Source organism: Argiope bruennichi, chromosome X1 (genome assembly GCF_947563725.1).
Source record: "Argiope bruennichi chromosome X1, qqArgBrue1.1, whole genome shotgun sequence".
NCBI lineage: Eukaryota > Metazoa > Arthropoda > Arachnida > Araneae > Araneidae > Argiope > Argiope bruennichi.
In genome coordinates, this window is record NC_079162.1 from 28301125 (window position 1) to 28544638 (window position 243514).

Below are 243514 nucleotides of genomic sequence, written 5' to 3' on the forward strand. Positions count from 1 at the left end.
ATACAAAAAGGAATAACGTAGGGAGATAAGAAATACTTATATTGTTTAGAAAATATATTGAAAAATAAATTTTGGATAAAGAATCCGTGCTTCTCAATATAACAGCAAAGTTGAATCGTAGAATGGCAATGTTCAATCTAGTTTATTTTTCTATTTTTAACGTATCGAACTAAATACTGTAATATATTGTTAGAGAAAACAAAAGATATTATATATGTTGTTAGATAAAACAGATAGATATTAAGACTGTTTTATTGGAGTTGGATCGATGAGAATGAAATTATAAAACGCTGAAGTTCCTCTTTTTCAAAATCAATTCGATCTCAGTTCATCTTGAAAGTAAAATAGTTATATATTAAGCCCTGAACTGTTTAATTTTTTTGTTACAGTCTAATTAAATGACACTTTCTATTTTGGGAGTTATAATTATTTTGTTCCCACTAAGAAATCATAAATCCTCTTTCGAGCGTCATTTATAAGTACAACTATCATTTAATTTTAGTAATACGACGTAATTTTAATAAATTTAACAATTTAATTTTTATGTAATGTATTATAACTGAATTATAATACGATGCACTTAAGCATGCGAGCAAATTAGTGAAATGGTTAACGCTACAAATCGTTGAAAAGTTTTAACGTTGAAAACATTATATCATAATTATCATATCTGTCGGTTAGACCAATCGTAAGACATTAAATTGAGATTTTGATAGAAATTTATATGTTAGCTTATTATTTCAAATGTTATTACACATTATAATTTTAAGAATTCAGCACTCATTTTTCAAAGAACATGAGGATTTTTTCTCTTGAACCTTTGACGTTATGATGTAAGCACAAGATTTCAAAAAGTTAACAGACTGTTATGAATTAGTATCGAAGACTTTGGCTTCGTGCTCAAAGTCTTGTCGGTCGATATCAGATTCATCGAATCTGTGAGTTGAGAGTGCGTTGTCTTTAAAAAGCTTAACATAATCAGAAAAAAGTCTGGAGATTTAAGTGTTGACTCTCGTGTATTAACATCGTATTTGACTTAGGTATAAAATAACAATTCCAAAATGTTCCACGTACAGCTTTAAGAAGGTACGTTAATCCATCTAAAATTAACTAACAACGAAGGCTGTGAAAATGTTTTTAAAATTCTAATCGATTTTTGTGATTAGTAATTTTTTAAAAAATTACACTACCGTGTTTTTTTTATTTTCATGTTTATTTAAATCTTTTGAGACATTGCTACATCAATCAAATGATTTGTCCGATATATTTTATCAATCAGACGTTTAATCTACAACCTAAAGATTATTTTAGGCTCTTCGAGAATTTTTTTAAAATTTTTTATTTATTTATTTACTTTTATTTTGAATTTTACATTTTATAGTTAAGATAGTACTCAAAAACAATTGTGCACAAAAGCACGAATATGCTTTTTAAAATCGTTAATATTTCCTTGTTTTCGAGTTGTTTATTTTTGAATCCTTTTTCATACATTGCTTTATTGACCTGGTGATTGTACGTTATCTTATCTGATACTTATCTGTGGACCTGATGTTGTTTTGATTTTTCAAAAGAAATACGTTTTGAGTTTAAAAAGAGATTTTTTTTAACAAAAATGAATTAAAATATAAAAAGAAGAATCAATAAATGTAATCTATAAAAATGTACACAGCAAATATTGATTGCGTTAGATGCCTCCACTGGCGCAGCACATGGAGAAGAATGCCTGTAGAATGTCTGAATAAACAAATGGTGTTTGCGTAGTAGAGACATACATTAAACAATCGGATTTAAAAACTATAAATCCGATTTAACTAGTAAATGGCATTGAAATATTTCATGAATAGGCTTTCAAAATGACTGATATTTCAAAATTTCTCATTTTATTTCAGTGAGCTTAGACTTGAAACGAAATATTTGACTACGAAGTTAATGCATTCACCTTTATAGAATTTCTAAATTTGTTATGAAACATATATTTGGAATGTTAAAATGTCTTTAATTATCAGTGATAATGCTGAAATGAATTCAGATTTCATTAGCTTGTCAGGAATTTTCAATCCTACTTAAAACCAGCTCGAGTATTCTCCCCGAAACTTTCTCGCATGCTTTCCAATAGTCTAATCCTCCTTCCTATACATAAATTATGGACCTTGGGTAAGATCGCGAATAACTTGCATGGCATTGGTGAACGATTGTTACGAAATATAAATCTTTCACGTAAATCTAGTATCTTTACTGTATCTATTACGAGAAAATGTATTTTGGAGACGTCTTTTGATCTGCCGATTGATACCAAAATTTGATAAAAAATTTCAATAGTAGTTACAAAATAACATATTGAATATCCTCGATTTAAGTCATTACGATTATGAGTTTCTGCATTTACAAGTATGCGAAAGTACAGACTAACAAAAACTCAACCCCCGGATGGATTTAGTTCGAAATTTGATTGTATCTACATTTCAGGTGAGAAATCTGAGTATCAAATTTTATCCATCTATATCTCTTCATTTGTAGTTATCGTGTTTACTTATATTCGGGCAGCTAGACGGATAGACTTCCTCAAAATGGATTTCACTTAAAATTTGTTAGAAGTCTATACATTTAGTGTTAAGTTCATATACAAAATTTCATCAATATAGTTCAAAGAGTTTTTTTAGTTATTATGTTCACAGACAAACAGACATACCGAGAAAAATGCGACTCAGCGAAGTCTGAAACGTGGAGATTCTTTCAAAATCTCGAATTCGAATTTTTCTCTCAATTATAGTAATTCCTCTATGCTTCGTATACGAGAAAGTAAAAAAAGAAACAAGTGTATACTTCGTAGAATAGTAAATTCTCAGTACATCCTCTTTTTGGTCAATTAAGTCCAAAATTTGAAACAATTTTAATATCAAGATCACATGCTAAATTTCACCTATCTACTAAAATACGCTTTAAATATAAGAACAGTCTCACACATAAAATAGATAGAGATGAGTGAGTTATTGGGCAGATATGGGTTTCTTTTAAAATCAGTTAATAGCAAATGATAGAATGAAAGATTTACTAATAGTGTTTCGTATCTTGTATTTGTAGTGAATTAAGCTTTTTTTATATTTTCCCCTAGTTTTATAATGATTCAAATACAGGAGGGGTTTCCCTCAATTTCCTCGTACACAATATGGCAGGTTTGGGAAAAACTTCGTAGAACAGTAAATTCTCTGTACATCCTCTTTTTGGTCAATTAAGTCCAAAATTTGAAACAATTTGATCAAGATCACATGCTAAATTTCACCTATCTAGTTTGTTGCGTGTTCAACTACTGCGTTCGCATATTCTCAAACATATTAATCGAGAGACAGTTAGGAAGTTGGACTTAACCCAAAATAAAACAAACTTTATGATTCTGACCACAAAATTAAATTTATGCCAAATTGCAGCCATCCTGCTCATTGAGTTTTTGAATTATCGTGTTGACATGCACGCGGAATGTCTGATCGTTGTTTCTTTTGAGGAATTTCTTCAAAAATTTGACAAATATCTGCAAGTTTGATGTAAAATCGAGAAATAAATGTCATTCTTCTAGCTTTTTGCGTTTTTGTTTCTTGAGTTCTCACGTTAACAAAACAAATATATTTACAAAAATAATTTTTTTGAAATGGGGATAATCGAATTTCGTCAATTGCAGTATTTGCCTTTTTCATATTTCATCTACGAGATATTAAGAAGTATAGCATTTTTCTATTGATTTATTTTAATATTTTGGACGCTGACTGCTGACTGCGGTGGCCTGGTGGTACGGTCTCGTTTTAGGGACTTGAGGGTTCCAGGTTCGAGATCCGATTCCACTAAAGAACTGGCATGAAAGCTGGTCTGGTGCACGCTAAATCCATAGACACCAAAGGCCCACTATAGAGAGTAGGGGCTTGAACTTTGGGGAGGAGGGTGCCATCTTAAATGCTGACTTCATTATCTGAGCGAGGTTCATAATTACGAGGTTCTTCTCAAATTAGCCTTTGTGTTGCTTTAAAATAGGATGTTAATATAACTAAACTAAGTTTAGACTCAGATCGTAAACAAAATGCTTATTTACCCATCTTGTTTTAATTACATCCGCCGATATATAACAATTTTAATATCTAAAGACCATTTTCGTATCTATCCTCAGTGTAATTTTGCTTTCTTTTTCTATTTCAAAAGTCTTTTCATCATGGTGAAAGCGAATTTTCTCGTAAAAACAAAACTGTCTTCATAAATTTTGCCCTTGAAATCTTGTGGATCAAAGAGACATATATCTCGCGATAATGGAGGGGAAATACCTTTACCGAGCGCTTTGAGCTACAAAATAAAATGAAGAATAAAACGAAGCAGAAAAAGTCTTCATCACGAATGTTACTCACATCCTTCCGCTCTTAAGGGCTTTCTTCAAATATTAATCAATCATTGTGCTGGATTGCTCTCTTAATTGATCCCAGCCGTCTTAAAAGTGCAATTAGTTAAAGATTCAGGTTAGGTCATTAGAGGTTATGGTTGCTTTCCAAAAAATGCAACTTTACCACTTTTCCACTCTATAAATAACGAAAGAAAAAACTTCAATTGGGAAATTCCATTTCCTTCATGCACTTTTTCCTTTTTCTCGTCACTAAAATGTTCATGCAGTAGGAAAACGATCACGTTGCTTCAGACTTTCGATTATCTCTTCGGTACTGAACGATAGCAATTCATGTTTCTAAGGCAATCAATCGCAACTCTTGTCTAGGTCTAATTAAAAAAAAAATGAAGTCTCTGAATTTTTTAAGTGACTCTCTCTTTATATTTTGCTAAAACTGGTAGCAGGAAAATTAAGGGAATAATTTTGAATCGAAATATTTCCTTAAATTTTGTAAAGTAATAACTGTAAATTTTCTTTTACTTGTTTTCCAATATCTTTTAATAATAATTTATAAAATATCCTTTTATTTGTTATCAATATATTCTTTGTACGTGCATTTGTTTTCCAATTTTGATATAACAGCAAAAAATCTCAAATCTTTCCATCATTTTGAGTGAATAAGTTTAATAATCCTTGGAGTGCGATACTTTTGTTCATTTCAAAAATTATCGCTTTCCAGCTTATCATTCCCTAGTTTATAATGAATTGTAAATAGTTTAAGTATAATTTCCATAAATCATTACACAAACTTCAATCCTTTCATAAAAACAAAAAAGAACTATTGCTATATAAAGCATTTCTCGGGGGGGAGGGAGTAACATATTTTCTTCCAGATTGGCTTTCTTGACCTATGAATTGACTTAAATTCCTAATTAGATGAAGCATAACCTATTTGCGATATTTATTATTATTTCAACTCCTATAATAATATAAGGAGCATTTGAGATATTGAACAGTTTTTAAATGATTTTTGCATTTTAAATTTCATAATACTTTCGCATAATTATAGATTTAAAGCTAAAAAATCAGTAATTCGATTCACGTTTCAAGCACGTCATTGTATGCGGAGGGATTAAGAGGCATGCTTAGTCGAAAAAAAAAAGCATCTGGCGAAATTCTGGTTCTAAATAAGAACGTGGGATTTATTTACAACTTTGTATTTATGATTAGTGATTAATGATTATAACAAGTAAATTTTATTTATGAAGATTTTGATAATATTTCAAACATCATTCAAAAATAGCAAATAAAATTTATGAAACAATACTTTTTAATAAATACTTCACGATTATATGCATTCAAAGGTAAAGATATCCAAATACATCTTAGGTAGAATCAGTGTAGAAATGATGTTAAAGCTTGCTTAAATAAATGGTCGTTCAGCAGTACAACTATCCCTTCAATTTAACTTTTATATATTTATGCTTTCCAACAACGAATCTCAACGAAAAAGAAGTTTCGAAACACCCAGAATAACATTATTTCTTCAGGAAAAAAATTTATGTCTGAACGTCATTGAAAGGGTGTTTATATATAAAATCAGATAGTTTATAAAATCTGATCTAATAAACAGTATATAAAATCTGATGATTTTATACAGGATTTCAATATTTTCTGTAAATAAATTTTATTTGGTATATTTGCTTTGTAGACATTAGGTCTGAATGTGTTATTGAATAAGGCATGTCAAATATGAAACGATAAAAGTTTTAAAGTTTCTTTAAAATTCTATATTTTGTTTTAAAAATCCAACATATTTAAGAAATTTAAAAATCTGTAAATGAAAATCTGTCTTCTTGCAGATACTTAAGCTGATTTGAAATGTTTCAGGCGTCATTGTGTAAAGTCTATAGACATTCAACCACGATGTGTTTGATATATACAGAATATTTTCATGTCCAGCAACACATGCAATCCTCACGTACAATTTATAATTTATTTGAAAGTCCTAATGATTTTTACAGAGGTGATATCGGGTGGATTTAATGAATGTTACTTTATATTCGTATTTATTGAAATGGCATGCAGATAGGGAAGTGACAATAAAAATTTGAGCCGTTTCAGTGGCACCATCCACAAATGCATTTCCTTACATACTCACATGAGATTAAAAAAAAATCTTTTATAAGTCAATTCATATTATAAATTTTAAATAATTCAATTAAACGATGGGTTTGGAGAAGAGATGTTAAAGAATGCTATATGAGTGTATAATACGTTGAGGTGACAAAGTTCAAGGGATAGAAATATGTAAATATACAGATTTCAGTAGTATTGGGTACAAAATATATAAATGGGCAGTGCATTTGCAGGGCTTTCCTTTGTATTCATGTGTAAAGGTTTCTGACATAATTATGGCCGCATGACGGAAATTAACAGAATTTGAGCGTGAAATGTTTGTTACAGCTAGATGCATGAGATATTCCATTTCGGAAATTGTTAGAGAATTCAACACTCCTAAATTCACAGTATCAAGAATGTAGGGGCATAGAATTGTCACTGTTAAAAGCGAAGCAATACTGCTTGAAATAATCGTAGGAATCAATGTGAGATGTGCAATGAGAGTGTCCGTTAGGACATTGCGGCTAAATTTGGCTTTAATGAGCAATGGCAGAAGAAAGCCGATTCGAGTGCCTTTACTAACAATACGACATCGCATGCAGCGCTCTTGAAAATATTGATTGGACTCTAGATGACAGGACAACCATGGCCGGCCAGATGAGTCACGATTTCAATTGGTAAGAGCTGATGGTAGGGTTTGAGTGTGGTCCAGACCCCACGAAGCCATGGACCTAAGTTATCAGAAAGACACTGTGCAACCTGGTGGGGTCTTCATAATGGTGTGGGTGGTTTTTATACGGAATAGACTAGATCCTCTAGTCCAATTGGACCGATCATTGATTGGAAATGATTATGTTCAGCTACTTAGAGACCACTTGTAGCCATTCATGGACTTCATGTACCCAAACAAAGATAGAATTTTTGTGGATAACTATGTTTCATTTTAGTGGGCCACGACTGTTCGCGATTGGTTTGAAGAACATTCTGGATAATTCCACCGAAGGGCCACCTAGATTGTCCATAACATGAATTTCATCGAACATTTATGGGACATAATTTAGAGATCATTTCTTGCACAACATCCTGCACTTTCATCATTTTCATAATTATTGATTCTATAGGGGCAGCATGGCTCAATATTTCTGCAGGGAACCTCCAGCAACTTTTTGAATCCATGCAACGTCAAGTTGCTGCACGTCACCGAGTAAAAGGAAGTCCGACACAATATTAGGAGGTATTCATGACTTTTGTCACCTCAGTGTATAACACGTAGCTGTAGAATGAGAGATGTTAAGATTTGTTGTTATCTGGACTGTTAAAAAAAGTGAATAACTTTTTATCTAAAGTAATATGACGACGGCAAACTCAAAATTATTTTTATATAATTTTAAAGAAGTGGAAAATTCCATTCATTATGCATCGAACCACATAGTCTTAAGTCATGGGCCGGCAAATCAAGACTCACGTGTAACACATTGATAATCGGATGCATACATATGGTTAATGCAGGTTAATTAATTAAATACCTTTAAATATGAACTTGGAAGCCAAATGACTAAAACCTTTCAGGAATCTAGCCTTAAATTGAAAATTATTAGGTACGAATTAGTCATACACTCATATAAACTTTCACGGGAAACGCAAATTCTTTATTCGGTTTGCTTAAAATCAATTACAGCCATTTTTACTTGTTCATCTACGAAGTATACAAAAAGATTGTAATAAAAAAAATATATATTCTCGAGTTCGAAGTATAAATTTCTACTATATTGAATGCGAAAAGCATTTTTCTGGGAATATGTCTGACTATGAACGTGATAAAACGCTTTAAGCTAAATGAATGAAATTTGTTGCATAATCTTTATATTAAATTTATAGATTTCAATTAAATTTTGAGTGGAATCCATTCACCGGAAATTTGTTTATTTCACTGTCTTAGAGTAAGTGAAGACGATAACTACAGAATGTAAAGAGCTGGATAGATAAAATTTGGTACGCATTTTTAGTATCTAAAGTATAGATTGAATCTAATCCGTCTAAGTGTTGACCGTCTGTCGGTCTGTGCATCCGTATATAAGGAAACACGAAAACTCGAAAACATAACAATTTAGATAAATAAAATTTGGTATATGATCCTGTAACACATTACAAATTTCATTTATCTAAATTATTTCGTTGTAGTTCTATGCTAAATTTCGATTTCAATAAATTGATAAAAGAGCATACAAATGCATATTGGTTTCCCGCCCCCCTTTATACTATGAAGCACGAAATGATCATGCTTGGGACTCCGAAAATAAAAATCTGAGCAATCGTAGCGGTCGCAGTTATGCCCAAGGCCACAGTTTTTATGCAAGAGTGTAGAGAAATAAAACTTTTATTAGAAAGAGTGTGAAAAAGTTTCGGGCAGGCAAACCCTGCTGGTTTTAGTTATTTTTTTAAATTCTTATTTGAATGAGGATGCAATTATTATTTTTATTTGCTTGAATATTATTTCCAGTTTCCTTTATTTATAAATACACTGGTAATTTTTGAATTGTTATGAGATGAATTTGGCTCATTTTCTCAAAAACTTGTCTTAGTTATTTTATTTTAACATCCCGTAATTGTAACCCCATAATCAACACGTAATCCCGCAAATTTAACATCCAGTAATCAACACGAGAACTATTTTGCGGTTTTGAACTGCGATCAAAAGACAACTCTTCGAATTTTCGTGCTACATCTGACCTGAGTTCTTTGGTGAAATATAGTTCCTCCGGTTTCATAGCCTGTCATAAATGATATGAGTACAAAACGTATGGAGTATTTGACCCCTCAAGAAATGGGTAAATGTAATAAAGATTTGCTCTTTTTTATTTTTGTGAAAAATGAAACAATAACTAGATTTATTAAAGCCAGGTCAACACATCTAACAAACCAGAATTTCATTTTATTTCGAGTTGGAAGATTCGTATTTGAAATGTGTCAGACCTTTTTGAAATACAAAAGTAAATCTGGGCTTTTTAAAATAAAAATTAAGAGAACTATAATAAAATGCACCTTTTTTTGTGCTGTTGGATCTTTTCTTTAATGATGGAATTGTTCATTAAAGAGAAGATCCAAAAAATTAAATGACTAACTGTAGTTGACACTTCAGAAAATGAAAAAGAAGCATAACGCACTCTTAAAAAAATGTGTTACTTGTCATTTTTGGTTGAATCATTAGGTTACTCATTAGGAAGTGGAAGGAAATGTTGAATGATATTTAATATATTGAATTACCTAATTTTACAAGTGGAATATTAAGACATTTTAAACATTTTTTGTATTTTTTATTCACGATGGAATGTGACAAAAAGTCATTTTAATTTAACGTTGTTTATCTTTTAATAGTTTTGTTATTTTCTTTTATTTTAACAATTCATCATTTAGTGGAGTCCATTCATGCTCCTCTTATGTTCATCAACAGCTGTTTAATGCTGGAATTTGCTACCCACTTTGCAGGAAGTAAACAGATTTAACATCACAGCATAACTAAGACAACGTGAAAGTAGATGCCTGATGATTTGCCATGAGATTATAATAAGATTTCATTACTGGAAAGACTTAGTTTATGTTAATAGTTAAAAAGATATATAACGATTGAATAGGAATTTTGCTTTCAAGATTGTAATTCTTTATATATATATATATATATATATATATATATATATATATATATATATTGTAGGATGGCTTTTTTTTTATTTGTGAAAGTCGTTTTTCAACAATGCTACGCATAACAAAGACACTATCTTATATTATGATAGTTGGAAATGCTACAAGTCATATTGTAAGGAAATCAAAAAACCGTTTTGTATTATTTATAAAAGATAAGTTAAATCACGAAAATTCAGCATTTGCTTCAGTTTATGTCTAATCTTTATGTTTCAGAATTTGTATCTTATCTGTTTTAGATTGTTTTTATCTTAATTAAATCAAATCAATCTATTTCTGCTGTACGCCGCAAATTACGTCTTCTCATTTTGATTTTAAATTCATGGTTTTTTATGCAGAGGCCATATATCAAGATGTGTTAATGTTTAGAACTGAAGATTTAGTGATCAGTATGGAGACATTTGTCGATTTTTTCAGTTTAGTGAAAAAACGAGAACTAAAAAAAAAAAAAAAAAAAAAAAAACGAATGGCATCACTTGTCATTTATTGTACCCCTAATAATCTACAGTTTCTTTCTTTTAATATAAACTGAAAATATATATATTCTAAAGTTTTAGATTAGAAGACAGTGATAAGAACTTTGACAGCATATCGAATAGAGTTCTGCAAACATCAAATGCCTGTAATTTATTACAAAAATGTCAGTATTTTTCTGCCTTGTTTCAGCATAGTGTAATGAATTATATTCATTATACCTCTATGATGCTTCAGAAAAAGTATTAACTTTATGGGTTGCAGCTAAAACGCTATTACGCAAACAGGGTTGAATTTACAAATAGATAAAACAAGTAATTGCCTGAGATCCCCGGAAAACTGGAGTTAATCGAAGTTGCCAATTTTTTTTCATAGGATGTTCATGTTAATCTAATTTTCTGTTTTCGGTCGATTTACAAAAGTCGTGCGTTGTACGCAGAGTCGTGCACTCGAGCTTAACTCGAATGATAACAAAGCGTCGTTAACATTTCAGAACATAATTTTTTCATGATTCAAAATTCGTTTGGTGATATTTTTTTAATCGGATTATTGACTTAAAAGTCAATATCCTTGGTACTTCAACAATAGTAAGTATAAGAAGGGTTGAATTACTGAGGTTTGCCACTTTTACATAATCAGAAAAAGGGATGACTTGGTTCCTTCCCAATCTTACACCAAGTTGATGTAGTAGTAGTGTCTAGTGTTTTAGTAGTAATGCCTAGTATTTTAGCTTTTTAGTAGTAGTGTCTACTAGCTAGACCACGTAATGTCTAGAAGTTTGTAGCTAGATCTGCATTCATTCGTTTCCTGTATGAATATAAGAATGCGATGATATACAGCAAGTTTACAAAACAACGACAGCTTTTGTCTCTAGTATTATATTGCCTGTTTTTGATTGAAATTTTAAGACAAAAAGCTTCTCTAAGTATAGAAGCCTTGCTTAGCCTAGCCTTAAAAGTAAAATTTTTTTATTTTAGTTTGTCATGACATTTGCTTCTTAAGAAGAAAAAGAGTATTGAATTAAAATAATGAAAAAGAAAATAAATTGAGACCAATAAAAATATATTTGGTTTTGGAAATTAGGGAATTGAAATAGAGATGATAGATAGTTGCATTGCCTAAAGACCTATAGGGTTTAATCCAAACTTATGTAACCATAATCGTATCTATTATATATTCAGCTCTTTTGAAGATGTCTTCTGTCCATTGTTTTTCCAAGAGTGTTGCCCTTGTAGTTTAGAAAAGGTCGAAGAGTACAAGAGCCAATGGATACAGATTTTTTTAGAAAAAGAAGATTATGTGTCAATATGAGAGAGATAACGATATTTCTTTGTAATTCTAAGCTAAGAAGACATGAAACAGATTTCTGGAAATTTAAAAGTTGATTTTGCTTGTACAGAAGCTATTTTGCTTTGAAATTGCAAATGGCATAATCTTCCTTGTAATGTGTTGCTTCAATTTTTGATACCACGCAATGAAAAATACATGAATATTTGCGCAAATGAATTGAAACATCCTATTACACGGTTTATCGTTCCGTATTATCTGAAAGCCCTGCCTTCGGAGGGAAGATACATTTCAGAAAGGAGAGATGTTATTATTTTTGCAATTTTTGCATCTTGCTATATGGAAACCATGTGGTTAGAATGTTGTGCTGTAGAAAATCTATTACCACTCTTTGCATTGTGTTGTGTTGCAAGAGGATAGAACGTAGCTTATAAACGAATATTTTTTTTAATTATTATATTGCCTAAATATCATTTTTTCTCACTTTCAATTCGTTTCTTACATTGACTGAATGCGATGCAAGAATTTTGTCAAGAATGAAATTGGAAAAAAGTGTTACAAATATTATTTTATAATAATAATATATTCATATCTTTATGTAAAAGATTTGTTTATAGGAGATTCTTATATTCCGAAATTTATTGAGACAATTGAAACATAATTTGGAACATTTTAAAACTTTTGTATGTCGAAAATTTTACATTCTGTTTCTGAGAATACAATGAATTTTGAAAAATTTACGACTTTCAGCTAACAACTATTTCAAGATATTGAGTAAATGAGAGTACGGTAAGTAATGGCCATTTGAACAAAACCAGTTTTTGAAGTTTCTTATCAGATGATTTTATATTTGATATATATGTATGTTCTTAAAGATTGCAAAATTATTTATAGTTTGACATGTCATAAATATTTTTCCTTCACTAAAAGAATATTTATAATAAATCAAAATTTTCTTTTTATTAATATAATACAAAGCAAGGATCTCCAATTATATGCTTGTGATCTGAAAAATTTCTCCTTGAAAATAAAAACATTTTTCAAGCTTCATGCACCATTTAAATATATAAATTATATGTTTAAAAAAATTGCGTGTTTCAAATTTTTTTTTTTACGTATTAATTTTTTTTTAGCTGAAAGGATCGAAAGAAAACAAAAGAACTCCCTTACTTTTTAAATATATTAAAATAAAATTTTTGATGTAGTTTGTTGTTTGTAGAAAATTATCTGATTGTCGAAATTTGAATTCGAAGTAGTATAAAATTGCTTTGGATTGTACCTAAGAGCGAGACATCTGTCTTATTTATTTCATGGTAATGCGAAATGGAGAAAATTCATGCTCACCACTATGTGTCTTGATATGTTCACCCTGATTTATTCCATTGAGCATTTTGACATAAGAAAAAACATGCGAAGTCATAACGCATTGTATGACAGCATGTAAATAAATCGATTACTTGATATATTGAAGACATTTGCCATGCTGTTTTTAAGTCATTTTCTTTGATACCATTCCAATGGATTATTTTTTCCTAGTTTTCATCAAAAATTTATCAAGAAAATAGTACATAAAATCATATTAGCATCATGATATTCAATTGATAAAGCACCGACCTGGTAATTTATTTGTCTGTAATTCGAGTCCTACCTCTAGCTTAAATATTTTTTTTTTCTAATTTTTAAAATGGGGATTTTTGTTGTTGTTGTTTTCTTGATACTTTGATACTTGAGTCTTTATTACGATCTTCCGTTTAGTAGACATCCACAGATTTGAACGCTTCTACAGACAATCTTGGATATGCATCTTAATTGACATGAAGATGTTTTTTAGCTTTTGATATTTGTCATAAGTAGCACTTGTATGTTTTTTTATGTATTCATCATCAAGAACTACAGCTTCAATGGAAAAATCAAGAACTGCAATTATATAAAATTAATCAAACTAATCACAATACCATGAGAAACAACGAAACACACTGAAATTATTCCAGAATAATATCCAGTATATAGCAAATGAAATGAAGTACAATTAAATATTAAATATTTAATAACTTTTATAAACATATTTAAATTCTTCCCTTATCATTTTATTTACTCTTCCATTTTTAGCTGTTAAGTTCTACCAAAACATCTAGAATTACTCTCCTGATTATCATAGAAGTAAATAAATTAAAATTATTTTATTTTGAGAACTTAAATAATAGTTTTTCAGATAAGATATTTAAAAAATGTATGATATGCGGTCAAAAATCATTTCTCAACGCAAGTACATGCAGAAACCAGACTAAAAAAGTCAAAATTTTTCTTTTAGAAATTATTTATGCAGTTTCCAAGAGTTTCAGAAATTAATATTCAGACTTTACTCACGGAATTTTAATGTACAAAATAATATTTTCTATTAAAAATAAAAAATAAAAAAATCTGCATATATGTTTACAATCTTCTTTCAAATCTACTACAAAATTTAACATAAATATATTTATAAAAAGAAATGTGCAACTCGGAGCGATTTTTGCAAAATTTTAATTAGAATCATAAATTAATAAAAAAAAATTACACAGAATTTGGGGTATTAGAGCATGCTCCAAAAATTTTCACAGACATAAATGATTTTTACGCCATCTTAAGATTTTTAAAAAATTATCATTTTTATGGTAAAAATTTAGTTGTTATGTAACTTTTTCTTGAAATTAAAAAAATTAATATTTAATACTGAATATATATAAAAAAATAACATAATAGTTTTTTATTTGTACTGAAATTAGACCTATTTCATTACTTCATCAAATTACATGTCTCTTTCCTGTTAAAAAAATCATTAGATTTCATATGCGGTTTTCAACCAGAAATATCCGTTTACATTTCATTTATGAAAAGATAATATTTTTAAAGATTTCAGTGTTACCTTTATATATTTGTGATTTGGCGTATTTTTAATTTTATACAAGGTTTTTAAAGTGATTTATTTAATTTTACATGAATCGTTTAAAATCATTGCCCCGGATCCTTAAGCTATAGATGTAATCTTTTAAGATGTAATATCGATTATTTTTTAATATAGAAAATGGCAATTTTCCTTATTTCAAAAGTTATATATTATTATTATTATTAAATTCATTTATGTGTTATTAATTAGACAAAATAGGCACTTTCTAATCAGTAATAACTACTAGAATTTTGACTGTAATAACAATTAGAATAGTCTGTAGTTTGAACAGTAAAGTCCAGATGTATTTTTTAGCCAAGAAATTCTGCATTTTAGATTTATTTTTACATTTTATTGATGTTAAAATTTTTACTTCGTACATTTTACAATGAACATAAGATACTTCATATTTTAGAATTATATTTGACTTTCGATACATTTTGAATATAAATGAATAATTTAGATGACTGCTATGACTAGCATATTTTCTACATTTAGCCTTGTATTTTATAATAAAATGGAAATTGTGCTGATTTTACGTTTAAAACACTTACGGTAATTAATTTTTTATTAATATGTAATAATTATCGAAATTTCGATTTATTAACTTTATTTTTGATTTTAGCTTTGTTTTATTCAAAACCTTCAACACTTTTTCATTACATTTAAGCATCAAAATTTAATTCAAATACTAATGGATTTTCTGTTCACTGAATAGCTAACATTCATACTGAACAAAATGAAAGAAAATATGCGACTTTAAAATTCTAACAACTTTCATGCCCAAAGAAATAAATTTCCTACTTTTTTTCTCTTCTAGTCAGATATTTTGGCCTATAGACATAACGTTTCGCAAATCTCCATAATCACTACCTAAGCTCTCTTGTCGATGAACTACAGATGATTGATTGCGCGTTAATGATCAGTAAGCAAGAGTCACGGCACCTCCAGTCTAAAGACATTGCAAGGTATTTTTATGATGCTGTTTATTGCTCAAAATGCTGTGCAATATCAGTGGAATATGCTGGAGCATTTTGTGCTGTTTGGGATATATCTCATAGGATGTACTTTATTTAAATAAAAAGAAAAGTGATTGCCTTTTGTACAAAATTTTGAAAAGCCTTCTCATTCTCTTATAAAAATATTAAATTGTGGATATAGTGCTGTACAATATCGTGAGGATATCGTAACAATATTTTGGTTGTTTTGTGACAATAGAGTCTATTTTTCCTTTCAGTGCGATCAACAGTGATCATGAAAATAAGTAATATTTTTAGAAAATTTCTAACAAAAAAATTTTTTTTGACCAATAAAAATGCTAGATGAATCAAATTTCTTTATTCTTTATATAAATTCTTCTTGTTATAAAATATTATACTTGATTTAAAAATTCGATTACATTAAAATGCACACAAATTTTATGAATATCCTGATATAGTATCCATTGAGGTGAATATTAATCTTGAGGTTTAAGTTATAAAATAGAAATAATAAATCCATTCATCAAATTGAAGTTGTTGTTTTTTATTTCAAGAGTAAATATGACATATATCAATACGAAGTTAATAGCTATTGTAAATACAGAACTCAAAATACAAGATACAAAACACGACTGAAAAAAAAAAAAGAAAAGAAAGAAAAGAAAAAAGAAAAGACATGAAAGAAAAATTTCTCATTTAGAATATACATGTACGTGCATTTAAGGTTTTGGATTCTAAGCACTATATAATGAATTAGAATTTAACTGAACTCAGAAAAAAAAAAAAAAGAAAAGGAAAGAAATAACGAAAATATTGTAAATTTGCTCCTTTGTTTGGTGGAAGGCATAATTTTTGTCTCTTTCATTCACTGTCTAAATATTAAAACTTATTTTTTTACCTTAAGCGTCAGTGAAATTTTTATTATCAGAAATGCCGTTAATTTGACAAAGAATTTTACTTTTTTGACAAAAAATTTTTGCTTCTTTCAATTCAGAAAAAAGAAAAAGTAAAATTACTTAAATTAACTCTTAACTTGAAAAATTATCCTCATTTCCACTCATCTATACTTGTGGCGCCATCTATAGGCATGAAAAAGTATCATTAGCAATGCGAGATTATATGTTGAAATGGTTTAATCATTTTATTATTAATAATATCATTTAGAAGATGGATTTAAAATATAAAGCTTTTTAAAGTATGAAGAAATCCGATAAATTAAAAAAAAGTGTCATGTTCCTTTGCAATGTCATACGGCTTTATAATATAGCTTAGCGAAATGGTGGGGGGTAGAGGAATAAGTTGCCTTTTTGAGCACAGATGGTGAAAATGGAATATTTTCAATTCAATGGAATGGTTTCAATTTTTGAAGTAAAAAATGATGGAAGGAGGAAAAATATAACATTCACTAATTCAATGGTCATTAAAGACATAGCATAGGTAAATGGCCGCTGAACATGGCATTATTTATTTTTGACTTTCAGTTTCCATAGCTATTGATATGTCACTAAGGTATGAGGAGCACTTGCACTAAGGACATTTCTAATGGGTCATTTGTTCGGAGTTTCTAATGAGAAATAAAATTCTCCTTTTTCATCCAGAAATTTGATGATCTCATTTCGGTCATTTGATGATATTGGTTGTATACGAATATGAGTCTCCTTCCGAGAAATTTGTGTCTTCGGAAATCTAGTCGCGATAGCAACGATGGTACGATAATAATCCTCACTAAGAGTGAGGTATATAATTGGGACCTTGCTCTGCAGATCTGATTCTGGATTTTCATATTGCGTTGTTTTGGCTACTGCTGTGTCACTCACTTCAGCAAAAGGATGAGGGTCATTTCCCTTAATGTCAGGTCTGATGGGTTTTTTGTTCGGAGGTTCTGTTGTAAAATAATCTTCTTCTCTTTCATCCAGGAATTTGATTATCTTGTTTCGCTCATGTAAGGATATTGGCTGTATAGCAATATGAGTTTTATTCAGAAAACTTCGTGTGTCCGGGAATCTAGTCGCTATAGCTACGATGGTACGCCAATAATCTTCATTTAGAGCGAGGTATATTTTGGGGATCCTGTTCTGTAGAACTTCTTCTGGATTTTCATACTGCCTTTTCTTGGCTGCTGATGCATCAGTCACTTCGGCAGAAGTATGAGGTGCAATTCCACTAACGACATTTCTAACGGGTCTCATGCTGCGAGTCTCAGTTGCGAGATAAATTTCTTTTTTATCATCCAAAAATTTGAAAATTTCATTTAGCTCATTTGAAGATGCAGGTTGTATAGTTATATAATTATTAATCAGTAAACTTCGTGTGGCCGGGAATCTACTCTTTATTTCTTCGATGGTGAGAAATATATCTCTACTAACACGGAGGTATATATTTGCGACCTCGTTTTGTATAATCGTGTGTTTTGTATAATTTTGTATCTCCGTGTCTCCCGTTCTGTCACCAACATCATCAGAAGTACGAGAGGCAATTCCCTTATTTACATAAGTCGCGGCTCTTTTGTTCGGATTTTCTGATGAGGGATTAACTTTTTCATATGGAGATAAATTTCCGGAATCTAAGGAACCTATCCTATCGCAGGGAAAAGAATTGTATTTATTCTGCGTAGAGGAGCTTCCGTCATCATACGAGTTTCTGTTATGTGATTTACTATTATGGTTAATAGGAGCGGTCGAGTATGTAATGCTTTTGGGGGCGTACTTCCACCTTGCTCCGGTACTGGCGTCTGCAAAAATAACAGGAGAAAATTTACTTTCCTCTTGTATGCAAAGATTAGTATCATCATAGCCTTTCCTGTCATAAAATTTCTGCGTAATATTAGTTGCAGAGATTGACGAAGTATTGACTTCATATTTACATTGACTTTCTTCATTAAAATCCATGTGGTCTACGGGTTTTTTGTCTTGGCAGAGATTCGTGTCACGAAGTGCATCATTGTTTTTCAAGTTTCGATAATGGCTCACTGCAGCCATCCCGGCCTTAAGTACATGGGGTTCTTCCTCAGATGCATCATCCCACTTGCAATGAAATTCAGAAGCATAAGGTGTTAAATTACTGTCATTTTCAATACTGGAATCATCGCTGTCACAAGCATATTCATCGTAAGAGCTTTCCCAATTTTTTCTTTCATGTGTTTTAATTCCAGCGACTGAGGAGGCAAAGGCATTGAAGTCTTTCCTAATTGTTTCATTACAAAGCTTACTAGATGCGGAATTACCAGATGGTGAAGAATAACTTTCATAGTTCATCCTTGGACTAACATTGCCCTGTATATATCTGTCGTGCGAATTTCCGCTGTAATTAATTCCAGTACTGCAGGAGGTAAGGGCATCTGATTCGTACCATACTTTATCTTCAGAATCATTATTATCTGACCAAATGCAGGTTGAAGAAGCCAAAGAATATGAAGAAGAATGACAGTTATGCTTCAAGGGGATAGTATTTATCCTGTAGATAGATGTGTTAAATGATTTTTTTCTAAGATAAGTTATATCTTTAGACGAAATTAGATTAAAATCATCCTGGAATAGATGTACAAAGTAATCGCAGCTTTCCAAAACAGAGGGTGCTGAATAACATTTCTTGTTCAAGCGGGAGCATCCATTGGCATATATATCTGCATAATAAAATTCGGAACTGCGATTAGTTGCAACAACTGAAGAAAGATTGGCATCAAAGCCGCGATGCAAATCACCTAGTTTTTTCCAAGAGATGAGTGGAGGGCATCGATGTCCAAAGTAATTGCAGCTTTCCAAAACAGAGGGTTCAGAATAACATTTCTTGTTCAAGGAGGAGCATCCATCGTCATATACATCTGTAGAACAACATTCTGAACTGCGATGAGCTTCTCGAGAGAAGGGTGGAGGTCCATTTCCCTCGTCCATATAGAACATCTGTAACATGTGCAAAAAATATTTACTGTGTAAACATCATGTACAGCATTAAAAATTATTAAATATTTATAAGTATGAAATAAATGACTGAAGACAAGATGCATACATACTCTGCTTAACTCTGCGGGTCTCTTCTCTGGATTTTCTGGTGAGATATAAACTACTTCTTTTTCATCCAGAAATTTAATAATTTCATTTCGCTCATATGAGGAAATGGGCTGCACTGTAATACGAGTTTTATTCAGAAAACTACGCGTTTCCGGGAATCTAGTCATAATAGCTTCGATAGTGCTAAAATAGTCGCTGCTGAGAGTGAGGTATATATTTGGAACCTTGTTCTGTAGATCTGCTTCTGTATTTTTAGTTCTGGTGTTAATGGCTGCTGCTGTGGCCTTTCCATCGGCAGAAGGATGAGGGGCGATTGCTTTAATGTCAGGTCTGACGGGTTGTTTCTTCGGAGGTTCTGTTGTAAAATAAACTTCTTTTTCATTCAGGAATTTAATAATCTTATTTCGCTCATTTGAGGATATTGGTTGTATAGTAATATGGGTTTCATTCAGAAAACTCCGTGTTTCCGGGAATCTAGTCATAATAGCTTCGATGGTACAAAAATAGTCGTTGCTAAGGCTGAGGTATATATTTGAAATCTTATTCTGTGGACCTGCTTCGGGATTTTCGTTTTGCGTTTTCTGGCTTGCTGCTGAGTCACTAACTTCCGCAGAAGTATGAGATGCAATTTCACTAACGACACCACTAACGGCTCTTATGTTCGTAGTTTCTGTTTTAAGATACACTTCTTCTTTTTCATCCAGAAATTTTATTATCTCGTTCCTCTCATTTGAGGATACTGGCTGTATAGTAATATGAGTTTTATTCAAAAAACTCCGTGTGTCCGGGTATCTAGTCAAAATAGTTTCGATGGTGCTACAATAATCTTTACTAAGACTGAGGTATATATTTAGGTCCTCGTTCTGTAGATCTGCGTTTGGGTTTTCAGTTCTGGTGTTAATGGCTGCTGCTTTGATATTTACATCGGCAGAAGGATGAGTGGCAATTCCTTTAATGTCTTGTCTAATAGGCCTTTCGTTCGGAGGTTCTGTTAAGAAATAAGCTTCTTTTTCCTCATCTAGAAATTTTATAATTTCTTTTCGCTCATTTGAGGATATTGGTTGTATAGTTACATAACGTTTATTCATTAAACTTCGTGTGGCCGGGAATCTACTTTGAATTATTTCGATTGTGAGAAATATATCTTTACTAACGCTGAGGTATATATTTGCGACTTTGTTCTGTACAGGTGTTTCGATTTTCGTGGATTCTTCTGTGTCACTAACATCTTCAGAAGTATCAAGAGCAATTGCCTTATTAGTACATATCGCTGGTCTCTTGTTCGGATTTTCTGGTGAGAGATAAACTACTTTTTTTTCATCTAGAAATTTCATAATTTCTTTTCGATCGTATGAGGAGATTGGATGTACTGTAATATGAGTTTTTTTCAGAAAACTTTGTGTATCCGGGAATCTAGTCATAAGAGCTTCTATGGTGCTAAAATAGTCTAGATTATAGCTAAGACTGAGGTATATAATTGGGACCTTGTTTTGGAGATTTGCTTTTGTATTTTCGGTTCTGGGTTTCATGGCTGTTGCTGTGGCCTTTCCATCGGCAGAAGGATGAGGGGCGATTGCTTTAATGTCAGGTCTGATGGGTTGTTTCTTCGGAGGTTCTGTTGTAAAATAATCTTCTTCTCTTTCATCCAGGAATTGGATAATCTTGTTTCGCTCATTTGAGGATACTGGCTGTAGAGTAATATGAGTTTTATTCAAAAAACTCCGTGTGTCAGGATATCTAGTCAAAATAGTTTCGATGGTGCTACAATAATCTTTACTAAGACTGAGGTATATATTTAGGTCCTCGTTCTGCAGATCTGCGTTTGGATTTTCAGTTCTGGTGTTAATGGCTGCTGCTTTGATATTTACATCGGCAGAAGGATGAGTGGCAATTCCTTTAATGTCTTGTCTAATAGGCCTTTCGTTCGGAGGTTCTGTTAAGAAATAAGCTTCTTTTTCCTCATCTAGAAATTTTATAATTTCTTTTCGCTCATTTGAGGATATTGGTTGTATAGTTACATAACGTTTATTCATTAAACTTCGTGTGGCCGGGAATCTACTTTGAATTATTTCGATGGTGAGAAATATATCTTTACTAACACTGAGGTATATATTTGCGACTTTGTTCTGTACAGGTGTTTCGATTTTCGTGGATTCTTCTGTATCACTAACATCTTCAGAAGTATCAAGAGCAATTGCCTTATTAGTACATATCGCTGGTCTCTTGTTCGGATTTTCTGGTGAGAGATAAACTACTTTTTTTTCATCTAGAAACTTCATAATTTCTTTTCGCTCGTATGAGGAGATTGGATGTACTGTAATGTGAGTTTTTTTCAGAAAACTTCGTGTATCTGGGAATCTAGTCATAATAGCTTCTATGGTGCTAAAATAGTCTAGATTATAGCTAAGACTGAGGTATATAATTGGGACCTTGTTTTGAAGATCTGCTTTTGTATTTTTAGTTCTCGGTTTCATGGCTGTTGCTGTGGCCTTTCCATCAGCAGAAGGATGAGGGTCGATTGCTTTAATCTCAGGTCTGATGGGTTGTTTTTTCGGAGGTTCTGTTGTAAAATAATCTTCTTCTCTTTCATCCAGGAATTGGATAATCTTGTTTCGTTCATTTGAGGATATTGGCTGTATAGTAATATGAGTTTCATTCAGAAAACTCCGTGTGTCTGGGTATCTAGTCATAATAGCTTCGATGATACTAAAATAGTCGTTGCTAAGACTGAGGTATATATTTGAGACCTTGTTCTGTGGACCTGCTTTGGGATTTTCGTTTTGCATTTTTTGGGCTGCTGCTGAATCATTAACTTCCGCTGAAGTATGAGATGCAATTTCACTAACGACACCTCTAACGGGTCTTATGTTCGGAATATTTACATATGTCGCAGCTCTTTTATTCGGATTTTCTGATGAGGGATTAACTTTTTCATATGGAGATAAATTTCCAGGTGCTGAATAACATTTCTTGTTCAATCGGGAACATCCATCGGCATATATATCTGCAGAATAAATTTCGGAGCTGCGATTAGTTGCAACAACTGAAGATAGACTGGCGTCAAAGCCCCGATGCAAATCACCTAGTTTTATCGAAGAGATGAGTGGCGGGCATTGATTTCCAAAGTAATTGCAGCTTTCCAAAACAGAGGGTGCAGAATAACATTTCTTGTTCAAGCAGGAACATCCATCGGCATATACATCTGCAGAGCAACCTTCTGAACTGCGATTAGCTGCTCGAGAGTAGGGTGGAGGTCCATTTCCCTCATCCTTATGAAACATCTGTAACATGTGCAAAAAACATTTACTGAAAAAACATCAAGTACAGCATTACAAATCATTATTAAATATTTATAAGTTTGAAATAAATGACTGAAGACAAGATGCTTTCATACTATGCTTAAAACAATTAAAGGACGTTTATTAACCAGTGATAAAATTTCGGACTTGAAAAAATATGAATGAAACATTTGGTTATAGAGTGTCTTATTTTAGTTTTAAGTACATTTTACGTAAGTTAGTCTAAGCAAGTCGAAGTGATGTTAAGATATTTGATTTATATAACTTAAGAATTAGAGATGCAGGATCGTTTCGCATCCATGAAGTCATATATCTCTGATCTGTAACTTTTTAAACTGAAATTTTAAGCAAGCAATTCATCTCAACACTTACAACATGCTCACAGGTAAAAGAATCCTATTTTCTGATACCTTACTGATTGCTGAAGGCTTTGCTTTAGATGAAAAAAAGAGTTATTGACAAAGAAAATATTACATAAGATTTATATGGAATAACATTATAATCAAATTTATGTTTTGAAAATAAAAATCGAGAGATAAGAATATAAAGTTTTCGCTTCTTCAAGCATTTAAGTTTGTAAACTTTGTCTCTGTTAGAGGAAATAATCGTAGTAAATGACTCTTGCATTTTTGTTTATTTAATGAAAAAGACGAGAAAAATGGTCAACATAGACCAGTGAGTGCAACTTCTGAATGAAGACATTTAACCAAATCAGAGATCTGGACAGTTAAAAAGGAACAAACGCTATCCGTAGTAGCAGAATTAACAGGAGTGAGACAAAGCGGATTTTCTAAGAATGGAATCGTTTTAAGAACATTATGGAATTTCTTTCTATGTTATACATCTTAAGACCATGGCAATATTTTAAACGAACAACAGACGAAAATAAGAATCATCACCTCAGACAGGCCGCCAGGAAACACAGAAATACGAAAGTCACCACTTCCCAACATCATATTCATTCGGCTATATGCACCAGAGTTTCACCTCAAAATATTCGAAATCGACTTTACGCTAGAAATCAGTAATCTTGCAAATCTATAATATGCATTTTGTTAATAGCAAGTTGCCATACTTCCTACAAATAGTGGACAGAAGAAAATACCATTGAAGGATAAATGCCTGGGGCAGGAATCTTGTCTCCGATGTTACCATACTGCCTACAAATAGTGGGCAGAAGAAAATACCACTGAAGGATAAATGCCAGGAGCAGGATTCCTGTCTCCGATGAGATGCAATGCATGCTGAAAGATGATTCTCTGGATGGAATGTGAAATCGAAACAATCTTGCATTCATAATTGAAATTCTAAGTTTATAGTAAGTACAGCGATGCTCATGTTCAAAGTTTAGGGACACGGTCATCACCGTATATTTAGTAATGGGTCTATAGCAGCTTATCGATATAGGAATGAAATTCTTCTTGATTCGTTACACAGCAGGAGAAGGAGATTAACCCATTTTAAAGGACGTAAAATGCAGACTACACATAACTTGCTTTGAGTACGACTACCTTATTGACAAAGGAATCATTCGAATGGTCTGGACAGCTTACTCTCCTGAGCATGCTGGGACGTTCTATACAGACGAGTTGATGGTCGCCTGCCATTACCCTTAAACGATTCAAGAGCGAAAAAAAATCATTCTGAATAATCGTACAGGGCAACTCTGCATTCTGCAAAACAATTCACAATCATTCGAATAATCTCTATATCTCACAAGCGCCCAGTATTTCTATCCATAAGGAGAAACCATACCCAGAAGCGGATTAAACGATAGGCGTACTAGGCGTACCTTGAAAGGGGGCCCCCAAAATGAAGCCTTTTTTTTAAATATCACGATTTTTTTAAATTATTATTTTATTTTTTTTTTTTTTGGTTAAGGCCCTGTTCATACATCCAAATTTAACCGGCTAGCCAATCCCTCAGAAACAGATAAACTGATTATAGAGGAAAAGAAAACTCCTGCTACAATCGATGATTGATGCAAATGATTTTACTCAAAATTTTTTCCATTCGACGGCTTTGAATTTTTCTGCTTTCGAAGTTATTTATTGGTTTGATTTTTTTCCCTCCGTGCTTTCGTTAGTGCTCCTACGTTTCATTTGGATCTTTTCATTCTTTATTTTAATTTTTTAAAGAAAAATTGAAGATAGATTTTTTTTTCACTGAATAAGTCTGCAATGCAGAAAATTTGTCTTGGTATCGAACTGTGATATACGTTGAATAGAGTTTGAGGTTTCCTAAGTCTCGTGCATTCTAGTTCTAAATTCATAAGCGTGGTGTATTTTACATAATCGTTTAAAAATAAAATTTTCCATTGTGGAATGGAAAAAATAAGGCAAGTTTTATTTAAAATATCTTTGTAAATTGAAATAATATTTGAACGAAAATACTTTATGTAATTAATTTTCTATATTTGCACAATGTTCACTGATTTTCTAGAAAAGAAACAAAATCGAATAAATTTCCTAAAAAGTTCAAATGTATTTATACATAAAAATTTAGCATTATATTCATAATTTAATTAAATTTATTGTAGCATAATAATGCCGCTGCTTTTATTTAAATTCAAAATAAAAATGTCAGCTTTTTTAAAAAAATAGCTTTTATTATTTAGAATAAAGAGAAAATCCTTTGATTTTGATAATTTTTTCTTGGTAATGATTGTGAGATCAGATTATTGAATGATTTCCAAATTTATAATGGAAATTATTTAATAATTCCAACGAAAATAAAGCACTATATCCATGAACTATATTTATTTGATTTCTATTCAAGAGAATAAGATAAACTATTGGATAAATTTGGAAGAAAAAAATTTCATTTTTTTAAAGAATTAGGCCTATGAATTAAATGTTGTAGATGACAAAGTTTTGACCATGTTTGACAAAGTTTTGCATCTAATACATAGTAGGGCAATATTTGGGATTTCAAGCAAGAATTAGAAAACACAGACTAAGTGGGATTTTTATTCCTTGCTCTGCTCTTTCTTTAAATTTGTCCATGATTTTCTACAGAGAGCTATAATATAACAGTTTAATATTTTATGTTTCCACAAAAATGACTTATCTTTTTTTTTTTTTTTTTTTTTTTTTGCAACCACTTATTGCTACCTAATATTAAATGAAAATTTAAAGAATTGCGAAAATACCCTTACTATTAGGAAACCATCTGACACAAGATGATCGGCAAGGGCTGATACAGTGCTTGCTTTAAAAGTTGATTTTAAAAAATAAAAGAAGCTTTATCAGAAAAAAAAATAATCAGAACCAGAAAAAAACACTATTTCAGCTGAAGCTATGGGTTTATTTCAGAAAATGTTTAAATTTGAAACGGTGTTCTTCAGAATAAATTGGAATATCATTATGTAGAGAATAAATCATTATTAAAATCATAAGAAAATTGTATTAGGCAATTTCGAGATGAATTTTCAAATGTAGAAAAACAAGCCAATTGCATAGCAATGTTAATTTTAAGAGCTAATTAAAGGATCATATTCATCAAAGACGTGCACAAAAGAGATTTGCTTATGTAAATTTGCTTCCTCTCATGAAAAATTTATTTAAAGTACTTCAAATGTTACTTGTGACAATTTAATTGTGGAATTTTCCTAAAGAAACTAAAAGAAATAAAAGAAAAGAAATATTCATACTTCTTTTATATTAGTACATCTGGAGAAGAAAATAACACTTTTTTTGATAAACTAAAATCTATTTATTAAACTGATGTAAATACTACACTATTTGATAACGAATTGAGATTATTATTATAAAAAGGCGACAAAAAAAAATTTAGTAGTCTAGTTGAAATGTTTAAGGCCTCAAAAGTTCTACCATCTACATTTTCTTGTGCTGAAATAATTTTGGAAATTGATTCACCCTATAATGAATTCATCAACAGATTTCCTGTCTTGAGAAGGCTAAAATATTTATTGCAGAAGCTCGACAGTAGAAGACAGATTAAATAGCATGACTCTATTGTATGTGGAACCAGAACAATGAAATATCATTGACATATTTTAAATAACAAAAGTAATTTCTAGAAAAAAATCGAGGGAAAAGGATTTTGATATCTTATTTTATTTATAATTATTTTATAAATACTTGTAATAGATTTTTTCGAAGCATTGTGCATTAATTTTGAATACATTCAAGTATTATTATTTAACATCATTTTTAAAAGAGTTCTTAAAATCCGAAAATAAATTTTTGTATTGATTATAACTAATAAATTATTCTAATTTTTGTAAATGTATTAGAGTATCGTGTTATTTATCAATTAAAATGATCAAAGGTTTGAAATTTATATCTTTACATAACAGAATTCAATCTCATTTATCATGTTCTATTCAAAAGATTCTCTGAGACACTTTTTAAGGCATTATTTTAGGTGTCTGAAAATGTAATAATTTATCATACTTAGTTGGACAAAGTAATCTAGTTTCACTTTTTTGGTAATAATTTTAACAAATTTCAGAATAATCCGAATTTACTTTGAATTTTCCGTTGACTTTTTATAGATTATTTTTTCTAAACACTCTAATTTTATGCATAATTTCGTGCCTCTAAAACTTCTAAATGATTAAAGAAGGAAGCAATAAAAGGATTTATAAAAGAATTTGGCCCTTTAGAAAGAATAACGTAAAATAGGAAAAGATACATGAATTATAGAGGAAAGAAGAATTAAATCATGAAATTCTTGTTTTATCATTCTTACATTATCATATTTCAGTATTTAGAATCAAATCAATTATCATTCTTATTTTAATAACTCGCTGAATATAATATTTATTTATTTTTCAATTATAATCAAATTAATGTTTCTACCGAAAAAAACCTATCTTTTATACAATAAATAACAAGTTATTTCGATGATAATAAAAATATTTACATGTGCGAATTCCAGATATAAATTTTATAAATTTATCTAATGTTTACAAACTATATTAATTATCAACAAAATTTAAATAAATTAATAATTAAAACAAAGCGATAGAGAAATTATAAAACAAAATTATTGTTAATAAAAATCGTTAATGTGAATCAAAATATATGAAATTAATTTAAAACATTATATTTGAAAAGTCGAAATTCAATTGTGGGATTCTTACAGAAGGGTTAAAAATTGTGGCGCCAGGACCCCCGTCCCATATTCTTGATTTGCCCTTGACCCCCCCCCCCCCTTATTATAAGGAATCCTCTTTCAAAAATTCATTCTTTTTTATTCGTTTTTCTTCTTGTTGTTGTTTCTAAAGGCTCTTGTTTAGACAAGCCCACTGACTGTAAGAATGGTTTTAAACCAAGGGTATGTTTCTTGTTTTTTACAGTGGCTCCATCTAGGGCCAAGAGAATGACTTAGCTACACTCACGTCACAACCCTTTTTACGGGGTGGACTTTATTCATGCATATCATTCATCGTAATTTAGACCTGAATCAGAGAACGATCACCCCCGATCCAGTACCCCCAGTATTCGTTTTTCTTAAATATGTTCAAAATATATTTTTTCGTTTCATTTTTAAAAAATGTAATAAAATACATTTCTCCTTTCTACCAAGTACAACTTTTTTTTTGTTTGTTTAACGTGCTTGCGTATAATATATCAACCATCAAAATTTTTCCTGGTCTTTGATAGCAGTCCTAAACTTCAGCACTCTTTAATGATTTTGAGTAGTGTATATATTGCATATAAAGAGTTACCTTCATCGAGGAGAGATATTTACGGTTAGATAGGCAATAAAAAAGATATGTTTATTTATTATTTATTTGCCGGCGCTGACTCAAGGGAAATAATTCTGTTAACGTTTTTATTCTGGCTCAGTTATAATCAAGATTCAATATTCTTCTCGCGCATTGCTTTCAAAGATTGTATTTTATACCACATTTTCAGTCCCAGAATGCCACAAAGCTCTACCAAGTGTAGCAACACTCGATCTTCAGTTTATTTTAGCCGTTTGAATAAACTGCAGATAATGGGATAGAAAGAATCTCAGACATCTTCTTGCATGGGAAAAAGAAGAATTAAGAAGGTGCTATTCAGTAGTAGCTCTGCAATACCCCTCAAATCGTTTTTTTTTAAATTTACATTTTCCGTCTTTATTGAGTTTTTTTACTTTCTTACTCTGAGATTTCGTTACTCAAAGAAAATGGCAAAAAAAAAAAAAAAAAAAAAAAAATGTGAAAGTAAGACAGAAAATGAATCAACAGGCAAGGGAAATTCAAATCGGAGCTCATGAAAGCTTGCTGCGCTCAGAGTTGACTGTTTGATTTGAAGATCAACGCAAACCTCTCTTCCATTGAATTGAGAAGAGCGAGAACTGAAGAAACGATCAAACCCGGCTTGGAGAGTATCCTACTGATCTCTTTTCTTTTTCTTCGACTTTTTGCCTTCAATTTTTTTTTTATATTGTTGTTTATGAGTTTTGGTTTCAATTGTTGCCTCGGCATAAACACACTGGCTTCATTGAATATTCATTTCTTTTCTCTTAGTAGAATTTATTCTTCTAGAATGTTATTCGTGGGTTTAAAATGTTAAAAAGATGAAAATTTTTATGAGGTACAATTTATTATTAATTATTACATATAAAAACAGAAAACATTGCAGATCAACTATTGCATCTTATTTGATATTCATTTTTAGACGAGCATTAGCTGACTGGGTTAAGATGAATGCGAGAGGAGGAGACTCTGATCATTTTATCTGCTGAATTAAAACTTCAACATTAATATAATTTTCTTGCGATGAAACTGCAAGAAATTTATATCATCATGGTTAAAATGTAGCAAATTTCATATGTGACTTTAAAATTAAAAAACTATGTTATTTAGGGTTAAGTAGCATTTAAAATATTGCAGCATCTTGATTTTTTTTTAAAGTTTGGTCTGGTGTATTCTAAGTAAATAATACATAATAATAATAATATAAAAAATAAATTTCTGTAAATGTCCTATTTATTAATTGACTAATTACAAGTAGATTTCAACAAAATTCAACCAAAATAGTTAACATTCTACACAAAATTCTAATGTTATATTCAAAATTTCCTTCACACACAAGACACATAGCATAGTTGTCTTCAAAATGAATTAAAGTCCAAGAGAATAATTAAAATGCTAAAATATCATGAAGGTTTATATATAACAATATTGTTGTTCTAAATTTTCAAATTATTTTTTAATCCAAAAGCTATAGTAAAAAAGTATTTAATGTATTTCAAAACTTTTAGTTCAATTTATTAAAAACAGTATATAAAGTATTCCCTGAAAGTTACCTTAAAAAATTTTATTAGAATGGAGATACTATGTTAATAGTTGATAATTTATTTCGAAAGAATAATTTTCAGAAAATTGCATTTAAAGTTGTAATATAATGTAAAAAAACATTTGCTTCTTAGAAAATAGTCTAAAATTCTCCCCACTTAAATCTTCTTTTTCTTCACATATTAAAACTTTTTTTTAAGATGAAATCACTTTTTTTGTGAGATTTTGTAGCTTGTAATGAGTGTCATTTTTTAATACAAATACGCTCAAATCAAAAAAGCGTTAGACCTTCATGCGTTATTGCCAATATTTATTATACAGTAATTTATTTAGTACGGTCGTCAAACAAAAATAATGGGACACCTTTGTAATTTGCTATTTATCATTGCATCTTCATAAAATGGTGTCAATGGAAATGGCCAAAAGAATATGGCTTTATTAGATATATATATCTTGATTAACTGGACTAATTAAGATAGTTAATTAATTCGTATCTCGAAATTTCCTTATTACGCCTACCAAATTTTTTTCGCTTAATCAATTGCTCTTCATAAAAATAGTTCCACTTTTTTTTTTTTTTTTTTGTAAATTTTTGATGAAAATTCCAAGAGTTATAAAGTTTAAAAAAATGGCGCGTCCAGAGTTAAATGAATCATGAAATCTTTTGGCGATATCTCAGAACAATAATATATTTCTCAAATATTTTTGGACTCATTTAAAGGATGTAATTTTACTACGCAAATGCTTGAAATAAATTAAATTTTTAAATTAAAAAAAATAATATTTATTACAAATTATTAAACACGGCTGTGTCAAAATGCGAATTGTAGCATAGTAAAATTTTTACATAGCAGCAAAGCCGGGTTAAGTTTAGTTTAGTTATATTAACGTCCCGTTTTAAAGCAACACTTAGATTATAGCAGCAAAGCCGAGATAATAAAATATCGGAATGCTAAAAATTACTTGCATATCTGTAAAAGATTTTGAAACATTGCGAAAAACTGCAGAATTCCCATTGTCGATTGGAAACGCTATGACACACTTGTTGAAGGGCTGTATATTATTTCTAATTGTTTCTATCAATCGTTTTAACTACTGTTTTAAATCAAATTATTTTTATATGAAGGTTATATAAAAGAGAATTTCCTTTCTTATCAAAAATAAATATATTTATTCGATACAAAGAATGTAGAATATTAAGAAGAATTTCTTATTAGAAGAAATTGCTAAATGATGATTTTTAATGAATCATTTATATCTTATTGTCTTTTTTTCCCCTAAGATTTCTAAGATCAATGACTAGATTTGCAAGCAATGTATATTTATGAATTTTTAAGCAAAGTTTGGGCATCAGTCCTATAGCTTAAACAATTTAGATTTCGTCAAACATAAAATTTCAAATAAGGGCGATAAAAAAAATGCCCTGTTTATAAATAGCAATCAAACATAGTTACAAATTTCTATTTTTCATATTGAAAAGCATTTTTAATCGATGAATTAATACGAACGCTATCTTATATTTGTTTAAAATATTCTATTGGTAGGAATTACTTCGGTGTTTTAATTGCACTTACGTGCTTTAAGCATAGTTTTATATTTTTCCTGATATATGCAAATTAAGATGGTGATATTAAATCTTTGATTTAGACAAACGTGATACAGTGCAACATTTTTGATGAAAAGGCCAGTAAATTTCATTGCTCTAATTTACTCAATTTTTGAGTTTCCATTTTCATAGAGAGGTCGATAAAATTTCAAATATGTTTTTTTTTTTTTTTTTTTTTTTTTTCCACTTTTTAGGTCTAAAACATGAAGCTCCAGTAAATTCATGGGGTTGAATTATCAGACGATTATAGTGATTTCTTTTATATATTTCGTATAAGAAAAAATAAAAAATAAAAATGTAATTCTATTAAAATGAAGGGGGGGATGAATTGTTTCATGATCATAAATATTACCTGTATGTAATTATTTTAACCAGATGATCTCAATTAAATTTTCTTTTGGGAATCAATCTTTATTTCTGTAATTTGAAATTTTAAAGTCGCTTACTATATTGAAACTTGAATCTCTTATCTAATTAACAATCGCTTCGACATGAAAATAAAATTTCAGTCTTTATATAAAGGTAGAAAAACTCAAATTTTTTGAAATCTCAGAGAAATAAAATGAAAGAAATATAGTTTTTGTTTTCAATAATCTGAGATTTCCTTAATATATGGTCTTTAGTGGGTTGGTTCTTCTCATATGAAATTTTAAATAAACAAAATTAATTATAACTCAAGAATTACTGCAAAACTTGGAAGGAAATTTCATACACATATATAAGAAGGAATGCCTGATCAAATCATTGAAAAACCTCGATTTCCGTAATGGAAAAATTTGGAAATGCTAATTAAGTACATATGTTAATTAACTAGATTGATCAGTTCTTCGATCTATATAAACCTGTCTTGAGTAATTCTATCGAAACCAGTTTTATGAAGATGCGGTAATCAATAACAAAGTTACGGAGCTGTCCTATTAATTTTGTTGACGATTGTATACTCAATATTCTAGCCACTTTCATTTAACTGAAAAATAGCTGAACTAAATGTTATTTTGGAACCATATTTCAGAACAAAAATCATTCAAGTTTCATTAACATTTTACGCATTGCAGTGGCTCGGTGGCTTAGTCTCGGCTTAGGATCGACCCAAATCCACCTAAAAATTGACATGTAAGCTGGTCTGGTGCACGTCAAATCTTCTCCCGCTGGTGTGGTATGGCAGTTTGGAAAATGGAACGACAATTAAAGTGTCATCCTTGTCGTTTGGCCGCAGTTCAAAATTATGATATCCATCCCATAATAGCCGAATGTTGCTTTGAAACGGGATGCTAATATTACTAAACACTTGGCATCTTGCATCATTCCATGAAGGAGATTCTTTAACTTTTGATCACTAAGTTTCACGTAAATTGGTTTTATGATATTTTGAGGAAGTCCAACAACTTTTTCAAGAAAGATTTATCCTGTGCCTTTGTCTATTGATACTTGAATTAGTTATTGGCTGCTGTTAGATATTGCCTGTGCATAAAATGTTTAGTGCTTGAATAGCAGTTATAAAAAGCTGCAATGATTTCAGATTTCATATCTTTAAGGTTATCCGAAATGCTATTATTTTAAATCCCATAATAGTTTTGTAGTTTGTCATTGAAGCTATCTATTAACTTGCCTTTTCTTTCCAATCTCTTAGTTGAGTTTTTTTTTTTTTTTTCAATTTTCGAAAGGACATCAATATTAATTTGAAACGTTAACTAATATGTGAATAAATGTTCAAAAAAGTGAAGATGGTGCCAATTAATAACCAGAAATAAAGAAAATAAGTTCATAAAGTTGTGAGTGTGCATTAGTAACGTCACAAAATTAATATTTGTAAGTTAAAATCAAGAAAAAATGTAAAAAAAATGTATTTAAAAGGCGATTTCCGGTTGTTGATTCAGACATCCGGTTAATTTAGCAGCAGACAGCAATTTTTTTATTAGCTATTTTTGAGTTTCTAGACGAAATAAAATTTTAAAAAAGTGGTTTTGGTTAGAAAAATGCTTGCTTTAAAAGATTTTTGAAAGAAAAAAAAAAGACCTTCATAATTGAAAAATGCCATTTTCAACGTAAGCAGTCATTTAAATGGAGCAATTCTTTTACGAACCCGTACGTAGAAGAAAAGTATCTGTTGGTACAGCATTTATACCTCTAGCATAAAAAATGTTTTAACTCTATTATTTAAAATTACTCCACAACTGAAAGACATGTAGAAAGCAGTGGGAAGAGAAAAGGGATGTAAATTTCAACTATTTTTTGTGGTATATAGCAGGGGAATTTATTGTACTGCTGATTAGGAATCTATTGTATTAACGATATTATAGCTAGAAACAATGAATTTTATAATGCAGGTTCCGTAAATAAAGAAACAGAGTAGCACTGCAATGCTGGTTGGTTTGTTCGGTATTTTTGGCGCAAAAGTCATGTTTGGCTATGCTGCGCCAGAGTAGCAATGCTAGATATATTGTTGGAGAGAAAGAATTACTCATTAATCCTATTCATTTGCATTCTCTGATAATATATGATCTAATTATGAATGAGGTATTAAATCCTTTCCTGCTACTTTAAATTGTTAACTTAAACTAGCCTAGTGTTAAGGTCTCGGCTTTGGGAGGGAGGATACCAGGCTTGAAACAAGATTGTGCAAAAAAATCTGCTCCGTATAAGGGGTGATGCAAGTTAAATCTTATGTTTTGTGTCACATAAGGTCCCGAGTGTTGTGTAGGTATTGTCCTCGTCATCTGACTGTGGCTCAAAATTACGTTGTCTTTCCCCAAAATAGCTCTAATGTTTCTTTCAAAAGGGACGTTAATATAACTAAACTAAACAAAACCATTCCATTTCTATTCGTGAAATAATCTTAATGTCAATAGATTTAACGCAAGTCAGAGTCTCATACATGATAAATATTTAGTGGAAATGGTCAAGGCACTTGGCCCCTCGATTCCGAAGCCGGGTTTCGGCCGTGCGCAGAACAGCATCACGGTAATCCATGAAAAGAAGCCACCTTATAAATAAACGTATATCAGTGAATGTATTGAAGTTCGCTGATAAATTTTATAAAACTTGGTATTTTCGACTATGATTGAAAATTTACTATGTGTTCAGCAAAAGTACCCCTTATTGATAAGATTAGCATCTCAAAATCAAATGTCCAGTCTATGAAAAGTAAGTATAACAAATTTTCCCTAATAGAGTTTTACATGTCTGACTACCAAGACATAATGATAATGTTTTTGACTGAATACATTGCACAGTATAAAGTGTTATGAATACAATGGACATAATGTATAGACTTTTTAATTAACAAATAATTAAATTTGAATTATGAGAGATATTTTAGCATCACGTTAATAGAAAATTCCCAGAACCTGAGAAGAAAACTGGGATTATCAAAGAATTCAAATCAATATCTTTGAATTTATCAAGTCAAGTGTATATAATATAATAATAATCGAGCATGTAATATCACTTACTAAAATAGATTTTCTAATGCAATTCAAAATTCAAATTAATGAAATGAAAAATAAATGAGTACTTAAATAAATGAATAATTTATATACATATTAATAAACATAATTGTGACTTGTGGTTTTATATTTAAAGAAAATTTAGGCGCCTTCGAGAAAATCACTTGAGAATAAAATTATCAGATTCTTCAATAAATTAACACAAATTTAGAATCTTTTATTTAAAAATGATATAAAGAATATATCTTATTTAAGAATGATATAAATGAAATATATTTTTTTAGAGAATCCAGACAATTTGAATTCAAGTTATAATTTTTGTAAGCAGAAGTAAAGTAGAGTGGAAGAATTACCTCTCTATGGATGTTTCTTCTGATTTCGCACAGATGGCGCCACCTTCAAGGCACTCCTTTTTAATAGCTGATCTTTTTAGATCAATAAACTAAAAAAGAAAGTAAATTTAATAAAAAAAATAGTTTTCAAAAATGCACTTTTATTAGTATATTATACAATAGAAATCATTCTTAAAGATTTTCAATTTTTTATTTTATACTTTTTAATTCATTATTATAAGTATGAAATCAGTTTTTACTTGAAATGAATTTTTCGCAAATGTATTACTAGATGGCGCCCTTTCATATGAAATTGAAATTAAGTTGAATTAATTGATTAACTAATAATTAAGTTCTGAAATTATTTTTTAAGTATATTGTTATCGATAACAAACAAGTGTACCAACTTTTAAAAATCAGAGAGTGAATGAAAGCTACTTTCTGACACATTTTACAGCATTTTTTTTTTTTCCTTGATGAGCCATTACTGCTCAAAAACATTTATATGAAGTAAATAATTTTTGAAATATATAAAAAAATATTACATTCTTTAAAATTCTAAAAGAATAACGACATCTCAATTGCTGGATGCCAGTATTGGAGAACGATAGCAGCTTATGCAAATTCATCATTGGTGATTGAGGCTATCATTTCCCTTACTTGTATTGAACTCTGTTCCTCGGCGGAACAATTTCTCAGTTATTATTCAGCATAAGTTGAATTTAGAACTTACTGTAAATCAACTGGAACTATGTCTGTGTATATGCCTAAGTATCGCATCATTATTTATTATTATTGTCCTACAGGATGTTAAATATTTTTAAACATTAAACAACATTTTCTATTCCTTAAAAGGTATCAAGATTCTTAAAATTTAAATTTTTCGTTTTATTAATTTTTTTTAAATATATGTTAAAGTCCCATTCTTTATGAACATTTTGGTGCCAAAATTTTAATGATACTATCAAAACTTCCAGAGTTATCAAGAAAAAACTAAAACTACACCGATTAAATGTAAACAAACTTCCTCTGCCAGAATGTCAAAAGACATAAAATTGCAGCCTTCTTTGATGCACATAAGGACAAAAAAACTTAAAATTTCAAAAGAAATGGAACAATTTAAGCTAACTAAGGGCAGTGTCTTAGTTTTTTAAAAAATTTGTATAACTTTGTTCAAATTCTTTTTTCACTTTTTTTTTTTATTTTAACAATATTTTTCACAAAAATAAATAAATAAATAAAGCTTGCAAGAAGGATATCTCAAAAAACTACTTATCCTATTAATCTGTAATTGCATTCATATGCTCAATATAAATTCTTCTATGTCTTATACATCAATTTTTAGACAAATTATTCATAGAAAATTTCATTAGAATTTTAATTAGATTTTTCTTAAATTTTTTTAAAATTATATATTAAAAATTATTTATATTAAAAGTTTTTTTTAATTAAAACTAATAATTTAAGGTAACTAAAGACAGTTCTTATGCTTCTGGGAGTTTTTAACTTGCATTTTTTTAAAACTATTTTTCATCTTTAATGTCATTTTTCTCAAAAAAAAAAAAAAAAATGAACTTTCTTACAGGATATCTCAAAAACCATTTATCCTGTTAATCTGAAATTTCATGCATATGCTCAAAATAAGTTCTTCTATAACTCATACATCGATTTTTAGATAAATTATTCATAAAAATTTTTTATTAGAATTTAAATTAGATTTTTCTTAAAATTTTAATTTTTTTTTTTTTGAAAATTATATATTAAAAATTATTTTTTACAATAAATTTTTAAAAATAAAAACTGACAATTTAAGATAACTAAAGACAGTTCTTACACTTCTGAGAGTTTTTAATTTGCATTACTTTGTTCACATTTTTTTGTACTCTTTATCAACTTTAATGCCATTTTTCTCCAAACAAAAAAAATGAAGCTTGCTCACAGGGTATTAATCTGAAATTAAATCCTCTCCTCTCCTCTCCTATCCTATTAATCTGAAAGTTCATGCATATGCTCTAAATAAGTCTTCTATGACTTAAACATCAATTTTTAGACAAATTATTCATAGAAAAATTTATTAAAATTATTAATTAGAATTTCCTTAAAATTTCAAATTTTTTTAAATAATTGTATAAAAAATGTTTTCAAAAGTTTTATATAAAGCATGTGTAAATTCAAAACTAAACCTTTTTCTGAAAGTTAATATTAATTTTGTAAATTTTGATCAATTTTTCAATTTAGAATTAGCAGGAGTATAACACTGACTTTTAAAACTTTAAAAAAGTATACAATTTATATTGCTTTATAATTTTTAAATTTTTTTTCTTGAAATTATATGAGAAATAATGTAATTGTATATGAATATTGTATGGTTAAATTTTCAAATTTCAGTATTTTTTCATTTGTAAATAAGATGGGGTGGAAAAATGATGGTCTTTTACTTCCATATTTAATTATTAAAAGTCCTGAATCTTCTTAAAGTTAAAATAACTTCCAGCTTAAAAAAGACATTTAGGGGAATCAACATGTAGGGAATGAAAGAATGTTTAGGAGAATTTAAGAAACCTGGGCCTTAAGATTAATATGTACAATGAATAGCTAGCTACAAGAGTAAATTATGTTTTTTTTTTTTTTTTTTTTTTTTTCTGGAAGTAAGATTTTAAAAAGGAAAATTTGATAAATACTTAACAAATATCATTTTGCATTCTAATTAAAAGGCACATAGCTTGTACTGATCCGTGACACATATTTGTGTCACTTAGATATTTGATTTAAAAAATTAATTTTGAATAATTTTATTCATTTATTAATCAAATAATTTACTTATTATATTTTTTTATTTGAAATAGGCAAATAATTTACAGTTTTTTTTTAAAAAAAAATTTAGCCAAAATGTTAAATAAAAAATTTCTAAAAACTATTTACCTTTTATTTCGTATCCTTATTTATATCAATTTACTTGAGCATAAATAAGTAAAAAATTGCTATTTTAATCTAATAAATCATGAAAAGCATGTTTTTATTTAATAATAGATATTTAAATAAGATTTCATTAATAGACTAATGATACAAAAAAAAAATCAGCTCATGTGGGCAAAGAAATCAAGGGAAATTATTACTTTGAACTGTTATTTTTACATATATTATAAATGCTAAGATGTTTGACGATAATTAACTGAAATATAAGTTTTTATTAAAATTTCATAATCAATTGAAAGAAAATTTTTATTACAAAATATACTAATACGATCATATGGAAATAACGCTAATATCCTGTATACACGTACATTTATTTACTTACACGTACATATTTCAAACACTTACCACACATTAATATCTTAGCTTTTTTTACAGAAATCTCAATAAAAACTAAAAATTGTGCATTCATTTCTGTTTTAAAAAAATATTATATTTTTTATTCGCTAACCATCCACAATAAGATGAAAAATAAATGAAAAAGAATTTTTTAAAAAAATGTCCTATAAGTGAGTCGCAACTTAGCATTTCCGGCTTCGGAATTTGCCGATCATAAAAAAAGTTCGTTTCGATCTTCCCCTCTAAATATTATATCGAAGACAAACGATTTTAAAAACATTTTTTTCTCATTTATTTCATCCTCTTAGCAATTTTATTTCCTTTTCTGATTATTTTTAAATGAAGCGAGCTCATTTCCAAAGCGACTGGAAACACCAGTAAATAAAGAAAAACATTTAAGAAACGACCATACCTTTACTACTTCATCATATAACTGTTTTATGGTAATTAAATAAAAAAAATATAGATTTTCAATAATATTACAAACTTTATTTCATTTTAAGCTGTAAGTGATAAAGTATAGCTTACTACTTTAAGCGAACGCTGTTTTTACGAACATTAAAAGCAGGTAAACAAAACAATTACAATTACAAAACGAAAATTAAAATTTAGCTCCGCCATAAACAGCGAAGAAGATCTGTAAGAAATATGCAGCTTTATCGTTTAAAATGATTAATTTATTATTATTATTATTTGAAGTTATAAATTTTACTTAAAACATTTCTTATATTACAATGAAATGATGAATATCGGTATTATCTGCGAATGATCTAATATTTCATTAATTTCGAGTTCCGGTTAATTAATGCTTTCAGCTAGATAAAATCACTTTCAAAACATTTCTCTTAATGAATATAGTCGGAATAACTATGAAATATTATGTATTTTTATAGGAAAAAAATTCAGTTAAGTAATTTGTCAAAATAAAACGAACCTCAATGAGATATACCAACAAACGGGATATAGAAGAAATTCTGAAGCAACCATAATAAAATTGTTAAAATAGAAGGGAACTCCCTTATACAGTTTTTAAATTTTTATTCTAATATTTAATTGCAAAACATACCTTTTTCTGATAGCAATTTATACGGATTTTCTAGTATTCGAACGCTAGACACTAAGAGGCTCACAACACTAGGCTGAGAGATGATGGGAAATGACGTTTACTTACACGTAAAGTTTTCGTGCTGCCCTCTGTTGGTAATAAAAAATAAAAAAAACTTAGTTAAAAAAAACAATTACGTACTGTAGTCTGTCGAGAGTAGAAACAAAATTTAATTTTAAAAAATTGACACTTAGAATTGAGCCGAAAGTAGTTTCTGAACTGCATATTCCTTTTAAAAGCATGGGGTATGAATGTAAGTCTTCCCATGAGCTATTTACTAATATGTTGTACAACACACACACACAAACTTTTAAAATGACGTCATAATTTTTTACGTATAGCTCCAGTGATGAGAAATATGTCTTTCGAAAGGCCTAATTTTTCTCTAAAACCTTACTTTAAAAAAGAAAAACTATAAGTCAAATCATCGATCATGAACGTTTCGTTTAAGAATAATCCTAAATTTTGTTCGGAACGTCAGTTTTTTAATATTTTTATAGACATCAATAATCTCGTATAGCTCCAGTCAATCTCGACCATTAAGTAAAAAATTAAACTCAAGTTATCAACCAAGGAATTTATAAATTATAACCATTTTATGTTTCCTTAAGTTTGGGAAAGGAAACTAGTAATATTGATAATAATGATTACTGCATTATTTTCAATAGTGATTACAGGCGTGAAGTTGCAAATGAATTGAAAATTAAAAATGTTCTTATCAATATAAAATTTAGATATAACTGTAACCTCCTTTTTATTTAGGACACACCTTATATATCAATGAAAATATAATTTTAACGAAAATATAATGCAACACATGTAATTAGTTATTTTTAAAAAACTTTTAAACTAATTTAAATAAAAATGGCAACACCGCTTGGTCAAACTGATATAAATTCATCTACCGATGCCATACAATGGTGTTTTGACGAGAATATTTCTTTAAATCTTATGTGATTATTATTAAAAGTTATGGTTTTGACTATATTTTTTCATTTAATTATAAATCATAATGAAACGAAAGAAATGACGCGATGAGTTGATTAGTTATCGAAGAAGTAATGAAGTGTAAATAATATCACAAAGTGAAAATCCTACAGGTAAGAGATGATTAGATGAAACATTGATATAAATGTAACGAAAGTAATTTGTAAATGTAGTTTACATGTATTTTTAATTTTATTTGCAGATGTAATTTAATGTTTGTAATTAAAATTTTTAAATTTCTAAATACTAAATACCTCTAATGGAATGAAGCAATATGTGTGCGTGTGTATGTGTGTGTGGGGAGGGGCGTGTGTGGGGGGAAGCGTGTGTGTGCATGTTCAAGATTCTTAACATTATAATGTTAATTTTTCATATATTTATTATTAAAATACAATATCAGAGAATATATTAAAATACTATTTCTTTACCCCAAGATACTTGGTTTCCTTACTATCATATTCTGATTCATTCTTAATTTTTTAAAAAAAAGTCATAAAAGGCAATATTTTGGATTTTTTTTTTTTATTCAGTCAAATTATTAATTATTTAGCAAATAAAAAAATATCTTAACCAGTTAAATTTTTTATCACTTCAAACCCAAGTTTACAGTTTGTTATTTTTCTTCTTTTTTTTTTAAGTATAATCACCAAGATATATTTTATTACATTTGTGATATATAGTGATTAAAGTAGTAATAGAAGTAAATATTTGAAAGAAAGCAAAACAATATACTTTATTGTGCTAAAAATACCCTAATACAATGGGCTTTTTTCATGTTACCTTAGTTTACTGATAATCACTACAATTTTATGAAGGGTGATTGCAAATTTAAAATATTTTTCCAAAAATCCAAAAATTTTACCAAATTTTGCTTTTCTTGAATCAGAGAAAGAGTGTTTTGTGTTTTGTTTTGTTGATAATATTAAAGTGGCATGATCAAGATTGTAATGATTTTATTTAGCTTTACTGCTTCGTTATGATTTCAATTGAATTAGGCTTTTCAATTAAAATAATTAGTAGTTAACAATTAAGTAGATATTAATAGCTCCAGAAATGGTAACATTAAATTTGATATTTTCAAAATATTCTTGTCATAACACACACAAAAAAACCCCTCTAATTAAAAATTTTTTTTTTTAATGTTTTCAAACTAAATTAAACATTAGATTATCCCATTGACAAAGTATTGTTATACCTTATATAGATCCTTGGTCAAAAAGTTCTACACAATCTTAAATAAATGAAACAGAAAATTCATTCATTCTAAAAAACAATTTTATTTGATTCTGATTTAATGTGAAATGCTTATTTGTACTATATTTAACATAAGTATGTCCAGAATTTTTTAAAAAAAAAGCTTTCTGGTCTAAAATAATTCTCTCGGAGAAGGAAAAAGACTTCCATATGAAGGAATCATGTGCTAGAATTAAAATTAAAAGCTTGATGTTAAAACCAAGCTGCTTCAATAGAAGTTCTTTTTATCTCAGAAAAAAAATGTGCATTCATAAAAATACAGCAAAATTTTGCTTAAATATATTTATATATGTAAAATAATTTATTAATCTGTTGTGAAAAATATGCATCCTCCAAATCAATAAATGGTAAACATAACAGTTTGCGGAGTACAAAATGATGCGTTAGAGACAGACCAATTCTCAACTCAATTCCCAGTGAATTACAAAAGACATGCGCAGGGTTGACGTCATCAGATTTTTACGTCACGTGATTTGACCCCATTGAGTCAACACCTCATAAAGTACGAAGCCGGTGGATACCCTAGTATCTTTGTCTACTGCTCTGTCTGAATGGTAATTTGACCCCATTGAGTCAACACCTCATAAAGTACGAAGCCGGTGGATACCCTAGTATCTTTGTCTACTGTTCTGTCTGAAACGCCAAGTGATTAATAGGTGGTAGCTTGATAAGTAGTAGCTGTCTGCAAGCTAGCTGGTACATAGAATGCCTTCAAACCGTTGGCGATCGCTTCTCATCTTCTGTATTTCTTTAAAAAAAAAGTAAGTATTAAATAGATATCGCATTTGTATTTTCCTTAAATAGATACTTTTTTCGATAAGATAATGCCTTTCCACTGTTCAGTCTTTAACTGCAAAGGAAATTATCATAATGGTCCAAAAGTGTTCATTTTTAAATTTCCCGAGAATGAAAAAATTAAAAGCACAATGGACTCACAGGCTCCTTCGTAAGAATTTCAAGCCAAGCAAAACTTCAAGAGTAAGTACAGCTATTCAGTAACTTTCTTAAATGATAATTTTCAAATGAAAAGAATTAAAAGCACAATGGACTCACAGGTTCTTTCGTAAGGATTTTAAGCCAAGCAAAACGTCAAGAGTAAGTGCAGCTATTCAGTAACTTTCTCAAAAGATAATTTCCAAATGAAAAAAATAAAAGTACAATGGACTCACAGGCTCCTTCGTAAGGATTTCAAGCCAAGCAAAACTTCAAGAGTAAGTACAGCTATTCAGTAACTTTCTCAAAAGATAACTTTCAATTTGAATGCATAAATACGCCCTATTTTTAGCTTACAAAAGTGAATAATGTTATTAGTAATAGTTTGAATTGCTTACGAGTTAATTTTATATATTTAACAATGAAAATTTCAATCTGTTTTAATAAGGATTTAAATCTTAATTAATCTTTAACTCAATGTCCTATATATTAAATCAGCTGTATAACCAAATAGTAAATATATGTGCAAACATGATGAATGCAACATCACAATTTATAAATTTTGAAAACATACAGTAAAAAAATTATAATGCAGTATTTTTTTAATTTGTGAACATTTGTCTACAATTTAAAAGTAATTATATATATATATATATATATATATATATATATATATATATATATATATATATATATATATATATATATATATAATTTCATCGTTAGTTAATTCTAATTTATCTTCTATACTTTCCTAGGCCTTGAATTGCATTTTAGAGGAAGACTTATAAGAAATATGGAATATTTTCATGAAAAAAGTTTTTCTATTCTGATAATGTATTTTTGTATAGTTTGTTGAAAGGTATAAATAATATAGTTAATTAGTGATGTTGTGTGCATCTTGTAATATAACATATATGTTTACTATGTCCTCTCTGTATGTATATATTTCTAACTTACCTTGCATAAAATAATTTTATTGACATAGTTGAAGTTCATTCAAAATTTAGAAAGCCCTGACTTTATATGACTTACAGCCCTGATCTGAATAACTTTTCATTGGTTTTACATCTTATCAGAGCTTGTATACTTCTTGTAAAAATCTTTTTAAATAAACTGGTTTAAACTTTCTTATTCACAACCATTTCTTTTAAGATTTATGAGAGCAGTTATATAGATATTGCAATCCAGAATATCCTTTAATTTGAGTTTTTCTTCTTGTGAGAGCTTGCATACCTCATGCAAGAATGTTTTAAAACAAAATTGTTAAATTTTTTTTTTTTGCTGTTTTTTTTTATAAAAGAGAGAAATAATATATTGTAATTCTTCCAAATATTCTTAAATTATAGTTTTGTATCTTCTTTTACGTAATGCATTTTATGGATATTTCACAATATAATCGCTAGAATAAAATTTTTTAAATCTGATTTGAATTTTAGAAAGTATAATAAAGATAAAAATTCTTTATATTTAATTGAACCAGTATTTTATAACAGCCAAACGATGTGTTTACTGTAGAGAAGGCATGAAACTATATCATTTTACCCGTTTAGATTTAGCTTTTGAGCCTCAAAAGAGTTTTTGCAGAAAAAGTTTCGAAACCGCTGGGTTAATCAATGAGCGAAAATTCATTCATTTGAAAGTTAGTCTCTCGTGCTGCCATCTGTTGTTATTTTATTTCTCCAAAATTAAGAAAATATCCTAAACTTACTTTCGCTCCTAAAGATATGCTTAGTTTTTAGCAACCAAATTTTTGCACCCTTATTTAGCAATTAATATTCTGTCAATTATCTGTCAGGTATCAGGTCAGAAGTTAGTAGATATGCTTTAAAGAAGAACATTTTAATAGCAAAACCTATGTTTATTGCACGAAGTATTGCAAAATACATACTTGATTATAATTTATGTAATACATATTTATATAATATATAATTATTTATATACAGATATTTATATAATAAATAACACCTGCATGCAGTGAACTTGTTTTGCTTTTAACGCTTCCCTCTCACCTTTCTAGAAACAGCGAATTAGCTCAATCCTAGATAGTAATGAGACTATTTTATATATACTAAAATTTATACTATTCCCTACAATCTTGTCTTCAAGAATCTGATAATAACTCTATAAACCGGCGCTTCTCACTCTATTTCTTAAAACAGAACTTCCTAAGTGTTTGCGATCTCATGACAAGGCCTTTACATTTTAAATTCTTCCATATTCGTGAAAGAAAAAAAAAAATCTTTTTTAAGGTTTTGGCTGGTTAAATTTTCTTTAACATCTATATAAGGTAATTAATTGAACTTACTTTTTTTGTATAACTCACTGACGTTTCATAATAATCCTTACTTTTCAAAACCGTTAAAGTTTTTCTCTAATAAAAAAAATATCGCATCTGGAGAAAATTCAAGAAGTTCGGCTGCAGGCCTATTTGATTCTATAATCTCTCATTTCAAGAGACAAATCTGCCTTTTAATAAACATTTCATGTGCATGTGTCTAGTTTCTTCGTGCATTAGCGTAACAGCTTTCATATACTTTTGTATTATCTTTACAAAATAATTTCGACTTTAAATAAAACCCGGTTTTTACAAATAATTCAATTATTTAAAAAATACTTAATTATAGCTTATAAGCTGGCATACTTAGGTATAATTATATTGTATGATATAAAGTAGCATTGGCGTGATTTAATATTGCAATAATTATGCAAAGATATAAAGGAAATGAACTTTAGTTTCATTTCCTTTATATCTTTGCATAATTATTGCATTTTATCTTTTATTTATATCTTTATATCTTAGAAGCATTAGTTTCTTTAGTTTTTTTAAAAGGAAAAAAGTACACTAACAAACTACCTCAAGAAAATGATAAGAAGCCCTTAATTCCAAATTATTTGTTACTGTATTTGGTTAAATAAGTAAATTTCAAAAATTGTTAAAATCAATATCAAAGGCAACTTTCACAATGACCTAATTATAATAACTTTGAGTTACTGTAAAATGAAGCCTCCTGAACTAAGCATTCCAACCTCAAGTGAGATGGTAAAATCTCTTAAAATGTGTATTTCTGCAGATTCTTCATTATTAGAAATCTAAATATTTTTTTAATCAGCCTGATTTCAAATATTTTTCAAATTAACGTGTATTTGTTTATCGCTATAAATCTTTCCGATTTGTTTTCCTTCTAAGCAGGCAAAAATTCTTTTACGTAAAATGAGGATATACAATACTTTTGTAGCCAAAATAGATGCAGTAGCAAAAGTTTTTTAAATTTCAAACTTTTGCTGCCATCTGTCGGTATTCTGAAAAACCAATTGCTAGTGTTCCTAAACTACAACCTGTACTTAATAAAATTCTAAAAATTAATCGACAATAAATCTCTTAGTTAAAATAAAATAGTTTACGTTTTCTGTACTTTATTAATCCATTTTTTTTTTCAGTTTGATTTACCAAACATTACGGCCAATTCATTGCTCCATATTATTGTACCATACCATGCATCGGAATTAAAACATATGAGAAGTATCTGGAGTTCTGAATAGACAAGGGGTGAGTAAAATTCCATTAAAAGTTTTCGATTTAAAGCAAATATATTTCTGTTGTATATGTTGTATTACAAATTTTTAAAGCGTTTTTTTTTTTTTTTTTTTTTTTTTCCCTCGTCGAAAAAGATCTGAAACAACCTTTTTAATTAATTATTTTGCTTTACTCCTGAACAATAGAAAGTTTAATAAGTAATTTTATAGCTTAAGGATAATAGATTTTCCTTTTCTCCTTCCGCATGATTTTAGGCATAAGGTAATTTTTATTTCAATATTAGATATGACTTTTAATAAAAGAGATTTTCAAACTTCTAAAGCTAAAGATATTTTTCAGTTGAGCGTTTCATAAAAAAAATAGCTTTTTATTTTAAAAGTTAAGGAATCTGTGGCTAATAGTTTATATTTGTTTATTTATGTGATATAGTATGATTAAATATATAAATTTTAACACTTAATGAATGCAAATATAAAACAAATCATCAGAATCCTTGGCTTATGTAACTTTAACGGCTAAAAACATTATATATCAGGTATATTTTTTTTTTGTCAAGAATTTAAATTGTTGAGATATTATACATCATTTGGATGCAACAGTCTTTTTCTTATACGTGTTATTATGATCATTTAATAATCTATGTTTCACAATTTTATTTTGCATATAATGTATTTTTATGTTGTTGAATAATATTAATTAATTAATATTAATAAGTAATTAATAATATTAATTAATTAGATACTATTATTAATTGATAATATCAACTACTTAATATCATTAATTAATTAGATAATATTATTAATTAATAATATTAACTACTTAATACTATTAATTAATATTATTAAGTTGTTAAATTTAGATAATTACTTCGAGAATTTTTTTTTAATTTTTAGATTTATTAGAATGTGTGTTTCATAGAATGGTAACCTTGATTAATTTCAGATCGAAATTATCCGCAGCATTTAATTTTATCTTCATTTCTGCGTTATAATTTAAAGAATACATATTTGCAATTATTATATTACTTTATTTATAATTAACTCTTATATAAGAAAATTTATAAACTCTTATATAAGAGTTGTTCCGTTTTAACCGAAAAACATTTGCACAATTGCATTAAAAAGTTTTTATTTTCACTCAATTTTACCATTTAGTTTGACTCATTAGAGTCAATGTAATGGTTCTTTACATGAAATCTAATATTAACATTAATAACTATTTTATAACGAGCGAAGTGGTGAGCAGTTATTGTAATTAAAATGATAAATAATCTTAATAAAATCTCATATTTTTTTTAGAAAATCATTACGCTTAGTGTCTTTTTTAGCAATTAAATATGAGAGCCTAAATCTTGAACCACATTAGAGGCAAAATATTCCTACTTTTTCATTTTGTTTATGCATCAAAATTAAGTGAAAATAGAATTTGATTTTGTGTACTATTTTTTTCTTCGTATTTTCCTTCTTTTTATTCTGTAGCTGTTTCTGTTTTCAGCATAGCAAAATTGAATAAGTTCAACAATTAAATTAAAACTGCTTCAGATTACAGAAATTAACACAATTAACTTGACACATTAACCAGTTAAAATTTTAAATTGACATATTTAATTGGTGTTTATAAATATGTAGATAAGTATTATAAATTAGACATACTAAACTGTAATATTAGCGGTTTATTTCATTATAACAAAACGCACATGTTTATGGCGTTTCGATTAGTAATCTGCTTGTATATTTTCAAATTTTAATGACCAATAATAAATATTGGAAAATATAATTACTAAATAAGACTTTATATATGATTTAGAAATGATCCTCCATGGTCTGTACACAAAAAAAATTTAATGTCATATCATAAACTAGATTTATTTAGATCTAGACATATTTGTCATAAACTAGAATTTAAGTAATCGTTATAAAATACAAAGGATACCTCTTTGATTTTAATTTTAAAAATTGAAATATATGGAACTGAAGAATGTAGAAGTCCATTTCAAGAGCACATTTTTTAAATAATTATTAGACGGATCAGAATTTTTTTTCAATTTAAAGCTGAAATTGAAATTTAAACACTGTTGATTTCGAATTATTTTTACTTTAATACTGAGATGAAAATTTTACTAAACTTTTACTTTAAAGAATATATTCTTCAAGAATTCTGATCTTTTTTTTATCGAATTAAATCTAGAAAAATAATTCAGCAATCGGTGCCAAAATTATTGAAAATAAAAATATGAGAATAGATTATTGGTTAAAATATCTATTTTTTTATGCTAAATAATAGAAAAATATTGAATTTTAATTTTAAAAATCTCAAAACTGCTACTTTGAAATTAAATGAAGACAAGATTAGAATGCTTCATTTTTAAATAATAAAAATGAGAATTCGTCACTCGACTTCAATATTGAAATTATTTCGAATTTTTATGAAATTTACATCTTTAATTTCTATGCTGAAGTTCAATGAGCGATGTAACTGCGGAAAAATACTTCGATAATTTATTTTCAATTATTGTTTAGCAATTACGATATTTTAATAAATCGGTTGTTTTTTTTTTTGCTCTGAAAACTTTTTCAGCTGTAGCCTGGCGAGGAATTCGTTTTCGAACGCAGCTGTAATGTTTTTTATTAAAGGAGACAAAAAAAAAAAATGTCAAGGTTGTTTCTTCGCTGTTCTGAGAATCGAATTTAAACGAAATAAATTCAATCTAGTCTGAAGATGTAGTCACAATATCCGATTAATAGTTTGTTATTCGACCTACGTCATCTCTCATCACAGCGAAGTTTTTGTTGCTGAGTTTTGAGCTTAACACTTTTATGTTTAACGAAACTTACTCCTGGTTTTAATCTTTCAAGTTTTGCATATAGAAATACGAAGCAATAAATCAGCTTTTTCAAAACAAAAATGGCTTTTTTGCTAATTAATGGGAAGGCTCGGTAAATCAAAATATGTTGTAATTATTTATATTAAGATTGATTTTTTTTTTCTTTCACTCTCTAAATACGGTGACAAGAAAATCTAGTTTTATCAAAAATTACTTGATTCGTTCATATTATGTTGATATATATGTCTGTATTTACTAACTAAAACATATTTTAAAATGTTCATGCCTCAGTTGTAAAAGTCAAAGACAAAGTTTGAGCAGGGAACATACATAGCAATTTCAAAATTGGAAATTTTGAGATGAACTAAATTTATCTAGATAGTAAAATGTGAAAAAAAAAAATCTTCATTTCAATTTTAATCAAAAAATCTTCATTTTGTTCTTGGAAATGAGAGTTCTAAAAAATGTACTTTCCTCTAAAATGCAATTGATTTATTCCTTAATTTTCTGCTCCCTGATTATAACTCCCAAAAGACTTGCTCTACCTGTCCTATCTCAGTTGCACCACTGGCGGTGAAACTGAGCTTTATTTCTATAACCTCTCATTCGTCTAAAATGGATAGAAACATGATAAAACATACTTCAATATCTTTTATCTGATAAGTGAAAACATTAATATTTGTTCAAAACTGTGATTTTAAAATATAGGAATTGTTAACTTCTAAATTGGATAAAAAAAAATTTCTTGATAAAGGATTAATCTTACAATGTTAAACTTCATATTTGTGTCATCGCTATTCTTTTCTTTTTTCAATGTAATTGATAAACAAATTTATAACTTGAAGAATAATTATTCGCTTTTATTAAAGAAATTTAAATTAAACGATTGATGTTTTAACTTTGAATTAATTTTAAATATAAGATTAAATTCAGTATTAAAATGTTAACGGTTTTCATGAATTCCTTACATTCAATTAATTGTGAATTCGGGCAAACTTCCATAACTTTTATTGAGAAAAAAAGCCATTCATTTTTTAATAACTTATTTATCTGCGAAAGAAAACGTTCTTTGTTTTATTTATTTATTTTGTGTTTCGAAAGTGAACTTCTAATTGCTATGAAAATTAAGTTATTGAAATAAGTGATACTTTTTTACATTTTATGAAGTTTGCGAAGTTAATTAAAAAACGAATTGAAGATGCAAAATAATTTGAACTTATAATTGTAAATGATTTTTTAAATAATTATTTTCATTCATTAAAGTTTAAAATTAATTGCCGGTTATTTTGATTAATTTTACTGCTGTAAAAGACAAAACATTTATCTGCATATTCAAACATGTTACTATCTCTTTAATTACTGGAATTTCACAATTAATATGTTCCATGTCATATTATTGTTACTTTCTTAAGACTTACAGATTGATAAAAAAGGCCTTTATAGTAAAGATGACTGTTCACTATCAATGCATTCGTTTTTACTGCAATCGTTACAGTCATCGAACAATAATTTAACGAATCAATGAGTTCGTTGGATGACAGTTCACTATCAATGCATTTATTTATGCTATTTCTTTTACCGACTGCGAAGATAAATAAATTCCATTGATAAAATGTTTCTCGGTTCTTCTTTTATCATAGGTATCAATTTTATAGCTGCTTGTGGGTTGTTGTACAGATGTTACGCTATTAAACCATTAGAATTTTACTTTTTCTAGAGAGCTTATCTGCAGGAGTTCTAATCAACAGTTTATACTTTTATTTCCATTCTCTATAGTATTACTTCCCATTTGATTGGCTCATTTTTTGCTGATGAGAAAAGACTAGAATAGGTAACCCCACGGACAATTTTATTTTTCGATACTTTAAAACAAAAAAGCAATTTTTGTTTTGGTATTAAAATTCCTATTTTAAAAGGACGATACTAAAATTTCCTTTACTCATAATTTAAAAAAATAAGATATATAAACATTGATATTCATTTTTTGGATTTTAGATATTATATGACTGAAAGAAATTCCACTACAAATAAAAAAACAAAAACAATATAAACCTTAACTACTTAGGTTTTTATAAAGACTTCTGACGTCTGTTTTAAATAAGCTTAGAGTATTTTAAAAGTGTTTAAGGTTCTGACAGAAAGCCAAAAAATTAATATTTCGTAAGAAATGTATTAAATACTCATATACTTTAACTAATCTCGCGAAACCTTTTAAGATTATATATCTTAAGAACTTAACGCTTTAAGAACTAACGTTTTAAAAGAATGGTGGGCTTTCAAATAAGCAAAAAATGAACAAAATAAGAATTTATACAAATATTTCCTTATTTTGCAGATAAAATAAGATTAAAATGTGTGTGATTAAATAAAAGGAAAATTAATGAATTCAAAAGAGAAAATATATTTTCAATGTGACTGTTTCTTAAAACAATGTGTGATATTCTTCTCGGATTGTCGTGTTTAAAAAAATTTTCTTCAGTCTTAATATTTGTAGGAATGTAAAATTCATAATTAGGGCATTTGTTATACAATATAATAAAATTATAAGCAAAATAATTGTTTCGAATTCATTTAGATAATTAAAAATCAGTTTTAATTTTAAAATGAAAGAAAAAAGTTTTCATGAAAATTCGGTAAATATACATAAAATGTATTTTGAAAATTAATTTGTAAATGGTATAACAAAATAATAGCCACATTTTCACAAAAAGTATTTTTAAGTGGTAGTAATAATAATAATAATAATTTTAAAAAAAGGGAAACCCTAAACCACTTCGAGAAGTTCAAAAACAGATAATTATTTTAATCACATTTTTTCAAATTCAAATATATATATATATATATGACGTAAAAGCAGTTTGAAAACATTTTATATAGATATATTTAAATGAATGCAAAATTTTACTACTGTTATTGAATAGTGTACCATAAGGCTTAATAGAAGCCCTCGTCCTCGAAAAGGAAATTTAATGCTATCAGTTTATGTAAGCGTAACTGAAAGCGAATTTTTATAAGCTTCAGTAATTATTCAGGGGCGTCTTTCTAATTTATGTTAAATTTTCAAATTTATTTATTTATTCTTTTTTAAATTCATCGGGTCATTTAATGATGCAGTTCGTTCAATCGATCTTCAAAAATTAACGGCGTGCATCGAGGCATTTTTCCTTCTGAATATACAACACAAATTACACCAGTGGGTTAGGCATTCATAACACCTCGATTAAATGCAAAAAGCAAACAATATCGAAAAAGCTCAGTTTTCTCCACTTGGTATTCTATTTTAATTATCTAAGAATATACAAAAATTGATAAAATTCAAGATTCAAAACACACTATCCTGTAGAGCATTAATTATTTTATCAAACAGCATAAAACATAGAGCATTAATTATTTTATCAAACAGAATAAAACATTTTTCCAGGACATTTTATTTCTCTGTACATTTTTAAATTTCATTAAAAAAACAGCATTCATGAAGTATTAATCAACTCGATAATAAAGCTTTGTACGGATGTTTTTGTAGTACAGAAAGATTTGTTTTTAAAATTCGTCGAAAGACTTGTTGACATTTAGTAAGAACAAAATTATTGCCATCTTTTTCAGTTTTTTTATTTCTTTATCCTTCCTCTCCATTGCATTTTAATACTGGTTCTTTTTCCTGATAGTATTCCTTAGATTTTGGACACTTTTTTCTGAAAAAAAGTATCCAAATATTCAATTTGCAGCATCATACTTATTTGCAAGATAACTTATATATAAATTAATTGGAAAGAAATACTTAAATTATGTAGTGTTATTCTTTTTCTGCTTAGTAAAATAATTTAATATCCGTTATCATTCCATTCAAGTATATTCGGAAGTAGTTTTATTCAATACGACGCGTGCCTTTGCCTTGTTTGATTCGATCAGTTAAATGGAGTCAATTCATTTGACGTCAAAATTATATAATAAACGCAGCTGTGGTTGACACCTAACCTCTAACAGCATGTTATTGACGTCACATCCTTTTGTCCCGAAAAATTCTTTCCAAAATGAAATTGGCATCGTGCATTTGAAGTGCATCACGTTAATAGTAATTGAATCAGTGGAGTATTTGGGATGATTTTTTTAAAATCAAACCTCTCCTATATTCCTAGTAAATATTTTAGAGTCCCCCCCCCCCCTTCTTTTTATTCTTTTTGACTAACTGACTGTTGTTTTTAGGTTAGAAGACATCTACTGTAGTGCAGGCATGTTCAGATGACAAAAACGGCACCATCTTTATTCAACTTATACATCACCGGAAGGACATCTGAACCCAATGGATTTAGACCCGGTGATCCGATAAGACATATGTGATTTATGTCGGGTAAATCATTAGCGATAAAATATCGGTGAAGCAATTAGTTTCTCCACATCATGGCGCATTTAATTCAGCTAGAAAGTTGGGTTTATATTCTCTCAGAAATCAAGGCTACTTTGAAAGATAAAAAAATTCTGGGGAGAAACTCTTCAAGATTTAAACGATATTCTCAGATATGTAATGCAATGCTTGCAATGGTAATCCGAGAAATTTCAGATATTTCCCTTTTTAATTAAGAAAATAATAATCTGTCCGCTGTTATAAATATTGAATATTGTTAAAGTAAGAGAACGAAGTTTAGATGAAATAATCAATATACTTAGGAAATAAATGATATTTTTATTTAAGAGACCAATTCAAATATACAGTGTTCTTAAAATATAATACAAAAAGTAAGGTGTTCAAGCAAAAACATTTTTATTCATTATTTAAGAATATTATTTAGATTAATCTTACTCCCCTTTATGTTAAAGGGGAGTAAGATTCATCAAAGGGCGGAGGATCTCATAAGAAAAATATCTTGGGAGGTAAAAACACTCAATTGTGAGAATTTTTATTAAAAAATTTCTATAACAAACAATTAAATTTAGGATTATGTATTTTTCAAAATGTTCTGTTGCATAACAGTAACAATTAGCAATAACCTCATACATCTTTGTTAATCAGAAACTTTCCATTAGAAACTTTAATCAGAAATTTCCATTTCACGTAAAATGCTTTCAATTTAAAAAAAGTCTATTTGATAAATTTGCAGCAAATGCTTTTTTTTTTCACTTCGTAATCATTTTTTGTACTTCAAATTTTGAATTGATAATTTATTGGGGATTTCTATATCTTTCAGCGAATTTAGAATTCCGTCTTATTTATTTTTTGTTAGTTTTTATCAATGGCATTTGTTACTAAGAAACAGGAAAATTGGGTAAACAAACGCAAAAAATATTTCTCAAGATAATATAATTAAAATATATTAAAAAAAAAATAACTTCACCAATAAACAGCCCAAAATTATTAATTATAATAATCTGACTGGTATTTTAGAAAATTATGGATGTCCCTTTTTTCTTTTTTTTTAGTGACTTCTAATAAAAGAGTTTCTAAATCGCAACGAAAAAGCGAAGTCATAACCGAATAATAGTGAACAGAGAAAGTGAAGAAAACTATATCAGAAAAGGGAAGACGAGCCCCGAGTGAGAGAGAAAGAAAAAGAACATCACACAGTTGGTCTGTCTCAAACCTGAGCTGCGGCTTGAGTAGCCGAACTATTGCTAAAAACTCAATGAGATGAAATTTAACTTAGCGCTTAAGCGAACTTTTATACTTTCGTATTTTTATATTAACGTAGTAGGCGAATTTTCATACTTAAATTAGTAAGCGAATTTTTATACTTACGAGTGCTGTTTTGTGAGTAGACTCAACTTGTGTATCTCCAATATTTATTTATTTATTTTTTATCTTTTTCGTTTTTATTACCTCTTCCCATTTTCGTTTTTCAAAAAATTCTTCACTTTGAAAAAATAAAAATAAAAACTTTTTAAAAAAGAAAAAAAAAATAGTTTTGAAAATAATTTCAAAGGTTATTGCAGCTCTGCAGGTTTAATGAGTGAATCGGCATTGGCTATTACATTAATTTGTGGAATATTATCAGCCCAAAAAATTTAATTATTTCATAAATAATAACGTGTCTGAAAACCATTAATAAAAGTTTTGTTTTTAAAAATACAGAACTCAAATTCGTCCTACATGCATATGAAATTCCATTCAAAACGTGACATAAGGGACAGAACAATGGTATTTTAATCCTATCAAGAATGGTAACATTGAAACTGAAATCAACAGACTCGTTACGAAGATTTTAAAAACTTGGGCGATTGATTAAAGATGGTCACTTTTAATCAATCATTACATCAAATCCAATCTGTTGTGCCAGTATTTAACCCTGCACTTCACAATTTCTTGATTTTTCAACCTCGGTTATAGATATACACAAATGAAAATAAAGAATTAAGCAAAAGTAACATAACAACTCATTTTGAACACAAATTTTAAATTAAATTAATTAATGAAAATGTGACTGACAATTAAAATGTCTTTATTTTGAAACTTTGTTATTTAATCCTAAAACGTTTGCTAATAAGGCCTTTTATTAATTAACTTTTTTTTTTTTCATTTTTATATTTTAATCTCTTCATGAAGTTGTGACTTTTTTTGTTGTTGTTTTTGCCTGAAATTTTCTTTAGTCGACAAAGTCTTTTTTAGACCAGAGTTTCTTAAAATCAAGTATCAACTTAAAATGCGGTTCCGAGAAATTTCAAAATTTTTGGCGCTTTCATATTTTTCAAATTTAATAATCAAAAACAGAAATAAAGGAATCTTTATTAGGTGCTAACAGTAAAATTCATTGAAGTCCAAAAAATTCATTTTATTATCGTTAATTAATGCTCCATTTGAATTATTAATTTTGTATAAGGATATATTTTTAAAATTTTATTTCAAATAGGCAGTTTAGATTTATCATTAACCAATTCTTTATTCACCGATTGTAAGTATTGTTTAATTGTGTACTTGAGAACTTGACTTTTGTTGAATGAACTAGTTTGCAATGAAACATCTTGTTATTTGTCGTTACTAGGTAACTTGGTTGCGACTAGATAAAACAAAATCTGCTCAAAATTGGTGAACAAAATCAGTCCATGTAATATCACAAAAGTATGATAAGTGAAATAAAATCATTCATCTGTCCTGTGCATCTGAATGACCTCAGAATGAAATTGTTTCAAATAATTTATTGACATCAGTGGAACATGAATTGATTTCATTTTATATTGCTAATCGCTCCGTCAACATTTGTATTTATCTTGTTACAATATTCTTATCCATACATTTCCGTTTCATAATTCATCGCAGCAATGAGTACTTAAACCTTTCTCTGCATTGTTCGTAGAATTTGGTGAAAGATAAGAATCCAGGCAGACTTCTTGTTGGACATGAGGTGCGTAAATATTTACAATTCCCACTATAAATACAATCTCTTTCTGGTGATGAAATCTCAGTCTAGTCAGGAATTCTCAAAAATATTTTATTTTCTGAAGAATTCCTTAATATACCTCTAGTCAAACCCGTATTGTTTCATTTAATTAATCATGGTTGAGAAAAAGAAGCATTTACACTTGCCCTGATCAATTAGAGTTGTATTGTTGGCACGTTGCGCGACGGTGACAATAATACTGGTTGTAGACTTACTTAAATCGTTTCTATTATCTCCATGCATGAGTTACAATTTCCTTACTGTTATTTTCCCTCCTAGGTATTTCAAATATGGAAATGAGAAGCTTCCGGAATGGTGGTTAGTTCTCGCCACCCTGATGGGTGGAGAAATTTGTGTGGGGTCGGCTGTCTCCTACCAGTGAAGTGCCTGCTACGGAGGGATTGTACCGGGTCAGTAATAATTCTTAGGGCTCAACCACAATTCCCCTTGTCCTACCGAGTCGTTCCTGTCATTCAAATATTCTGTGTGCCTTCGGGTGAGTCCATTTATGGTTACTACTGATACCTCTTGAAGAATTTCACAGTTTAAATGTTGTAAACTAGCGACTAAAGGAAAGATAATATATATACAAGGAACTATCTCTCTTTTATTATTATTATTTATTCCTAGAAGGTGACAATAAAAATTCGGCGTGTATAGTGATTAATTGGAGGAAACTGAATATTGGGTAGTGAGATATTAATACTTTCCTAAAATTTTTAATGTCAAATATTTTGATGAAAACGAAAGAACAAAACGTACAAACCGGATGCAATTTATGTTAGCTACACGAATAGTGCGATACCTCCATAACTTGGTAGTACATGGAAATGTACGTGCAAATGCATCATTAGTAAATAATATAACTCTTATGCTTATTTTAAGGCAACAGAAAATTAAAGAATTTTCATACATATCAGTTACTTTTTAATGCATTAGAATCATGTTCAGGAATGTTAAACAGAGCGTAATGATACATTGCATTATTTGTACTGATTACTTGTACTTGATTTGTCAATGATTATACAGCCATTTGTGCGGTACTTTTCAACCCCCACCCCCAAATTAGAATAAAAAAGAAGGATATTTGTAGCTCCTTCTTTTAAATCTCTTTTGGCTTAAAACATAAGATAAATGGACTCGGACCAGAATATGATAAATATCCAGCCTCAAATTCTAAAACCCTACGATAGCAAGATTAAGTTTTTAAGTAGTTCTGACCTCTCTTATTAGCACATAATGTGATAGTGCACCATTATTCGAAATGCCATGAGTAACAAGAAATTTTGCAAATATATTAAGCGGAAACCTTTTGTTATAAAATGTATTGAATGGAACAAAAGTAGAATTTGATTCTAGAGATTTAAAATTAGATATAATATGAAACTATTTATTTCATAAATAAATCTAAAACAAAAATTTGAATCCATTTTCTCAGATATTTCATTTTTTTTTAAATATCATCGCGAATGAATAATAACCATAAAACGCGATTTTAATCCCTCGACTAAACAATAAGAATATGGATTGCATGCTTCATTTTATTCTTCCTACTGAAAAACACCAATAGAGTAATTTTAGACTGTCGTCTGGTAACTGAAAAAAAAAGTTCTTCTTGGGAATCGAATGATACACAAGTTGAATTTTAACGTCTCTGCATACCTCCTGCATCCGGAATTATGATGGTTGCCTAATCCTGGAGACGGACACGTGTGAAGGGGGGGGGCAACCTGTACCCTTAAAGAGAAGCGATAACATTAGTAAAACAAACTTAATTCAGCTTTAAAAACGTGGTCAAATTTGTGGTTTTAAAAAATACATTCAGCACCTAAGAGTATTTCTTGTCTGCGGAAACAATATGTGATATGCATAATGGAAATAGTATACATAAACAAACGCAGAAAATCAAATGATACGTAATTTAATTGCTTTGTGAATTTACTAAATAAAATGAATAAATAGAAGTGTCTAAAGGAGGTTAAATATTTAGAGGAAGTAAATGGGAAATATTTACAAAATGGAGTCGAAGAAATTCAGTATATATGAAAATATATACTGCATTTATTCCTTTATTTAAAATTGGAATTTATTCCATTACAGACGAAACAGTCCGTGGAACAAATAATTGCCTTAAATGTACATCGGCAGGCGGTATGTTGTCTTGCAGTGTTATATTTCAAAATGAACAAATATTTAGTTAAAGAAAGTAAAACTTTGAGTATAATCTGAAATTACAATTACGATCCAAAATATGGCCTTGAAGAAAAATATTAAAATTTTCTAAATATTTATAAAGAATTATATTTGCTTTTAATTGTCAGTAATTAAGGTTTCGGGTTTTTTCTCCATTTTTTCCCCCCTTCTTCTTTATCTTCAAAATTAGAAATATGAGGAAATATTTTCAGAATAAAAATAAGAGCTTGAAAGTTTTTTTTTTAAATACAAAATGGGTTATAAATATCAAAAGTTAAAGATTATATACTATTATAGATTATATACAAGACACTCTCAAGAGTTAAATGACCCTCGAGTTTACGCACGTTATTTGTGTGTTTTTTGAAAGTATTTTACTTAACACTAAATAAGAAATGGATGCCTACAGTATAGCGAAGTTCAACAAAAAATTCCTTGATTTATATTTCCCGTGCGATAGCGATTGGAAAATTCCTATGTTCTTTATACACGAAAAAGAAAAGGTCGATACTTTCTCAGCCTTAAACTTCTGCCAGTTTATTTAAAAATGCAATTAAATTGATGTGTTTAAAACAATAGCAGACAGTGAGAAGATATCTAAAATCCAGGCTGTCAACATTTTATTTCAACAATATTTTGCTTTTAAAATTCTATGTCTTCTGAGACAAATACGAAATCAATACCGTGATTTTGCATTTAATACTCTGGAATATTTCAAAAACAAACAATTCAGTGATGCAGAAAATAATACCTCAAGACTGTCCTAATGTGGGAATCTTCCGAGCATTTCACAATTGAAAGCTTTTAAAAAGAAGAAGAGGAAGGAAAAGAAAAAAGACTGATTCCACGCACTTGTATTATTATTTTTAATTTGTTGAGCCTGAACAATAGACCAGAAAATAGTTGGTTATGGCAAGCTTGCAACACCATCAAGAAATCAAAATAAATTGAACCAAAGCAACATAATCTTGAATAGTTAATTATTGGGTGTAAAAAATTAATGAACCATTCACAGGTTTGAGCGAATGGATTAAAGAAATAATAAAATCTTTGAAGAATGGGACTGGCTTCCTTAATTGTGTTAAATTTACTTGCGAAAATTCAGCAGTAGCAATGACCAAACAAATATTATTCTTGTATTTTATTTATAAAAGAAAAACAAGAGATGGGAGACATTAATAGGATAATGAACTTTCAAATGATTCCAGCTTGTTTTTTATGAAATTAATCTTTTAAGTGAACTGAATTCTGTTTCGTATTTCGTTGAGAAACATGAGAATGAAAATATAAATTCACTATCTCACATCTATATCAATTTGATTATTTATTTCGGCCAAATGATCCCTAAACTGCCGAGTTTTTTATTTTCCTACCTCAACTGGTTAACTTTATATGGATGAGAACAAGAAACAGAAGAAAAAAAATTAAAATTAAAGTTTAAATTTATTAATTGGAAAATTTCGATTTTGTATTTAAATTTTTATATTAAATTTAATATTTGTCTCTGAAGACAAAAATGCGATTAATAATTTAATTTATGGATTAATTATAAAATTATTAAAAAAATCAATTTAAAGGAGCAAATGTAAACAACATAGCAGGCGAAAGCGAAGTGTTCGATTTTAATATATATGACATATATTTAAATTCAAAGTAATAATATCTAAATTAATAAATTGTTACTTTGCTTGTTTTGCAGTATTTTAGTTAAAGTTTATTTTAATCAAGGAATCTTACTGAGTATCGCTATATGAATTCTTATAGATCTATCTTCTTGAGGACTCTTCAACATTTGTAAGCAAATATCATTAAGGAAATCATTTTTTAACGTGAGGATTTTATTAAATTTACAAGACAGTTTCGTAATTGAATTGAAATACTTCTATTTATTATTTATTTTCCTTTATGAGGAAATAGCAATTTTTTTCTGATGAAAATTCAATAGTCAGCGGAAAAAAATTTAATATATTCTCATGTACATAATAGTCGTATTTTTTTTTCTAAAATTTTGTATTCATCGTTGCCTTTTTCATATCTAGTGGCTATAGTGGAATTCAAATTATTCAAAATAGGACTGCCATCCTATCGATTGTTATTAATTTTAAATAAATGGTATTCGAAAAGATTTTTCATTGTATCTTACGTATCTAATATTTAAAATATGGCACATAAAAGAGCTGTTGTAAACTAGAATATGTAATGAGAAAGAGTTATAAAATATTTGTGAAAAATAATATCAAAAACTGTATAAATATAGCTAAATAATACCTTTAGCATATTATGCCTATATAGGAATTTTAATTTTATTTATATTTGTTCACTTATGGATGCAGTGGACATTTATTTCTATGAGAACATTCTGTTTACGCACATAAAAGTTTTAAAAAATGCAAGTTCGTGATTTTCTATTCAGCCGCTGCACAAATATCCATCCATATTACTAAGAACCAACTTCGTTAACATGTAACGTTTAAGCAATTGGTTCCCCGCAGTCAATCAAAAATTAATGTGTGAACCGATAACAACTCATCACTGCCTAGATGGGTAAAAAATAATTTTTAAAAAAAGCGAGTGAGAAATTTTCTGAATCTCAATTCTGCATGTGAATGTCGATTCTTTTTTCACTTTCTAGATCATTTCGCGCCACATAATAACGGTGAATATCTTTTAATATTATAAATTCGCTTTAATTTGTAGCATCATCATTCGTATACTGTATCAATAGTCGTCAAATCAAACGTCACATATCATTATCACAAATGGCATGCGATAAAGCTATGTGACATTTGTTACGAAGCATCAATATACTGGATAAAGGAAGAAATATTTTATCTGTTATTGTTTATCTAGCACAGGGTTCGCATAAAGGCCAATCCGTTATATGTACAGATGTGGAATTATGAATACCGTTCAGAACTATAAAAGATAGTATATCATGTTTCGGAAGATAATTCATTATTTTAGAAACGAGGAGAAAGGCTAATATGTAAGTGCAAAAATATGTCGGAAAGCATATCTAATCTAGATAATGTTAGAGATAAATAATGTTATCTGAAATATTTTTATTCCTTTAAATGTACAATTTTTTAAACAAAATTACTCTAAATGGGGATATTAATAATTAGTTCTATTAATTAAATCCAAAGGGTCATCTCGGGGAGTTTAATACAACCTGGCCCCACGACCTGCGCCCCCCATGGCCTTTAAAAACTAAATGTTCAATTATTTATTATTATTTTTTCAATTTTTTTAAAAACGGAAGATTATATAATTAGGGTTAATTTAGAAGAGCTGGTGAAAGTTTTCTGGTGAACCTATGTCACAAATTACGGTCCGGTAAGGGATGTAAGATAATATAACGAGAGGATGCGACAGAAGCATAACCGTAAAGCCCCGAAGGTTATTCTTGCTGACTCAAGTGACTCATTTCAGTGCTAACTGGCTGCCTCCTATGACGTTTCCTTCACACACTTGGGAATGATCATGCTGAATTATTACCAAATCGTGTAATTGGGAAAATTCTTAAAAAAAAAAAAAAAAAAAAAAAAAAACTGAAGGCACGTTTGAAGGCCGGCTATCTCCCTCTTGGGTCATACGACAGCTTAAACGCAATAAATTACGATGCTACGTATCACAGGAAGTGCGCCCTGTCCCACAAAAGCCATCCAAGATCAAATAATCATAATCAACTGAATACCGTTTCCTTCAAATTTGTTTGTTGTTTATTTTGAATTCCTTTATTTTTACAATTGAAAAATATTTTAGGTCCCCCAAAGATCTTTTGTACCCATAACCCTTTATGGATACGGCCAGTTTGAACTAAACCGTTGTTATAATTACAAAACCAAGAGCTGTCAAATGACGTAAAATATGCATTATTTTATACTGCAATCAAATAAAGGAAAAGTGGCACAAATTTGAGAGATAATTTGATCAAATACATATACCACAGCAATAATAATATAATTCATTATTGATCTTGTCAAGGAGTAGGCCGCAATGCTTTGGTGTAGTCATTGATTCTAATTCGGATGATTGCGATTTTAAGACCCAATTCCTTTAAACCTGATTTGGCACATTATGTATATAAAATCTATCTTCATAGATCATATGTCATCATATTAGTTTGGTGAAGATTGTTAGAGTGTGAAGAATCAGCTCAGCCATCATCTTTGCCATTCATTAAAGCAGAGCTTCTTACACTTTTTCAGTCACACCACTTTTTTCATCAAAACTTTTTTTCGATATTCTATTTTTTTCTAAAAAGTCTTTTTTTTTTTTTCATGTTTATAAAAATACAAGAAATTAGAATAAATAAATGAAGTCTTAAATGATAATAACTAGTCTGAAACTTAATTTAATAGGATTAATTAACTATTTGTTCTTGGATGACTCCCCTCAGGCACCATTCAGATTGGTGCATTATTTTGACGTTTTATTTATTTTTTAATTTTGAATGTTAAAAATACCTACAAAGTGGTAGGAAGATATAGATTGATTTTTCTGGGAAATTATATATATATATATATATATATATATTCTTCAGATCAATAAGCAAATCCTTATATTAGGTGAATAAGTATGCATCGAATTACTTTTCCGAGTGAAAAGGGTTAGAACATGTATTTGTTTAAAATATTTAAATTAAGATGATATTCTTATTTTTTTCCTAATGGCTTTAAAGAATTATTCTTTAAAAATTACTAACAGCTTATGGAAAATATTAGCTTAGGAATATGGGAAATATTAGCTTTCAGGAGTTTTTAAGAGCCCTTTGGTATTGTATATTATTTTTCTAAGCTATGATATTTAAAACTTGTTTCGTGCAAATAATATTTATATTTTATTTAAAAAGGATACAAGCGATATGAGGCTCTTTTGTAATTTAATTTTATTTTAAATTTCTGTTTTTTGCTTAGTAGAATTTTTTAAATTAACATTTTTTATATATTTTTAAATGTGTTTATTTGCGTATGCATTAGTATTCCGTCTTTTACTATTATTTTCTTTTTCTTTATTTCTTGCATAAGACATTTACACTGTATACCCAGCCATCAGAAATAATCTGATGTAATAATTAGACATAAGACCTAAGACCTAAAAAATTAGACCTAAAAAATTAATTAAAGACCTAAAAAATTTTGCATACAAATATTGTAGAATCAGAGAGTATGAAATGAAAGTTTTGTGACAATTAGATATTAATTTTTTATTTATAAACTAGTCGCCTTTAGCGACTTTTGGTCGAGAAATTGACTGAGTTTAATTTCAATTAAATCCTTATGTGTAACTTTATATTCATAATTATCTCAATAAAAAAATCCAAGCATCAAACTGGGACAGATAATAAGAGTGTATTATTTAAATAGCCTTATATCTTGTGTTATTTGGTGTATACATGAGCGTTCCTAATGGAGTCGAGTTCATAGCATCGTAGTGCCTTTAAAATGCTTAAGAGTCTGAGTAATCTACTTCAAATCCCTGTTGCCTTATGCGGAAATGTAATTTTCCTTTCTGATTTCCCATATAAATTGCGCACATAATTTGAAGATTTTTTTTAACGTAAATTTCAATAATGGCAGAATATTACGCTATTAAATATCATTCCAACAATAAAATCTATTATAAAATATTGTTATTATATTTTTTAAATGTTCAAAAACCCAGAATTTTTTTTTCGTCACAATTAAGTTCGTATCATTAGAAAGAAACTTTTTTAAATTTTAAAGCTGCGTGAAAATTAATTTTGAACACAAATATTTTCTGGAGTTATGAATAAATGCAAAATTTTTGCTTGATTTTTAATCAGTTAAAGTTGTAATTAAAAGTTAAAAAAAAAAAAACTACAACTCGAGATGCTTATTTTTTCATTCTTTAAAGTATTCCAAATTTAGTAGTTCTAAGTCATATCATCTTCCTGTTGAGCACCGTAACACGTACAGACTTAAATTCTTCTTTATTATTAATAACGATAGAAAAGAAAAGAAAATATTTTCAGCTGGGTGTAATAAGTAATACAGCAAATAAAAATCAGTAAGTTAAATTTAATATAGTCTATACCTTATCTAAAAATGTTTATATTGATATTTACAGTATGCACCTATTTTATATTTTATGGGAAGTAAAAATTATCAAGAACAGTTTTTATGATCAAATCTCGTATAAATTTTTGGTGGGTACATAGCAGACTGTCATTTTGAGAATTTTTAAAGGAAACAAAAGTGAAAACTATCTACAAGATTTCTTTATATTTTTACACAATATTTCTTATTATAAACTATTAGCAGTTCAAAGATATACAAATGTGTTATATGCACTTCTATGCAGAAAGAAAACTAACACAAAATTCAAGTGAACAATGACCCATCATAATAAAATATTTAAACTGTCAGTGCCGTAACTAGACTGGTGCACCAAACAGGGCCCACATGGAAGGGGAAGTCAGCCATCTAACTCTCCGACCCGCCACGAAGGCACACGGATTTAAACCATAAAAACTGAATGACCGGACCGCCGCAGCAGCAACATTGGCGGGAACTGTGGTTGAGTCCTAAGGGCCGTCACCGGCCACAGTACAACCCTCCCTGAAGGAAGTACTTCCCGTCATCGATGGGAGGAGTCAGATCCCCCACCTATTAGTGTACCCTCCAGGGTGACGATATCCAACCACCATGCCGGAAGCATCTCATCCTCATTTCGAGGTGCCCCCCGGGGGTTCCACATGGAAGGGGAAGTCACAAATTGCGGTTCACAGGAAATCATTAAATTTTTAAATTGAAATTTGTATTATCGTTACACACATGACCAAAATCAAGATGGCAACATTGATAAGTTAAAAGCGGATAATTCCGAGCTAAAATTTAAGCATTAATATGTTATACAAGTTATTGTTAAAGAAACGGATTTTTATATTCAGTTAATCAAAATGCAGCGTTTTGCTTTCTTTCTGTACTTTTTTTTTCACATATCGCTTCATCTTTTTATCTTACAATAAGTATTTCATGATTGGAGGCATTTTCATTCGGTTATTTCCTCAATACAAAAATTCCCAGAACATCGATATTTGCATGTGAAATAGTAAGTGAAGGAAAAGAATCTAAAATTAGAAAAGAAAATGACTAATTGTGTAATGAATTCAATTAGCAGGGAGGAAATGGCTGAAAATATTGAAAATAATATTGGATGCTATTTTATTATGTGTCAAAACTAGCGGGTGTGTTTTCCACGAAACTATATCGCATATTCTCCAATAAAGACATTGTCCCTCTTCTTCCTCATAAAATTTTGGACTTTGGGTAAGACTACGAATAATTCGCATAATATTGATGAATGGATAGTTTCGAAATATATATCTTTGGTGTGAATCTAGCATTGTTATTGAATCTATCGCGAAAATATGTATTGTGGAAGCCATTTTGTAGGCTGATTGACACCCAAAATTTGATACGAAACTACAGTTGCTGTTGCAAGATACATACCGAATTTAATTGATTTAAGTCGTTGTGTTTATGAACTATAGCGTTTACATACATACGAAAGTACAGACCAACAGACGGTCCACCATTTGACGGATTTGGTTGAAAAATTGATATGTATCTATATTTTAGATGTTAAATCTATGTACGAAATTTTATCTGCCTATATCTTAGCGTTCTGTAGTTTTCGAATTCATTTGTACTGAAACAGTTAGACAGACAGACTTCCTGAGAATGAATTCCGTTCAAAATTTGATATATATCACAAATTTGGTCATAATTCCATATACCAAATTTCAGCAGTCTATCTCAAATCATTTCTGAGTTATTGTGTTATCATGTTCACAGGCCGACTGACTGACAGATAGACATAATTACAAAAAATGCATTTTCCTCAGTCGGAGGAGGGGGGTGAAATGGGAAATGTCAAAATCTCTAGTTCTTATTTTTTGGTAATTACAATATTTCGCACACGATAAAATAAAAATAATATTGCTCGTGGTGATTCAAATAAAATTATCGAAGATTCAAATTGTGGCATTTTTTTAATTATTTTAATTTCCTGTTATTATAATACTAGTTTAAAGCATTAAAAAAAAAAGATTCGGTTTCTTATTTTACAATTTGGCTTCGAGTGCGGAATGCAGAGAATTGTGGCGAGAACCGCTTTTAGTAAAATTTCCTTAAAATTTGCTAGAAATTTCCGTTTCTCAAAAAATTATTATATTTATAAAACCTTTTTAATCCTTCCGGTGTTTATAATCGACAATGCATCTTAAAATAATAAAAAACTTATTAAAACCCCAATTTTTTTAAATATTTTGTTCCGAACGTAAACCTGAAACGAAACTGATTCTTAATATGAATAAGCTTGGATACACAGCCGACATAAGTTATATTTAAAAAAAATCACAATTTTTTTTCGATGTTCTCTAGAATTCCGTCTAGGCTCCAAGGCAGTCGCCTACTTTTTACTTTCTCGCATAACATAGAAAATATTGTACTGAAAATTATGACGAATCTCCAAGTTTCAGACCCCCCCCCTTAGTCGGAAAAAATACACTTTTGGTATTTTGTCCGTCAATCATTCTGTCTGTGAATGAACGCGATAACTGAAAACCGTTTTGATCTAGACCGGTGAAATTAAGTATACATGCTTCATACCAAAATTGAAGACTTCTATCAAATTTTGAGCAAAATCCTTTCAGAAGTCTGTCTCTCCCGCTGTACAAATATACATGATGATTACAAAACGAAGTGTGCTAAATAAATGAAATTCACCGATACACCGATTCAATACACCGATTTAATATTTATATTTCAGACACTTATCAAATTTTGAATCAAATTCATCTGGGGTGGAATGTGTGTCGGTCTGTCAGTATGTAAACGCAATAACTCCTATACGTAATGGCTTAAGCGTATCAAATTCAGTATGTGATTTTGTAACTAATATCGTAGTTCTGTGTCAAATTTTGGTTTCATGTGTTGAAAAAACGCGTCTAAAGCATAAATACGATTTTCGAGTATTATTAACCGCATGCCAGGAATAAATAGCCAAAACACTCGCCAAGCTTCACACGATAGATTCAGTAAAATTATAAATTCCCGCCTAAGATTAATATTTCGCAACTATTGTAAGAAATATCATATAAGACGTTCTCTGCCTTATCCAAAGTGCACAGGCTTGGGGAAATATATTTTAGAAAAGAGTACAGATAGCACCTATACACAAAATGATACGTAAAAAAGTAGTAATAAATGTATGATAATATGTTGCATTTAGTTTTTAATCACTTACAAGGAAGTGGAATTCAATATTTTTATTTTGATAACTTTTTCTCCAGTGTTCAATATTTCAAATGGTGTAATCCTTCCAACAAACTGGAAACCTACGGAATTTTTTTTTCGAACTATCAAAAATACAGATAACTAGTCTGTTACTGTAGCTATACAGAGGGTCCCTAAAAGGAGGGACAAGAATTTATTTTCCTAAATATTGCACCTATATATGTACTTACAATTATAGTTTCATTTAATAAGGTAGGCTATGTATGAAAATGCTTTAGCTTCTGTATAGTGGATGATAAAATATTACAAAAATTAAAATTTTAGGTAGATTCCATAGCGAAAAAAATGACAGTGTGTAATAAGTTTTTCTTATATTCATCTATGCACACGCGAAGTTTCACGTTTCTTACAAAATTTACTAGAAAGATTTGATTTTATGTAAGATTTTGGCGCTAAAATATTAGTTTCAACTTGGCAGTTTATTGTATTTGATATTTTCTTTCAAAAAATTCACTGGCACAGTTTCTTTGTTAAGAAACCAATAATTGTATAATGCCATACAGCATTGTTTAAAAATATTGCAAAAATTATATTGTAGATTCTATATTAAGCAACAGTGAAAAATATTGTGATGGCAAGGCTTTAAATTCTGCATTTAACAATGCAATACAGCATTTTACGATCTATTTTTATGAGTTTTACCTGAAATGATTAGGCAATTTGGTAACTTTTGTACATATCCTGGTTTTTATCCTTTGTCCAAGTTTTTAATGAAGTGACCTTGATAAAACTTTATTTTTCAATTAAAGCAATATAAATTAATGTTAATTCAAAAGAAAACCAACTATGTTTAGATTACAAAATATGTTGCTTTTGAACAATTTTCTATTCCAGCTTTTCTAAAATTATTGTGTTTAAACAAACTATTTGATAAGGAACCCATGCTTTACAAAGACCTACGTTTTTTTTCTTCTCTTTTTTCTATTGTTGAAATTTCAACGTTCGTAAACTAATCAAAGCAAAAAAAAAAAAAAAAAAAAAAGAGCATGGTTAAAGCTTTTGGTGAAATAATAACTATCTTACTAGTCCATATATTTAATAGCAATTTCTCTTTGTTTTCATATTATATTCTTAACACGATATTGTAAAAAACACCGTTAAATTAGAAAAACTATTCGAAATTATGTGTGGGTACAGATGATACTTCTTATTTAGTCGAATATTTTGGTACAATGATTTGCCGCCCGTGCTCAAAATCTTTTTCATCTAGAGGGTAAGACGTCGTTGATTAAACAGAAGACTCTTGGGTTCAAATCTTAAAATAAATTATATATGGTAAATGTAAAAGTAACTGACTTTGATTAAAAATAACTAAAAAATAATGGATGAAATTTAAATAAAATTATGACGATTATATAATTAAGCTCGCTAAGGGCCTTTAAGCAATGCACGATTCTTGTACCTTTTTTTCTCTTCAATAAATTCAAAACCAGATTTATAATTATTGATTTTAAGCTTATTAACTATATAAGTAGCTTAAGACAGCAAATTTGAGAAACTGTAACAATATTTTTTATTATTATTATTTTATGTTATTTTCAAGCCAATCGGTTTCAGTATCTTGCCTATAAGAAAATCAAAATAGAAATTTAAAAGCAATTCTAAATAAAATAGTAAAAATACGTTCAAACATTTAAATACATTTTAAATATTATTTTTATATAGAATCGGGCATTTCTTTTAATTCTGAAACAACGTATCTTTTTAATTTTGCGGAATTAAAAATAGTTTAATATAAAACTTTAAAAGGTAAATGGGGTCAATTCACGGTCACGTGTCAGGTACCAAACAAACCGCTTCTGTTCAATTTTCAACCGTTCTGCGCATGTCGTGATGTCTGCCGATAACGTTGACACTGTTTACATTGTTGTTGACATTGTTCAGTAAATATTAAGCTAGCCGATCAATTATTAAAAACTTCTGATTTTTTTTAAAGATATTATTTTGAATTATTTTCACCAAATTTTCTTAGTTATATATTTTTATTTCTTATATTAAAATTTTAATTAATATTTTCAATAGAATTATTGTTTATGCAAAATTAACTAACATCGCTTTTTAATTCGTCTGGTGCCGCTTTATTCTTTCCTTTCCCATATCCCCCCACCCCCATTTTTTCATCCGAAGGATACATTTTGACAAATGACTATAGCAGTGTTTTTGAAAAATTACATATGTTCTTTTTTACATATTATTTAAATAGTATTGAATGTTGAATTTTATGAATATAGTTCCCCCAGTTAGTTCTTTTTAAAAATAATTATTACTCTTAGATAAGTTAATATTTTAAAACTTACTAATGAAATTATTGTATTTTTTTTTCTTATGTAATTACTTTTATAAATATTGAGAGTTAGTTATTTGATGTTTTCAGTTTGCTTAAAAGAAAGAACATGAAACTCAAATTAGTATATATTGAATAAATTATGTTTACAATTTCAAATTAGGAAATATAAAAGGTATGGATACCTTTTTTTAAATCTATGCAACTTATGAATAAATAATTTCATTTTAATTTGTAGAAATCATTAAAGGAAAACAATCAAAATCAAGCTTTCATAATTTTTATTTACACATTACAAATATATATATATATATATATATATATATATATATATATAGAAAGAGAGAGAGATATATATAAAATATATGTGATAATTATTTGAAAAAATATGATCCAATGTATGTTTCAATGTACTCACTAATACAAAAAACTAAAAAAAAAAAACTAATAACTATTTATCAACATTTATTTTTCTAGACACTTGGAAATGACAAGAATGTCAATGTAAATGATGAAATCAATTTTTTTCAACAGAAACATCCTAGATACTAAAGAACAGTTTTTTTTATCACTAATAAAAACATAATGTTGAACAGTATACTTTTAAAGCTGAACATTTATGAAATTTTTTTAAATGCTAAAGTTACATTGATAAAAATTAAATTGAATGAATATCATAAAATAAAACAAAAACATATAATAGAGTAAATTTAATAAACAACAATAAGGTCATGATATATATACATATATATATAGAGAGAAGTTAAATATTATATAAAGAGGAGTTGAAAGAAACACTTTTATGCTTTCACAGAATTTTATAATTCAAAATTGATATGTTAAAGAAATAGAAAAAAAAAAGTAAAACATGCATGTAGCAATGAAGTTGGGAATAAAAATTATATAATAAATGCTGATATGGAAATTGATTTTCAATGAAAAGACCTTTATTTATTAAAACAGAAATCACTGAGGTGCACAGTGTTATAACAGGATATTATGATAACAGTGAATTTCAGTTTAAATACAATAAACTATTGACATTTCATTTTGAACAATAGAAAAGATGTTTGATATAAATTCACTTTGAATCCATCACAAATCTGCAAATGTAATTAGAAAGCTAGTAATATTCACTTCCACCTAAGTTTAGCATTATAGCAGTTGTTATTTTTGCAATAGGAGTTTGTTTACTTACGTTAATTAAATTTAGATAAGATTTTGTAAAAAAATGCAATGTAATACTCATGTAAACATTTTAAAACCTTCTAAGCATATTCAAAATTATCAGAAATTTCATCAAATGTGAATGAAGTAAATTAGAATTGCACTCATGATTTTGTTTGATTGTTTTTGGTGGCAAATCGCTTACCGATTTCTTTTCTTCGAAGAGTTTTTCTAACAAATTACTGGAACAGCTATATTTAATAAATAGACACAAACTGAAGGAATTCTTCAAAATGATCGGAGCATATCATTGACTTCGAAGGCTTGAAAAAATCTATACCAAAGCTATCAACCCAAGTCAGGTTTGTTGAAAGGAAAATAAAAAAACATTTTATCATGACAGTCACTCTTGTATTTCGCATTAAAGCATGCATCTATCAGCACACCAGTATTTCCTCTGTTAACACATAATAAGAGGAAACAAAATGACTCAAAAATTATAACTTCAAATGTAAACAAAAAATCCGCTTCATACTTGGCGGAGAACGTTAATGGCAGACTGATCGACGAGATCGGCGCGGATGAAACTTAAATGCCATGCGCAAGAGGTACATGACATGTGACTTTTACGTCACATGAATTGACCCCATTGGGAATGTTGTTTGAATAATGTTCAAATTTTAAACAATACTTAATTTGAATTATTTGGTATTTTAAATTAAATGGGAGAAAAATATTAAATTATTCTGAAAATTCCTCAAAATAAAAATAAATAAATAAAAATAAAAGATTGTTGAGTCCTCGGAAACCCTAAGCTTTCCTTATCTACTTTGTCTACCTCCTGCATCTACTTTGCTAATTTAATATCCGGTTTTGTAAATTATTACATTACGATCAACTGAAAGGAAAAAAAGGAAAAAGTTCACAAATGTAAAAGATCATTTCAGCCTCATCAAAGCGTTACAGTAGGCTCCCGATTATCCGCGCCTGTCGCACTAAGGTGTTTTTTTTTTTTTTTTTTTTTTTCTTCTATTCAAAGAGAAAATGCTTCCAAAGCAAGAAGCAAACACAAATGACTGATTTCTTCAAAAAGTTGTAGTTTTACAGTTATGCTTTTGTAATTACATAATACATTACAGTATTAAAACAGTACATATGTATTAATTTTTCTGTGTATCCTTGACGCCTCTCGTAAGTACACAGCACTTTTCTGTTTTCATTAACAAAATGCATTTTAGGTTAGTTTTGTGTGATATACTAAAATATTAAGCTTTAGTTAAACATTTCCTGCTGTTTATTTTACGTGTAATTGTACATAAAACGATTTTTCAAAGTTGGAATGACTGTTTTCTCTTTTGCTATACCCGTTTTTAGCTTTTTTCGGATTATCCGTGAGTTTTGTTATCCACGGTGGCCGCGCCACCCAATTCCGCGGATAATCGGGAGTGTACTGTATATCAAATTAGTGCTATTTCCTTCACTTTTGATAAGACACCGAAACTTAGGATAAAGTCCACTCTAGCAAATAATGCAAATGGTGAATAAGAAGATATGTTGTTGCTTCATCGCGATGTTTTGATAATAAATAGAAAGTACGATTTAGTGAAACTCACAGAAATATTTTTGAACTGGAGTAATCTTTATAAACTATTTGTTCCCCATTCGAATTAGGTTCCCATTTCATAACATACTTGATTAGATACTGAGTAATTGCAGATTAAATTTTAGTGTTTTCCACACCTTTTCTTAATAGAAAAGAAATGATTCATGTAGTATCATTTTTAAATAAAATGGAGTCTACATTTTAGATATAATTCAATGTCTGAAAATCAGGACTTTCTATAATTTGATCAGAAAACTGATTCTTTTCACTCCGTTAAGACTAAAATAGACAATACGAAAGTCAAGATGATTTAAAAAATCCAGCTTTACTTAAAATTCAATTCGCATCTTAATAATAATCAATTAATTAGATTCTTGTTTCGTGTGTTACATCCTTTTTACGGAAATGCATTCTATTTACATATAAAATTAATCTTCATTTATCTTCCTTACTCTTTCTGTTTCAATATGGAGTACGTAAAAAAGGTGTCTTGTCTGTATTTTTCTACGAAACAACCTTTATTAGCAAATATATATAAAAAATAATTCATATATTTTCTTGTTTTAATTTGAATGCCATTTTGAAATACTTGCTATTTGCTTTCCTATATTTTAGCAATTTTTTTTATGGTTTCATCAGTGGCAACAGTCCTAACGGAAATGACATCTATACGTGCTGTAGTATCTGAGAAGTGTATTTATTTACTACTCTCGAATTTTAAGTCATATGTTGAACTCACGTAAAATCTGAAGTGTCCTGTGTGGTATTAATTTTTTTCAGTGATCACTTAGAAGACGAGATGTGTTTTAGATAACAGTAAAAGTAGTAATATACATTTTACATTTGATAACTGGGAAAATACTACATTCCTTTCTCTTAATACCCATTTGTTATTGGTTCAAGTATAGCCACCGGCACTAAATTCTGATTGGCTGAAAGCATGGTGGAGAGCAAAAAGTCAGATGATTGTACGATGACGTCACTGGACGTGTAATTCCTATGTTAATGAGGTATTCAAGATGGAGTTCTTTAATATAGTCTAGCTAATGTCGAGGAGAAAGCATTTAAGTCAGTTTTGGATTATCTGTGCAAAAGATGCCGAAAAGACGAAATGGAGAAATTCCTCTTCCAGACGGATGGGATGTGGGTCAAGATTTTGATGGAAAAATTTATTTTATAGATCATATAAATAAGAAAACAACATGGATTGATCCTCGCGACAGGTAAGTCAATGATAACTCTACGGCTGGAATGTGCGCCCAAGTGGGCCTCATCGGCTATAGATGCTTTGGTATTTCTCATCTTTAATAGCATTTTAAAGTTTTTGATAAGTAATCAATGATACAGAGTGTAAGAGTGATGCTTGTGTTTTGCATTGCCAATGTTGTATATATCATTGTTAACCTTTACAAATGAAAAATATTGCCGCATACCTGATGATGGGAATTCTCAGAGGGGTAGGGAGAGAGAGGTTACTTTGCTTTTTAATTGACTGTCGGGTTTCGCATTCCTACGGAATGTTTAAATGACCGTGTTTTCTTTGCCTTAATTCTTCGTTGTGTATAACATGAACTCTCACGTGAATGTCATTTTGGTATTTGTACTCGTTGATTCATAAATGACAATCTAATATTGTTTATGTATTTCATCGTGTGTAAACTTCACTTTCGAAATCCATTAATTCTTTACAAGTCACCAGCACCGTCACATGTGGTTTTACAGAATAATGGGGGGGAAAAAAGCAATTCATACAATAGTAGTTTATTTTCTTAGATGCTTTTTTATTTTTTTGAGACAGTTTAGTTGATTTGATTGTGATTAATTCCTTATATTTCCGTGAATATGATATTCATATGCTTTACTCAGAACTTTACCATAATATTCCCGCCTTCGTTTTAAAATGTATGAACTGTCACAAACGTTCTCCAAATACAGAATCTGTCAGTCTCTAGTGTAAGACTAATTTTATTAATGATCAAAGGTCTTTTTTCCCCCTTTTACTTTCAATTTGACTAGTAGAGATAAAACTAACTTGTTTATATTTATTCTTTTCAAAAATTTTTGAATTATAACATGAAATGCAAGAGTTTTAAAAATAATATTGGTGTATGTATTATTGGCATTTCTTGAAATATACTGTTATAAAGGTACTTCTAGAAGTTATAAAGCTGTAGATTTGTACTAAATACCTTTTTTGGACAACTCATGTTATTATCACTGATCAAAATTGAGGATGTGATTTTTAAATTTAATTTGGATGTCTAGTGTTTTTGTTTTATTTAAAAGGATTCTCAACTTCATATAATTTTTTGTTCATTTGGAAGCTCTTTGTGTTTATAATTTGGGTGAAATTTGATTGAGAGATGTTCTTTGTCGGATCTTAGACCTTCAGTGATATTTTTCTTTTTGTGATCATTATTTCAGAATCAAATTCTTTCCAATAAAAAACAAACAAACAAACATTCAGAACCTAGTCCTGTAAGTGTAGTTTTAATGTCTTTTTTTATGAAAGTTTTTTTTAGCATAGAAGCATGTTAATCAGCTTGTCATTGTATAAATTTCTTGAATTATTTGTAGAACATTTAATAATTGTAAATTTAATAAATGAATTAAAAATTCTTTGTTGTCTACATAAGTTGTCTTATTTTGAATAAGAATATTTAGAATACTTGGTAAATAGATTTAAGTTTGATGTTTTACTGAATTAAAATAATTATTTCCAGGATATGTCTTATTAAATTTACTTTTAGTTATAGTGATTTATTCTGTTAACTGGTAGAAAATGGTTTGATTCTATATGCTTCTATTAAATAGCATATCATCTTGTATTTGAATTCCATCTTTACTGCCTAAACTTGTTAAAAAATATTTTAGAATTTATCTAAACCATCTGTATTCAAGAAAGAAAGTTCCTTTTTGATTTATATATATTAATCAGTTATTCTTTCTCATGTTGAGTTTTGCATCTGATGCAAAAGAGTCCAATTAATTGCAAAAAGTGCTTCACTGATTATGATGCCATATATTTTTATGACTCGCAATCCTTAACCTTTTTACTGTTAATTATTTTCCATTTCATTTGCTTTAGGATTTTATTTTGTATTGAGTCATGTTTTAAATTAATCTCATATTCTTGGACATATTTAAAAATGTGAAATTTAATGACTTCAGATTTTAATAATTTCATTTGTTTAATGAATAATGACCACAATCTGCCTTTTTGAGATTATATTCAATTTTGCAATACATCATTTAAGTTTTCTTTATATTAAGTTCATACTGTAAGTAGTAGCAGACAATGAAATGGGGGATTTTATTGAAAACTTTTAAATTGCAGTATTAATAAGTTAAAAAAAAAAACTTTGAAATTTATTATTACCAAAAAATGATCGATTGTATTAGGTACTGCAATAGTTCCATAATTTTTAGATTCATTCATATTGTTTATATCATGTTTTTAGATTTTTTAATACATTAATGATTCCAAGTTTATAAAAAAATTTTTACTGGGGCTTTTTATTAATACTTATTCTTCCCATCCTTAGTTTCTACAAATACAAGTTAATAAAGATTCAAGGGGAATATGGATGTTATTTTTAGTGCTTCAATAAATTTTTATTGATAATTTGCTTTCTGGCAGATAATACATAATCAATTATATTTTGTAAATATGTCTGCATTGTTCAAACAGATCATAAGTTAATATTTGATTCTTTAGAGAATTTGATTTTCTTGGGGGAAAAGGGAAACAAATTTTTTTCTGTGATTTACTACTCTTTACTAGTTTATTCTGTGCTCATAACTTTGAAATTTTTAAGAAATTTTATTCCTGTTTGTTAATTTTATATAAAAATAAGCATATTTTACTTTTGTCGCAATAAGCTCTATCACCTTTATTTACTTTACTATAATAAATGCATTGTTAGTGTGGGTTTAACAAAATGAAAAACTATTATTTGTCTATGAACTTTATATAATAAATATACATATTAAGGAATATTGCAAGATGTCGTGGTTTATTTATACTGATGGAAGAAAGATAGATTCAGCTTGTGAAAATTGTGTTGATTGGACTTAAGAACGTGATGCTGTTGAGTTGGTTACATCCCCCCTTCACCCCTTCCCTCCGATTTCTTCCCAAAAGTGCCAGACTTAAAATTTTTTCCTTCAAACTTTTAGTTTAATAGAGAAAAAAAAATCTTAAAATTATGAATGAGAAAATGAATTAAATTTTCATTGAACTGTAATCTACCAAATAAAGAATGAAATAAATAATAACTATACATATGTACATTACCATATATGTTTCATTACCATTTAATTTTTAAAAAAATTTTTTTATGGTGAATGTCTTGTTAATAATATTTTGAGAAAACCGTGTTAGTTGATTATGCAACTATTCATTTCTGTTTAAATGTGTAATGTTTTTATATTTGGTTTTTAGCATTGCATTTTATTTTAATCATTATTAATTGGTACAGTTTATGCATTTAATAGTGCATGAAACTGTAAATCTGTATATAATTGAGGAAAAGGTTTAATACTCTTGTGTAATTCACATTTGGTTTGTTATAAATTTCTTTAATATTAGACATCTCCTCACTTCTATAATATGTTAATTTAAAATATAATTCAAATGGGAACTTCATATCTAATGTTTACCTTGGCCTGCATAATTTTTTTTTTTTTTTTTTGTATATTTTATGAAAAGTATCGTCCAATATATTTATTTTTAGTAAATCATTTTGATTATTATGTAAAACTTGAATACAATTTTAAAAATTTGAGGAAGCTATTTATTAATATCTTTTGTACTAATATTGCATGTTATGGCTTTGTATCAGTTTTGAATTTTTCAATAAAAAAACATTACAAGATTTAAAATTTTCTGCTGCGCTTATATGCTTGTTAAATGCTACAATACTTATTTGTAAACAGATAAAAAATGAATCTGAAGGAAATGTGAATAAATAAGAAAAGATTTAAAAATTGCTTATTTTGAGTAATTATCATGTAGAAATAGTTAAACTTTTTCTTATGATGCTTAAAATTTGTAATCTGATCAGTTTTACTTATGCTGCATGTAATTCAATTTCTATACATAACAAATGTGAAAGAACATTTTGCTATAGATTTGTTCAGTTAAAATTTTATAAGTTTTTTTTGTTATAACTATCTATAAAAGGAAATTATCTTCATTAAAATGAAATAGACAGTAAAAATTAATTACTGCGAAATTTTGTCTGGTGAATTTGTTTTCTAAAATTTAGGAATGTATATTGGCATCTTCCTCTTGCAATTCAAATTGCCTTTCTACCATTTTTGTGCATTTCATTAGAAAAAATAAGCAACAAAGTTTAAAGAATTTCTTGAAATAAGCATTTTTGCTGGTAAATTCAGTGTATATTCAAGCTTTACATTTTTGTTATTTGTGTCTCTCGAAAGCAGATTTCTAGTATTTAAATTTATCTGAAACTGTAATTTTCATTTGTTTTTTTTCTGCATCTTTGTCAGTGTTTGCAATTGTACATTGATATCAGCATTGTGATTCAAAGTATGATAATTTTCTATGACTAACCATATGAATATAATGTATATTAAGTCGTGATATCGTGACTATTTAACATATCTTGATAAATCTTCAAGCAGAAGAGATTAATTTTGTGCAATGTGTCTTAACTGGTTGAAGGCTAGTTTTTGATTGCATGACTGAAAATGCATTTATTTAACCTCTTATATCAATTGTCATTTATTTAAATTTACTTTATTTAACTGCATAGCTCCATAATTATAAAATCAGTTTATAAGGTACACCAGTAATTGAAAGAATTAAGTTTTGGTATTTATGCATTTTGCTTGAAAATATCTATAATATTCATCAGTATACGTTTGAATTTTTTTTTTTTTTCAAATTGTGATAAAGTTTAAAATATATTCTCAATAATATTTAAAATATATTCTTTTTTTTTTTTTCACACAAGTTTGCTGTCTTGTATTTTCATAGAATTTGTTTTCTTAATTCTTTAAAGTATAAATTCTAAATTTAAACCATCAACACACACATAAGACAACTCTTTTTGAGCTTATCCTTTTTCCTTTGTTTAGAAATTCTAGGAATTTATAAAAGTTTACATCTGTTGCTTCTTGTACTTTCTTAGAGCAATTAGAAGATGAAGATAAGAATAGATGAAATTGATGAATGTATCTTATTTTTGCCAGAGGTTTGTGGCATGTGCTAACATCTCGAATTCATTTAATATTATGCCTGTGACAGCGTATGAACAGGAGAAGCTAAGATTCAGAAACCTTCTTGAAAGTGTCCCTTCTCATTATGAGAATGCCTATGGTTTGAATTCATCGGATATTGATGAAAATTTAGAAAGCGATTATGATGTGGAATCGGAACAAGAGTGCAGATTTTGAACACTCTAGGAAATTTGATTGAAAATCTTTATATAAAATGCATTATCTTATAATGTAGATTGTCTTGAAATTTATGTTAATTCATTTTAGTATAAATGAGAAATGATAAAATTGTTTAATTATACATATAATTAAAGTCAAGTGATGAATTCAAAGTTGGAGCTTCAAGTTTAAGCTTCTTTTTTCCAAAAGATATCAAGTGTAAATTATATGTAAAAATATAGATTATTCTTTCAATGTTTCTTTTACAGAAAAAACCCCACTTACTCTAAAAATGATTTTATATGAATGGGTGAGTGTAAAAAAAAAAAAAAAAAAAAAAAAAAAAAGATTCATAAAAAGTATGGGAAATAAACGAACTATATTCAAACTTAGTTTCACTTATTAAAATTACTTATTTGAGTATTAAATAGAATATATTTGCTTGAAAAAATATTTATATACGGATTGTGCTTATTTTTTATACAAATAGCTAATAAAATAAAGCCTGACGATTGACAATTTGGAACAAGACAATTGAAAACTGGCTGACAATTTGGAATCCAAATGACCCCAAGTCTTAAAAAAAAGAAAAAAGTTGTGTGTGTCCTGAAGGGTGGCAGAAGTTATTAAAATCATTTTTATAATAATCTGTATTGGGCTTCTTGATATTTTATTGAAGGTTTTTATATTTTTTGAAAAAAAAATTGAGTAACTGAAGCAATTTAAAATTTGTCACATAATTTGAATTATATGTAGTTGTATAAGGCATATGAAGTTACATCATAATACTGATTTTCTGTTTTATCCCAGAGAAAATATTCCTTATTCAGCAGTATGCAAGGAAAGAAATAATATCAGTATATTTTTTCTTTGGCTTAACTTTTTTTTTTATCATTCTTTTACTTTTTTTTTGTTATTTTGTTCTAAACTTAAGCCTGTTTCTTAATCTTGCAGTGTACCAAATTAAAGTTCTATTTGCAAAATTTTCAGGAACTATATGATGTTTTTGAGTAAATTAAATTGAAATTTTCTATTATGCAGGTTTACCAAGTACAAATATTTTAAGACAGTTGATTTTTCACTTTCAAAATATCAAAATCCTTAATGCAATTGGACTAGCTTTCAGTTTTAAATATGTTTGTTACTTTTTTAAAAATAAGTTTTTAAATTGTATAATAATCGCATATTATTTGATTTTTAATGCTGCATAAATTTATAAACTGCTCTTAGGTTTTTTTTTTTTTTTTAATCTTGTTATGAGATGTTATCTTGCCTTTTGAGTTATTAAATGACGTTCTTGACTGATTTAAATAATAGCATTTTTACTTGATTGGAAAAAATAAGTTTTTAAAAATTTATTTGAAAGTTATTTAGAAATAATAAAACTTGTTTTTAAACTTATCTGCAGGCTTTAAATTTTACATCAATTTCTAATTATTTGTTAAATCTTGAGTGTTTTTTTGTGGTATATGTACAGATTTAAAAAGTTGTTTATAAACTTTTTTTTTTTTTATTCCATTAGGTTGGGTGAATTGTACACTGAATATTAATGAAAGGGATGATTTAAATTTGTATTTTATACACCTAAATAAGGAAGAAACTAATAGGGGAGGGAAAGGAACTTGCAAAAAAAAAAAAAAAAAGATTTTTCTGTATACTAACAAAGAAGTAATGACTTTGTATTCAAAAAGTTGTAACATTTCATCAAAATTTATTAAATGAACAAATTCATTTATATTTAGCATTTAAAGAAAAGCTAAATGAATAGCTGGGATTCTTCTTCTTATTTTTTTTTATTTTCAGTTTAAGAATGAATACTACTCTTAAACTTGTTTAATTAAGGCAAGGTTAATTTTTTTTATGAAGAGTTGTTTTTAAAGAAGAGCGATACAATGTTTGCAATTTACAAATAAAAATGTGCATAAAATGTCTTTAGAAACAAGTTGAAGTAATTATAAAAAAAAAAGTATTTGAAAGAAATATTTTCATTAGGTGTAAAATTTTGGGAAAATTTTAGGAATGAAAGTAATTGTAGCTGCTTTCAGAATTGTTAAAAAATGGAATTATAGAAATTGCGTGAGGGAAATACCGTTTTATAAATTCTAGTGAATTCGTTATAGAATTTTTTTCATGCTGATATTTACAAGCTCTGTTGGGGGGGGGGGAAATCCATTTGGTATCTGAATACTTATTTAAAAATTGATTTTAAAATTTAAACTTCCTGCTTGGATTATTTTAAGAATTCTTTTAATTTATTGTAATAATCGCTCCAAAATAGCTATTATTATTATTTTACATTTCTTGGGTATTTAAGAAATTTGTGTATCAAAATGATATTTTGATAAGAAGCATATTATTTAAATTGAATGATTTTAAATAGTTCTCATTTTAAATATATGAAATGTTTGATTTTTATTCTTTAATTAAATAATGTCTATTTGATTCTATTCTTTGTTATTTAAATGTTTGGTTAACTGTTATTATTATTTTGGTTTATTTTTGCTCTGGTTGGCTAGATTGTGATTTTTGAAGGTTTTACTTTTATTTCTGCTGTAACTTTTCATGCTGAATTCAAATATGCAGTTGAAATTTTTGTATCGGCTCAATTTTTCTACATTGATTATTGCATTTTTAGAATCTGTTTTTTCTGATGATTTAAGGTGTAAAAAGATTTTTAGTGAGGCACTGTCATTTTGCAATTATAAAGGTGTTAATTTATTTCTAAAAAAAATAATAAAGGAGATGAATGATTCTTTCACCATCATACCAAAATTTGGCATCAAACATGTTTATTGTATTCACATAGTGCATGTCCTTATAAATGTATATTTCTTGGATATTTCCTTATTATTTTATTCTATTTTGCCTTTTTTTTGTAGCTTGTGCAAATAATTTGTGCTATATAATGATTATTTATTTTGCTATATAACATAGATCATAGTAAGAAGTAAATCATTCATTTAATTCTTGTTATGTATGTTGAAGAATATTTTTTAAAAAGATCAATGGCAAATTTTGATCCTCATTTTAAAAAAAAAAAAAAATGTCTTAAAATAATGTTTTTTGGTTCATGTTTGTAAGGTAGGTATTCTAAGATGAGAGCTGGACCTCTCATATAATCTGTTCATCTTATGTTGGCCATCTGATAGATAGGGCTTCTTGACATTTCCAATATTGTGGCTTGAACCACTAGACCACCAAGAAGGAATGGCCAAAAGTGAAAATCCTTTCTAGGAGAGAAAAAGCCATATATTTTGCATAGTTAACAAGATTATTCAACCTACTTTATATAAAATAATTAGGTTTTTTAAATAAGACAGATAATAATAGGATAACTTTCATTATTTAAAGATGGAATCTTGTATGTCTCCAAATACTATCTTTGATAACATAAAGAATTCAAGGATCTATTATGTGAAATAAACAAAAAAAATCAGTGCAGAAAACATCGAGAAATGTTATTCAAAATTTTTTTAGATAATCGTGAAGCTACAAACTAACTTGAAATCTTTAGTCAATTATTACAGTCTTAATAAGATATGGGCTGTAAATGTCTTTCTAGATACATTTTTTAGACTTCGATACAAATTTTGTCTCTGAAAAAAAATCTTAATTCTGTCGGCAACAAATGGGGATGCGACTTCACTTCGATAACTATACCATGGAAACTAGGTATTGGGAACAATGGAATAAAGGAATGCTTACTTGCTTCTGTTGAGCATCAAAGAGTGATGTACCAGGTACCAAAAATATCTCGAGCATAGGTATAAATATACTTGCAATAGCTGCTGCTTCACACGATCATTTTGGGACGCAAGAATTTTGGTGACATTAATTAATTGATAACAACTGAATTAAATAAGATCACTTAAGCGCACATCACATCAAGGATAAAAGTGCATCGGGGCTATCTATAATTTATCTTGAAGATAACAAAAGAACCTATTAATTCTTTGTTGACAATTATTCAATTGAATTTCACTTATTTATTGTTTGGATTTGTATTGTTTTTTAAAATTTGTGTAAGGATTCTACATACTGCATTTCAAAATATAAAGAGCTCGACTCATTTTCGCCTTTCCATTGAGGATTTTCTTCAATGTATTTTCACTCCTTTCTGAATCGTTGATGTTTTAATGCTTGATTTTGCTTGCAAAAAGTTTTGAATTTTACGATTAAGAGACTTACATTTTTAGTGGCATTGCAGCATGGATTTAATCATTTTAGGTAAACTTTCATCCTGTTCCAAGAATTTCGGCTTTACCTTCAGCATTGAAATAATTTTTTTTAGTATCAATATTGCTGCCCTTTTAATCCAATCCAGGCCTCTCTAGCCCAGAAAACAGAACTTGAAACATCATACCATGGGGGGGGAGGGAGGGAAATGCTAGCAGATATTTTCTTGCAAATTGGGTGAGAGATTTTGCAAATGTGACTAGTTAACACTAGATGAAAATGAAGGATTGGTAGATTCTTTCCTTCAAACATTAAATGATATATTGATCCCATTCTTTTCCCTATTTTGTGTCCATTACAATATGTCAGTTTGGGACCAGAGCATTTTGATAATATAAATAAAATTATAGTATTAACTATGATTACATTAAGCAATGCTAACTATATTTCATTCCTATTTAATGTTGATAGCATACTCAAAATACCCAATTCTATTTGAATTGGGTTTTTTTATTATGTTCAAAAACATTTTTTTTTTCCCCCCATCCTAGTGGTATCTTGCCTGAGGATGATTTAGTATTTTTTTTAATTATGGAGATATTTGCTCTATTAACTGACATTCTGTTAAATTTAGGAAGAATCTAGTCTTTTAAATGTACTAATATTTAAAAATGTATAATTTTATGTAATTTGCAAATACTTGTTATATATATATGCTTTGAGTGCAGGTATCTATCTGACCTATCTGATAATTTTTGTTGGTAAAAGGAAATTTTTAAATTGAGAATTAAAAAAAAAAAATCTTGTATTTCCGTAATTCTTTCTTGTTTATTAAGAAGTCTTTTTTTATTATAAAATTATATTTGTTTACTGTCAGTGTGTCATTTGAGAATCTTATGTTGGAAGTATTTATACTAATACTTCAATTCAGCTGTTTTCATTTAAGGACGAATGCAGTTTGTTATATTTGAGAAAAAAAGAATAATTTTATATTTTGTACTATGTTTCTTTAATATACAGCTTCATTTAAAACATTTGCAATTGTTAAAAATGGGTGTAATTTTCTTGTAATTAATGGTAGGGAAATAAAATTTAAGCACATAACAGTAGGATATTAAAGCTTAAAGTATGTGCTATATGTGATTTCTCTTGGTCTTGCAATAATATTGATGCAGTAGTCCATTTCATTTTGGACATTGAGAAGCATGTTTGTTGCCATTGATGCATGTTTAATATCTATATGTATGCTCTGGGCGCCTTGTATGTAAGTTTTCTGAAATTAATTGTGTTTTCATTTTATTAGTATATGCCCTAGATTCTGTCTTGACACTTTTATATATTTTGTCTTGTATTCTCTGGAGAATAAAATGTTGCAACTTTTGAAATTCTTCAGATTATTAATGTTTCTGGAATCTAAAGTTATACTGCCCCATTGAGGGCTGAATAAGATGTTAGGAATCTAAAATCGGTTCCTTCAACAATAAGGGAATATACTTTAGGTTTGTGAGAGGATAGTAAATGGAATGTGCTGTACTTTTTAATGGAATATTTTCCATCGTGATATTACATTAACTTTCATTCCAAAAGATTGCAAAATTTTTTTGCAAATTTGTAAAATTTGCAGAAGGGGGGGGGGAAAGGAAAGGATTTATGCATATGTTACTTTTATTGTTAAAATAACACTGCAATGTTAAGGATTTTTTAATTGATTTTTAGCCATAAAATTGTCATATTCCATGCTAATAAATAGTATATGTAAACAGAAATTTCTTCAAAATTGTAATCAAACTAAAAATTTCATTTGCTGTTATTGGTTTGTTAAACTTTTTTGGATTAATTACAATAGTATTGAGTTTTGAATCTCGGATGAAACCTTACTGATAATAATACTCCATCGGTTATATAATAAATAGAAGTGCTTTGTATTTTAGGTGAATGAAAACCTTTATATTTTTGTTGTTTGTTATATTTTCTTTAAACCAATTTTTTTTTTTTTCTTGCATCAGATAAATTTTGATGTATAGTATATTAGAAGAAAGTTGGTGTTTAATAAGCTGTTGAGTGTTTTGAAGAATGAGTATATTCTGAAAATTTCTTTCTTCTGAATTCTTTCTTTTCTTTGAAGCCATTTTTTATAGAAATATTTATCTGCTTACTTAATTTGATTATATGATATTTAGTTTCTAAGAATTATAAGGGAATATTGTTAATTTTATCTGCATTGGATGTATGCATAATAAATTATTGCATTCTGTATAATTTTTTTAAAACTTATTTTGTGGCAGCCTTATTTTTACTGAAAAATAATTGCTTTAATATCATCTTTGGTGATAAAAAAAAGGGGGGGGGGGGGCACATGTTACTATTAAAATAAAATGGGGGAAAATGAAGCATTAGTTAATGATAAGTCACTATTTTGTTTAGAATTATAGTTCATATCAAAATGGTACCCCACCTCTGATTAACTTGTATATAAAAAATTTGGTATCAGTGTTATTATGATCCAGTGGATCACATTGTACTCTTGCAGTCAAGATACATAGTTAAAGGAGCACTGCTATACACATATAGAACATATATTTGACTTTGTGTCGTGAGATAACTTGGAAATTTTCTTGACATAGGGTACTATAATTTCTTAATAACATGTAAATCTTTTTATTATTACAACAGCGCACTTTCTCTTTGTAATTAGATTTTTCTCAGAATTTGAACAAAACTGACTTAAAAATCATAAATCTTTTTCTTATTAATTTAATAGTTTCAGAAGCATTTTTTATTGTACTGAAAAGAATTTGTATATTGAATTTTTCTTTTTAGGTATACCAAACCTCAGACATTTGCTGACTGTGTAGGTGATGAGCTACCTTTTGGCTGGGAAGAATGCTATGACAATCAAATTGGTGTATATTACATTGATCACATTAATCGTAAGTTCCTTATTTTTTCTCTTTGCATACCAAACATTTGTTTACATAAAAGGGACTTGATCAAATTTTATTTGAAATTTAGGGTCTTATTTTGAATTCCATCTTCTTTTAAAGTTAATGCAAATTTTTGTGTGGTGTTCGATCAATATATCAAAGTATTTACAACATTCTTCCAAACTAAAATATTCCCCCCCTCCCCATCTTGCTTTGTTATTTGCTTAAAATCTTTTGCATACTATTTCTATTCGCATCTATTTTCCTCATACAAAAATAAATATATTTATGTACAAAAAGAAGATTGCTAAGTTTAGTATATAAAGAAATAGAAGAAGAAAAAGATATTCATAAATTTAATTCTGGATGTAGTTAACTTTGCCAGTATGATGATATAAGTATCCATTAATTACTGATATATTTTGTATTAACTGTCTCCCTTTCCAGTTCTGTGTTATTTCTTAATGTGATATTTTATTTATTTTTTGACAACTTCCTTTATTTTTAGAATCCAATCAAATTGAAGATCCTCGACAACAATGGAGGCAGCTTCAGGAAGCTATGCTAAAGGACTACTTGCTTACTGCTCAAGAAGATTTAGCTGTAAGTATACCAGCAAATTGAATTTTGAAATAAGATAATTGGGAGTTTATTTGAAAGAAAGAAGAAAGAATGAAGTTTCTTCAGGTTATCTTTATTTACCTGTATTGGAAATTTTCTACTACTATGAATTTTGATTGTTTGATTTTAGTGAAGAATTGATACTCTGGATGTGTTTATATTGGTGTAATTTGAAATGTTATGAAATTTTAGATGGTACATTTAATGCTTATAATAATGTACTGTTATCTTATATTTTGTTTGGCACTTAAGTCTACATGTCATGAAATATATCTTATGTTAACGAAGTAAGTGAAGCTTGATATTCTAAACATTACTTCATACACCTTTTATACACAAGCACACATGCTGTTTAATGAATTGCCACCTGTCTGCAATCATTATGATACTTCAGGTTTTTTTTATTGTTCTGAATTTAACAGAAGCATTTTCGTTACACTATCTTTGGATTATTTTTCTTAACTTGGACAATATTTTACAAAATAATTGAAATTTCCAATATATTCTATTATATTGTCCAGAGACACAGGTATTCTTAGGCTTTTAAATGAAGGATTAGTTGTGAAGAAATGAATAAAACTTCATTTTAATATTCTTGCATATTAAAAAGGCTTTGGCAACTTTCATTGAAGTTTTATTATAAATTTTTGTCTTAATAATTTATCATCTTTGAATCTTAAAGATGGTATTTTAGGTTATAATGCCATGTAACATATCATTATTGATTCATCCTTAACATATATCAATAAAATATCTTCGAACATTATTTCTCTGATGCAAAAATCATGAGTTGGATATAACTTATGTCAAGAATCAAAATTTTCAATACATTTTATTGTCCAATTACAACTTGTTTAAATTAGAATCGATCGCCTCTGAATTTATATTGCAATTTAATCTAGAACTTCTTAAATGAATGGGTATAGAAATAATTAAGAATAGATTTTGTAACTCTAATGTAATTCATGAAACAAACTTAAACAGCATTAATTAATGAAGTAATATATATATATATATATTTTACCTAGGCCAAAAAAGAAATTTTTGATATAAAGCAACAGCGATTGTCTCTTGCTCAAGATGAATATCATCATTTGACTGCAGCTCTTCAGGGTCTGAGCTCATGTCCATCAAATATGAGTCTCTGTTCATCTGGATCTGCTGCATCATCTACTAGCAGCTGCACAACTAAATTCGATCCTGATCTTCTAAAAGCTGATGTTGCATTAGCCAAAGATAGAGTAGCAAGGCTTAAAAGAGAATTGGAACAAATTCGTACTGAGATGTATTATAAAGAGCAAGGTTTGGAAGCATTATCACAGTGCGTAACTTTGTCATCAAAATTATCATATTTACTTTGTTGTCAAAATTATCATATTTGTTATTCTTACTGATTTGTTAATGATTTTTATAAATGTGTAGGGTGGATCAGCAATTTTCTGGGCAGACAACTAGTTATACTTTGGCTGAGGCACAAGCAATTATGGAAGAACTGCGAAACATACAAAAATCGCTCAGTAGTGGGGAAAAAGAGAAAGCTGAATTAATGCAGGTATATTGCTCTTTACTTAAATTTTTTCATTTTGTTAATAAAGTCTTAAAGACCTTCCAATTCTATATTTTCATTGTGTTGGCATCAGTTTAGTTAACTTTTAATATATTTTTTAAAGAGCTTATCAAGGTTGAAAGACGACCTTTCACGATTACAACCATCATCACCTGATGCTTCATCTATGAATATTCCTCTAGAAAAATTTAGCACAGCTTCTCAGACTGATTTGTCAGGCGAGGTATGTCTTTCCCCTTTCTAAATCTTGGTAAATTGTGAGCTATATGTAATCTGTCTTTATCTCATATGCAATATATTCGTTCTTTAGTTTGCTCCGATTGGTGCTAGATTGGCTGAAATGGCAAGAATGAGGTTACAGTATGATGAAGCAAGAAAGGAAGTGCATAGAATTCAACAAGATCTGACAGATCTTGAAGAAAAAATGTCTCCAGGGCAATCAGAATCTGATAAAGACAGGTAGTTAATAACTTGTTGATATTTGTAATTCCTTCAATTAAGATAATCGTTTTTTGTTACTAAAGAGATTGCGGATATTAAAACATGAATTTCTCCTATCTTCATCCTTAAGTTTTTAAATATTGTAAAAATTTGAGATTGTTTTTGTGGTATTTCATTAACTAGTTGTACATTAAGATCTACTTATATTTGATATGTACTGCTTATGATTGTATATCATATTTCAACTTTCCACAATTTACATTTTGATTGTCATTTGTGATTTTCCATTTTTAATTGTTCAAAAACCGCATTTTGATCTCGTCCTGTATTTAAGATGCTGACTATAACAAAGAAATTAAGGATTGATTAGATATTTTATTCGTTTCCTTAACTCTTGTAATTTCGGATCTGAATTTTTAAAATCTACATACCCTCCAACATTGATTACCTAGTCATCAGTAGCACTTTTTAGTGGTATTTTACATATAATGAATGTAATATCAACAAATTATTGTGCAGATATTTCTAAAGAACTTTAATTAAAAAACAAACAATTTAATTTTAAACCAATTTGAAACATTATTCAAAATTGTTTAATAGGCATTTATTATTAATTAAATATATGTGAAATAATTTTTTTAAAAAACAGCACGATTTTATTGGTCCTACAAGTGAATGCTATTTGTTAGACATCTATAACTTTAATTCATTAATTAGCTATTACTTTTGCTTTTTTAAGTCATCGCTCAGTTAAAATCATAACCAACATTTTCATTTTTATTACGAGCAGTGACACTAGTGCTTTTATATTCATTCTCCCCCTAACTATATTAAAAAATACTTTCACTATCTACAATACTGCGAGCTAAGATTCTGGTAAAGGATCATTTCGGTGTTTTTTGTAGTTTTCGATAGTTTTTCGCTATATATCCGTAATTCTATAGTTTTCACTTAATTTCTGTAATAACTGCGGAAACTGATTAGCTGTTGGAGGGCATGAATCTCATTTTCAAATTTTACTTGAATGTGGGTTTTTTTATTGCATTATTTGAAGCCTCTCAACTAGTTGTGTGCATTGTATACTGATTTAACTTTCAATTCAACATACGAGTTAAACAGAGTGAATTGTGCATCAAGATAAAATCCAGATTTCCATATGTTTTAATTTATTTTGCAGAGATTGCAAGATACAAATTTAGCTTCAGGATATATTAGTTAATAGTAATTTTTACATATATTGACACTGTTTCCCTTAATTTTTTTTTTATTGTTTCTCTATTAGCCTATTTTTAGTGTAATTTAATTAAATTACTTAGACTTATTCTTCTCGCAAAATATTAGAATTGTAATATGCAGAGCTCTTTCTTCATTATAGCGATCCTAGTTGCAAGAATGGAGGAAAAATTTTATGTTAACTGATTCATACGATAGGCTTTTATTGGTTACAGTTTGTAAAGGGTAGTTCTTAATTTGAAAATGATCTTTATTCTAGTTTAATTTCTTCTGTTATAAGAAACTTAAAGCATTATTACTTTAGATAAAGTATAAATGGCTGAGAAGTTTATTATACTCATTTTTTTATATTTTACTTATCCTCTGGTTGTTAAAAAAACATTTTTTTTTTCAGAAGAAGGTAAAATAGAGAACTGGGATAAAAATATTGTCGCTACATGCACATGAATACAAAATAATTTTGTTAGTTTTACGAAATACATCATTCATATTAGTTTTATGAAAGGAAAATCAAATTAAACAGGCTAACGCATATCGGATGTTTTCCGACATTCCAGATTTTTTGTATTAATAGAAATTTGCAAGTTGATAACAAAGAAAACCCTTATTACTCACAGAGTTTGTACAAATTAAGAAAGGAGTGTGTGTGATAAATTTGATGCATTTTTTGTACAGAGTGCATTATTAGAATTTTAAATAATTTTAAAATTATATGCTACAATCGCAAAAAAGCATTATTGCATTTATAGAAGCAATTTCTGCGTAATATGCTATACATGTTTACGAGTAAAGTGCCTGTACTTCCTACATATTTAGATTTATCATCTAACCTGAAATTATCTGTGCACAAGCCGGAGACAAATACCAAGACACAAAAGTTTACAAGATGTTAAATTCAGTGCTCCTTATATAAAAAAAACTGCTAAAATGTTAAGATCATAGCAAACAAACAAACAAAACTTTCTATAGGTATTATTGTATTAGAATTGAGAAAAGAATTTACCTGGTAATTTTTTTCAAAATAATCTCTTGCATAGAGTGCATATATTTAATCGGTTATAATTTAGTTGCCTTCCATCATTGATTGATCCATCTCAGTGAAGACTGTTGATTTAGTGAGATAAGCTTAAACAGTGTCTTAATACATAGTTAGGGCTAGCAGATAGCTTCCCAAAACTTTTCTACGCGAGTGGGACCGTAAGTCTAAAAAACAACTTTAGATAAAGCAAGAATGTCTTCCAAGGGAAAATTTAATTCCAGGATCAAAAGAATGGATTTGGGAATGTTATTTTGCAGAATTTAGGTGATCTAAAGCAAGTCCGTTTGTCACTTTTACATATCTTAGCTTTTAATAAAAATGATCTTTGTTTCTAATATTTAATTTTTTTTTTTTTTTTTTTTTTGCTGAAACAGTGTATCAGTCCAGATATAAGACAGTCGATGGATGATTTAGTGAACATTAAAAAATAAAATTTAGTGTCGAGGGAAAAAAAAAAATTGGTTAGTTATCAAAAACACCATTTAGAAGTTACAATGATCCTAAAATTTTGGTGCAGTTAATAAAGAACAGGGCGAGAAATCTCGCCAAAGTATAAAATATGTGCTAAAATGTTACATGAGACACTGAAATTTGAATATGACAACAAATTACTTTTAGAGGTTTAAAGAGATATTAAACCAGTTTCAATATCTAAAGGACACTAGCATTTCTTCAAAGGAAAGGTAAAATAAATTTGTCTAAATTTTATTAAGTAATTTTTTTAGATATACAACTAATTTTATTATTTGATGTTTTTCAAGTGTTTGTAGAATTTTTTATGATAAATTCTTTGCAAATTATTTGAATAAAAAATAAATTGCTGTCTAAGTTGTTTGAAATTAAAAAAAAAATTTACTTCCACAATTGGCAAAAATGAAATCCTTATCAATCGGGGGGGGGGGGGGGGGAAGCAACATAGCAAGTATATTCATAAATTTATGTAAACCTCAGCCGAAAATGTTAATGTTAGGCCTATGTATCAGCCAAGTAAACTATCTAAGTAGCATTTGTAAATTGATTTTGAAATGTTTTTAATATTAAAGTTACCTTTTGGAAAAACAGCCTTTTCAGAATATGATATTTAGTTAATATTATAAAGTTTGCATAATGCTGGTTTATGCAATTTCATATCGATTCTGTTTTCATGAAACATTAAGCGGAACTGTTTTGTTTCATATTTCTAATAGATTGAAGATTCATGCTTTTCCAAGTATTAGTGCAACTTTTCTTTGAGATCTTGGGTAATGAGGTTTATTTTCAAAGCTTCTCTGATTTAAAAAAAAATAAATAAACATTTAAAATTTTCATTAAATAAATTAAAAATTAATTTAGTTGAACGAAATCTATACCGTCATTAAATTTCCAATTTAGTGTGTTACTCAGATGAAAAAAATTGCTGTCTAAGTTGAATTTATTTTCTTGTATTTCTTGCTTAAAAACTCCTTATTTGAGAAAATAGCATCGTGGAATAGCATTTTTTTTATGGAATGCAATTTAAAGTACATATAGTTGAATGTTAAAAAAATTTATTGTCTTATTTTCGAAGGGTAAAAATTGAAATCTGTATTTGTACTGTTATTAAATATAATGTAAGATGCATTATCCGTGTAAGGGCCGATCTTTCTGCTTTAAAATAACTTCGGAAATATGTAGTTCGTGTTATAGTGTTATTTATGGCATTGTAAAATTTAATGGTTTTTTAAAGTGTTTTTCAGTGATACAGCAATATTAAGTGTTTTAATTTGAAAAGATAACACATGTATTATTGCTTGTTTCCCAGTTCGAAATATAAAATCTCAGTACTAAAGTTTCTACTATAAAAATTTCTATAACTGTTTTTCATTATCAGTATTAACTGCAATTGTCAGTTAATGTTCTGTTTAATTCTACATCACATTAAACATGTATAAAGAAATATTTTCCAATTTATTTTTTCTTTCTCTATTGAGTTCAATTTTTTACAAAGCATAGTTTATTGCAGTTAAAGAGTTATTATTATTTCACTTTTGTAACAGCACATATCAATATTAAATTTATTACACAAAAATGATTATTTTTGAGAGTTAAATTTAAAAAAAACCCTTCATGGTTTAATATTGGGTGAATTTCAGTCATAAGATCTTGATGTATTAAAACATTAATTGTTTTCTTTTTATTTGGGCTAATATATTTAGTTTGAATATATTTTCTACCATCAGTTTCTTTATAGTAACTTGCATGAATAAATATTACTTTTGAAATACTCTGTTTATTTATGTTATATATATTAGTATGTGATTCTTTATTCTTTTGCATGCTGAGTATACATTTTTTTGTTATAAACATCTGCCTTGCCTCTGCAAATTTTGCATGTCATTCTCTTTGCTTGCATGGCTAGGCTGCTCCTCATTCAAGAAAAAGAGCAGCTCCTACGAGAGTTGCGTAGCATCAACCTGAAGGGTCGAGGTGAATCTGAGATAAATGCAATTCAAGGAGAAATTTGTAAACTAGAACAAGAACTTGATAATGCTATGGAGATGTCGAACAGAGCAATAGCTGATAGGTAAGCATATTATTAACAGACATTTACTGGCTCACAATTCTAGAGAAAGGACTAACTGCTGCCTTTCGGGGGGGGGGGGGGTAGATTTGCTTCGGGCAACTGTGTAATGCATGGAAATCGAAATGTGTCACTGTCTATTAAAGATACACTCTCTTGAAACTCATGTATAAAACTTTAATTAATAATGAAATATACGTATATATATAATATAAAAATTATTTGAACTATTTGAGTCATTAAAAATTATTTGAATTAAATGTTAAATTTCATTGAATAGTGAGTGACATTTGATTCAAGATATTAACAATATTAAAGCTGATGATTTTTTTGAAAAAATAGCGAAATCTTTAAATTTTAGAAGGTAGTAAGGTGTGAATAGTTGGAATGAAGGTGAAAATATGGAAATTTGGATACAATGTACCAAATAATTATTTATGATTGATAATAATTATTTATGATTGGCATGTTGTAACAAAAGGAAGTTTTATCTGTATAATTTTTCAATTAGACTGATTCATAATCAGTGTATAAAAATATTCTTAGTTAGAAAAGTTTTTTCCTGATGTCTTTCTGAGAAAATTCTCTGTAAAAATAAATAAATAAATAAAAATAAGAGTATTAGTTATAGTTATCTAAAGCATGTCGAAATTTAATTCACTCTAAAAACGGTTTTCATATGACTTTGATTTAAATGAGGTATTAAAAATGGCTTTGGAAGTTAATTTTAAAAATCTGATTTTTGATTTTTCTTTTTATATGAATATTCTATTCCAGTTATTCTACTAATTATGTTTGAAAACAAAAATAAATTTTTATTACTTCAAAATTGTATACGTGAATGTTGGAAATGATCAATAAATTAAGTTGTAAGAAATCTTATTATTTTTTAAGGGGTCTTTTAAAATAAATCGTCGTGATACAGATTTTAACATTAATCTTATTTCTTTTATTGGTTGCAATTTTCGATAAATATGCGATAAACTGGGGTTAGGTCAATAATTAATTTGGGGCAGGCTATTGTTTTTATCATTTGAATAGCTGATATTTTATATTCTTTCTTCTCAATAAACTGAGAATGTGTGTGGAAACGTTTTTAATTTTTTAAAAAATCGCCATTTTTATAAGATTTTGTACTGAATTATTACAAACTGCAATCTTTCACATTCTTAAATTTAGAATTTTTAAGCAAGAAGAATGTTATACTTTCTTCAGTGATTAAAAATGCAAACAGAAAAATTTCGTAATTAAAATTGTAATCATTGTCCATACTGTCCAGATAAAATCCTGCATAAAGTCTTAAAAAATGGTATTTTAAATGGTTCACTGAATTTTTGTCTCCAGGGCAAAATATTTTTTGAGATTTCTAAACTGTAGATAAGCATAAAAGCTATGATTATTTACAAATATTCATATCCTCTTATTTTGCTCTTTTTTAAATTTGTGCCTATGCTGATAAATATTTAAAAATATTATTGGTCTAAGTAAAATTTTATTCCTTTTTTGTTCTTTTGGTGTCTCCTAACATCCCTTCTCCATACACAGACACCTAAATCCAAAAAAAAGAAACCGAGTGAATTTCTTTTAATTACATTGTGATATTTGCTTAGACTTAAACAAAAATTTGGGTTGTGAATTAACCAGTATAAATTGGCACATTTTTTTTTCTGTTGTTCTTTGTAAGAATTCCAGCTATCCCCCTACATAGAAAAATTAATGTTTTTTTTTTTTTGTAACGCTTTTCAAATTTGTGTATAATAGTTGTTTAATTTGTCCAAAATCTGCTCGTGTCATAAAACAAATTAGTGCTAAGAACTTCTATGTCTATTATGTATACGATTTTTTTAGAAATTTTTAAAAGCAGTTTTTGTTTTTGTAGATTGAAACTTCACGAACAAAAGAATTTATTGTTGTTGCAACTTAGAGATTCAATGCGAGTAACCATGTCTTTAGAGTCTCAGTTAAAAAGGTATAATTTTATTATTGAGAAGCATAGCATTTTTGTTTACTTTGAGATTTTTATGAAGTAATGAAACCTTTGTTTTCTTTTTATAGTCTTTCTGCTAGCACATTGTCTGTGTCCTCCAGTAGTTCTCTTGGATCTTTGAGTACTGGATCATTATCAGCAAGCAGTAAGGGTTCTTTAAGCAGTTTAAGTTTCACAGATATATATGGTCTTCCTCAGTGTTCAGTTGACCCTACTCTTCAGGACTTGCATAAACGTGTAGGCCATTTGATTCAAGGCAATTCACAAGTCAATGCACCTACTAGTTTTGAAGATCCTGCCACTACATCCCTTTCAGTTGGTCATAGTGTTCCATCTCTATCGCCACGTTCATCATTATCTTCCATCTCTCCACCAGTTTCACCATATGAATATGGCCCTCCTCCTAGTTATGAACAGACTCATCTAGAACGCCTACAAAGGCAGCTGCCATCAAGCATAGAGGAACAGTTATCTGATTTGAAACTTTCTCCTTGTGCTGCAGAATGTTTAAGAACTGAACAAAATGTGTTTAATGATCAAAAGCTGCGTTCAAGTGGTATGTTTCTTGTAGGTGAGCAGAATATAAATTTGAGAAGTTATGGAGAATCATCAAATGAAACTCATAGCAATCCACCTTTAAGTCCAATTTGTGAATTAGGAAGCGATGATCTTCAACCTTGTACATACCCTAGTTCTAATAACAAAAGTGTTTCTGCTGCTGTTAGTGATGAATCTGTGGCTGGAGATAGCGGTGTGTTTGAAGCATCAAATAAAAGGTAAGATTTTTGTTATTGCTGATTTAGTAATTGATGCAAAAGTAGCATTATGTCAGTAGAAGTTTTATGCCATTTGAGAACATAATTGGATTTTGTTTTTATTTTATTTCAGACATATTCTGCTGGCCAGAATATGTATAGCTTATAAAGAATTATAATATATTTGAATTTTTAAAATATAAATGTCATTATTTTATATTGCTTCATTATCTGTATTTACTAGTCAAGTTTTTCTAAAATTTTAAATTTGCAAAGAAAAAAGTAATGACATATGTTTTTTAATATTCTTAGGATTTCAGACAATGAATTTAACTTTTATGATTTTTAATTTCACTATTGATGAAAATCGGAATTAATTTATTTTTAGGGATATTGAAGTCTCAATGTTTTATTAACCTATTAACACCCAACTTAATTTTAAGCATAGATTTCTTTAATTGCCTTTAAAATTATTTTAAATGCTCCAAATCTAAAATAATTGTGAAGTGAGATTAAATTTTTTAAAATTTTTGTTTGGTTTTTTTTATTTTTTAGAAATATTAATGGTAATTCTAAGAAGTAATTTTGGAATAATTTTCTTGTGTGTTAATTGATATTTGAAATATAGTTATATAATATATTTATAAAATATCATAAAGGCAAAAGGAGAAATACCAGCAAAAAAATAACAAAAGGGGAAGGGGTGAAAACTGAAAGTAAACCAGTGTATAGAAAAGTGTTCAAAGCTTATAGCAGTAAAAAGGGGATAAAAGACGTTTAACACATGCAAAAACATTTACATTTCACATTCTGTTTTACTTTTTATTTCTACCTTTACTGTTGATTGATTTTTTTTTGTATGTAAATTCACATTTTTTTGCATTAAAAAGTTGACATTGTGGTGAAGTTTTATAAGCCATATAACAGCTTTATCTTTAAAATCTGGGTAATGGGTAGTGTATACCAATTGAAAAATGTTTAGGAGATATATATTGACTTCTTGGAAAAACCAAAAGGGAAACAAAGGATTGTGTTCAGTTTATCTACAGAAATGAAATGTGCATGCAATATAAATAAGACTTTGTTCATTAATGAACTAAAATGAGAATTTTGAGGTAGGAACATTTTTTTCATATTGGAAGAAAAATCTGCTATCTCTTTTGATTCCTTGTGAAGTTGCTCCCCCATTTATTAACTGTCACATATGAGACAAGGGTTATAATGGGAAAGGGAATTAAATCTAATAAATGGCCCCAGAGAAGAGTGTGCTAATTCTGCTTATTTAAAGAAATACTAATGACACAATATTTTTAATGGTGTGGCATCTTTATCTTATGTTTTGAAGAGCAGACATGTTGCTTGTACAGCATATGTACTGCTTGTAAGGAAAAGATAAAATTGTGTAGTATACATTGATCTGGGTATATTTTAGTTAGGTTATTTTGGGATCCTCTATATATAGGATGTGTTCATACTTTATTTCAATATGTATTATAATCATTCATGCAATTTCATAAATATAAACTAATATTGATGAAACTAGGGTTGAAGGAATCTACATAATTTTTGTTTTCCAGGTTTCTTATAGAAATCTGTATTTTCCTTTCATGGCAGAGTTTTTGTTTTAATTGAAATTATCTGAAATATCCAGCATTGCTGAAGATGAAACAGTGGTTGTTTTGACTAATGGGAACAATTTCTGCTTTAATTGAATTGAAACTTTGCTTATACAAACTTTATGTGTCAAATGCAAAAAATAATCTATTTAGTATCAGTTCTGGATAGTATTTAAGCATATAAGAACAAATACTATTAAAATAAAGTTATGTCAAGTATCATAACACACAAACTCCATTGTTTATTTTCAATAAATAAACTTTTGAATACTTTTAAAACCATTAAAAATATAGTTGAAAAGATTTTGCTCTTTTTCTTTTTCTTTTTTAGTACAAAAAAAAAAAATGAGTTGGAAATTTAATCATTGTATAACAATGGAGTGTATGCAAAATTTCTTATTTCGAATTCGTTTATAACTATTCAATTATTTGTTAACTATTCAATTATTTTATTCAAGATGATATAAAATTATTTTTGATGGGATAATTTGTACCAAAGTTGCTGTAGAGAAGAGGCAACATTTTGTTTAATTGCCAATTGTATATTTAATTAAATTTTGCATACTTCAATGACAATATTCTTTTTCCTGTCATGGTCCTTTTTGCTTTAATGGGTATATATGTCACGAAGATAAGACTTTTTCCTTGTAAAATAAATCCAACTTGGGATATAATAGAAAAGAAACACTTTTACATGGGGTTTAAAGTTTAATCTTACAAAAGTTGAGTTGTAAGGGTCAAATAATTTAGTTGAAAGTGATGTGAAAAAAAATTATAGTAAATTTTTTCTGGCTAATTTTTGCTGGGAAAACATTGCTGAAAAAAATGACATGGTTTACATTTTTATGTTGTCCTCCAGTCATATTTAGTGAAATACTTTTGATGTTAACATGTTAAATAAAAAAAACAACAAAAAGGTTTCTTTCTTCTGTGATCAAAATTAATAAGTGTTAAGAATTTTGTTTGAATGGCAATATTCTTGAATACTTCAATGACCACATTGAGGAAAGTCAAGTAAATAGACATATGATACTTCCTCAAGACTGCTGCTTATTGATCTGAAAAAAATGAAATTCAGAATTTCATAATTTGGTCATTTTTGGTTTGCAAAAGAAAGAACTTTTTCGTATAAAATGTTGGTATGATGGGAATATTTTTTTTTATTTACAACTAAAAAGGGCAGAACCAAAAATCTCTAACAATGTAAGCTGCAGTTTCTTTCTGCATTACTTTTATTGACTCAAACAACTTAAAATATATAATTCTTTGCATTATTTTGAACATTTTTCCAAATGGAATTATGGTGTACTGAGTCCAAAATGCTGGACTAATACATAAATATTGTCAATATTTTATTATGAGTATGAAAATAACTGTTATGATTTTTATGGTAGTAGACTGCAACATCAACAAAACTTATTTTGGAAGGTGTGTTAACACAATTGTTTCATGCATTTTCAGTTTTTAAATCTGAATTGAGGCCTCTTTTGACGAGTCAATTTGTAATGGAGTGAAATAAGACAAATGTCTTTGTGTGTTAGCAGAAATTTTTTTTTTATATCTCAAATCTGATTTGATTGAGCACATATTTGCTGCATTTTAATATTAATGAACCTGACTTGAGATGATGTAGCTATTAAATGTCTGCTACTAGATTTGGTTTTTCAATAATATGTTATTGGAATCAAATTTTTTCTTTGAGAAATAATTGTTTATTTTAAGATGTACTAAGAATTTTTCTATTTCCTTAATTGTATGTCTTAAACTTTATTTAAAAAAAAAAGTGAATTTTTCTTTGCAATTTTCGTGTTTAAAACATTTTCTGTACTGTAAAATTGCATAAATTTTGTTATCTTAAAATAGTGTAAAATTTTAAAACATTGTTATGACATCAAATTTCCTCTTATCAATGCTGCTCAATTTGCAGTGTTTTAATAAAAAAAATGTATTGTGCATTTTATAATTTATTCTAAATAGTTTTATTTTTCTAGACTTGCTGAGGATCGCTTTGGTCTCAGTGAATTGAATTTAGAAACAGCCCAAGTACAAGTTAAATTAAGGTATTTCTTTAAAAAGTATTTTTTACTAAATATGAGCTTATAAGAATCTACTTTTTCAAGTGCAAATTTTCATGGAACTTGTATCATTAATGTAAATTCATTTAGGACATATAATCTTTATGGGCATGTTAACAGATTTAATAAACTGTGCAAGAATGGTGAAAGCTGAAGTATAATTTTATATATTTGTGCTCATTAGATTGCCCGCTTATTAACTCCAAAACTATATTTCTTTGTTAATTTTCTATCAATTTCTGAATAAAAAAAAATGATTCAGAAATTGAAAGAAAACCATTTGTAACATGAATTTCGTAATGTTAATTAAGGATTTTTTAAAAAAATTTGTTTAAAGTACATTTAAATTGAAAGTTGCTAAAATTTCATGTAGAAGAGTTTCTTTTAATACGATAGTAGTTAAAACATTACTTATAGTGATAATCATTGTATCATTTGAAACAGTCTAATAGTTTGAATGTTTTTGAAACAAACCATTTAATTAATTCAAGATCATTAGTATAGATTAGGAGAGTAAAATGTACCATGTTTTCCTAGTTACTCCTTCTTTGGAAGGAATACAGAATTGTATTCTTCAGTTTGGTATTCAGAGGCTTTTGTTCATTATGTTAAAAATGCATTTATTAAGAATCATTTTTCAAAATTAAATCTTTACATGCTTTTTTTTTATATAGATGTCTATTTGATCTAGCTGTAGATGATCTTTGCTATTTATTCTTGCACTTCTTTTATCTTTTTAATGTGCCAAACATAATCTTATTTCCATGTATTGTGATCAATATTTTCAATCTTGTCTATGGAGAAAAATTCTTAAACATAAAAGTATTACATGTTCTTTTTAATGTTTAAAAAAATTCTAAATTTTTTTTAATTATAAAAAAAACTTAGAACATCGAATTTTATGTATATTTTATTATGAAAATTTATTCATAGATATTCAATAGAAGATGGCCTTCTTCATGTGGGTATTGAAAGAGCCCGCAATTTAACTGCTTTATCTGTTCCCGAGTATTATAAAGTGTAAGTTTTCTTTTGAGTGTTTAAATGACTTTGAGATTAAATTGAAATGATTTCATTGACTTTTGAGTATTTAACCTCTTTGTTTCTTTATTTCTTACAAAATTAAATTTACTTTTGGCATTGTATATTGTTTTTACAAGCTTATATGATATATGCTCATCATTGAATTGTAATTCTTTAGTAGAAAGTGGTAACTTACGATTTCTATTTTCTTTCTCTCTTTTCTCATTCTAACTTCCTTGTATCAAAGAGTGCAGTTATAAAGAAGACAGCTGCCCCTTTTCTCTCCTTGTAATATGCGAATTATTTCTATAATGTAATTATATCATTCGTTTTTGAGAAATGTAGCTTGAGTAGTTTTTCTGTTTTATATTATAATTTCTTTTTGATATCGCATTCATAAAATTTTTTTCTATACAATTAAAAACATTTTTTCAATTTCAAATAGCATCCCACACTTCTCGAATTGTTTTAAATTGCTACCCTAGCAGTTATTAAGTTTCGGTTCGAACATCATACAAAAGTGGGAAGTCTCCTTTCTGAATTGTAAAAACACTGCGAACTTGTTTTTTCGCCTTCTGTCTATTTCAGTTTCTTAGCAGCGAATCTACTCCGCATTTCTCTCCAGTGACTGTATTATGGCTCGGACTTGTTGGCTGTAATGTCAGAAGCTGCATTTACATTTACTCTTTAATCACTTAACAATAATCGGAGTGAGTTTATCAATGTTTGCAAGTTCTTTTAAAAGACTATTACGATTGTTTATCTTAACATTATGTATAATATGCAATTATTATAAAGGAATAAATCTTTTATCATCTGATACACCCGATTGGAACTATTATAATTTTTAAGAAATGTGGATTTAGAATTAAGACAAAATAAATGCCAACATATTTATGTCAATGACAGTAGCTCATATTTTTTCTTCCCATAGTAATTACATAAAACTTTTTAATGTCGTATTTATTTAAAAACAAAACTTTTATTGCTCATTTTTGTTCATTTCCTATTCAGTACTTCATTTTTAGTTAATTTGTATAAAATCCCAATTAAATGAGTTCATATTTTTCCATTTATTCTTTTGTCATTGAGTAATGATTACATCATTTGGTATATGTAATGGTTATCTTTCTTAATGCTAACGCTAAATTAGCCATCGTAAGAGGACTAATTATTTCACTATCTTGTTGGCTTATGTAATTGATTGGATATAAAATGTGCAACTTTGGGAAAAAAAAAAAAACTGTTCATTTTTTATATTCAAAATATTTTTATTAATGAATGAATTATTTTAAATTAATATACTAAATAATTGAAATTAAAATTACACAAAGGATTATTTATAAAAGGATAAAATTTAAAAATACAAAACAGTAGGTGCTGTAAATGAAGTGAAATCCTCTGTATTTTTGTCATTGTTTTTTTAATACAATGCATACAGTAAGGAATAACAATCGGCGAATAAGATTTTGTTTTTCGTGGTTGTGTACTCATTTTATTTTAAGATTGGAATTCTTAAAATTTTACTGCCAGTCTAATAATTATGAAATAAGATACTGCCTTGCTGATAAAAAAAATTAAATTGAGTTTTAATTGGTGATTGTCATGCACTTCTATGCATACACTGTGACTATTCAGTTGATTGCTATTTAAAATTATCATGCCACTATTTAACCTCGCCCTATCCAACTATAAACTTTTTACTTTCCGAATGATCGGAAGACAACAACTGAAAGTTGTTTTTGCAGTGCTGTCGATAATTCTTTGGACCAAATGCTTCAAAGAGAAGGGTTGTAATTGCTAAATGCTGTATTAACTTATAGACCTATAATTTTGTATGCTTGTTTAAATAGTTAAAAAGTATTCTTAGATTGAATTACTAAAAAAGTAATTCCAAGATGCTTCAGAATATATTCAAATAGATAATCAACAACCTAATACAAGTTTAAATTATTATTTTTGATGGTAATGAGAATGTTGAACTGCAAAGTTTTTGCATGTTTTATCTGTAATCTGTATCTATTTTTCTGAATTACTGTGAATTTAAAAATCGGTTGAAATTTATTTTAAAACAGTGTTTCATTCATTTTTCAATGAAATGAGTTAATTTGGGGGGAGGGGGAGCAATAGAAATAACTACTTTCAAGATGAATTGTTTGAGAAATGCTTTAGATTAGCTATAATTTTAAATTTTTGCATAAAAAAAAAGACAAAAAAAAAACTCCTTTGAAACCAAAATAAATCTGATAATTAACCAAAATATACCAGTTAAACTATTTAACTATTGGGAAAAAATGTTTTTTTTTTCTCTTTCATTAAAAACTGAAATAAAGCATTTTTTTTTTTTTTTTTAGTTTTTTAGGTTTGTCAAAGGATTTGCTTAAAATTTTGCAGTTAGCTTAAGAAATATATTATCTTGTTCATGAACTATAAAAAATAGGTTGTATTTCTACCCACTCTTTGAATAATGGGATTCGATTGATAAATAGCATGAAATTCATTTACATATAACACATTAAAACTAAATAGAATATTTCTAAATGAATAAATTACTTATTTTCTAGTTCAGAAACAGCGGAATATATTAAGAAGTCATTATACCAAATTTGAACAAAAAACGTATTGGATTTTAAGTGTTGTTTTGTAAATGAAGTGTCAAAGAGAATTTGGGGAAAAAATAATATTTAAAGTATTAATATATCGTTATATAATGCAAATATAAAAATCAGTGCAACTTACCTTTTAAATATATTTGGAAACAAAATGCATACAGTTATGAAGAAAATTGTATAAAAATAAATTTTTTAAATTATTTAAAATTCTTAATATCTTTGCAAATATTCGACTTTTCTATGTAGTCGCCTACCTTAAATTTGCAAAAATAACTTGAAATTTCATTTCAAATAATATTAGTTCAAACTATTAGTTGCTAAATTAAATCTAATGCTGATGCATTAGCAACCAAAATACAGTTATGTGTTTTTGATTCTAAGATATTCATTTAGAAATTCTCGCTGTGTTACGGAAAAAATTTGAAACATTACTGTAAATAAAATAAATGTAGCTAAGTGTACTGTTTCATGCCAGTAAACATACAGCTAGTATTTGTATAATATGCGAGTGGAAACTAAAGAAAAATTATTTAAAATGTTATAATTTCTGTTGCTCTCTTATTTCTTCTGTTCAAATAATTTTCGTTGATAGATTATAATGTTAATTTAAAATCATTAAATATATTGCTGCAAACATGTCAGGACAAGTTAAAAAAAATTATACAGTAACAAATATTATCTAATTGAAGAGAGAATTTTTACATTTTAAGATGGATTAAAAACCATTGTTGTATAATGAATATATATATATAGATACTTTATTAATCAAAAATGTTTTTAGGAACATCAGAATTTTGCTTTATATTTAACAAAAAATGAATGAATAAATTTGGATCTAAGAGGTATGTTTTCACCATGCAAATGATATGTGTGAAATTTGATGGTTTTAAGTTCAACAGATTCTTTATTTAAAGCTCAAATATACATATCTTTTAATATTTTGCATATGAAGAAAAGTGTACGAGATTTAATTTTTTTTTCTCCCCAGTTGCATCAAAGTTGCATTGTTACCAATATCTTCTGATGAATTGGGCACCTTTACTACAAGTCCTTTAGAAAATTTAAACAAACCAACTATTGGAGAAACTTTTAGATTTAATGTCCCTCTTAGCAAATTATGCACCAAAACACTGCAGGTAAACATATGGTCTGTTGGAAGCAACACTGAAGAAGAATGTTTGGTAAGTACATATGTTTTTTACTTTCTTATTTTAATTTTTTTTTTGTATCAATAACATTAAGTATTTTATTTTGATAGTTGTAAATTGTTTATATTTGTAATTTTTGCAGTATATCTTGTATGTAAATACTAATAATTTAATGATACTGAATGGATTAACTAAGTTGTGCAAATTTTACTTTTAACCAGAGTTTAGCATCAATCATTTATCAAAAGTGTCTTAAATTCTTAAATATCAAGCATTTGATAAATTAAATTCATGTTATAAAATTTCTATTTAGTGTCCAAAATAGCAAAAAAATATAAATTGTAAAACAATTCCTAAAACACCTTTTTTAAATAAACACATTAACAAGAAAATGTCAACCAGTTTATTTAAAGTTTCATTTAGTGTTTATTTAATGTACGAGTTGCAATTTGTTATGCTTTGCAGATATTATAATTAAACCGAGATTTATCCAAGGAAGTGGATATTTTAAAAATCCTTCATAGAAAAGAATCCTTATAATTATTTTAAACTATGGCAGGTTATAGAGATGGAAAATAAGCAATAATCTGTACAGTTCTTGGGAAATTGGTATAATTTTCTACCTTGGTCTAAACCTCTTTTAATGAGTTTGTGCCTTTAGAGAGATGGGAATACATCCTATTTGAAATCCTTGTTTTTAGAAAAAGATCTATGAACCAGATGTTAATGTGCCATTCCAGTATCATAAATCTAGCTTAGAGCTGTTGACTTTTTATTCCTGTATTCAGGGTTTGGCCCTATTAGCGGTTTATTAGACATAAAAAAAATTAATAAATTCCCCATATTTTGTATGAACTTTAATAATAGCTCATTTCATTTCTATTTAATGAAATAACTCTTAATATCGCAATTTTATTTTAGGGCAGTTCCCAAGTTAGTCTTGCTGATTTTTGTCCAGAAAGTACTGTGACAAAATGGTACAATGTGCTTAGCTTTCGTTTTATGCAGCCAGATCCTCTCCCTGAGAAATGCCATAAGGTAATGATTTAAAATGATTTTTTTTCATAATAAAAAATTGTTTTTAAAATTATTTTTTTCTTCAGTAAGTAAAAGGAATTTTCCTATGATATTTGAATTGTATTATGATGTATGGGGTAATAAACTCAATTTTTTGTGCATTGAGAAAAATAGTACTAAAGAACCGTATTTATTGTATTGTATTGCATGAGTTGAAATGACGTTATTAAATTTAGGTATTGAGTTATATCTTCATTTTATGTGTGTATATATTTTAGGGTTTAAATCATTTCCGCTTTCTTCAAATATCTATTTTGAAAAAAATGCGATGCATTGAAATAATAGTAGGTTTTAAAAAATATCGATAATTATTTAATTGTACAGTTTAATAAAAATTAGCAGTCTAGTATATTTGCTTTTGATAATTTGAAACTAAGAAAAACGTTCGATTCCATTACCTTGTAATTACATGCAGTGCCAAGTGATTGTAGCTTATTTACTTTAAAGCATTTTTCTTTTTAACCTCTTTTAACATAGTAATTTTTTTTGGTTTGAAATTGCTTATTGCAAAAGGCTGCCTAATCGTCAACTTCGGTCTAATTTCTTCATAAACTTAGAAGATATTCATACTGAATAATATTAAATTTAAGGTTATTCAATTTTACTTGAATAAACAAAAGAATAAACTTTTTTTTGAAAAAAAATCTTAATTCTTTGAAATTTCCCTCTAATGTTTCAATTGAAATTTTAAGTTTTTCTTTAGATTTTTGTTTGTATTATTGTTCCGAATATAGATTTTATCAAATAATTATGTAATTTATTCTCGTTTTTTTTTTTTTTTTATTTACGTTTTTCTGTTCAGAATTAATTGACTGTTGGTATTTTGTCTGGGTGTAAAAAGAGACTGAGGGATGGAATTCCAATTTGTTTTTACTTATCTATATTCCAATAAGCAATTCTGTTACCGAATTTTGTGAGTTGCATATTTGTATAACTTTACAAAGATGAAGAATTAGTGAACGATTACGCACTTCCCTTGTGTTACTAATTGTATCTTGTATTTGGATGTTGAATTTGCATTGTTGTTTAAATGAGCAATTTTAATTTTTTGCAGAGAAAGGACAATGATGTTCGCTCAGATGTAGCAGAGCAATTGCATACAAAAACCTTTGTGTTTAAAGAGGAAAGCAGTGACGAATCTACCATTATATCATCTCAAACATCTACTTTAACTAGAAATCAAGGTACTTGTTAGTTTTTCATATCAAAAATTTCATTTTTATCAACTTCTTAACTTATTGGGGCTTCAAGTCGCAACAAATTAAATGTCAATTTTTAAATATTTATAACATAAATTTTACATTCTATTGCCTCTGACTTACATTCATATAATAGACAAATAGTTATAATTGGAAAAATATTTTTAGATGAATATTAATTATAATATATATTCTAAGTACAGTCAGATCTCTCTTAATGAATACCTCGTATAACGAGTGATTCACTTAACGATATATGTTTCTCAGAACGAGTGTCCAAGTGACACCTTGACGTCTCATGCTGGATTGGCTTGTGTCGGTCTGTGTTGCTTTTTGAAGAGAATCCGTATAATTTCATGAAAAAGATTTCGGTCTGATAGTATTGGCAGAAGCGACCCCGATGAGTTTGAACAAATGCCTTTGTAACTTTAATCAACAAGATCATGTTTTTGTCCAAGATTAAGGGGCTAGTGGTGGATAGCAAGGACATCGATGAGCTGGTGGTAAAACAGCCTGAACTAACGAAGAGCGTATGGAGCTTATTTCTGTGTCACAGTAAAATGCTGTAGGGGAGATTTAGTCAAGAGATGAAGAAATAATTGACGCAACAGAGCAACATCTTTCCGATGAAATAAGGGAGATGTTGAAAACATGGGAAATTATTGCATGGAACGTTGAGGAGCATCATTCTAATAAGGCTGTAGCTATGTGCTATCCTACAACTTCAAACTATAGTGTTGTCTCATTTTGCCGAATTTTTGAAGCATAACCAAAGGCAAATGTGTTTAAACAAAAGCGTACATTATAAATAATAAATTATATTATTATAAACTTCAGTATTTTTTGTAACAAATTTCATTATCTTGTTTTACATGGATACCTAATGGGGAAAAAATTGTTTCTAGTGAGTGCTTCGCATTACGAGTACGATAAGGGTGCGAATTATGATCGTTAAGTGAGGTTGCATTGTAAAATTAAATTGTAATGTATTTGACTTTTATAGTGATAGTATATTTTATAAAATTAAATATATTTTATGGTAGTTAAAACATTTCTACACAATATTTTGGCGGAATTCTAAGATGATGGGTCTCGTAGACTGCACGTCCCTAATTAAATCAAGTTTTCACATCCCCAGTTAAGATATGAACACATATTTATCTTTATTAAACAACTTTCATGATTTTTTTCTAAATTTTATTTATAAAACTGAAGTTTTGTTGCATATTATATCAGGCAAATTTATTAAATGTTTTGTTCAAAACTAATTAATGCACCTCAGTTTACTTTAGTTATTAAAAAGATCTTCATAAAGTTACAAACATTTTTTATCGTTAGGATCTGAAATGGTAGAATGTGGAATAATTGGAGATGATGATCTTGAAAGTGGAGATGATGATGATGATGAGGATGATGATGATGAAGATGATGAAAATGAAGCAGGTGCAATTGAAGATCTAGTAAGTTTTACCAAATAGGATTATCTTTGTCTAAATATTACCTTCAATTACTGTCCATAAAATATATTTATATATTCTTTATTCAATTTATATAGTGACTCAGCACATTTTATTATTGTATTATTAGTTGAAAATGTCGTATGTTGCTACTAATCTAATTCGTGAAAAATATTTAATATAAAATATTGTTTTATAAGATGAGTTGTTTATTATTTCAGTGTACTGCATATTTAGTGTCATTAAATGGAGTATTTTTTCATGTCCTATTGAGTGGTAAAAAAAATTACTCACATATATTTATGCTGTACTTCTTTTTATTTCTTTACAAATGAAATAAAAAAATTATGAGGTACTTGCAATCAAGTATAATTTTGATGAAATTAGCGTTTTAGTGATAGACACTATGCCTTTTCTCAATGTTATTCATGTAATGCTAAATGTGATATTTGATTTTTTCGAGTTATATAGAATTCTAGAATATTTGTGTTATGAATTGCAGCAAACCTGTATAGACTGTGAAGCAGAGCGCTTAGCAACTGAGGTCACAACTGCATCCTGTGTAGAGCTATGTGACAAAGAAACAAATACAGAATGTGTTTTCTTACCAGAGAAGGCGCTAAAGAAACGATCAGATGAAGCCACGAAAAGTGCAGCTATTAAAAGATCACAAACATTTTCTCCTAGTGCAGCTGTTAATAAACATCAGTATATATGTAGAGTAAGTAAATGCGTGTCGTTTTATTTTTCAATATGGGAGCAATTTTGATAAATTGCGTATGTGTTTTTATATATGAAAAGTATATTTGCAAAATAATTGTGTAATATTTTGGTGTCTAATGTAGTTTTTGCTTATGATGTCCAAATTATTTAGCAGAGCATTTTGCAGATATAGAAACAATATGTATTGTAAAGATTAAGTTTCTGTAAAATAAATTATCAGTAAACTAAATATTTGTAATTACACATGTATAAACTTCTTGCTTCATTTTTTCTGTATAAATGGTGAATCCAAATACAGTAACATCGGTAGAGGCATTATTTTTCTTTCATATAACAAAGTAAAGGAAATTAATGTACATGATTTTATTTTATTTAAGCATTTGAATTAAAATTTAATTACTTGTATGACTACCTTAACTTTTTGAACGTGTAAATTTAGAATGTTCTACAAATTTGAGATTGGATTGGATGAATAAGTCTTAAGATTTTAGTAAAAGTAGGAGCATATTTATTTTATAACATTTAGTATGTGAGCAGATTTTCATTTAAGTTTCCTAATTTGCTAGAAGATGTTATTTATGTATTCTGGATGCAGTATTTTTTCCATGCCTTCTTAACATTATGTAAAAGTACCATTCTAAAGGGCCCACTATTAAACAGTTTGCTTTTCTTTTTAATTGCAGCTGAATCGGAGCGACAGCGATAGTTCTATGCCTTTGTATCGCAGAGGAGGACCTTTTCAAAGAAATTCTCTTGAAAGGAGAAGTTTGAGATGGAAAAAGGTTTGTTTTGCTATTTTCTTAGTTTCAAATGAATCTTTAATTTAAAATTAAATTTTTTCAAGGAAGTAAAAGAATTTTTTTTAAAATTTTCTGAGAATACTTGTTAGCTGAAGTAAATACAGCATGTCATATTCATTTTGAAAAGCATTTCAAATCATTAATATATTTATAACAGCATACTGTGAAAAGAATATTATCTTAATGCTCATGCTTTTCTGCATTATAATAATACTAAATTGAAATAAATTTATTTATTCTGTAAATTTCATTTCCATTTAGTTTGTTAGTACTGCTTTGCTATATTTTAACAATAATTATAATGTTTTTAAATCCTGTGAAATATCGCTCTTCCGACAATGATTTTGTACGCATTTTCTGTATAAAAATACTTTCTTTAGTGACCTTTAAATAAAAACATGACACATTTCCGCTGAAATGCCGTTTTCGGAATTGAATTTAACGATCTTAAAGTATCCTCATAAGTTCGGAAACAATTTTGAGAATATTATTTTAAAAAAGCATTGTAATAACATTTTATGTTCATTATTAAATATTTCAATATAAGCAATAACAAATTTAACTATCTCAGATTTAAAAAAGCTCAATCTTAAGTAATATTTGACAAAAACTTTAAAAAAGACTCTCTTATTAAAACAAAATAAAAAGTATAAAATTGCAAATAAAGAATGTTCAGATACTTTAAGCACATTTGTCTAAAGAATGTATTAGAATCTAATAAAAATTCTCAGCATTAAATTTTTTATTACATTTTTGAAGTGAATAATATAGAATTCTTTATATATTTACATAACTGTCCACATAATAAAATAGGTTGTAAAATTAAAAATTTTAATGCAATTGCAGTTATTCTAGTGCACTCCCTAGAAAGATATGTAAAATCTACCTACCAATTTTGGAAGTTGTAAGTGCAGAGAGAATTCGAAAAATCATGTTTTTGAGAATAATGCATTTGAAGTACAAAAATATATTTTTAATTTAAAATTATGGAATAATTTATTTAAAATTCATCACATTTATGCATTTCACCCCCCCCCCCCCTTTTTTTTAACCGCCATATGATTTTATTCTTTTTATTCAATTTATTTTTAGCAGTTTCATTGCAGTCGATGAAGGGACGTTTCGATTCATTCACTTCTGGTCGAGAACAGTACACCGAATACCAGTTTTTTTTTCTTTACATATTTAACTCTGAAATTAAATTTTTAAATCTAGTAAAGCCTTTATTAAACTGTATTATTGCTATTTTGTCTTTTGCCCAATGTCTTGAGTTTGCAATTTCACATTTTTTTTTTTTTTTTTGAATATATTTCTGAATGAGGCCTTTTGAATTTTTCGTTTGCATTCAATTCAAATATAAATATCAGTTTAAAATTTGCAATTTTTGATATATTTATTATGATTTTTAGCACTTGGTATTGTATACTATAGTAAGACATTGATATTTGCACCAACTGTCAATGCTTTTTGTCTATGCATATGCTATTTCATATGCAAACATATGAAATAGTTGTCTATTCAGAGTTTTTCATTCAATTTTTAAGTTAACGTTATTTGTGTGCTTTTTATTTTGACTATTTATAGTAGTTTTTTGAATAAAGTTGTGTTTTTCCTTACTTCCCAATCTTTTGCATTGAAAGTTAAAAAGACAAGTAGAAAACTCAAAAGATAACTAGCAGGCATATATAATTGTAAAAAAATGACGATTATTCATTTATATGATTGAAAGTAATGAAAATTCCTTTCCAAATGTTTCACTTCCGGGGAATTTAAATTAACTTCTGGTTTCAGTTTGAGCTTTCGATGTGTTCATAAAAAGCCAATAGTTTTCTCTCTGGATGTCATAGAAATAAAATAAAAACGGCTTTGAAATATAGTGCGAGCTTTCAAATAAAACATTCTAAAATTTGGCCGAAAATCGATTTTCAACGTAGGCGAACACTTTAAGACCGAGTAGTTTTACATTTTATAACAATTATACAATATTTTTAATGTCTCAAACATTTTTTTGTAGAAATTCACTCTTCAGTTCGTAGTTATTTTGCTTCTCAGTATTTATGTTTGGCACTGTTCATTATTTTGTGGAGTTCAGCTTTTTTTTTTTTTTTTTTTTTTTTGTTCGTAACATGTTTAATGACTGAAAAATATTTTTGAATCTAAGAGAACAATTATTGTATTTCTAGCCTCCTGTGGCTTGTTCAAAGCACAGAACATCTAATTATGTTAAGTCCAACACCGTTAGAACGTCTTTAGACCTTGCTTTAGACTTACAAGCATTTCAGAGACGTCTCAGTCAGCAACAAGAAGAAATAAATAGATTGAAAGAACTGAAACGACGCCTGGAGGAGTCAAAAACTAAAGGTAATTACTGAGGTTATTGCTTCAAAAAAATTACACAATTTTGATTAAAGTGATTGGTTTTAAAGTACAGTATTTATATTTTGAAATTTTTGATCAATACTCGTTTTGCAATCTGATTTCTGTGTAATTAAATGAATACATATTTATGGAAGGGAGGTTTGTTAATTCATCTTTTCTAGCATTTTTAAAAGGGAAAATTGCTTCTCATTTATTGGATAAAATATGGTAGTGTATACTTTTTTAAAAAATTTATTTTATTTATTTCAATACCTGAATTTAGCACTCCTGTGTTTAAAATTCCATTAAAAGATACTTAATAAAAATATAACCTGAAGATCACTATAGTGAAGCTGCTATAGATTAATGAATGTTGTTTGTAATAATTTGTTTTGCTGCATAAAGACATTTATTAAATAATAATAAAAATAATAATTATTATTTTGTAAAAGTTAAGAATAGAATGGCTAAAATATAGATTCTAGTCTTTCGAAACTTTTAATTGAATTCCAGTTCAAAAATTTCGTGGAAAGTTCTTAAGAATATGCAATTAGTATTGGTAATCAGTTATCATATGTTTTAATCTGACTTAATTACTGTTATTATATATATGTTTATGTAATCATATTAATGTTATTTTAGGTGACTGTGATGTACCTCAGTGGGTATCAGAAAATGAGAGTCTACAGCAGATTTTAGCTGGTGTGAGTAAGGGAGTAAGTGTTTAATATGTAGATTCCAGCTTATAATTAGAACTAACTTTATACTATAATTATTTTTTATAATTTTTGCTTATTCTAATATAATTTGTGCACAAGGTACAAGTTTTACTATCATTGTATGAATTAATGCAAATCTTATTTGAAGATCTTGGATGACATTTCTCCTTTGTTCTTTCAGAGATTCCTCTTCTTTTATGCAGTAATGCTTGCGATTCTTTTTTTTATGCTTCAAATTCAGTGTATTCCTTTTACTCAGTTTTTCATCTGCCTGTTTAAGAGGACATATTATTTTTTATCAACAGGATTTTTTTTGGAAATTCACTCAAACTATAATAACTGTAGCTGTCTTATTTGCTGTCAAAAATTAAAAAAGGCCCCCTTTTATGGCATATATAAATTTAAGTGTGTTGCAGTTTATGAAGTTAATATTTTCTCTAGTCAAGAAGGGGCGGTTTGAACTTTGGGTTCTTTGGCTGTGTCTCATTTTCAGGACCAGAAAATTCCGGATTCTAAATTCTACCTTAGATTTGCACTGCATTCAACTAGTCCTCTTTATGATAGCTTACAATGCTTTAAATATGTGGTAGATAGAAGAGAGTGCACAGCTTGTGCTGCGAGATTCTTTCTTGCCTTCCATTTTTATCAGAACTTTTATCAGTCGATTACCGTTTTTTAGTTTTTACAGAAAAAAATTCGCAGGTGAAACTGCCATAAACTGCCACCAGAAATGCTTTTTAAGCCTTTCTGTTATCCAGAATTCTGAGCATCCATGCGACTATTATTCATATCTTATATCACCGGGAGAAATGCAGTCCATTTGATGATGTCTAATTTTATTAATTATTATCAATTTCTGTTTAGCGTTTTACCTTTAATTGTTCAAGTTCGATATTTTGTGTACAACAACCTAAGATTTAAAAAAAAAAAAAAATTGGGCGATTTATTTCTCTTACTTAGAAAAAATATGCACATGAAGATTAAATTTCTATTTTGTGCTATTTCTAAATTTTTTTCGTACTCAGAATTAAAGTGATGCCGATTTTGTCATTAATTTTTTTCGATTATTTAAAATAATTTGCTTTTGTAACTTGTCAGCCCTTTATTTATGTTATCATAATTTGTGTATAAATTATACTTGGAATTCTACATTATTTGATTTGCCTTTATTTAGGTTACAAAACCCAATTCAGAAGATAAAAAGATTGAAAAGTTATTGAAGAAAACATCTAGAGAAATCTATAAACTCCGGAAAAGTCGTAAAAAGCAACCTGATATTACTTCTTTTAGGTACGTTCTATAATAATAAATGTTGATTTCTTTTAAAATTGGCATTTGAATAAATTCTAATCTTATAAATTCGTTAATTTGACTTTTATTTTATTAGTTAAGTGATTTAAATTTTTTCCTCCTCTTGAAAGATTAAAAAAATTATGCATATAAATATGTGAATTTAATTGTTTATGTAATATTTCAGTTTTAAATAAGCAACCTCCTTTAATGATTTCCATTTTTAATTGCAGAGAAAAAATGGCTTTCTTTACACGTGTTGATATGACAGTACCATTACTACCTGCTGAGATCGGTATAGAATCAAATAATGCAAAGAAAGAACATGCACAGTTGAGGCCTTCGCAGAGTCATAGTGGTGATAAAAACAGCCAAAAGAGGTTTGAGTATGTTGTTGATCCAGAGTTAGGAGTTCAGGTTTGATATAGAACAGTATTTTTTACAGTTGTACTTCAAATTTCTCAGTTTGTATGGCTACATTAGAAAGTCTCTTAAGCTTTAGGACTTATTGAGAAAGCCTGTTTTTATGCTTCATCTTATACTTTTCATTTGTTCATGAATTCATGAATATTGAGTGCCAAGTAACAGAAAACATTTCTGGTTACTCATGTTGTTTAGACATGTACAGTTTATCAAAATAGATGCTGGCTTGTTAATGTTTATTATGGTATAAAAGTTTATTATGTGTTTAATTCACCCCAGTCATGCTGAAATCAGGTTCTTTGTCTATGCCAAATGGTCTTTGTTGAGTTGTGTATATGTATTCATTAGCTTTTAAAAAATAATTGAAAATACTAAGCTTGTGAGAATGCACAGCATTTGACAATCAAAACTCCCATTTGAAATGGAACTTCAAAGTTTTATGTTATCTAAAATTCTATTGAATTTTTAATTTCATTCTGGAGTTTTTCTAATTGTGTCTTAAAGGACAACAATATCATTGAATTTTTCAAAATCCTCATATATTTGAAACGGCTTATAAATGCTTTCATTTATTGGCTGTTTATTATTTGCCATATTATGCTTATGACTCAAGAAATGTCTTTCTGTGATTTATGTATTCTACAGTATATTATTGCTTGTGTCTTAAGCTGGTATTTTAACTTATTATTCAGATGAAATCAAGTTTGTTGACACTAAGATTCTTTTTGTCTAAATGGCAAAAAGTAAAATTTTGATTAGATGTGGTTTATGATTTAAGAAATGAATTTCTGTGATTTTATATATTTATTCTTTATATAGCTTATTATATTAGGCTAATGTGATTAAGTTATTATTCATACACAATCAAGTTTCTTTGTAAGAACTTTCATGCGATTAAAAATATATGTTAAACATATAGGAAATTTTAAAATTATTTTTGCTATTTGAGATATGCAGTCGGATTTAAGACTGATCTGTATTATCTTTTTTTTAATACTTTTATTCTAAAATGAACCATTACTTTTGGTAAATATTTGTTAACTTTGTTGTTAGTATCTGTTAAGACATTTATAAAAATATTATTTATATTTATTAATGTAGACTCATTAAATGAATTGCTTGCAATTTTGACAAATTTGTATTCTTCCTAAATTAAACTGTGGCCCTTTTTTGAAATCTCCAATCTGTTTTAACTTCTTATTTATTGGTCATAAAGTATTAATATTACTATGCAAAGGCAAAAGTCTCAGTATTTCAGATAAAAACTATATATATATATATATATATATATATATATATTTCAAAATTATTGTTCATATCCGTAACTCAAGTTTCTTTTTGTAAGGAATAGTGCAATTAAGTGCTCTTTGAATTGAAAAGAGCACATTATCAACTGCATGGAGTAACGATATTAAGATTTTGGATTCATGTTTTTAAAAAAATAGCAAAAGAAATTTCCTGTTGTAGTCGTAATGAGACCCATCATGATACTTCGCAGGAAAAACATGCAGATTATCTGATTTGTTTTCTTTTGAATGACTTAGAATGTCTGAAACTCGAGTGAAGCAAATAGTTTCTTTTTGCTTCTTATTTTTGATGATATGGTAAATTAAATTGGGGAATGCTGATTTTTTTTTCAAATTTAAATCAAATATTCACTTGAACATTAAATACTCAATATGGTAATTACTGATTATGTAAACTCATGTTGGTTGACTCCCTAAGTTATTTAATTTGTTGCAAAAGTAACATTAATATATTTTGACAACAATCAAATGCATTTTTGAGCTACTTATTTGCATGTTGTATGTCTGAACTATTCTTAGCAAGGGAAAGAAAAGTTGATTCAGTTTTATTTTTTTATTGTGTTCTTATCAATCTCATTTTCATCGCTGAAGTATTTTGAAATCATGCCATTTATAAAATTTTTCCGGTTAAGTGCTATAATGAATTTTTTAATCAACTTTCCCCCCCTTTTTGAATTCTCAGACTGATAAGAGATTACATAGTAACTCTTATGTCAGAGGCACAATTTTATAGCACTTCAAATGTTTATATGTTGCAATTATTCATTCGCATCTTTTCCAAGTAATAAAACGTGAATCTCAATGTTTTTACTCATTGTTGAATAAATCACAAATTTAATTTTAGTTGGAGCGATTCCAGTTTCTTCTATGTCAAATGCTAATTTGTATGCATGATAGTCAAAATTAGTTGACAATCATTAGTATCAACTTTTTTTGTTAATAATTTAAATATTTCAATGGATATTTATTATCTTCTAAATTTATTTTTGTAAAGTGTACCTTCCATTTAATGTTTATGTATAATTTTGATATTAAGAAGAATAACGATGTTTTATTCATATAAATCTGAGTATTTTTTAATTACCGAGTTAATGTTTTTTTAGTCTCCTTGTTGTTATGATTTCTGTTTCTTTATATGTTGCATTTAAATGCCCCCGAAAAGCAACCAGTTATTGCAAATTAAAAAAAAAATTTTTTTGAACGTAAATTGTCTTTTTATCTATTATCATTACGAAGAAGATCGTATTCTTTGTACACATTTTGGATTTAATTACCGATTATCTTGATTAAATGTGAATTGATTGATTTAACTTGGATCTGATTAAATTTATTATAAATCTTATTTTGATATTAAGATCTGAAGTTACATGAAAACATTTAGTTTTTCTTATTTCCCTCTTCAAGCAATATTTACTATGTTGAGAAGAATGCGTCGAGGATATCTTTGTAAGTTGAGTATTAGAAAAAAACAATAGTGTATGTGTTGAGCGGTGAATTAAAGATCTCGAAATTAATTTAGTTTTATGTGAAATAATAATTTTATTTTTAAAAGTAATTTGCAGTTTTCACGATCTGTAAGTATCTTTTTCAGTTACAGTATTTAATTTTTTACTGTGCTTTATATATTAGTAATTTAAAATTGGGGTTTGTTTTAAGATGTTATATGTATTTTTAGTAGGGAAGTACAGTCAGTCATATATAATTCTGTATTGCAGTAGATAAACTAAACTTTCTTTTTGGAAATCTGTTTTAGAGTTATTCCATTTTAGGCAAAATGCAGTACTTGTTGCTTTTCAGAAATTGCCCTTTCTTAAGTAAAAGTTTATATCGATCATGATTTGTCTATTTAAATTGTAAAATATAGTATACTGTATTATCAACTTCTTGAATAGAATTGAATGCTTTATTCAAACTTGTTTGCATGTTTCTTCTAGTCTGCACTTAGTTTCATTGAATATTAATTCTGATTTTTGATGATAATATACACATTTAATGTATAATTTCCCCCCCTTTTTGGTACAAAATGGCTGTTTAAAGTGTGTAAAATATTTCGTAACTATCCTATTTCAAATTATCAATTTTAAGTATTGCTAAAAATTTAGGGTTTTTTAAAAATAGTTTAATATTTGTTTAAATTTGAGTTTGGAAGTCCATGAAATGGCTTACATACTATTTTATTAAATTTTTTTTGAAATGATTTCATTTGTAATATAATCAAATATACAATTCTCATGGTCTTTATGTGTCCTTGAATTTTTTTTATGTGGCTGATTATTTTTTAATTGTAAGGCTTAGTAATCATGCATAGAAATTACCCTCAAGTTATTAGGAAATATAAATGCTATGAAAGTTTTCTTTTTATTCGAGATACACAGAATGATTTTCATGCAATTACCCCCCCCCCCCCCCCGTTGAGTTTCGGATGGTAACAGCAGTAAATGTTAAGCATAATCATTTTATTTTGTTTGTGAGTGCTTAAAATGTCATTTGAAAGAAAGAAATGCTGCTTTGAAATTTCGAAAATAGAGATTAAACTGTGCTCTAAATATAATGTTTCCTTTACTTTTGCTTGTTAATTTGAGCACTGATTTTTAGAATTTTTTAGTAGTCAAGGAATTGTATTGGTGATATAAAATGAACATGAGAAAAAATTTCATTCCTTTATTTAAGTCGTAAGAGAGGTTTGCCAAATCTTTCTCTTTTTTTTTTTTATATTCTTATTTTTGCATTAAAAATAACAGAATCGAAAGTCCTTTTTCTACTCAAATCGAACACTTTTTGGTGCTCTGAATAATTTATATCAAATCATGTCTTTAAATTGGACTCTAACGTTGTTGCTTTTTTCTTGTGAAGTTGATAACAGGTAAAGTAAGTTTTAAAAAAACACGTCTTTTGTAAAATGCGGGGAATTTTTTCCCCCTTCTATAGTATTGTAAATTATAATACTCAAACAAACAAACAAAAAAAGCCTTGTGTTAATGTTATAATACTCAATATTGTAATATTCAAACGAGGAAAAAAAAAGCCTTGTGTTCATTTGTTATAATATTCAATATTATAATACTCAAACGAGGGGGAAAAAAGCCTTGTGTTAATTTGCCATGTTAGCATTTTTAAAACTTCAGATATTGAACTTTTGGAAACATAGTCTATGCCTTCACTACCCATTTCAGAATGTTTTTATACTCTTGAATAGTTGGACTTATTTTTGTAAATATTTAGTTGAGAAATGTGGGATTTATATGTACAGTTCATTGGATTGAGGGATTTAATAAACGGTTGTTTCTTTAAAAATGTCTTCCTTATATTTGTTGGGCCATAAATGTTGAAGAGCTGCAATCATTCGTCCATTTTGTTCAAAATTTCCTGTCAAAATGTCTTTAATTCAAGAATATTTTGAAGTTTTATGTGTTATGAAATTGGACTGCTCCATGTGGATTGTACATTTATTTTACTAAAATGCTAATTTTGTAATTTAATATTAGCTCGTGTTTCCATGATTTGTATCATACTGTATTTATTATTATGTAGTGCAATAGATTGTTACAGTTAAGTGCTTTTGTCAAAATGCTCTTTTTTATGAAAATAATTTTTGTTGTCTAAGAAATTTTTGCAAAGCATATTTAAGTGCTTTTTAAACATTTTCTTAAAAGAAATGAAAATTATATTTTGAAATTAACGAAATACTTCAAATTACCTGAAGTTTAGTTTACTCTCATTGTAAATATATCTTGTGTAAGTGTAGTATCAACTCTGAAGCTCTTACTCAAAACCTTTCTGTTTGCTGTATAGTTTATACAGCTCATTGTGTTCATTCTTTAAATCAAAGTTGCTGAGATAGCTGCTTAGATATACAAAATCTCCCAAAATACATTTATTTATACTCTTAAGGACTTGGTAACAGGGTGGAAATCATCAGAGCTTATGGTAACAGTTTAATATAAAGAAATATTTAATATAAAATAGAGGAATAACTTCAAATTTAGTTTTTGAAGGTTTTTTTTTTTTTTATTACCAATTGTCCATAATCGTTGAACAGTTTGAGGTATTTTGAAGAATCGTTTTGGAATTTGTATAGGTTTTAAAAGCTCTTATAGTCGCCTTATTTCATCTATGTACTCCTAATCTTTTTTTTTTTTTAATCCTTCAATTGGAAATCTGGCTGTGGAGGAGTGTATTTTGGAAAATTCGTTTACTGTAAAAAGAACGAAGCTCATTGCTTGTTGCATACTAGATGCCAAAACTACCTTTTAGTAAAAGTTAAAAAAAAAAAAAAAATCATTTATAAATTATCATGCTGTTGGTGTTCAGTTGGCTTTCTTAGCAGATCATAATTTCTTTTTCTTTGAAACTGTTTGCACTAAATGATGTTGGGAGTAATGCAGAACTTATGAATCCAAGTTCCGTATTCTTTTGGAAGTATGTAAATAGTTACTTTGCAAACAATATAGCTAAAAGGAAGATATAATTGCATTTTAGAATATTTTTGTCGTCTTAATGATGAATTTAATTTAGTTTAATGTTATTATAATCTTATTATTGATAGGGACTGTTTTGATTTAGATTTAGGGAAAAATATATTTGTAAGGATATTATAGGTTAAAGCATGAAAAAATGACTGCTGAGAAGTTCGGTTAACATGTTTAAGCATTCTGTTTTCTGTGGTCATAAGTGCTAAAAATATATTTCCGCTCTTTGAATAAATTTGTCTTGTGCACATATTTTGGAAGTACAAAGGTGTTTAGCTGTACAAGTAAATATTCTATGTTTTGTTTTCATAAATTTATGATGCAGATTTTAGTACCCCATGGAAATAATTAATTCAATTTATATTTTTCAAAGTCTAGACTAGATATATTTTTGATGAAAATACATAAAGTATTTATTGTTCTGCATCTCTGCTGTGATAGGCCTATATTGTGCTTTATTAAAATATATCTTGCTCATCTTTGAAATTAATGTAGATGTTTCAAAATAATTCATATATAATGAATTTTTTTGTTCAATACTCTATTTCAATATTTGTGACTGAATTTTATACATATGGAATGTATTTATTGTTATCTTGTCAAAAATTTAAAGACAAAAATGGATTTTAATGATATGTTTACTTTGTATATATCAAATTGTATGTCTGTTGTAATAAATTTTTACTGTTTTCTCACTATTCTGAGTGTATTTTTTCTCCTTTTAATGATCGGTTCCAAAATCTTGAAAAGTTTTTTTATGGTTTTATTTCACTAGTCTTTTCGAATGTGGAAATATTTTCAAAATAAATTTTCAACAGAATCCAGTTTATTATTCACTATGCAAATTTTTCAATTTACTATGCGAATTCAATATGCCATTTTTCAGGTTTTTAAAAATTTTTCTTCTTAATACCATGTAGATACTATAACCCTCCGAGTATCATATTTTTTCGATACTCCTGAATGAAAGGCTGGTGAAGGTGTTTGCTCTATATGCTAATTTTGAACTGGAGTGTTTGTGAACGAATGAACCGCCTGATGAAAATTAGAAAATCTTGGGTGCCAGAGCATACACATTTTTTAAAATCGGTATTTAAATATGTTCTTTCTGTTTTGCCATTGCTAAATGAATATTATTGATTAAAAGACTAAACTTAAACTTATTCTTTCAAGCTGGACAAATTTTTAATATGTACATTAAAATTTTTTTTGATGGAGTTTAATTCGTATCATGATTTTTCCAATCTAGTTGATAAAAATGCTATTTTCTTTCATTTTATCATGTTGGGTTGCCTGGATTTAATAAATTGACAATTTAAGTGATAATTGATGAATGAAAATGTTTTTCATAAAGTAATAAGGCATTTATTTTTGCAAACTTCCTGGATAAGATTTGATGTGGACGTAATACGCGAAAAATTAAAGTCTGATTATCATGTAGACACTGCATAATTACTGAATCATCTGCTAACCAAGGCATGCATGATTTTAGCATTGCTTGAAGGCATAACAGAAATTTATTTCCAAATAAATGGTTGTTTTATGCGGGTTACTGAAAAATTGTCGAATATTGATAATTGGATTGACTGGATTATTATAATTTTGTGATTCGAATATTTACGTTTATCTAATCAATGGAATATTCAGTACGATGGTAAAAAAAATTCAAATTTAAATCCCTTATTGGAATGTATTAAAAATGCTAAGCATTGACTGTTTGACAGACAATTGTTGAATACGGCAGCAGATTAAGATATCAGTTATAAGATATTGGTTACTATCGTATATCTTTTCGTCTGCCTAATGAATTCTGTGTGATGTGTTGGATTCATATGAATTCATCGTTTCACTGTTCCACTTTAACGCCCCCCCCCCCCTCTTCCATCAATAATATATCAATAATTCCATATTACACCATCAATAAAGAATTTTTTAAATTTAAGATTGTTTTTTTTTTTAAATTTTTTTTCGTGCCCAGATATTTTATATTATTATTCATAACTTTGCAAAGGTCTTTGGATCCATTCTCCTGCTCTAAGATTCATTTAAGTGACTGCAATAAAAAATAAAAATGGTATTAAAAAATTTGATTCTATCGGTATACTAAATAGTCGGATTTTAAGCTTAATTACTTTCAAATATAATTTATTATTGCATGGTGTCACTGATATGAAACCAAACTTTAATTGTAATGAACTTACTTAATTATTACAATTGCGATAAAGGAATTATATATATATTAAACTAGAGTATTTTCAGGAGAACAAAAAGATACAAAATTTCGAAACTCGAGTCGATCAGGGAGTGAAAAATCGCCTATGTTTACAATTACGAAATGCGTTAAATAAGCGTTTCAAAAGTTTGCAAACTATGTGATTTGAAGCACAGTTATTGATTTAATAACTCCAATTCTTTCCAATATATTCTTTTGGGTGATTTGCAGAGACGGTGATTAACACACTCTGAACTTCTTCAACTTGCATGAAATTTTCAAGTTGGGCTCATTAGTGAAAGTGAAATATATATCCAATTTTATAATTGTTCTATCAGTGTTTGGATACTTGAAGTCCATTTTTTTTTTTTTTTTTTCTGTGGGGATTTAGATAAATTTGTTTCAGCTTTACAGCTAAGTTTTTAATACAAGAATATACTCTGTTTGGTATATTCCTCGATATGGTTTTGCAATATGTAACATTTTTCGACTACATTGCATTTTTTAAGAATTCATCACTTTGTTGAATATTTTAAAAGTACTTAAATGAGGTTTGCATTTATTTTGAAAAAAAAAAAAAAAATGTTTTTCTCTCATAAATACCTGCCTGGCATTTTTAAAAGCTTTTTATTGAGCAGGTCTCGACTTCGAAAATTTTATAAGTAAAGATAAGTATTCTCCTATGTATATATTTCACATTTCATTTGCGAAAGTGTCCTAATACTGTATTTAACACTTCAACTAATATTTAGTTATTTTTGTTTAAATACGTGAATCGGACAACTGATTCGGCCGACTCGAACAGAAGCGCGACGTTGTTGTACGCGATTGATTTGCGGAGTTTTGAAATAAATTTCGTACAACAAAATTTTTTGCATTTTGTTAATTTTTGCATGCACAAATTGATGTAATAAGAGCGTAAGAAATACACGAAAATGATAATTATTTTTGTAAAATTGTCATTTCAATCTTAAAAATAGACGTTCAATGAATCAAATAACAACAACAACAACAAAAAATCTTCATAATCTTATAGAATACAAATTTATCTGCGAATTATTGGAGTAAGGTCAAAATATGTGATTTTTGTTTCCTTATCTTGCTTTATAAATGAATTCGATGTAGTCGTAAAGAAAGTAAATAGTCTTACTAAATTTCTATTACTAAATTTCAAGTAATATTTTATTATTTTCAATCTTGAGAAAGGTTTTTCTGTAGATACAACCAGTAACTGATGAGGCCATTATAATTTTCAGAATAGTAAAATAAAAAAATCAATAAAAAAAGATTCATATTATTTTTATATAAATATTGTAAAATAAATAAAATATCGGAAAGCAAAATTCGACGATGACTAACATTTTGTTAAATAAAAGTTTTTAAATGTGATTTTGAAAGTTAATATAAAGTTTTTACAACATTTGATAAGATCGTTTTCAGTCAGTTAGTGAATCTTTATATATATAATTCAGATCTTATAATATATATATGTAAACATATTTTTAAGCAGTTTCGTGGCCGAAGAGAAGAGATTTCGGAAATTTTTTAACTTTGATTTATTTCATCTCAGGAGGTATAATTTATGTACACGAATAAGTGATAAGAAATACGCCAGTCTACATCGCGACACAAGAGCAGAAGAGTATAAAAAGAGAGCAATTTTTTTCCTCGGAGATTTTATGCTTTGAGACTCGGATAGGGATTTTATTTTTTGGATTTAGGTCAGGGAATTTTAGGTATTTTTAAAAGAATGTGGTAAATATTAATGATTTTTATCCCGTCATTCGGAACGCGAGAGCTTGCAAAAGTAAGCATTTATATAGAGCGCGTGTAGCATGGATTAAATAAAAAAAAAAAAAAAGGTGGAATTGGATCAGGAAATAAGAGTACATTTAGAAAGAAGTTAATATGGGTTAAATGAAGATAAAAATTTGGAAATTAAAATATCATTATACACACACACAAAATGATGATATCTCGTGTTCGCGATTAAATTTCGAATCTTTTCTTATTCGGAAGCTCTATTAAGTCTATAACTATGTAGTTGTCATTAGCTAATTGCAATCATAGTGAGATTGAAAGCATCCAGACTTGCCTTAGATTGGTGAATACGGAGTGTTCACAAATCACATATTATTCAAATGTATAAATATTCGTATTACAAAAAAAACGATGACTTTTTTTTTTTTTTTTTTTTTTTTTTTGCAAAATCAGGCAGTGTTACGTAGTCCTCACGAATGTACCTTATGCACTGGCACTGTTTTCAGTTCTCTTAGGCTAGTCCTGCTGAGAGACATGAGTACAGATTGTCAACCAGTTGTCGACTAATTTATGCTTTTTGCAGGTAAATGTGCACTTTGAAATACAAAAGTAAACTCTATATTCTGCACGAAAAAAGTAATATAATGAATCACTGTATTTTTAAAAATTTAACTTGAAATAATTTTATTCGATTTAATCGTTATAAGTATTGATGACCAAAGATGATGTCTCACATCATTGTCCAATTGCGGCGCAAATAATTTTATTAGATTCACGCAGTACTATAGTTTAAAAAGAGTCCCAATTTGCACGTTATTTAACATTAGCCCCTAAAATTTACCAAACGCTGTTCTATAAATGCTATATATATTCTAAAACGATATTCTACACTTTTTCAAATGCCGTACTATCTATTTAGATTCGATGAAGGTGGCCTAATTTTTTCTTTATAACATCTGGGTATCTGACATGGAAGCCACCCTGTGCAGATTTGGCTTATTGCGATGGTGTAGAATCTTACTGAAACGTCCACTTTTTTAGAGGGAATCGATATAATATGTCAGCAAGCAATAAATGCGTAACCCAGATGTCCTGCTTGTAAAATTTCTCGCTGATTTTTAAGTCTTCATCGATGCATTTCTGAGGCATATTTCCATTATTTGAAACTGCAACCCGTCGTATATGTAAAGCCTCGTTCCGACGGCCTGTGGCCTTTACGGATATGGTCGTAAATCTGCCTACTGACCAGGCGGGGGTGTTGGATCACCCCCGCCTGTTGACGTCGGTCCGGAGCTTCCCGCAAATTGTCGGTAAAATGAACAGACACCAAAGAACCCCGGAAAACCACAAGTGAGGGAAAAGAGGGCAAAATGCGGCGGTTTCAAGGCTGTTGCACTTTAAATTTGATGTTGGGAATCAATTTTCTGTGATTTTAATAGGGGATCCCAACTGAGGTACGTCGTTCTCCTCTGACAGTAGCTCAAAATTACGAGGTCCATTTTGAAATATCCCTAATCACTTCAAAATGGATGTTAATATACTAAAATAAAGCACCCAGTGAAATATTAAGAGGTTTAACCACTATTTGTGATAAACCTAGTGCTGGTTATGGCTACCATATTAACTGCACCGACTTTCCTTATGAAAGATGGCACTGGTGCCGGTTAAAGCCTTTTGGATTTTTTTTTAATGATTATGGTTTGTAGTAAACAAGCGTATCGAACCAATTACCATCATTCTCATCACTAAATAAACATTTCTAAATCTTACAACTTGTCTTGCATTTCATTTTTAATAAGAGCAAATCAACAAGTGCAGACGATTAATTAAATGCTCCATTGAATTGGAGTTGAACTATAAAAATTAAATGTTGTAATGGTAATGTAAATTGGAATTGCATACGTTTTTAGACGCACAGAATACGGAGTTGCTGCATATTCGAGGGCAATTTTCTCGGATCAAGTCATTGTACTTATTAAAGCTAAAAGTTGTGCTGCCCTTTTAAAGAAAATCTCTCTTCCAAGACTGTTTTCTCAGTTATTACACGACTAGTGACTGAAACGAAAAAGGTTTTAGATCGAAAGACTACATCGATCAGCAATTTGCCAGGAATCGTTTCAAAGAAATATATTCTCGAAATGACAAGGGATGTTGGTTTCTATGCTTAGGATTGGATAACCCAGCTATTCTAATGATAAAATGAATTAATGTCGACTGATACCTCTTGCCATTAGATCAGCTTGAATTGCTAAATAAAGAACTAGTATTTCCTTCTTGATATTGCAACCACAACCCTATCTTCAAAGAAATGTATTCCAGCGAATTGAAGAAAAGTTCATAATGTGGACTGAAGGAAACTTTAGTGACAATAATTTCCATTAATTATAATTCTGTGATTGTATCCTCGAAACATTTAATAATTATGCAAAACTTATTCGGTTTATTTTCAAATTTATTCGCAATGCTAGATTTTCAAAGGGAAGGGAAATTGATCCTATGATTTTTTTCTGGAGAAAGTAAGGCCAAAGATTGGTTTATCAGGTGAACAAAGACGTGAGTTCCAGTAGAAACGAAAAGGTTAGAGAAGGATAAATTCATTTTGCCTAAAAATAAATTAGTTTCGCCACATGTTTTCCTTGATGGAAACGAAATTATTAGCATGAAAGGGAGGCCAACTCTCTCCGATTTGCAATTTGATAATAGATTTGACAAACATTAGGAGATAGTTTCATTTTGAAGTACTTTCATTTAAATTCACAAGCTTTGTTATATCATGGTTGATAAATATTTTGGTCACTAATAGGAAATAATCTTAGACAACTTGTTAATGATTGTGTAATTTGTTTAAAAAATGAGCTTACTACGGAACACAAAACGCTCATGTGCGAGACTCTGAAAATAAAAATCTGAGCACTCATGGCGTGTATGCCTTGCGAAAGATCTACTGCTTTTAAGCGAAATGTGAAGGTATAACATCTTTGTTAGGAAGTATACATATTTGAAGACCAGTCGGATTTGAAGACTGACTATGCAAGAAAGTCAAGGTGAGATTACTTCCGCTGGAAAATTCTGCAGTTATAGAATAGATTAATTTGCAACATGGCAAATCAGTCACTACAGCTAACTAAATACTGATGAATTTTACAACTCGTCTTGCCTCCCATTTGCCATAAGAGAAGCTCATCAAGTACAAAAAACAAAAATACTTTTAAAAAATAACAAATTTTATTTTAAAATATTGGTTGAATGTGAGTTTCCAGGTAAAATGTCTTTTTTCGTGCTCATTATTTACTTCAATATAAAATAACTAAATAATGTGACGAAAATAATGTTTCGTCAGTGCTTGGTCTTCCTATCTTTGTTGCAGCTCAACACATCTGTATTTCTTTCAAAGCAACTACCTATAAGCAATTACCGAAGATCGGTGGCAATTACCTATAACGTGTATTGTCCGTAAATCTGAAATTTCGCTTGCAGTTTGTTAACTGTTACAATTATGGGTGTATTCGTTAGTTAAAGAACATTAAACGAAAATATTATTTTCCCCTTATTAATTAATGAGAATACACTGTTAAAAAGAGAGGACCATCGGAATGGATGGTTTGTTTTCCATCCAATTTTAGGCGAAATCGATATATATTTATCACAAAAATAAATGAAATTTGGTATGTAGTCTTCACACAACAATTATATATTTGAACCAAATTTTGAATAAGTTCTGTTAAAGGATTCTTTATTCGTTTATATATGAAAGCGTTAATTCAAAAAGCGCAGTAAGCTAGATTAATATGGCACACCGGACAGGTGTGCCATATTAATACGAGATTTGTAAATCAGTGTCAGGTTTTTTAATCCAAGTTAAAAGGAAAAGTTTCAAAACATTACTCGATTTTCTTCCCTATGTTATTTCACAATGCATACTGCACTGTATAAATATATGGAAAGTCGAGAGGAGAATGCTCCAGTTGATTTTATTATTTGTTATTGTTTTTGATATAGCATTTCTAACTTGCGCGATTCTTCACTAGGGACACTGCGATCAGTCTCAGCTGATATCGCTTGGTCACTTCATTATTTACAATACTTTCGCAACTCTCATTTAATAGTTGCTTTCTTGTTTGAATATAGTTTCGATGTACAACGATAAAGATATGCACCTTAATCAGAGAAGAGAAGCTATTGTTTATACAATTTCTCGTACAATACTTTCTCGTGTTAAAGCGATCCTACTTTTATTATAAAAGGAATGTTACAAAAAACACTCTGAGTCAAACATATTTGGATGAAAGCTGAGAAAACTATTAGTGATGATAGCTATCAAGGAATAAAATAAGATATATTTTCATTTTTTTTTGTTGTTGTTAGACGTCTTTTTATCTAAAACTCTTACAAAATAATCTAATTTAATGTCCTTATTTTATTCGATTCATTTAAGTGTATAAAGTGTTTGAAATGATTGTATAACTTCAGTCTATTGTGTTTTTAACCCACATAAACAACGGTCTGATGAACGAATTATTTAAACCTTATCAATTTTGGTAACTAGCAATTGGGCATTTAGTATTTTAAGAGTATGATTGTATAGAACAAAACAAAACAAAAACTTTCTATTGGCGTTAATTCGTAATATTTTAAAGTTGTACTTTATTGTTGTCTTAACTATGTTTTTGCTATGTCTCTATTTTTATTCTTATTTGAGCGTTAACTGTATGAAATCATTGTAATATTAAATAACACAACCTTTTTGTATATTTTTACCAAATTCTTCACTAAGTCAGTCAACTGAGTTTTAAATGATTTATATCCAATGCATCACCACTGCTTCAATGGCATATTCTATGAAATAATTTTTTTTAATATATTCTATAAAAAACTAATGTATTTAAATTTTTTTAAAATTTAATTTCAAATTTGGTGCGGGAGTGAAATTTTAATTTCTTCACAATTCGATTACGGTTGAAGGTAAAAAGATAATTCAAATTTGGTGAAATATCTCCTCATCATAATCAACATTTCTTGCACTGAAAGTTTTTTGACAGCTGAAATTTCACTGAAATTAGAGATTGAAAAGTAATTCTCTACCCGTCTCCTCAAACTTCGATTGTCATTAAACGTGTGAAATATCTTTTTAAAGCTCTTATATAATTAAAATATTTTTAAAAAAATTATAAAAAGTAGACACTTGAATTATAGATTAAAACACTGATATCATTGAAAATATAATTTTTTGGACTTTAAGGTGTTGTAAAAATCATTTTTTTTTTGTCCTGTAATATTTTCAGAAATTATCGCGGAAAAACGACAAAATTTTGTTTAATTTTTGATTAATTAAAATTCAAATTAAAATCCTCCCCCTAAACCCCTCCCACCTCCGAAGTATGCATGTAGCAAGTTTGGTATTTCTAGGTCAAATGGTCTGGCCCGTAGAGCAAAAATCGTACACATATGCAAATCCAAACATACTTCATCTTTATTATAATATATATATATATATATATATATATATATATATATATATATATATATATATATATATATATATAAAATTTCTGTCTCATGGAATTTCGTTATGTGAAAGCAATGGTTAATGTGTATTATAATATGAATATAACTTAGGTAAAAAAATATCTGTAAATATTAAGTGCGTAAATTATGCTTCACTTTCAAAAGACGTTCCTTATTAAAATGAGCATCTCTTTCCTAGCACTGAAAATATGTGATAATGTTTTTATCGAGCACCTTGCATTAAAAGTATTCTTTAGGTGCCGTGAAAGAAGAATGAGTTATTCATTTCTATTTATAAAAAAATCGATGACGCAGTTCCTGAGAATGTTCATTTGCTATGCAGAATATGTACGAATAACTGGATATTCCAGATAATCCAGTGATTCTCTTTTTTTAACGATTAGCTGTCTTCGAAGAAAGCCAAGCTTCACAGATTAATCTCATAAGTGGAAAGATCTATAGCATATTTATGTAACTCACAAAAATTATCGTTGCATGTTTGAAAGAATGTTCGGAAAGGATCAGTTATTGACAATGTTAGCGCTACCTGAATGAACTGCTGTGTTTCCCAAAGTAAAAATTTAGATTGGGGACATGATTTTCAAAACACCGAATTTTCGTTTGTGTAATTATGTAAAACGAAAGAATAACGACTTCCATTCATTTGATTTTATTTAGGCTTCATTACTCATTTGATTAGAAATTTTATTTAGACATCAAATTACTAGAATTATACCCCTTGCAGGCAGACTTCTCCCGCCAAAATAAATAAACGAAAAAAAAAGTAACTTAGCTTATGAATTTATAATACTTTTATAGAAACACAGTAGCAAATTTATCAGTTTCTGAAATAAGAAGTGATTCTTTTTTAATTTCTAAATTCATTTCGGGATATAGTATGAATATATCTCTGATAAAATGAGCAACATTGAGCAGATTTAAAAATTAAACGATTGTGTTTAGCTTCAAAATTGTTTATCACAAGTATATATATATATATAAAGAAGAGGTTCAAAAAATATTACACTACTCACTATTCTATAGCTTATTTTACCTCTAAATGTTTCAATTTTCGTTCACTGTTCATGCATCTGATACGAATTAAACATAAACGACCGGTTTAATTAATATCTATAAGTTTTATTTCTAAGTATTTTAATCTTGTTTTAAAAATCAAAATCAATATTCAATTGATTAATTGCTTATATATCAAATACGAAAATACTGTAATTATTTAGATTTCATTTAACCTTAGAGCTATTTATCATAAACAAATTTATAGCATTTTATTTAATTAAATAATTAATTATAGTACAACTATTTTGAAATAGGTACATAGTATTCAGTTACACAAGGGGACAGATATTAAGGAATTGAAAAAAAAAAAAAAAAAAAAAAAAAAGGAAAATATTTTAACATATAATTCAGAACAATTCATAAATAATTTTTCCGATAGTTTGAATTTAGATTTTTTTTTTTTTTTTTTCATTCTAGTTAGGGAGAAAAAAAAAATATCTCTTGAACATCCTTATGAGCTGTAATGCGTGAAAAGATAAAACTCTTGTTAAATCTATTCAGTAATTTCTTTGCTTTTCAAAATGATTTGCGCGTGAGTGTTAAGAGTTTACACACTATTTACATATAAAAGTCATTCATTGCATTACGTCAGATAGCATTAAAGTAACATGAAGTGTTTTACGTAAAAGTTAATTTCATTTCATTGAAAAAGTTCTTTTCTGTGCTCGGAAAGCTCTAGAAGTTGGATGTTGTTAAACACAAAGGTTTGGGGGTAGATTCTTCCCCTACTATAGGGTGGAATAAGAGGGAGGATTTGATCTCTGTGACGTCAGAGTAGCAGCTGGATCTCTACCTGTGACTCATTACATCGATCGAAAAGGGACTGCCAGTTTATACCTGGTAGCCAAAGTCGAAGAGCGCTGGCGATGAGCGTTGAACAACAGAACTGTAAGTAAAAGCGTGATTTTTTTTTTTGTCTGGCTGTTTCGTTTTGACATGAGACTTCGATTCAGTGATTTATTTTCAGTTATAACCTTGCATTATTTGTTGTTGTTTGTTGTTGCGTCTTTTTAGCGCATGTTTTTATTTGTTGTATTCTATTATTTTATTTTAGCTTGCTATTAAAAATCGTTTAGTTGGCCGTTGAGTCCCTGCGCATCTCTGCGCTTTGTAGATGCTCAATCAAGTTCAAACCGAGATATTTTCCTTTGTGTGTCTTTGTGTGTGTGTGTGCATGTTTTTTTTCTCTCTCTCTCTTTCTTTTGGCTGAAAGCCGAGTGCATACTGTTGTTTTTGTTTAGAAACTTTTTGTAGAAATATTTATTGGAAATTTAAATTAATTTTATCGATTATGTTGTTTACAAAGTGGGGTTTCAATTTCATAAAATTTGGCATGTGTGTGAAAGGATATAATTTTTGTTGGGGAATATCTCAGAGAATAAAAAATTAATATTCCATGATTATTTATGACAAATCAGATAATTTAATGTTGGAATTTATATATTCGGATATTTAAAATAATTCTTTTTTTTTTCTTTCCCTGAGTTGCAATCATCATAATGTAAGCATTTTTTTTTCCCTTATGCAAATAGTGTGCTTTTCATAAGACGACTTTTTGCATTGTTTTGAAAATGTAAGCAAACGATAAGAGAAAGAATCGAATCTTTTTGCATTGTTTTGAAAATGTAAGCAAACGATAAGAGAAAGAATCGAATAACATTATAAATGCTATTCAGCAATTATACAATTTATAATTTGCCACATAAAATTATTGACTTAAAGCGCAGAATTCATTTAAATTTGAAACAAACTACTTAACTTCTTTCATTTCAATTTTTATCCAGTCTTCAAAACCACTTTTTAATCTTTGATAATTTTAACTATCTGAGATATTTTATTGTAGTTTGATAATACCTGTGTTTATTGCTTTATTCTATGAATTTTTATAAGGAAAGAAAGACATTTTATTCCATTTTTACATGCATTTATCTGTTTGCAAAGGATTTCTTTTAGCTTTCTTTAATTATTACCAAAAAGAATTTTACACATTGCTGAAGTATCTTTAATTAGCAAGATTAAAAATCCATATTTAGTTATAATATAATCAGCAGATTAATTCTGTTGGCAGTATAAGCAGAAATTATGATTAACATAATTATGTGATGATATCCATTTTGATTTACTGTTCATTGTGATACTTTGAAAAACCAGTTAAAGCTTCATTTAACAAGTAAAAATATTTATCTTTTATTTCATTTAACCAAGTGATCTTTCAACTCATTTGAAGATTTATTTAAAGCGAAAAGTAATTTAGTAAATATTCAAAAAGATTAATTTTATTTGTTCAGAAAAAAAACTTCTACCAAACGATAGTAATACTTCTAAAAGACAAATCTTTACACGAAACGCTTGACGCAAGAGTTTTAAAATTACTAATCAATGAATACATTTATTTTTATGCTGTTTTATTTGATCACTTTTTAATAAAATTTTTTATATTTTATAAAATAGCAAATGCTTTTTTGAAGTGTTTCTTGATGATATAAGTTTTGTATTTTTAAATAATTAATTTTCTACCGTTTGCATATTTTTTTCTGGTATGTCAATATTGCTAACATCAATATGTTTGACAAGAATTTTATTTTTAAGCAATAAAATCTCTTTGTAAAAATTGGTAAATTTTCAAACATGCTTAGAAAAATTTGGACTACGACTACAGCTCTAAAATCTTACTGTGTCCTTGTAATTTTCAAGCTCTACTTGGAAAAATGGATCGATTATGCAATTAAATGATCTTGCATCTACCTGACATTGCGAAATCTACGTTGTCTTAGCAACCATCATCAGCAAAACAATCATTCTCATTTAGTCACAAGTTGACGCATGAAAAATTCTAAGGAGCACTTTAGCAGAAATGTAGACAGCTGTCGATTAACTTTTAAAGAAACTTCTTCGGAGACAGTTTGCAGAAAAATGGTTTTATTATGGTGCACAAATTTACTAAAAAATTTATTATGCGATCATTATAATATAATTATGATTATAAAAATTTAATAAATCTGAGATTTAAGATAATAACAAAAATAATTGCAAATTATTAAAGCGATTACATTAAGTAAATCTTGTTTTTGGATTTAGATTTATGCATATGAAAATAAGATGCAATGAAGGATTTTTGATTATATAAAACCTAGCATTTTTCATTGACAAATTTATTTTAATATGAACTCTATTGTAAGATATGAAAGGAGAAGAATGTTAGAGATATGGTTTGTATTAGAAGGTTCCTTGTGATAACTGGAAATCAGGATAGCAAAAATATAAATGAATTTCAAAAAAAGGAAGCATATTTGTTCATGGATTTGCAGTCATTAAATATGACTCAAAATAATAATAATAAAAAAAAATTTGCATTTTCAATAAGACATTTATGGAAGTTAAATAAAAAATGATACAGCTGTGATTCCTAATGGCATTATTGTTATTAATTACAATAAAAATAAATGACACAGTGGAAAATTCATTAATAGACAGTCAGCCTTTTATGTTTGCTAATCTTTAGAAAATAATAATGAAAATGAAATAACGAGATACATTTTATATAATGCAATACATTTATTATTTCCTGAAAATTCCTTAGTAAGTTAATTTGCATAATTACTTCAGCTTCTTGGTTTATTCCTTCGCTTATTCTGGAAGAACTAATGCAGACGAAAGTTTTAAACCAAATAGTAAAAATAACTTTCTAAAAAAATGGCAAAAATCACGTAAAAGGCGAAGTAACTTACGGATATAAAAACAATAATCATTTTCTATAATCCCATTTTACCAGAGTTACAAAATATTTTCCTTTCGCGACACTTATAGAAATGAAAATTTTTATTTTATTATTTCAAATGCCCATGTATGAATAAAAATAAAATGGTTCAGTGTAGCATTAACTTGTTGTTATCCAAAAGGAATTTAGTTTAATACATTGATTTGAATCAGAAAATTTTTTGAACCAGAAGGTTATTCTGCTTGTAAATTCAGGAAAATCTGACAGAAGAAGATATTGTTTACGAGATTCCAAAGTTCTGGTGTACTTTTCAAGTGTGGGATACGAAATTTAAGAAACCATTCTTTAAATCTTAAAAAGGAATTTCTTTAATCCTTTTGGTTATTGAGAACGTGAGGAAGCTGATTGTAACTCCAAACAATTTCTGCCGAAGTTTGATATTTTTCACTTATTCTACCAGTTTGTAGAAAGACATGATGTACATGAGTTTATTTCTGAATTTCATACAACTGTACAGAGAAAATTCAAGTATATATTTTAACCAAGCTATCTATATCAAAAGAAATCGATTTTTTTCTTTATTATCGGCATCGTTGATTTTTAAAAGAGGGTTTATTACTATTATTTACTGGAAAATCCTTATTATCAAATTTCATTTCTTGATTTTGTAGATTTTATGCAATTTTCACTATTTATCATTACAGTTGATAATTCATTTGAAGACAGAAAATTAAATATTTGTAGTACTTTTTCTATTGTAGTTCTATATTACTTAATGAATAATTACACATATTTTCAAATATTTGTGTTAAATTTAGCCAAGTCATTCAGTTTGATATACAAGTATGGAGTCTTTTTTTTTTTTAAATCTGTTCATTATTCACTATTATATAGTTTATAAATTTGTTTTGAATCATAATAATTATATTATTTTACTGATATTCTATCATTTGACTGAAGTAATAGCACATTTTTGTAGTCAAAATTTCTTCATTCAAACAGCAAGTAATAATTCCATTCTTAATTATCACAATAATAACCGAAGTATGATCAAAAACAATTGTTCTTATTTCTTATAGTATATGAACATCGGCGAAGTTATTAAAAAAAAAGCAAATTAAATAACAATTCATTTTAATTTTTCGAACACATGACCTCTAAAACTTAAAAATATATCAATAATGAAACAACTAGTTTAAGCTATATGCATTTTCAGTGCTATACGTCATTTTTTAATGACAAAATTGTGGAGTTTACTTCAAATATATAATGTAAAAATCATTCGGAATATTTATTTTCTATCAACGATTATTTGAACACTTAATCTTATCAGGAAAGTAGATTATTTTTGAAAATTTCCCTCAACAAAAACTTTCTACGCAGGAAAAAAAAAAAAAAAAAAAAAAAAAAAAAAGGTAGATAGAAAGAAACCTCTCCCCCCCCCCCTCTTTTTTTTTTTTTTTTTTTTCGTTCAGAGGGTACAAATTCACTGGGGGAAATAGAACTTGTTAAAATGGGAATTGGAGGCTAGTTTTTCAGCTTTTCGGCTGCTGTTCATATAACAGAGGGGTCAAAAGAGGGCCTGAGATAAGGCGCGGAGCTGCTTGAATTCCCGATGGTTAGAAGCTTGTTGTCTGGGCCCCACTGTGATGGAGGTCCTTTCTGCAGGAAGTACGGTAGCAGATGCTATCGCTTTCGGCTGGACTTAAAAGCGGAGCGGGCCCACCAAGTATGATGAACAATAGGTCTTTCCGCACTTCCCACCACTGTGGGATTTATTTTGCTCTTGTCGTTGTTAAACATAGTTCAAAATTAAAGGGATAGAGTTATTTTAGCGGATTAATGATTGCTTATTGTATCTACTTTTTCTTATCGCATCACAGCCTTTTATTGATTATAATTTCTGTTTTAATTTCTTTTATTCCTTATAAAAATATCTTTTCTTTATCTCCTCCTATTTATAAATTCCACCTTTATCAGATTTTTTGTTGATTTATAAGGGTTTTTATTCAATTAAAATAAATAATGCGTCGGTTTTATTTGCATCGAATCGAGACATCATGTCCATCCCCCTTCTCACTAATTAAAAAAAGCTTGTAAATTTAGTTTTATTTTAAATATTTCTCATGCGATATACTCTTATATCTTGAGGTCTTATAATCTATTTCTTGAGGTCTTATCTGTATCTTGAGCTCTTATAATCTGTATTTTGAGCTCTTATAATCTGTATATTGAGGTCTTATAATCTATATTTTGAAGAGATATAATCTTATAATCCGTCTTAGCTATCAATCAAAAGAATACTTTCTAACATTCACGATTCGAATTTAAAAAACGTAGTAAATTATATTCTGTTTTGCTACTAAACTGCTTTTGCGCTGCTGTCGGATGTGTTTCGTATCTTTGCAAAAATTCAAAGTCAAAATTATTTCTTTTCGTATATTTTCGGAATATCCTGATTATTTGATAACTATCTGGATAATCGCAATATACAAAATGCAAAAGAAACATTCTAAACATTCTGTTTCTTTAACATTGCAAATGCTCAAATTTATTCTCAGAAATTCAACGAATATTTCAAAGATTTAAAACATTATATATATATATATATATATATATATATATATATGGAGAAATTATAGAGAAATACTCTTTAAGAGTGGGGCATAATCTTTTTAAGAAAGCAGTGGACTGATTTACAAAATTTTGAATTTCATTATTTACGAAAACTAGCTCTGGAGGGTAAATTAGTGGCATCGAAACAAAGTATTCTAATCAAAGGTATTAATATAAGTTTTTCTATATTTTATTCTGTTGAAACCATAAAATTAATAATTCTCGAACCATTTATTACTAAAATAGTAAATATTGGTTATTATCTTACCCAAACAATTTAATATCATATACAGTTATAACTCTGAAAATGTGATATATATATATATATATATATATATATATATATATATATATATAATTAAGAATGCAATTATATAAGTTACAAATTCAATTTGTTCGTGTTTTTAAAATTCATTCTTTTTATGGTTACTTAAATTGAACCCCAAAAACACTTTAACTTCTGATTTGGTGGTATCACCCCTCTAAGAGTTTAATAATTGTAATCTTAACTGTCCTAAACTGCTGCAAAACAAATCTTCAGTTCCATTTTTAAAAAAAATAAGGAATTTCCGTTCCGAGAGCTGATAAAAGTTGCCAAAACGATCCTCTTTCTCTCTCTTCCTGCTTTGAAAAGTCACCAGTGGAGCCCATACAAGTGGTGTAACCATCGAATTGGTAAGGGGATATAGAAGCCCTATAATCCAGTTTGAGGGAGAGTCATGAAAAAAAGCATTAGTGAGTTTATGTCACTATTTAAAGTGAAATATCAGGAATCAGTGAAAATATAATAATGCATCCCGATAGCTATTTGCAGTTGCTAAACCACTGATGACGATTGGAAATGAAAAATCGTATGTTCACTGTTTTATTATCCTGGCTACATCACTGGTTTGTGCGTCATCTTCCTCTTAAATATTCATAGTTTGAGTCCACTAAAATAATTTCATCTTTAAATCTAAACAGAATCTATGATTCAATTTTAAAATAAACTGATTTAGAGCTTTTCATCTTGACAATATTTTTTTTAAAATAATTTTACATCGCGACACTGTTTCTTTTTTTTTGTGCATATATTTCTGTAATTCTATTAGAATTGTAGGATGAAATCAGTTGTGAAAAAATTGCAAGCTGTTTTTGTTTATATTTATTCAAAACTATAAATTAGTTTTAAGAAATTTCTCAGAGATATTTGATTAAGTTTTATGAAGTTAAGTAATATAATATTGTTTTATATGCATTTCATAATCGCAAGTAAATTTATTCTAATTATTCGATTTCTTAAATGGTCATTTGTTTTCACTTGGAATGTTTTTAAAATTATTTTGTAGATTAGAGAACTTAGATGTATTATCTTCCTATTTTTTGCATTGAAACAGTAATGGAAAGAAGATGGAGGCTTATTAATTTTTTTTTAATTAATTGCCCCATATTCTGTTCTTTTTCCCCACTGTCATTTGTGTTTTTAGGTCGATTTTTTTTCTCACAAAAATGCAACCTTTGTAAAAAATTTCTGCAGTTAAGAAACCTCTTAAGCTTGATATATATTCCATTAACCTAAACACTGGAAGTAATTTCGGCTGCACCCACATTCGTTTTCATTGAACCTAGTTTTCTATTCGTTTTCTAATTTTTTTAGTTTCGAGCTGGTCGATAATCATTTTCTAGAATATTCTGGAGACGAAACTGCTATTTTTAAAACTTTTTATTTTAATCGTATCAACAGAAAATAGAGCTCCTATGAAATAAATTTTACTTACTAATCATTTTCAGATTCCTTTCCCGTCAAGATACTCTCATTCGCATTTGAATTAATTGTGAAGAAGCATTTTGCAGATTATTTAAAATACCGGGAGATTAGAAATAAAGTACTCGTACCGTTGTATAGCATATCTATGGGGCATAAGAACGCAAAATATCGATGGAATATATTTAAGAATATAGCGAAACGAATAACAATAAAATATTCCAGAAATGAGATATAGAAAAGACAGGCGAATTGTCGATGACGCCAGTATAATTCCTTATCTTCAGATATTGATTCATTCATAATCGTGATACATATTTATTACATAGTGTAAGTGGTACGGATGCCGAAAGCAACAAGAAAATATTATAGATACACAAATGTCAATTTAATTGATGCGTATAAGTTAAGGTAACTGGGACATTCTCGGCAATGAAAATCGTTGAAATCTCAACTACAAAAGAGGATTTAATCAAGTAATTATTATATCTGATTTATTATATCTAAAATTTAAAATGTATGGAAATAATAAGTTTTTTTTCATTATAAAACAGTATAACTACATTTATTTCTTAAATTATTTATTTTTTAAAAAGTGAATTGATATGTTATGCGATATTGTCCTATCTCATTTTCTCGAATCGGTACGCTAAAAAATAATTATGAGTGAAATCACCGACAAAATTAATATTTATTTATGAGTAACGGATCAATAGTTACAGTAAACAGTTTCATTGCACTTAAAAGGAATTTTTAAAAATAATGTTGAGTGTTAGGTAACTCTTTTTTCTCCCAATTATTTTATTCCAAAGTTAGGTGAAAAAGTGACACCTACTATGCTATAAAGGCTCTTTTGGACGTAGATTGTATTTTTTTTTTTTTTTTGATACAAATGCAATTTCTTAAAGGAAATGTTCTGCCAAAGTATCTTAAAAACTAAGAAATAATAATAAATATGAATATTTAATAATAATTCGAAATTCATTTTTATCTTTTATTCTGCTTCTGTAAAAACCCGATTTGTCGAATTTGCAATTGCACGTTGTTTCTTTGATCAAAGAATATCGGATTTTTGCTCGAGATATGAAATGACTCATTAAATAAATACATTAAATGAAATTATATATAATGAAACAAAAGCTTTACTTAGATTAATATCAAAAGGAAGAATAAATAAATAAATAAAAATCTTTAAAATGACAATATAAGCCTATGAAATTGCATTTGAATAAATATTTCATTTATAAAATTTATATGTTCTTTTGCAAAAAAAAAAAGAAAAAAAAATGGAGATCGCAGAGAAATGTCGCTAACACCGATGATATTAAACTATACGAGCTTTCAATTCATAGCATTTTTTTTTTTTTTTCGTCCTTAGAAGTTCATAAAGCAACGAGTTCACTCTAATTCAGAATGGGTTTTCATTTGATACATCCTTTTATTTTTATTTATTAAATTAGAGAAAATTAAATAATGGTATCAATAAAAGATTGGTCACCATTAGTTAAGTAGTTGGTAATTTAATATTTGTTGACATTTTATGATGCTGCATGTCTGTTTTTTCCTAAAAGACAATGGTGTCATTTGATAAGCCCATATTGAACCGACAATGCATTGTTCACAGAATTTAGGGAGGAGGGAGGGTATTAAAAAATGCGATGATAAAAAGATGATTTTTTAAAAAATTATTAAATAAGAACGGAAGGATCGTATCTTGTCGTTTGATTTTCTGATTATCCACCAATTTTCGTGAAAAGTGTAGTAAAAAAAAAAAAAAAAAACAAAAAAAAAACACTATTTCTCTTTATCTGTTTTACAAATATTTTTGTTGTTTTTTCATGAATTTAAAACTATTGAATTAACAGAAATATTTAATTAAATATATTTGGGCATATTATAAATTGAAGTAGCTGTGAATTCCTTAAATTATTTATCTAAGACATGGTATTAATAAGAAAGTTATTGGCACATCAATCTGCTCATTCTATCATATTTAGAATTGTTCTATTTAAATCTTATGAATTATTGTTAAAGTAGACAGAAATATATAAATTGTAGATAGAAAAGAATGTCAATAACTAGATTCTTTTTTAGTTATTCAATTTTTTTTTCATAAGTTCCTTCTAATGATTAATTGCCGTCTAAAAATATTTATTCTTTTTTAAGTTTAGTCATTTAAATAAAGCTATAGTTAATTTCAGATTGATTAAATATTTTTTACTATTTTTTTTAAATATTTGTATAAACCGTAATGGCTATTTTAGTCTGTTGATGCTTAATGTCTGATACTTAATGTTAATAATAACTGTCTTGTTTGCTCTGTGGGATTAAATGAGCATCTCACAGAGTAAACAAGATATACTCTGTGAGATCCCAGAGATGTGTGGGATCCCACATATCTCTTTCATGACAGTTAACAATTAAACTGAGGTTCGAACACATTATTGTCTTAATAGCATAATGGCCTTTTGGTTCAGATCAAAATATTGTCACACTGCTGTGTAAACATGAATCTGTAATTAGACTGATTTTACTACTGATATATACTTATCTCAGTATAAATCCATTGTTTTGTACAAGATTTATTTTAAAAAATGGCTATTTTCTGTATTAATGCCACTTGAAATTCCTCACTATTTTATCATACGAATTTTACAAAATATTACTTCAACAATTTTTCCAACATTAACAAGGAAATAATATTTTTTTTTCAGAGTAAAAGTAATATTCAGCTAATTAAAACAAGTAACCGACTTGTTTAATATCATTTTAAAATAATGTGCTTTCTTAATAAATGTGATTGTTTTTTTGGCACGCATTAAATCACATATGCAGAAATCAACAATTAATTCTGTTTGGAAATTGAAGAAAGGTACTAATACCGTTTTCCGTTAATTGTTTAACATACGTCTATAAATTTTGAGCTATATTAGAGCAAATATTACAATCAGTTTTTTTATTCAGTTTTCATCTATTGATTTTTGTAAATCATAAAATGACAACTGATATGAGTTTGATATCTCTTGAAAAATTCTCTTATTATATCTCTTAAAACTTATCAAAAATTTTTTAAAAGCTATTTTCTCTTAATACATTTTGAAACAGATTTTACTAAGAGTCATGAATGATTAGACAGCTGCATAATTAATTTTATAATTGAATAATATCAGGAAACAGCTGGCATTTTAAGAACATTATTGTTAAAGAGGATAACATTATATTATGACTCACACTTTGTATTTAAACAAAAAAGACAAAAGACTACAAGAGTTCAATTAATCGTCAAAACCAACTAAATTTATAAATAATTGCTAAGAAGAACTTCTACCCCTTGTGCGAATAATTTTTTCGACTTCTCAAAAATCGTTTTCAGACTTATCGATTTTTTTATAACTCTTCTGCTTAAGATCGACCCTCAATTTCTCTATCTTTGAGATCTTGTAAGACATATGTAAGGAGATTTGTTGGATATCGTTTATAAATTGATTCCGAGAATTTTTACTGGCTTTTCCAGGTTATATATTTTGTAGATTTGGATTCCGAATTATCAGATGATCTCGGAGAACTTGATTCCTTATGTTTTGATCTAAATGTGAGATTTTTAACTGTTCTTTCAATCTTCTATTATCTATCCGTTCTTGCAAAATACTACTGTCATAAATGGCTTGCGAAAACTGTTAAAGACAATTGTCGGCCGTACACGAGTTCCTTCACTTCTCATTAAGTAACTAAACAGCTTTATTCCTTCACTTCGATATTCTGATTGTTCATCTTTCTGAAATCTATTCATTTCGTCGAACGTATAGACTCTCTTTCTGAGTTTTCAAAAATGGGTACGATTATTTAATACTTACTAGAATAGCAGATTTACATATGTGATGTATTATGCATTTAGTATTCAGCACTACATCAATAGTTAAGTTTAGTTTTCACATCATATGGGGTTTTCTTTTCATGTAGCAAAATATTATCATCATTTCTTATTTTAAGTTTGTTCAGTTAGTAGCATTCTGGCATAAGCTCGAATGTCACCAAAGTCATTTTTTTTTTCAATTTTAATTTCCTTTGGCTTTTTTCATATAACCTCCAACAATAATTAAAAAAACTGGAAGAATAGGAGGTAATATATATATATATATATATATATATATATATATATATATATATATATATATATATATATATATATATATATATATATATATATATATATATATCGTTTGCGTTTCACTTTAATATGTTACCTACGTTCACTTCACTACGTTACCTACTAATACCATTTAACAGATTTCTCGTAGAGTTTTTATCAACTTGTTAGAGGGGCTTTTTATTATAGCTTTTAGCTGCTGTAAATTCGCAGTGTGTAAGAAGCACAACAAGTGCACTTAGATTTTGATGTCATTAATGTTTCTTTTTTTCCAAATCTCAATTGATAGCTCTATAATTAAAAAAAAAAAAATAGATTGCCGAAATCTTAATTCTTTATCTGCCGTTGGAGAGCAATACAAAACTAAATTTTTAAATTACTTATTCCTTTTTACAGACATCCATGAAAAATTTAGAATGACTAGGAAAAACCTATCTACCATAGCATGCGATTTGTAACTGATCTCTGTTGTCTCAAAGCAGTATTATATAGTGCGTATTCACACTAATCTCGGTGCAAAAACATGGTTAATAAATCTTATAATATCATCCGATATTTTATTTAATTGGAATTTCACACACTTGATCAGAAATTATTATTCGAAGTAAATGAGTTTCTCACTTGGCTAGGTCAATTAATCATATATGTAAATAGATATTTAAGTGGTAGGAATATTGTTCAAAAGCTTCTATTTAAAATTTAATAATACAAACAATTTGGAACTCACACTTTTATGGTTAATTGAACGCCTATAGTCTGTAGTTTAAGACTTTGTGATCAATCTGAGAAGAAATAGCGCAAGTCGAAAATCTTCTGGCTATTTTTATAGCATACATGAAAAAAATATTTTTCGACCAATGATTTTGGATACAACACACGGCTGTTTGTGATATTTATTTTTTGAATCAAATCTATTGGCATCTTCATATGTAAATGTATTAAAAATATTATTAATTCTTGCACAATGATAACCAAAAACACAGCGAGGTTGAAATAGTTTTGTTTGTTTTGTTCTGCATATTTAGAATGATGTACGTATATTTGCATCGATTTTTATCCGCCTGTTCGCGAACAAATTCTTTTTAAATAAATTTTTATTTATACGCTATTGGAAATGTGTCGTATCATTAGATATGTTTTCTACATGTCTGATTATTACATGAAGCATATTCCTGAATGTACGCAGTTATGTTGAGAATTTCATATTCATTAGCGCATTTCTTTTCTGCTAGACCTATATATAATACCAGGATCGAGTCCAAAATTGAGAAAAAGAATCGATTGTATAGAGATTCGGGATTTTACTCACATCTCATTGATTCTTTAATAGCTACATTTAAGAAAGAAACTTTCACTATAGATAAAAGAATTGTTCTCTTTTTGTTTTGCATGAGTGTTCTTTCCTTGATAGTGACTTACTAATTTCTGTTTATTATTTTACATCTTGATATTTCATTAGTTTATTTTCCTCTATCTAAATGAACTGTGGTTTTATCATCACTAACTTCCCTCTGAGCTCTTCAATTGATTACAATCTTGATAGCATAATTAAGGTATCCGACTAGGTTATAGAGATGATTTTTTTGAAGAATTTTGAAATGATTTATATTGTCTGAAAATAAAGTACAAAGTTTGTAGATTCTAAAACAGACTTTGTTTTTAATATATGTGAAATAAAACTATATATACAGTCATGTCAACAATGCACAACAAATAAAAATGAAACCGGAAGCAGCGGTATTTTTTACCGAAAATGAGTGATATATTTTATTTTTTACGTAAAATTCTTCAAAATAATATTTGATATGTTTATATTAACTCTCTACCTACTCTGTCGTAGTTTGTTTATCTTTGATATTTTTGTTAAAAAAGCGAGAAAACTACATTTATTTCCAGCGCATTTGGATGAACTAATTACATTTAAACGCATTTTCTGAAGAATGGATATTGCACTGTGTCTGATTCACGGAAAACATGATATCTCAAAATCAGTCCAATAAAATTTCATGAAATTTGGTATGCATGCACCTAAAACCTTTGAGAGTGTGATAGACTGCGGATTTTAAGGTAGCTTCATTTAGACATGTTTTACAGACACTTTAAGCTCTAAATATAGGCAAATTTTGGCAAAAAATCATTAACGGCAACTTCATAAAATTTTTATTTTGTGGTCTGTCACATTTTATGTAGTTTGAACTATATATAGGTAAAATAAAAATTAAGTATTTCCATTATTTTTAATTTACTCTGCTTTTCCCTAACATTGAACATTTTGCTAAATTTGTTAAAGTTTTTTTTTTCAAATACTAAAAGAAATGAGTGCATTTTTTTTCTCCTAATAAGGATATTTCAAGTCTGTTTTAGCTATTTGGTACAATAAAAAAAAAGTTTATGTATCATTTTTTAAAAGTTCATCTCTGAACCTAGTTGGATACTTTAAACTTATTTCGCGTGATTACAAAATACCTTGAATAAATCATCCCATATTTTTTTTCTTTTTTTTTCTTAGCTGCATCCGCTATTGATGTTAAGAGCCGAGTGTTTCTTCCGCTTTCATTGTCATCAGTATGAATGCTGAGATAGAACGCATTAGAGGACTGTTTCCATTACCACCAATTTTCGGATCTCCACAGGAGCAGCAAGAGTTACTAGAGAGACGAATTTGGTTTGCTAGGACAGTTCTGCAGCCTCCCATATCCCCTCTACCTCCATCTCCCTGTCCTTCCATCCCAAGAAGGCTTCGCGGAGGATAAGTAAGTCCTTTTCATTTCTCAATTCATAATATTATCTGTATTGATATATTACGAAATCCGGAGCCTTTTCATTGATTCGCTCTGCGCTACCTTACAACATTATGCCTTCTTTGTGTCAGGTTCCGTTATTCAAAATGAGTCAGACTCCCTCACAAAAATGAACTAGGATCTCTCATTCTATGAGCCAACTTCTTTCATTTATAAGCTAATATTGTCAATACCCGAATAGAAACTCCTTTAATTTGTTTGGTTACTTGAAAAATCTTTCATCTTAAGACATTTCAAGGATATTTTACAATAAAGGACAATTGTGAGATAAATTTTGCTGTTCACAAACTAGAAAGACATAAAATTTATAGGAAATTGAGCAAAATTTAAGAGTGCAACTTTTGCGCTCTAATACATATATATCTATACTTATATATAAAGCTCAATGTGTATGTGTGTGTGTGTTGGCGCTCTACAGAAAAGACTATTTGACCTACAGCTACCAAACTTGGTACATGTATACCTTAGAGGTCGGGAATGTGCACCTGGGGTCACTTTTTTGAATTTTTAATTAGAATTTTAATTATTAATTAAAAACTAACTTTCCCGCCAAAAAAATCTTTTCATTTTCCCAACGCCAAATGAGTAAGGCTTCAGTTTTTTTTCTCAACAGCTATGAGGCTAGAGTTAACATTTTTCGACCGATTATTTCAAACGATTCTGTTTATTTTTTTTAATGTTTTATACATTTAAAATTAAACATTGTTAATGAATCGATCTTTCAGATTCATTCTGAAGTACTTTTGAATTAAAATAACACCGAATAAAGGAAATTAAAAATTTCTAATCTGCATAGCGTTACCCCAACTGGCGTAGAAAAATTCACGCATTTGCATTACCGTAACTGGCGTTGAAAATTCACGCATGCGCATTGTGTTCTGATTGTTGACAATATTATCAACGGATGATTCTTGATTTAAATTATTTTTAGGTTAGTTGCATGCTTTTGTAATTAAATTCTATTTATGTTAGTTATATATTTTTTATATATGCTTGTAGTTTTAAGTATATCGTTTTTTAAGTAGTTTATTTTAACCTGTTTTCGATCGATTATTTTAAACGATTCTGTTTATTTTCTTAGTGTTTGATGCATTTAAAATTAAACATTGTTAATTAATCGATCTGCTCATGATGAATCTGAGAAAATTTTGTTGACAAATTCTTGAGATATTACATAAATTAAGATATATATTCTTTAGTGCCCATAAAGTTTAAACGCTCAATGACTCTGTTTTCAGTAATCATTTCTAATCAGTAATCATTCAGTAATCATTAATTCTTTCCACTTTAATTTAAAGCATAAATTCTACGAGAGCTAACAGAAAATTAGAGGGATACATATTACGTTATGACTGAAGGCCTTTATAATATTATGAGTGAATTATATGACTATCAAAATTTGATGTTTTAAAATATTTGGATGAAGAATCTATTAAAGTAGGAATTGCGTAAAATATTTAATTATTAAAATTTAAACGAACATTAAGATTGGTGAACCGGCTGGTCGCCAAAGGCGGCTAGTACTTATATAAAGCTCAATGTGTGTGTGTGTGTGTTGGCGCTCTACAGGCCAGACCGTTTGACCTAGAGCTACCAAATTTTGTGCATGTATACCTTGGAGGTCGGGAATGTGCACCTGGGGTCCCTTTTTTTGAATTTTTAATTAGAATTTTAATTATTAATTAAAAACTAACTTTCCGCCAAAAAAATCTTTTCATTTTCCCCACCGCCAAATGAGTAAAGCTTCAGTTTTTTTTCCCTCACACTAATGAGGCTAGGGTTAACATTTTTCGGCCGATTATTTCCAACGATTCTGTTTATTTTCTTAATGTTTGATGCATTTAAAATTCAATATTATTAATGAATCGATCTTTCGAATTCATTCTGAAGTACTTTTGAATTAAAATAAAACAGAATAAAGGAAATTAAAAATTTCTAATTTGCATAGCATTACTCCAACTGGCCTAGAAAAATTCACGCTTTTGCGTTACCATAACTGGCGTTGAAAATTCACGCATGCGCATTGTGTTCTGATTGTTGAGAACTATTTTCAACGGATTCGGACTACATTTAAATTATTTTTAGGTTAGTTGTGTGCTTTTGTAATTAAATTGTATTTATGTTAGTTAATATATTTATTGTATGTGCTTATAGTTTTAAGTATATTGTTTTTTAAGTAGTTTATTTTAACTTGTTTTCAACCGATTATTTTAAACGATTCTGTTTATTTTCTTAGTGTTTGATGCATTTAAAATTAAACATTGTTAATTTATCGATATGCTCAGGATGTATCTGAGAAAACTTTGTTGACAAATTCTTGAGATATCACATAAGATATATATTCTTTAGTACCCATAAAGTTTAAACGCTCAGTGACTCTGTTTTCAGTAATCATATTATAAAAAAAATGCTTTGTTTTAGTAAAAAATATTATTATATTAATTGCAGATTAATTCTTCCCATTTTAATTTAAAGTATAAATTCCACGGGAGCTAACAGAAAATTAGAGGGATACATATTACGTTATGACCGAAGGCCTTTATAATATAACGAGTGAATTATATGGCTATCAAAATTTGAAGTTTTAAAATATTTTGATGAAGAAGCTATTAAAGTAGGAATTGCATAAAATATTTAATTATTAAAATTTTAACGAATATTAAGATTGGCGAACCGGCTGGTCGCCAAAGGCGGCTAGTAGTATATAAATTGCAAGGGCTGAACTATCATGTTGTTGTTGAAACTTTTAGATGCCTTTCATTGTCAGCATCTACTTTTCAGTCATGATTATAAACAGTGGCTAAAATTTTCCAGAGGCATAAAATTGACTGTATTGTTGTGAAATGAATTTTCAAAAGAAGAAATGAAAATTTTCATTATTTACGACATAAAATGTGAAGATTTTGTTCAATTATAACTTGACGTCTTGCAATTTATGAGGGTTGTTCCAAAGTTTTGCCAATAATATTAACTACATGTTAAATTATTGCTTTGCCAGTAATGTATTTCGGACTTTTGAAATTAAAAATATTCAATTTTCTGTATTTAGATGACATTCAATCTACTCAATAATTATTCTATTTAATTTACGCAATATATCAATTGATCATTCTGTGTGCCTTTCAGTGAAATTCATTTTGTCAAACAATAATCAATTCAAAGTGCAAAAGAAAATGAATGTTTTTCTGTTTTATTTTTAAGGCTTCTTCAAATTCGCTAAAACAAGCGAAATATTAGCCTTACAAATGACCTGCCTTTTAAATATTTAAGCTGTAACCAATGAAAGAGAAATTGATTGAAATTTATATAAATTTCGGATAATACACCCATTTTTTTATTTCAATCTCTATTACGACTTACTTAACCCTTCTGTGCATATATATATATATATATATATATATATATATATATATATATATATATATATTTTAAATATCATTTGTATGATGAATCAGGAAATGTCTAAAAATCTTTTAAAAAAATAATTTTAATTTTGTGTTTATATTCTTTAAAAATGTATACAGATCATTTACAGGAGTAGTGATCACACAGCTACAAGACAACAAATACTTTATTAATTTACATTCTGAAAACAACCGAGCCTTCTTAAATTGGAAATATGTTTAAAAATTATATTTATTTTAGATCTTATAAAGGATTTCATTTACTAAATCAGATCCTTACTTGCTTAGACAACATGATAATACTACACAGACTTCTGTCTAAAATATACCTATTCGGAATACTCACTTTACCCCCTCTCCCCCAATACGTTTTTTGACGGAAAAACAGATTGTTTATGAATTAAAGCTAAATTTTGTGTAGAAATGTTATTTTTTAAATTTTTTGCAAAGAAATAACGCAAGTAATGCATTTCTGCATCACATCGCACTGTAGGATTGAAATAGAACTTAAAGGTTAAGTATAGTAGATTTTATTTAATGTAAGGCATTATTTTATGATCACCCTACTCACAGGGGCCTGACTGCGCTATTTTTCTCAACCCCTTCCCCAATGTATTGAGAACTAAAACAAAAAGAATGAACAACATTTTTTCCTGTCTTGTTAATATTTGCAAAAGTTTCCGTGATCCTTAATTTAACAAACTGACATTTTCCTAACAACTCATTATATATAAGTACCACCAAAAGTGCGATATTATAGGAATCTATGCAATATTTCATCAAACCTGAAAAAAAGTGCCCCAACATTAAGGCACCATAAAATAATTAATAAAAGAAACGAAACGAAATCTACCACCTGCAAAAATTTCCACGATTCCATCTTTGACCTAACAAACTGACATTTATTTAACAGCTCATTAAATACAAAATTACACAAAAAGTGTTGATATTAAATGAAACATTTACGGTACTTAAAGCATTATTCATGAAAAGAATGCCTCAACTGAGGTTAAATATTACAAGGCAGCATGAAATAAATAAAAAGAAAAAGTTAATACATTTTCCGTTATCATTTTTTCAGAAGGGTGGGGGATTTTTTTCTTTTTCTTTCTGAGTGGCGGCTTTTTAAATCAGCTGTAGTCACGCAATAAGTGTCATTCTATTGTGTCTTTCAGGCTCTGAGGGAGGGAGTTGAGGAGTAATGTGGATTTGGCTCCTGCTCGCACTTATACCATCCACGCGAGGTAAGTTAGGTCTAAACACCATCTGTTGTTTTCTTTCAGTCTGTAACCAGTATTGTTTTCGAAAATTCCGTTTCGCAGCTGTTTCATGTTACTAAGAGTTTTTTTTTTTTATTAAGTACTTTTTTTTTGTTTTTTTATTGGAATAACTATCGATTTACTTTTTCTGCTCCATGAGTGAGTTCTAAGAAATGATTCTGTAACTACTTTCTTATAAAAATGGAATCTAGTTAATATATGAAGGAAGAAAATAAGGTTAAATTGAATTTAATTAATTATTTTGATACTGTCTACTAGCATGTTCCATGATATTGCAATATAAAAGAAAAACGTAGTCAGTGGAATTTTGTTATAATTAGTTTTATTTTTATAGAGGATTATTAAAAATTGAGACCAGTACTCAAATTATGAAGATTTTGACGTTGGATATATTATTAAAACGCGTCTGTAAAAATATGTATAACAAAGAGACATAGTTACAATATCTAAGATTGTATAACCCACATAATAAATAGAGCATTAAACTTAAACTATTCTAAATGGTCCGATCCTTGGTTCAAGCAAAGTAATGCTACATTATAGAAGATAAATACATTCACACTACCGCACCATAATAAGACCGAAGAAAAAGAGCTTATTTACATTTATATAAGTGATAAAAGAAAAATAACAAAAGCAAATAAAGCAGCTCAATTTGATGTGTCAGTCACTTACCGCTGCATTCTTATGTATACATACAGGGTGTTTATAAAGTCCCGGACCCATTTTGATGTTTAATAACTCATAAAATAATAAAAATAGATTTAAATTAATAACATAAATGGTTAAATAGACTCAAAAAGTTTCATGACCCTTGTCAATGAACTTCCACGTGTGCCCCCTTCGTCGCACGGAGAATATCAAGTTGATAGTCAATTTCACGCCAGGTAGCGACAAGCATGTCGGCATCCACAGAGCCATTTGCGCACTTTATGGCGATTAACAATGCCAGAAACATGAAAGGATGCTTCATCGGAGAACATTATGCTCTTCAGAAAATCAGCAGCATCTTCTATCCTCCTTAGCATATCTGTTGCAAAGGCCATCCTCCTAGGTCTATCGTTAGGTTCCAAAACTTGAACAATTTGAACTTTGTATGCATGCAGTCTTAATTTTTTCTTAATAACCTTGTACACCGTCGAAATTGGCATATCCAATTCTGTTGCCGCTGATCTCACAGATATTCTAGGATTGTGTAAAAATGTCTCTCTGACACGCTCAACATCAAAATCACTTGTGCAAGGACGTCTGGAACGTTTCTTATCTTCGATACTTCCAATTTCTAGAAAATTCTTTTTCCACCGCAAGATGCTGTTTTTGGATGGAGGATCTTTTTGGTAAATTCTTCTGAAATTTCTCTGTGCTTGCACTATCGATTTCATTTCTATGAACCACCATAAAATCTGTGCTTTCTCTTGTGGTGTATGCATTCTCCTTAATATCCGCTCGAATAAAACATCACATACAAAAGTACTACATAGAACAAACACATCAAAAGTAAACATAACATTGCAATAGTTGACAAAAACAAAAGAGAGAAAAATGCAATTAATAAGCAGACAATATTTAGAAAAGTACAGATATTTAGACTGGAAAATGAAATTATCTGAAATTAACCACACGCGCAGACGATATTTACAAAAGTAAAAATATTCAAACCTGAAAAGGAAAATATATGAGTTATTCCATCAATAAATGTCATAAGTGTGTTTATATCTTTATTATTTTATGAGTTATTAAACATCAAAATGGGTCCGGGACTTTATAAACACCCTGTATATAAATAGAAATGGCAAATTACAGATTCATTGTCATCGCTTGTCATACATTGCCCTAGACAATCCTGATCTTGATATATAACTAACTTAATTGAATTCAAAATTTCCATTAACTTTTGCTTTCTTTATTCTGACCTCAGTTTCTTTGAAAAAGTTATATTGTTCTTTAAATTCTGAAATCTTCAAAAATATTGTTAACTTTTTTTCTGAAAATTAATTAAGTTAAATTAAATTAAATTCCTCAAGCGATTTCTTTGATTTTTTATGGCTAAATAAAACAGCCAGTATTTTAGAGTGCAGAATTTGCAGTATGTTTATTTATTTACTATTATTACTTATATCGAAAATTTTAAGTTTTGTTTGTTATGGAAGGAGGAATGAATTAATTGGAATGAGAGAAAAAATTCCATAATTCTCACTTCCAAATTTTGATTTCTTTTTATTTTCTGTAATTTTTTTGAGGTTTTAGTACATAGGCTTTCCACAAATTAAGCTTTCCCAACTCCCCGTGCAGAGTGCTATATGAATCATAACAACATGAAATTTGGAGGGCAGAGATTCCAGATTATTTGCTCAAGATTTATTGAAAAAAATTTAGTTGGTCTCCGAATCTCTATCAACTTATTGAAAACAACCTGTAACATTGTCTTATCTGAAAGACAGCATTATTTGGCAAGAACGTGGGTTCAACGAAAATGTATTGCGTTTCTTTAAGGAGTACCTACAGTGTTTTATGAATGGAAAGCCTTGTGATCCACGGGACTCATTAGGGAGATATGTAGAGTGTTTTGTCGCTCTGTAGCTCCATCTATTAGCGACTTCTTATACTAATGTTTTTCCGATAAATCTCGAGTGCATGATCCGTCCAAATTTCGTCTCATTTTGATCCATACAATTACTTGTGCTGCCCTCTGAATTGGGAAGTTTAATTGAAACAACCTGGTATATTATAAGGTCTTTCGTCTGCTGTATTTATTTATTTATGTGTGAACTGGAACATTTATGAATATATTTATTCTAATTTAAATGAAATGCTTCGAAATACAAGAATCTAAAGCTTTCGTGTGCAGTTTAAATTAGCTGTAATTTGTAAGTATATACGTCAGAGAAAACCTGAAAAATAGATTAAAAATTCTTATGAAAAATTCTTATGAATTTCTAGTGACATAAAAATTCTTTATGTCACTAGAAACCTTATTTTTAGAGATATTTAACATAAAAATATTTTATATTTTAGAAACATTATTGAATATTTACTTAACCGGTATGTAAAGAGGACTATGTACTTTATTTAAATTCACCAGAATAATTCAAAATACAGAGAAAAACGAGAGTTCATTTGAGTTTCTTTTTCTTGTTTTAGGCTCTGAATTTCTTTGGGCAACAGAGTTTAGTTCATCCAAGCGAAGAACATGTTTATTTTCTGTTTTAGTAAAATGCAAATAACTAGCAAGTTAAATAATTAAAAAATTTTTTTGAAAAGATGAAATAAAAAACATGACTCATCAAGTTTTTTATTATACATTTAAAAATTCTTTCTATTCTTATGCTTACAAAAATATAACTATTTTAAATTGCAAATTAAATTTATACATTTTTTTTTTAATATTGAAGCTACAATCACTTAATCATACAAAAGGAAAATAAAATAAAAATAAACAGAAGCATGAAAATATATTTGATTATATGAGGAAAGGGTACTTCACCATTATTATTTTTTTTTTCTTTTCAGTGAGGGCAGAATACTTTATTTCAGCTGGAGAAACTTTCACAATTTTGTCAGGAGATATTGAAGTGCTTTATGGCATTCCTTCCTCTGCTCCAAAACTCCGACTGCAACTGGTACAAATTGGGATCAACGATGAAAAACTTATCGCGAAACGTGATGTACCAGAAAAGTTTACAAAAGGAAGAATTGTTTTCCCTTGCGGTACTTTTGAAAAAGCAGGGCTCTTTGTTTTCCGGCTCCTCACAGTTAAGCAGGTATAGCATTTTTTAAATATTTGAATAATTTGCAATATTTCAACTTATTAAAATTCTCGCCTCTCTTTGAAGATTATTCTTATTTGAGCATTATATATAATAAAGACGCTCGAGATTTTATTTTGGCTTGACTACAGATTCAAAGGAGATGTGCTACAAAATTGTTTGATTTTTGGAGTTTTTTTGGTACATGGTTCATTCTTGGCTAAATTGCTCCTCACATATATCGAAATTCAATTACAGTGAAACTAAATTTTAAAAAAATCACTGAAACCTTTAATAAATTAATTCTTAATTCAATTCAACTTAATTTCAAAAGGAAGACATACTTCAGGAATCATAGCTGAATTGTCATCCAATCAGGAAGATAAAAATTGTTATATCTTTGTTATAAAAAATATATATATAAGTTATTTTTTTCTTCTATTTTTCAGTAATCGCGGGGACAAAATACTTGTCCTTTGCATATTTCGAATCTCTGAAAAACTCGGATGTCCTCACTATGAATGCTTATTAATAAAATTTATATTTCAGTTTTAAAAGCATTAAAAGTTGCCTGTGTGCCACAGAAACTAATTGTTTGCTTTTTTAGATATACAGGGTGTTCATTAAGGAATATCCCAAATTCGCAGGGCTATTTAAAGAAAATAAAACAAAGTACAAGTATTGTTATAAAAAATAGCAGCTGAAGTTTCAATTCAAAACATTTATGAGTGTTCAATGTTCCAGAAAATACGAATGATATCAAGGCAGTTCGATAACTTATCCCAAACCTTTTTCAGTATATCTGGTGTGACGCTTTGAAAGGATGCAGATATGAGGGGTTTTAAGTTCATCAACGCCAATTGGTAGCGGTGGAATAAACACCTGCTGTTTGATATAGCCCCAGAAAAAAGCATCGAATATCACCATACATGTATATCAACAGCCTTTCAAAGCTTAACACCAGACATGCTAAAAAATGTGGGATAAATTATCATACAGCTTCAATGTCGTTCGCATTTCAGGAGGGATTCACATTTAACATTTATAACTAAGTTAAATTTAAACCTTGAACTCTTATTTTTAATTTTCAATAAACAACAAGGTAGTGCTCTGCTTTGTTTTCTTTTAATATTTCTGCAAATTTGGGATATTCATTTATGGACATGCTGTATAAATTGCATTGCTTTATTCCCAAATAAACGTAATTTTAGCAACAGGTTGCTATTGTTGATGTTTTTAAAGATTCTGAAGAATAATAAAAATTCCCAGTCCACGTTATTTTATCAATTGCTTCGAAATCATTGAGATTGAAGGTATAAATGTATAAATAAAAATGCATGAAAAAACATAATGAATTCCTCTCCTAGATATGCTCTTAGGAGCATTACATCACTCAGTATAATTTGAATTTCTATCAGACATTACTATTATATTATTCAGTATAATTTGAATTCCAGATTTATCTAATACTACCACTAAGGTAGTATTAGATAAATCTATTTTAGAGGGTCATATCTGCTGTAAGAATGGAGATAAAACCACGTGAGATTATTGAGCGACCCTCATGTTATAAATTTCTTGACTTGCAATTTAATTAAATCCCCAATTAAATCCTTTTTAAAACATTTATTGTTATTAACTTAAACTTGACATTTGAGATTTTACTCTTGTGGAAATGATTTTGTCTTTTAAATAAATTATCACTTCGACTTAATAATAGATTTAAAATTCAAAAATTGTATAATTCATAAGTAATGAATCATTGCATAATAAGAAGTTAAAGCCAGAGCTTAAATCAAATGATTTTATCGTGGTTAGAATGGTATATCGTGATAACTATTATTATATCCTTTTTATATAATCATTACGATAATTTTAATTATTAGAACTTTAAGCTGAATATAACATAAAAAAAAAGAAGACAGACATTTTTTTTATAAAATTGATTAAAATACAAGAAGCTTGTAATATTTGCTGCATGAGAAAATATGTAGGTGGTTTGTTCTAGTTAAGCCATACATTTTAAGAATAAATTCTAATACCGAAATGCATTATTTTTTTTCTTTTTAGGATAGGATAATGGCTCAGACTAAAACTATCGATGTACGCTGGCCTTCTGTGACGGTTCATGTTCCCTTGATGGTGGAAACGTATAGTTCTAATGTTATAGTTCAATTATACGTTGAACCCCTGAAATGTAAACCTCGAAGTAGTTTTACGACGTATGTTGATCTTGTTTATCAAGGAGCTGTTCAAACTTCCTGGCATGAACCGACAGTTCTCACCAGCAAGGAATTGACTGGTTGGATGTGGAATTCAGCTTTTGATGTTGTACTTGACTGTGAATTTTTCGACAGAGCGGGAAACTATACAGTAAGAAATATTTCGGTATTATGTGTTTAATTATGCTTTTTATAAAAAGAAAAGGTGTTTTTTTTTTTACCTATACGCTTTTATTTATCTTGACTTCTTTTATATTTATGAAGATGGAATTATTTTAATCCATTTTTTTTTCACTCACTTACTGATGTACTAGAGCAGGGACTCCCTAAACTGTGGGTCGGTTGAGGCAAGGTCTTGAAGTAGTATATGCGTCTTTCCACAATTTGTAAAAATGTAACGTGGGCTTAAAATCTTCATAAAGCCATACATAAGAAATATGTTTTTGTAAAATTATATTTAATAATAAAATGTTTTTTTTTCCTTTAAAAAAATCTCCATTTTGGCACATAGGCCCACTTTCGTGTAAAAAAGTGTGCCGTTCGTCTCTGAAAACATTTCTTGTGCAGAGGATGAAGTCGTCTCAATCGCGATTTCGGTTTCTAAAAATTAAGTCGAAATATTAAAAGTTAGGGAATATCTGTACTAGAGTTTTGGCATTTGCAATAGTTGTGTGTTCCCGATGACAATATTTTAATGTTGTAAGAATGAATTTTCAACTAATCTACTGGTATTAATTAAATTTTGATTCAATTAAGGAGTGCTATCTGGTTTTGAAGTTGAGGAAAAGTTTTTGAGGATTCCATAACATTTATAGGTATGAGTTATGAAATGTATTAAAAATTAAAAAATAAGAAACAATAAAAATAAAAAAGTTTTTAAAAACACTTATTATACGTACAGACAATAACTTGGTGGTAAGGTCTCGACTTCGGAAGATTTCAGGTTCGAAACCCGTTTCCACCGAAGAACTGTCGTGTAAGCTGGCCTGATGCCCGTTAAATCTGTCGGGGAGGGGGGCAAACGTCCTCGTGCTGTGTGGTGAGGAAATTTGGGGAGCTGGGGGTGCCATCTTAGGTGTCGTCCTTGGCATCTGACTACGATTCAAAATTACGACGTCTGTCCTAAAATAGCCCTAGTGTTACTTTGAAACGGGACGTTAATAAAATCTAAAGCTGAACTAAACTATTTGTAAATACAGAAAAAAAAAAGAAAAAAGACATGGACTTGAGAGCAAAAGTGACTTAATAAAATATTAAAATGAAACTATACCGCATTGGATATTGTGATAATGCAAGGAGATTATTAAACATATATTAAAAATCAAAATGTTCTATAAGTGAGATTAAAATTTTAATTTGCTTTGAGTGTTTCTGACAGCTCCCGATGATTCTAAATCTTTGTCTTGATGATCATGTTTCTAGCAAAAGTATTTTCTAATATTTAGTGCTTTAATAATAATAATTAAAAAAAAACATTGTGCTTTTAACGTTTATTCTTATCTTGTCTCACTTTGTTTTAAGCTGCATTCGATTTTTTGAGTGGGAATACCCAAATAATTTTAACATTGTAATGAAAAAATAAAAGAATCCATAGAATTGTTATACTAAACTGCCATTATCTATTTAAACAGGATGATAATACACTATTCATAGTAAAAGTTGATAAGAAAGATACTTCAAATGCATACTTTTTAAAATTATAATAATTTTCTCAGATTTCTGAACGTGAACTACATAAGTACTTGCAAGTAAAAAATGGGTAATACAGGGCAATTGATTCAAAATTGGAACATATATATTGTTTCCCAAGACAAAGTATAGCTATATTAAAAAAAGGGATATTTGTTCATTTTACCGTAAACTTAGATTACACTATAAAAAATATGACCTACCAATTAAATAGTGCTTTGAAAAGTTGAAAGGCACTTGTTTTTCAGAACAGTCATATTACCACTACTATTTCGAAGGATGACTACAGAAAAGCAGTCACTTTAGTCAAAATAGTGCGATTTCTTTTTTGATAACTCTGGATATATTCTAAATCTTTTACTTACTGCTAATATTACACTACTTTTAAGGCTAGAGTATTGGATGAAAACAGAAAAGTGCTTCTCTTTTTTTTAACGCTTTGGAACACAAAATCTGTCAGCTCTTTCAGCCGCCTGCAGGTTATCTTATATTTATCTTCCTTCGTTAATAATCAATCTGGCCATTAGAAATGGAATGAAACAATAAAACTGCCGACTAAAATGGTCTGTAACGTTATTAGGGACAACACGAATTAACAATGAAGGACATGAAATTCTTATTGTTTAATGTTATGACAATTTTACCAGTCATTGTTAATAGGTTTCATAATTCATTATTAAAATTTAATAAATTATCTTAATCAATTTTCTCCAGTTTATTACCAGATGATGCTTTTAGTACAAAATCCAAATTAAATTAAAAAATCAATCTATTAATTACTGATTCTGATTATATTAAAATATTGTACTGCCATCGGAACACATACCTGAACATAATTTCAAAACTAATTTATCGAGAAAAGTATAAACAATCAATAATAAAATTCCATCTTTGCAAATATGAAGCAAGTTAAGCCTTCTAAACCTGTAACTTGTAGTTGTTATATTGCTGCATTGTCCGTAATGAAACGATAGATATTTACTCTTTGTAAAATTACAAAAGATTTTAGCAGAAATTTGTTATGACGTATTCTTTTCAGGTCCATGTCAGAACTGATATTCCTCATACACCTGAAGTAGCTATGAGTGACACAATTCTCGTCATGTGGAGTCATCGATATTCCGTTAGCGTAGCAAAGAGCTCTGTTCAACCTTGTGACGGCAGCCTCTCTGTAATCTACCATTATCCAAGATGCATTTTGGACCAGGATAGAATACGGGTTTATGGAAAAGCTCCCAGAGGTCCACTGAAGTACATTCGAGAAAGTCGGATAGAAAATGGCAAACATTCCACTAAACTTTCTTGCGATATCTTCCAAGATGAATTCCAAGAATACTGTTTCAGTTTTGTCAGTATTGCACGGAACGGCGCCGTGTTTGATTTGAAAACTCACTGTCTTCCAACCCTTACTGACAGTAGTAAGCTCATCGTTTTTATTTCAGTATCACCAGCTCACGTTATAAATGTCACAGTGCATATCACATAACATACAACTGCGTGTTTTGCTATGTTCCCTTGTCCTTTTCTTTTAAGTTGCACGATAAAGGCTAAATTTAAATTGATGCGGGCCACTGGCCACATATCACGTGAACTTCAATATGTCCCTTTTTAGCTTTCTCTTGATTATATTTAAGATTCTTTACTCAGGTAATTAACATTGCCGTGAATATATTCTAATTCTTAATATTTATTTTATATCTATATAAATATTGTACAGAGCATAAGAAAGATAATTTTAAAATCATATGTGTATTTGTTTGAAAAACGAATCCTACATGATATATTTTTAAAGTAAACTTAACTTAATTTATTTTGTGCAAATTCTTTGATTGTTCGAAAAGTTTTCGTCTTTTTCCGAAGGCTTTCACGGTCCTCTGAAGGAACACCAAATTGCTTTTATCAACCTTTGAAATATTTAAATATTTTCTGAAAAACAATGCTGTCGTCAATATTTTTTTCTGTTCACTATCGACATTAATATAATTGTGTTTCCTTGGTATGGGAGGAAATGCGAAGAACTGAAAGTGCATTTTCGGCGTTTCATGCTAGGCAATGAATGCAATTGAATTACTGCAATGACAAGAATGTTTTTCAAGCCACGAAACGCTAAAAAGTCCAAGCCACGACATGCTTTTCTGTTTATGGGACAATGCTCTAAGTGAAAGAGTAGCACACTGTTAGTTTGTGAAATTCGGATTGGGCATATTTAATATTTAAGAATGACAATGCTTCGATATCCCATTTATGGGTGATAACGACCAAATTAAACAACTGACCTCGAATAATCAACATAATACTAATCGTGATTCTAAGAGTCGAATTTGACCATTTATGAGCAGTTGATACTATTTAGCTTCGGTATGTCGCCAGTTAAGAGAAAAATTTACAAAGTCTCTATTTTATTTATTGTTCAAACACTACGAAAATAATCCCTCTTTGAAAAAGATGACAGCAGGCGATGATAAATAATAATATTAAATGAAAACGGGCATGGAAATATTAGAGTGAAATGCAGTTAAGCACCTCAAAAGTCAATATGCATTTCCTGAAAGTTATACTCTGTTGCTTGTGAGATTGGAAGGGCACTGTCTATTACTAGCTAGTACCATCTAACCAAATTAGGTTAAATATAGTGGCCTGGTGGACAATTTGCAGCAAGTCATTAACCAGAAGCGCCCATAATTGTCCAACCGTAAAGGGGTTGTCTTTCATAAGGATCACCTAACGGCATTTATGTCTGATTAAGGAAGTTGTAAGAGCTTTGCGAGAAATGCTATCTGGTCTTGAATTAACCAGAAGCGCCCATAATTGTCCAACCGTAAAGGGGTTGTCTTTCATAAGGATCACCTAACGGCATTTATGTCTGATTAAGGAAGTTGTAAGAGCTTTGCGAGAAATGCTATCTGGTCTTGAATATTATCGTGACATTAGCCTTCGGAAAATCATACTTTCCCTCTTTACAAAATTCATTATAGAAAAAATAAATAAATCTGGAGGTCTGTAAGCGGCATTTTAAGCAAATATTTTAGAGATAGCCAAGAATATTTTGTGAAAGTGGAAAAATGAAACTTACCAAAAAATGTCAAATCATTATCAAATAAAATGGGGCCACTTTCAGTGCAAACAATTATATTCGATTTCTCCCTCTCCAAAAATAATCAGCGGAGACTTTCATAACATCTCAATATATCACAAGTAAAACCATATCTGAACTAGATTAAAAACGTAACACGAATTGGGTACCAGGCTATATATAAGTAACACTATCTGTTTCAGCGACATGCCATTTATTGAAAAAACAGTCTTATTCATAAATCAAATTTTGCTTATTTTAGAATTGCGTAAATTTTTAGTTATAGGATAAAAATGAGAGTGAATCTCTCGCCATAACTCTTTGTGTTCAATTTACACTTTAGTAAAAAAAAAAAAAAAAAAAGTGAGAGAGAGAGAGATTTTTATTTTTTTTACTTCCAAAACAGATATTTTAATAACTTTTTTAATATCTGGCTAATTATTAATTCTAAATATTAAACATTTGATACCATTAAAATATTAGTAGTTTGATAGCTTATATTCCAGTACTTGTGGTATCATAGAATATATTTCGGATGAAAAATGTGAAAACGAAAAATATTTTTAAATAGAGCATTTTCGAAGATTATACTTAATAAAATCTTTGAGTTAAATTAAAAACAGGGTTATCTATCTAAAACGCAACTCAAGCGCCGAAGCTATTAGCAGCGATAACGAAATGACCTTGCGATCAGAAGCTCAGGACAGGAATGCTCAATTTATTTATTAAATACTCGGCATGTCAGTGAATGATGCAAAAACAGTAATATGCTTATGAATGTGAAAGACAATACGAAACATAAACATAGTTTTCTCTCTATAATAAGCGATTTGTATTCTCAAAATAAATAATTAAATAGATAAACAAAGAAAAATAAAAAAAATCCTGCATACTAAGAAATAAATAGAAATAAATAAATTAAAAAATGTCAATTATTTCGCTGCAAAAAAAAAAAAAAAAAAAAAAAAAAAACGTAAATCGTAGCAGATCTTTGAAAAAAACACTGAAAACATAATTCGCTCCATTCCAAATACGATGTTCAAAAAATTAGTCAATATAACTCATCGAGCAAAAGTTTGTGGCGGTGCCAAAGATGGCCTTTTTGAATACTTAATGTAATAATTTTTTGTATTTTTATGAACATTAAAGAATATTTTTCTTTTGTTTCCTATTTTTTTTTTATTTTCTTGTATGCAAAAAGAAAATATTGCAATTGTCAAAAAATTCGAACCCGATATTTTAACAATCTCTCTGAATACGAAAAACACATTTTAGGAATTATGCCTGTCGGTCTATGAACACGACAAATTAAAATCGCTGTAAGCTTGATGAATGAAATTTGATAAATGATCTTTATCAAATTTCGCTACGACGTTCTGTATTAAATTTCGAACCAAATCCATCAAAGGGTTGATCGTCTGTCGATCTGTACTTTTGTGTACATGTTTGAAAAGCTGAAAACTTCAACGACTTAGATAAATGCACCAGTTATTTCATAGTATGTAAAGAGTAAATTTTTATCTAATTTTGAACCAAATCTTTCAAAATATTGACCGTTTGTTGGTCTGTATTTTCTCATGTATATAAACGCGATAATTCAAAAACTTAATGAATTCAATTCATGAAATTTGGTATGTGACATTAAGACTACAATTGTAGTTCTATGTCAGATTGTGGTTTTCGTCGGCTGGAAAAAAAAGTTTCCAAAATACATATTCCATTTTATGTTATTTGTGTATTAACCGCATATCAAGGATAAATCGCCAATAATCAACAAATATCTCATGCTAGATTCAGTAAAGCCACAATAGCCTCGCGCCAAAAATCAGCATTTCATAGCTATTGTTCGTCAATGCACGATTGCCGGTTTTTTTTACTATAATAGAAAACACACATGTGTGGGACTGTGATTATAAAAATCTGTGCCCTCATGGTATTCATGTCCCACAATTTTTTTAGGTCCACAATTTTATGCAGGGGTAGGAGGATAGTCCCTAAACTAAAGAATATATGAGAAAGTTTTGGAAAGAATACTATCCTGGTTTGCATTACATTTTAAATGCATGACCTTGTTATTAAACAGTTATTTGATTCTCCGTAGATTTCTTTCAACATTTCTGAAATTCGTTTATGGAAAACGCACTCGAACGCACTTGAATTCAGAAGTTTCAGAAATTTACTGTCATATTAATCGTGAATTACTTACGAGATAAAAGATAAACTTTATTGATTAATTCAAAGTCTTTTACATCAGCATAATTACATCATATATATAATCAGATGATAAAGAAAATGAAATTTATGCAAAATCGTAAACATTAGATGGTGAAAAAAATATATTACATAATTTATCATAACAATCCGAATTTTTGTATTCACTTACAATGATAGTTTGAAGATAAATTTGAAAGCCACATAAAACCGGGCATTCATGAGGATACATTATTTCATAATAATATTTTTTTAAGTAAATAAAAATAAATTTCACCAACCGAAACATTTAAAAGTTTTTCATATCTTGTATATAATTATATGATTTAGATATTTTTTATCTTATATATATACACACACACGCATTGTCACTCAAAAAAGTATTGGGACACTTGGCATGAATAACTACAAAGTTATTCATAAAACTGTTTATCACATTATAATAAAAACGAAATGAATCAAGAAATCTTTTGAACAGTTTGTAAGGAAAACCTTTGTTGTACAGTTTGTAAGGAAAATTTTGTTGGTATTTTAGAATTAGAATTTGATATAGCTTTTCAAATACAATTCAAAGGCAAATAGGAGTAAAAAAAAGTATTGGGGCACTTTTGAAATGAGAAATTCAACAAATATATAGCGCATCAGTGGAATTGAATTTACTACCATTTTTTTTAGACTATAATTTTAAGCATAAATGTTTCCACAGATAAGTTTATCTATAGAAAAAATGGCGTGAAACAAAGATAATCGGTTGATGTGCGAAATCATGTAATAAGTCATTGGGAAAATGGAAAATAAGTTCGCTGTATAGGACATATCTTGAAATTGCGTAAGTCTATTGTTTTTAGCACTATTCACAGGTTTAAGAAAACAAATAGTATTGAAAACAAGCAAAGATCTGCGCCTCCAAGGACATATAATGAACGTGAAGAGAGGAGGATTATGAAAAATGTTTATTTTAATCCAAGAATTAGTACAGTAAAATTGATTCTGCAATATAAAAGTAAGTTCGGAAAATCTGTAAATCTTGAAACTGTCCGAAATGTTTTAAGAAAACATAAATATCATGGCAGAGTACCTCAAAGAAAGTCCTACATCAGCAAAGCAAATCGACAAGCTAGGCTGGCATGTAGGTAATGCAGCCAAGAGAATTTTAAGAAAATGTAATCTTTGTTAATGAAAGCAAATAGAACATTTTCGGATCGGATGGCAAGTAGAAAGTTTGGCGGAAACCAAATACAATTATGCATGTCAAAATTTACAGTTTATTGTCAAATATGGCGATGGCAATCAAATAGTCGGGGGTTCTACAGCAAGCACTAGTGTTGGAAATTTAAACAATTTAACTAAACTTTATTGATGGTACAATGAATAAATATATCTATCTTGGAATTCTCAAGCAAAATTTAAAGCAAAGTGTGAGCAAACTGGGAATCTCAAGACATTTTAAATTGTACCAAGATAATGTCCCGAAACATATTGCTGGTATTTGCAAGTTATGGGTCCTCTACCACTGTCTTAGTGTTATTAAGATTCCTGCACAAAGTCCAGACCTTAATCCCATTGAGCATGTGTGGAATTATTTGCAGCAAACATAATATGAACATCAATTTTTTAACAAGCAAGATTTAAGAAAACACTTGATAGAAGGCCAAAATCGATGGATCATTTTGCAAAAAATTGCTCCAATTTATGCCAAATAGATTACGAGAAGTCGTAAAAAAGGAAGTGTGGCCTAATAAGATATTAACTTTTAAGTTTACATTGTTTTTCTTAATTTATTGGGAAGTGTCCCAATACTTTTCGAGCACTTTTTTTTACTTGATTTCTTTTATTTTCAATTATAACCATAATTGCATTTATATTAGAGTTTTGTTGAATTACTATGATTTGTATATGACAAAATAATATTTACTTCTTTGTTTTGGTTTCATTTGTATATTTAAGTAAAATATTATGATGAAAATCTGTAAACTAGTAGTGTGTCCCAATACTTTTTTTGCAGATAGTGTATATATATATAGAATTAAAATATCATTATATATATATATATGTTATGAACCTTTGTTGGTTCTCTTGTATAATAAAATAATTCAATAATTAGGAGGCATTATTGCGAATTGGAATGACTGGGGGCCGTGGAGTGAATGTTCAGCTACATGTGGACCTGGAGTTCAGAGTCGTTACCGGCTTTGCGTTTCTGCTACAAATAGTTCAGATTGTGTTGGTAAAGCAGTGCAGACACAACCTTGCAAAAAGGAAGAATGTCCAGGTTAGTATATAATGCTTGTTATGTATAAGTTTTAATTGGTAATAAAACTGTGAAATAAGATATTCCTGTATTATAATAAAGGTGAATAAATTTACCATCACTGAACGAGATTTGGATCTGCTTCTGTTGATGTATGTCATACTCAGACGGAGATAGTTCGTAAGTGTTATTAATTTCATTAAAAGCAGGTATGAATTCAATAACCACTTTAGCTTTTTCCTATTTAAATATGATCTAAAGTTAATTATCCTCATTTTTTTACTTCATCATAATCTGTTGTAATCATAAACTGTTTTGTATCTGAGTTATATCTATTTTCGTTGCTTCCTACGGTCGTATTAATTATTTTAAAAAACCTAGTACCCTCAACTATAATCTGATTTGTACTAAGAATATTTGTTTCAAAGCAATTAATAAAGTGGAAAGTCCTTTTGTTTTTCAAAATATTAAGCTCTTTCTCCAGTTGTTCCATCTTTGCCTTTTTAATATTTAACGAAATATAGTATGTCTCGTTACTGAAATTATTGTAATTCAAAATTTATCAACAATAGTTATTCATTTTCAAATTTATCTATCTTACTATTTTTCCTTAGCTGATCCAGAAACGACAACAGAGGAGCCTCTACATTGGGATTGTCCATGCGGATGTGAAAAAAATATAACCGAAGATCACTTAATTAAGATATTGACTTTAGAATGTGAAACTGAACCAGTCTGGATTTTGCAAGCTTGGCCTACTGGACATGTTATTGTCGAGATAAGAAATATAGTTTTTCCCTCCTCAGATTATTGGTTAACCATAAGAGATGGTAAGTCAGCTTTGGGAGCAGTTCTTGCAATAGTAGGACCCTACACAATTTCTCATCCAGTTCATTCAATTACGGAGACGGTGCGACTGGAAATTCATGCTAGCAATGTCACTTCATTTCAAGGTATAGAGATGGTGTTTCTTGCTACCCAATCAGGTAAGAAAAGTTGAAATATTAAATATAAATAAATAAAGGCATGAATTAATTAATGCCATTCAAAAATTTATTTATTTTATTTTAGTGCTTGAATAGCTAAAAATTTGTTATATGACTTATGCATGGATACTCTCATGTAACGTCATAAAATTTATTACTGACTATTAATTATAAAAAATTTCTGAAATTGTTATAATATTATTTGATATTATTATTTAAAACATCATCATAAATGCCATATGCCTTCCCCGAATATTTTCACTACTATTCCCTTTTTTTCAAAGGTCGATTACAACTTTCGGAGAAAGTGTATCATTTTTATTAATTCTTACAGCTTGAAAAAGATACCTTGCTTAGATGCTTTTTATAATAACTTTGCTATGGAAAAAAAAAGAGAGAAAGGGAAAGCAGCACTTAAAATCATTTTTATTATTATTATTTTTTACAATTCTATCCTATTTGTCATAGAGATTTCACCAGAGAACATGAATTTTATTTGACTTTTAATTTTAATTAAAATTCTTAAGGTTTCTTTTCTGCTAGTGCTTCCTTTCCAGACGGAAAGAAATTTCATCATCTCATAATCGAATGAAAAATGTCGCAGCTCCCAAAGAGGAAAATAAAGAAGGCAATGAAGCAATTGCAATTAATAAAAATAAATTAAAATTAAAATGCTATGCATCAATTGTTGATGAGATGTACGAAGGTATGATATCGAAGTATCGGATTGAAGATGGTACTTTGAAAGCATTTATATGTACTAATTAGGCAATGAAAGGTTTCACAACTTCTAATTTAGATTCTACTTTAGTTATTACATTCTTTGGTGATTGGTTAATATTATTTGCTTTCTTTTCTTGTTCTATTTATTCTAAAAAATATTCTGAATTGAGTTTTTGATTACCATAAAGCTAGAACAGAAGTATTCATATGAAAAGGTTGCTGTTATAAGTCTTTACAATGCTTTTCGTTCTTTACAGAAACACCTCGTGAAAGCTTAGCAATGACTCGACAAAAAGTAGATAGCGTCAACCTCGCAAGCAACTTAACCGCCGTCCATCTGACTATCATCATGTTAGCTACCGTCCTCTGCTCAACAACTGCCTTTTTGATCATATTTCACTTCTGCCGTCAATCCAGAATGAAAGCTGCCATGGAAAGCTCTCCTAATCTGGCTTGCTCAGAACTTCTGACGTCCACTTCAGAACTCTCCGTGAAAAGTCCGTCCGCCAGCCCTGAAGATTACCTTTATAAGAGTTTTATTTTCCGTTCCACTTCATCACTCCAACAACCAAAGCTCAAATGGGATCTTCCACCGAAAGTTGAACCCGCAAGTACTGCATCGCCAATAAGACGTCGTAGTCGGCCAGCTATTAAAAATGGGCAGAGAGAAAGTGCAACCCCATTAACTGCTTCTTTATCGGAGTTGTCTACTGGTTCTGATGATGGTTTTGAATATGATTACTATGACTATGGTTGTCACCAGGAGCCTGGGTCCTTTTTTTGTCCCGATCCTGTTCTGCTGGGTTGGCCTCCTTTTATTCCTTTACCTCCTCAAGGCATGGAAGAATTCGGTGATTATCCTCTGCAGCATTTCACACCTTCTCCAGATCCTACCTAAGCCTTGAAAGCGTTATGCGCAGATAATTGTACCTCGTTTACGGCTTTGCAGCTGAAGTTGATTACGATTATGATAGATGTTTTTAACATGAGTATCATTATCGCAATTATAACGTGGCATGCAAATTTTCTTTCTACCAAGCCATTTAAAAACAGTGAAATAATTGAAGGTCATCCATTGTAGCATTTTATATTTAGACTGGATTCTTTATAAAATATTATGCCAGCATCGTCGAAACTGAACTTGAGGCGTAAAAATCCCTCTAACTAAACTATTTTAAATCGTTTCTGTGTGTTTTAATAAGAATTAAGGCTTTTAAACAGAGCACTTTCCTTAGATTTCCTTTAATCGAACCCTTTTGGGTAATGAGAGAAGTGACAGTTTTATCCTAGTCATATACAGAATATAGCAGCACCACATATCATTTATTGGAATCAGATGTTCGTATAAAAATTAATTGCACAACCTCATTTGAATTTTGCTTCCATTTGCAATTTACATCTCATTATCAAAGAAATTCATCAATTTTTGAACAATATAACAATAAAATCAAGCTTCGGAATATTGCCTTAATCTCATAAACACCTATCACGTTTCAAGATTTTCTATTTTCTGTATAATATTATTTTCTTGCAGATATAATTCTGAAGCATTTTTATCAACAAAAATTGTAAAATTACGAATTAGTCTGTCTGAATATGGTTAGAAGCGACAAAAATTAAAAAATCACTTTAAAAAAAGTGAAATACGAAGCTTGTTTTGGATTAAAAAGAAAATAATTTGTTGTTGATTTAAATATTCAAACACTTTGATATTTGCTGAAAGAAAATTGTAGCTTTCCTCTAGTAATATAGTTCTTTCCTTTTTCACACATCTGATAAGCACTAAAAAGGGTTTCATTATTATTCTGTTTATACTCTGTAACATACAGAGCAAATCTTCAAATCTAAAACGGTAGTCATTGTTAACTTACATCATTGTGTTCTTTGCATTAAATATGTGATATTGTTTTTATTTTTCAGCACTTTCTTCATATTATTTAAGCATTAGAAATTCTTTTAAGCTAATATTTTGTGCAATTTTACTGAAGTTGAGTTTTTAGTATTTGTATCGTATTTAATAAAAAGTTTTTGTAACAGTAGTCTGGAAATCCTTTGATTATTTGTATCCAGGAATTTGATAAGAACGATTTTCATGTACATTTTTTTGTGTCGAAATGCATTTTTAATATAATTTAGAATTTAAAAGTATATAATTGTCATTAGCCTAAAGCCTAACTTAATTATCATTAGCCTAATAAACTAACATTAGCTTAACTATCATTAAATTAACTATGAAAGTTTTTAAATTTCTAACAATATTTTATTTGACGTGGATTCGGAACAATTATAATATCCGTAATTGCAAAAACGTAAATGGCAACATTTATGTTGTCCTGTAATTTCTATGAATGCACAAAGTAATTCGATGAAACAATGTACAAATTCTCAAAGAATGACGGAAATATCTTTTTTCATGCTGAATTAAATTTAAATGTATAAAATAGTGTTAACATCGTCAGAATATATTTATAACTGAAGTTAATTTGGTTTTCAAACATAAAAAAAAAGTAACAAGAGTTTTAAAGAAAAATGATTCATGAGAGGACTGTTCAAGATCCGGCATCTTCAGCCTACTTCGGAAACACACGGTTTTATCAGCTCAAACAAAGGTACTTTGACAGGAAAAACATGAACATACACTTTTACATCACTCATCCTACGAATTTGTAATATTGCTTCCCTGTGTAGTTACTTTCATAGTAAGTTTTCCAGATATTTTAATGGATATTGATTGCAAATGACGACGTGACGAATTTAGCAGCAAAAATGAAGGTTCTCGAAAGTACAGGAATTAAGACGATACTTCTATTAGGATTGCAGATCCGACGATTGTTCTAGAAGATTCTTTGCTCAGTAAGAGAACCTATATAAAGAATGAGGTGAAAGCGAATGAGGTCAGTCGAGCGAATTCTCTCTTTAGAGTGTGGATTTTGGAGCGAGCTCTCATTTGTTTTATTCCGATGTCTTTGCTGTGTTGCTATTTAATTAGCGATTTACTGTCTGCTAGTGTATTGCGAATTTCCACAAGTACTATTTTTGTGGACGTTTCGGCTGTGTTGTATTCTGTGTTTGCTTGTCGAATGAAGCAACATTAGGCAGAAGTACAAAGTACTATAAGTCCGAACAGAAATATTTCGATTCAAACGGCAATTTGAATTTCAGTTTACCTGTCCGATTCCGTTCGAAAAACGTAGCTTCCGTGAAAGCACATCATATGATATATCATAGGGCTGTCTGTTACATGAATGCGAGCTCTATTTATCAGCGGATTCTTGAAAAATTATCTATATATATATGCGATTTTAATATAATAATATACATTTTTATATATATATATATACATATATATATTAATGAAAAATTCTAATTTCAAAGTATAAAATCATGTGAACATTGCCTAAATACATCTACGAGCTGAAATAACCGATTTTCACAGACAAAAGGGATAAAAGAAAAAATTCATTCTCCCGTCCTATTCCACTGCAGGCCAATAGCTTCTCAGACTGCACTAAGTACCCAATGGATCAATTCAATTTCTCGAAGGAAACTTAAAGTAGTACTCTTCTTTGTGCAAACTTTTAAACTGAGTATAAATCTATATGAATTTTTCCAGAATACATTTACGAAAAGAATTTAGTTTTGAATAAAAAGAGGAGTAAAAAAAAAAAAAAAAAAAATTTCAAGAGAAAAAAACAAAACAAAAAATATTAGGAAAAATGTATTCCAACCAACGAACTGAGAATTCTCTGAGTTTGGCTTGAGATATCTCGATTGATACCACATTTTGATATTAGCCTTTTCCATTTGCCATTACTATTTCGTTTAAAAAGAGTAGATTCTCTAAAATCACACTGCCTTTAATTTTCTTTGTATGGCACGAATGGAATTTCCATTTCTTGGAGAAATCTAATCCATTGAGGTTATACGGAAGTTCGGAGAAGGTGCTACTCAGGTGTCGGCATCGTCCTGATCGGGGTTCAAAATTACAAGGTCCGTCCCAAAATAGCGCTAGTATTGATTTTAAATGGTGCGTTAATATAAGTAAACAAAACTAAACTTCGGGGAATTCTTGAAGCATTATTGATGCAAATACTTACTTTGAATCTTGAAAATCCTCTGAACATTTTCAGAATATATTCATGAACTGAAAAAATTAAGTTAAAAAAATGTAAGAAGCTTTTTAAAAGTAAAAGAAACAGCGTTATGAGAACACTGTATTCGGAGCAATGAGGTCAGTTTTGAACAACTGGATATTTATTAGGGTTTTTTTTATGAATTTATTGGTATGAAAAAAATAATCAAATAATTTAGTTCAAAATGCATCTATTAATTGAAATAAATTTGGTTTTCATAAGTAATAAATAAATTAAAATCGCTTTGAAATTTTATAAATTAAAGAATAAAAATTCTATGAGAGCACAAAACTCGAACCTGAGACTAAGCCAGAAGTACGAGGTACTCTCAGTTAGGCTAAAGGTACTCCGATTCCACATGGAGTATTTATAGCAAATCCTGTTCAAAAATTCAAAATATATATAGTATGTGCCGCATAATTCTGAAAAGCGTAGTATTTAAACGCTAACAAAATGGTGGGTCTTTTGATGTCTATTTTCAAAATTTGAGTCATATCCGGCGGCTTCTATTCTCAGTAGATTTCTTTGTGGGTGGACATGCTTTTTTCTTACATTTCAGCATTATTATAACGTTTAACCTTTTATCTTTTTTATTTAAATACTGTGAAATTTTTTAAATGTTTGACAGAATTTGTCGAACCTTTTAAATTATAGTTGCAATGGCGGATTTAAACGAAAAAAATGTTCCGCAAACATTTGCTCTTTTTTTTTTTTGTTTTGTTTCAGATAATTTTATAACAGTTTCCGGCAGTGAGCGTAAAGTCAGGTTCTACTAAAAGCGCACCTTATTTATTACTCTGCGTAAATAATTTGGATCATGACCATGTTTCGAATCAAAACTTTGTACCATGAAATGGTCGATACATAACCAGAATGCGTCTTTTCAAAACCGAAGGCTGCCTAATGAATTATTGGAGTAAAAGAAAAGAAACGAATTTCAAGCATTGAAGCACTTCAATATCTATTAATTTTATTGACCACACTCTGTTGAGACCTTTTTGAGTCTCTTTCCTTTGTCAACCATTCCATGTTGCGGGAACTCTCCATCTTATTGTACTTCGTCTTTTCACTGGAACTTTAGAACCTCAAATATGGATTGTTGCTGTTGTTGTTTCTGATGGCACTTGCCATTGGATAAGCCCGCTGTTTCGAAGTCAGGGATTTAAGCCGACAGAGAGCGTCTCTTTGTTTTTAGTAGCGCCAACTAGGGCCAAGAGTACGATTTTGCTACTCACGCATCACATTTGCTTGCACAGCCCCATTTTACAGGGGGGCACATTCACACATCTCACAGATAGAACAGATGAAGAACAACCATGCCCGAACTGGGATTCGAACTCAGGACATCCAGATCACGGGAAAAACGCGCTACCACTATGCCAGGACGCCGGCTTGAATATGGACTAAATCGCATCAGCGGAACTGCTTTGTAACTGTTAACTGACTGAAACTTCAATTTGTGTATGTGCACGTTCTTGTGTTTATTGATATAATTTTTTGCTCTCTTCATCTGGAAACAAGAGATAACAGCCATTGATGCTATAAATCCCAATTTCCTACCTCTTTCAAGTTCAAAGCAATGAAAAAAAGGCGAATGTGATGAAGAAGACGAAAATTAGAGTGGTGAGCAATTGGATTAAAACTATAAATCTACTATAAGTATTAATAAATATCAAATGCAAAATTATGTATCTTATAAATTGATTTGTGTAAATAATTAGAATGTTATGTAGACAAAAATTTACGTTTTATAAAATTTACTATGTTATATATCAGAAATTGGCAAGATGGCGCCGAAGATGAACGATGTAAATTTTGAGCAGGTGAAATTTTTTTTTATTGTAAATCTCAACAACATACATGATTTAAAAAATGTAGTAAATAAGGTAAAGAAATGGCTGAAAAGAAATGCTTTTGTGTTCATTTAATTGGCCTTCCTGAATCGGATATCTAGAATATCAGTGTATTTCAATACATCTGAAATATCACGAGAAGATTTTTTTTTTTTTTTTTTTTTTTGTGTTGTATATTTTCTATTTGGTCTTAGTAGAGATAAGTATGCAAAATTACTTTTTGCTGTTTTGAGAAGTTTAGACTTTCTGAAAATATTTTTATTATTGATGATTTTAATTTACCTCAAAATGATAATTTTAATGCTGACAATTGCCTGAACCTAATCGTGAGAAAATTATATGTTTTTATGCATCGTTATATTTTGAAACAATTTAACGACATTTTTAATAGCAATAACAAATATTTTGATACAATTTGATCAAATATTTGTTTTAGTGGCATTTCTGTCAATTAGACCTTTGTTTTCTGAGGACAATCTTCATCCTGCACAATCGGTTTCTATTTAGTACCTATCCGAGCTAATAAGCGAAATGTCAATGTTTATAAAAATGACTTTAAAAGAGCCGATTTTCAAGCATGAAATATTTGATAAGTGAAATTCACTTTTTTTTTTTTTTTTTGCATAATGTTAATTACATAAATATTGCTGTTATTAACTTTAACGTTCGCACCATGCTTTTATTCAAATTATACCTACAAAACAATTAATCATTTTTCTCTTACGCACTCAAATGAAACAAAAATAGTATTAAAAAGAAAATAATAGTTTTTAAATTAGCATTAAAATGCAGAGATTAGAACGCTGTTAAAGAATGTAGATCTTAAAAATCTATTGAACAACATTAACCCTTTTTACTCTGAAAAGTAATTCGAGGCATAATTATTCAACTAATACAGGGTCAAAAAATGAATATATAATTTCCTAGAAAGATTAATCTACATCTTCCTACCACTCTACAGTATTTTTAATAATCAAAATTGATAAAGAAATAAATGAAAGATCAAAAGAATGCACCGTCTTTTAAATGGTGCCTGAAAAGAGACATCCGAGTTCAAAGGGTTAAAAAATTGCACTGTGTATGTGCAGATTATCGAAAATGATTTTATCTCCGAAAGTAGAAAGTGTTTTATTTTTTTCAAAACATAATCCTTCGCCATATAAAATATTTTACAAATATATATGTTATAAAAATGATAATGATATCGTTAACACTTAGCGAACTATTTCCATTCTGTAGAAGCCTAGTGAAAAAAAAGATGAAATTAATGGGCAATTGCTTTGGCGATATGGTTAATATTGATGCTATTACTTGTGAAAAATGATTGTGGAGATTAAAGAGTTGAAATCGTCTTTGTTAAAGTTCATAATATATCTACTTTTGGCACTAAAGATTATGCTAAATTATTTATCATATTCTAATATTATTCAACCTTTGTTTTTTTAAAAAAAATTGCATTTCCTGATGTTACGAAGCAGACAAAAATGATTGCTTTTCATAAAAAGGGCAATGTAAATTGTAAAGTTTATCTACTCGTTGCAATTTAAGATACTTTCTTTAAAATATTTGAAATTATAAAATGTATAAAACTTTCCCACCAGGCCAAAATCTTAACTTCATCAATAAATATGGATTCATTCCAAAATGCTCAGAGATTACGAATTTACTTTGCCTAAAAAAACAACAAAATATTTACTCATTAGAAAATAGCTATCAAATTGATATTATTTGTACGGATTTTTTAAGGAGATTCAAATGATATTAGTAATCTCTTAAAAAAATTGAATAATATTGTTTTCCATATCAACCTTACTGACTGGAATTATTCATATTTAAATAAACGAAAGCTTTATTTTCCTTTTAATAATGTTGTTTCTCGTGAGTTTACAAATACTTCCACGAGGCTCTGATCTTGAATTCCTGTTTTTTATTTTGTTTATGAATAACTTTTAATATATTTTAAAATTCTCTGCATATAATTTGAATTTCTCGAAAACTAATACGATTAAGTCGATTTTTTTATATTTTTGAATTTTTAAAAATTTAAATAGAAATATAATAATCTTTTTAATTATTTTAGAACTTATTTGTTGTTTCATTTTTTTCAAAGTCAGTATTATTATTAATAATTGTGTGTCACTTAATAGTTATTAATGCTTTCCAAACATTATTTTTCTCATTTTCTGTTTTCAGGACTTAACCCCTTCGCATACAATAACATGTCTGACACAGGCATCGGATTCTAAATTTTTAGTTTTTCGCAATCATGCGACAGAATTAAATTTTTGAAAAAGCAAAAAAATCCCATAGAAACACTTCCATCTTAAATGCTTCTTATATAATTATAAGAATCAAAATAACAATGTCCAAAGTAGGTTATGTTATCTAATTAGGAAGTTGAATTCGTATGTTAAGAGTTTTATCGCATTAACTTCCAATTAGCACAATATATTTTATGTTATCTACACGCTGTTTTTCGATATTCTGAATGCTGGGAAATATCGTGAGGATATCGTAAAAATGTTGCTGACATTTTGGGCTTGTAGGGTTCTGAGGGGCTCATTTATTTACAGACGATTTGGAATTTCTTAGGCTTTTATGTATACCGTTCTTTTGTAAAATGATCGGGAAAAATTCTGAAAAGGATATTAAAAAAAGATTTATTTTATCTTATTGAGACCCAAAATGTTTCTTGAAAATTGTTTGGAATTTTCTTATTACTTGAAAATTGATTAAAAATTGACTATTTGCTTTAAATGGAGAGCAATGTTTGAAATTTGCTGTCGAAAATACTCTAACACATATTTCAGTTATTTCTTACTATGTTAAAATACATTTTGTATCATCCCTTAAAAATAATTTTTAGTTTATGAAAAAGAAATTGACTTTCTGCTGTTTAAAAAAAATATTTCGAATATATTGCAATTCTCCGAGAGATTATAAGATATTAAAATTCTTTGGTGCAACATATTTTCCTTTCTTAATTAAAATAAAGTTGTCGACGATCGAAAGATTTTTCTTATTATATTATTTCACATAAAAGAATCTTCTACTCAAAACATCTTATGCATATAAACGCTGCTTCGATATGTAATAACTTTGCCTTATTATAAATATTTCAAAGATTACTCAGAAATACAAAAGAATGGTTTTAATGAAAAAGCAGAGAAAATTAATTAAGTGCTTATTTCTTGATCAATTAGAAACTATATTGACTAAATTGAAGAGGTTATTTTATTTTTAATGTTGCTATTCATACTCAATGAAAATATTATAGATAAATTAAATCGTTTTATTTTTTCTCGGAGTTGCCAATCGCGATGTTTAATTAAATTTCACATCGTTCTTTATTATAATCCGAATTATTGGTTGTTTTTAAGGGAAAAATACCTTTTGGCGGATTTTAAAAATCTTTTTGTTTTGTAGTTTGTCAAGAAACTACGACATTATAAATAATTTGGCGCAGCAATTAAGATATTCATTTTAATTAAAAATAAAATCACTGACGATTAAAGGATTTTGTGTGACATGATGTTTTATATAAAAGTATTTTTTTTTGTTAAAAGTATTTGATTGCAAAAATGTTATTTATGTTGCGTTGCAATTCCGTTGAGTGGTATTAATTTCGTTCTGAAAAACTGTAGGTTCACCAGAGAGCATCCAAATAAAAAGAATAAAAATGATATTAAAAAACTTTAATTATGCATTTTTTTTTAAAAAACTACAACATTTTTATACAAAAATTTCTTTTGATTGGTTTTAACCAAACCAAGCTATGTAATTACGCTTAACTTTCTGTATACCCGAATTGCAGTTATTCATTTTCAATTTTATCAATTTCTCTCATACATTTAATGAAATTTTGGTTAGAAGGTGAATTTTCAAATAAATACGTACAAAGATCATAAGAATGAGCGTCCTTTTGTCATCAGGAGATATTTGTTATGAGAGGTCTAAGTTTTGATAAGGAACTGGAGACGACTTTTATTTGTAAAACTTTGCAAGTGCAAATGTGTTTCGAATGGACCTGTTAAACTACGATTCAAGGATCAGCGTTAGAAACACAAATTCTCAACTAAGCAAATAATTTCCTTCAATATATATTTTTGAAACGACACAATGATAATTTTCTTTATATTTTCTGTTTTAATTTTGAGCCATGTGTATGTACTCAAAGAGCCATATTTTACTATCCAACATGAATTGGCTAAAACTCATCTAAACAATAAAAAGCTTTAATCATCCCTAATAATGGGCTCAGAAATGCAGAGAAAAGTTATTTCATTAAGTGAGATTATAGAAAAATGAAGAATGTCAGTTTATGTTCATTTTACACAAATATCCCCACCTTACTTATATTCCTAACATTCCACACTGCTAGAAGTTAAAAACTCGCACTCGTGGGGTTACTGTAGCACAAAACTTTAACTATTAACTCATGGACCAAGGGTTATGATTACTCTTTGCTACACATGGATTTCTTAAACAATATACTACATCAAACAATCATTATATATATCTTGTTAATCGTATCAGCAAAATCAAAGGTTTTTAACATTTTCCACAGGGGCAAAGTGACAACCTCATCATCTTGCTATAAATTTTTTTTTCTGTTTTTGTCTTTAAGTTTATATAATTTTTGATTATTTTTGTACGATTTCCTTAAGATCCACGAATTGTTCCCTCACATGCATAAGGCATATAAACCTACATAAAATATTTTACAATCTCATAAACGAAACAGAACTGGAACAGAAAGAAATACACAATAAAGAGCAAGAATATTTAAAGTAAGAGAGACAATAACCTCGCGGTGCAAAAAAAAGTAATTGTTACAAGGAAACTGAATTTTGATTCATATAAAAACGCTTAAAAGTTCAAGCTTTTGAAAAAAATATAGTACCCCATGTGTAATAATATCTATGTTGATCCTCCCTTAGAAGACTGGATAAGTGTTTCAAATACCACACAGGGTGGCTCATGGAAGTTCACTAAATAAAAAAAAAAAAAAAAAAAAAAAAAAATTCAGCAATGAAAAATACTGATTTCGAGTTATGACCTAAAATTTTCATAATAGCTTTTAATTAATGTTTTGATAAATAACTCTTTCATTAAATGTTATTTCTAGAATAGTAATAATGTTTTGCACCATCTATAGCAAGCGTGATTTGTAGCGCCATCTGTAGAAAATTTGTGAAATTAATGTCGCAATTAATGAATGCCTGTTTTATGCATTCAGTCTAAAACTACCTCTGAACATTCGGGTGCATGAATGGACAAATAAAAAAAAGATTAGGGTTGCAGAAGTTCATTTTAATTTAAAGCAATATAAAGTCCTGATTACTGATTAATTAAGGTCATATTTCGTATTTTATGAGAATAAAATTAATCCAACTTTAATCAAAATTGTCACTCCCATGTCACTCCACCCATGCTCAAAGCCTCCTTGTACACAGATAAAATGTTTGATTTATTTTATTTTTAAAAATGCCAAAACAATTTTGATGATACTAAAATAAAAATTTATTCAATTAGGTTGAATGCAGTAAATGATCTTTCTAATAATGCTAACAATGCCCCTTAAAAACTTATATTAAAAATGTTCAATTATTAACGTTGCCAACTTTCCCTTCTGTTAAAAATCACTCAAAGTGATAGGGAAATAATAAAATAAATAATTTAATAAGAAGTTTTGAAATAAATAGTTTAATCAAGCACTTTCATGATACAACAAAGCTCTTATGTATAAAAACCATCGAGAAAATGAACAGTTCCTAAATATAAATGAGTGTAATAGTTCTTTACAGAGAAATAAATAATTGTTATGTAAAAATATAAAATATTTCACAGTTCTTTTTGCGTAATGTCTTTAGGCCGAAGAAAATTCTCCTTCGATCACTTCGCCACTCATGAGTCGAATAGTCCTAAAAAGGAAATGAATGTTACTTTGAATTATATATTCCTCAGAAATACAAGCATTGTGATAACATCAAATATTAATTTTGTTATATTTAACGAAAATTAAATCTTGAATAATGATACCAAATTGTCTTTTTGTTGTAGCTGTTTTACATGCTTTTATTTCAAGTAAAAATTATTTCACCCATCACTCTCTCTCTTCTATCTTTAAATAAAAAATATGCATGCGTTAGCTCAAAGGCCGTGCCATTAGCTTTTTTTTTAAGTCATTAAAGAACACCAAGCAAAATAAGTCTATATCATATCATTGGGATCTTGTACATAAAGTTGGAATTCCTATTGTCTTTCTGTTGAAAATATAAATATTGTTGTATATATAAATATTGATTATTTCCACCAAATAAAATACTAGGATGAATATCAGTATCAGATCTTCTTTTTATCCTTTTTTTTTAAAGTATCCTAAATTTAAGATTTGGCCAAATTATTACCTAGGTGAAAACGCATTACTATGTATCTATTGGTTATTACATGAAAACTTAAGGACTTTAAATGCCTTAAATTTTAAACCTGAAATAGAATTTTCAGTGAGTTTAGTCTTTAGATATCTAATTCCTTTTCTTCATTCATTCCTTTCAAATCATTTGGTTTAAAAGTAACAAAAATGAGGTCACGCTTGTCGACGGCATAAAGAAATGGTTATTTCCAAATATGGAATTGAATCATTTATATTACTAAGGTTCAAATTTCAACAGTATCTAAGAGATGCGAGATGCGTTAGGTGGGGTGAGAACGTAATAACAAGTTTTGTGCAAGTTATGCGAGCTCTAAAAGTTAATAGTGAAAACCAGCAACTCATCTATGACACTAATTGGTGGTAACCCAAAAACTTCTAGCCTTCCTTGTTAACCAGTTGAGTGCACCACTTTAAAAAAAAAATCCGTGTTGGTAGTATCTCACGTCATTTTATGGTTTTTCTATATGCTTTTCTTTTATTCATGACATGGGCTAACTTTAACATGGGATAGGAGACAAGAATTGAAATCTCAGAAAATTTATTTTTAAAAAATTGAAACTTATTTCTTTCAGAATTGTAAGATCAAGGAAAAATTGTTCGAGTAAAATTTTTTGAAGGCGCAGATTTTTTTTTTTTTTTTACTCTTATTCTTTCTCGATCATACAACATCTGCACTGTACATGATTGAAACTTTTATTTCCCGAAGGCAATCGTACAGCTTAGAAAAATCTGCTTTAAATTTCAGAGGCGATAATGAATAGACGCGAATTGTTTATAACGCGTTTTGAAACATCCTGTAATATCCAGGAATTGCAATATAGGCCTTTCTTTACTTTAACTACTATAATCTAAATGTAATATTTTTTATTTAAAATATGTTCTTGAGTGATAAAAAGTTATTAAAATACATATTGAAGAAAATCTTACTATAAGCATAATTTAATCACATGGAAGATTTGGAAGGAAGATCCTTTTTTTAATAAAATAACAAATAAATAATAGTAATAAAATTGAGAATAAACAAATTCTGAGCTCACTTAAATGCAAAAACCTCCTTGAATGAGTAAAATTGCTATTATGATAATAATCAAGAAGCTGCGACAGTATGCAAAGGAATACCTCTAAAGTTGCTGAATCATTCTTATTTCTCAGTTATGATTTAGATGCCTAACTTACTTCAATGCATACCTTACAAGGAGTAATTTCTAAAAAATTATCACTATCTGTATTAAAATAATTCATAAAATAATGCTGAAGGCAAGTTTTCATCCATGCTCTAAATTTAACGTAAATGACACTAATCTCTGAGAAAGTCTGACAAAAAAAACCCCAGTCAAAGTTGATTATCTCATGGTTCATAAAGTCGATAAAAATTTAGCTTTTAAATTATCAGTTTTTTTAGGAGATAGTTTCGTTGAGATAGAAGAGAAAATAATTGAGTAAAACTGCTTTCTAATGACAAGATTTATGAGGCAAAAGGCTATTGCAATTAAGAATGAAATATGGCAATTTCCGATATTTACCTCCCATTAAAATCGGGTAATGGTTCTCCGCAGAATGACAAAACTGTGCTTTCGGGGAAAAACTGTATTTGCCTTGAGTTTGGAGTTTCCAGTTCATCAATAATCACAATTTTTGGTTTTTTCAAGAGACACCGAGCGATAGAGAAAAGATGTTTTTCTTCGGCACTTGAAAGAAATGCGTTAAAAAACATGAGAAATATGTTAGTAACACTTCACAAAGAACGTTCTTTATTACAGTTGAGAAACAAAATAAAAATAAGCAAAAACAAAGCAGTGTGTCTACCATTTAAACAATGGAAAAAAATGATTAATCTTTTAGTAAATTGGCTTACTCAGATTTAAATGCACTGTCATTTATTATCTTTTTTTCTTTTGACAAGTGTCACGATAAAATGCTTTTTTTTTATTTGCGTGAGTTTGTTTTCATAAGCTTTGATTTCATTTTATAATCTCATCTTTAAGGAGATGGCTTTTTATTTTGAGTTTTTAAATCATATTATATAAGTAGAATAAATTTTTTTATAGCTGATAAACAAAAGCCTTTTATAGAATTAATAATGCCATACATTTTCCAACGGAATAAAAATTTTAAATAATTTAAATGTGAGTATTCTGAAAAAGAGAAGTTTGTTGGAATTCCTGAGTGGAGGTTTTAACTAATAATTTAGTATTTTTCTGAAAAAGGAATATCGTAACAAAATGTAGTATCCAAATTTTAAAAAGTTAACGATAATTAATGCCTAACATTTTAAGACATTTAATAGAGTTTATAACTGAACAGCTTCTTCTCAGTGATATTTTTGAAATTAATTTGACATTCTAATAATGTTTAAAAGTGAATAAGAATTCTTAGTAAATTTCTTTTTTTAGTAGAATTTTTTTAAAGTAAAGTAACCGGAGAATTTTGTAGAAAAAGAATACATTTAAAAGACAAAGTAGATGTTTTTACGGGACGATGTTTGCTGTAAAATATACACACTTCTACATTCGATCCATTTTTACCAAAATATTAATTTTAAAATTTTCTAAATCAAATTTTATATATTTTTTTCTGCAAAATCTATTTTTTTCTGGATATTATATCGAAGAAGTTATGAGAATTAACTTTAATGGGAGCTATAAGTATTTATATTTGCAATTTTTTAGCTTTTGTAATACTACAAAACGTTTAAGTAATAATTCTTTGAAACTTTCTGCGGTTGATTTTAGAAGGTTAAAAAAAAACCTGATTATTATATCATAGTTATATTATTGCTTCATACTGATGAATATAAGCTTTTAAACTTTAATGTAATTTTCGAAAGACGTTGTACATGTTGCTTTTCACCTTCTGTAAAAACTCTCCCTCTTCATGAGAACTTTAAGCCACAGAAGTCTTCATTAATGATTTGCGACGTATTTCAAAATTTTGTGTTTATTATATCGTACAATACTGAGATGAATGAATTTTATACTAACTAAATGCTACGTTTTACCATATTAAGATTTATTTACAATGGAATCTCTTTAATTAGTGTCATGTTAATTCTCATAAATGTATGTCAGCATCAAAAGTTATCAATAAATAGTTTATGGATGAATATATTTGGTAAATAAGTAAAGCAAAATAATTTCAAGAAAACTATTTAGCTGTAAGAATGTTTAGAAAAAAGAAACTGAGAAATTTTATTTTATTTACTTTTAATGAAGTCTAACAAAACTAATAATAATAAAAATTAGTATTGCATTTAGAAAAACAAACACATACCTCAGGTAATCTCCAATCACACAGTCCAAGTTAGAAATACTAGATTTCAAATTTGCCAATTCTAGAGCTCTCCACAGCTCATCATCCTTGTATTTTTGCTTAGGATCAAGATTCTGTCTAACAGTTCCACTAAAAACTAGAGATTCCTAAAAATAATTTACTTTTATATTATTGGCTTCATAATATTCATATTATTTATTTTATAAAATGTTATCAGATTGTAGAGTGTCCATGATTTATTGATGGAAATGAGTCCATTATTAAAAGAATCAGCTTGTAAACCACTATAGAAAAAGGGAAGCATTATTCAACTACTTTCATTTTTAATTAGGGAAATAAAATAAATGCCAAGAGTTCACATATGTCTATCGCAAAACTGCTTCAAAATCCACCAACAAGAAATGCATTGGATTTAGCCATGGGCAGTTTAGAGGTTAAAACCAGGTCCCCCCCTCCCCAAATCTTTGCATGTATATTACTCTACATCCTAAGTGATTAAATCAATCTTGTTATGATTTTTACAGCTCTGGGGGCTTTATTTCTCTCAGTGGAGTGGATGAACGTGCCCTGGAGCTCATAATATCATTTCAAAATAACGATTTTCAATTCCATTTTAACAGCAAACAATGCTCTTGCTGAGTTTATTTACTCTCTCCTTCTATTTGATATTACAAACATTCTGCACATTGTTTCATTGCATGCTTTCAATGCACATGTCAAAATTAAGCAATAAATTCATTACCTGTGGTATGATGGCAAGACTTGAACGTAGATCTTTGAGGCCAAGATTGCTGATATTGATGTTGTCAATGATAATTTGTCCTTTCAATGGTTCAATCAATCGGAACAGAGTGTATAACAGCGTAGAGGTTCCGGATTCTTCCTTTCCAACTATAGCTACCTAAGAAAGAATAATACGCATTTATTTTCTTTGATTGAGCAGCTTTTAGATTTAATTCTAATCCACTCAATTTTATATTTTAATTCTTTAAAGTTTGCTTGGAGTTTCAGCACATAAAAACTATGATTAATACCTCAAAAATGTTTAGAATAGAAAAGATAACTGTAAAGAATCACTTTTTAAGTTTGTTTAGAGTAATTCAATGCGTGCAAAATTGGCGGAGGATTTCACAGCTAAAATCCAATTCTGAGCCTGTTTGTTCTAATATATCACGATTCATGCTATTGACTGCATAATGATTCTTTCTAGCAATTTTGTTAAATCATTTGGCAAAGGAGGAGCAAACATGCAATAGCTGACGGAATCTCAAAATAATAAGTTATACGTTTAAGCAAGTGTGTTTGGATTTTATCTCTAAATGCCATTTATGTTAAACATTATGAGCTTTTTTGTGTTTATCGAGCTCTAAAGGGCCTTCAACATAGGAAATTCTTTTAATATTGAAACGATTGCTCAACTAATTAAAATGAAACTTCTTGCTGTCTTCATTATAGTTATTTAATATACCCTTCCAAAATTCTTTAAGGAATTTGAAAATATGTGGTGCAGTTCTATATAAGTGAATGCAAATGGTACCGAAAAATATTTTTGAAAGCATTTATAAATACATTTTCCAAAACATTTAAGCGATGTATTATTCCTATGCTCTATTAATAACCATACATAAATATAAAATCTCTTAGATAAAATATCCTGCTTTTATAAAATAAAATCCAAGTATAAACTGAGAAATATTTGATTTACTTTACATTTTAGTTTTGTTTTAAATATTATTTCTTTAAATATAATTTAACAGATATAACTTTTACTTGCTTAGAAATAAAATGCGAGATACATTACGAAATGCAATTAAATTACATACTTTCAAAATAATTCATTTGAGTAATATAAATCAATATCGTTGTGCAGTAATGGGTTTAAAAGCTATTTCAAGTGTATTACATTTTGTTCATAAAGTTATATTTTTACTGCATTTAATGATGCAATGAAAGTTTTGATCGCTTCATTTTGTGCTCTTGAATTAAAGTATTGATCGTGATCTGTAGAATTCATTAACATTTTTATTTCCAGGCCAGTGAATTTTCCATGGTTTTAGTTCTTTCATCGCTAATGGGTGAAGAAGATCTTTTATTCGGAATTTAACTCAACAAAGCATACTTGTGCTAAACTCTAAAAACAAACTATAATTAAGTTCAAGTGAAATTTTCAGTTTGTTAAACTAAAAACAAGAAAAAAAAACTTTTAACTAAAACTTGAAAGTTCAAGCAAAATTTTCAGTTTGTAAAGATAAACAGGAAAAGGATGTTCTTTGATTGCTTTTACTTCGTAAAAGAGGGAGAGGAACAAGAATGAGAGCTATAATACCACTCAGTTCTGCAAACATGCAGAAACAAGCTACTCCTGTGCCTTATTTTTAATTCTTTAGTGGATTATTTTTTGAAAAATAATTTTTGAACAAATAACTGAATAATTAGGAATAAAATAGACAAAAAGTCAAACAATATTAAATATAAAAGTTCACTCTTGTTTAGTGTAGATTAATTAGACTAAACTAAATTAAAAAATAATATAAAATAATAAAGAAATATTAGGCATATGAGTAAGGGTTATTTTTGGCTCGATTCATTGGTTCTGCGTGCTTATTTGCAGGGCTGAGAGATGTTATGGTTTTCATGCTAGTTTCTTTGCCTTTTTGTGAAAGAAATGCAACCAAAGAAAATCTTTAGTTTCCTTTTTAATTGAAACTGAAAATATTACTTGAATTTTAAACTTTCGATAAAAAGTATATTATTTTTAATAAATTGGAAATTTTACTGGAATCCAATTATATTTTGTTTTCGAAGTCGATTGAATTACCATCGAGTCTTCATGAGGACTGTTTTGAGACGAATCTCATAATTTTAAATCATTATCGTGCAGTCGCATGCTCCTGATAAATTTAAAAGGAAATAATAACACATTTTATGCAGTGTGAAGTAATTTAGTTTTATTTATTAATGTATTTAAAAATACAAAAATCGGCAATAAACCGACATCAAACAGTAAAATTAAATCGTAGAAATAGCATTATTATCCCTTTCAAGAGCATAGTAAAATAATAATAATTTACCATCAAGGCGAGTGAAATTTTCCAGAAAGATTTTTTCCATTAAAAAGAGGTACATTTTTACGTCGCAGGACTTATAGATTTGAATTTCAAGATTTTTCGATTCTGCTCAAACTTTAACATTCGAGGTTATCTCCTCCCAACAATATCTGACTAGTTTCAATATTTGAAGGAAAAAAAAAATGTGAAAATTATAGATTGAACACGATTGCTTCCCTCTCTCTAAAATGCCTTATGAAATATTCAACTAAATTTCCTGTACTTAAATACAGAAGAAAGAAATTTTAAAGGGCGAAAATTTCATTGAACTCAGATATTTGTAAATAAAACATTTAAAATTCAAACCACTAGAAATATTCACCCCCTAGTTATTAAACATAATTATTTAAAAAAAAAAAGGGGGGGGGGAGGTTTCGAAACAATCCAGTCATTTAATGGATCAGACTTTAATAAAAAAATTCTTAAATCACAAATTCAATAAAATGAAATTGATTGGAATTGATACGATAAGTAAACCAGTTGCATAATCTGCTAAATGTTTATATAGAGACAAAAAATTATTCATCTTTACGATAAGTATTCACGAAGAGTATTTTCAAATTTCATTTTTCAAATAGAATTGAAATGATATTACCTTTTCTCCTGGCTCTATAGACAATGTAATATCATGTAGCACAGGATGCAACCCTTCTCCATAAGCCGTAGTGAGATTCTGAATTGATATTTGGCCTGGATCGGGCCAAGCTGAGAGCGGCCGGTTGGCTGGATCTTCCCATTCGGACTAAAAATATGCACATGAATAATAATAATTACAATAGCAAAAGAATAAGCAAAGTAACTTTCAATTATTAGAGTAATTAATTAACTTTCAATTACTATTGTTAATCAGTGGCAATTATGAGAAATTATTACATCAAATGAGTGTTTAAGGCCATAAAAAAATAAATGAATGTTCTAGAATCTGTAACAAGGATTACAGTGAGAATTAAACAGGTAAAATCTAATTTTTTATATGCGAAGCATTTTATTATAAATATATTATTGATATGTCACATAAAGTAACGTTGCATGATTAAATAATTATTAACGAAGTGCTTACATTTTTGTAAATATTAAACAAATTTTAATGACAAGAAATAATTCACTTGATCAAACAGTTATGGGTGGTAAGAAAAATAAACTCTGACAAATTTTCCCTTCAATTTTTTTAAAATTTTAAACGTGCCATCACCTTTTTTATACAGAAATTTAATGTAAGTTGCCTTTTAAATGCAAGTTTTGTTTCCTTGTTGATTTCTGGAATTTTTTGGGGAAAAAATGTGAGAATGTATCATAAGGAAACAAACGTTGCTAGAAAAAAAAAAGGAAAACAATTATAAATATAAAGGAATAGGAACAATTAATGCGTAAAATAAAAAATCCCTCCAAAACCAATAGACGGCCGTGCAAATCGTTGAAAAAATACACTGTGCAAATTTATACCAAAGTTTTAGAGAACAGAGAGACTAAGTCGCCTGACAGAAATGATATTTGTACTACTAGTGATAAAAGTAAATCAATTTACAAGTGCTGTAAAAAAGTCGCAAAACATTTGGAATCTCAATTTCAGACATTTCTTATTTATTGTTTCAGACATAATATTTGTTTGTCAACAAACAGTTTTGCAGTTTAAACTTCGTAAATTATCAATATTTTCGTGAAGTTATCTTATTACGAGATTAGATAGTGCTGTAGCAATCGATGACAGATGAAATATTAAAAAAGCATAAATCACTTGATAGATGTTAAATGTTAATTTTTAAATATGTAAAAAACAGTTGATTAAAAATAATTAACGGTTGAAAATTCTGTAGAAATAACTGTTTGAAGAAATTGGAAATAAATCTGTTATTTTGTTTATTTTTTTAAAACGTTTTCACAATGCTGCCTGTTTTTACGATGACGCATTTTATTACGTTTCTAGATGCTTTGGCTTTTATTCTGACTATTAATGATATAAATAAATTATGCAACTTAATATATCCATTTCTTTTTATTTATATATTTATGTATGTCATTATTCATATAAATGAAAGACTGATATGCTATGAAAGACTAATTGACTATAATGCTCTTGATATCAAAGTGAAGTGGCGGAAATTATATTCCATTGTACACCTGTCCATTCTGTCTAATTCCTAGAAGCAACTGCTATGATGGGATTAGAATTTACAGAATTGCTTGTTTTATCATGGCAGCATACAATGAAAGATTTAAAAAAAATTCGATTATTTCATGGATTAAACTGAAAAAAAAAACTTAATTTAATATCATAGCATTAACATGTCAATTTTCGAAAAATGGCTTTCTTTTATAAATCGAAATAAAGAAAATGTCGTTATTTTATCGCATTACATACACACTCGCACTAAACGTGAGTTGCATTTAATTGCGTCCGTAGAAAATTGTTTGTTGTCACAGACTTATGGACTTGTATAATCAGTTAAAAGCTAAACGGAATGGTTAAATCTCTTGAGATCATGCTAAAATTCAAAAAATAATCTCTGTTGAGAACACACCCGTATAAAGGAAATCGTGAGAATAAGCAAAACTTAGTAATTATCCTAAAGCAAATGACTGTTTATCTCAGATTATTTAAGAGATTAAAGATCGTTTACTACAGAAACAGATTGATTCACATGTCTCGAATCGGCACAGTTTATGTAAGAAAACCCATGGAAGATTTTTTTTTGTTTGTTAATCACGGGGATAAACATTTTGTTTAGTTTTATGGATGGAACTTTGAAAAGCAAAACATATTAAGGTGCAGAATAAAATTTGGTAAATAAAAACAGATATCCTAGAATAAGGCAACTTTTTCCATGTGATAGATGTTTGTAGGGAAGTATTCCTTTGTTTTGAATTCATTTAAAATAAAAAGAAAAAAAAATATTATACAGTTAAGTTGTAAAAGCCCTTAATTGAGATATTGTTTCTAGTTTCCATCATAAATAAGATTAAAATATTATGGTCCCTGAAGACTTGAAGTCATTATACATTGCATAAAAGACAGAGGCTTAAGTCGACGTTAGGCAGAATAAAAAGTGTATCTAATCATTGTGTTAAATCCAATGAGTATAAAAAAATTATCTGAAGCAGACATTTTAAATTCATGTTTTTTTTCTTTTTTTCATCCGGGTTCATATTGATGAAAGGTCGGCGCAATTGGAGCCGGCATTCTAAGAATTGGCGGATGTGTTAGTTTCCATTCCCGATGAAAAGTTATATTTTCAGTGAAAAGGATTATAGCATTGGAAGAGCTCCAATGGGGTTTATTTTTGCAGGAAGCGCATGAATGAACTTTGTAATAAATAGTGGTTGGTATTTCAAGTCTTCATGCGTTGCCTGTCAGCCAAGTAACAATTTCTCGTCAGGTTATTTTGCCTCAGATTTTAAAAAGAAACCTCTCTTAAAATATCTTAGTTCAATAAATTATGATCTATTTTTCCTCCAGAAAGATCAATTACATGTATGATAACAATTGAGAAATTTTTCTTTCACTAGAAACATATATTGTAAAAATGCATGGAAAATAACATCAAAAATGGGGGGGGGAGGGAACTAAATATCGCATTGTGCGTAATTTTACAAATCTGTGTAGCAAAATTAATAACATTTTAGGAATTATAGCAAATACTTCAAAATTTAAATAACAGAATATATAGTAAAATGAAGTAGAAAAACTTAATATTTGCACTGATTGGTGCCTTAACTCAAGAATGATTTATTTGAACAATTAATTTTGCTTAAAAATTATAATTATTTAAATTATCAATTGTTGTTATTTATACTTTTCGCAATAAATTCACCGAAACATATTCTGTATGCAGATTTAAAACAATCAAACGTAGAATTCTCTATATATGCTGAGTGATATTTTTTACAGCTACAAACAATACAAATTTATTCAAAATATTCACAGCAAGTAACATTTGTTTGAGTGAAGAATTCATCCTTTAAAAGTTTTATTTACAGAATTCAATTCATTCAAAACCATATTTAGCAAAAGATAAGACATATTCACTAAATGAAAAACAGGAAAAATTACGCGATATTCAAAAGTGCGAAAAAAAATCTAAAAACTTTTTAAGTCGGATAATTGATAACATAGATACTTCACCTGCTATTGAAATATGAAACCAAAATCCTTAGAAAATTTACTTCTTAGAAAAATTCTCAGTAGTTATAATTAGAAAAATTCTAAGATTTATAATTTTTTTAGTTTTTTAAAAATGTTTAAGACAAGGTTAAACTTTACTGAAAATAAACTTTATAATATAATTAAAAATTCTGAAAGGTATTTCATTACCTCTTGCTTCAGCTGCGAAAATGATTTAATTCTTTCAAAGGCTATCAAATCATTGCTAAGCATCGAATTCATATACACTAAGGTCGTCAGAGCTTCGGCTATCTGCAAAATAAATGAAATAAGACAATTCCAATCAATTCGAATTTGAAAATTTATGTTAACCAGCATACATTTCATTAAAAATCTGGAGAGCATACCTGCATCGAATACACTATGACTAAGCCGATGAATCCATCCCCTTTATCTCTATCATAAAGAGCCATAACAGTTGTCGCAAGCACCAGGAAAGATGTTATGATATCTATACTGCAACTAAGCCACCTATAGACGAAATATGGATTGTTGTAGTAATTATTATTATTTTTTTGCATATTTACCCAGTAACAGGCAAAATTTCAATAAAAGGGTCAATCTGTCCCTCATAAAAATTAAAACATTAAGTTAGTATTAAAGAACCGTCAGGTTTTAACCCAAAAAATATTCTGACTGTGAAAATAAACAATACCTCATAAGAAATGGAAAGATTTAATTAACAAACTATATCGCTGCGAATCTTAAATTGCAATTGCAGTTTTAGTATCATCTTTGAAAAGAGATATTTAGAGATATTCTTAAAGGATATTATATAATTGTGATTTTAGCGACACACTTAGTGACCATTTGGCGACAAAAATGAAGACTTTGGAAAATATAAGAATTATGGCGATATCTCTCTATTAAGAGCCGAAATCCGGGAATCCTTCTAGAAAAATCCATACCCTTTGGGGAGGTTAAAAAAAGGCTAAGTGTCACACGAGGCCTCAAATTATTCTCTCTTTGGAATTTGATCTCTTAGTGAGCTCTCTAATAGCACTATGAACGCTATTGCCGTGTTTTGCTTGCATATGTTGTGAATTCCTGCGAGTGCTGTTCTTTGTGTATGCCTCCATTATTTTGTTCGTGCACGTGTTTCGTGTTTTCTGACGAAATAAAGCGTCGCTTACCGTTATTGAACATATTTCACTTCCTTCATCATAAACTGAGCGAACTATTTCCGTAACAATATGATTTACGCAGCACACATTTCTACAGTTCTCCCAGAAATGCTGGGAAGATCTCTTTGTCTTTATTTATAAAAACATTGGCTCTTTAAGTATGCTTAATGTAACCTCAACAGAATCGACTTCAGGCGTTACCTACATCGGTCAAATACAGCATCTCTTTCCTTAACACGAGAATGCTTTTGTGGCTCACGTGGACATATGAATATCTGCATAGTCTTTTCACAATTAGCATTGAAGACTATAATTTTTATTTTACTTATATTATTTCAAAACTCAGATGAACCCCCCCCCCAACGTATTTTCCGACACCCTTAAATATATGGTTATAAATAAAAAGAATTTAAGGTGATATAAATATAATGTTAGTAAATTGATATTTTTAAAAAGAGAAAAGTGCACAGAAAATCTCTTTCAATTGATTAAAAAGTAACAGCAGTACGTTAGGATTTATCGGAAAGTTTTTTTTTTAACAACCGATTTATAACAAGTCATTTTTACTCTCTCGTAAGCAAATTATTCTTGTGGCAGCACTATAATCATCAAAATATTCGAGCCTGAGATTTTAATGAATTTCCAAGTTTTAAACCTTTTTGAATTAAAAAAATATCATTTTTGAACTTATCCCTATATTGCTGTTTATCTGTATGTAAATACAATAACTGAAAAATGTACAAGCTGAATGGATGGAATTCTGTATGCGGTCTTTTCCCCAAAATTGCAGAATTTTCAAATTCGGAATGAAATTCGTCTGCGGGACATTCATTTGTGTGTCCCTACGAGCGCATGTGAAAACTGTCAAAAATGAAACGAGTTAGACATGAAATATATGTTTTTTCTTCATTAGAATTATCGATCTGTATTGTAATATGAAACAAATTCGTTTATAGGTGGGATGTCTGCTAGTTTGTTTATTTGGATTTATGTGAATGCAATAATTCAAAATCACAATAAGGAAAATAAACATAAGTTTATATGAGGACATGACACCAAAATTGTTGAATCTATAGCAAATTTTATGTATAAATTATGTATCAGTGAAAGAGAAAAGGTTGAAAATGCCTATTAGATGCATTCCACTATACTACGATACTACTCATAAAATTTCCATATTGTATACATAAACACTCGAAAGTCGAGGGGAGAACAGTCCCAGTGACTCATTCAAGGAACGATACAAATTGCCATCAAAAATTACATTTAGGAAATTAAGACTTCTTAATTACTTATATGATGATGTCGTGTCCGCGTTACCACGGAAAGGGAGTGCAGTAGCTTCTGAGGGTAAAGACCCCTGAGCACCCGAGGGCAGAAGTCTGACTTCTAGCTCATGAAACTCACATTAGCTTGCACAACCCCTTTTTACGGGGAGGGGGCACATTCACACACCTCACAGATAGAACACAGATGAAGATCAACCATGCCCGAACCGGGATTCGAACCCGGGACGCCCAGATCAAGAATTACTTATATGTAATCGATATTAAAGCTTCTCGAGGCAAATTAAAGCGTCTTAATTTACATCTAATGCAATTCATATTTCGATTTAATTGTTCTCATAAATAACTAAACCGATTCAAATAACTAAACAAATTTCGCAATTCAAATGGTAAGATAAGATACAAACAACCAATATTTATTGCTTTTTTTTTTTTCTGGATTCTCGTATACGAAGTATACAAACCAAAGATATTATAATCGTCAAAAAATTCGAACTCAAGATTTTGATGAATCTTCACGTTTCAGACCTCCGCGAGTTCGAAAAACAAGTTTCTTGAATCATCAGACTGCGAACACGATGATTCAAAAACGCTTTGAGCTAGACGAATGAAAATTTGTATGACTCCAAATTTATAAATTTCTATCAAATCTTGAACAAAATCCATTCAGAAGAAGCCTGTTTGTCCGATTGCCAGAATATAAATTAACATAGTAACTACAAAGGAAGAGAGCTAGATGGATAAAATTTGGTATACAGCTTAAACATCTAAAATGTAGATAGGTTTCAAATTTGGAGACAAATCTGTTAACGCTCACTGTATGTTGGTCTCTTCTCTGATAGATAGGATAATTCAAATACGCAATGACTTAAATATGTGAAATCTGGTGATTTCATGACTGCAGTTGTATTTCTGTGTTAAATGTTGGTTTTAATCAGGCGAAAAAGGCATCCAAAACACATATTTTTTTTAGTGTTTTTGTTGTAACCACCTGCCAGTGATTAATCGCCAAATATCTCACTCCAATAGGTTTTTTTTTCTTAAGTATTGTTCGGCAAAGGCGTACAGTTAATAATACACAAATGCATTTCTTGTTGAGTATGTGAGAAAATTTTGGAGATACCATCCCCGCTGATTCTTGACACAAATTGTGATTAAACAGGTGCCGGCAGTTAAAATATAATATGTAGAGACAGCATGGTTTCTCATGCATTTTCTGCTCACTAATGTCTCCTTATTTCCTATTTTCATTTGTTAGGAATCTCTTTAAATCTATCTTTTCTCAGGAATCTTAGAATTTCAACTGAAAAACAATTTCTGCTTATTGAATACAATTTTTATACTCAGAACAAAAAATTTCTCTTTAAGAATTATATATATCTATTGATTTCATTCATAAGAAGGAATATAAACTAAATAAGAAAAAAAAAAGAATGTTTCCCTAATTCTAACTGCAATAGAAATTCTAGGAAGGAAATCGTTCATGGAAAAATAAGAGATTCTCGCATTCGAGTCATTCGTTGTTTTTAAGCTTCTGTTTTGCGAATCCATTTTCTGCTTTGGAGCGAGATATTTTTTAAAAATTCTATTTGGCTTTGGATTTCTTAGCAAGAATACGTCCTTAAAAAGAAATCTTTTCCTGGAAGAGGAGCTTAATATTCAATTTAATATAAGATTTAAAATGCTGGATTTAAAATAAAGACGCATGGGAAAAAATATGAAATATTGACAGGTTTTTGATATCAAGAGTATTGACAAACCATTGCTATTTGATATTTTTTTGAAATAAATTTCTTTGATAATTTATTTAAGTCTTTTTTAAAAAACTAAAAATTTAACTATGCATGGTTGAATATAAAAAGAAATAATAAGTTTAGAATATTTATTTCTGTTCATCGCACTTTTTTCCACGAAACTTCAAGTTCAATTTTTTTAAAAGTGAAATCGTACCATGTGAATAATTTTCTTTAAAAATTTTAGAATGAAATTGTGATAATTTTATTTTTATTTTAAATTTAGAGTCACTTGCAGGTGTACTACTAAAGTTTTATAGTTCAAGTGTATTATTCTTGTGACTTCAAAGAGTAAATTAATAAAAAAAATCAATTAGTTTTATAGTTAATTAATAAATAAATATCAATAAGTTAAATAATCACCTAGACACCAAAAAGAATAATAAGCAGCAGTTATTATGAGTGTCCATTTTCAAATGGAAACGTTCGTAAAAATGTGAAAATGACTGAGTAGCTCGGATATGGGAACTTCCGTGCAGAACATCTTCTAATAAATTCGAAAGAGGACAACTTGTTGCTGTCGTTAAATGCTGCAGTTGCTGCCAGGTAAGCAAGTAAAGTTTCTATAATGAATAAAAAGCGAAATAAATAATGTATATCTTAGAGATAAATTTTTTAAATAGTTAAATAATGGAAAATGAATACTGGAATAGCGATAGGGTTAAAGGTTATTTCATATGTTATCTACAATTTTAATCAAAGAAACTATGCCATGACCATCAGTAAGAGTCATTATTGTAAGATTGTAACCGAATAACACGAATATGATCCCATGTAGAGCAATATAAAATGAATTGCAAAATGTAAAAGAAAAATGTTTGGCTTGTAGTTGAAAGATGCTCCATTTAGGTTCGTCCTCAACAACTATGATCTAAAACATGGGATAAAAATAAATATAAAATGTTGAATCGTTGCATTTAGATTAGAAATAATTTATTGCAAACATATTTAAACAACATATACGGATTTAAACGAAACCCCTTGGAATAAAATTTTGATGAGTGGTTTCATGTAGTTCTGGAAGAAAATATATACAAGGCATCACTTTTTTAGTAAGAAACACCTGTTTTTAATTTCACTAGTTGGGGGTAAACTCAAAACAAACCAAGACGAGGCTTTTAATGTATTGCCAGTGGATCTTCGATTGGCCCAAAGAAGACGAAGTATGAGTGTCTGGCCATAACTCTTAACCAGAAATATAAAGAAAATCGGCAGATCTGATGTGGGCTTCAGAGGAAATAAATGTTACGTAGTTGTTGGTCTAGAAGTACGAATATTTCTTGCTGTAAATAATAAAAATTTTGTACAATTTCTCCTGGGAATTCTTCAGAATAGTATTTCCGTTCTTTTTTATTCGTAAACACCAGCAATGGTCATATGCTGGGCACATTTATAAACGATATTGTTTCATCTCGTAATCACGTAATACATGTTAATATCTCAATGTCTATTTAATTTTCGAATTCATTAAGCAAGAAGGAAACGAAAGGAAGTGCAACACAATACGAAACATTTCGCAGGCATGCACATTTAAATTTATAATGTGTTTGTGTCCTTCATTGTTTATTTATTCCTCTGGAAATTTGAAAATAATAGTTTTAATCTATATTCGTTTTTGACGCAAGCCAATTACTATTACCGTTTTAAGATACGAATGAGTCTAATTCCCGTTTTTTTATTTATTTAAATGAGCCCATTCATTTTTCTGGCATATATTTTAAAGGTACATTCGAAACATAAAATCGGAGAACTAAATTCGTCTCATTCAATTGATGCTACCAATTACTTAAGTCACTCAGCTTATACGCTAATGGTTTAAGTTATCAGTTGCAACGAAACGGAGATATGACTATTGTTACGTTAAAGCATACGAAGGGCAAACTGGAACGTAGGGTAAAAAAAGTATCAAGGTATTGAATCATTCAAAATCTCGAATCTTGCCTCCTTTCCTCCGATTTTCTATTTATATTATACGAATCTTTTTATGCATTAATAAGACTCTCAAAATAATCGGTATACATTCAGATCTATCTTCACTTCACAGCGTCAAGATCAACGAAGAGTCAATAAAAACAAGTTATTTATTGCCTCTTCTTTACAATAAAAAATAGTCTTTGTTTATATTGTCTTTATTTTTATTGTAAGAGACAATAAAACAAATTCCACGAAGCACTTACCAACCCGATCTTCATCCTACTTTTCAGTTAACCTGATATCCTATGACAGTAACAGCTTTTTATTCAAATTATTATGAAATGAAAAAACTACATAATTTGTGTAATGCTGTGAGAATGGTTTCCTACATTATTCAAAAAATAAGCAGTTTTAATTGTTAATAAAATATAAGTTGATGCCCATAATTATTATTCCAGAATTCCTTTGTAAGATTATCACCTGTATTTAGAAGGTAAAAATATGAACTATTTCAGATTTCTTATGAATAACACATTAGAGATAGGCTCATTTAGTTTGGCCATATACACATTTATAACTTCAGTTGTAGAAAGCTCAGACGTAAACTCAGTTAATTTATTAAAATTCCGTAACAATAGTACAGAGAAATACAATATAGAAATATTAAAATTTGCTTTATGTATCAGATAAATATATTCAAATTTTTTGCTGTAATTAGAATTCAGTATAAACTTTTAGGTGAAACTTACTTGTATGACGATAAAAACGAAGATCAGTGGTATGCAAAGGACTGCTAGAAATGGCGAAACGACAAAAACAACTACCAACAAAGCTGGTACTCTAAATATAGCCATGAGCCAAACATAAAACGTTTCAGGAATCTTCTCATCTGCATAGTGGAAATCAGCATCGAAACTGAAAACAGAATTTCAAAAATTTTGCTTTATGAAGGCATAATAAGTAAATAGAAGGAATGATTTACACAGTAAAGTGAAAAGTATTTACCATAGAATCTGTGGCTGCAAACTATTCATATTAGTAGAAAAAGGAATTATTGGTCGTTCTCATTGATGCTATACTACAGAATCAAAGAAGACAGTGCAATTTGGACCGAAGAAATATTTAGCGTTGCTGCTTTAAAGCATCATAACTGGGGACTTCGCGGCCCAGCTCACAATGGCAAAGAGAGAGATATCGTTTCTTTTTAAAAGACTACCTAGTGTGATATTTGTCTTAACAATGACGATTTTCTACTTAGCTTAACAATAAAGATTTTCATTGCGAGATCTTTGACAGAATTATCAGGAATCTCTTATATCATCTGTCTCATTTGTGACCAAAAGCAATACATCGTGTTCGGGCATAGAGAGTATGAGATCCATAATATAATCCCGTATTGGGGAACGTCGTATTTAAAGAATATTCACGACAATTAAAAAAACAATTCAAAGCCCCATCATGAATAAAATACATGTAATGTTATTGTGGTAAGTAAAGCATCAAGAAAAAGACAGTGCACATTTGTTCGAGAAACGAGCTGTATAAAGCGTTGAAGTAAAAGATGAGTTGATACCAGCCAACCACTAAGTGCATGGAGAACTCAATTACATTTTGAAACAATGATCATTAATGCCATCCCAGCAGCTAACTTCTCTCGAATGTTGTGTTTTTAACAATAGTAATTATTTGCGAGTTAAGGTCCAAGAACATCTATTGTTTATCTTGCTGCGTACCATCCTTCCTATTTCTTATTTCAAGACCTCTCGAGCACTTTGTATAAATCTGATATGGGATTTATAATTATGGTACGATAAAGTAATATATTTGAGTAATAGTTACCTGTGAATGATTTTTTGAATTGGTTTCATCTCTAAAGCTGTTTGTGAAGCCCTCACAATTCTGGTAAGCAACCAAGTATGGAGTTTGTCTGATGCTGTCGTTGAAGTTGCAAAAATTATCAATCCACAAATGATGGTGAGAAAAACTACAAAAATAAAATATAAGTAATTTATTATATATTAACGAAATGTATTGCATATTTGCGATAACTCTAATTCTTCATGTCGTGTGCATTCTCTGCCTTTTTTTTTATTTAAAAATGAAGTAAAACAATATAATCATTCTAAGTTATCCTTTTTGGCAACAATTAAATCTGATTTCATGATACGAATCTGATTCAAATTCCCTTACAGATGTTTAGAAGTACAGATTTTACCTTACCCAAATTTTACTGCAAAGGAATTCTTCAAATAAGGATTATACATCAAGGATAGATTAAACGAAATCATTTCAGTTCTGAAGAAGAATCTTAAATATAAGAATGAGTAATACAAGAAGTTGGGTAAAGCATCCACATCTTATAAACATATTAATGTGATAATCTGAATGTTCTTCACAACATTTCGAACCTATAATAAATTTTATCGCCTAATATTCGATTTATTTAAGATTTTTGAAATAATTTAACCTCATGATGAGAATATTAAAACTACTTTGAATAGGCTTGAATTTTTTTCTTCTGAATTTCATCTTTTAAGACTACCGATAGGATATTTAGAGCTTGTAAAATATTTTGTAATTTGTTAAGTTTTTCAGTGATACTACATCTGAATTCGTGTGATACCAAATTAATTAATCATATAAATGAAGCCTCAGATCAGGAAAAAGGATAGTTACATAAATTATTCACTTGAATTGTGGCTTAAAAGAAGTTTTCCTTGAAAACTGAATATTTGGTAGTAAATATATTATGAAAGTCTTCTATTCAAAAAGTTTTAGCACAATACAAATCGTAGAAGTAAGGAAGAACTATGTAGAATGAATACTGATGAATACATATTCCTAAAAGTTCGAAAACAAAACAAAAAAATGATGCAAATGAAATAAGCAACTCTTATTTAACCTCTTTTACCGAAAATGTCAAATTTGTGCTGGTAGTTATCATATTTTATACATCAGGCTATAAGTGATCCAAATCGAATTTATCTGTTTTGATGGTACCAAAAATTACAGACTGTCCAACAAAACCACCTAACCTAGCATCCAGTGATTATCATCTATACCACTTACTGTGACGTCACGTAAACAGAAAAACGATGCACGAATCACTGGATTTGAGCCATTTTCAATTATCATAACATTTTCTATTAAAAGATGTTAGAACTTTAAAATAAGATTATAAAAAATAAAGGCTAATGAATTTTATATATACAGTGTTTTGCACTAACAGTAATTCATATTCATATGATTTTATAAATCAAAGAATTTATGCATATAATCAATACTTCAATTAGTTTTAATTAATTATTCTTATTATCTGTGGTGATATCTTAATGTGCATATTCTTCGATTCCAAAGTATTCGGTACCCAGTGCAAAATTATTGTGACTCCCACCTTATGTGTATCGTATATTGGTATATGTGCTGAATCCTGAATAGGGTCAAAATACTCAATTATTTTTTTTTGATGTAATATGCATTTAAAATGAAGCAGAAGATAAAAAATTGTATGGGATTGACACACTGTTATTTCATCTCACTTAACCCTAAATTGATTGTTTGGGCACTTTCAGACATAAGATGCTTATAATTCAATGGCGAGGAAAAAGTTAAAGAATTACGCTTAGAATGAATCTAGAGGATGAAATCTATAAGTTCAAAATAAGAAATAAGAAATCAGGGAAACTTATATTATACACAGGGTCCTACATGCTCGGAGTCCCTCTGGAGCCGGTCCTGGTTTGTTATTTTCAATAAAAAATTGAGGTAAATCAAGAGTAAATTTATATGAAAATAATACTGATTTCTCTATATTTCACTTACTCTGAAAACAAATAAACCCAGTATATATAAGAAGACTATCTGTAGAACTTTTTGTTCCATCGTGACGATCTGTCCATTCACTCAGCCAGACACCACTAGCCACCTAATCATAGAGAAGTGATCTTGAGAGGCATGGATAAGAATGAAATTATAATGTGAGAGAGGAGAACAAATTCAATTGTAAAAGTAATACATTTTATGAATTTTAGAACAAGCTTACTTCACAAGCACAAGCTAATCCAGCAATCAAAATTGAGACTGTAGCCAAAGAAAACCCTATCGTTTTGAGAAAATCTGTAATTTTATAGAAAAAGCCCTAAAATAAAAATAAAAAAAAATGTATAATAAGAAAAAAACTTCACGACAAAACAACTTTTGAAACATTTTTTTTCAGTAATTAATTACCTTCGAATAAACAGTTATTTCATCTGTCACCAAATGTTCTGGCTCAATTTTTGCTGGGGAGACCGTTGTCGAATACCATAAATCGCTCTGTTTCCCAAATTTATTATGAAACCTAAAATATTCATAAATTAAATTTCAAACCAAGTACTATGATAAACAAGTACACTTAACTCTCCATTTACACGGATTTCGAATTGTATGATTTCCATTTAACATATTTAATCAAATGGGAAAGAACTTGAAATTACTTTTTGAATCTACACTAAGAATATATCAGGAGAGAGCTGCCATTTTCGAACTTTGATCAGAGGACGGGAATGATTCCAGAGTCGGCATTCTACTTTACGAACTTCCCCGGGCAAAACTAGCTTAGTAATGTATTACTAAAGGTGTCATATTAAATTCTCGCCACACCTCCACTCCTACACGTAGCACGATAGATCTTCGGAGGAAACAGGGATCTAGAATCTGCAACTTCAAAGCCATAACTCTATTTTAAGGTCACCGTGTACCCTCATTCGCCCACGCTAAATTCACTGAGCTTGGACAGATGTAGAAGAAGTATTGTAGATAAGGCCCTTTTAGATGAATAACTTGGCGATTTTTTTCTTGAAAATTTTAACTGGAATATAATTAAAAGTGAAAAAATTAAAAGATAATCTTATATTACGACTTTCATACAGCTCGCCTGTAAAATATCTGCCAAAAACTTAAATGCAGGTAGAGAGATCCGAAATAAGCAGATTTTATAATGGAATGTATGAGTTGAAATGGTGGGTCTAAGTGCTACCACGTAAAAAAGAAAGACAATATCCGGAGAAATAAACAACTTAATAATGAAAGATTCTATGCTCCATTAAAATGACATGGATTAGTATTCATTAGAAAACACTCAAAGCGTCTCGCATATAATTCTAGCAGCTATTGGTTGTCTGGTCCTTAAGTCTTCAACGGAATTTTTAGTTTTTGTCCTGAAAAAGAAATTCATACACGCGACATTTGGTGATTGGAGTAGAAAATAGACCGATCCGCCCTGTCAGGATACTTAATGTTAACACATCAGTAACATCATTATTTACACATTTATTGCTTAATCTTAACACATATTAATAATGTTAATGTGTTTTAAAATAATGTGTTTCTTTTTTACTCCCATATGTGTCGTAAGTAACTTAAATCTCTTGCTGTACATCCTTTGAGTAACTGTTCCAAATATTTTTTATCCGACTCGTACATAAAACAAAAGTTGGCGAGTTCCGATTCGTATTTCGATACGAACTGTCGAACTATACAAAATTCGCTCGGGAAATGATGATTAATGGCAGCAGACCGCTTTGGGCTGCTGCAGCAGCCTCTACCACTTCAACGCCCTCCCCCCATTTTCTATTAAAAATCTACTTTTTCTGTCCCCTAAGCCTGTTTTTACAGTTTCGCTAGATATTTTAAAGACATTCTCTATAAGGAGCTCTCATTATACTTTAAGAATATGAATTACAAAAACAATCTGACGCTGAGTAATTTAATAATACATTCTAACGAGGAAAACATAAATGTAAGCATTCTATTAATAAGAAAAGATAAATAAAGTTAAAGAATTTTAGGCATTTTTAAAATTTTTTAATAGATATTAAGTAAAATATAGGACGGGTTATTGAATGTTTATTTTCAAATACATTCTCTGATTCCTTGTTTCATGACGCGTCCATCCTTCATCACTAAAATGAAAGGTGTAACGCTGCCTCATATGGAATTTTCCGATATACAGCATTGCTCTCTTCAAAGTTGAATGAGCTGTAATTATCAGGAGTAACGAGTAGATGGTGAGTTCGAGACTCGTATTTATCAAATAGCCACTGGCATTAACCTGTAGGGGTTAAACATCTTTCATGAATGTTTAGTTGAGGTTTGGAGGCGGTTCAAAATTAAGAGGTGTGTTCCCATGTACCCCTACAATAGTTGGTGAATCAAACTAGAGACCCCTATGGTTTCAAGATGAACTGATTGCACGATACAGAAATTTCAAAAAATCCAATCTTCTAAGTGAATTTCATTTAGACCATAATGGATCATACGTACAATTCTGTATCTCCTTCTTTCTCTGAGTGGTGGAAATCTTTCGTAGTTGTACTAATGGATTGGTATTCAACAAAATGGCCCTGCTTCTCCTTTAGTTGAGCGTATGTTCCCTGCTCCACGATGCGTCCATCCTTCATTACCAAAATGAAATCTACGAGAGGTAAAAATTCTTCTCGCGCTGTGGTAAGAATTCTAGTCTGAAAAATAATAAGAATTTGCAAATTAAATGTTAATTTAGGCATGAATGTTTGTTCTTAAACCAAGCCTATTTTTAAAGTTGAAGTCCGTGTTGATATTATTCGATCCTTAAAATCCATTGACATTTTAACTCTTTTGCCTCGGGTTATAGCATTGAATATAAAATATTATTTCTTTGCAAAAACCTTCTCACTTATTTGAAAAGTTGAGTATATAGATTAAAAACAGCAGGCGATTTTGTTCAGGGGAAGTAAATGTTTTCTTTTTACTTTTTCTACATGTTCAATTATAAGCCAACATTTATGGTAAAATTGCAGACTTTTTCTAGCTTTCGAATGTATTTTTTAGTCTGAAATTTGGTACAACTGTTTTGATCAAAATACCACCCAAAATTTAAGTTTGGATTTTTTGATATTTTAGATGCAGGTTTTCATTTATTTCATGAATTAAAATGGATATTTTCATAATTCTAGAAATGTTTTGTAAGTAAATATTAATGTAAATGATGAAAGGTTTATAATTTTTCTATAAAATTTCGCTAGAACTACAACTGATAGATTGCAGATACTGCTAAAGTTTTTTTTAATTCTTTATATCTGAAGTAAATCAAAAACATTCTTTCATTTTATCAAAGTGTTTAAAATATAAAAATAAAAAAAGAGAAAAAACTTTTTATTAATACTTTAATATATTTTAGACACATTTAGAGGAGAATACTAATTTATATTTAGAGTATCTGAAAAATAGCTTTTTCAATGCTTGTATGAGCGTGACTTTGCTTTTTTAGTATAGTTAAATTAGAGACAGAAAAAAAAAGGAATAAGCAACCTTTAATTTTAGGAGACCACTTCGACCGATAACTCTATGCCATAAATGTTCGGCTAAAGATGCGTCTAAGTTTCTGAGAGGATTATCAAGGAGGTAGACATCCGCATTCTGGTACACTGCACGAGCAAGTTCTACTTTCAGTTTCTGATTTTGAGACAGATGAATACCCTGTAAAGAACAAAATTCTTCCATCATTTCAATTCCTGATTTTTCGATAGAACTGTCTACGAACTCTTTTAGAAAAGAAGAATTGCAGTGCAACTGATATTAATAATGTTTTTCATAGAATCTACAGCTGCAATCCATTCATACTGGTACAATATGGAAATATTACTCGACCACGTTGAATTTTTATTAGAGAGATGATAACTATGTCGTTCATGCCACACGTATTTAAAGATATTTTTGTAATTGGTAGCCGTGGGGATTTTTTACAGTCCATTATGGTGAAGATAGGTCTATTGCACACTACGGAAGTCTCCTGTTACTGCGTTTATTTTGCCTATGGGAACATATATATGCATTAAGAGATATTTTTGACAGAATATGGGAAACTTATAAATGCAATACTTCAAATGTTTCTGGAAGTAACGTGATAACAAGTCTAAGAAGTAGGGATACAATCTCCCAGGTTCCCAATCAATTCCTTGCTGGAAATACATTACGTTTTAAAAGAGTTTACAAAAGATTAGTTTTCTTTCTAATGAAAGATCCTTGTGAAATTGCAATATTTATTTTGTTTTGCTGCTATGAGTGAATTTTGACCAAAGAGTGTATGAAAAATATCATTCGTCTTTCTGTGTATTTTCCTCTTTTTCTAATTGCTTGAGTTCGTAAACACTTTTTTTTCTATTAAAAAAATTGACTTATATTAATGACTTTAAATAGATAAATGTGAGCGTCAAAATTACCTTTTGTCCAATCTCAGTTTCTTCTCCTGCTGGCAAATTATCAATATCTGGGAGCAATGCACAGGCTTCTAATGTTTTCCGGTACAATTTTTCATCCTTAGATTTCAAAAATAAAATATTTTTCTCAACTGTGGCATTCTGAATCCAAGGTTCTTCTCCAACATATGATATTTCCCCCTTAAATGAGGACAAAGAATAAATCTTTTTCATGATGTATTAATTTAATGTAATATAAATTTTTGGGAAAGAACGAAATGTAACAGCTGATCTTTATAAATATAAATAAAGGAACTTCAACTCAGATTAGAAAGATTTTTTAAATTTTCAAAGGGGCTGAAGATCTTCAAATTGTTACAACTTTCATAATATAAATATAAATTTGTTCAGAATAAATTTTTTATAGTAAATGTGTTATTGGAACAAATGGTTATATTCTGATTTTACAAACAAGTTTATATGGAATCTGAAAGACGCTATTTGTATATATTTTAGAATCCTTGACCTATACGGAACAATATATATAAAAATACGTGATCTGTCATAATATTTTTTTATTTAAAATTTTTTTAAATAAAAACAATAAAGAAAGTAAAACTAGTTTTTTTGCAGTATCTAAAATGTTAAATATCTTACATACTGATTGTAAAAAAGGTCATCAAAATTATTTAATTGAACCATTTGACAATCTAAATTGTTCGTCCAAGCGTTTTTCTTTTATTGCTATAATTTGTATTGCTTTCTTGTCATATTTCTCAATCTGCATAGCATTAATGGTAAACATGATTATAAATAAATAAATAAATAAATAAATATTTAACCTATCAAGTAACTCTTACTATATAAAATATTTTTGTTCCCCTTTTTAAATGAATATATTTAATGTGGACAATTCACGACTTCTTAATGAATGTTTTTTTTATATTTTTAAAGAATTTTTTACGCTTTCTTAACCAGTGCTGTATAAATGGTATTTATGGTTGTTAAAATATCCCTGTTATTAGAAAAAAGAGGCAGCAGATTATTTTCAAAACTGAATTATGAGAAAATTACGTAAAAAAGCAATTTAAATTATTCTTGTTGTACATATTTCGTAGACAATCACTAATTCTTGAATAACTGCAAGAATTTTTGTTAGCGTGTCTCTTAACATTGGTATCGTGACACCAAAGTAATTGTTCTGGCTCAAAAGGCTGATTCACAATAACATCACAGCTGTGCTTTGTAGAGCCCTCATTGGATCCATTGTTCTAAGAGATACAATTAATTCGAAACAGTATATCGAGAAAATACTTCATCAATATTAGAATTGAATCATTAATCATGAAATGTGTGGGTATTCCATTAGCAATGTTGTTGTCAAATTCATACTTTCTAGCGCTAGGTCATTGCTGGAATGGTAGTCATTTCAAGAACATTGTCTTTTGTGTTTCATTTTCTAACATGTTTTGATAGCTTTTGAATCTGGAAAGCCAGACGATAGAGCAAAAAAGATTTGTTAAAAGCAGTAGTTATTCGGTAGAATACAAAGAAGTGTAGAAACAAAAATTCCTGACTTCAATCATTAATCTCCTGCAAGAATGACTTAAATAGTTGTCATAGCTTTCTTGTTAACCAACTCAGTTTAAAAATATCATTCTTTTTCTTAGCATCATGTAAAAATCGAACTAATCCAATATGTTAATGCTACTGAAACTAAGAATTTATTTCTTTTGTTTCTCTCTTGATTGTACGAGCTCAGGTCACTTCATATACTTCATATTCATGACTGAATCATATACTTCAGGTTCATGTACTTGCTTCAGGTCAAGTATTTTTATTCTTATTTTATATTTGCACCACTCATTTCATTGTTTCTGCAGTGTATTGTATTGACGAGTTTTATAACAGCAAATAAAAATTATTCAGAGTATGAAATATATATATATTAACTGCTCTAAGATTTTTTTTACTACCCATTAAATGACTGCAACTAAAAGTGTTAAAGTTAGTATTTAAATACGTCCAGTACAAAGATTTCTACTATGATATTTTAAAAGTTATTGTTTATATTTTTTTAAACTTTATTATTACTTTATGTAGTATTGAAGTTATACGTGATTGCATATAAATAAATATCCAGCATATAACATATGAGTTTACTATTGTAGGTATTGATTTTGTTCTTTTTGAGTAACTGGATACGAAAATATACCCAGTTATTACTAAGCTTTGTTTTCATAAATGTTTATTAAGTTACCACTCTTATTCTGTTTTGTTGTATCTTTAATTCACGTTATACTAATGACAAAGGTAGCAGTTGATAAATAAAAATAATAAGCATTTACCAAAACATCTACTATCAACATATTAAGACTTTTTTCCCCTTTCCAAATGACTATATCCGAAAATTCAGAAAGTACCCAATTTCCGAATTTTTTTCTCTCGTTTAATTGCAATCTCTAGTATTTATTTCAATGCTAGTACTATTAATCCCTGCAGTATCAAAGTACATATGAACATTTGAGCAAATATGTATCTATTACTGTTAGCATTTTTTTCTTATCTTTTAAATGAATATTTCCTGAAAGTACTTACATTAACACAAGCCATCCCATCTGTTTTGTGCATTTCACCTAATAGAGCTCGCAATAAAGACGATTTACCACTCCTTGTTTCGCCCACGACTGCAATCAAAGAACCTTTCGGAATGCGCAGATTTAGGTACTTGAGACAGGGAATGTCCATTCCCTCCCAAGAAAAAGAAGCGTTGGTCAGTAGGATGCTATTTCCTGAAATGGTAACGCTTAATTAAAAGACGTTTTACGCATTAACCAGCCGCATTTATCCATGGAATTGTTTCTTCCTTCTTAGGATCTCTCAACTTCGCTATGCTCTAAGTTAATCTGGCAGAAACTAACCTTTGGATCTTCTTCAGTTAGGTTCTCCGCATAGAGGATACAACTGAAGATTAAACGGATGGAATGTGTTAAATTAAATCACGACATAATACATTTTAAAAGCTCAGTTAATCTGAGAGTAAATTAGATAAAATATAAAAGTTGATTTTGGAAAAATATCCAAAATGGCGATTTAAAAAGTTTTCACTACGAGCGTGATAATTTAATCTTAAGTGACATAGTAGAAATATTACATTATATTTTTTCATCAAAACAAAGACTTATACTAAATATCTACTTAAAGGGAAGATTTTAACAGAAAATCACCAATGTTTTTTCCCTCATTCAAATTATATTCTTTTTTTCAATTTTTATTAGAAGAGATAGCTCGAATGCTTTGAATATATTTATCCTTAAATAATTCTCATTTTACTTAAAATTCTCGAAATATTCATATTGATTGTCAGTTTCAAAACAATATTGATGATTTGTTGGATATGCATTAATTAGATTAGACAGTAATAGAATGGTAAATATTGGAAGAATAGTTAGAATAAATATTAATATTGTTAGATAAATTTGTCTTGAATCTACACTGTGCTATTTTGAGAGGGATTTTGAAATTTTATGCTGAATTCAGATGACGGGTATTACATCTGAAAAGATTCCCCTCTCCTCATTTCTGAACATGAACGGAAGGAAGTCTAATATACTTTCAGGTACACATTATATCCACTAAGGTTTAACTTCTAATTTATACCAAATCCGCGTACATTGAAGTAACAGGTGTTTGAATGTGGGGTTCTTCAACCCATAAGCTAAGACTCAGCTACCAAGTCGGGGAAGACTACTCTGTCTCATTCGACACACTCCAGAACTTAGCTGTGAATCCTTCAAGCATTCATGCCGGTTGCTAACTGTTTATAAAAGTTGTCTTAAATGCAAGCTCTACATCAAAGCTGCATCAGTCAATAACGAATGGAATATCAGCTTTAAATAACTCATCTGATGACCTAGGTTTGATCATGTGGCTTTTGCTACAAGCGGCGTTTCTGATAACCATAAGTGCATAAAATGTTGCAGAAAGTTTTAATAGTAGAATATGGAGCGTGAGATCACAGAAGATCAAGCGTAAAGCTGGTACATGTTGAATTTGCCATTCTGACTGGTGTGGAGGCTTGGAGATAAGCATTCCAAACATTCTTATTCTTTAATATTGGTTAAAATTACGAATTCATTTCGGAAATAGCTCTCTTATAGCTTTAAGAACGACCAAATTGTGTTTATTGGAAGTTTTGCCTGAAAGCAAGTACCTTGAGTATCTTCATCGACGGAAATATTGGAAAGCTCGGATGTTTCCAAGAAACGCTGAATTCTTTTTGTTGATGATAACCCCTGAAAGAAAATATTTATTCACAGATAATAAAAAGGAAAAGAATGTAATATTTAAAGGCATCGCATTCTTATATATTAAAAGTGATATCATTTAATGTACCTGAATAAAATGAGCAAGAAGATGAAGAATATTTCTAAAAGGTGTTCTCATCAACCATATCAGATAAAATGAAACAAATACTGTTTTCACATCCATAGAATTTCCCATTAGGATGTAGGCACTGAAAGTTATCAATGAGACCTAAATAAAAGAAAGATTTATTTGTATGAAAAGTTTTAATGATATCCGATTTTTAAGTTAGAAATTAAGAAACATTTTCTCAATTGTTATACAATCGCAATACTTTGAGGTTTCTCCTGGACAGAGTTAATATTTGTGAAAATTTTTGTATGAACTCCTCTTCATCTGCGTCTTTACAGCTAATTCTTATCAGCCAGCAGTTTTAATGGTGTGAATCTTTGACAGATGGAAAATAAAATCGTCAGCTTTTGTTGATATAAACAGAAGTTCTGCTGTTTTTATATTTTTGAGCAATAAAATAATTATCCCAAGAAGATAAAAATAAGTAGTGCCATTTTTAACAACAACAACAAAAAATGTTATAAAAAATTCCTCTTATTAGAAGCTGCTGATTTTTTTGTAGAATTAAACTGCTATAGGATCTAAAGAAACATTAATAAATTTTATATATATTCCTGCTCATTTGGTAAAAGTAATGCGCAATTTTTTACTGCTTTGCACGGAATAAAGTAGTGTGAAATACTACCATCAATCGCCTCTTAATTTATATCTGAATTGATTGAGAACTTCATTACAATTAAAATCATTTGAGGTCATTTGCCAAAAATATCTTACCTTTAAAAATTTAGCATTGATATTTTCGAAATATTCAATATAGTCTAAAATAATATAAATGTCAGAACCCTCGGTTATTGCAAATCTATTAACAATTTTGAAGATTTATTATAACGGGGACTCTACTGTTGTTAAGGTCTCGTCTTATGGATCAAAAGATTCCAGTTTCGAAAATCAATACCACCGAAAAATCACTTCATATAAGAATATAGCGCGGGTTAAATATTTCAACACCAGATGCTCTCCCGCTGGTATAGCGAGGAAGTTTACAGAGAGGAAAGCCAGCTTAGGTATTGACAGTATAATCTATTATTAGGTATTGTCCGCATTAAATTCTAGCGCAACATTTCAAAACAACTGTAATTTGTATTTAATGGTTTAGTTTATGAAATTTTGGTACAATTAAAGCATTCTTAGAAAATTTGCCTACGAACGAAAAAACAATCCCTCTTCTTGATTCAAAAGTGAGACAAATAATTTATGAAAGAGTGCGATCAGGAAAATATTAGATTAAATGAGAATTTTAACAAAACTATAAATCTTTACATTTGTTTGAGCAAATGATGGAATAGTTCAGATCTTTAAAACATTTCTTCTGGTCGTTTAATTCAGTTTTGTAAAATTAAAATTTTGGAATCTACAAAAAAAATCTATTGTGGGACGGATGTAATTTTGAACAGAGAAGAGGCGACCTGACACTTGAAAAGACGATTGCCTCTCCATAGTTCCACATCATACTATCTGGTGTATGTTTATGCCTACTGATTTCACTTGCACTAATGTCAAGATAAGTTTTCGTGGTCTAAATATTAAACCCACGACCTTCCACTCTAGAAACCGTGATTTCCAGAGCACCGCAACTCAGTCAACATTTTCTTGCTATTGATTCTACATTCATTACATTTCCCTCATATTGTCACTGCAAAGTAAGAAAATCGAAAGTATAGCACAACTATACTTAAGTTTAAAAAGTTTAAAGTTTCTAAAATATCGATGGATATACATTATTTATACAGCTATTAGGGGTACAATACAATTATTGTAAAATTGATTTTTTAAAAAATCAAATGCTGCGTGAAAAAGCGATTACATGCTGTCTGACAGTACAAATACAATACTGTGTACAAAGAAATTAAACAAAAGCTGACTGACAGACCTTCTTGAAACAACATATTCAATGTTGTTTCACTATTTCCCAACAACCATTTCTGGCGATTCAACAACGATATAGGCGTGTTGCTCAACTTATTAGATCAACATTGAGTTACTTTAAATAAAGAAAGAGGCGCCTCATTAGTCACCGTGAATGACTTCGCACTTTTCGTTTAGGTCACACCAGTCACTATTGATTGGCAGTATAATTTTCGTTCAGGCTGCGTTATTCACTGTTGACTGATGATACACATTAAAAAAATAGTATTCTTTAAATAAATTATATCGCTAAACTTCAACACATCAAGGAAATCGGATAGTGAGGGCTAGACGGAAAAGGACGTTAAAATAGGCTTAGCGCCTAACGTAATAAAAATAATGCAACAATCGTCCAAATTTATTTTATAAATAATTTTGCAGCAATTAATCCTCATAATTGTCATTATCATAACATTTCGAATCCACCTTGTACAGCTCTATATAATTGACACACATATTTTTATAACATTTTGTAAGCATGAAGTTCTTTAATTCAGACCGGTATTTCGAAAAGAAGCAGAAATGTAATGATACTGACAGCTATTAACATTGATTATTGAAAAGTTGTTAGAAAAATAAATCTGTACGGTGAAATTTCATTTCTTGAATTTATCTTAATTTCAACTCTCTCTCATCCAACTCTTTTGTTAGCTAATGAGTTAAATTAAGCTTACATCATGGTTCGGAAGTCAAAAGCAATGCTCGAAAAACGGGAATCTATGACAGTTGTTTTAAGACTACCTAAATAGTAAAAGGTATTCCTCACTTACCACAGAAAATGCTGAAAGAAAAAGAAACCTGAAAGCCATTCTTAAGAATTCAGCTTTTCTTATTTCGGATATTTCTGATTTACGAACGGACATGATGTTCTCGCAGAAGTATTCCTCCCAGGCATAAAATTTTAGCACCTAAATAAGAAGATGGTATTAAATTAGAAAGAGATTATGAACCCTATTTTAATAGAGAAACAATTGAACATTTTTTCGATACTTACTTTGATTCCTTGCAGGAACTCAGTGAGAATGCTTATTCTTTGACTTTTTTTACTCATTCCTTTGCTCTGTAAATAGGTAAATTGAATATTTTCAGTTTATCGATATAGTTTCATTTTTTGAAATCTGTTACTCATGAAACGTATTCAAAATATTTCCCTCCTTGATTTTTTTTTAAATCTTTGCATTTAGTATAATGGAATCAGTTCCTTCTAATTTGATGTACGTGTGTCTTACTAATTTAATTTAGGAATAAGTGTTTCGTCTAGCAATCATAAAAACACTGTTATGTTACAATAAAAGATACAGTCATGATTTCGATGACATGCCTGGCTATATTTACCTTATGATTTGATTCCACTTGACTTAAAATTAGTAAATTTTTATATATAGTTAAATTTGCCAAACATTTGGAAAATTAAAATTTCTACTAATAACGAAGAATAATTTGTGTATGTTTGTTAACGGTCTACATGCCAGTCATTTGACCTAGAGATTACTAAGCTCATATTTATTTTGGAAGGTAATCATGTACACCTTGTATTATTTCTTTTAAATTTTAGTTAAACATTTAATTAATTAAAAATTAAGCGAAATGTTGATGTTTTCCCGCGATAACTTCCAAAAATATTACTGTATAAAAATAGTTTTTGCATCATCGTAAGATTCACAAAATTACTTTTTTCAATGATACCATTTTTTTTTATTTTAATCAATTATTTAAAATATTTTTAGCATATTTTAAAACAATACGTTTTATATTGAAATGAACCCCAAATTTTTTTCATTGTTGCTGCTAATATCTCATCCTGGTCTTTTCTTTTTCTGTTGGTGACGGTCAAGATATGAAGATTCAACTTATTCTTTATTTTTGAATAGATTTTAATTGACGGCGCGCTTTTAATAAATTTTTTGTCGTATTTATAATTGCTATTTAATTCCCGAATCAAGCAATAGAGAAAATTCTTTAAGTATGTTCTTTTTTTAAATACTACAATTTTTCTTATATAATTCTACATATAAAGATATTGACAGAAAGAGATTTGCATAGAGCAATGGGGAGAACGGTGTAAAGTTTCTAAAATAGTATATGTTTAACGAAGTTCACGACTATCTTGCCGTGGTAGCAATTAAGACATAGTCGTCTAAAATATTTAATTGAAATTCATGGCAACCATTAATTTCAACGAACAATTTGGTCACCGTAGTGTTGGCAGAGTAAAATAAATAATTCATAAGTAAAATTTGATTTAAAAACATTTATCTCCATGAAAATGACTGCCTCGAATTAGACAAATAATCATGTTACTACAAAACAAGACATATAGTGATAACAAAATTCCTATGAGCTAGCCTTTCGGTAAAGCTGAAAAATCTGCCATCGTAAAAACAATTTTTTACCAATCCCACTTTTTGATATCTCCCCTGTAAATGAGCTTATAGTGCTAAGCCACTGACTTCTATCTTAATGGTTCTTCTCCAGTGTATTACATAAAATCATCTTCAGGAGAATACACAATCCTAATTTCGGGTTAAAAATACTGTTAATCTTATATAAGTAATTAATTAAATACTTTCGGCAATAATTTTTTTTTAAAATTTTGACAATAAGGAAAATCTTTCTTTCATATTTCATTCAATAAAATTTAGCTCGTTTTTATTCGCGAACAAAAATTCAAAAATATAATAAAACGCTTTCTTAGAAAAGTTACATTTTTATCAAAATGTCATTCTTTAATTCTCAAATGAACATCATTAAAAATCAGAAAATCTGACTTATAATTAAAATAAATAAAAAAGATAAACATACAAATGCACTCGAAGGAGTCTCTTATTCTCAATTTGTTTCTATCCTGTGGGTATGAGTGGAATTAAAATCAATGAATGCCAACATTATTTCATTACATCTAGCAAAATTTGCATTCTAATGAGATTAATAAAGCTCAAAATGTTTATTTAGTTTAAGAAAAAAATATAACTTTAATTGAAAAGCTCTCCATCACGACTAGTTTTCCGATATAATGTTTTTATTATCTCTTCGTCTGTTGCTATTCATTGAATTTTTTTAAAATTTATTCAGTAGATTTATAAGCTTATGCTCACTGGAGAGCGCAGTTTTTTTTTCTGTGAAGAAAATTAAATGTATCCTTAGATTCTTGATATACATGTAAATAGGATTTTAATGGAATTTATTCCGTAAATTTATAAATTTTGTCCACTGAAGAGATTAATTTTTTTTTCTGTCTAGGGAATTGACTGAATTCCAGGAATGGAAATAGGATTTCTATAGAATGTCATGCTTAAAATGAAAATAACGTTATTCGCAGAGAAATAATTAATTATTTGTTTAATTATTAAATATTTTTAAATATTCCAATTTCATCTGTTAAGAGTTTTATTTTGGATAAAATTAATGTTGCAAAATAGCTTTAAAAGAAGCTTTACAGAAATCAATGTGTAGTCTAAATATTTAAATGGATGATTTAATGACAGTATTTCAATTTTAATCTTAATAAAATAAAATGAAAATAAATTTAAATAAGAAATCTTTGTATATGTAACTGAATGGCTGATTTTTTTGTTTGCTTAAAATTCTGGAAATATCTTTATTTTTATAGTAATTGTGAGCGTATCGGAAAATAACGGAATTACTTCGAGAATATAAAGTTTTACTCGTTCATAAAGAAATCCACTCAAACATGAAATGAAATATTTAACATACAACCTCTGTGATTATGACAGTCAAACAACACATTCCAGATACTTTCGGCCATGCATACTTTTGTCGAACAATAAGCTCGTTGTACAACGATACTTACTTCTTATCAATAAGGAATTTACACAATTTGGCTCTTCCTCTAACATATTTCAGTTTTATTAATTGGTAATCTCTAATTTATCCGCATTTCAGCGTTTATCACTATCATGATTTTGATGTTCGGCTTACGTACCAGAATGAGGGACCCCGTTTCCACGATATAACAGCTAAGACACAGTTTTATTTTTAAATTTCTGCTTGATTTTCAAGGTATTCAAGAGGTTGATACGAAATCATTACACTACATGTTTGCTGATGATATTTGTTATCTATATCATATCCTTCTGTTATTTTATTCTTATATTACATATTGCTCTATTTTAATAAAAGCAATGATAGCTTTTAACTATGCCAGTAACTTCGCTATATATATATAATATATATATATATAAATATACACACTATCTTGACCTATTTCCACATTTCCATTTGTGACAGGTTTCGAGTGTAAGATTTTATAACTGCATCTAAGAACTTTGTTTTGTATTCTTTGCATATAAACTTAAAACAAATTCCCTCCTATTTGACTACTATTCTGTATGTAGCATCTTAGGGTACTTCGTTTTTAATCCTTCAGCTAAATTTTTATCTCCATGCAAGTTCATTCTTGAGTATAGTTTAAAAATATTTCCTTTTCATATCTATCTATTAATATTGAGTCTGGCGTGGCATTGTTAATGTTGATTATTGCATCAAAAACTCTAACAGATCAAAACAAACCTTGAGCCAATAAGTATTTTTAACGGGAATTAAGAAGTCAGACTTACCAGGCTAGAATCTTAACATATTAGAATCTTCCTTGCACAGGCAAAAAATCTTACATGAGCATTATAATATATAGTACAAACAAAAAATAATAATTATGAGTTAATGAGAGTACTGAAAACGCAGACAGCAATGAGTACCTGAAAATAGCTTGCACCCTGCTCCACTATAACATTCATGGGGATAAGAATCATAGCACTAGCTATTCCAACAAAGCAAGCGGCACCAAGATAGTACCAGAAAATATAAATTCCAGCAAGAAAACGAATTGGAGCTCCCCATACTTCAGTCATTACGCAAATCATTTGGAAAACATTATCGGAGTCGGTTGTGAGAAGTTGCTTGATGTTTTCTGATTGCTCGGAGACTTTAAGAGCCTGAAAAATAAAAGTAACTCACATTAAATTAAATTAAATCGGTTACGTTTAAAAAAGTGTCAATGCCCAAATCTATCAGTTTCACTACTTATTATATTATTTAAAAACAACTAGAGCAGTATTAAAAGAAGTTGCAATGCTCTCTTCTCAATAAATTCAAAGTCTGAATTTTTTAAAATAATCAGTGTAACGTATTTTAAAAGAATCGTGTATGAAAATTTCTTCGCTTAACCTGCGACAGCTGGCAAATTGATTCTTGGTATAGAAATCTTGGTATCACTTTTAATAATCCCATCTACTCACTATTCTTCATTACTTGCTGTTCTGAGAGCTAATTTAAATTATTTATTCAATCATGAATAATAAGAAGCAATTTCAGCTACACGAGTGTCAAAAGTATTGAGCATGGATGACAAAGAGTGAGATACAAGGTTTAGCAAGAATGCAACCATGAAATAAAGTAAAGGTGACAAAAATATCAGAATAATACCTGAAGCATTGACATAAGATATGATATCACACGTGACTGCATTATTTTTGTTAATAATACTTGTGATATTTCAAGTTCCATTTGATCTATCTTTTCTGAAATGTATTATCCTCAACAGCAATTATTCCTCAGTCATCATTTTCTAATTAAGAAGGTATTAATTGCTTTAGTTGCTTTTGCTGAATAATAGAAAACTGCTTTGAGTATTTGTTAAGGATTAGAGATGGCATAGATTGAAACTATGAAATCTCTTATTGTCTATCATCTTTTCAGGAATATTGACGTAATTTGAAGAAGAGGAGATTCGAATGGAAGAATTTTTTGTATGTATGTACAGTACAGCATGTACAGTTTGTTCGAGACTCCATATTACTCTGATGCAATTCAGGAGCATATAAAACAGAAGAGAACCAGCATGAGTGGTCTCCCTAAAACTGCCTCGCATACTTTCTAATAAACTTGTCATGCTGGAAAACCACTTACATGGCATTGGCATACAATAGTTATACGAAATATTAAATTTTGGCAGGAATTTAGCAATTTTACTGAATCTATCTTGTGATACTTGGCGAGATTTTTGGCGATTAAATCCTGGCATGCGTTAATAATATCCAAAAATCGAATTTCTTTTTTCACAAAATTGCACTTGTAGTAATAAATTTCCATACCGAATTCGATATATTTAAGTCCTGTTTTTGAGCTATCGGATTTACTTATTTCTCAAAGTACAAACCGACAGACGGTCAACGCGTAATGGGATTTCGTTTATACTAAGATGTTAAATCTGTGTACCGACTTTTATCTATCTAGCTCAGTTCATTTCATAGTTATCGTGTTAACTTATATTCAAACATACAGACGGACTTCCTCTCAACAGAATTTACTCGAAATTTGAAAGAAATCTGCAAATATAGTGTAAAGGAAGTATGCAAAATTTCAACCGTCTAGCTCAAATCGTTTTTGAGTTATCTTACAGACAGACAGACGGACATTTTTCGAAAATGTGTTTTTCGAACTGAGGAAGGTCTGAAATGTAAAGATTCGTCAAAATCTCGAGTCCGAATTTTTTACGATTACTATACTTTCTCTATACTACATATACGAGAAAGTAAAAATGATGGCTTTGCGCTCTGAAATCCTCAAAAAGTTCCCGAAAACAAGTACTTTTAAATCACCTACTGGTGCTTCTAAATCTAGTTTAGGAATGTAAATTTTATCTTTGATGTTACAGGACAGATGATTACTGAGAAATGTGCTTTTTATTTTGGACGACAGGTTGAGAATCTTTTATCATGCTTCTGTTCCAGGCCAGGGCAATTCGAAGGAATGTACTTCGTTTGCTTTGAAGTTAGTTCAAGCAACTTTTATCAGTCAAGAACCTTTTTTTCAGCAATTGCGAGGCATTGGTTTTTACCTTCCTGTTTTTTAAAATTTAAAATCACCATCCGGGGGGGGGGGGTCAATCACTATTACCATTTTAAAATGCCATTCTTACAGAAATATTTTTTTGGGGTATGCTAGGAATCTTTCACCAAAGGAAATGTGTCCCGTTGGCTTTTATTTCTTTTAAAGCAAACTGGTTCTTCTGTGAATCTGTATTGGCAAACGTTTAACTTAATTTATACAAAATATAATGAAAACATCTTCATGAGATTTTTATGAACTCTAAAATATAAATCTGTTGTATCTGTAATAATAGACCACTAGTGAGACTTAACTGATCTAAAGACGTAGAATATATAGCTATTTTTAGAAAAATGCAATTAGTGGAAATGGTCTATTACAAGAAAAATATGTATAGGAAATTCACTAATAGTTTGTATTGAAAGAAGTTTGCTTTTTCTTGATTAATATTATTTATTTAATAATGTTAACTGTAAAAAATAATTTTTGTCAGTTTACAATATTAGTTAATGCTATCTCTTTAATTGATTTAACTACCACTTTAATTATAATAACTTTTAATACTCAAATTTATTTTTCTGCTATAGTATACCACTCACTCTTGATTCACATTTAAGGGAAACCGCTTAACTGTATAATTTTATCTTATTATTAGAATGACACCCCATTCAAAAGTTAGGCCACCTTAAAAGTTAAACACCTTTCTTTTAAGCCTTAATGTCCGAATCAAAATATCAGCCATTATTTGAATATGCTGTACCTTAAGCACGATAATAATTTAAAAGTTTGCAAAAATAAGTCTTCATTTTTAAAATTAGTTTCTCATTATGCATTACACGCAAGATAAGAATAGATAAGCAATAAAACCCTAATGATTTCAGTTTAAGGATCTTATATGCACTCGTTAAATTAAACGCTGTGTATAAAAACCATCGACTCTAATAATAATTAAATTCAATTGAATAGGAACTTAGACCAAACCTTTTGAAAGACGGCATTCATTACAGCAGTTTTGATTCTTAAAGCACCCATTAGTCCATAATATTTTCTCTGCGAGTCGGCGAAAGAGGAAAAAACCAATGTAATGAAAAGAGCTGAAGCATAGAGATAATTGTGCCATTCCTGTCTTTCTTTCTCGTTATCTAGAAGAAGACTGCGAGGAAAAAAAATATTATCTCATAAAGGTTGGGCGTACACGGAATTACTTTAGCAATCAAATAAAGTGATCGTAAGTATTATCAAAAGGAAAGGACGTAATACCTCAGAATGCACACTGGCAGAAAGTAGAAGAGAGTGTAGACTACTTCCAAAATTGAAGCAAGAGTCAGGAACTTTTTAGAGATTCTTAATAGGATTGTAAATAAAGACTTTCCATTAGGATAAACATAACCGAAATTTCTTCTATTTCCATCCTGAGATTCGGATCTCTCATCCAAAAGGTTTTCTGTTGCTTCATCTTCCAAACATGGTGGCTTTCTGGAAAGGACTTTTAATTAATCTTATGATTATGAAGATTCATAAGTGCTTTTCAATTAAGGATTTTGTTGAGTTAATTAAAGGCAGATAAAAGGAATAATTAATTGTCGCGATTCAATAGCAAAATTAAAGGGCTTATTAGGTCTTAATTAATATTTCTCCAGCTCCCATTTTTACTGAAAGCATTTTCTGTGATACATGACTAAGTTTTTAACGCAAGATGCTTTTGTTTCGGATTAATTATGCTTGGAAATTTGAATAAGTAATCAGAATTACACTCACATGATACGCGAATATATTCATTTTTGAAGTAGTTTAGAATCTATTATTAATTATTATTTAATTCAAAATATTTAAAATGAATTCTTAACATTTTTTCATTCTCAGGTAATATTTGCCACCCAAGCATTTTTCTTTTGATTCGTTTTCAAAAGATTATAGCTTCACGAAAAGAATTTTCGATTAATCTTGCAATTATGATTCTGGAATCAAATGTATTTTTGTTGTAAGTTTTGTTGAGATAGTTAATAGTCCAGTCGAACTGTACTTTTTTCCTGAAAAATACATAGCACAATTTTATTGGCTTATGTCTTTCAGTTAACTTTCCCAAACAGGTCTCTAAGTTTTATGCTACCGTATAAGGAGTTTTAACATTTGTTTTACGAGTTTAAATAAAAAGCTATTAATCTAAGAAGAAATATTCAAATTACAATTGTAGATTTTAAAAATTTCTACACAGTGTTGTGTAAAACGTACCGGTAGCTTAATTAGATCAAACAAACTCTGTTCTATAGATGTAGCTCTATGATTTGAAATAACAGCATAATAGCTGATTTAAAAGACAAATAGCGGTAAATATTTTATTTGACAGGTAAGAAATGAAAATATATTAATTGCAACGATTTATTCTTAAGAAACGTTAAAAAGTATAATTCATGAGCGTAACGATCTTTGGAAATTGAAAACATTCTTCGTAATTAAGATTAAATAATGATTTAAAATTTAATTTTCAAATTTTTTGAATATCGACAATAATGACACCATTTGAAATCTTAGAACGATAGTTTTAAAACGGGCATTTTCTTTCAGTCCTTGGATTCTTACAGATAGTAAAGCACTTACAGTCATTTTTTGACGACTCCCTTTTTCTTTCCAACGAAGCTGAATTCTTCAGAGAATAATGCAAATATTAATCAGACATTTTTGCCAATTATTTTTTTCTACATAACATGCACATAAGTAGAATTTTATAAATTTTTCTCGAATTAAAAGAAAAGAAATTAATTTCTAAATTAGCAATTCTTAATTTTACTCCTGATATAATTAAGCTATTATTATATTTATCACTAATTTATAGATATTTTTGATATCTATGACTTTTTAGAAGTCCGTTTTGGATGCCCAATTCAACAGCATAAGCCAATGAAATCACGGTTATGAATTTTTTCTGCGTTTTACTAATTTTCATGACTGAGTTTTACTAATTTTGAGTGGACTATGATGGTAAGTAAGAAGAATGAGTTGTCGTCGTTGTTCAATAATAGCATTGGAGATTCAACCTAATTATTTATGTGGATACTTTTTATCCTGGAAGTACTTGAAATGATTTGAAAATACTCTTTTAAATTAAAATTTTCTTATTTTGGGTTGTAAATAATTGCCTATTTGAAATGGTAAACCAAAAGACTGTAAAGATATGTGAGGTTATTTTATATAGTTGAAATAAAAATCCTTAATAATTTTCCATTTTTTTCGAATAGTGTGAAAGATTTTAGCTTGCAAATGGTTTTTACATAAAGAAGTATAAACAGTTTTAAACAAGAAAAAAAAGTAAGAAAAACATTTTTTTGGCTAAATATAGAAATAACTTTAAACCAGTGGAGTGTTCTTTATTGTATACTTTCAAAATTTTGCATAATAATGAATCTTTAGTTGACCGATTGGACCACAAATTTCCATTTGGATGTTAAAATTATTTACCAAATTTCATTCATCTAGTTTATGCGCTTTTGAATGCGATGCTCCCCATAATGAACCAAATTTTATCTTTCATGGCCTGATGTTAATGTTTGACTGTTAGAGTACATAGAATTTACACTATGGGCAAGAGTTTGGGTGAGACTGATTGTTTTATTTAATACTTTGAGATACTCTTATATATATTCAGGATGTTTACTGTACTATTAAAAGAAAACAAAATCCAAACTTGTTGTTTTTCGGAAATTGCAAATAATAGTTGAAAGTTTAAATTCAATGCAGATATAAGTGTTCATTGGAAGCCCCTCCAAAAATAAGAACGATATTAAGGCGGTGTAACAGTCCATCCCATGCTTTTTCAGCATTTTTGATGTGAAGCTTTGAAAGCCTGCAGATATGCATGTCTTAAGTCAGCTAGTAGCGGTGAAACAGGCATCTGCTGTTTGATGCCCAATAAAAAAAAAATCAAATATTGCCATACAAGCATACCTGCATCCTTTCAAAACTTCACAGCAAGCATGCAGAAAAAATTGTACAATGAGTTATCGTACCGCTTCGATATCCCTCGCATTGAACACTTATAAATGTGTTGCGGGTTGCACTGAATACTTATAACTGTGTTTAGTTTAATTCTTCAATTATTATTTTTTACTTATTTCCGACGATCAATAAGGCTATACTTTGTTTTGTTTTCTTTTAACAGGCCTTCAAAATTGGAACATTCATTTATAATACCCTGTATTATGATATAAATAAAAACCTCTTTTGGATAAAATGAATAAAACCTATTTTGAATAAAACCAGAGCAAAATAAAAATAACATTCAATTTGGCATTGAAAGGAGATAATTAGATTTCATTTTTCTATTCCAACTGCTTTATCAGGAGCATCATTGATAAGAAATCAGACCGAAGATAAAAAAAAATTCAATGCACGGAAAAATTTCTAACTGTGATGCAATTTAATCTGGTGATTTGACATAATATAACAGCTGATTAATTCTCAAGATTGGTTGGCATGTCAGATGATGTTAGAGAAGATTTAGTATTTTATACTAGTTTTATTTAACCCATTTATTGTTTATAAGGATGGAATTTTGTAATCGTTTTTTCACCCACTCCCTGAAATAAAAGATTTTGTACACTTGTAGGTTCTTATGTACATTATATTATTACTTCCATAACTAATTATAAGTTGATGTACTATACATATAAATAAATTAAATTTTGATTACTATATAGAAATAAATTAAATTTACTAATTTAATTGTACTATACATATAAATAAATTGAATTTTGATTACTATATAGAAATAAATTAAATTTTGATTATTATATAGAAATAAATTAAATTTTGATTACTATATAGAAATAAATTAAATTTACTAATTTAATTTAATTGTACTATACATATAAATAAATTAAATTTTGATTACTATATAGAAATAAATTAAATTTACTAATTTAATTTAATTGTACTATACATATAAATAAATTGAATTTTGATTACTATATAGAAATAAATTAAATTTTGATTATGATATAGAAATAAATTAAATTTTGATTACTATATAGAAATGAATTACATTATTATTAATAAATTCTTTATTACATATGTATATATTTTCTTTTTTTAAAATGAAATATACAGAGATGAAACAAAAAAAAGATCGACCTCTAGTCTTTGATGAAACTCCACATTTTAAACAGCCGTGAGTTCGGAGAATGCATATTTCGAAAAATATTTTTTTTAGAATTATTGTGTTGAACGACATCCAGATATAGCTCAGAAATAAAACAAGCTAGATGGGTAAAATTTAGCATGCAGTCTTTTCCTCAAAATTGCATATTTCTATAAAATTTCGATCGAAATCTGCCTAAGGAAAATCTATATGCACATGTGAACATGATAATTCAAAAATGATATGAGCAAGAATGATGAAATTTGGTAAATGACTTTATAGCTAAAATTTGAACTGCATGAAATTTTAGATTAAGTCTGTCAAAGGCTTGCCATCGGTCTTGTTGTCTGCTATCTTGTTTATTCGAAGGTGTATACGTGGTAACTTGAAAACGCAACAAAAAGAGTGAAATTTAGCACGTGATATTTACACCAAAATTGTATATTTGAATTAAATTTCAGATTAAATCTATGAGAAGACTGTTTGCTTATCAGTATTCATATGAACACGATATGTCAAAAACATCACATTCAAGATAGATGAAGTTTGGTATTTGGTCTTCACATCAAAATAGTTGATCTATATTAAATTTGGACCCAGTTTTCAGCAAGAAATGGTTTAAAATGCACATTCCATTTTGTTAAGCATACAACGACGCTAAAAAATGCGCTTTATTGTATAAATATACTTAAACATCGAGGGCAGAATGCTCCAATTGTATGCTAATGGGAGTAGCACAACTGTCATTATACTAAGTAATAAAAGCTTCTCTCGCTTTGTGAATTTGTTCTGTAGAACACGATGTATTTTTAATACCATTATATTCTTCTTATCCACTCCGGGAGCACCTCAGAAATGGTAATGAAAAGCTTCCAGTATGGTGCTTGGTTATCGCTTCCATAGTGGGTACAATAATGGCTATTTTGCTCTTTGACCCCATCGTCGATGACGAGTCGTACCTCTATACGAGGTGTTAATGTATGTGTTGCTTTGTAATGGGAGATCTTATGTGTCTATTACAGTCCCCGATGCTATGAAAAATGGCTACTCCGTTATTTAATTTACTCCGGATGCCAAGGCAGGACGAGTAATTTTTGGCAACATTTCCTTTTCCTATTAATCGAAATAAGATTTATTGATATATAAAGGAACTGCAATTAAAATGACTGGAGAATTTCGCATTTCTTCATCAAAATTTCAATTTTAAAAAGATTCCATTTGGCCATTATTAGTATGAGGTTTCTTAATTCATTTCCATTATTATATTATTACCAGTGCAGATTCCAAAAATGAAATCCCTTTTTTCGTCACTTAAAGTTTCGCACCAAACGATTTTATATTTTGAGGTAAATAAATCAAAATATTTTAGCAATTTTAATTTTAACCGCATTATAAATACATCTCATTTATAACGTAACATGATAAGGTTTTTAAAGGTCAATGAAAATGTGGTAGTTTGCAAATCCTTAGAGTGACTTTTTCACTTTTTCTTAAGACTTCTTTTTTGCTTGTCTCCTGGCAAATGTGATTATAAATGTTTCAATATCCAACAGTGGTCTGCTCTCATACTGACATTCCATCTTATTTTATTTCATCTTTTCATTTCCTTTATATCGTGAGTAAATGTTTCATTTTGGTTTTTGCTCACTGTATCTAAATTTTCAGAAAAATAATCCAAGTGCGAGGGGAGAAAAGCAGCATATAGCATTCTTCTCAATCATGGCTGTCATTAAGAAAGTCTGAGATCGTGTAACAGTTTGAAGAAACAGCATCTTCAAATAATTGCAAATTATTCATTTATGTTCTGAATACAAAACTTCATTATGTACCAATTGAAAACTTTCGTAGTCACTTATTAAAATGAACTGTGAAATATAGTGATGGGGGAAGTGGTAAAGATGGCAAGGACTGGAAAGGGAATAATAGTGCAAGGAATACCAGAAATGTACGAAAAGCCTAGAGATCAAATTTTAATTTCTTTTCTAAGACTTTATTGTTAACAAATAATTTACTGCATTAGAATGAAATTATAATAATATTTTATGAATGCATTAATAATATTTTAGGAATGAAGGAATAATGAATGAATGAATGAGGGAAGGAATAATGAATGAATGAAGGAAGGAAGGAATAATGAATGAATGAATGAAGGAAGGAATAATGAATGAATGAATGAAGGAAGGAATAATATTTTAATGAATGAATGAATAATATTTTAATGAATGAATGAATGAATAATATTTTAATGAATGAATGAATAATATTTTAATGAATGAATGAATAATATTTTAATGAATAAATGAATGAATAATATTTTAATGAATGAATAATATTTTAATGAATGAATAATATTTTAATGAATGAATGAATAATATTTTAATGAATAAATGAATAATAATATTTTAATGAATAAATGAATAATAATATTTTAATGAATAAATGAATAATAATATTTTAATGAATAAATGAATAATAATATTTTAATGAATGAATGAATAATAATATTTTAATGAATGAATGAATAATAATATTTTAATGAATGAATGAATAATAATATTTTGATGAATGACTTAATTATTATAAAAAAATCATAATAATTATTTCTTTTGTGGATAGAATAAATTTAGAACTATTTATTAGTTAAAACCTATAAATATATTTAATAAAAATCGTAAGATTTAATTTTGCATTGCACTTAAAATACTATATTCGTAAATATTTGATCTGTAATTTGATGTAAAATTATACGTGAGAGAATTTTTTAAATTATTTTTCCAGAAATCAGCTTCTCAAAGACTATAAAAAACACTAGCTATTTTTAGGACAAGTTTTTCATCGCAGATTTGAGCAATCGCCAAAAAAGTAACTACATTCTCTCTTGAGATTCTTTGACAAGTTAGAGGAGACCTCGCATTATTACACTTTATTCATTGTTATTGTAAGACAAGACGTTCATCTATGAAGATCACATGAGTAAACATAACCGTCTGAAGAAACGTGATTCTGCATAGGTAATTTGGGCAAACAAGGCTTCCATTTCGTCACATTGTTTGCTTGATTAGGTTGTGCGAAACTCCGTGATAGGAAATGAAAAAAATTGGTCGGAAAATATTAAAGTTATTAAACACAACAGCTAAACCAGGGAATTAATATTTTTCGAAGCAAGATTTGACATGCAAAATGTCTGAAGTTTTTAATGGAACATCGGAGAAAGGACCGATGTTTGGTATCTGGTAATGGGAATTTTATTATTATAAAAGTATTGAAAAATGAATTTAGCAGGTTATCCATCAAATGATGAAATAAAATGAAAAATGAGAGCGCGAGTATAAGATAATACTAAAAGATGGTTTCTGATGATAAAATGCATTGCATAATTTAGATGCAAATAATTTAGTTAAATAACGAACTATCGCTTTGGGGGAGAAAAAGAAAAAACACTAATTTTAATTCCTATCTGAAAAGGACCTAGGTCATAGTTTCCAGATAGGATTTTTTGCAATTATATTATGTATCTCCTTATTTTTCATTCTTTCTTATACTAGTGCTTCTGCTCAAATTATGAAATCATATTTTCTATTCATAGATCATTCCTTATACAGGGTAATTATAATTAAAGTGACTATACTTAGATTTATATTGAGCCTATTATGGTTGACGTACATCATTAAAACTTGATTTATGCATTATATGGTCATAAGGTTTAAAAAACAAAACAAAACACCTGCAAAATATAATTGTTTAATTGTTGGCCACTAGATGGCGCTTTTCATGCAACATGGAAAGGTCGTTATGCAAATTAGGAACGTATGACAATAGTAAGGGCCGTAAAATCATTCTTCACCATGTCTTTAGAGTAAAAAAGATCGAGCTTCACTGATCAAATTGTTTTATCAGATCTGCAGTAATGGTTTAACTGCATTATGAGAACACCGACGCTTAAAAGGCTTTCGGAATGGGCCTATGTCAAAGATTATATTGAAAAATATGATTACTAAATTTGAAAAGATTGGCGAATTACTTCTGCAGCCAGAAAGAGGACGGAAACAGATTTCAAACGAAAGTATGGAAGAAGTCACTATTGCTTTGATTGAAAAAGTGCCCGGTTCTCAATATTCTGAAACAAGTTCTCGAACGATGTCAGGTGATTTGTCTCTACCCTGGTCTATACGGTATGAAAGATTCTGCAATACATTTTAAAGTGACACCCTTACAAGGTCTCCGTGAGGTGAAAGTTTCACCCTCAAGACCCGGAATAACGCATTGATTTTGCTTACCGATCTCTGGTCAGAATAACCGTTAAGTGCATGGCCTTAGAACATTTTGTGACCATATGAGGTGCATTTTACCCTAGACGGAGAGGTGAATACTCAAAACTGTCGTATATGGGGTACTGCATATCGTAACGTTGTGCACGTACAGCAGCTGCATTCTGATTGAATTATTTTATAGTGTGGTTTTATTGTTGATTTCATTCTTGTCAATTTTTTCTTTGAGAAGAACAATACTGGCTCAAAATATTCCATAACGTTCCAAAAGGTATTCCGACTCGAGTATTCGTTATTGAGAACTTGTACGTCATTCCAACCTTACAAGAACGCAAATATTTAGGAATATTGTCTTCATACAAGATGGTCAATGTTGGGTAATTCTCCCAATGTTTCTTGTTGGGTAATACTCCATGTTATCCAACAAGTAAAGAAATTTCTTTGTACCCGCTGTGTCGGATAAATTCAAGACATTTTCTGACTACTTGACCTTTATATCCTCCAGACTTGAATCCTTGTGATTTCTGATTGTGCAGATTCCTAAAAGATCGTGTTTATGAAGAAAGCATAAGGACTCTATCTGAATTGAAAGCAAAAATGACACGCCAAGTTACTGCATTTCCTCAAGATGCACTTCGAGTTTCTGCCGTAACGCGCGTTTTAACGTGATTGAAGTAAATAAAATGTAGATTGGACGAATGACGCGATTAAATATTTTTTTTATTTCAAATGTGTGTTTTCTGATCTTTTTGCACCACTTTTTCATCTGGTTGTAAAATTTGAATTATTAATTTTTGTTTCAGATTTCTATTCCCCATGATCCAAATAACAAGTATATCATGTTTCAACAAAGTACATCAAACAGAACGGTCTCTACATAAGCCTGAGTAGGATCATTTTATTTATAAGCCTCCTGTAAATCTGATGAATTAAAATTATACTTAATTTGGAAAAATGAAATTGGGGAGGGGAGGGCGACAGAATTTAATTATCCGGTGAAAGATTAATGTTAAGCTTCAGGTGACTGATACGTTAAAGTTAAAATCTTCTCTTAAGAAAGGGATATCTAGAGGAACGGCCTACTCACATTTTCAAATCCTTCAAATACTCCTATAAGAAAAGCTTTCTTTTCAACTAACCGTGAGATTACCTAATTATATTTTCAGTTTAATGTTCATTCTTTCTTTCTCACATTGGAAAATACAATAAAAATTGGAGTAAAACTATATAACTAGGCGGTGAATAGTTTTATTAAATTCTGATTGGATGCGTTACGGAATAGAATGTACTGGACGAGATTTATGCTTTACTGGAACATAAGTTGTTCAATTTGTAAATTTAGAAATAATTTCTGTTTTGGCCTCTCTCCGACCCATAGTGGAGAAGAATTATATTGATAAGTCATCAGACATTCTTTCCAGAATTTTGCATTTAATCTTGTTTGTTAATAATAGCAGGCCATTTTTCGGAAGAGAACTTGAGAAGAATATGAATATTCAATTTTCGATTTACAAAGTAAAACAACTTCAAAAAAGAAAGAATAAATAGTTTAAGGATGTGGTTACTTTGACGTAAACTTGCCATTTTTTGCCGTCTTTTCTGACAGAAAGAAGCATTAAAACGGACTTTGCACATGTTTTTGGAATTATAACAAGATAATCTATAATTTGGAAACCACACCACTCAGGCACAATTTGGCTTGTTTTTAGAATTTACTACAATAAAAGCGATTCGAAATTAACTTCAGATTAAATTTTGCTCGTTTCAAAATTAAATGATGGAATATTTTCACATATTCAGATAATTAGTTGCAATATTTCATTTGTCATGGAAACTAAAATAGCTAATATCTTATTATTCACTTTGTATGTATTCAAAGTACAACAAATTAATAAATAGATAATTAATCCTTTCATTCCCTTAATTTGTTTGTCTTTTTAGAATACATCATAAATTACTCACCTTGATAAACAAAATTCATGAAACAATTTTACCACTTTCGAACTCTTCAGATCTGAACATAAAGGTAACAAATAATCTTGGTGCAAACTATTTTGAACACTTCTTTTCAGGAGGCTATAGAAATGAAAACATTCTTTATAGAAAATGAAATATGATTCTTCTTCCATTGTTTAAGCAAATAAAGGTATTCAGACACCATTTTATAAATGAAAATTCTAGGTATATGGTTAATCGAATTTCGATTTCTGTTGTAATTTAGCATGACTGAAAATTAGCTAAATAATTCTTTATTCTTCTTTCTAAGGTTTTTAAATTCAAGACTTAAAAAAATCTTGAATCAAATAATCAAAGAATACAAAATTAATACCAATGTGGCTGTGGCATTTATCTAAATAATAAATTCATTCAAAGAATTTTTTCATAGCAAATCAATAATTTTCCTAATAATCCTCCAGGAAACCTACTTTCTAGGCGAGCCAAATATAATGCTATTTCATTAAAAAAAAGTTAAACGAATTGAATAAGAAGAGTAATAGTATAAAAGTAAGTAATAGTAGTCAGTAATAGTATAAAAGTAAGTAATAGTAGTCAGTAATAGTATAAAAGTAAGTAATAGTAGTCAGTAATAGTATAAAAGTAAGTAATAGTAGTCAGTAATAGTATAAAAGTAAGTAATAGTAAAGTAATAGTCGTCAGTAATAGTATAAAAGTAAGTAATAGTAGTCAGTAATAGTATAAAAGTAAGTAATAGTAGTCAGTAATAGTATAAAAGTAAGTAATAGTAAAGTAATAGTCATTAGTAATAGTATAAAAGATGTTGAAATTTAACTTCCATTGGATTTGATGTATTGATATTTTTATACAATAATATTTCCTTTTTGTTAAGCACTCAGAATTTCAAAATTGTGAATGGAATAATAATTTGTAGCAAGAAAATAACAATCATCAATAATCTTCTCATTCAAAACAACTAATGTAAGATCTAAAAATATATATTGCGCAATCTAAGATCACGTTTTTGGATTTTATTTCTCATTGGATGATAAAAGAAATTACCTGTTATCTACAGTAACTACGAATGAGCTTATCTGTCCATTCACCCGTCAGAATATTCCATTAATCAGAAGATTGTGGTTGACGTTTAGTCACTTTAAATTATACGCAGTTTGAAATGGAAATGTACATACATTTTTTAGATGATTTATGAATTTAATTGCTTAGTAAAAATCTTTAAAAGCACGTGGTATAATAAAAACCATAATAAAATTAAGATTTTAGAGATCAAAACTGCTGATTTTGAGCAAAAATGGTTAAACATAATAATCTATATAAAAATTTAGTCATTATAGTATTGTATTTAATTTGAACGTTATTCTTACCTTAGAAGCCAACTGAAGGTCAAACGTGATGGTAATGAAGCACCTTCCAGAGGGCACTGGTCCTAAAAAAGCAATTAATTGGTAATTGGTAGCAAAAACATAACAATCAATAATCGCATAAGATGGCTATTTCAAAATATCTTATAACTTTGAAAACATTAAGAAATTGAGCGATCATAGAATGTTCTCGATAACTTGGTCACTGTTAGACACACTGTCGCAGCTTAATAACTCATTCTTGCAGAACATACCGTGTAATATACGGTTTATATGTTAAACAGTGGCGGCTCGTTCATTAAGACATGTATTATCACCGGAAATTATTTTTTAAAGTTATCATTTACTAGTTTATAGAATTACTTTACTTTTTCAGTCTGAGAGTTCGATTCCTTTTGTTTATTTTTTCTGTCAGTTAGTTCTATTTACAAAGAAGAAAAAAAGCAATAAAAAAAATTAGCAAAAAAAAAAAAAAAGAATTAACAAGTAAGGAATACGCTGGTAGGAGTGATTAATTGATCAACGAATGAAAGCCTTTTGTACGCACAACCGATTATTCTATTGAATTTAGAAGCACTGGAGCTGCAATCAGAGCAGACTTAGCTTGGAGCTTTGATTGTTTCTTTGCACTACCATCCAAAGTTCGTTCTTTTTTTCTATCTTTCACATTGGATGCTCATGAGCCTAGCTTCGATTCATGTTACTTTGATAGAAATGCATCTGCTTTATTGAATATTCATTTTCTTTTGTTAGAGGTTACTCTCTGAAAAACCGGCACGAGGGTAATTTTCTAATATGTTATTCAGACGAAAATTTTTGAGAAACAATTATTAATTATTACAAATAAAAATTGATGAAAGTTGCTGATCATTTATTCCGCATCTCATTAGATACTCATTTTGAAGCGAGCCTTTTTGAGCTGATTGGGCGAAAATGGAAGTGTGGGGGGAGGGAATATTTGATATATGTATATGTTGAATTATCACGCCATCATTCACTTAATTTTCTGCAAAACTACAAGAAATTTATATCATATACTCGTTATTTAATGTGCATAAAATAAAATGCATTTCATATGTAGATGTGAAATTGAAAATTTTAGGCTATTTATGGGTAAAGTAACTTCTTTAAAATTGCAATATCTTGATAAATATTTTTTGAGGAACTGATAATCTTTGAGCTGCTGACGGACTACCAATGTTGTAAACACAGATTTCCTCACATTTCAGGGATGGACTTTGATACCTGAAATGCGTGTGATTGAATTTTCTCCAGTCTTTACTCAATCTGTAGCCAATTTCCCGCTCGGTATGTAAGCCAATTTTTTATAATCTTTGGCCTAACCCGAGTCTCATTGCAGAAGGACCAATAAAATGATTTTAGTGCGATTTGTGAACATATTCCAGTGATTCTCGCCCTGAAATATGCAAGGTTTGAATTCTGCCTGCATACACCAATGATTCAAGCGGTCCTAAAAGGAAAGTCAAAAAGTACCCTGGTTGGATTTTCTGCAGACGCAACCAAACGTATCTGATATTCCTCACAGTTGCTTAATGAACATTATGATTTATTATTTCCATATCCATACTTATGAGACATACTCTAATTCATATTTCAGTGGGTTTTAAAAATCGGAATTATGGTGAAACAAATGTATGAAAGTTCAATACCTTTGGAGCTCTAGCTACCGCTGGTGCTGGCCGGTCCGCCATTGTTGATAAAATAAGTTGAATAATTGAAATAAAAAACACAAGGCCATCATCAATTACACTTAATATTGTAGTCCAATCGTCCTGAAACGTATGAATAATTTTGAAATTAGAAAGAATACGATGATTAAAGAATAAATACGAAAAGAATAATATTTCAATTATTACAGGATATCTGTCTTGAAACAAAATAATAATGATGCGTAATATGAATTTTCGGTATCAATCAAACAAGAATTAAAAAGTCAGCCAATTACCTTTTCAAAATCCAGAACATCACTATAAATGCTGATAAGAGTAGCTAATGTAGATGTCATCCAGAATGATGGTAAAGCCAGAGAAACTCTCAACCCTCGTCTTTTGCACATTAAAGTAATGATTATTGTCATTATCTGAAGGGGAAATAATTTCAGATATGAAATATATGTTGGTAATAAATAAATTTTTCCAAACTATTATCATAATAACTTTAGTTAGAGAAACTCAGTGAAATATATTTTTGTAAAAAATTAGGATGGCATCAAGAATGATGGCAAGAAAAGAGAAACTCCTAAAAATCCTGCTTTTGCTCATTAAATAAATTGTAATAACTTTAAATCAGATTAATTTCAATTATTAAATGAAATGAAGATGTAGTCATTTACTCCTGCGCAAGTTAATAAATTTTAAGTTAAATTTACCAAAAATAAGGCAAAAAATTAGGTACATTAGATTTTCTAATCTTTATTACGAATTCTAAGCCAACGTGCATTATTGTACATTGTCTTAGAATTCATTAAAATTTCGCGGGCATGAATTGAATGAATGAATTTTACGTGAATTTATATTTGTCATAACTTTGATATTATATGATAAGTCTCATTAAGAACATTAGCATGAATAAGATAGTTTACAGAAGTACAGAACTAGAAACATAAAAATTTTAGTTTCAGCAGTCCATAAATATTGTATCAATAATCATGATGAACGAATGAATGAAGCAGGGCAGTACAAAAGTCTCACCATATTAGCGCTTTTTCAGCAAAATGATAACTGCAGAGAAGTGTAACTCAACTTTGTTAACCGAAATTAAAAAGTGCAATTGCGAATGGACATGTCCATTAAATGTATGACATTTAATCGATTAGAAAATGATAACAAATCGTATACAAAATTAATTATAAAGGGACCTTTTCTGGCTTGATTCCTGAGAAGTACTTTGCTTGAAAAATATTATTTCATTTTACATTCCCTCAAAAATAAAATTGATTAGTTTTTTTTTTTACAATTTTCTGATTTGGAAAGCCAAATATAAGCACTGTACAAACCCTTAAACTTCAGAAATAAAACATAAATATTCCTACCTTCTTTTATAAAATTTTATCCACAGAATTTGTTATAAAATATAAATTATAAACTAACTTTTAAGTAGCTTTGATTGCTAACAATGCTATTTTAGAAATTTCACTTTTAAATGATAAGTAATGTAAAAGAAATAAAATTACGCGAGAAGTCTTAAACTTCTTTCTGCGTGATTTAGTGAAATTACCTATATGTCTCTCTTATACTTTCTTATATCAATATTTTATAAAATAACACTTTACTTACTATGGTAATTAAATATGATATAGACGCTATTATTCCATCCAGTCCACTCTTCGGATTATTTACGTATATATATACAGCTTTCGATACATCGATTGAGGTTATAATCAGAAGGATCCATTTTAATGCCTGAAAATAAAATGTCCTTTAAATAAACTGAGGAATTTACCATTAAAATCGATAAAATTTCAATACTTTTCAAGGTTTTAAACTATCAGTAATATAATATTAATAATTTGCACAATCATAATGCATCTATTTTTAGAACTATGTAGAAGGTAAAGATGGCTAATAAGAGTAGGGAGATCCGAACCAGAGGCCTCGCCTTAATGCAACGGATCGCTTATCTGCTGCACCACAGGTTATACTGAAAAGATGAAATATTCGGAGTATACAGAAACAATTAAATTTTTACTTTCTCGTATAAGGAGTATTGGGAAAATATTGTAACCGCCAAAAGATTAGAAGAGATTCTGACGAATTTCCATGTTTCGGACCCGCTTGATTTCGGAAACATTTTGGCATTATATCTATCTATCTGTCTATGATGATACCTCAAAATGCTTTCAGCTAGATGGATGAAATTTTTATATAGACTTAAAACTGAATTTGTATATTTTTATCAAATTTTGAGCTAAATCTATTCAGAGGAAGTCTATCTGGCTGGCTGGTCGAGTACAAGCGAACTAAATAACTACAAAACGAAAAGAGCTAGATAGCTAACATTTAGTACACTGGTTTAACATCTAAAATGTAGATTCTTATCACATTTTGAATTAAATCTGTCAGAGCATTAAACGTCTGTCAGTCAGTATTTTCGCATGCATTTAAATGCAATAACTGTTAAGAACAATGACTTAAATCGGTGAAGTTTGGTATGCGATCTTTTGATTACAACTGCAATTCTGAGTCAAACTTTGATTTCCCTTGATCAGAAAAAAGCGTCCAAAATACATATTCATTCACTCGATAGATTCAATAAAATGCTAGATTCATGCTAAAAATCTATATTTAATAAACTATTTTTCCCCATTGTCATGTAAAGCATTTCAGTCTTGCGTAAAGTTCACAATTCTATGGAGAGGGAGGAGTAAGACCTCTATTGTAGAGTATGCGATAAAGTTTCGGGAAGACCACTCGGTTTGTTTCCCAGACTTGATTTTCGCGGAATAGCCGCAAAACGCGTCTTACTTATTACACCTGTTGAAGTTCTAGCCATCGCCTTTGCAGGTGATGAAAAAGAATCGAATCGGTGAGGGAGCGTAGATCGATCGTCCTTATCAATGCTATTACATCCAGTTTAGGGGCTAACGCTATAATAACATTGCATATAAATGACAATTTATTTCATTGTAAAAAAAAAAAAAGAGGCATTTCTCAAGTACTGAAATAATAATCCAAAATCTCTTGTCATTTTATGCAAAAATGTCACGTGACGAAAGGATTACATTATATTTAATGTTACAAAGGGTTTATAATAGCAGTAAAAAAAAAAAAACCATTCTGTATATAAATTGAATGGCAGTCATATTTTTAAATTAAATTTTATGCATTATTATATCCGAATTATGTATCCATTTTTTCTATTTTTCATTTGTTATTTATGAAAATCTCTCCGTATTTCCATTTTCCATTTATAATTTTTCTTATAAATTTTAAAATTATCATCCACTAGATATGAAACTTTATTGACATATAAATCAGTGAAATCATAGAGGTTTCTTTAGTCTAGAATTTCAACTGATATTAAAACAACTTAACCAAAATGTAAATTAATGAAATCATAGTTGTTTATTTAGTCTAAAATTTTAACTGATTTTAAAGAACATAAATTTAATTATTGCACAAAAGTTCTCCAATTGGACTTACGTAGAAATATCAGTAATTGAGATTTACAATTACTGGTTAATTACGTTTTATAAACAAAGTTGATATTTCAGATAAATTAATTCCAAAATATTATATCAGTAAGTTGAATTTTTCTATTTTTAATTTATGTCCGATTACAGTTTTTTTTATTTGGACAATTGTAACTAAATAAATAATATAATTATGATATTTATTATATGGTTTTTTTACGTAACGTTTACGGTTGTTTATTGTTTACGTTTTTTTTCCGTAATATATGTATCTTTGATCTATGGGTACACAAATAATTTTCTAATCGCAAAATTGTATTTTGAACATTAATTATTTAAAAAAATCTAAATATACGTAATGGCTAAATGTTCGGGAAAATCGTTAACAGCTTTAGATTAAATAAACTGCAAAAAGATTGGTCCCGCTTACCCATTAAAATTTTGTATTATATGTAATCTTGTAGCCATTTAGTTGCATAATTAACTGTAATTAAATTTTTGCTGTACCAGGTGGCATTTTTGTAAATCATGTAGAATGTCATTATTGTTTGAAAAAGTGTTTAGTTGGAAATATTAAAAAGTAACAGTTAAGACTCCGAATTACTAGCTTCAACCGAAAGAAACTACTGGACTACTTGAAAGACAATTTAAATGTTATCCATTTTCTAAAGTGAAAGTAGACAATTTAATCCTTTGCATTCGTTTGTCTCCAATCAGGAACCATTTTAGATTATGTATTATCTTGACGTTTCTTGATTTCAACTATTAAGGAAAAGAGAAACTTTTGTAAGAAGTCTCAGAATAACTTTTTGGGTAAAGTTAACAACATTGTTTTTAACTTCTTTAAGCAATAAATTGATTGTTAATATTTGATAAATAATAATATATCCTATTATTTTTTCGAGCTCAAATTGTTAATGATGGCAATCATTTATTTATTGAAACATTCTATAACCGATGAAATATTTAATGTCGGAGAGAGAGGATTGAAAAAATTACAAGGATTGGCTATTTTCTTGCTTGTTTATCAAAAATCTGAATGCTTTAATGCTAAAAATCTTGACTTACCATTTTACATATAGCAAGTCGTGTCCATGGTGTTGGTGTTTTATGTGTTCGGCATATCCTTGGCAATTCAAAAGGAGTCACTATCCACAGAACCGCACATGAGCCAAGGACCAGGGCTAGATTTTGAAAACATTGACTAAAATGAGGCTTCGAGACATCCCAGGAAACACTGGAATTCTGAAAAAACGTAAGAAAAGCATTAATGAAGAAAATAAAAACAAAATGTGGTTTATCTACTCAGAAACTTTTGGATTTCGAAAATACTGATTGAAATAGAATTTTAAGATATTCTAGTAAATGCTGAAATTCTACGAGCATATAGAAAACAAATTAATGAGAGTTAGAAAAGAAATTTAATATTGTCCAAAAGTACTGAATTTCGATAATAATAATTGAAGAGAGAGTTTCAGACATTTATGAAGACTAAAATTTGACCACATGGGAAGAATAATTAGACGGCAAATATAAAGTATGATTCAGTTATTAAAAAACTTCTATTCATACCCAAAATGGAGTTCCACATATTTGTTCCATGGCCATGTCTATCCTTTCTCATGTCTACTGTCAATGGGTAAGTTCTTTATTGTTTCAGAGCTCGCATTGTATTATCAGCTTTTCTCGGGTTCGTCATGCGATTCTATTCATTTCCTTATCATTTTAGATAATTTCCCTTATCTTTCTATATCATGAGGTATTTGGATTATTTAGATGCTTTATTTTGGTTTTTATTTCAATGTTATCAGTACACTTTTAAAACTAAATTTTCTGGTGACTCATAATATAGAAAAAAAATAATACATATGGTGGAATGTAGTTAATTTATATGAGATTATATTTTAAAGTTTTGTAAAATTATATTTTTAGCATTTGGATATATAACAGTTATAAATATATGTGTAAATTGTTTCAATAAAATAAGATGGATGATGGTATTTACTACAGTGTACAATATTTACAATGCAACTTAGGAAGATATCTCTTTCCGAGTGCCAGAAAACGTTTAAGTTGAATATGCCAGGTGAACTTCAAACAGTTGCATAGCCCCATTCAGATTAGACTCAAAATAGATTTTCAAATGCAAATCAAAATGTGCTTCTACGTTGTGCCAACCAGCTATTAGTAGTTTGGCCACCTTACCAGCTGTATTCATTTTTACCACTGCAGCAACGATTCTTCTGTCGAGTTCTATCACGGATAGATGATTTGTTTTGAAAATTTAATTTATTAGTTTTTAGAAAGATATCAAATATAAGGATATTAGCAAAAAGTTTCAACAAAATAAGAGAGCTGGTTATATTCACCACAACGCACAATCTTTTTAATTGCTCAAACCAGTTATCAAAAGGCTGGTGCACCTAACAATATGTATTCATCTCAGTCGCTGTAACAGTGATTCTTATGATGAGACCTATCACACAGCTGCCTTATACACTAACAATTTCCTGTGTCTCTACAAGAAGCCAGCGAATTTAGGTCCAGATAGAGTAGAGACTAAAACACAGATCCTCCTTGTCCATTTGGGATGTATGGCATCAAAGATAAAGCGCCTTGGGCTTTATCACGTATATATTGCAAGCTCTTTAAAGCCCCGTTTCAACGACCAGTCGCCTTACAGACAAGGCATGCTCCCCCCCCCCTGACCCTCTCTTGTAGTTTTCTGGGGTGCTTTGATGTTTGTCCAGTTTACCGACAATTTATCGGTAAACTAGACAGGCATCAAAGAACCCCAGAAAACCGCAAGAGAGGTAAAACAGGGGAATGCGTGCCTCGTCTGTAAGGCGTCTGGTTGTTGGAACGGGGCTTAAGTCGCGTTCCGACGGCCTGTGACCTTTACGGATATGTCCGTAAATCTGCCAACTGACCCATTATATGACTAACTGCGCCTACGGACGTCGGTAGAGAACTTCCTACAAATTGTCTGTAAAATGAATAAACATCAAAGAACCCCGGATAACCACAAGAAGGGGGAAAATGTGCCGGTCTCCAAACATGCACAGGTCTTCGGAACGCGGCTACAGTGTGGTGAGTAGAACAACCTATAATAAACTGGAAAGCATTTGAACCGAGTAAATACCGTGGAGTGCCGGTCTCTGGACAGTAAAGATTCACCAAAGAGACCTATCTAGGTGTTTTCAGCAAAATACTGTCTTTGCTAATAAGGAGCTGTGATGTGGAAATTATCTTCAGCCCAGAGTTTTGAATTTGTCTTTCCGGGTAAATGAGACCTCATCGCTAGCTAACTCCGAGGCAGGAAACTGTTGGTGTTTCTGCTTCTTACTGACTTCTTTTCATTGCACCTATATATACAAAGGACACTTGTCAATGACGTTTTGGAGATATGTGCTTCCTCCAGCAGATTAGAAGTGACGACTTGCGCTTATTCAATGAGTCTGAAAGCTAGTCTTTTCTGATATTCTGAGTGGAATTTCATAGTAGGTTTCATAATAAATATAATTTGTTTTGATGATGCGATATTACCTCCTTCCTATTTAAATTCTCCCATTCCACTTCATTTGTTTCATCTTTGTAAAGGTGAAATTTTGTAAATTTTTTTCGCTCACTTCTTAATGGGCTAGAATTTTGAATAAAGAAATTTTGATTCTGTATGGAAAAAAAGCAATAGAGCTTGTGCATAGCAAATTTGGTTGTTAGTATTGTTTATTCCCAAAGTTTGAACGATTAATGTACAGTAATTTTCGAGATATTACAATTTCTTATTGGAACACTTATTTCTGGTCACTCTGCATATAATACATTATTTGCATAAAGAAAGAATATAGCTTTGTATATTTATAAACTACAATCTAGTTCAAACTCAAAGTAAAATGAACTCATACAAAATAATAATTGAATAATAAAAATAGCTTCATTTTCTTCAATGCTTTAGAATAAACGTATAAATTTTATAATGCATTTAATGTGAAGAAACGTACAAACCATAAACTTATATTTCAATGTGTTTTTAACTGTCAAAGTTTTATGTATTTTTCAAAGTTGTAGTTCTTTAAATATTTTGCTGTAAGTATTAAAACATACTTATGTTCTTCAGTTATTTGAAATACCATACATGCATTAGAATAAGAATTTTCACATTCTTCATTAAAAATATTGTTATATCTCTTTGTTTGAACATATATTTAACATTGACATTTTTAAAAAATGGAAATAAAAGTGAATAGAGAAAATGAATAAAACCTTTTTTGAACTCTTGAAATTTTTTCACTTTTAGTTGAAAAATGACAGCAGATTTTTATTTTCTCTAATAGAAAATATACAAAGAGAATATCTCGTGATCCTCATGTTTGTCTTTGAACATGAAAAATCGAAAACACTACGAGATATAGAGAAGCTTTGATATGCAGATGTTACACATAATTTTTTGATTTTTATCAAATTTTGCACGAAATCCACCCATAGGAAGTCTGTCGATCTGCTTTTCCGGATACAAATAAACACAATAACTTGAAAAGATATAGAATTAGATAGATAAAATTTGGTACATATCTAACCATTTTTTCTTGATCAAAGCAGCTTTGTAGAATCTAGATTTTGCTGATTTAGCTCAATAAATCTGGGTATTCTGTATTCCTAGCTGGTGAAATTCTTCAACTTCTTTTAAAGGAGGCCCAAGAAAAATTTCAGAAAGCCCGATCACAGAGAACCATTTGTTGTTAAAGTGAACATATGAGTACCAATTTTTGATTCATGCGGGCTAAGAGTACGGTTAGTCAGCATGAGCAGTATCTAAACCAGGTCTTCCGAAATTCTTATATTGTAATTGATTCATTTTCAGGGATAAAAAAAAAGTGGCATGATATTTTATTGAATTTTTTTTGTTGAGACTCCATTTGTACCTTTCTATAGGAAAATAAAACGTCCAAATGAAGTAATAATTGATGAGAAATAAAAAGAGAATGCGCCTAATGTTATTTTTGATTAATTTTTCACAAATATTTTACCTATAATGGCTTTCATACAAATGCTTAGTTACTAATATAGATATACATGAGGCAAGTAAACGTTTTTAACTTCAAAATTATGCTGTGCTACCCCATTTCGTGTTAGGATAGAGTTTATGAATAAATTTTTTTCTCTAATAGCAACTGAGTCACTGTTAATGCTTCCTGCTATAACAGCAAAAAGGCATTGCTATTCTTCGTTTTAATTCTCAGTATCAATGAGATATCATAACAATATTGAACTACCTACTTAGTTAGATTATGACGTTCAAAAACTTTTTCAAATATTTTGAAAATACAAATGAGTTATGCCATTTTCCATTGATCAAACGAAGAGTATCATGTGAACTACTATCTTTGAACTACTACTAGAACATCTTTCATCCAGTTCAAAAACTTGCAGTGTTTATGCGTAGCTTGCGAACATAGGCATTGAAAATTTCTCTTCGCGGGGAAGGCAAGTCAAGGGTATTCCATCAAGATAAGACACCGGTTCACGGATAATTTCTGCTCTCAAACTACTTATCCAAACCTCCCATTCCGCTGCTTTTTCAATCAGAATGGTTAACCTGACTTTGTCTGGTAATCATCTGGATCAATTTGAGTTTCGAACTTTTTCTTGAATAAAAAATTTGTTGAAAGAGCAACAATTTTCGTGTTCTGCTCCGGAGAGGTGCGGTGACACACATATTGTAGGATGCTGCAAAAGGAATCTTGTAATTCGCATTTACTTCCTTTTCACGAAGGGATGACAAAACTGCATAACTGTTTTGACAGAAACATCAAATAAACAAATTCTTAATGTATTTATTCTTTTGTAATAAAACAACTCCGACACTTTTTGAAATTTGTAGCATTTTAAATGTACTTGATAGCCTGTTTCAGATGGGCGGACCAAGTAACTTTAAACGTGGTAAGATATCGAGAATGACACCTGAGTTAACACCTTCTCCCCAAATTTCTGCATCACACTTTGCTTCAGGCCCACATACACTCCTATTCCGAGGAATCAGATCTTGAACCTGCAAGTCACTGAATGAACCGATTCTGCCACGAAGCAATCTTGTTTTTTTAATACTGTATTTAATCCTCGATATGACTTTGGGTTACTATGCCATAATGGTGAATTACTATATGTATATCGTCAAATTATTATGTCTATGATGAAAAATTGAAAAACGCAATTTATAACCGATAGATAAATTTACGCTGTTAGTGAGGAATTCTCTCTGCTTAAGTTGTTACAAATTTTCTCTGGCTGATACTATAATGACAAAAAATA

At 28.9% G+C, this 243514-nt stretch overlaps 3 protein-coding genes across 5 annotated transcripts; 2 read left to right on the top strand and 1 right to left on the bottom strand.

Annotated features, from left to right (window-relative positions):
• The first annotated feature begins 74368 nt into the window (after positions 1-74368).
• Positions 74369-122356, top strand: LOC129958193 (protein kibra-like). The gene is made up of 22 exons (XM_056070465.1): positions 74369-74908; positions 87087-87196; positions 87699-87793; positions 88840-89132; positions 89234-89363; positions 89482-89601; positions 89689-89837; positions 94469-94633; positions 96510-96599; positions 96686-97393; positions 100980-101048; positions 101997-102083; positions 105687-105879; positions 106768-106884; positions 107978-108107; positions 109461-109582; positions 110082-110300; positions 110986-111084; positions 113286-113463; positions 114103-114176; positions 115354-115469; positions 115703-122356. The coding sequence occupies exons 1-22, from the start codon at positions 74781-74783 to the stop codon at positions 115890-115892; spliced, it is 3582 nt and encodes a 1193-aa protein (XP_055926440.1). The 5' UTR covers positions 74369-74780; the 3' UTR covers positions 115893-122356.
• A 10619-nt stretch (positions 122357-132975) lies between these two features.
• LOC129958644 (thrombospondin type-1 domain-containing protein 1-like) lies at positions 132976-170819 on the top strand. Of its 2 annotated transcripts, none has more exons than XM_056071246.1 (9): positions 132976-133111; positions 146958-147201; positions 151829-151897; positions 155444-155694; positions 157750-158052; positions 160630-161008; positions 166979-167146; positions 167740-168111; positions 169092-170819. In XM_056071246.1, exons 3-9 carry the CDS (start codon positions 151855-151857, stop codon positions 169730-169732), a joined length of 2157 nt encoding a protein of 718 aa, XP_055927221.1. In that variant the 5' UTR covers positions 132976-133111; positions 146958-147201; positions 151829-151854; the 3' UTR covers positions 169733-170819. The 2 variants fall into 2 exon arrangements, with proteins under 2 accessions (XP_055927221.1, XP_055927222.1); XM_056071247.1 differs by having other exon boundaries at positions 133088-133111; positions 146981-147201.
• Positions 170820-180539: 9720 nt separating this feature from the next.
• LOC129958864 (multidrug resistance-associated protein 1-like) lies at positions 180540-238879 on the bottom strand. Of its 2 annotated transcripts, XM_056071585.1 has the most exons (31): positions 238778-238879; positions 238274-238450; positions 235350-235475; positions 234020-234154; positions 233724-233846; positions 232057-232118; positions 230678-230791; positions 220574-220789; positions 220295-220466; positions 217183-217419; positions 213462-213527; positions 213238-213375; positions 210521-210661; positions 210339-210420; positions 208724-208917; positions 206150-206326; positions 205239-205406; positions 204213-204409; positions 202137-202248; positions 201952-202047; positions 201732-201834; positions 199749-199893; positions 198659-198824; positions 196359-196558; positions 192140-192263; positions 191943-192044; positions 188229-188375; positions 185269-185427; positions 184527-184672; positions 182780-182944; positions 180540-180744 (listed from the first exon to the last, which is right to left on the bottom strand). In XM_056071585.1, exons 1-31 carry the CDS (start codon positions 238811-238813, stop codon positions 180690-180692), a joined length of 4281 nt encoding a protein of 1426 aa, XP_055927560.1. In that variant the 5' UTR covers positions 238814-238879; the 3' UTR covers positions 180540-180689. The 2 variants fall into 2 exon arrangements, with proteins under 2 accessions (XP_055927560.1, XP_055927561.1); XM_056071586.1 differs by lacking the exon at positions 230678-230791.
• Between the last annotated feature and the right edge of the window lie 4635 nt (positions 238880-243514).

Excerpts from the sequence above, each read along its gene's own strand:
- LOC129958193 (XM_056070465.1), top strand. The coding sequence starts at position 74,781 with ATGCCGAAAAGACGAAATGGAGAAATTCCTCTTCCAGACGGATGGGAT. Across the intron at positions 89,838-94,468 it reads TCAGAATCTGATAAAGACAG|GCTGCTCCTCATTCAAGAAA; the intron begins GTAGTTAATAAC and ends TTGCATGGCTAG. Across the intron at positions 115,470-115,702 it reads CCTGATATTACTTCTTTTAG|AGAAAAAATGGCTTTCTTTA; the intron begins GTACGTTCTATA and ends TTTTAATTGCAG.
- LOC129958644 (XM_056071246.1), top strand. The coding sequence starts at position 151,855 with ATGTGGATTTGGCTCCTGCTCGCACTTATACCATCCACGCGAG. Across the intron at positions 155,695-157,749 it reads GGCTCCTCACAGTTAAGCAG|GATAGGATAATGGCTCAGAC; the intron begins GTATAGCATTTT and ends TTTTCTTTTTAG. Across the intron at positions 158,053-160,629 it reads ACAGAGCGGGAAACTATACA|GTCCATGTCAGAACTGATAT; the intron begins GTAAGAAATATT and ends TATTCTTTTCAG.
- LOC129958864 (XM_056071585.1), bottom strand. The coding sequence starts at position 238,813 with ATGGCCATGGAACAAATATGTGGAACTCCATTTTGG. Across the intron at positions 210,662-213,237 it reads TTCTTTCAGCATTTTCTGTG|GTCTCATTGATAACTTTCAG; the intron begins GTAAGTGAGGAA and ends TCTTTTATTTAG. Across the intron at positions 206,327-208,723 it reads ATGGGATGGCTTGTGTTAAT|GGGGAAATATCATATGTTGG; the intron begins GTAAGTACTTTC and ends TCCTCATTTAAG.